Raw genomic sequence first — 266,931 nt, forward strand, 5'->3', positions numbered from 1 at the left:
AGAAAGGCTTTCACTATTCGGCTGTTAAAGCTTGGAACGATATTCCCACCAATATCAGAGAGCTCCCTACAGTAAGTAAATTAAAAAAGCAATTGAAAACACAACATAAAACACGACTCCCTGGAAGAGCAGCTGCTATAAGATAGACAACTGTGCATAAGCTAGCTTTAACTGTATGCAGATTATATTAATATAACTAGGGTATATGTTTTTTTATTTGGTATTTAGTTGTAAGCTGAAGAGATTTTTGTGTATAAAGAATTTTAATTAAGATAATAAATTAATAAATAAGCTCAGCCCATAGAGAACTCGTATTTGAAGTTGAGCTGGATATCTACCTTATTTGTTGATGACGAAGGAGAACCAGAAACTGAAAACTGATATGGATTGGATGTAAGGAATACTCAAAAACATCTAAGGAAAAGTTTGTATTTATTTTGAAGTCCATCAGTGTTTAACGAGAATTTTTAGCGTTTGAAAATTTCCGTAAGAAAAAATTCCTGTTTCAAAAAATCGGCGGGATTCATTTTCGGTTGCCTTGCGTCACTAAAATCAAATCCCACCAAAATTATTGGTACTTGATAGACTCCCTCTTCATATTTGTAACTTGTACAAAAATTTAAAGCCTCTTATCGTAAATTTTAAGCGCATTGTGATATCTTAGATTTTCCTATGATATTGCTACGTTTCCTTAAATTTTTCGCAAGATCGAAGTAGTATAACTTTTATAATCTTGAATCGTAAAGCTGCTTGTTCCCCTAAAACATACATGAAAAAGTTATTGAAGCGAATCAGGTAGACGGGAGCAAGGGGGGGGGGGGCTGTACCCTCAACAAATTTTTCTTTAAAGAACCACTTTGTAAGAAACCTACATGTAAAAGGTTGAAAAAATAGAAACAATTAGTACTAGAGACAAAATCCTTGAGAAACTCGAAGTTTTATTTCTACAATTCGATCAAAAATGGTCCAAAAGTAAGGGATTTCAAGAACTAGGCCTTGAGCTAGGTTCCTTACATGAAAAGCATTTGAAACGGTTTTAAAAATTATTGTGCTGAGGAAAATTAAAAAGATGCTCTTTTCATCAATGGGCATGTCGGCAAGTGGAGGAGAGTGACAGCATCACAGGAGATCCACTCTACCAGGCATCTAGCAACCACAACAACAGCATCAGTTTCCTGTTCTTGTTAAGCCGATAGACCCTCTTTCTTTAGAACCATAATCACAAATCTTGCAAAAATGGAGCCCCCAGATGTTGATGCATTTGAAATTCTAGAGAATGGTAGGTAGTTTATTTATTCTCTATAAGATTGCAGGAGATCTCAAAGGAAAATTATTTCTGGTGGGAGAGGGATCCAGTTGTATACACAAGGCCTAAATGGGCTTCCCCATGGCCTACAGAACCTTTCTTATGACTCAACCCTGGTTATATTTCAAGTGACTGGTAACACGTTTTCCGTGTGTAAAGATGGATTTGAAATGAAAATGATAGTGCTACGTGTTGCAGGTAGACTTCTTATCTTTATTAGCTTCGAGGAGGTGTTGGCACCGCCAGCTTCCCACTTACTGCGTAGGTGTGGGTGCGAGAAACTTAGCGCGCACGTGGCAACAAGTTAAATGTCGTTTTCAACAAGAATAGTCAGATAAAAATGGAAAGTACAAAGATCACTTGATGTTTCAATTATTTATTAAGCGAGGATTCAAAACGTTTACGTCAGTCACTTTCTAATTGTGACCCACACAAGATTAATAGCATAACATGTTTGCATATGATTCAATTTTCCCGAATCAGAGATTATTTTATTTAAATACTTTCCAAACTCTAGTTCTCTTTTTGAAGTCATTCAAAACCAAAGTATGGGAGTCATACTCCCATATCTTTCTTGATATCAACAAAAAATTTCACAGATGCCAGTTCCAAAGGTAGAGAAAATCTTGGTTATTAGTTGTAGGTTGTAGGCTTATTGCCTCTATAACTGCTAGTTTCTCAGCTGAAAATAACTTTGGTCCAAAATTTCCCTTATGTATTGCAAAATGCTGTGGTTTGGCATGTTGCATCAAGAGTCAAATTACAATAACCATAAACATTTCTTCCACCATGTAGCATTGTGTGGCCTAAGTACCAGCCAAGGTCATTCTCCTGATTAGAAAAATGTTGTGTTCCTAAAATCCAAAAAAATAAATTTATCTATGAATTTTCCTACTAATATGAAACGTGATGCATAGGAGGCATTAGTCAATAATTAATCTATATGATAACCTATCCTGTTCCTATGAGAATCAGGCAAAAATGGTTTTAAAAAGAAATCAGTATCCCCAAATGAAATAAAATTCAGCAATGGGTCCTAAAATTTGCTCACAAGAGTCTAGCGTGTGCCAAACTTTATAGTGATGAAAATTTTAAAAATTGTATCTATATATAGATATGATGTAGCCTTTGACATGCAACAAATCAAACAGCTTGGTAAGACAAGAGTAGCAGGAAAACTATTAAAGTTTTAAGGACTTCAGCTATAATCAATTTTGCTTTTTTCATTACTTGCCAAAAACTCTCCATGCACTATTAAAGTTTTCTGTTCCTTGCTATTTTTTGGAAATTTAGCTTTTGTATATGTCTTTGATATCCATATTTAAAGAATGAAAAGGAATGAAATATTTTACGGCACCTTCTTTCATATTTTAGTAAATGTGAAAGTTGGAACTTGCTCTATTGAAAAGCTTATGGGCATCTTGAATCCATGCATGAGGAAATTCTATATGAAATACAGAGAAGATCCAAATATAGACTGTATGTGAGTAATGTTTAAATCAATCTACAAGTCTGTATTTAAGTGTCCCTCATATTAATAGTTTATGGCCTATTTTCATATCTCCTTTGTTAACACGTATTGGTAGACTATGTACATGACACCAAACGTAGAAGGTTTGCTGACATTTTGACAAAATGATTCTCAATGATTAGTTCCTTATACTATTTTCTTTAGTTTTCAAAGATGGCCAAAAATGATATTGTTTAATGTATATAAAAGAAAATTTTAAAGTTAATGCTTCATATCTGAACTACATGATTGATGATTCCAAACTGTATGGGAATTGAAGTATCATAGAATGTGGTCTAAAAACGTCCCTGAATTCTTATGAACCCAATTTAAACTCAATTTTGTGTAGCTTGTGATTAATTTTCCTAAAATTGCAGCTTACTTCATAATGTTGCTTTTTAATGCTAAACCCTATCCTTATGAGATAGGGTTTTAATCCTGTCCTTACAGGGTTTTGCTATTTTGAATCTGTTCAAAGAAATTTTCATTTTCTTTTGGTTATCTTGCTTCCGATGTTTTCAAATTTAATTGACTGTAATGTTTTTCTAGACATATTTACATAATTTGCATTCCAAGAGAGGAGTGTGCCTGAGTGCAGCACAGTAAAATGGCAGAAAGGAAACTTGATTCACATTATTTCTATGCTTCATGTCAACGCATCTGCAAATGTATTTAAGGCTCACAAAATTTGTTATCAGCAAGGAAGCTCATTCAAAGGCAAATTTTTGGTGATGATAGCTTAGAATACTTTTTCTGATAGGCTGCAGCTAATCAACTGCTGTTTGCCTTACAAACTTAGGAAAAGATTGCTCCCAGGTCCCAGCGTTTGTTATGATCTATCACCTCTTTTATGAAACAAGGTAAAACAAACAACAATTATTTAGCTCACATCCAAAAACAGCAATGAGACAACAATGAGTTCTACCCTTTCTATATTATTTGTCTAAGGATTTCATATTCTTGTATGGTAATTTTTATTTTGAATTTTACTCTCTTTCAGGACAAATTTTAACAGTATGAGGAGTTGTGTTGAGAATGAAGTGAAGCAGTGTTTTACAGGAACTGATGCTGACGATGAAACAATTGCCTCAGTTTCACAAGCCATTGTCATGGAAAGTTTACCAGAAGAAGACGCAACTGTGAGTCTGATTATTGCCTGTATAATATATAAAATGGTAGCTTGTGCTCAAAGGTTTAATCTTCATAATGCATATCTGTTGAAATGGATTGATAATGGCTCTGTCTTTCATTTTATGTTGCTCTAATTGCAGATATTGACAGCTTCTGCAAGTAAAATTTTAAATTGTTTGAATATTTTTTTGTTGCTAAGATTTTGCATTTAATCAGTCTGAAGGTGCAAATTCTTTCTGATTTCACCTTTCTTAAAAGTCAAAAAATTTGAAAGCCTTTTTTAATCGAATATGTTTGCCTACTCTTTCTCATTTTGTAAGAAATGGAAACATCTTTTGAAAAGTGCTGGTATTTAGATTGAAGATCCTTTTCAGAAATTTTGTGAAAGAAGTGGTATTGAGCCACCCGTAGAGCCAGGCAGTGACCAGGTTGTCTACTGCAGCAAAGATTACTACAATGACAGCGAAATCTTGACCAATGAATTTAACACTTTGTTTGCAAAAGACCGTGGAAATCCATCCTTATGCAGGTAAGTTTCATTTTGTCACTGCCTAGCAGCTTTCTATATGTGAAAGTCAATCAAACACAGGTTTTACACAGGGTTGCCGTCCTAAAATGTTAGGAAGGGGGCTGTGCTACATGGAAATTCAAAGACCACATCCATGATCACACCTTTACTACACCCAATATACCTGCATTTGTGTTTAAGACTCTCCGTTGTGGGTAGAAATAATTCAAAGTATTCTATTAAACAAACAGACTGATAAGAAATTGCTCATTTATGAGAATTCTATAGTAAAATAAAGAGTTGCCAACACAGAATTCATCCAGCTAAATATGCACTCGCTTGTTATGAGGGCCAAGGGAGGGCTAGGACCCCTGAGCTCCCTCCATGGCACCACTGGTTCTGCAGCTTCGTTTGATAACAACGATAATTAGAATGGGGTTCAGGGAGCTGGGTCTTGTTGTTTCGATTCAAGGATTGCCTGAAGCTTTCGATTTACAACAAAAAGCTGTCATTTCTTGTAAGGCGCATGAAAACCAGATTCTGCTAACTATTTCACAAGATTGTGCCAATGGGCATGAATGATCACCAGGGTTGACAAATGCAGGATGTTTTGCATGAAATGTTTGCTACTGGCTTTCAAAACTTGTCACTTAAAATGAAACTGTGTCTCCTTTTGAAAACGGAACTTCCTTTAGATACCTTCGATGTCATTTCAAGTTATGAAGCTCACAAAACATCCATACCATCTTCTTTCTCTAATATGCTAGACAAAATCGAGCCTCGCTTTTGTAAAGTATGTGACCTCCTCAAAGTTTCTTGGAACCTCGCAGTTTCTGAACAGGCTTATTTCTGTTTATAATCGTGAATGGGTTGTCTTCCCAAACAGTGCATTCTTTGATTGACGTATAATATTTTCATGCTTTGCCAGTTCTGCCTCCTGGTTCAAGTCTTGATTGCTGCACTTGGCCCCATCAACTTATCCCCTAGGGAACAGCCCTCTTTGAACTCAACCCCTTGTTCGGATCCCCAAATACTGTTTCCAACTTCACTGTACTCAGTCTCATGCCAATTCACCGATTTAATTTTCAGCATCTATCGTTAGTTTTTTCAATTGTCGTCTTTCTTTATTTACGTGGCAATTACCTGATTTTTATCAATGTCTTTTTTGTTTAACCCACAGGCTATATGAAGAATTTGGCAAAAACTTTCTAGAGCTCACCAAAGCAAAATGCCGTCCGAGTTTTTATCGTTTTGTGCAAAAACAAATGCGCTGGGCTGAATCGAAATCTTTAAATCCATTTTGCAGCGAGGACCAAATTAAAGAAAATAGCTAGATAATAAGCAGTCGGAAACAGTGGCTGGTGGTGGATGATGCACCAATACCGAAGAGCTAAACAAAGAATCACGGAACGTTATGAAAATGATGTGCTGAGAAAATGAAATGGAGATTTTCTATACCAATTGAAACTGGCTCAAAAATTCCCATGTTCCTGGCAGAAGAATATTCTGAGTTTGTTCACTGATGGAAATGTATGTGTTAGCCGTAGTGCGTGAGAAAAATTTAATTTACCGAAGGTTGACTTGCGGCAAGATTTTGCTCCGTGTGTTTTGCTCAGTGTCTTCTTTTCCGAACGTGTGCTGTGTAGGGGCAGCAATAAAGGGAACCTAAAAGTTCTCTTTTTCGCCACTCCTTTACAGTAGGCTTTCAGAAATGAGGCCTATGAACAAAACTAAGAACGATAACAGGTAGGAAGTTCAAAAGAAAGGAGTCTTTTGTGAACTGCTTCTCATATCAAGAGCTGGTCTCGATTATTTATCGTTAGCTGTATAATATATGGAAACCGCCAAAGGTCTTAAATATTGAATTCATGGCTAACAGAAATTTATTATATCTCTGTCCATGTGTTGAGATAAAAACATGAAGATAAATTTATTATTATTTTATCTTCTTCAGATCTAGCCTCCTTATTGTTTAAGTCGAAAGTTTTATGTTTTTTATTGTAATGAATGAATCAGTGCTATCATTTTATGAGCCGAAGTTTCGTAAGATATTGCTTGGTCACGATAAGAGTTAAAAACACAGTACATGTTATAAGCGCCATGTATATTCCAAACAGTTGAAAGTTTGAGATGCCCCCGGTGAACAATACATTAAATGGATGTTTCAAACGTGTTTTAAGTATTTATGACAGGGATTCACAATATTGCGTCAGTTTCAGTCCTTATTCCGCGAGCTTTTTGACAGTTCAAAACGGGGGTGGTTGTTTCGCTCATTTGATGTCTTTCTTATATTTGCCCCCTTACAGGTACATTGGTCAAGGAGCCCTTTGCAATTAATTTCCTTTCGTTGCTTGATTGAAATCTCTAATTTTTATATATATTTTTGTCAGAGGTCCTTGTTTTGATGCTCTTTTTATACTTAGGTGAGTTATATTTTCATTAAATTTTTTAATTTTCTAATTCACAATTATTAATATATTTAGCGTGAAATCAATTGCCTAATAAGATTAATAATTCATTGAAACAAAATTCAAATTTTGATTGTCTTGGCATATTTATTTCATTATTTTTGTATCAGTTAGACACACTCAAGAATACAATCCTGTTTTGGTATTGAGTTAAACTACCCAGAATCCTTTTCTTGGCGTGATATCAACTCAGGTCTCAATCTGCCAATGGAAATACATAGAATGAAGGCTGCTCTTACTGATTGGAAATCATTTCTTCGATTTTTCAAACTCTTCAGATATTCCTTAGGGTCATCTTATTTCGGTCTTGATTGACCTATTGAAATGAATATACTAAAATGCGTACGGTACAATATGATGCTATAATAACGACCAATGTAAGTAAATTGTACCTGATTCTCATGTCTACGTTAAGAACCAAGAAAAGTTTTAAATTTTTTTAGATTTTGAAAGTACCCGAAAAAAGATAGGGGAGAAAAATAAATGAAACACGGATTAATAAAAAACATTAACGTTAAAATATCAACAGAAAAACTATCAACTAGAATGAAAAGTTAAGCAATTTTGTACAGTTAAGATATAGCTTTGTAACATCTTATCTTGATTTTTTCGAAAATTAAGTGCTTTAACCAAAATTTGAAAAACCTTACTGGGCTTGTCAAAATGAGTTTAAATAGAATTTATAATTGCGTCGATATTTTCTCTTTTTCTTAATAGAAATTGATTTTCCAAACGAACAAACTCTGTGAAGTTTTCTTGATGATACTTTTTAAAAACAAATCTGCCCATACAGTGGCGTACCCAGAGCTGCAGCAGCGGCGGGGTCTAAGGCGGAGCCCCCCTAGATTTTTTGGACCACGCCCTTCAAACATTCGCAAATGCGGGGAAACGCCCTTTTTACAGAATTTTCCACCATTATTTGATTCATGTTAGCTACGGTTAATAGCAAAGTATTTTACAATTGTTATTGACACAAGCATACAGTATACTACACCCCCCCCCCCCCAATGATTTTTACATCGTTTTTGGACAAATTTCGAGGATCATATTTAGAAAAGTGGGGGGGGGGGTCCGGACCCCTCTATTCCCCCCCTTGGGTACGTCACTGTGCCCATACTTTATTTCTCATATCATCAAAAAAGTACTTTCCAGCTGTTTCTTTGACAAATAGACCTTGTGTCCCAAGTTTAGGCAATGGAAAAACCAAACTCGATCTATTTGCTTAGCCAAGCTGTTACTCGTTGTAAAACTTAGACAATGACCGATTTCTTCGATCTAAATCCCATCTTCAATTTTTTGTATGTCTTATATGGTTAAGACATAGATATGGTTAAGACATAGCAACCAAGGTAAAGCTAAGGACACATTTAAAAGAATACTAGGCAAAGTTTCTTACAGAATCATATACTACATTTATTTTCACTTTTGCCTAAAATTTTTCTTTAGCTCTGCAGAAAAATGGGGGCATGGCCCCCCGGCCCCCTGGTTTCGCCGGCCCTGATATCATCGCATGAGTAAGTGACTCTGTCCCGCATGAAGCCTTTACAATTTTGCGCTGACTCATAAACATATGAATCAGGCCAAAAACAGTAGCTCATTAGCTCAAAACTCAAGTCTTTTACTTCCCTATGTCCAATAAAGTAGCCTGCAGTTCCAGATTTAATTAATTTTTTCCTATGTTGTCAAATTTTAGAAAGCATTGAAAAATTTTATGAGGTCATCAATTTTCCAAGCTGCTTGCTTTGAGAAGTCATATCTCCTTTTTTCCGATTTTGCATAAAAAGCACAATACTATCCCGATGAGACGTTTTCATGTTTGCATTCCTTTATGATTTCATCATTCTTTAAAGAGGAAGATAGTGCTTGTGGTCCTGAACATTTTTAGAAAGAGCAATAAAATGCGGAAGTGTTTTGATATCGCCTTACATCATTTTCGCAAATAGTAATGTGCAATGAAACAGTGTCTATACTGTAATTTTACATGCTGCATGTTATCATGTTGACGCTCATTCATTTTGGCAGTTATCACCAATTTTTGTTTACTTTTTGTCATGAGCGAGCGCGACTTTTTCCTTGTTCATGTTTCGATTGGGGATTCCCTGACATATGATTTAGCTCATTGTGGAGATAAAGTTTCCTAGAATCGTCAAAATAAGTATCCAGGGCCGTTGCAAACTAAAGCGCATTGGTCATATCCAAACAGTGTTGCATTGCTACCACAATAGAGAATTGAAAAGGGCGAGGGCATAATATACCAGCTCCTTTTCTCTTAGCTTTCGCTAGGTTTTGTTTGGACTGTCACAAGACAATCTGGAAAAAATACATTGTTCAATGTGTCAGAAAGGTTTAAAGTATAATAATCTAAGTAAAACCTAACCCAGAAGTAATCATTTTGCACATTATGCAATCACATTTCACAGTGTGGGCTCTTGGTTCTTTTTAATAGTTGTTAATGATTCGGAAATATTCCCTTTGGCCCCTTCTCATTTAATGCATTAATGTACCGCTCCAATATTACACTTCAGCCCCAAACTTTTTTGCAAAGAAAAGGTTTTATAAAAAAATAGAAAAAATGAAAAGAGGAAGAAGAATAACGCAATAGGTCCTTTTTTTAATTTTTCTCCAAAGGATCGGGTTTTACCCTTCTTGGGCCTCAAAGTTTAGGAAGGCTCGTAAAGTAATGAATTCCATTTTAAGAACTGAATTTGTCAAACCTTACAAAGTACGCCGTGAAAGTATTTAAACAAAAAGTTTTAAAAATTTATAGTTCTTTTCCTCCTTTATATTCCCCGTCTATTCTTGTGTTTTTGAATTTGAATACGGTGAAAAAGAACACACATTCAGAAGCCATATTCAGAAAATTATTAAATATTCAGATATCATTTTTGATTTCTGTACCACAAAATAATTGTTTGAAAATGTATTTTAAGCTAACCTAGAGAGAGTCGCCACGAAAATTTTCCGCTTGCCTCGCTAGCAGGAGGCACCAAAAACTCCAAAATCTCTCGGCAGCACTGCCAACGTGTCGATAGCATAAACGAGTACCCAATCACAGAGATGTATTTTTATGCGTTTTTTAAAGGCTAGTATTTCAAAAGTTGTCAAATATTACTGTCAACTCGAGCCATGCCCCCTACTTTAGTTTTTCGACACCGTCCTTGTAAATTTCTTCAAAGTTCATTCGATTGAACTAGTGTTTATTGAAGCGACTTCTGTTTCTATAAACTTTATTTAAAGAGAAAGTTCTATATCAATATCAATCCTCGATATTGGTAAGCCACTTAAAACTAAAAGCAAAGCTTGAACTTTAGCAACAATATGACTTTCTATCGATATATGAGATTTTTGAGTAAACATTCTGTATTTGACTCTCACCAGTCACATATTGTTTTGGAAATGAAGAGCGACAGTAGCTCAAAATCCCATCAGAATCCTAGATTTTTGATAATATCGAGACTCAGCAAAGATTCAAGGTATAAAAAAGTGTATACATTCAGTACAAAAATTTACGGTGTGACAAACTTTTGGACAAATCTTTGTTCGAAAATTTCTTTAGAATTATCCGAAAGTTTGTTACGTCGAATATTTTTAATGAGCCACGCAAGCGCAATGTATACTGACTGATGCAAAGCCATCAGTGTCTGCATATTTTAAAATCTGAAAACCTTAAAGCATGAGTGTCTGAAAATGTTTTTGAAAACATTCGTTCTTCAAAGCTAATAGGACCATCAGTTCTTTCTCATGGTCTATCAAGAATTCACTCTCACAACCTTCTTCTTCTTTCTCCATCTTATCTGAATCAACAGTATCAATGCCTTTGAGAAATGACTGATCATAACTTCAGCCAGAAGCGGACCTGAGGCCATAATGGATCTACAGAACCTAAGCCTCCCTCTATATGGAGAAAATGCTATAGTTAGGTTTATAAACTATGTAACAGTTTGTTGTTTTGAATTAAACATCCAAAGATTGGTCAAAATTTGTCCGAAAATCTATTTGTCCGAAATTTCAAAAATAGTTGTTCAAAAATCGTGTCAAAAGTTCGTTTTCAATTTGAGTAGCTGTGAAATCTCGTTTCCAGGGCAGCAAAAGATTTCAGCAAAACCTCCAGTTCTCGTCACCATTTGCTTGTTTGCTAATTTTTGAATAAACAGGGAAATCCCTTGCCGCTAAACATCTGCCAGTTTAGAGCGGTGAGAAGAAACACTGCTCTTGCCGTTAGCGCATTTTTTCGTTTTGAACGATTGATAAAATAACTTCTGTTTCCCCCAAGCTTGTTAGCTTGGAGAGTAAGCAGAATTGAAGTTGCAATTGCCGCTAAAGCGCTTTTTAGCCTGTAGAGGGGAACAGAATAACTATTATTGCAGCTAAAATGCTTTAGAACGATGCGCAGAAAAACTTGTTTTGCCAAAGAAACGCCTTCCAGTTCAGAGCGATGCGCAAGAAAATTAAAATCTTTTGACTTGGTTTCCTAAAAAGTATACGGTTCCCAATTCCGAGAAACTTCCAGGAATCTTTGCAACTAAAAAGTCTTTTCTATTAAAGTGAAAAAAATTCATATAAGTTTCATCATTTAATGCTTAGATGCTCATTAAAATTTAAAGCAGTGCAGCGATCCTACAATAAAGCTTTGATTTTGCAAACTTGATAATGAAAACTGTTTGCATTACTTGATGGCAAGAAAAAGCTTGCCTATAAGACTATTTTTTGCTTAGATACTAGATGGTGTGTCTCAAGAATCGAATTTGGGACCCATGCCATTCATTGAGAATTTCTTATGTTCCCTTGTTGACTGCAATAGGGATTCTATGAGACACAAATGAATGTAGTATATTGTGCGACGAGACTAGCACAAACAGACTGAAAATTCCTTTGAGAAAACTCTACTTTTTTGTGGTAGGATTCCATCTGTAAATCGGAATCCTGTATATAGCTGACTTCGATTTCAATCAATACAATTTGTTTACATGCTCGTATACAGGGCGATATAGTACAGGTAGGGTAGCTTTTATCTTAAAGCCGTTTCCATTCTCTCTACTTATGTTTTTCATTTTAACAAATTACATCCATGGTCTATTGAGTTGACAGACATTGATTGTAGCATTGCAGTATGTATCTTGTTGCAGTGAGTAGCACTTCCCTCAAAGGTTTTTACCTTGACAACACCCTTACGTCATTTACAGCTAACAAATCATACTGTCTTTTTCTTAACTCAGTTTAACAAGCACACAACTTGAATCTTACTGGGCTCTGTTATTGCATTGTGCCAAATGCTCTATACGTCATAAAAAAATACTAGAACAAATGTAATCAAGCTTCAATAAATAGTCTTTCTTCTACCATGGTTGATTGCTCTTATTATTTCATTAGCTGTTTTGTCTTTCTTTGAGCATTCGCACCCGTCTACATTTTGACGTCATTTCGTTGCGCAATCTTCTTTATTCAAACTCTATTCGAGGATTTGCTTATTCTTCTAATTTTGGTTGCTGATAAAGAAGATGTCTTCAAACATTACTATTTATATTAACAAGTGGGTGTATGGAATTTCCCCGTGTTTCCTTAATTAACGCAGGGTCATTAATTGCTGTCAGCGCTAAATATTCATACGTGTAGTGGTTAGGGTAAACATAGTTGGTTTTGTTGGCCCAGCTTTGCATTAAAGTTTTCTAAAACACTTGAAGCCTCCAAGATTTGTTCAGCGAGTAAACAAATCATTTGCCTGCTACACAAGCTCACGAAAAGCTTTGAATGCAAATCCAAGTTATCGTGTTTGATCTTCGGATTTGACCTTCTTTGCTAGTGACCATGTTTTCTTGGCATCTGCTCCGACAGAAGGGGACGATTTAAAAAGGGCACAAACAGTACTTTGACATCATATTCAACACCCTCTAATGCAGCTTACAGTGCAAGCGCTGCGCAGACAGCAAAATCTGCTGATTTGACGTACTTTCATAAACCGTACTCAAAAATCAGCCATTAAGGACAAAGGCATTCGATTACGTAGGTTTTTAAGCTGATACGCAGACAAAACGCCTTTTACTGCCCACAACGGAAATAAATACAATTTTCATAGTTTATTGCATCGCTTTCTGGCAATCCTTGCTTTTGTCTACTAAAATCGAATCCAAAATTAATCCATCGTTATCGTCCGCCCCCTTGACAGTAAGAATTTTCTCAATAAGATTTTTAAGTAACGACGGGAGGACGGGAGTAGTGGAGCTTTTGCAAGACAGCCCTAGGACGGAATGTTCTGATCTACACCGATTTGATTTTCTGTCCATTTGAATGTTATATATATGCATAGTTGTCACAGATATCAGAATTCAACATAACTGGAATTGCATGCCACATTCCCTCTTCTTGCATCCAGCACATCCAAAACACCCCATATCTTCCAAAACATTTTGCCAAATCTTGGTTGCACTTTTACTGAATCGCAAAAATTCTTAATAGAGATTTCCAATGATTCTTAATACATGTTCAGGGCTTACCGAACCTCTGCGGACAAAAAGCCACGCCCTGCAAGCATTACCAAAACAGGCAAAGGATCTTTAGGACTTTCGATTTTTCATCAAGGGCGCCCTCGTAATGGCTGCTGAGTTGATGAAAGCAAGATCAAATCTTGATGATAGGTTATACGTTAGTTTCTTGATATTGAAGAGTTTGGTGTCTGTATTCTTTGTATATGACATATGCAAGGCATGCAAAACTTTGTCTGATTCAAGGGTAAAGTGAATTCAAAATAACAAGGGGACTCTTGCTCAAAATTTTGCAAATAAACAGCAACAGAAGTAATTAGTCACTGCTCGGCATGAACATATGGGACCCAGCCCCCTGAGCCTCCCTTAGGACTACACCCCTGGTCTGATTGGTTTACGAGGCACATATCAAAGATATACATAAGCAGTCAGAATTGCCTTGTGTGGCACCAGGGCTTGTCAAAGAGCTCACAGTGTTTATTTCCTAAATATCCATTTCAATACTATATTTTTGAAAGTTTATATTTTTAGTGTAATCGTCCTGATGTGTTTGGACTATCTACAGTTCTTTCTGAGCTTCCTGAATTATGTTTTATAGCAACAATTGAAATTCCTAGAACGTTGACACTATAATTCTTTCTTGAAACATTTATCAGATTTCCGATCGATTGACCTGTTATCCCCCGAATTACAATTTCAAGTAACTTTGGCCAGTATAGAAGCAAGAAATTACACATTTATGATATTATGGAAAAACACGTTTTGTCTTCCCGGCGCATAGACATGAAATTTGATCTAATAACCGACAAATTTTTACACAATCTGAAAAACACAGTGACTTAAATACACATACAAAGCACAAAATATATACAATAAGAATAATAATAATTTACAAAAATTAAAATTTAATATATTTACAAATACATTATACATTGTCATAAGCTTGATAGAGTTTAAATATTATTCCATTTCAGAAACGACAGAAAAATATTTATTTTTATATAATTTCATAACTAACTTATTTGTTCAATGATTGGACTCGTATATCATGTCACGCATTAAATATAGCAAAATATTTTAAAATTAAAACTAAATGCATTTGTTCAGATATGCTTATTCGGAACTTAAAAATATTTGATTAAAATAGCCCTATGCCTTAGGGTGCAATAGAAATAAACTATTTGAATTTGCACCAAATTAAACAAATATTTTCTAATATAGTAACATATTTTTTGATTCTGAATATTATAAAATACACCATTCAAAAATTAGCTGATACACTACCTAAAAAATCTGGAAAGTGAAGTTAGTAGGCAGTATGAAGTCATTTGCAATCAAAATCGATTTTACGCAAAAATAATGTAAAAGATTTTGTAGCCTAGTTAGTAGCAAGGCGTTTATCAAAAACAACGTGAATGCTGATGGAGGGGGGCGGTGTGCAAAATACACGACTGGGCTCCATATGTTATAAAGGGGATGCCCCTTAGTCAACAGCATCCGTGTCCGGAGCTGCCTTTCCTAACCCCTTACAATAAAGAGCTCGTACTTCTACCTCGTGAATTACCGCAGATATGTCCATTGTTTGTATTTTTGTTTCCAACTTTAAAGCCAAAGAACGTTTTTGGTTCCCCCATCTTCCTTCCACTGTTAAAATCGGGACTGTTCAGAAATGCTAAATTGTCAAACCGTTTCCACAAGGTGTAGAACGCATCTTCAACATTTAAACCAGTTTTTGCTGAAACCTCCATGAAAGGGGCTTTTGCTTCAACAGCCAATTGAAGTCCTTTTTCGAATGAAACTTTCCTGTCTTCCACTTTATCAGCTTTGTTTCCAACAATCACGATCGGAATTCGCTCGCCATCCTTGATTTGACACACCTCATTTACTAGTCTATGTGCACACTCGAAAGACTTTTCAGAATCTACTGAGTACACGATTAAAAACGCATCAGCACTTGATATCGTCACGCGATGCATTGCAGGGAAGTCCATTGACCCACACGTGTCATATATTTTCAAGTCCAGTTCAGAAGTGTCCCAAAGGCTTTTTCTTCTTCTTGTTCTGTTTTCATACATATCACTGACTGTTGGTCTGTAAGCCTCTGAAAATTCGTCTTTTAACCATTTTTGCAAAATTGCACTTTTACCTACAGCAGCATCTCCCAGAACTGCGACATCCAATTTGTATTTTTTCATGTCACTGTTCTGATCCAAGCGCCTCTCGAAAAACGGTTTATTTCTCATCTGTTAAAAGTGTTTGCCCGTCGAGTCGTCTAACGCGATTCTGGTAGTTTGCTTTGAATAAATATAAACGTAGCTTTGTGTCCCACGATGTGATCCGTTTGCTTCGGAGAGATTTCTTTTACTCCTCAAATCTGAATAGCAATCTTCTTTATATCCCATTACGCCAACGCTGCTTATCTTGGCTTTGACAAGCCAGGACAGGTATGCATTCTGGTGCCCGATTGTTGACACCAACGCACGCGGCCTTCAAGCTCCGGTTTCTGTTTGATTAACCTCTGACCGACAAATGAAAGAGGAAGTTCCAAGGGAATCATCGTCTAGCCCCTGTCATAGTCTGCAGAATGAATCTTAGAGGAAAATAATAGAAATGCGATTTCCCATCGAAATTGAAACTTGCAAGGAGTAAAATATAAAAAAGGTTATGAACGGTGTCCTAAACAGGCATTCATTAGTTCGCAAAAAAACCAAGGAAATAAGTTGGATACAACTTCATTAACATTTTGGTACACTTCATACTTTTTTATAAAAATATGGTCTATAAGAATATTAAGGCTCAAAATCGCTGAAATTTAAGAATAATGCAAGGTTCAAGCTTCAACAACGATTAAACTTTTGTTTATTTGAATTTTTTGGAAGCAAAGCAAATGCGAGCTTCACGCTATGTAGGCTACTGTATGTCATAGAATAGATGTATCTAGCCTTGGATTCATTAACACTTCAGACTTCAATGCATCCCAATTACATCTTGTGAAGCCTAGAAGTAATTTTAAAACAATATTCAGATCAAAATTCCAAAAGAATTAAGAACATTGATGCTCAGCAAAAAATTAAGTGTTATTATAAAAAAGTATGTATTGAGTGGGAGGGAGGGGAATTCGAGTGCCTTTCTGTTCTGTATGGTGAAGTGCCACGTGTAAAAGAATTAGTAAACTGAACCAAGCAGTATGCATTTTTTGCAAGCCTGTTCTGTCAGTTTTAGACCTTACCATTGAATATTCCACTAAAAACTGTGTATTCCTTCCCTTTTTTATATAGGAACAAGGTTTTTCGAGTTTTAAGCTGGCTTGCTGTCACGTCTTTTCTGTTGAATGTGTAGATGATCAGTGACATTTGGGTCAGTGGCAGATTTAGGGGGGGGGGGGCAGCTAGGGGCAGTTGCCCTTCCCTCGACGAGTTGAAGCAAGTCTGGTGCCCCTTTTTGGAAATTGTGCGCACCTTTTGAAGAATGAGAATCAGGTGAAAAAGTTTCTGAGACCGATAGGTTAATTTGCTTCAAGGATTTCCTCAAAGTTATGCTGTTTATTCCGAAAATGGATCTGAAATTCTTGTATACAGCGCACTCTCGTCATCAATTTTTGAATATTTTTCAGCGCCCCCACTACCAACTGCCCCTGCTTCAAGTTTTTTCTGGATCCGCCCCTGATTTGGGTAGCAATTCAAGAAAACAGCTTCAATTGTCCAAATTCCAAAGGAAACACAGCGAGATTTGTACATCGTTGGTTACACCCAAAATTATTTTAGACCTACACACAATAAGATGAGATGCTCTATAGTCAAGAAACATAATAGAGGTATATCTTACAAGTTATTTTTTATTTTTTTAGCTTTGTATATATTGTGGAATTTTGGCCTGGTAGTAGCTTTTCAGCAGGATAAAGTTGCAATTTTATTAATAGGGAAGAAAGATTGTTGTCCAGACACAGGGTGTATATTCGAGCAATATCACATGACAATTACATCACTTCACTACGATTCCATCACCGCTTGTAAATAGGTATTTTTGTGCATTACGTGTATGTATTTGATGTTTCTGTTCAGTGTATAGAGAGTAAGGATTTACTCGTATTAGTAGGATTATTGCCATCATTGTTGGTGCAAGGAGGTAGTATTGAGGAGTTATCCCCCCCCCCACATTTTTCCAACTAATGATAACATTTTTGATAAAATTAATAAAACTGCTTTTTGTAGGGGCAAGATAAAATTAGGAACTAGTTCTTTATTTCATCTTGGTAGTGGCAAGTCATTATTTTCAAAATTTGCGTAAGGAAAGTACCCTTGGTTCAAAGTTCTGAAGTATGGCAAAAGGGTTTGGTCCAGTCGGTCAGGCCCAATACCCTCCCTCTCTGCAGCAACTGGCGCTACCATCACCGTTGCCTGCAGTATTCTGGTGTGTTTCTGCCTATTTGCATCCATGCCTTGTAAAACTGTGGACAAAAATATTTTCAAACCAACAGCGAAATTGTAATAGTTCTTCAAAGTGAGTGGGCCTCTTGAGCTACTAGAAGGGTGCATGATTCGACAAAAAAACAGTTTTCACTCATATTTAAAGCCGGGGCATTAGCTGTCCGGATCCAATAAAACGACAAGTTTGAAAAATAAACGGCCAAGTTTGAAATTTCGTCCACAAAAGACTCCTGGATGGCAAAAATCCTGTCCCCTCTTAGCTATATCCTTGCAGCCTGGTTACCAGGCGCGTCACATATAAATGGCCTTTAAATATTCAAAGAGCCTTAAAGATTAAAGAAAGTAAATCTTCAACGTTAAAATGAATTGCTGCGTGATCCAGTTTTCTTGAAGTCATTTAGAAGTTTTGAGTGGGCTGGGCTAGGTTAGGTATGTATAAAACTTTTCATCATCTTTCAAGTATCAAGTGACAAAATGTGTTTCTAGAAACCAAATGGTTTTGTAAGTTCTGTTGAACTTTAACTTCCATTGGTAGTAACGCTATTATTCATCAAGGAAAAATTTACTGAGGCTTTATACTAGAATCGGCTTTTGCGCAATTTCATCTGACTGTACACCCTCAAAACCGGTTTCATATTCAACTCTGACAGTTTCTATATTGATTTAAAAAGGTTTTAGTAAACTTTTCAAAACCATTGAAAGAAATTGGGTCATTAACAGATGAACAGATTGGGAATGGAGGTTTAATTAGGCGCATAGTATTTTCAAAATTCACGATACCCTGGCCTTTCTTCTAGTCAAAAAGCTTCCTTTTGCAGTGCTGCACCCTTTATATCCATTTTTAAAAACGTTATTCGGACCACTTTTGTTGACAGTTGGGGGGGTAATAACCCCATTGGCACTGCTTCTGGTACGACGTAATTGAGCAACAATGTTCCCAACACCTAGGCCTACCGATCATTCTAAGATGAAGTGCGTTTGTGCCAGGACCATTTTTAGCAAGCAAAGCGACCCTTTAATACACTTTCATGGTAATATCGCTGGCTTAAAATGAGTTTAATCCCAACAAATTCACGGAGCCCTGATTAGGAGTAAAGGTAATTTTTTTAATTGCGGGTCTGTACATGTTATCTTACGTTCTTATGATTACATTGTTAAAAAATGCATCTGCATTATTTGTAAAGGAATTCCCAGCAAATTTAATTCCATTGAAAAGGCTTTTCAAAAGCTTTACCATTTTGAGGGCTGGATGGAGGATCTCAAATTTCTTTAGTTACATCCCACATGTGAACAAGGTTCGGGTGATATCATGTAACAAATTAAAAACATTAACATAGTGCCACAAATGCTTTGTCATTTAAGAGAATGAGAATGTATTCGCTGAAATGAGCCGCATTGTGACCGTTTTGCGTTGGATGCCCATTATGGGCTTTGAGTGGGTTTCTTCATTTATATCACAGATTTAAGTACCATTTTTTTAAAATAAAAGCCGAGTCTCTAATAAGCGCCTCCTTTTTCAACTAAAATTTGAAAAAATGTCCCCTCTCAATAACTTCTTTATCTAATAATTGAGCACCACCAACAGCGATTTTAGGGATTGCGGAGCCTGAACCAAAAACATCTGCGTGACCCTTAATGATTTATTTCTTTTTGGTAGGTGCGGACCTCTTTGGGCTACTATCAGTGCGGGGACTGGGGGCAATGGCTCCCTAAACCTTCTCAAACCAGCAATATGTCAAGTTTACGCTCCATTATCATGAGACAATCAATTATAGTAAAATTATTTTTCAATTTCTTTATTGCATTATCTTTCTTGAAAAATCAAGATTTTTAATGTCCTATTTCCGTTACAGGCTGAGATTCAACAAATCTCAAGAAATGAAATACTTGCAAAAATTAAAAATTTAAAAAAACAATAGACCATACACAATTAAACAGACATGATATAATAAAATCAGTTCAACTACATCGTTATCAGTTTCAAACAAGAAACAAAACGAACAACCCATGAAGCTGAAATTATGCGAAAAAAAAATAGAAATGTTGTAACCTGCCACGATTTCAGGATTTCACGATAAAGAGGGCAATAATTGAATTTTGACGATATTTTAATAACACAACAAAACAACTTCTTATATATAATGCTTAGAGAGTACGGTTACAGCCTTTTTCCTTCCAAAAATCTCATGTCAGCATGTATGCTGATGACACGGCCATTTCCCTCTCTTCAAAAAGTATTGGTGACCTTCAAAATGACCTAAACTTAGATCTTTTGAAACTACAAGATTGGCTGCATGCAAATAAACTTTCCCTGAACGTAGTGAAAATGCAGTCACTTGTTAAAGGCTCTGGTCCAAACATCCGTAAGATCGAAAGCCAGCCTGATGCTCCACCATCTTTTTCTTTTTCAATAGGTGATCAGAACATTGAAATGATCACCAACACAAGATACTTAGGTGTTCAGATAGACAGTAAGCTCAACTGTGACAAGCATATCGATACTATCAAGACCAAGGCTAATCGAGCCCTTGGACTTATTAAGTATTCTAAGAAATATATTTCATCTGACATACTCAACAAAATGTATAGAGGAACTGTTGAGCCCCATTTGAGCTACTGTTGTTCCGTTATGGGTTGCTGTTATGAATCAAAGCTTGACGTGTTGCAAAAAATCGAAAATAGAGCTGCCAGAATTGTCACTAGCTGCACCAGACTACTTGAGAAAATTATAGAGAGCGGTTTCTGCGTTCATAAGAAACTGATCTTAAGATACCGCTGCTAAAAACGATAAATGGCCAAAAGGCTTTTTCTTATCGCGGTCCAAAACTGTGGAACAGTCTAGAAATACTACCAAATTGGCCCCCTCCCTGAAAACCTTCAAAGGTAAATTTCTTTTGTTATTAGTATTATAACATATTTATTAGCGCTTATTTTAATCTTTTAAACAGGTCAGGTTGAAAAACATATATGTATGAACCTTTAACCTGTATAAATATTATAAAAAAATAAATATTATTAAAACACTTCGACTTTCCTAAACTATGACTCTCTCGTCTACCCTCATGAAACCTCCATGACGAGTCCTAAGTACAATGCTCACTGTGTTAAGATATTTTCACGTGGTTACTCACAAATCTAATTTAAGCAATGATATAATTTCGGCGTACGCTTCATAATTCTAACAAGAAAAGCCAGACTGAAACTGGAGCCATGTGGTCTATTAAAAAACGTTTAAGTAGTGTGGTTTGTATTCTTTAATGGATCTTTTCATTCATTTGACTTCTTTTGAAGGCAGTAAATAATACAAAAAACGATAACATAATATACCATACGAAAAACAACATAAAGCCGAAAACCCACTCCGGAAAATGATCCGCGGATCGGATCAGATTTTGTGTTGCGCACGCGCTTTGGTTGCACAAATGGCCACATGACCGATCCGCGACGGATCGAAACGGATCCGAAAAAAAGTTGACATCATTTCAACTTTCTTTTGTACCGTTCCTGTACAGTAGATTTCTCTTGATCAAAATCGAAATAGAACTTTTTGAACAATAGAGCACTTGCGTCATGAATTCCAATCTGAAACGATCCGCGGATCGAACGGGACTGATGAGAACAACACGATCTGATCCGATCCGCGGATCGTTTTCCAGAGTGGGTTTCAGCTTAAGATAAAAAATCTTTGCTCGTCGTTATTTTATTAGAGAACCTTTCTATTATCAGACTTTTTTATAGCCGCCTTAAGCTAGGCACCTTAACACAAGGGTTGTGCAAAAACTTCTGAATATTACTTTGCTACTCTTCACTTCAATATCGTCGCCAGCCCAAAAAAATATGGAATGGAAATAGCTCTCGAACACGCCCTTCAGACTCTCGGAAAACGTGGGGAGCGCCATTTTTAATAGTTTTGATCTATTTTTAATTTTTTTGGAAAGTAATTTCTCAAGCAGTATTTTTTGTAATTGGGGCTGGAATGAAACCCCCTACAAAGTTTTTCAACGGATTTTGAGAAATTAGAAAATCGACCTCTAAGGAAAACTGGGGTGGACATGCCCTGATGAGACGTCACTCCCGCACTCAAAACTGAAAGTGCCGCCTCAATAAACACATTTGGGAAAGCTGAAGTTTGATTGATCTGGTAAAGAATATAAAAACTGTTTTTGGTGGAAATCTGACAAAGATTATGATAAAGCAAAAGCAGGTGTTTTTAGGGCCGTCGTTAAGCCCTTTCACTTAGGGGGCGCCAGTCACCAATTTGACGACAAAATAGGGCGTGGCCTAAGATATTTCAATGTAGGGGTGTGGCATTTTGACGCAATTTATTTTGTTAATCAGAGAGGATATTCTCGTTTTGTTTATCAAAGAGGATTGCAATTCGAAGCCAAAATAGCAATGTTTTTGTTGCTTTTGCTGTCTCTCTGTCAATGTTTCGTTTATTTTAGTTCTTTCATTCACAACAGAATTATTTTATTATTAAATTCGTATCTCTACACGATATCCTATGAGAAATTAAAGTACAAGTTATGAATAAAGAGCTAATAATGCAAAACAAAAATTTAAAAATTTGGTTTAGACTATGCTTGAAATCAAGCAAACTTCTGATCTTCATGGGAACTGTGTTTAATTTGGGGTTTAATGAGCTATTCAAGTGTGTTTTTAATTTCCGTTTGAAATGCTAGAGTGAGGGGATTTCCCTTAATTCTTTGGGTATTTTGCTCCAAGCTTTATAAGCTCAGAAAATATAGAGTCTTTTTTTCAATGCATTATCGTTTTTTGTATCTCGATTAAACCCGCTAGGCGCTCATAAAAAGCAAAACTTACCCAGAGTGGGGCTCATTCGAAGGTGGGGCTTTGTGAGCATTTTCACTTCCAGAAAGTGGACTTATTCAAGGGGCTTGAATGTGGATGGGACCACTAGAGGACTCACGGCAGTACGGCAAATATTTTGAAAAGACCGAGTTACTCTACTTTTTTTATTCAAAGTTATGCCTTTGCAAACGATAGATTCAACTAACATGGTGCGGTGAAAAAATGCTTTAGGTTCCATTATAACGTCATCCAATGAACTCAGTCTGTTGTATCTATTTTAAGTTCCGCGCATGCAGGCAATTACATCATGAGGTGAAATCGTGTTTAAGTATAACGTTTTGTGATGTCATCGTGTCCAATTTATCGTCAACATTCAACATTGATTTCATGGACAATAACATCATTTTGAGATAACCGCTGAGCTACCAAAATGAAGGCGGCCAGAAGCCCTACCACCGTACCCGCAGGCCCCTTTGAGTGTTCTGTGATTAGCCTTCGTTCTTTAGCAGATGTCCAAGTAGCAACACGAAGCTAGGGGAGGGGCTGATAGAGGGGTTGTTCGAAAGGCTTGCAAATAGGTTCGTAGAAGTGCAGGCAATTGCTCCCTCTTTGAGGTGTTTTGCAACTCGCACTTATTCAATTATTTGAGCATGATTGCTTTGGCGATGTTTTTTGTCGTTTATTGGTTATCCTTAAGCTGATTTTAATCATGCATTTTTGTGCGTAAACAAAGTTCTGCAAAAGTTCCCTTTTCCTAAAATTTTGCTAACAAACGATTGCATTTCAATGTTGATGGCAAAAGTAGACTCTGTTCCGACATCATACCAATTTTTGTTGACCTAGAGAGGGAAAATTGGTAGCCATGAATTGAAGGTAGACACTCCCTCGATTTCAGTTTCTAATGAAGTTTTACTCACACAGAAATGATTGTTGTTTTCTCGAGCGATAGTGGTTAATAAATTCTAGCCCGCTCACTTTTTGGCTGAGGTATGAGATTAATTTTGTGTCATCAAAAATAATGATGGTAAAATTACCGTACAAGTTTGCTGGAAGGTTTTTGTAAGAAGGAAGAACCGCAGGATAGGCTGTCCGGATTCTGTGAATCTTGCAATGAGTGTTGTTATGAAAGATATACAGGAACAAAGCAGTACGACGATGTGAATCCAATGTCACGAGATAAAATTTTCAAAATAAATTGAATTTAAAGAATATACTTATATTTCGCCCCGGCATACAGGGCTTCATCAGAGTAAAAGGATTTTAGAAAGTATAATGACCCATCTAGTGACGTCATATAGTAAAACTCGGTAAAACTGACTTCCTTTCTTCAATTTCATTTTTAATCATTACTATGCATTTTAATTTTTTTTGCAATTATATTTTTGTAAAATATAATAAGTGTAAATTTATAAATTTTGTTGCATTCATTGTATTAACGAATTTCAAAATGCTAATTTTTTTAAGTAATAGTGGATTTTTATTTATACTTTGTCCGTTGTCCCAAACGCTGTCTGTATTGTTGTCCCAGACGCTGTTTATATTGTTTGTAACAAGTTTTTGGAATGAGAGGTGTAAGTGAATCTTAAATTTAAAGCTCGTGCTTCAGACACTCGAATGAAACTACGCTGGGGTACTTTAAGTGTCTATGCAGCGAAATTTTATGTCCTGCTTTTTTTTAAGAGTTATATTTTCCTATCTTTTCCGATACGTTTGACACCAAAATTGTCGTAATTTGACCAGCAAAAGTGTGTTTAATCAGAGTTTGAAATTAGGTAGTGCTTGCGAAAATCAAGGCCAGTTTGTGACGTCACAGTGATGAGTCGAGACTACAGCAATCCGGAAACTGCGGTTGTCCAGAATAGGTTCTAGTGAGGGAGATATGAAGAAGAATTGTGCAAATTGTGATAAAAGCACAAAAATTTCAGAAAACACCAAGTTTGATACGCTGAAAAAGATGTAATATGTACCCAAATCATATCTTGCCCATAGATCTATTTTTAGACTGGGGTACTCCGGTCAAGACCCCTAATTGTACCTTTGGTCATAAACGGGGAACGCCAGGCCATAGAAAGTTGAAATTCACAATAAAAAGACAGTTTAACTAGACAAAAAAGATGTGATATAGACCCGATTCATAATTTGCCCCTAAATTCTATTTTTAGACTGGGGTACTCTGGTCCAGATCCCTAATTGTACAATTGGCCATGAACAGAGAATCCTAGTTCATAGAAAGTTGAACTTCACAATATAAAGGCAGTTTAACGAGCCGAAAAAGATTTTAAATAAACCCAATTCATATGATGCCCCTAAATTCTTTTTCTAGACTGGGGTACTCTGGTCCAGACCCCTGGCCACAAACGGAGAACGCCAGGTCATAGAAAGTTGTAATTCTCAATATAAAGGCAGTTTGACATGTAGAAAAAGATTGGATATCGAACCAAATCATATCTTGTCCCTAAGTTCTATTTTTAGACTGGCGTACTCTGATTCAGACCCCTAATTCTACCATTGGCCATAAACGGAGAACGGAAATTCTCAATATAAGGCAGTTTAATACGCTGAGAAAGATGTGATATAGTTCCTATTCATATCTTGCACTCTAACAATATAAAAAGGGGAGCAATTTTCAGGGGAGGTCCATATCCTTTCATTTTAAGCCTATCAAACTGCCCCTTATTGCAAAGTTTCATGCTATTCTATCAAAGTGAGACTGAGATACGATAATACCGTCAATAAAGGTCTAGGGCAAAGTATCCCATTCTAAAAATAGAAAAGGAGGCAAATTCAAGTTGAAGTCTTTATCCTTTCATTCCTTATCGTATCAGATTGTTACTTGTTACAAAGTTTTATGTTATTGTACTTACTTACAGCAGATATATCGTAATATCGCCGCTAGAGTCTTGGGGCAAAGTACCCCAGCTAAAAATAGCTGAAAGGGGCAATTTTCAGTTTGGGTCCCTATCCTATCTTTTTCAGCGTATCAAACAGTCCATTATTGCAAAGTTTCATGCTAGTATCACAATTTTCACAATTCGACCTAATAATTTATTTAACAGGCCTGACTAAGTGGTTTCGCCTCGACTCATCACTGTGACGTCACAGCGGGAAATAAAATTTCGCAACGCAACTGCAAAATGTGCATACTTTGACACTCAATGAAAAAAGAACCATTTAACTTATCGGAATTCTGTTTATTGTATAAGAACAAGGGCGAAGGATTCTATAGATTTCTTTTAAAATATTGGAATGGTAAATTTCGCTGCATTGGCACTTTAAGCCTTAAAGCTTAAACGTACGTGATGTAGTTAAAACGCTAATGATGAAGAGTGTCCTGAAAACAAAATGATTGTTATCTATTTTATGAGTTTATGAACATGATGATAATACATTTTGTCCTAAGTTGTTTTTGACAAATCGACGGGACTTTAGAAAAAAGCATGTAAAACTAAACAGAGGTCCAGAAAGTTCAGAATTCAAGAATATGTTAAAAATTTTGATCTTTTATCGCCAATAAAACCAAGATAAATAACAGAAAAATTTAATCTTGGTAAACCTAAAGAATGATGTTTAGCAAAAAATGATTCTTAGAATATAGACAGAAAACAGACTGTATCCTACGCCATATTGCAAGCCTGTCGTTGATGCTGATTTATGCTTTGGTTAACACTATACAATCTTTCTTTATAAAAAAAACTTAAAATTTTTCTCGATATTCTAAAGAAATTCCAGCTATGAGCCTGAATATATTCTTAAAAGTTTTCTTAATATTTCAAATCTGATTTGTTTTCAGGATGAGAACACCACCCGCAATCAAACAGAAACCACACTTTTTGAAAAGAACGAGGATGTCAGTCATGCGAGTTCCTGGTTTGGGCATTGCCAAACAGGCGACTCCTGGCAAGCGCTGAGGCTGAGCAACATTTTTATCAAGAATTTGACGATTCTAAGCCTTAATATTCTTCTAAACAATGTTCTTATAAGAAAAGAGTGTAGTCAGTGTAGTCATAAAACGCTTTCCTTTTCGCAATGGCCTTGGGCAAGAATCGAAAGCTGGCTTCCATTTTCGAAAGCATCGAACAGCTTCATCCAAAGAGTGAAATTTTGAATTAGAACTTGTAAATAAAATGATAATGTCGTTATCTTTAACACATATGTTGATATTCTTATTGATTCATGGTGAAAACTGGGTTTCGGCAACGAGACTGGAAAACAAAACCTATCACGTTGATGCTGATTCAAATTATGCTGGTGAGTAGCAAAACATCTGTATTGCGACATAAACTATTGTAAGCAAAACATCTTTAAGCAAAAATCAAGCTTAAAACTGCAGAGCTACAAGCCAAGAAAAAGACCATTTTTTGTATGAAGTTAATTTTTTTGAAAAACATTTTTGGGCAGAGGGGGCTAAAGCCTCCTCAACCACATGCTTTTGCGGTCCTTGTGCTCGTTTCCCTCTTGGCATTAGGGAGGTTTAGATCTTGTGCGAGAACGAGTTCGAATTCAAGCTTCAAATTGCGCATTGTTGACAAAGTGTTGTGTATTTTTTTGAATTGTGTAGTTTTACAGGGCATTTCATGGCCACTCAGTCAAAAACGTTTTGTATTTTTGGCCAGTTAGTGATGCTCCTTCAAATGTGAATCCAGTTATACAGCCAATGTAGGACATATCGCATAGATTACGTATCTCATCCCCAGGGGTAACTTCAATAGGCAGGGAACGGGGGTTTGCCATTTGAAATATTTTCTAAAAAACTCTACCCCAAAAATTAGAAATAATATGGAATGTATTCCCTTAAAAATGTATTTCATATTTGCAAAAACCGAAAAGATCATTTCATTTGTATATCATTTCAAGAATATAAATGAAAAGATACCAGTACCTTTCTTATCAAAATGATATAAAAATTTAAGGGAGTGCTAAAAATCAAACCTAAAGCACATGCCCATGTTTTACCAAAATCGATAACTCACAAATTATTTTCTTCTTGAAAAATGGTCCTCAAGAAATGGCACATTCTGTACCAGTGTATGTGGAAGTTCCCCCCCCCCCCCCCGAGTCTTATCTTACCATGCATACTTAGATACATTTATATATTTCTACACATTGCTATTATTTTAATTGGTTATATGTTGGTTTTTAGTTTGCCAACTCATTATCACATCTATGTCTTGCTTATGATAGTTGGTATTAATTGGCTTTTTATAATACGGGGCTCAATACGACCGCAAATCACCATATACAGATAAGGTCATATTCGTAGCTTCGTTCTTTGTTTGCAATAGTTGTAAAAAAGCGGGGTTTTATTTTTCTTATCTTTAAGTAGCTTTTGGGATTCATATACATAGAAAATATCATACATTTTCTTCGTAGAAGCTGAATTGGATGCTCAATATTACAGACGAAATTCTGAAAATCATCGCCAGAATCCAAGAGAAGCAGATTTTGTAGCAGATCTAAATGAAAAATCGATTGATAATTACAGCAACAAGTCAGCAAACTACTTGAAAATTGTTCACGGTAATTCAATTGACAGATATAAAAGCCAAGGTAGGTTGTCTTTTTTCAAAACAGCAGGGATCTTCTAATTCACAAACTAGTTGTGATAATTTGAATCTTCCCGTTGGTTTTGAAAGCTTTCCACTAAGCTTTGCTGCAATTTTAGATTAATGCATTTTTTATAACAAAATGACCGATTTTTAAGGGAAATGCATGCTTGATTCATATTGCATTTAGGGGGGGGGGGTTGGGGGCAATTTCCTCATGATTGACTTCGTAATTTCTGACACTGTACACACATTCGACTCTCATCGACCCTTGATTAACCAACGTGTGGTGAAAAATTTGAAACAAAGATATTGCTCTTAGAATTTGATAAATTTTCATGATGCATCTCAGTCTAATACTGGGTTTATTTTATTGTGCAGTGATAACCAATTTGCGTGGTGATAAATTGTAATTGTGCAGTGATAAACCCAATTATGTGCAGTGATAAAACTAACATGAAGAGATTTGGTATTGAAAAAGTAAAATTGCAGCAACTACCATTACCAATAGACAACAAAGTTTATACAAGAGCATAAAAAAGAGAACATAGCAGTAAAAATGATCATAATTTATGAAATCTCTCTAAAATTTGATCGAATCCAGTCTCTAGCTTGTTTTGCTCTTCATCTTCCTCTTTGACATATTTATTCTCGAAAACATGTCTAAACCAAGACTACTTTTCTTCGTCGAAATCTCTTGTAAGGATTTGATGAGAGCCGGCGTGATTCGAATACAGCTAGTTTGATAGGTGTGGTCATGAAAATGTTTAAAAGACAACACCCAAATCTTCAAAAATTTTGACTATGTGCAATGATGAAAAATTCTTAAAATAAACTCTGGTATAAACAATCAAAAAGTCAAAAAGGAAACAAAAGTTTTTTTGAATAGCAAATCATTACAAAGACGATCCTGCTTCTCAAGACTCAGGCTGTTCTTTTTATTCCAATGGGTGTGTTCTTTGGATAAGGGAAAGAAAATAATCAACAATTCTTCCATTAAAATGCTTCATAAAAAACTATACTGTACTAAAAACTGAATTCGAAAAATCTGAACCCACTTCTATTCCATACAGATGCTATAAAAATTTTTCTACCGATCAATTTAACGAGGATCTTCAATTTAATTTAGCTAAAATACCTAAAGAAAATGTATCGTACGATGTTTTCAATCAAACTCTGATTTCTATTCTTGATAAACATGCCCCTCTGAAGAAAAAATTAGTGAGAGCAAATAATGCGCCTTTAATGAATAAAGATATAAGAAAATTGATAATGCTGATATCTAAAGCAAAAACAAAACAGTCTCTAACAGGGAGAAGTACCAAAAAGTTAGAAATAAATTAGACGCACTAAAAGAAGATATTTCGAAATTTTAGATGTAAAATTCGTCAAGGATAATGAAAAATTCTGGAAAACATTCCAGCCTTTATCAAATGATAAATTTACAAAATCAAATAAAATCATACTGATAGGGAACGATTAAATCCTGTCTGAGAGCAAAAAAGTAGCAGAAACATTGAATAATCATTACGTGAATGTTACTGAAAGCCTAAAAAATTGCCCGACCTTTATCTGATAATGTGCAACAGACGTCTGACGAAAGGACAGCCTCGTCACTATTAGATCAATTGAAATGCTTTGAAAGCAACCGTAGTATTTTAAAAATCAAGGAAACGTTTTATCAATTTCCTAAGTTTAATTTTAAAAATGTAACTTCCAAGGAGGTAAGACAGATAATTTACAACCTAGAGGAAGACAAGTCAACCGGAGCCGATAACATCCCCCCAAAAGTTCTTAGAATGGCAAAAGACTTTGTCTCTGGACAACTAGCTGAAATATTCAATCGATCTATTTCTGATGAAACGTTTCCCTTTCTTATGAAAATGGCTAGTGTGTGCCCTATTTTAAAAAAAAGGAGATTCAACTAGTAAAGAGAATTATAGACCAATAAGTGTGCTCCCTTCAGCTTCAAAGATAATCAAGAGAATAATGTTCAATCAAATCTAGAATTACAACAGTGTTATACTGTTCTCTTTGCTTTATGGATTCAAAAAAGGTTATAGCACACAATACGCTTTACTGAGACTTATTGAAGGCCTGTAAAAGTGCCTGGATAAAAAAGATGTGGCTGGTGCAGTGCTTATGGATTTATCAAAAGCATTTGATTGTTTACCCCATATACTTCTACTAGCCAAATTGAAGTCTAATGGTTTCAGCGACAATGCAATGGGATTTATGTATAGGTATCTTGATAAAAGAATACAACAAGTAAAGATAAACTCAAACTTTAGTGATTGGATGAAAACAGAGCAAGGAGTTCCTCAAGGATCAATCTTAGGCCCGTTGCTTTTCAATATTTACATAAACGATATTTTTCTACAATTGAACAAAAGCAACTTACGCAACTATGCAGATGATAATAAAATTTGGCTTTCAAGTATTGATATGAATGAACTAACTGAGGACTTAGAATCGGAAGCAGCTATTCTTGATAAATGGTTTATGGAGGGACGCCGAAAGCATGGGGGCAGCAGCCCCCCATTCCCACCCACCAAAACCCAATCAACAGAATGGGAAGTTTTAGACTGACCTTTTAGATTAAACGTTTTATCGGTACCAAAGTAGTATGTTATATCATTTTTTGTTATAATTCTAATGTCATTGAAAATGTGCCCTTTTTGAGTAGCTGCCCCCGCCGCCTCAAAATGCTTCCGGCGCCCCTGGTTTTATGAAAATTTTTTGGTGCTCAATGGCGATAAAAGCAAGCTTATAACATTTAAAGCCATTGGATCCAATTTAGAAGAATCTAAAATTAAAATAAATGGTTATACTATAATAGAAAGTAAGAATGTTAAACTTTTGGGAGTGACACTAGACCATCAACTTAAAATAGTAGTCCTATGTCCTATCATTGTCCTATGTAAAGAAGCCGGGGAAAAGGTAAACGCTCTAGCCAGGATTGATTCGTATATGGACGAAGCTAAGCGAATTCTTTTAATGAAAACGTCTCCATATTATCATATTTTAATTATTGCCCTCTTATTTGGATGTTTTGCAGAAGGAAAAATAATTGATGGATAAACCGGATTCATGAAAGAGCAATGAGACTAGTTCATTATGATTATGAATAAACTTTTGAACAACTTTGTATAAAGAATAAAACAATAACTTCTCATGAGAATAAAACAATAACTCCGGTTTGAATCCACATTTTATGGATAAAATATTTTCCATAAATGAATGCCAATATTACTTAGGAAACTCCCAATTTAATACAGCGAGCCATATTACAGGATTTAAAACTGTATCAAACAGTTGTAGCCAAATATGAAACTCAGTCCCAAACGAGATAAAATACTCCCCTACTTTACAAATATTAAAAAAAAAATCTCAGATACTTACATCGTTTAATTGTACTTGTGATCTTCGCAAGGAATACATTAGCAACATCGGTTATATTTGATTTACATCATATTTAGCGTTGGCAATTCAAATTAGTTGGTTTTAATTAGCTTCAGTATGCATAGCTAAATATCTTACCTACTTTAAAAAAAGAAAGAAAACATTTTTTTCTCTCTAGAACACATAAATGTTTTAAATTTGCCAACACTCACACTACAGGTATAAAAGACCCTTGGGCACCATGTGAAATTTGGTAACAATGACTTGTTTATTTAGGGCCTTAGATATTTCTAAGCCTAAAAAGGTCTTGAATACAATTTGCTTTGACAAAAAAGACAGTCTGTAGGTTTTCGAAAGGTTTTCAGGTTTCGTGTTTTGAAGCCCCCATAAAATTGTTGCTAAGGTAGCTGTCACTAAGTCTGACTGGTGATGGAGTGGAAGCAAACTTACAAGGGTATGACATTTTCTGAGGGTAATTTGGATGGGGTAGAGACTTTTTGAGGAAGAAGTTTGTGTATGAAACAAAATTGAATTTTAAAAAGTTCATCTCAAATTCTTAGCAAGATCATTCATGTTCTATGGCTTCTCAAAATCAGAAGAGTCGGATGCTGATGTTGAAAAAGAATTGCCCCATGAAAATTCTGTAAAAAATTTCATCAGATCTTCATAATCTTCTTGTCTCTTTTGAAAAAAGTGTCCAAAGTCTTTTGGCAAGACATGAGGGGAATGAGATTTTTTTGCATAATTCTAAGGTGTTTTTGAATTTTTAACGGGGTTTGAAATTTTTTTCGTGCTGTAAAAGATTTGTTTCTGTCCGGATACCGGTCAAACTTAATGACAGCTCCCTAAGACACACTCCGATAGGAACGCTGGTTGATGTTATATATATTCCTATATTTTGCTTCCGTTGAGCGTGCATCATCATCATCATCATCATCACCATCACCATCACCATCATCTCAGCCTGTTCACGCCACGGCTGGCGGGTGGCCTCCACAGCTGTCACCACGCTCTTCGATCTTGTGCCACATGAGTCCACAGGCTGCCAGCTTTCTCTTCTATCTCATCTCTCCATCGTCTTTACCGTCGGCCTTCCTCTTCTTCGTCTTCCATTTTTTCGGGGTCCATTCTGTTGTTATATTTGACCATCTATTGTTGTTCATTCTGACAAGGTGTCCCGCCCACTGGCTTTTCATCCTATATACTTTCTCTGTAATGTCTTTCACTTTTGTCTTTGATCTTATGACTTCATTCCTGACCTTGTTTAACGTGCAGAAAACACGGAGCCAGCAAGAGACGATGCTGTGTGACCGTTGTGTCTTGATGAATTTACTGAGTGACTTACAATAAAGGGCGTATACACATAAAAGGCTTATACACATAAAACGAGGGGACGCTACAAAAGTGTTGTTGTTTATGTTACTATGGATACAGAGACAATGGGTGGTGTTAGTAGTTATGAAACAATGAATGAATTGATTACGCTCGACAATGGTCACTACATCCCTTCTAACTGACAAAGAACACGAAACCTCCGCAATAAGTTTGATTGAGTAGACAGAAGGAGTTAGTTTTTCTCACTCCAATGGTGATTTTCTCATTTGCACGCATTACTGATTGGACAACTATACCGGTCATGTGCTCGCGTTTTTCTGATTTGCCTTTTACGATCCACAACTGGTTATATATTTTCCATCGTGTTCTTTCGGAAACTTGCTCTGACGTTTCAAACTCTGCTCTCAGGAGTGTCCGACCAGAAAGCTCTCAGTATGCTGTAAAATGTTTGCTTTTTTCAAAGCCATTTTCAAGTTTTACTGTCACAGAAAGCGTTAGGTTTGTTAGTTTTTTTGGCGTTTGTTTGATATCCGTTTCATTTTTTTCCGACCCATTATAGTGATGAAATGATTTTAACAACTTAGGTATCAAACATAATTGTAATTCATGACGGATAACGTGGACTTAACACCTTTGGAAATTGCTAATAAAACGCAATAAAGTACTTAATTGGCCATTTATTGGGCAAGGGAATACATTTTACGTATCCGATGTAAAAGACGTATACATGGTCACAAATCAAATGAAAGTCCCGCAATGAAGTGAAACTGACACAATAGGCTTCGATTGGAGATTATCTGGATTAGGACAATAATTTAAGGTAAAATTGGATCAAGCCTGACTATTATATCGCCTTCCTTTTGCAGGAAAATCAGTCATTCTCACACTGGCCATATTTGTTGCTGTCTTTGGTTGTGGGTTAGGCTCAGTTGTCGTTTATTTTGCATGGGAAAGGTAAGGTCCTTCTTCATATGGTTCAGGGTTGTGAAATTTTCAATTATTTAGATTAACGATTGCAGAAAGATTAAGCTATACATAAAGGAATGGGAAATTAATTGGGAAACTCGTAAATATTTCCGATAATTCATTTCGGGGACTGGTTGGTGCTATGTTTCTACTTGAAGCAATACTATTTCGTGACAAGAGTTGGAACAGGTAATTAGAATTTGCACCAAGGAGGCGCATAAATGAAATAATAGGAAGCTCCTCTGCAGGTCAATGCCCCTCTCTGGGCCCGACAATATTCGGCGATGTACTATGTTGGAAAAATATAACGTTCTTTCACTTGAAAAGGCAAAATGCACAGGTCGGGAGATTGTTTTACGGATTAATAGTGTCAAAAGAGAAATTGGAACTATAAGCAGTGCTTTCAGAGGCCGCTAGGAAAATTATAGAAAATGGATTAATGAACTCCAACAACTTTAAAATCATAGCTTGTATTCTCTTGTAAGATTCAAACCAAAGTTCCACGGATACATGAAAATGGGACGAGGGAAGAAGCAAGCAAAAGGATCTAAAAACAACTGCGAAACGGTGAGCAAAGTTCATTATTTGTAATTCATTATTTCAACTTCTTTTTGTCATCAAATAAGGCGGTACATGTTTAAGGCGCCTTTTCAGCCCCAGTGTAGGCCCCATGTAATTTTACGAATTTCAAGGGAACTACCCTGCTAAACCAGGGACCGAGGAAGTGGGCTGATGGAGCATAGCCCCCACTTACCTCCAAAATTTTTTCAAAACAATGCAAAACCATACCTTGCTTGTGGTTTTAAAAAAACGTTTCTAGCATGTTTACCCCCCCCCACCCCACCCTAAAATACGGCTCAGCCCCCTGAATCCTTTACATGCTTCTGGTTCCTCGTGTAAAACTAGCTTTTTCTGCAATAGATATTTCTTTATGTTTATCTGTATTCCTTATCAATATAATTATGCAGGCTGTTGTTTTCTAGAATTACACTGTTCTGGATATGATAGCTGAAGATTCTCTTGAAGAGGTAGAAGACGGCTCTCAGAACATAGGCAATCTCGGCAGTGGCACTTTGATGAGACTTGGGAATGATTCAGTTTCTGAAAGTAACTCAAAAATGTCATATAGCTTGAAGGGTAATTGTAACGGATTTAAAGATCCAGACGGTGCCCAAAGGATGAACAATTGTACTAAATGGCTCAGAGAGTCCGGTGTCTGTGACAATCTTGGTGACGATTTACAAGAAGATGTCGTAGAATTCGATCGGAACTCTTCGACCAAGTTATTTCAAGATAAGCAGGGTGTAATCGATAAACCAACTGGACAAAGAACACAATGTGGAAATAGAAGCAAAAGTGAGATGGCGAAGCAAAGCAGTTGTAACAGTCTGTCAATGGAAAGCAGGAATAATTTGGCCGTAAACAAAAAGAGTCGTACAAGCAATAAGAGGTCAAGAAAAGACTGCAAAGGGAGTAGCACGCCAGCTGGATGTTTTGAAGATGCCGATAGCGATTATGAAACAAATAACATATCAACTGACAGCGAAGCTCAAGTTTTCAAATCTAAGCATACATTTAGAAGAAAGAGTCAACCATCCTGGCTGGCTACCCTTGATATTGACGGTAGGCAATGCACGTATAGAGATGATGGAAATAGCATAGAGTACGGTGTTTACGGGGAAGGCCTTACTGGAGAGAGTAAAAGATCACGCGAAGGCTCATTAACTTCAGAAAAAGTCAATTCAGTGGAGCGCTCTAGCGAAGCAACAGAGAAAACATTGAGGTTTGACATGAATATTGATAAAGAACAGGATATGAATGATTCTAGAGAGGAATTAATGAAACAATGGATGAGAGGCAAACGGAAATCGATTCGAGCTTCAATCTACTGCGTTTCGTCAGAGAGTGACGAAGATAATGAAATAACAGGTGAAAGTCCAGAGGCAACCGAAATGCAAATGGTAACTGGAGCTGAAGAAGTAATTTACTTTAACTATGCTACGAACGAGGCGAAATCACACAAACAGTTCCAAAACAACGATGATATAGGCCGCTACGACAGCTCAACGGTGAACACAAAAAACACGGACATCGAGACTCAGAGTCCATGTATCAATACAAAAGAACGATATATGGATCACATTGGGTATGACAGTGAGGAAGAATTAGTGACAACGGATTCGAAACAGTTTGACGAAACAGAAAGAGACCGAATAACTCTGATGTCGGATCATTTACTTAAAGGTTTGCTCGTTTTCTTTTTTGTTAAATCTGTTATAGCTATATATACATGTTTGTGGCAAAGTAATGTTTTCACGACATTTATTTTCTCAAAACATTTTGCTTGGCTTTGTTTCCTCAAATTCATTTTGAACAAAATTGAAGACGGGAATACTATATCAAATTAAGGAAATTAAAATATTAAAAAATAACTATTTATGTTAAATAAAAATAGCTATAGTTCTCTCAGAGAGAAAGTCCTTGTTTTTTCACATGAATTGCTAACAGAAATCCTGGCGCTGATAGGTCAAGGTACCAATCAAACGCAAAATCCTTCCTTTCACGTTACTTTCGTTCAACAATTTTGCATAAACTTTCACTTGATCAAACTAAGTAAAATCGCTGATTGTTAAAATGATCGAAAATGTAACATTCCCACTTATAGAGAAACTATATATTTCATGTGGCAAATCAGGAGTTTTTAATTCAGATTTCTCTTGCATTCAAGGAACGCGAAGCATATTACAGATTTAGGAGCCTAAAACGGTTATTGGGAGGGGGGTATAAAGATGCTAAAAACCAAGAGCAGGGGTGGACATTGTGGGCTGTTGTTGCGCGAGAATCCCTCTAGAGGGAGAATGTTTGAAAAGTTTTCATAAACTTGAAGTTGGCATTTAGGTAACATTTAAGGCCGAAATGATGCAAACTGAAAAGAGAAGACCAAAACCAAGTAGCCAGAAAAACCAAATACCAAGTAGCGTGCCCAACTTCCTTCTTAGACTTCCGGCCCAAATTTAATTGTTCTGAGGAGATTTTTGTTATTACTACTGATGTCATCTTATAACCTTTTTAAGGCGATAACTTTTTTCGGTTGAGTTGATATTATTAATCTCCCTCGAAAAATAGTAATTTTTTCACTTCGTGTGCTAGCTATTAGAAATTTGCATTTAAACGATAATCCTGGCCCCATTGAACATGAAGTTTAAAAAAGATTCTCCTATGTAAAGGAATTATTTTAAAGAGATGGTCAAAAAAGCAAAAAATGAAAAACATCAACATCAATCACGAGACATTAGCCAAAAAATAAATGAATTGTAGGAGAGCAAGTACAAGTCACCATTTCAACAAAGACAACAATAGTTTTCACGTCATCACTGCCTAGTGTACAGCTAATATAGATTTTTCAAAGTAAAGTCTAGTAAATTGTTTTCCAGATGCAGCAATCTTTAGTTCAATCAAAAATTATGTATGTATGAATGTATGTATGAATGTATGTATAATTCGACACATTATAAAGTATAAGTATTTACAATTTATAAAATTTAAAAAGAATATAATACAATAATTCACATTAAAAAAATAGGTGAACACCCCTAAATTCAGTAGTAGGGCTAGATATAAAAAGTCTAGCTGAACTTATTTCCACAATGGTCCCCTTAGAGGTGCTGGTTTAACAGGAAAAGTAAACGACGGGAAATAGGATGATACAGATATTTGTCATTGTTGTTAGCTCCAAACCAGTCTTTGGAAGTCCTTAGACATACATATATGTCATCTTCCTTTCTGCTATGTTTTGTAAAAAGTTCACTTTGATCTTATGCTTGAATGTGTTGATATTGGAAATTAAACTTCGATTTCTGCTCGTTGTTTTGCTCGTTCAATGCTTGTTGGTTTGTTCCACGAGCGTTAGAAAATATCCAAAACTATTCTATCTTATTTTTAGTGAATGGGAACGCATATAAATCTATAGATTAGACCTTCGAAGACAAGCTACTGTTCCGGTCAAAATTATTGAGACAAAATGTGATGTCTGGCGTTTTCTTCTTTACGTTTCCCCTGAAACTTGTTAGATTAGTAGTTCTACCATTTGTGCTTTAAAACATGTATTCAACATTTAAATGGAGTGGGGGGAGAGAGATGAGGGGGTGAGAGGGAAAGGTTACCTTTTAAAGGATAAGAAAACAAAAACTCTTTTCGAAATGTCTCAACTATTCTTGTCCGGAGTTGTAGGTCACGTAGCTTGCATTTGTACTTTATGTCACTGTTACCAAAAATTTCAAGCCTTTTTTATCCAGGAAAGCAATATTATCAAGAAAATGATCTTTACAGCTGACTTCACTCATCAAAAGAAACAATCTTTTGAAAGTCATTATAGCATTCTAGATTGTTTCATGATATGATTAATTTTCTTTGCTTCTTACAGTTCATAAATCAAAGTAAGGTTTTCCTAATTGAGCGGATTTCTTTGCAGGACTGATGCTGGACATAGAGGAGAATATTGTTGGTGCTTATGACAGTCGTAGACTATTCAGATCACACAGTGATAGCGAGCTCGGGAGATCCAAATACATCACAAATCTTCCAGATCTTACAAATATTAACAGTTTTTCAACCAGCAATTTAAGAAGCAAACAGATAATCCCAACTAACTCGAGTCATGAAGAAAACAGACCTGGGAGCTCAAAAAAAGAGAAAACAAGAAACTTGGTTAGTAAGAAACTCAGAAGTGTAATAAGATTTCTTAGAATAAACAGAAAGAAAAGAAACAAGTAAATGTTTTTATAACGTAACTTGGGAATCTAACGTAGTCATTTAATCTAGGGAAATTTTTGACATAAGCAATATTGTATTTATTAAACGTGTAACGTGATTTGTTATAAAAATTTGAGTTAAAATGATTCTACTTGACTTTTAAGACTCGTTTTCAAGAAAAGACTCGAATTCCTTTGTGGTTCTATAAGAAGAAAAGGGTTACGCTATGCTTGTCGAGAAATTAGTCTTTCTGGCACTGTATAGATATCGTATAAACTTTTATGTAAATATTAAGCAGCCTTGACAAATTGAAAATCTGCAGTAACATTTGGCTATCAACGTAACATAAAGCCAATTTTTACTTTAGTTGGTTAGGTTAGGAAGAGCAGCAAGGGCCTATAGCTATGCCCAAACAGGGGGAAAGCAGGAGGGGCCAAAGTGAAAGGGATGTGAGAACTGTTTGTTGACCTTAGTTTTGAAAAAAAGACAGGTAATAAGCGGACACCAAAGCAGGGTGGATCCAGTGATGTAGCAGCAAGCTTGCCAATTTTTGGAATTAACAAGGGGGCTCAGCCTCCCTAGCTCTACCTCTCTGGGTAAAACGTTCCAAGTATTATAAAAGCTAAGGTAGTAACAATAAAAATATTGATATGAATAATTTTAGCCAAAGAGCAGTGTCTTCTATATCCGTTGCCATTTTTTCTATCTTGGCAATCAAATGGTTTAATTGAGCAGCTGTTGAAAGTTCCGGAAGACAGGTAACAGAAGATGCATTCTTCTTGATAATGAAATTCGACCAGTTTTCATTTGGACTTTCTCTCTTCGCTACGGACAGTTCGTTTTTCCAGTTTTTATGTTGCAAACTTAAAGCAGTGGTGGACTGGCACAGAACTTTTAACCGGCCACGAAGATCTGAATGGGGCTCTGGTCGTTGTGATCTGATAAACTAAGGAGTGGTCAAGTGACCATTGTATCATAATCGATCAATTTCTAGGCAACATAACATAGCAAAGTTGGTCTATTGAATATACATAACTGCTCATCGATCTAAAAAAAGATTAACATAAAATAGAAAACATTCTGCCCGATTTGGATTTCATTTTTTTTCTTTAGAAAAGCAAATTTGCTATTCTTTGAATGCTTGAGTCAGACAATCTGAGCCAGACGAGCCGGACAATTCATGTTTTAAACTGTTCAGCAACAGGTTTTTATACTCCCTAGCAACTTAAATCCTATCTCCTCTCGTAGTGCTTCCTAAACGATACTTTAACACCTTGTACTTTGGAAAAAAGCTTTTCCAGTTGACTTAAGTGACTAGGAATTTGAAAAAGTTTGCTCAACGGAGTTAATCTCATCTCTTTAATCTTTTACGGCGACAGATGAGGCCGATTTGCAGACGCTTTCCCCAAATTAATTTTTTATAGAACTGCACGAATTTTTTCATATCTTATTTTCATAGCTAAATCATACTTAGAAGGTTTCCTTGAAACTTTAGTAATCATCTGCTAAATAATTTTGTTGTCTGTATTTTCAGAATTTAAGCATGCTTGAAACGATATTTTCCACAAAATGTTTAGGCTACAAAATTTCGAAAACCATTTTAATAAAATTTCAGCACAAGTTGCATTTCTTCTTTTGCCTGCCAAGAAAATTGTGACAGTCTTGTCCCACTTTCCGAAAACCACATGCAACTCTATATTTTACTTGGTTATCACTCATTGACAAGCTATTTTTCAAACTCACCCAGACTGTGCTATCCTCTTTTCATCGCTTGAAAATAATTCGTCCTTCCTTAAGCATTTTCTGTGTATTTTTTATCAGTTTTTTATTAATTGGGGCAATATATTTACCATACTACGTTGGCATTTCGTACGTTGGTTCTGCTAGCATTTCCTTATCTTAATGCTATGGCTTGAGTAAAATATGTTCTTATCTTCATGCGTTTGCAGCTAATGCCGAAGCATTGTTTGGATAATTTCTGAATCAAAACTTTGTTGCTTTGTTTACTTTGTTGGCTGTTCTGGGTCAGCCTTTACCTAGGCAAAGTCTCAGTGATCACAGCGTTCACGTGCGACCCCCGGTTTTGAGAAATTTTAAATATACTGAAATAGAAAAATTGGCTGTTCATGTGGATCTTTTACAGTAATAAATAAGTCATCTAAACTATCCCCATTGATGCAATCGGACATAAATTATCACCAAAAATCTTTACGGCGATTTCCAGAGAGTAAGACGTTATAAGATTTTATCTCTAGCTTTCCTCCTGTAAGCGATAGAAAGCAGCACCCCTTCTGGAAGGGCCGGTGTGAAATATTAGTTCAATGTTTTTCTTTATTATTAAATTCGTTTTTGGCCCTTCTCGTCACATTATGTTGTTCGATTTATATCGTTCCTGCTCAATATTTATACATATATTATTTTTTTAAGATTGCAATGAATAAAATTTGAAAACGAAAGCAGCAGAAGATTTTAATTTTACAATAATTAAAGAAACGATCTTCAACTAAAAATAGAAGGGCTACAGAAGTTGTCTCAATAAGAACACAAATTGAGGTGTTATTATTTTTCTAGAATGCAAAATGTTGCTGATGCCAAGGTGTTACTAGTTATGATTGATGCTATTTTTCAGCTTCCGATTCCAGATAGAGAGCTTTCAATCACAGCCTTCAATTACAGGTCTTTCGTGAGTTAGTTTCTCGTAGTCATATCCACTCGACATCATCTACAAGGGGAAAATAACTCTATAATCTAATTGCATGAAAAGTTTGGAAATATGCGGTTCAAAAACGCAGCCATTGGGCTAGCAGGGGCTATAGCCTTCCTTTTTTTTGCAACAATAGATAAAAAGTTTTTTTTTAAAGTTTAACTATGCTTTAGCGCAATTATGGATAGTATACTCCTAAGTAGTAGCAGTTCTTCTTCACTGGGAATCCTTTTTGTTCATTTTCTAGGTGTTTTTCTTGAAGTTTTATTATCTCCAAGCCACTTTTATATATTTCTATAGCTTTTGATATATACTCTGAACCAAAATTTTTAAAAAACTTCCGTAGAAATAAGATGATGATTAAATGAAATTTTATCAGAGTTAATTTCACGAGGGTTTTTTGAGCGTTAACTAAATCGCTTGAGATTGTTGTTATTACTATTTCGTTATGTTTTCTTGTGCCACGCTTCCTCGCGTTTTTCTTGTATCTGCTCTGCTAGTTTATGGGCAATGCGGGGAGTCTTTCGGTCACCTGAGAATTATATTTGCAAAATTAGGGTAGGATATGTGTTTCGTGGCGTTTTCATTCCCTTGGTTAATCTAGAGGTATTTAAGGTTATGGCTTCTTAGCGTTTTCTGATGCTATAAGGTAGGACTGGTGCATCGGCTATTAGTGGGGAAAAGAGGCTTTTCCTGTCCATTCCCTCCCAATTATCAATCATATTTGGGGGTTATTGTGTAACTTCCCTTAGTAACCCCTTTAAGGTAGGTTGAGCGATTGGCGCCGATGCACCAACGGCTCAACTCGCTCTCGATGATGTGGGAACGTAGCCTCATGACTGACCTTTCTGATCTCTATGGCAGTTTTCTGAGGGGGCTTTATGCCCTTTATATTGCATTGGTATTTCATTCCCGAGTAAGTAAATTAACAAGTATTCTCTAAAAAGGGCGTTTTTCGGCGTTCTAGAGGGCGTGGCCTCAAAAAAGATCATCTTACCATCCTTCTTTGTTAGCGAACTTTGCCTTTTTGCCTATTGTTTATATGTACATCATTTTGATCTTGTGCAATGTCTTGAGGAGGCAGTTATCAGCAATTTTCGAGAAAAAAATTCAAGAATGTTTCTTTAATTGGTCCCTAGATGTAAGATCTTATGTAAAATTATTGGATTTTCTGCAAATATAACTGTATTTAAGTGTTTTGAACTCATGAAATTCTATTTGTAGTATAGTAAACATAAAAAGAGCACCATGGCTACCTATTCTAACCGTTTTTTTTCGCTGGTTTAAAAGATTCCACCTCTGTCTTGTTTATTGAACAATGATGATAACGAGGTTAGTTCAAGAACCAAGAATGATGATGATGATTATGATGCCGACGATAAAGATAATTATGAGGAATTGAGAAAAAGGACGTAGTTGAAATTGAATAGATAAAAATAATACATTGATTTGATTCCTAATCTCATCTAAGAGTTTTTCTATGCAAATTCTCAATAATTTTTAATGCAAACAATTTCGTAGTGGCCAAATTTCATCTCATTTTGGATTTCGTCGAAGAAAATTTCGTCAAAATATTTGCCCGAAATTTTGTGAAGACGAAATTTTTTGTAGTTAATGTATATTTTTTCAATCGTTGTTTACAGGTAGAAACTTTAAGGAGAATAAGAGAACTTGAATTCAAATATCAAAATTCAAGAGAGAATCTGATACAAGATAGTTTTAGCAAATACAGTTGCCCAAAGAAAGATGCACTATGCAGACCATACACTTAGAGGGTTAAACGGTAGATAAGCAAATCTGGTGCTGGAAGGATATATAGATGGTAAAAGAAACAGGAGTATGCAAAGAGGAACATCGGCTGCATTTTTAAAAAAGATTCTTAAGATGAAATCTTACAAAATGGAACTTTAATAATCAGCTATGGATCTCATTTCCAAAAACAATTTTTTTTCTTCAGTTCCTTCATTGTTCGAAGACATTATGAGTTTTGCAGTGAAAACTAACTCTAATCTAAAAAAAATGCAAAATTATTTTGTTTGCATTCCAACAAACATTTACGACACTACCACAGGTTTTCCATGGAAGAGTTGTAACCATGGGTTTTCCATGTGTCAGTATTGCAGTTTGTGAGACCGTTGTTGTTTGGACAATTGTACCATAATTAAAGCTGCCCTTCTACGAGGTATGATAAGGGAACCAAAGTGCAACTTCACGAGGGCAATTAATGCAAGATAAGGGAAGAGTGTCAGATGCTGTAAGAAAAAGTTGCTAAAAATAAATGAGCTGGATAAATATAAGAAAGAAGAAATGTATCAGATTGTCAAAGAAGAGCGAGAAAAAGAGAAGCCAGCAAAGGTATAAAGCAAGTAGTTTTGAGATTGGAGTCAACCCAGAATGAGATGATCAAATAATTAAAATATCAAAGAAAGTAAAATTTTCTCGTAGAAAGAGAAAACCTAGTTCTCTATTAGGACAATTGACATCACAATTGACGTCAGAATCACCAGAAGCTCAATTTATTGATAAGCCTAACATTCACCTTTTAATTGATAAGAATGAAAGAAGATTTGACTGTCATGTTTAAATCATTACTAAAGTAATAACTCTGTCTGGAATTTAGATTAAAAAAGCCTAATAGAAAACCTTCTTGTCATAATAAAAAAAGCAAAACTTTATCAGCATTTTTCTCAAAATGAATAATTTGGATACTATAAATATTTAGAAACAAATTACTTAAAACGTATAAGGCAAATGTCAATCATATTTTGACATTATGTGTAGGAAGCAACGGCTTCACAAATTGATAAAAAAATACAAATTTATCAATATTTCCTCTGTTGCTATGGAATCTGGGGTTTGAGGGCTGCACCTAAGATTTATTTACTTAGTTTCATGATTTTGAAAAACATCGCATCTTTGAAAAATTGTTTTTCAACAGAAATTTCTCGCCTGACAAGATTCAGAAAATGAAACTTGAGAGGAATTGCAATGCAAATATTTTAGTTGTGACGTTTTATTAACCAAACTTTGACATGTACAAATGGCAAAGCTCATAATATACCATCTAAAAAGAGCCATTTTCCAGCATTCTAAAGGGCGTGGTCTTTCAAATTTTCCCCTGGACCCACTGCTATTTTCTTTGCTAGTATGCCCCCACCCCAATCTTCCCACGCTGGCTATGCCACTGCACTGATGGTCAAATAATTTTGGTCTAAGACCTCATTTCTAAAATTCTTGCCTGGGTGTCCATTTGCCGAAACTATTTTTCATGATGGCGGAAACTTTAAGAAAACAAATCTTTCCCTGTGAATGGTTTAAACACTGACAAATTAAGTACAAATCTATTCAGCGGGTAACATTTCGGACAGCAAATTTCAGCAAAAAAGTTTTCGGACGCATTTTTGGCATTTTGACCAAAGTTTTAGGAGGTAACATTAAAACCACGCCAGGTTATTAAATTCACGCATATTTTCAAGATTGATACTCAACTCTTTAGTAACTTAAAAGAAGCACTGAGCACTGAGGATGAACGCTTTCAGTACCGAACTGGCTAAAATTCTTAGCTCCTTATAAACAATACGCTAAAAGGAAAGAAAAAATCACTAACTTTCATATTAATGCTCTTATTTTTTTCATTCTTTTAAAGATATATCCTATATGTGCTCACATTTGCTAACACCTTCATATCTTCGTAAGGGTACTCAAAGGCAAGTCTTTAGGGTCATCATATCCTGGAATTGAAGACGCTTTATTGCCTTTCATGAAGAGCGTTTGTTCAACTACGACCAAAAGCAAGATGTCTATTTTCTAAATATGCATCTTAGGGTACAAAAGTATGGAAACGGCAGTAAAAAAAGGCGGCTCACAGTGGCCAAGGGCCTAAGGTGATAAATTTCCGAAACATACACTCCCCTCACAAAAGTATTGCACCACCTCGAAGGAGGGAAAATGGCACAACAATTATCGAAAGCTATTGTTGTGCGAATTGATTGTGTTTAAGTGGCGAATGGGAGTGTGTCGGAAGTGAAACAACCACCAATCAAAACTTCAATCTTTTTAGAAAACTTTTTTCAAAATAACAGTTTCAAAACGTCTTTTAACAGTTTCAAATTTTAATATTTTGACGGGAGCTATGAACTTTTAAACCGCCTTATGCCTCCTTGAATTGGTTGCATATAATTGGGCAATGTATTATTGTGGAATTTCATTCCAAACCTGAAGAGTTCTTTTAATTAACGATTCTTTGGTTCTTCAAGATCATGGTTCGGATTATTTTTCATACGAAGCCAAACATTTTCAACGATGTACAAATCTGGACTTGAACGACGCCACGGAAAAACTTGAATTTATCTAGTTCGGAAATAAATCGTTGTAAAAATGGTTTTTCTTTTACGCAGGTGAATTTTTATTTTATATTTGTGTAAGACACTCATTATTTTTTGTTTGGAAGAATTTTGAGCTGCAAAACATTGCTCAGCGTCGAGCTTCATGTCTTTTACTGTCCCTTGGTGTAAACATGGTGAAATAAAACAGACAAAATTGCCACCCCTCTAACGTAAATTTTTTTTGTTCACCCACTTCTCGGTTTATTACTATTGAAGCACTCTCGAGAAACCTTTTTTGATTCATTGAAGCTGTTGTGTGGCTGCATCTAACTTGGTCAACAATTTTTCAAAGACCACTTCCCTGTAAAAATTATACAGGGACTCGCCTCTCATTTGACAAATTCTCTCCCTTAGGCATGGTCTACATTTTTTAAAACAATAATGTTTTTCCGTAAAATTTACATTTCTAACTAGGTTTTCTATGGCGTCAGCAAAATTTGCAAACTTTTCCCGCCGAAATTTGATATAAAATATGCCTATTCCACCCACTTAAAAACAATCAATTCGCGCAACAATAGCTTTCGATAATTCTTGCGTCATTTTCCCTCCTTCGAGGTGGTGCAATACTTTTGTGAGGGGAGTGAAATTACTAGGTGAAGGGGCTTGGGGACGATAGTTAATGGCGCGAAAATGCATTCGTCATCTTACAGAGTTTCAGTTGAGCGTTTAGTTTGCTGCATAAAGGAGGAAATTCAGTAAAGCATTGAAGCACTGCTTCAAATTTGTTCTCTACAAAATTTCTGAAGCATTTGTAAATAGTGACAATGAAATGAAGTTTTTTTGAAAAAGGATGTAACGCTCAAGTAAAAATATTGGTAAAACTTCAAGCTTTGCTCTGATGACAAAATTGTTACTAAGAAGACTGTTTTAGCAGAAATCAAGGGCTTGAAAGTTTCACTATTGACACCAGGTGAGTCGCTGTTCATTTGACTAAAAAGACTGTGGTTTTTGAATTTTTAATATATTCATCTACACAAGTAACAATTCAAAAACATTAAGTAAAACTTTTTATCTTCATTGTGCTCTTGCAAATTGTGAATAGAATAATTTAAATCCAAGCTGTTTATGTTTTTTAGACAATAAACAATTTTGATCGCTAAACATCACCTTTAAACGGTGTTCGTCTTGTTTCATTATCAATAACCTGAAGGCTAACATCTCACCAAAAAGAATCTTCCAAGTAATAATTTTATTGTCAGTTTAAACATAAACGTATCCAGATTTTAAGCATGAATGAAGTATGTTGTGCTTCTTCAAAATTTCCAACATTTTATTTTAATTGTTTATCACTGCTTCGATAATTTTTTTCAGAATTTTGCTGAATGTTGGTTCAACGTATCCCCGTATTTTTGTTCTCGAAACAGTTGAATAATCCTTCAAATTAATTTTTATTCCAAAGTCATTGAAATGACGCATTGTTTTCCTGCCGAAGTCACTAGCAACGAAGACCCCTTCACCTTGTAATTTTGTTTCGAAGATTTATCGCCTTGGGCCCTTGGCCACTGTGAGCCGCCATTACTGACTATCGTTTCCATACTTTTGTACACCCATAGTGTATATCGTGTTCAAAACAGAGGGCGGTTGTGATATTTTCTTAAAACACCCTAATAGAGCATAGCGAAATAATCTTTTGATTGGCTGAAGCGCTACCATTTTGAATTTATGCAAATTAACTGATGTAGTGAACCCAGCGAGGGCAAATCTACAACTCATTTCCACTCATTTCTCACTCATTTCCGACGCAAGGAAGGATTTTTAATTGAATTTCAATGTTTGGATTCTCCAAGTTAATAGCGTCAAAGTCAAAGACTTATTTCATTGAATAAAAAGATGGACAAAAACCAAATCGGTCAGATGCTGCACAGGTTTTGTTTCTAAACAGACATTATTAACCGTAAAATGTAAATATTATTGATGGTAAATAGTTACTTAACAAAACGGTAGTATTTGAATTTTTTATCGTGTCGTGTTGGCTTGAGTGATACACGAGGGTCCTGTGTTGGCTACCATTTTGATAACGCAATTTTTGGCGCGAAAATGGCAAAACGTCACCCCGAAGTATTGCGCAATCCTTTGGGCGATTTTTTTAAAAATAAGTATGCCACCTTTTAGAAAAAAATGTTGCAATCCTCTTCATATGCCTGGCACTGTTTATGTGAGGAGACAAAGGACCTAGCAAAAATTGGTGGTTTACAAGCGTGTTTAGCTGCCTTTGCACAAATTTCAGAAAATTTTAACACGAAGGCTGGTTTTTGTTTAGACTGTTTGTTTAAATGCCGGTCAAAAAGAAGTTTCACTGAACATTTACCACCAGAAGCCAACTTGACTAAGGTAAATGATAATTTTGCAGGAAAAGTCTATTTGTACTGTTATTAATATTTTTATCATTTGCTTAGCATCCATCTATCTAAGTCATCTTTACATTGCCAAATTCTTGTTATCTGATTTAAAAGCTACCTATTCAAAGCAATAAATACTGATACCTCTCCCTGCCCCTACCCCCACCCCCCAAAAAAATTTCAACATTTTCAATTCCTCTGCCTTTCAGTAAGCATTGCCAACAACTATGAACAACCCCTAAATATCCCGAACAGGAACCTCTTGAATTCTTAAATTATCTATATACACACAGAATACTTTTGTATTAATGCATTAATCTAAAATTTGTTAAAAGCAATGTTGTTGAGCATGTGTATAAAGCTGTCTCTTTCTTGTTGAATCTGTCCTAACAGCTTGACGAAATACTTAAACAGCCAATAGACATTGTCAGCAATGAAGCACTAGAAGAATTCCATTACCAAAATTAGGTTTGTTTAAAAATGGTTTCACTACATACAATGAAACTAATATAAACAGTTAATTACATAATAAATATATATATATATATATCCGATTGAAGGAGCAGTGCAGGTGGATAAACATTGACTGTAAAGTAATAAATATCAAAACTTTAACTGAACTGACATACAGGCATATAGAGGGAAAATGACAAATAAATGCACTATTGCTTAGTACTAGACCTAGTCCAAAAATGGGAATATCCTGTTGCTACACTACTAGAAAGATTTACCAATAGGCAGCCCTAATGTTTCCTGGTTTCCATATCTAGTAGTCTCTATTTGTAAACCTGAGTTGCTTCTGTAAATACGAGGTTGCCTTTGTACTTAATTATTTAGGAGAACCTTCAATCCATTAAAAACAAAGAGCCTGTGAAAAAGTGTCCATGTTACGATAGAATATTCAAAGACTTGGTTCAAGTCAGCAGTGATGTTGGCTTTGTGTGGTATAGTGCTGAAAACAATGAATATATCGTTCCAGCAATTATCTTCGAGCAGCTGCAACTAAAACATTCACCTCAAGAAAAAGAAAATGAAAAAGAAAATAAGATTGATAATTTAGCCAACACCAAATTATCTAGCATTAGAGGTGGAGTAAAGAAGGTAAGACAACATCTCTGGGAGAATTTAGGTTGTCCAACACTGCTTGCAAATCCATCAGTTTTTACACCAGCTGACATGCAAAGCATTTGCAGAAAAGCGGAGGTGCCAAACCTACTGAACACCATAAACTATCTTTTGTCAGCCCCAGAACAAAGCAAACATGTAGTTGAAAAAAATAAATCAAGGGCTGTTAATATCCTCCACATGTTAATGTTTGCCCAGTCTCAGAAGTGCAGCTGGTTTCAACATATAAATGCATCGATCCTCAGAAGACATGGCCTGAGTGAAAGTGGGCTTACAGCTTTATGGCAAGAGGGTCTTACAGTTCATCCAAGAACAGCATGTGTCATGGCAAAGGTTGTCAGCTTCAGCTATGAGTCGCTATTACAAGGTTGGATAGAGGATGCTGTTTATAAGCGCTCACTTTTAGTATTTATGGTGGATGATTATACCAATATCCACACCATGCATAGGCCCACAACCGAAGTACCCTTGTCTGTTTCCCAAAAGGCAACCCTACTCCTCAAGAGGTATGATGACATTCCAGCCCTACCAGTTGATGAGATGAGCAATGTACACAATCCTGTTGGCGTTGATGAGCAACTCCTTCTTGCTCTCCTAAAAAAGAGAAAATGCCTTTTCTTAGTATGTCATTTGCTGAATATCTGCCTGACTGGATTTGGAAAAGGTTCTTTGACCCTGAATCAGAACGAAACAGACTAGCTTTACATGACTACCAAAAATATGAAAAAAATAGGCTAATGCGATCCATGGAAAATATTATGTTGATAGATTCATAGAGTTACCCCTAAAAAGTTTGTCAGCATTCCATGAAGCTGTAGAGCATGCTACACAAATGGGTTTGTCAATATACCTTAAAGAAATCTTGGTTGTAAATCCTGGTGACTGGCCAGTACAACACTAGCCGTATGTATTATAATGTCTAGTAGAGTTTGAATAAAGGGAGACAAAAAATGTCTCTGAAATTCTTTACCCCGTTTCGCCGACCACTCTCCGTTTTTGGCTGATTACATGTTTATACCTGAGCTTATACATCTGATAAAACATGTTATCTTTGCAAATTAAAATTTGTTATATATCGTTGATATAAAAGATGTGATTCGTTGAAACGTTTAGCGTGTAGTGCTCAACACAAGAAATAAGCCTTGTAAACTAACCTCATACTTTTAGTTATACATCGTGTTGGTAAATTCCTTCATCAAGTTAGGAAGCTGTGAACTTCAAAAAGAACTTTATAAAACTTTATCCAATGGCAGGAAAAGAGTGTGATCCTGCTTTAGGCCACTGTAGATGTTTTCTCTGTTCCTTTGATGAGAAATAAGTCCTTTGAGTTGAAGTAAAACTTGAGCATTCTGTCTCCAGGTCATCTGCTTGGCTGTAGCACATGCTGTTAAATAGGCCTAAATCGATGCGTTTTGAAAATGGTAAATATCTTGAGATCTAGACGATGAACAAAAAATCCCAACGACAAAGTTGTAGATTTGCCTTTGCTGGGTTCACTTCAACTGTCGATTTTCGCGCCGAGTGCACCTCGTGTATGCCGGGGAGGTTAAAAGCCCTGCACCCCTCGGCCGCAGCTTCCCCATTGATTTCTATAGCACGAGGCTAATTTGCATAAATTCAAAATGGTAGCGCGTCTAGTTTACGTTTGAAAAGAAAAGGAAAATTATTCATTGCCATTTTTAAACGTTTTGGTTGAAAAGTATGACACTGGATTGTTATGGCAATACAGACCTAGAGATCACTTGACTTCCGTTACGTCAGCCAACTTACATTGCACATGCGCAGTTCATCTAAAATTTGCTGCATGACAAACCTTCGGACAACTCTATATTTCGTCCAAATAAATTTTCGGGCAATTCTTTTCTGAAAGTTTTTTATGCCGAAAATTTTCGAGATTTACATTATTATATGGTTTTTTTAACATATCGGGAACATATCAAAATGAAATCAGAATTTCTATGTCGAGGTTTGTGTTCGATCTATTCTGAAAGTTGAAAGTTAAATAGATGGAAACAATCTCTAAATGGAAACCGAGGGCAAAGCCGAAACCTGACTTACCTTTACGTTTTCGTTTGGTTTTACTTGTTGCCATGGATATGGGTTGTTTTTATGATCCCATCTATAAATCAATGAAACGAATAGAAAGAAAGGGATTTGATGTAGATCATTGAAATGCTACAAATGAAATTCGACTTCTGAACAGTTTTGTATCTCAACTCACACAACATCCGGGTATTTGAATATTGCTCTGTAGCTCATATATGTAGCGAAGACGAGGCCGCTTGCAACGACTCCCAGCAAAGGAATTGCCTTAAAGATAATACAAAAAGTCAATAAACAAAATCAAAAGTAATTCTGCGTTAAAGTTTTTAAATGCTTCAGGTAAATTTGCTTGAGTTAAAATCATTAAAAATTTAAAAAGTTTTTGAACAGCCAAATACCAGTCTAAATTTATATTAGATTCTGTTTCCCTAAATGAAGATTGTAACTTTGAGACAAATTTTGAAATCAGGTTCTCCGCAAACAGAAGTACCCTCAATGTATCATTACGCGCTTTTTCTATAAGGAACCATTTTATAAGGAACCTACATGTAAAAAGACGAAATATTTAAAGAACTTATACTACAAGAAACGAAATCCCTAAGGAACTTTTCCATTTGAAAATTTTTTATAACTGCAAGCACCAAGAACTAAAAAGCTGGTTCAATTCATTTGAAGCCAATACTCGCATAGATTGTTTGATATTGGTATGCTTTATTTTCGAATACGCTGTCTCGCCCCTCTCTCTATTTAGTGTTAAGGCTTATTGTAGTCAAAACAAATTAAGGAACTATTAAGGAACTTTTGGTATAAAAATTTGATGATTTGAGGACTACGAATAAGGAACTTACGGAGCTAGGCCTTGAGGTTGGTTCCTTATAAAAGAAGCGTGTATATGGTATTTACAAAGGAAACACGAACTTTAGTGCGAACTATCGGAATGCTAAAATTCAGTTTGCAAAATTTTTCAGGAATCTATAGAATCAAAGTTTAATTAGCAAATACGTGTTTTTGGTAATAACTTAGAAGATATCGAAAAGTTGTCTTTGTGAAGAAAACAATGTAGAAAAGTTACCTCTGGGCTTCTTTTAATTATCTTTGAAGCGAATGACATGATCATTGTCATAAATAAGTCCGCCTGCAGTTCTACCAGAAACGCATTCGTTGCTTTCGCTGGAAACCTAAACAAGAAACTTAAAGAGCAAGCCTTTTTGTTTTCCATTGACTCACAGCCAGACAAAAGGGCAGGTGTCATTGTATGTCTTCCAAAAAGTTTGCTTCTTAGAAGAACATCTGCACCCGGAAGTCTGCATATCGCTTTTAAATTGATATGGTAGGGTTACAGGTTATTGCTCGATTTTGGCCATAATGTCTCAAGTAGATGCGTGTAAGCAATAAAGGTGCAAGCTGCAATGGACTGTGGATGCGCAGACATAAAAACTCACACAAGAATCTATCGTTTCAAAGAAGAAGCCTCTTTACTGCCATCGACACTCATACTGACAGAAGGGCAGAGGTCATCTTGTCTCATCCAAAACTTTTGCTTCCTAGAATAGATCTGAACCCGGAAGTTTGCATCTGACTCAATTTCGTCCAACTTCGGTCATTATTTCGCAACTCATAGGTTGGTGAGAGCAAAAGAGGGGACAGAAGCAGTTGAGTGTCGGGGGCCGGGGTAGGGGGTCCTTGCCATTGTGTACTCTTGCGTTTGATGCAACTGAATTTGAATTTTCGTACCTGTATGTAGAGGAATTGTGAGATTCCGGAGTAAGCGGAATGTTACTGATCGCACGTGCAAGGTTCATCCGTAAACCACAGTGTAATCGGGGCAAGTTATTTGAAGCTTAAGGATCAATAAGCCCGTTAAACACAGCCGTTCATGGGATACACGACGTGCCATGCGATTGAAACTAGTTGTAACTGTAATTGAGACATACGACCACAACCGCAAAGCTGCGACAATCGGCCTAACAAGTCAGGATATTTTCGGACCTCAACTAAAAACTTTGATAAAGAAGTCAGAGAAACTTTCGTTTAAATGAGGTTTCTTTAATTTTCAAAATTTCTGTCAGTTTCAAACATGGTATCATCGTGTGCCTTGAAAGTTACTAGAATGTGAAGAAATCGAAAAATTGATGTTTTTAGTCAGATAAGTTTACTGTAAACGTAAAGAAATTGATATGTTTTGTATTTTCATGCAGTACGATATTAGGCTGGTTTTGGAAAATAGTTGCAAAGCTTAACAAAATGCACGCTTTTTATGAGCTACTTTTTAATTTGAAAGCTGTCTACTTTTTATGGGTGAAATATCAAGTGATGACGATCAAAGTGTTCCCACTATGAGATAAAGTCAAAGGAGATGTCGGAGGTATTTTAGTATGTTTGGATTTTGAATTAGAACAGCATGAAATACGGAGAAAGAGATGAGAATGGGTCTCAGCATGGCAAAGAAATAGAAGGGAACACTGGCTGTGTTATGAACACTGAAGAACATCTGATGTCTCATATTTGCCCTCTGATATTCATATTTTCATAATCCATCATAAAGGAAAAGTCCTGTTACTTGGCCAATCGGCGAGAAAAAATCCATAGCATCAATGAATTATTATCCTTACCGTAAATTCTCTTTTAAAGGGGGGGGGGGGCTTGAAAGAGAGGTGGGGGGGGGGCTAAGTTGAGAGAGGGGGCTTACTAGATATTTTGTAATAAAAAAACCATGTCTAGTGGTAAAAACTAGCTTTTTGTTATTTGCCAAATAAAAAACATCAAATCAGCCATCTATATCAGTTATATTGTCATCGTCATCAAATATTCTAAAATATTTCTTGGGCCATGTCGCCTTCTGAAATCGAGTTTCGAAAAGGTCGACTTCATCCCTTGGAGTAACAATGGCCTGTAATTTTAGACAGGGAATTTTGTAGAAAAAACTAGCAAACTGCCTAGCCTCAAATTTTATTTCACATTCTTACTAAATCGACCATGGAGATTCCAAATCGAAGAAGGGCCAAAAAAAATTATCACCGGAAGTTACTGTTTTTGATGACGTTATCAAAAAAAAGATAAAAAATCTTTAAAAATCGGCCAAGGACTCGAACTCAACTTTTTTTGCATTTTTGCACTAAATTAACTATACAGATTTCAAATCTGAGATGAAATGAATAATATCTTGAGCGGAAGTCAAATTTTGTGATGACGTCATCAACTTGGAGAAAATTCACTTTGAACCCTTTTAATTGTTTTCTCGCAACTATCATTGTCAAATATGTTCCATATGCGAATTGCACACATTCAGTGCTTTTAAAAGATGTATTGAATTTCTATTATACTTACTTTTAACCGTTCTTTCATGACGTCATCATCATTTTATGACGTCATCGCCTTTTAAAGGTAATTGAATAACGCGTGAAAGGATGCCTAAAAATCTCTAGCTAGTTAAAAAAGTCATTCAAAATTAAAATTTCGTTGTATAGAAAATGATATGGATCCATTCATCCTTCATCACTGTCTCCTTTGCTGGAACTCCAGAAGAAAATGTAGTTCCACTCATCATCGTCTGCTTTAAGCTGATCACCTCACCATAATTTTTCCCATGGCCTAGTCCTCATTGGTTACGGAATTTTCTTCGATTTCATCACTAGAGCGCTGCAGATCTTGCAGTTTTTTAGCGGAGGGTGTGCGGGGCCCTGCACAATATGAACATAATTTGTGTGAAAAAAATTTTGGAATTATTTTGCTGACTCCAGTATTTTCTGCAGATATTCACAGCTTTTTTAACGTTGAAGATCGGATATTTTTGTCATCAAGCCGTTAAGAAACGTTTTTCTCTGTATGTCCTCTTCGTGCCATTTCTTATTTATTTATCAAATGTATGTTCAAAATTAGAATATGTAAAGAAATATTTTTCCTAAAAACCACACTAATACCACCTGTAGGCCAGATCATTCTTTCCATCGTATGTCTAACCAAAGCTTAAAGGCAATTTCTCTTACAATCTTCTTTTGATAATGTAACCAATAGTAAATGCTTGTGTCAACCAGTATGGATCTGGTTGTAGAGCTTCTGATTATCTGTTTTTCATTGCCTTGCGAATTCTTACTCTTATCTGCACAAGTGTTTCATCACATTTCCCTTTGTTTGATTATTTTTGCACAAATTTTATCGTTTTCGTGAGAATGTCTTTGCAGATTTCCTGTCTCATCGTAACTCTCTCGAGCAATTTTCCCTTTCCAGAACACTCCTAAAGCTTTTTAAAATGTTAGCTTTCCTTACAACAACATTACCGGTGTTGTTTCGCAGCCAATAACTGCATGAACAGCCGGTAGATTTTTGGAACTATCTAAACCCAGGTAAGATACGACGTTCCAAAATTAACTTACTTCTCGCTGTCAATTTTTAAGGAATATTTTCTTGAAGGCTTTTCACACAATAAGCAGAAAACTACATTAGTGTCCTTTCGACAACTAACAAATTTTATCGATGAGGAAAGAATGGAGTATCAAGTGGATGTCAGCCTCTTCATAGCTGCAATTAAGCAAGTATGTCGTGGAATCTTTGATTATCTTTAAGGTTTGTTATTTATTGGTAAACGTGAGTGCTTTCAAAATTAACTGCTAATGTAAGTACTGTAAAGAAATCATTTAGACCTGTTTGGCTGGCTCTTTTTCACCCTTTCACCCTGAATAATTTCCTGCGGAAAAGGAATGTCTGTTTAATTTCCTAAATTTCTAAAAAAAAAAATTAAATTTAAAATAATTCAGCAAAATAATTCCAAAATTTTTTTCACACAAATTATGTTCATATTGTGCAGGGCCCCGCACACCCTCCGCTAAAAAACTGCAAGATCTGCAGCGCTCTAGTGATGAAATCGAAGAAAATTCCGTAACCAATGACGACTAGGCCATGGGAAAAATTATGGTGAGGTGATCAGCTTAAAGCAGACGATGATGAGTGGAACTACATTTTCTTCTGGAGTTCCAGCAAAGGAGACAGTGATGAAGGATGAATGGATCCATATCATTTTCTATACAACGAAATTTTAATTTTGAATGACTTTTTTAACTAGCTAAAGATTTTTAGGCATCCTTTCACGCGTTATTCAATTACCTTTAAAAGGCGATGACGTCATAAAATGATGATGACGTCATGAAAGAACGTTTTAAAGTAAGTATAATAGAAATTCAATACATCTTTTAAAAGCACTGAATGTGTGCAATTCGCATATGGAACATATTTGACAATGATAGTTGCGAGAAAACAATTAAAAAGGCTCAAAGTGAATTTTCTCCAAGTTGATGACGTCATCACAAAATTTGACTTCCACTCAAGATATTTTTCATTTCATCTCAGATTTGAAATCTGCATAGTTAATTTAGTGCAAAAATGCAAAAAAAGTTGAGTTCGAATCCTTGGCCGATTTTTAAAGATTTTTTATCATTTTCTTGATGACGTCATCAAAAACAGTAACTTCCTGTGATAATTTTTTTGCCCATCTTGGATTTGGAATCTCCATGGTCGATTTAGTAAGAATGTGAATTAAAATTTGAGGTTAGGCAGTTTGCTAGTTTTTTCTACAAAATTCCCTGTCTATTTTGGTAAGAAGTTCTCACATGACCCGTGCTTAATGCAAATTAAATTTTTGTCTTCGGATCTGTCGTGACTGGAAGAGACATGGTGTGAATTCGGATTTGATGCGAAGTATTGAACGACCAATGAATAAAATGAAATTCTCTGCTTTTGACAAGTTTACTTATTTCAGCACCAGTGACATTTTTTTGGGGGGGGGGGGGGGCTAAATTGAAAAAGGGGCTAATTATTTTTTCCTTCTGAAAATGGGGGCTAATAAGCTAATAAGAGAGGGGGGCGTAATTGAGAGAGGGGCCGAAAGGGAATTTACGGTATTGGTGTATCATTGACAGAATTATCATGAATATATATGGAAACACAAATTATGTTTTCCTGTTTAAAAAAACCTGTAATCATCATTTTTTATAAAATTTCAGCAGGTTTCACTGTGGTTTCAACCAAGGGGCAAATCACTCTAAGAAAATCGTTGTGAAATCCTATTGCTTTATCCGAAAATCCCCAGAAATCCTTTTGGATTAGGCGAAATCTCGTACGCTATTTGTAAGAGTGAATCGTTCCAATAAAAAAGCTGGCACTCCGATTTTTTTAAAAGTAATTTATCAAATATTAGGTAAAAAGTGCTGCTAGTTTTTCAAAGTTTTGTTGGTTTTTTACTATAAACTAGCGCCTAATGGCTTCACAAAAGCGAAGTTCAAATTTCGCTGGTCAGGTTGTTTTCAACACAGTCTTTATTTAATTTGTTTCGTAAAATCGGCGCGATACTTTTGTAAGTGGAGTGTACCAAGGCATATCCTCGGGACAAAAAGTTCATACGAAGTGGTTCCATTTTCAGTAGAGGGCGAACGCAAAAACGGCAAAAACGTGTTTTTCTTTGTATCACTTATCTGCCGTTTCTCGAAAGTGACATTTTGTAACGCTAACAACACGAGGGTTTTGATGTTTTTTAAAAGATACCTCGTTATGAAAGAAATTAAGGTGCCAGCCAATCAAAGAGACGTATTTCAAAATGATGCTATGTGATTGGTAGGATAGAAAGTTGTCCTGAGCGCCAGCTTTTGAGTACTTTGGATTACGAGTCTCTGTTGTAGAGTCCGTTAAGTGAGACAGTAGCGAAACAGAGGCTCATGGAGTAAGGCTAACGTCATACTATCAGGGTTTAATAAAAGATAATAGATAGCCCAAAAAGGATATGGAAAACCATAAACAAAGTACTTGATAAGGACTCTGGCTCTACAGAGATTTCGAGCCAGAGTCCTTATTCGAGATCATGAGATTCTCTTTGAGTTGCAATTTGGCTTTCGTAGTGGCCATTCTATTGTCAACAAATCTGTCAAGTGACTGACATATTTTCCTAGGCATTGTTTTCCATCATAGGTAAAACATTATTTGATTAGTGCAGTGCAAGGTTTTAGCAACAGAAAAGTGGAACAGCTGATTTCATGCACAGCTGATTTCATGACCTGTTTGAATGTAACATCCTTGAACAAAGACTTGAATTTCTTATCTGGGATTTGAGCAACAGAAATAACTAGATGCCACTGTAAAGAGTGGTTCTATTTCACTAAAGTTGATAAAAGGAATGGTTTGGTAAATGACTCTTTGAACAATGTTTTATGGGAATTAATCGTTTAATTCGAGTTAATACCCGCGGGGAAAGTGCGCAGATTCCCCTTTTCTAGAATCGGGTGGTCCCACACGTATATCCTTAGTAGGCTGTGGATATCATGTTACCTAAGCTATTTGCTAATCACCTTGTGGTATTTTCTAGGTGGTCTTTTCCTGGCATATTTCTTTAAGTACAGTGATGCAGCTAGGGTCATGTCATATTTTGCAGCAAGACTCACGCGTTGTTTGCACGCGTTTTCTCTGTAGAGAAGTGAACTATTCTGCGAAAGTGTAACTTATTTTAAACCCGCTGATAAGGGACATAGTCCTACCGTCAAATGGCCGGACGCTGATCATGGTCATGATTTCGACTGTTGCTTACTGTTGTCATAGCATGGCTGGAAAGTTGCAGGTACTGGTTGCTAGGCCTTGGCAGAGTTATCGAAAGTTATAGCAGTTCAGGTCAAGCGCTCAGTGGCTGCTGTCTACTGCTATTACAGTTTCAGTTACCCTGCATCTCGATTCTATCACGTGCTCCAGAGAAAAGGTTGTACCAGCATTTTTTTTTTCTACATTGGCTGTAGCATGGTCTGTAGGTTATTTGTTTTTAATTTTCGATCCACTATTTCCTGCCGCTTTTCATCATACCAACCCTGGAGCTTCATATCTCCACCATAAATACAACTAAATAAGGGGACAGTATTCAAAGACCACAGTGCTGCCTCTCGGTAAAGCCACATGCCAGGCCGCCCAATCAAACGCATCCACCACGAATACCTGCTTGTTGTTATTTGTTCTTATTCTTTCAAATAATTTACCCTGTCATGTTCTTGTCCAAGGGAGAGATGCCTGTACTCAGAGATGGCAACGGGGGCAAAGCGTAGAGAAAAAAGGGCAAAACAATGGCCCGTACAATAGTCAAACGAAGAAAAATGCTCAATTTCGCGAGATCAGGGGCAACTGCCCTAGCTGCTCTCCTGGCGCAGGCGTCCTTGGTTCCATTCATCTGGGATTCAACAAACGCCGTCTCTAAAATCCCCTCAATAGCGAATAGTATCTTTGTGGTGTCATTGTTGGCGTAAGGGGTGTGTGGCAAACTGCCCCGTTATTTTATATTTACGTGGAGGAAATTAACACTAGCATAAAATTATACAGTCATGCCAGTAAAAGTTTCTGGACACGTTACATGGTCCATCTAGGATCAGTTGTTTTAGGCTTTTAAAAGTATCAAGATCCAGTTAAGTGACACCCATCCGCATTGCACACAATTCAGCAGGACAGGTCCTTGCTTTGGCTGCATCACACTGCCGCCCTCCGTTCAAAGCAGTCATACTGTGGTTTAACAAACCTGCCAGTATGGTCATAGAAAACGTTTATGGAATCCCAATATTGCTCCCAGTGTTCTAACCTTCATACTTTAGTTTCGCAAACACACCTGTAAAGTTCGAATATCAGTTTGATCTTGTTTCAACAAAAATCAATAATCAAATGAATCAATAAATTGACTAAGGATTGTTTTCATTGTTTTGGTAATATCACATTGCTTGCTTGGCTGTGGTTTAGTGGGCCCTCACGGTAGTGTTCACCTCAGTCTGGCACCAAAACTTCGCTCGAGTTACATAATAACATTTTTAACACTGTGGTCTCGGCAATGCCCCCTGAAACATCTTGATTGCCAGTTTACTGTTTTTAGATAACCCCAATTGGTTTATTCCTTTGATTACTCTTCCTAACAAAATGGAAATATTGCCTACAGCAAGATGATACCAAAAAGCAGGGCCGTCTTTAGCCGGCTTGTGCCCAGTGGTTATTGACAAAACAAGACCCCGTTCAGAAAATTCCTGCGGCCATGCCCTTCGGTTTCGGTTTCGGTGAACGTCCTTTTTGGTTACAATAATTAAAAAGATTTGTTAGGGATTTTTGCAAGAATGTGCATGAACACTTTGAGTGGATCTGAGACACGTGGACATTTCTCTGCACTTTGCTTTTCAATCCGTATACTTTCCGTATGCTGAAATAGTAGCTTTTGTTGCATTTTGAAGATATCTTATTACATTATTATAAGTGTCACTAGTCATCATGGCAACAAACTTCCAACTAACTACATGCTATATTTTCAACAAAAAAAAAAAAAAAAAAAAAAAAAAAATTAGTGTAATACAGGTATTTTGATGTAATTTGTATAGCAGCAGAGCTAAACAATTTAGAAAAAATGCGCTGGCAACTTTGCTCTCTGTTTTCATCAATCATGATCGGCAAATGCATCAAATGTTTGTTGTTATTGCCAATTTATGAATGCATTGTGTGCCCCCTTTTGTTCTGGTGCAAATTTGATTGGTTTAAGCAATCTTTATTTTGCTACTTTAGGCAAGCCTTTTTGTTGAGAGCGAACTTCTTGGTTCAATGTAAAACGTGCTATATTGTTAATACTAAACTTGCTCAATATTTATATATATAGAATTGATTTGCTGTAGTTATGTAAATTTATTTTACATTTTACAATGAATTTACTAACATTAGGCACACTTTGCTTGGTAAATGTAAAATAGTTTACTGTGGCTTTACAACAAATCTGCAGAATCTAAAACATATAAGCTGAATCTGCAGAACCAATGTTTGCAATATAAATCGGTAAATACCTAGTTAGCTTACTGTGGTGATGTTTCTTGCTAAATGCAAACATGTCAATTGTTCTGTCATGCAAACTGCAATGGTAAATATAGTGGCAGTTTGCTGTGTTTATGCAAACTCAAATGGCAAATGCAAAATCTTCCTTGCCATGGTTCATAAATTCACATGAAATATGGAGATAGTGTGCTGCGTTTATGGAAATTCACATAGTAAATACAAAATGTTTTCTTGTTATGGTTTATATATTCAAATAAAATATGGAGATAGTTTCCCAGGGCTATTCATACGTATACATACATAAAAAAGCGTCTGCTGTTGTTGCCATAACACGTCTAGTTATGCCTTTACTCTTGGTGGCAAACAGGCAAGGTGAACAAAAAACAAACAAACCAAATGTTTACTGTTGTTGGCAAGCACGCAAAACAAAACAAAACGTTTGCTGTTGTTTGGCAAACATGCGAATATATATATAAAAGAAAAGAAAAACCATTAAGCGTTTTCAGTTGTTGGGAAGCATGTAAATAAAAGAAAACATTTGCTGTTGTTGGCAGAATGCAAATTTATAGGTTCAAACAAACAAACAAATACTTAGTGTTTGCAGTTGATGGCAAACATGTAAAATAAAAACAAAACGTTTGCTGTCGTTGGCAAGCATGAAAAATAAAACAGAACGTTTGCTGTCATTGGCAGGCATGAAAAATAAAGCAGAACGTTTTGCTGTCGTTGGCAAACAGGCAAAGAAAAGCGTTGTGCTCTTGTTGGCAAACATGCGGAAGAAAAGGGTTTGCTGTTGAAAAAAAAAAAAAAAAAAAAAAAATTAAAAACCATTGAGCGTTTTCAGCTGTTGGGAAGCATGTAAGTAAAGCAAAACATTCGCCGTTGTTGGCAGAATGCAAATTTATAAGTTCAAACAAACAAACAAAAAATATTAAGCGTTTGCAGTTGTTGGCATAGATGGAAAATAAAAAAAAATAAAAAACAAAACGTTTGCTGTCGTTGGCAAGCATGAAAAATAAAAAGCGTTTGCTGCTGTTGGCAAACATGAACAATAAAAAGCGTTTGCTGTTGTTTGCAAACATGCAGGAGAAAAGGGTTTGTTGTTGTTGACAAACATGCAGGAGAAAAGGGTTTGTTGTTGTTGGCAAACACGCAAAAAAAAAGCGTTTGCTATTGTTGACAAATATGCAGAAGAAAAGGGTTTGCTGTTGTTGGCAAACATGCAAAGAAAAGCGTTTGCTGTTGTTGGCAAACAAACAACTAAAAGCATTTGCTGTCGTGGGCAAACATAGGAAAAAAAAAGCGTTTGCTGTTGTTGGCAAACATACAACGAAAAGCGTTTGCTGTCGTGGGCAAACATATAAAAAATAATGCGTTTGCTGTTGTTGGCAAACATACAACGAAAAGCGTTTGCTGTCGTGGGCAAACATATAAAAAAAAGCGTTTGCTGTTGTTGGCAAATATACAACGAAAAGCGTTTGCTGTTGTGGGCAAACATACAAAAAAAAGCGTTTGCTGTTGTTGGCAAACATACAACGAAAAGCGTTTGCTGTCGTGGGCAAACATAAAAAAAAAAAAAAAAAAAAGCGTTTGCTGTTGTTGGCAAACATAAAGAAAAAAAAACTTTTCTCTTGCTTTCTCTCCCCGCTTCTCTTCACCAATAACTTCCTCCCTTAGTAAGGTTAGGGCAAGAGTCTCCCCCAGTTACAGGTTTTCTAAGTCGGTGTTTGATGGGTGTAAACATTATCATGTTTCTTGTGGCGGGGTAAAAAACTGAGGCAGTTTTTTCCCTGGAATCAAACACCGACCATAAAATTGCGTCATTGCTCAGGCAAGACAAGGGCTGATGCACCAAAAGCCCAAAATGTTTTTCCTGAGATTAGGGTGTTGTTTATCATAACTAAGGGGCCCCCGTGATGGAATTAAATGTTGAAAATCGAGAGAGTTTGGTCACATGACCAAAGAACGTCCAAGATGAAATCGAGAAACAATGGCGGAAGCTGACTTGGATGTTCAATTTGTAGGAGACGATGAGGTTTTTTATTTTATTTGTAAGCTTGATGCTATAATTCAAGTACAAGAAAATTTGGATACAGCAGGCGACAATGTACTGTAACGTTTGTGACCATTTCGACTCATTTTTTCGAAGTTTTTCACCTTTGGATTTAGGCCTTGTGTGTATCTCTCACCCGTTCGGCTTCAGTTCTCCATATTTTCCTGACATTGTCGCATTTGAAAATCATATTTATATGAATTTCATTCATTAAGAAACTTCAGATTGTGGAACTGAATATTAAGGAAAAGCAGTCCGCGGTTTGCTGCGACACAAGGCCTCCAAACATAAGAAATTATCCCTTACATTGTCGAGGCTAAAATCCATTAAAGAAGAAGCCAGTCAAGAAATTGCAGAAATCAATACTTCATTTAAAGTTTACTGTAAAGAGAGATATCCTCTTCAAGATGGTTTTATTTCTGAATGATTTTGTAATATCTGAAAGAAAGTTCTGTCAAGGCTGGTTGATAAAAAGAGCAAGGGACTCTATTTTGCAGAGTATTACAGCGAAGTAGTAAACAAGAGTAACGAATTATTCCCACTGTTAAAAGAAAATCAGGTCCCCCCCGCTTGAAATTATTGCTTGTGAGAGGTTAATGACAGAGCTATTTTTTTATTTATCAACTTAAAACAACTACAACTCTAATATTTACATTCAACTGTGCCCCTCATTGCGGGAAACGACCCAATGTCATCGTGTTCCCACTACGAGGGACACTTACAATAAACAATCCCTTACAAAGAATATATACAACAAAACTAAAAGGGGGGGGGGGGGGGGTAGCTGCTGTTTGGGGTTTCACTCAAAGCGTTGAGTACTCTTAATGTATGATATAGTGGCATCCATGATCATTCTATTACTAATTATATTCAATGGTGAACTGCCATATAAAAGGAGATCGCACAAGGCTGTTGTGTCCATATCATTAATGACAGAGTTTCAGTCTGTTTCAAAGCAACATGCACCACCTGTGCCACAAATCAATGACAGAGATAACAAGTGCATACAATACATTGGTGGGTATGTGTTGAGAAGATTCTACTACAGCATAAAGACAGACTCTTCACAAAATGAAACCATGATATAAAACTAATAATAATAATAATTCATTTATTTACAGTAGGCGTTCTTTACAGTAGTAACTAAACGATAAGCTAATTAACGCCTACTATTCACAGGAATAAAAATGATAATATTATACAGTGATATAAAAGCTATTTAAAGAAATAAATTAAAATACCTAGGATTTAATTAGATAAATAGTTGAAAATATTAATGTTAGATAATTCATGTCAAACCCCGACCTGTGCTACAAAGGTTCTACATAGCCTGCAGCTGCAATTATCCTTCCATTGTTTGATCTTTACTTTAAAGGTATGAAGAGTATTTAGGTTTTTCAAGTTTTCTGGTAGATTGTTCCATAGCTTGCATCCTAAATAGGACAAGCTTTCGATCCCAGAAGTGATGGTTCGAGTTTTTGGGATTTTCGTTAATCTACTGTTTCTAAGATGGTAGTGGCTGTTCTTTTGTCTGAATATTTCATTCATAAAGCTTGGATTGAGTTTATGTACAGTTTTGTAGATCTCAACCATTAGAAGTTGACGCTTTCTTTTGTGTATGGAGACACAGTTGTTTTCAATCAGGAGAGTATCAAAATCTGACACATTGTTTTTGCATGCGATACGCAGTGCCTTTTCATGTATATGGTTTATCTTATTATTTAGGCTTTTGTCACAGAACATTAATACAAGTGGGCAATAGCTAAATTGGGATAGAATAAATGCCCTCATTGTTTGCTTGAGTTGTTCTGTGCTTAAGTAGCATGAAATGCGGGAGAGGGCGTGCAATTTTTGACTAGCCTTTTTACACAGTGTTTTTATGTGTGGCTTAAATAAGAGTTTTTTGTTAATAGTTACACCAAGTAGTTTTTCCTCGCTGCTTTCGTTGATTAGTTTGTTGTCTATTTGTATGGCTAAGTCATTACTTTGATCGCCAAAGGTCATGAAGTGGCATTTGTCCCCATTTAACTTCATACAGTTGTCTTCAAACCATTCTGCAACTGTTGAGGAATTTTCCTCTAATTTTTCAATTACATGTGAGGGGTTAATGTCGCTCGCATAGAGGGTTGTGTCATCTGCATAGATGCATATTTCTATGTCTGGTACAAACATGAGCAGATCGTTAAAGAGCCTTTGCTGACATATGTCCTTTGCGCTCGTTTCCATCCCGTGATGCAATTCTTCGCAGACTTTCTGGGTGTCAGAAATTGTTTTTTTGTCTGAACATGGCAACGCGAAATTTAGGACGGCCACGGCGCCAAGAAGCCAGAAAACATGTATATCTTTTCGAATCTACGCTGAAACTTTGGAATGAACACAAGAAAGAAGTATCTGGCGATGACCCTGTGATGACCAATAACGAATTTGCGAATTGTACAGGAGCATAATTATTTCGACCAGGGAATTATGAGGCCAAAAGAGGGTCAGAAAAGCAGGTAAGTACGTTTTGACATACCTCCCCATCTCACAGAACTGCCTTATTTGCCATATTTAGAGATAAAGGTTTATAATACGAGAAGGAAGAATTTTTAACTGTCTTACTTTTACCTGTCATGTTACCTTTTTCAAAACTGTCCTCGAGATAAACAAACAAGAGGGGATCTGAACCTAGTCAAGAGACCGTCGCACAGGGCAATGGCTTATTTTTCGAGGGCATTGTTAGTATTGGCATTAGTATTAGGTCCCTATAGTTATCTATTTGAAAGAGGTTTTTTGAAAGTAGTTGCAGTTTTACCTGATTGATGAGTTAATGTTTTGCTATTATTTAAAACCGCAATGTAATGGATCAACTAAGACACATTTTGTACATTTTCTAGCCAAAACAATCTTGGTGCATCATCCAATGCAAGTGTTACAACATGTTTGCCATCTGCTGAACTTCCTGTCACTTCTCAACCATCATGTACAGCAGCTGTCTGCATTGGTGAGCATTTTGTCAATTTTATTTTCTCATTTTAAAACTATAACTTTATGTTCAGTTGGCAGAAGATATGAAAATATCTATAAGACTGCAGGGTCCACATCTCTGGACAAGGATATCATCTTGATTAGTAAACTTAGTACTTAGACACACCACACTACAAGTGTTATTGACCTAGTGAGGTAGGGAATAAAAGAAATTAAAACTCATGAAAGGAAAGGAATTTTGATGAAAGGTTCAAAACTCAGACATGCTGAATTCCATGTTTTGATCATAAATAATGATCTTAGGAAGTGTTGGTTTTAATACCATTGCAAACCCTATTTTAGTTTTTTGATGTTTTCTATATTTCCAACATTTTTTATATTAGGTGAAAAACCAACCCCTGGTATTCAGAACCTTTCAAATAGTATGCATTTATTATATATTCATGTTTATTTTGTTGCAGAAACACAAAAAGAATCAACACCAGTTGCCTACAAAAATAAAAAGAGACAAAAATTGGAATTTAGTGTAATTGAAGTAGAACAAGAGCAGGAATCAGAAGGATCAGAAGCATCTGAAACAATTTTTGGCAGCACTGTTAACTCAGATATCAACAGTATGAGGCATATCAGCATGAACAAACAACTAGGGCAAATTTCTGGGAACCCCTTTGTAGAAGAAAGCTACAATTCTGAGTCAGACATTGATTCTGATGTCTCAGATTCAAGTAGCGCATATATAAGCACTGATGATGATGATGATGATGATGATGATGATGATGATGTTTATGATTCTTTGTCAAGTTCGGATGATGATGGCTTGACACAAGATCAAATTGATGGAATATCAATGCATATGACTGAAAATGCCAAAGAAGATTCCAGAGCCAACCTTGTTTCTTTAGTGACAGATCTAGATTTGACTAGAACATACTTTGTTGAAAATGAGCAATGTGAAAAGTCGATGGAACTGGAGACCACTATGATAGACAACCTGGTGCAATATATGCATCATCAGGGGTGAATTCAAAAGAAATGAAAGCAAAAGTACACAAAACAATGGAAGATCTGTATCAAACAAATATTGGAGATGCAGAATATTAGCATGGAAACCAAAATAGAGTTTTAGTGTCACTTAAGAAGCTACAAGAGTTGAAAGGGAAGTTTTGCATGCAAAAACTGAACAATGGTCGACTATGCAATGAAGTTTTGAATTTTGAAAGTGATGTGAAAGGCTGTACAGTAAAACTTCGCTGGTCATGCAAAAATGAGCACTTTGGAATGTGGGTTTCCTCTGAGATAGTTTCAAAATCTCACTATGCAGGCGTTTACTTGAATGATCTGTTGGTCACTGCCTGCGTATTATTGTCTGGAAACAATTACTCAAAATTTGCAAGGTTTTGTAAGTTTCTTGGGCTTGCAATCCCAGATCAATCTGTCTTTTACAGAAATCAGAGATTGTTTTTCACACCTGTAATTCTACAAATGTGGGACTCAATGAAATCAAGCATCATTACTGTGATAAAAACATATAATGATCACATTCTTGGAGGAGATGGAAGGAATGATTCACCTGGCTTCTGTGCACGATTTTGTGTATATGTCACCATGGAGTTGATAACCAATGCAGTTCTCCATTTAGAAGTTTTGGACAAGAGAGAGACTGGTGGCATATCAACAAATATGGAAAGAGAAGGTCTCACCCGTACATTGCTGCTTCTTATGAAATGCTTGGATATTTCAGAGATTACCACTGATGCCTCAACTTCAATAATGAAGAGGATTCAAGAGCTTAAAAGTACATGCTTATATTTTCCCATGTTATCTAATAATGTTATGCAATATTTTTTACCCATTCAGGTTTTAGTTTTGGGGCAGGTTCAACTGATTTAAGTAGATACATTATATTTGAAAAAACTCATAGTTTTTGCCAATGAACCATCAAAGAAAGCCTTTCACGTGTTTTTTGGTTGATACAAAAGTTTAAGCTAATATCCAGATCTATGATATTCCTTCTGCTGTATCAGCCGGTTTTCTCCATAGTTTGTTATTGCCATTGTTAATATTTTTACTCTTTCTATATTAACAATTGAATGCTCACTTGCCATGTGCATTTTGGACTTAAGAATTCATAATTAATCTTTTCATTTCAATGCCAAAAATATTTCTAAGAAATTGCACAAAACAGCACAAGACAAAGCTGCAAGATCACTCAAACCATGGATTGCTGCAATAGTCAACCACTTTTGGTTTGCTTGTCAGGTTTCAAATGGTGATGCTGAAAAGCTGAAAGATATTTGGATTGGTGTTTTGCATCATGTATGCAATGAACACATATGGGCGGAATCTGAATGTCTGCATGGCCCTCTCTCGTCAACTGAGCCAAAGGTGTACCTCTTAAAGAATTCTGTTGCTTTGGAAAAGCTCAGATCAGTGGTACTTGACAGAAAGCTTTTGTCAAACCTATCATACTATTCAAAATTCAGGCATACAGGCATGATAGAAAATTTTAACAGTATGCTGATGAAGTATGCATCTAAAAGAAATGCATATGACTATCCATATTTCAAGACACGGATGGCTTTGGCTGCTATTGACCATAATATACATTTAAATCGACCTTTAGCTATTACACAAGATGGTAAACAGTGTTTTAAAAGAAAATACAATAAAAATTCCAGGAAATTTACTGCTGAACCTGTCAAGGAACAGAAAAGCTACAGCTATATTCCATACTGTCTTGCAAAAATTGTTGTTGAAAGAAAAGAAAAGAAAGACACAGCAATGGAAAGGCTTGTCAGAGTTCCAAATGACCCTAAACTGATATCCCCAACTTTAGACTTAGTAACCAAGCCACCACCTACAAGCCAATTAGTTGCAGAAAAATTAACAAGGATTGAAAAGAAAAAATGACATTATTGAACTTCATATCTTTTGTATATATGATCAACAATTTGTTTATCCTGATACAGATAAGCAGAATCTTACTGCCAATTAGAAACCGTATCAGTAATTTTTTCTTAATTTAAAGCTAAACAATTTCTCATTTAGTGTGCTTTAAACCCCATATATTCATCAGTTGGTGATGGATACATGTTACGGATTACAGTAACAACACAGGCTGGTAAAATTCGCCGATTTCCACTTCCCAAGCGACCATAATCCAGAGGGCAAACTGTCTATAGGCAGCCTTTCTAAATGAATTCATTGTAAATGTCATATGATCTGCCCTAAGATCACATCTTGCAGTTATGTTCAGCTTAAGAACATCCCTGTCCAGACACAGCTTCTTAAACATATAATATGAGGTGACACATATTGTTATTTTGCAACATTTGTTTTCTTCTTCCTTTCCCATTTCAGTGCATACACCACATTTACACCAGGGTAAGGCCATTGGTCTGTTAGCTTCGGGATTTGGACTTTGAATCACATGCACCAAATCCTGCACAAATTCAAAGCTCCCTTCTCCAGTCACAGCAAGCTCTACTATCAAATTGTGCAGTGTCTCAATTGGAAGGTCATTTATTACGTTCTGAAAAATGAAAGTTACTCTTGTCATTAACAATTACAGTAAAGTTTTGTTTTAATTTTAGTTCAGTTTTCATTTTCAAAATTCTACAACATACAAAAATTTATTAAATAAACGACATTTAATAAAATTGTAACAACAAGGTTAGCACAAATTAATACAGTAACACTAAATATGTTTGGAGTGGAATTTCTTAAGGAGGAGTTCCCTCAATGGGTTGAATAATAGCGGAGAAAACAATACCTGGACTCTTTGTTTTGCTTGAATTATTTCTTGTTCCATCTTTATATGCCCATCTTGTACTACAGCTGCCTGCTCAATTTGGTCAACAGATCCTGGCTGAAATGAAAATATTCAACAGATTTGGACATAATTTATAATATTGTATTTCCAGATGGAAGATTCCAAAGTGAAAAGTTTGACATGTGACAGAAAATGGTCTTTCTGCAAATCCTAAATAGGCACTGCAGAGGTCAAATGTTTAGGGCCTAGGTTGAGATTATAGGAAGGATTATAAAAAATGGAGAGGTACATGTTTAAGGGGCACCCTAAAACATTTTTTAAAAAAGTCAGAGAGGTTTAAAAGGGCTGTTTTAGGACATAGATGATTTAGATGTGATTAGTGATGTTTCTGACCTAGTTGTGAGCAGTCCTGCCAAACAGTTTCAGAGGCCCTGGGGCTAAATGGAATAACAAGAAAGTTTTTCAAACAAGCCCTTTATATTAGCTTAAAATACATTTCAGAATATTTCTTAAAAGTCATTTCTTGCAATTATTGATGTTGTACTATACTGATTGCATCATTCTTAAAACGAATTCATTACTTACAATTCATTACAGCCTGTAAAAATTTCAGATCATGACTCCAAAAGGTTACCCACCCACTGCTCACTTTGTCCATTTTATATAAAACATGGTTACTTCAAGATATTTTTGTTATTTAGTTGGCAAAAAGGGAAATATGTTAGCAACAAAGGGGAATTTTACTTGAATTTTCGAAAAGTGTGTGCAGGGCACGTATTATGTCTGCCCCCAGTCTTATGTCTATGACTTAATTTATTTTAATTGAATGTGAATAAATGTATGCTGTTTACTTTGCCATTGGAGCACCACTCTATGACTGTTCCACGTTTCTTCCTCCCACAAGCACATGCGTCAGTGCATGCCAAATTCGAATCTTTACACGGACATCCACGGCGTTTCCCAGACCTCCTGCCACAAGTGGTGTTACATACACAAGTAGGCCTCTGTTAAAAAAAAGGCCAAAAAAGTACAAAAATGGTATAAAGCGGAGCTTGATATTGTTTTCTGAAGAAATATTCGTCACAGTTCATGAACTTAAGTCATGATCTTGGTGCTCTCTCTGGGCGTAACAACATCAAGAGGGGGCCGGTAGGAAATAAGGCAACAGCTACAGATAAGTAAGAAAGTAGGCATAATTTACTAAAAAGGTCAGCCTACCTCAAGGTCGCTGTCTCCTTCCCTGTCATTAAACGAATTATCAATTTCTTCGTGAACAGCAATTGGTGATCCGTAGACGTTTCGTCGCCATTGCCATTCTCGAAACGTTTTGCGGGCGCGCAAAGCATGAATGTCAGCAAAGGCTCTTTAATGTAAATATTAAATAAGAGAGGCCCCAGAACTGACCCTTGTGGAACACCCTTGTCGATTTCTTTCCATTCACTGAAGGACCCATTCACTTTCACTTTTTGTTTCCTCTTGTCTAGATAGCTATGAATGAACAATAAGGCTTTTCTGCTGAATCCATATGCATTAAGCTCTGCTATCAGAAGTTCGTGGTTTAAGCAATCAAAGGTTTAAGCAGGATATTGTTGATCAACTTTTGATAGCAGCAGTGAATCGTGGAGTTCTGTAGGGCATTATAAGGCCTGTATCCAATTTGTTTTTTTGCTGTAGGGCGCAAATTTAGGAAAGCAACTGCTGGAGCAAATATCGATAGCAATTGCTACAATAACCATTAAGTTGTTACATGACTTAAATGTGAGAGAACTTTTTTCAAGTATTCTTGAAGACTGTCTTGATGAACTAAAGATGATGAACTAGCCAAAAACATTTTACAGGGAATCTTTACCTTGTATTTGATCATTTTCACATACAAAGGACATCATAAACATGCAAAAGCTCAAAGCAGCAAGTGAGAAAAGAAGAGCTTAAGAAAAGAACTGAAGCAGACTGACGCTGATCATACTGAATCGAAAGAGAAATAATATGTTCCTTATATACATACTCTTTTTACAAAATTAAAGTTATAGATATAGTTGTAGTTTCAGACAAATTGTTAATATTCTTTTAAAATGTTGTTTCCTGCTAAAAATGGATCACCTAATACTGTGTAATTTTGTGCTAGTTTTTCTACAACTACTTTAAAAGTCGCTGGCAACTGAAGGGAGTTTCTTGCATTTGTTTAAGATTTTTATTAAGTCTTCTGATTTGCACTGTAGCCATAGAAGCGAAGTCTGTTGGTTTTCTTGTCCAAATTTTTTTCACTCAGCCTCTAGAATGAGCTGAACACACGAAAATGGGAGACATCAGGGAGTTTTCCATACCATCTTTCATACGGTGTTTGATCTGTTGCGCTGGTTATAACACGATTCCTTATGTAGGCTGCAGTGTTGACTGCTTCTGCCCAGAAGGTCTTGATGAGTTCAGCATGGTTCATCATCGCTTTTGCGGATTCAATGAGAGTCCGGTTCATGCGCTCAGCCACTCCATTCTGTTGTGGAGAGTGAGGAACAGAGGTTTCGTGTTTGATATCTTTCTTTTTCAAAAGATTTTCAAATTCATTTGATACATACTCTCCGCCATTATTTGTACGCAAGGTTCCAATTTTCCATGCAGCCTCATTGGTTGCAGAGGCTTCAAATTCTTCAAACCTCTTTAGTACCTCAGACTTCTTTCCAATGAAGTAGACTTTGACACATCTCGATTTGTCATCAATGAATGTGACAAAATAACGCTTTCCTGAAAAGCTCTGTATTGACATTAGTCCACATTCGTCACTGTGAACTATCTGTAATTCTCTAGAAGTCTTGATCCCCTCTGTTGACTTGAAAGGTTTTCTGCTCATCTTACTTTCCGCACACCCTGTACAAAAGTTCATTTCGTCATTTTCTTGGATGGCAACTCCTTTGATGAGCTTCTTCTTTAATGATTCCAATAGCTGTTTTCTATTTATATGTCCTAGTCGTTGCTGCCAAATATCCATCGTGCTAGGGTTGCTATTTTCCATCCTTTCAGATTGGTGATAGGCTGCTGTTATATCTGTTTCGCAGCTCAGAACGTAGATTCGCTTAACGAGTCTTCCTTTGCCTACAGTCTTACCGTCAGAGTCTTTTATCCAGCAACAAGTATGTCCGAACTGAACAATGAGTCCCTTCTGTGTCACAGCTCGCACACTGAACAGGTTGCAAGCTAGTTTCGGAACATAGAGTACATTATCCATTTAAATTGTCAGCTGCTTTTTGTGGCTTGTTTCCATGGTTATTTGAGCTCGTCCTGATCCATGGGCTTCCACTGTATATCAGTCACCCAGTTTGACTAATTCAGGCAGGTTGAACTCTCTGTAGTTAATCAAAAACAGTTTGTTTCAGGTCATATGCTGTGAGGCACCCGAATCCAGAATCCATTGTCGGTTTGTCTCATTTTCTGTTTGTTCATTTTCAGCGAGAAAGAGTTGAGAGTTTGAGTCATCATCTTCCTTCTTTCCTGCAGTCTTTGCATTATGTGTTTCATTTTCAAATGAATTGCTGGGCCTCACTTGCTTCCTTTTGTGACACTCAAAGCTTTTATGACCCTCCTTGCCACAGTTGTAACATTTGCCTTTTAAAAGGCCCGCTACCCAAGTGCAATCCTGAGTCTCGGTTAATTTTAGTTGTTGCAGTTGCTTTGAAGGCCTGTTTTTTTCTGCTCTTCATTGATAAGGGCTTGCTGGACGAAGGCCAGTGATATTTCATCTCCTTTAGCTTCCAGAGCTGTAACGAGTGTTGTAGAGCTTGATGGAAGGCTTATGAGCAATGCCACGACTTGCTCTTCTTCAGGCACTGTAGACCCGAGTGCTTGGAGTTTATCAGCAATTTACTTCATACATTTTAAATGATCTTGAACCGATTCAGGGATGGCGCCAGAAAAGAAATGTGGGGGGGGGGGGGCTGTAATGTCAGAGTGCCGACAGTGAGTGAACCACCAACAAAGATCTAATATAACACCTTTTCCGCTGTGGCAATTCCAGTTCAAAAAATGAAAAAAACTGAAAAAAAATCAAACAATGAAAAAAATAAAAAAAATAAAAAAAATCACGAAGTGGAAGTTATGAAAGTGCCGACATTGCTTAAAATTTTTCAAAAATTGAAGTGCCGACGGAGGGGCTCAATGAAATTTTGGGGGGCTCCTGCCCCCCCCGAGAACCCCCAGTGGCGCCATCCCTGAACCGATTGCCCATCAAGCATTTTTGAAGTAAAATATTGGCTCTTGAGAAACAGCTTGTTCGCTATCATATCCCTCTCAAAATAGGCTTTGAGAGTATCCCACAAGTCCTTGGGTGTCTCGCATGATGTCATCAAGTAGATTAGATTCGACTGAATTCCCATTACCAACGTCGCCATTGCCTTTTGCTTGGCCTTTTCGTATGTGGCTCTAGATGCTGTATCATCGTCAGGTAATAGAATCGTTCCATCTATGTGATCCCACACATCTTTCGCCATCAACAAATGTTTCATTTGAAACTTCCGTGTAGGCCAGCTCCACCTATCTAATTTCTCGATTTCGTATTTATCTCCAATTCCAGCCATGCTCGATCAAAGTTTTCTTTATACATTTATCGACGAGATAAATGGAAATCCAAAACATTAAATTCTATTACGCAGTGGTTAGAGCCCATAACCTGTTGTATGTTTCGCAGTGAACAAGTCGCTAGACTCTCAAAACACAACACTCAAAAGTTGCTGCATACATTGTACAGCAGAATAGGCAGTTAGTTGTAGCTCCTCATATAAGTCTGTTTTGAAATAAACATCCTTTGGCAGCATCAGAAAATTTCCCGGGCGAGTTGAAATGCAACGGTCTCTTTCCATTGCTTAAGGTAGCCTAGGATGATGCAATGAAGGGCAGAGTCATGCCTCCAAATAAAAGGCCCTTGCTCAAGGTATTTGTTATATCCACCTATGACATGAAGAAGTGATTCAGACCCAAGGCAGAATAAACAATCTAGAGAAGAGCTAATTTTCCATAAGCAGAGGCTGTTCCTTGTGGCTAGTGCGTTGTTGAGGTACCTTAACATAAAGTTGAAGATGTTTTTGGAAGTTTAAATTGAGCTGCACAACAGAGTGGGGCTAACTTTGTATAGGAATGCTCAAGCAGGAATGAAATGAAAAAGCCTTGAGATGGTAACTGAGTTTTGAACTTTTCAGTGTGTTCGTCCCTTACACATTTCAGTACCGCCTTGGTGTTCTTTTATGTGTCGAACTGTATATTAGGTTCATAATTGGTGTTCATCCATAGGGATTTGAGTGAGTTTCGTTGGGCGAAGATTTCAGTGAGTTTCGAAGAACAATCTGGCACTTTTGAAACTTTACGGAAGGAAGCAGAAGCTCAAGACCAAAGTGTTTACAAGAGAAAACTATGTCACTCAGTGTCGAAAATATTGGAAGCTCGAGCCACTGACAAACAAATTTTGTGACAAGCTGATCTAAGTTTTCACAAACCCACATTTTGGAGAGATTAGCAACTGTGAGATCCCAAGAGAGCTTTGAAAGGATGTATTGATTAAGCAGTAGAATTTTGTTCAGCGAGTTACTTTGAGCATCTCACGGAGAAAAGAGGTAAAATGATCTTTGTGTTCCTGGTCCTTCATATCATAATTGAAGAAACGATCCATTTATTTGTAAGATTTGCCGTGTTTCACAAAAGGGACAGGATCGTTGTTAATGAAGAGTTTAGGCTGAAACTGTGCAGATCTAGTTGCAAACTTTTTGATTCCCAAGGTGATGCACTTGTCTATGCGGATGACCATATTTGCCTGTTGGCACCATCTTGTAAAACAGTTTAGCAATAATTGATCTTCGCGTTCATCACTTGTGACAACTGCAGCATCATCAGCGAATTGAAACCAGTAAACAGGGTTAAACAAGCGATCATCGCCATCATGCGGAGAAAATCCAAGTTGTTTATATTTGTCTTGTTTTACCAGCTGAATGAAGGTGTTGAAACATAAATTGAAAATGAGAGGGCTGAGGCAGTCCCCTTGTAGTACCCCTCGTTTGGCAGGAATGGCTGGAGACTTGAAATTATCGGTTATAATAGAAGTGTGGAAGTCAGTATAAAGATTAGACAGGAGATCTTGAAAGTGAGCAGGGATGTGATGATAGTCCATAGCTTTAAGAATTAAGTTATGACGGACCTCTCCAAATGCGTTCTTTCAATCCAAAAGAGTGACAACCACAGAACGTTGCTTTATCTGTGCTTTATTGATAATGTGGGCCATCAGTGAAGTATGTTCCAGCACTCCAAAGATGTTAGGAGTGAGCCCTTTTTAGATCTAGCTTTTTTTGATAAAATGATATAATATACAGTGATATTCTTGAAAAAGATGCGTTTTCAGTCTACTCTTGAAAGCGTCAAAAGAATCCACTGCTCGCAACGTGTATGGCAGTCTGTTCCAAAGAAGAGGAGAGGCACCTGTAAATGCACGATCTCCAGCTGTCACTAGTTTTGTCCTTGGGGTTTCAAGAGTCAATTCATCATCAGCAGATCTTGTCTGTTGCGCTGCTGTTCGTAATGTGACCAACTCAGTAAGGTATACTGGTGTAAGGTTATTGATGCACTTGTAAGTCAACGTTAAGATTTTATATTTTATCCTGCATGATATTGGCAACCAATGAAGCACTTTTAACACTGGGGTTTTGTAACTGTCCCTCTTCGCACCGGCCAAAATCCTGGTGGCAGTTTTCTGAACTTTTTTAACTCGCAGATTGGCAAACAATATAAAAGAGAATTGTTGCAATCTAGCTGAGATGTGACAAAAGCATGGATGGCTTTTTCAGCAGCTTCTTTAGTGAGATACTTCCGAGCTAGGCGGATATTATGCAAGTAGTACCTAGCTGAGTTGCACAAAGAGTTTATATGTGACTTAAGTGACAAATTAGCATCAAAGACTACACCAAGATTTCGTGCTTTTTCACTTGGTTTAATTGTAGTATTTCCAATGATGACACACAGGTTTGACAGTTTTGCACACTTTTTTCGTGTTCCGATCACCAATAATTAAGTCTTGTCTCAGTTTAGCTTTAGCCTGTTGTACTGATAAACCTCTCTTATTGTCACTTGTCACCTGGTCAAATTCCCGGTTAAAATACTGCAAAAGTTGTTGTTGAAGTTGTTCATCACAAGCATTCGATTTGGAGAAAAAGCAACGTTTACCTGTAGCATTATCTCTGCCAAGTGGTCCGTTCAAGGTCCAACCGAATTTGGTCTTCACGGCAAAGGGTCCACCTTCACCTTCACTGTTTCTAATTGCGCTAGGTTCCAAAGCCTCAGGAGTGTTTACTCCAATTGAAAGGTTGACATTTGCATCAGCTATTACTTCTGGCATTATGACTCCATTGAGGTGAGGCCACAAATCTACATCTTTTTGCTAAGCAATCGCTGTTGTGGGTATATTCAAACTCTTTGTTGAAAAAACATTGTCAATCTGAATGCAGATATCCTTTTCAAAGCTCGCCACTTCTAGGGTCACCATAGCAGTTTGACATTCATCACGTACGCCGTCAATAGTTGCCAGTTGAATTTGGCATGTTTTACCCTCTATGCCTAGTTCTTTCAAGAGAACATCACTGCAAAATGAAGCGGTAGATCCACTGTCTAACAGAGCGTACGTCGTGACTATTTTGTTCATGCCTCGACACTTAACCTTGAGCGTCACAATTGGCAGTCCTTGACCAGAGCTGCAACCACCATTGTTACTTGTCAGGCCACTGAATTGATTTTGCCTTTTCGATTCCCCATGTTGATCTGAGATAACTTGTTCACTGCATCGACTTGTCTTAAATTTTTTAACTGCATTATGTATCGAAGCCAGATGTTTCCATCTGATGTCACAATTCAGCACTGTGCATGCCTTTCGTCTTTTGCAACCAGCAGAAAAATGAAAGCTAGATAAACAATTGTCGCAAAGTTTCCTTTGTCTAATAAATTTGAATTGTTTCTCACCATCTTCCAACTTGAAAGCATCACATGACTCCAGTCTATGGTTTTTATCACAAAAGTAACATTTTAAAGGTATTATGAATCGAAAAATGATTTCAACCTAATCGATAGAACTCACTTTGCTTATTCGCACTGTGGTATCCATTTGCTAAACTTCAATCGCGTTTATTCTGATAATTCACTCCAAACCCTCGATTTTGCTACACTACGAACTTCAAAATGTGGCCTACTTCAAACGCGGTCAAACCGCTCTGCCCTAGTCTCCTGTGACGTAAAGTGTTTGACACATTCTCATTGCCTATGTAGCAAACAAGTCGTCAATACGACTACACCCACCATCAAATAAGCTTTGTTTCCTGAATTTTAGGTTTCAAAGTGCCCATATAACTAAATATACTTTTGAAAACGGAAACTGACCGTCCTTTGACTCATAACAACACCTCATCAATGTGAAAAGTTATCGATCAACCTAATATTGAATCAGGGTATGAACGGTAGCTCTTTCTTCGTAAACAAACCGTGCTTGTTAAAAACATGTTTCGCTTTGTTTTCAGATTTATTCTAATTTACGTCTAAAGAGTCCAACCCCTATACTGACGTAATGTAAAGTTGTTCGTTCGCGTTGTTTTCTAATACTTTGCTTACGTCATTAAAACGTTTTCACACAACAACTTACATATAAATATGAGGATATCCCGTCATTTCCAACATTGTGAAATAAAGGTTTCTAGGATAAGGTATGGAAATTTACTACTTGAGCAAATAGGTTTAGCTGTGGAAAATTTGACATGGAAAAACAAAGTTCTAGAGGTGGAAAATATTGCTGCGCTGGCTTACCAAACAAAGAATCTTGCAAGAACAGTACTCAGATTCCGGGAGTTTCATTGCACCGTTTTCCAAAAAATCATGCGATTCGCAAACAATGGACGTATTTTGTTCGACGATATCGCCTTGACTTCGACCCATCAGCCTATACAGCCGGCCCTTTTTTATGCTCGAGCCATTTTACAAGTGCATCATATACACGCGGGGTGGCTACGAATCTTCCAGGTTTTGATACTGAGAATACAAAACGATTTCTCAATCGCGATGCAGTACCGACCATTTATGAACATGTATCGTCTAAAGCGCTGAATTCGGGAGAACAAAGTTGCAGAGAAAAACGAATGGCAAGTTCAATTATATTTATTTATTTTATTCTTCATTTTATTAACAGGTTACATTAGTTCATTTATTTAATTTTTTCGTTGTTCTAGTTTCCTTTGGTAAACTAAGGCAGGATTTAAGATCGGCCAATAATTTTTTGGTATAAAGCCCCTTTCCTATAAATATTTTAGGAAGTCTTTGTCTCTAGGCGTCACTGACGAAACTAAATTGTTGCTACTGGGGGGGGGGGGAAGGGGGGCATTGTCCGATGACCAGGGTCGTCGACAGCAGGCTCGGACCCAGGGGTGATCTACAAAACTGGGCCCCCCGAAAAAATTTTCTGTGGCCACGTCTCTAAGTCTCCCGGGGAACAAGGGAAACGCCCTTTTTAGGTACAATTGTTGAAAAAGGGGGCACAAGCCTTGGAAACTGGTTTGTTTTAGCGATTGTATCCTGTGTTTCTGTGCCTGTTTAATTGAAATATTTACTCGATCATAACTATCAACAGATTGTTAAAGAAGCGTGCTCCAAAGATTTCCCCACAGAAAAATCTACGGAATGCAATAAAGCCGAGCCGGTTGAGACGGAAAATGATCTAGAGATGGTACTTCCTGAAGCAGATTTTGACGCGCCTCCTGCAACAAGAGACGTATACTGTGAAGTGAATTTAAACTGTTCGGGATGTAAGAGAAGCAAGAAAAAAAGGATTCTGTTGTTCAGAAAATACAAAAGAATCGCCACACGTTTTAAAAAGCTGCTCAAAAAAAACATAGAATTGAAGAAGGTACGTACACATTTTTAGACGACAGGAGTTTCTTGTAATTTCAAAACATGTTAGGAAAGAAGCTCGACAAGCAAGCACTTAGGAAAACTGTTGTTTTCAAAAAGTCGATATAACAATAAATAAAACTTTCTATGTAGAATAATTCAATCTATTCAGAAATTTTTTAACAATATTTTAATTTCTGAACAGAAGTACAACAAATTGCTGAAAGCAAACGACCTAGAAAATGACGAAGTTGACTTTGGAACAGAAAAAGACGAAACAGAAAGCATGCTTGAACCCGGAGAGCAAAACTTTGAAGAATCTGATTTTGGCTTATCCGATGAATCTTCGGGTGAAAGCGAAGATGAGGGCATGGATGATGATGATGATGATGATTATGATATGGATGACAAAAGTGGTGATTATGATGATGATGATTACGATGACGATGATGAAAGAAAAAACATCCAATCAAACCGCATAAAGTATGTTATTTTTGCAAAAATATTTTGTACCTTTTTTAAGTTACTCAGTTCTTGTTGAAGCATTAGCAAAAGAAAAAATACGAAAAATGTCAATTTGCAGCAAATAACAAATTTTCCCAGAATGACAAACTGAATCAATCCTATTCTTATGCACTCAACCAATTGAAGCCATAGATGAACGATCTAAAGAGCAAAAATGTTAAAAACTGTCAAAAATCAGAATTAGTTCATATTCTGCTGGTTAAACTTTTTCACTGCATCACTTTTTAGATTTGATCTGAAAACTCCAGTGGCAGAAGAGCCCAAGTTCATTGTGTTTTGCAGTATGCTGATGCAACTATTTTCAATGTTCTGCTTCAAGTGCAAAGTTGGCAAACCTGATGTTGAATTGGTCAAAAATGGCACCATGATAACTGTAAATCAAAACTGTGATCAATGTGGAAAGAAGTCCTTTACTTGGCAATCGCAGCCATTCATGCTTGGACGTTATCCCGCAGGAAATGTTCTGCTCAGTTTTGGCATACTAACTGCTGGTGCCTCGATAAGCAAAATCCTTCTGCTATTTAGGCATATGGGATTAGCATCCTACAAAGCAAGGACCTACTTTCTGCATCAGCGCGAATTTCTGTTTCCTTCTGTCCTACATCATTGGGCAAATTACAAAACGCTCTTGACAGAAGAGACGAAATGCAAAAAGGAAGTGACAATTTGTGGTGATGCACGTTTTGATTCAATGGGGCACTCAGCAAAATATGGTGCTTACACAATTTTCTGCACGAATTTGAAAAAGATTGTTGACTTTGAACTTGTTCAGGTAAATTACTATGATTAACTCTTTTTTCAAGGTTATGTCAATTAATAAAACAAAAATCTATATAAACAATGCAGGTAAATTGAAGCTCTTTTTAGTAGATAAACCAAGTACACTACACCAATCAAACTTCAAGCTTACATGTACTTTAAAATTTCAGGCAAACGAAACAAAAGGAAATTCTTCCCAACAAATGGAATTACTTGGACTTCAAAGGTCAATCCAGAAATGCATTGATTCTGAGGTTCCTGTGTCGCAGTTTGTGTCAGATAGACGCAGAGGTGTTGCTAAATGGTTAAGAGAGGAACATCCGGCTATTAAGCATTATTTTGATATCTGGCATATTGCCAGGACTCTAACAAAAAAGTTAATAAAGGCTGGGAATGAAAATAACTGCCAAATTATTAACAAATGGACTGCAACCATTCGTAACCATTTATACTGGTGTGCAACATCATCAAAACAAGGTTTTAGCCAATTGATCATTGCAAAGTGGAAATCGATAATTAACCACATACAAGACATACACACTCACGAGGATCCATTATTCAATACCTGCATCCACCAAACATTCGATCGAAAAAGAAAATGGATTAAAAATGGTATGTGAGAGCCTACCAGAAGTATTTAGACTATCTGGCAATGAAATAACTTTAATTTGGTAGTTAGATAGTTTTTACATGTCAACAAGGCCACAGATCCACCCCTCCCTCCAGATATACATAGGTTTATGGTACCCTTAGTCAGTTAGAATTCAAGTGTTGGATCCTTATACTAGCAAATATTGTTTATATACAATATTTAACAATATGTTTATATGCAATAATACAAGTAAAAGTTTCTGCACAAGAATTAAAGTTCTTATTTCAGGAACTACTGCATTTGACAAATTGAAACCTATACTGCTTGACACTAGACTTCTAAATGATATAAGAAGTATTTCAAGTGATGCTCAAACAAGTTGTTTGGAAGCCTTTCATGCCACACTCAATCATTGGCACCCTAAAATGATTCATTACCATTGGCTTGGAACCAAATGCAGGTATTTACCTTTAAAATTAGAGATGGTGCAGCTAATAGATAATTTTTGGGACTATCATTCTAATTTTATTTTGTTACTTGAGTGATTAAGAGTTGTTAGGCAGGTAAAAGTGATTTCTAGACATAAAGCTGACAACATATGGAAACTAATGTTTTTTTCAATAAATGTTGCATTGCTGAATAATATAAAACATTCAATCACAGCTCTTATCCATTCCATTTCTGAAATGTTTTCTCTTTATTTGCTTAGACACATACTCGCAATTTGTCATTTTAATGAGAATCTGTCAAGAGAGACCATGAAAACTGATGATGGGCAGGACATACTGGGAGTTTCGTTTCCCAAATACAAGCTTGGAGAAGAAGTTGTTAAACCAGTCCCTGTTCCACCTACATATGGTAAGTTTTAATAAGGTTTAATCTTTGACCTTAGATACTGAGAAAATGAAAGGCACTTTGAAAAAATCAGGTTTTAGATACTACAAATTTATATATTTTGTTTGATATTTACCATAACACTTATTTCATTTACTTCAAGACTACGTCAGAACCCTTCGCCAGATCTTGGTTTCAATTTCAAAAGAAGAAATGACCACTATCTTGGCACAACATACCTCAATTGCACCCAAGCCACTGAACTCTCAATTCGAGAGTCGTATTTCGAAGGAAGAAGCAAAGGAGAAGTTCAGGAAAAGATCCTTTGTGATTACAACATTGAATCCACCAGGTAATGTTATTTTGATAGTTTCTTCATCAAATACTTTGCTAATTATTTGTACTTTGCTTATAAGCCCAATTATATAATAACTATTGGGGTAAGTGATGCAAGCTTCTTCTGTATTCGGAAATTTGATTAATGTTTTGCCAAAAAGATTAAGGGTGTCCCTTGAATTTCATGAAAAAGTTATGCAAATTATAAAAAATATAAAAACTAACATCATGACAATAGTATTATCACTTTTTTAGCTCAACAGCAAAAGACCATGATGGAGCAGGAGGCAAAAAAGGCCAGAGGAACAGAGAAGAAGAAAACCAGAAAAACTGGTCACTGTAGAACATGTGGAGAAACTATGCTTGGGCACTCTAAGCAAAAGTGTGTCAGCAAATAATTCAGTCTAAATATATATATATACAAACAATTATATATTATGTTAATTTTTGAAACAAAGTACTAATTCATATTAATCCATGTTCAGATTACATATTTAAATTTTGAAAATGAACATGCTAAGAGTAACATATTATATAAGCACTGATTACAAACTATTACATATAGGCATAATGTTACATCAATTTTCAATACATAAACATATATATTTTATTCAGAACATTAACAGAATTTTATAAGAAACCAGGCAATAACCTCCTTTGTTAAAAGGATTTAAAGAGATTCTAGAATACAGCAAAAAATATAAAGAATATATTTTTGTTTGTAACAATTCAGTGGAAATTGCCTGTTAATAATCATACAAAAAATATATTTTTTACAAGTTTTCAAGCAATTATTTTGAAAAAACATCAAGCAAAGGTTTCTTTAAAAATAGGTGTGACCAACCATAAAAAGTGCTGGATACAAAGGGAGTTATTCTCTTTGGGCAGAATCTTTGTAGCCAGTTTTCGAATTGTTGGTGTTATATTTTTCCCTGATAAAATTGTATATACATGCAGTTAATGGTCTTGCTGTGTCCCAACCAAGGTATCCAAAGATCCACCTCACCAGATTTCTGTAAGCAACTGCACGCAGATATCTGCAAAAAGTGCACTTTGTTACTAAGCAGACAGCAAAATGTCTTTCAACTAGTTTTGAGTAGTTTTTTCTGGTAATTTTTTAAAATTTAATTTTTTTAAATTTGATTATATAATGTGAAATAATGAGTTGTCCTTTAAAAATAAAATGTGTAGGATGGAAAGATTTTGAATAGCTAAGTCTTGCTTTAACAAACTTTAACCCTATAAATTTAAAATACTTACTCATTCTCAGATACACCAGCATGTTTTTTATATGGCTTTCCATTTTTTTGCTTTAAAAGTGGACCAACAATTTTTAACACTTCTTTGTTAACAAGTGCCTTGAAGTCTTTGTGTTCTGTAATGCAGCTTAGACTGTCGGAAAGTCCATCAAAAACCACTTTTCCATAGGCTGCATGGACCTCTCGGCAACAACGATACTCCCTAGCACTAACTAGTCTTCCAACACTGCATTTGTTGCAAGCACACCTTAATGAAAATGCTATGATGATTACTTATCAAAAATAGAAAGAGAATAATAAACATTGCATTTCCAAATTCTGTTATGTAGCTTGTAAATAATGCTAAATTACCATAAAAACCTGCAAATAAGAAACACATGGAAGAGTCCAAGTTGTTTTTTTTTTGGGCCCACACTCTTCTAGCCTACTTCGCCAGGGTGCATTCCTAAGTGCCCAAAGATTTTCGGCATACAGCCAGGTTTTTATTCGGCGTTCAGCGTGCAAACCAATAAAAAAATTGTTTGCGTACTAAAAAGTTTCGTTAGTTGGCATGCTAAACATGAAGCCATGTACATAGTTAACGACTCCTACACCACAGTTTTCCTAATAATCAGTTTTCTATGCCTGGCGCAACAATGTTTGTTGTTTTACTAACTGCTTTTATATTTTTGGCGTACCTAAACAAATGCCCCGATGGACCTTCGGCGTACAGTTGACATAGAATGCACCCTACTTTGTAAACTTTGAAAATATACATACGATTGGCAATCCAGTACTGCTTATCAGCCTACCTTGTTATATCATTACTACTGCAAGATACTGCTGTAAGAAGCACTACTAACTTACTAACAACTAGTACGTGAAATGCGTAAAGGGGTCTCTACTATGCAAATTAGAGAGATCGCAGTCGGTGGGCGATAGTAAAACAAGTGCTTTTGACACTCGTTTTCCGATCCGAGACTATTCTCGTCCTTGTGTGTGTTATCGAAAGAAAATAATATAAATTGGCTCTGAAATGATAGTTTGATAGAAATATTAACTTACCATTCATTTAAAGCAACATTCCTTTCAAAACGATCACGAAGTTGCGACGGCCTAATGCTATCTTCGTCCTCGGCCTGATCAGTCCCCTCATCATCAGCTCCTTCAGATTCATCGCTATTGTCTGAGGCCAAAGGCTCGTACTGATATGGCATGAAAACAGCGCCATAAACCTTTGCAAATCCTTCTTCGTCGCTAGATTCATTTAAAGTGGCATTATTTGATTCAGTTATACTCGCGTCGCTGCTTGAACTAGACGACATTGTCACAAACACACTGTATTCCACTTAGGCCGCACGCATCTGGCAAAAATGTGTCAAACACTTTACGTCACAAAAATACACTCGTTCCAGATCCTGTGTACAAATTTTGGAACCGTAGGCGCTAAATTCAAATTGTTAAAACCAAAATATTATTTGCCCAATGCAATTTTTAGTTGCATTTTCGGAATTAGCGATATCGAATTGGTCTAGAAACAAGGGGAAAATTTTCGATTCATAATACCTTTAAGCCATCACTGCTATCCTTTGCTGCACCTGTTTGTATGCTGAAGTTGACATTGGTCTTCATTGCTCCTGTTTGGTTGTTTGCTCTTTCTCTATCTCTTAATTCTTTGTTTTCACCATCCATCAAATTGCCATAGACTGGATCACATTTTTCACTTGCTGCCAATCTGATGAGCTTCCTGATGTCTTTGACACTCGGGTCCATTCCTTGTGCTCTTAACTCTTGAACACGTGACTGCCAATGAGATCTTACATACACCGGGCATCGCTTCAAAATTTTGCGCAAATTGTCTTTGTTGTTTAGCTGATAAAGTCGTCCTGCCACTTGAAGTGTAATTTCACAACTTTCTAAGTCGTCAGCAAGATCCTGCAATGCTTCCCCATCACCAGGCCTGATATGTGCACCATCCATGATTTTAGTCAGCCATGTTCTTGAAACCTTGTATGCATCACCAAATCATTCTGAAAGAATTTTCTTCGCCTGAAAATACCCTTCATGAGGGTGCAGAAGAACGCAGCTCTGAATTGCCTTCTTTGCCTTTCCAGTGCAGAACTGTATCAGGAGTTGTAATCTCTTACTGAAATCTTGAGTACTTTTTTCAACGTTGCTTTCAAAAGAAGTCATAAACAAAAAATAATTCAAGGGGTTACCGTCAAAGTGCATCAGTTCTGCCCTTGGTAACAATGCAGCAGTTGCTAGGGCCTTCATTGCCAAAAAATTTATTCCTTCATCAGTTCCAGGTAGGCTACCATTTTTCAAATGGACCTTTGCAACTTCTTTTGGTTGTCTCTGAGTTTCCTGGTTTCCACAGGGTTGCCATGTAGGAGCGTTTATATCAAATGCCTGTTGCGGGGTTGCAATATATCCCATCAATGGATTTCTCGTCATATAAGTATTGTCTGACCTCCTCGGAGGGGCATGTTCCATTGTCACAGCGTTTTCCACGGGATCTTGGATGTCAATCAACTGCTGAGAAACGTTGTGTTCGTCAGGTGATTCTTTCATTGTATCACCATAGCCCGCCCAACAAAGAGGAGCACGGGATCCAATCCACTAAAGGTAGCATGGTTTTCTGAAATTTCTTTTGTGGCAATACCATTGAGGGAAGGCTTGATGTTTAACTGTTCTGCAGGTGAAATGCTTGCTTTCTGCCGGCAGGGATCTGAGAATATTAAGGCAGTGGAGGTCTTCAACGCCAATTCTTTCGTCTGTTTAATGTTTAATGAAGCTCCTATTGGATCGCGTATGAGGCCATCTTGAGTTTCGCCAAATTCTTCTTCACAACAGCTTCCTGACAAAGTCTTGGTCTGCTAACTGGGTCTCTAAAGCTTTCTTTCAGTTGATTGATTCTCAATTCTTCATTTGCGATTCTCTGACGTTGCTCTAGCATCGACGCTTCTGCACACAATGACGCCATCTTTGTTGCATTATTAAACTGCTTCTCAGCAATTACGGCCTTGCTCCGACGTGAAGAAGATTGGCTTATGGAGTCTTTTGGCTCGATATCAGGAGGTTTTACCCTTTCAAGCAGTTGCTTCTTCCTTGATTCTAACCATAGAGCTACCCTGTCCTTTGAACACAGGTTATTCGTCTTTGCTTCATGAAAATATGCTGTTGACTCTTCAAGGTCATCATCATCATCAAGTAAATTTTTGTCTTCCACCCATGCTTCTTTGAAGTTATGGAACGCTTCGTCCAGTCTTCTTTCAATCACCTGCATCTGTCCAGTTTCTTCGCCAACAGTCAAGGAATGAGAAACACGGTTAATTGCCTTCGTCAGTTCACGCTTTGCATTGGCTCTGACCTGCTTTAGCCTCATTAGTTCCTTCGAAACAACGCCACCATAATCTATATTGGGGTTCTCACTTCTTACATCTACACCAGAAATCAATGCCTCGTCAATAATCATCTTCTCTTCTTTAAACGTCTGTTCATTCATCACAGCATGAAATTTCCAAATGAACTAGATTCGAACTAATGTAGTCCACAATTTGTAATTCTGACTACTTTTGGTATATCGAATGCACCACACCTAAATCCCCAGCAGATAACACAGCAAGAAACAACACAGGTTCTGAGGTGATGTGTTAAACGTGGTTCGAGCTTACAATCTATTAGTCCTCAAAGCCATAACAATTTTGCACGACGGCCAAACACAGCATGTGGAAACTACCAGGCCAAAAACTGCATGTGAAACGATAGAAAACTGCCCCCAACACAGCGCAATGCAAGGCGAGTCAATAACCAACCCAAAAACTTGGGGTGCAAATCTTTTATAGCTACCGGAAGTAAACGAGGAAAGGCAAGAACACGCAAAACGAAAATACCAAATTTGGCTAATGAAACGTATACTAAGAGGCGTAGAGAAAAACAATGCAATGTAAAACGAGGCTAGATAAAAAAAAGCTTTAACTCAACGACCAAGGGCTATTTGCACTAACAGCCTGTTTGTTAGCATCCAGGACTGAATTTCTTGAATACACCCTTCGATTTGCTGTATTGAGAGAGCTGCACATTCTGGAGTTGGTGAAAACGACATATAGAGTTGCGTATCATCAGTGTAGATGTGGAACTTCATGCCTCTTTTCTGAACAATGTCTCCTAAGGGCAGCGTGTATACAAGAAAAAGTAATGGGCCCAGCACTGATCTTTGTGGAACACCACAAGATAGAGGTACCTCCTTTGATTTTTTACCTTTAACTTTAACCATTTGAAAACGATGTTCTAGATATGAAAGCTGCCCCTTGAATTCCACATCTGTTGAAAAGTCTCTTTAGTAATACCGAATGGTTTACTGTATCAAACGCTGCTGAAAGATCTAACAAAACAAGAATAGCGACTTTTTGTTTATCCATTGCCATCAGTAAGTCATTTTGAACTCTCAGTAATGCTGTTTCTGTACTATGTCCCTCTTTATATGCCGTTTGCAATGGCTCAAAAAGATCATTTTCCACCATATGCTGAACAATTTGATTTGCAACTGCCCTTTCAATAAGCTTTGAGGCATAAAGCAAATTGGAAACTGGTCTGAAGTTGGCATTTTTAAGTTCCTGACCTGGCTTTTTCAAATGTGGGTCTAAAATAGCTAGCTTAAAATGTTCTGGCATAAATGAAGTCTGCAATGTCGTGTTAATTATCAGAGTCATGATTTTTACAAAAGGTTTACAAACGCCTCAAAATCGATGTTTGCACTGGGTCTAGATCACATACTGTTATTGGTGACTTTTTTATAAGTTTCTCAACATTATCTTCAGTTTGATGACAAAATGTAGTCATTTGGGTCCTATATTTGGGTCCTTCTGGTACAACATTACTATTTTCATCCCTATTCATGGCCAGGTCAAAATGATTTTGAATCTTCTCAATTTTCCCCACAAAGAAATCTACAAATTCATTTGCAAGCTGCAGAGTAGAGTCATGTTTAGGAAGGGGAGACTCTGTCTTTGTATTCAGCATATTGTTCAGAACCTTGAACAATCCTTTTGTACTTTGTGAATTTTCTATCACTAAATTAGAATAAAACGCTTTGTCTCACTCTTCTAGCAAGTTTCTCAGCCTAAGCTTTTGTTAAACAAATTTGTCTCTATCAACAGCTGACTTTGTTCTCCTCCATCGTCTTTCAAGTCGTCTCCTTTTCTTATTTTCTTCCCGCAGGTCACCAGTGAAGCGCAGGCGCTTATTTCGTATGGTTATGATTTTTTTCCTGCTCAGGTGCATGTTTATCAAGGATCGTACATAAGGTGCTATCGTATGCCGTAACAAGGGCATCAACGTCAGTGAACTGCTGCAATGATTCAAATTTGTCACCAAGATCAGAATTAAACTTCTCAAAATCAATCTGTGTAAGCTTTCTGAAAGTTACTTTTTTCATTTCCTTAGGTGGTTTTCCAAGGAATAGATGGCATTTTATCCCAAAATGATTGGAAATTTTGTGTTCTACCTTTACATTTCTTACCAAATTGGACGATGATCCTGTGATAATAAAATCCAATATATGTCCATTTTCATGTGTAGAGTCACGAACATGCTGATTTAGATCGTATGCAAACAATATATCCTTGAATTGTGATTGTTCAGCATTATTAAAATCATTTAAGTTGAAATTGAAATCCCCGGCAATTACTACATCGTAAGTTGAAACATCATGACTCTCAATATGCTTGTGAGATCCTCATAGAAAACTGAGACTGGGACAAACTGACCATTATTTGGATTTGTACCAGGACGATTAATTACAATCAACTCACAAGGAGTGTTTTCAAATGACACACAAACATCAATATACTCCATTGACTGAGTAAAATCTTGAATTTTTATGTCAACACTTACAGTGCTTTTGTATAAAATGGCCACTCCACCCTCTCTTCTGTTTTCACGGGACTGATGCTTGATCTTATAGCCATAAGGGACTAGCCTATTCATCACAATATTATCTTGTGAAAAAAGCCATGACTCAAAAATTGCGTCATGAAAACAGCAGATGTTGAGGATGCTGTGAAGGCTCCGGAGATGGAAATGTTGTAGTTGTTTTTCATGCTGTCTGTAGATAGTCCAAGTCTCACAACCATACAGTAGAGTAGATAATACAACTGCCTTGTAGACTTTAAATTTTTGTGTCCTGTAAGATACCTCTTCACTCCCATACAGTTTTCCTCAACCTCCCAAATGCACTACTGGCCTTAGCAATGCGGTTGTTGATATCAGCATCAATGTTTGCAGAGCGACATAGTGTGCTACCGAGATAGGTGAAGTGCTCCATGGCTTGAAGCCTCTGACCCTTCACTGTGATGTTTGGTTCTTGATACAAATTTCCTGGCGTAGGCTGGTACAGCACTTCCATCTTCTTCATGCTTATGGTGAGGCCAAAGTTGTCACAGGCAGATGAGAAATTGTCCCTGACCTGTTGCATATCTTGTTCTTTGGAGGCGTTGAGTGCGCAGTTATCGGCAAAGAGGAGATCTCTACTCATAGTTTTGCTGACTTTAGTGACAGCTTGGAGGCGTCGTAAATTGAAGAGCTTCCCATCACACCTGTACTGCATTTGAATGCCAGGGGTGGTTTCCCTGAAAGCATCCATCATGCTAAAGAGTGATGGGGCAAGGACGCAGCCCTGCTTCACGCCATTTGTCACTGGAATCGGGACAGAAACACCACCATCATCATCCTGAAACTGCTTCACAATCCTCACAAACTTGTCCGGGCAACCAAACTTTGACATGATCTTCCACAAGCCCTCTCTGCAAACCACGTCAAAAGCTTTTGTTAGATCCACAAAGGTCATGTAGAGATCCTGGTATCGCTCCACACTCTTTTCCTGTAGCTGCCGGGCAGCAAAACCCATGTCAATGGTTCCTCAATCTTTGCGGAATCCGCATTGACTATTGGGAAGGTGACCCTGCTCAAGGTGTCTCAGGAGACGGTTTAGGAGGACACGGGCCAGGATGTTGCCAGCGATTGCAAGAAGGAAAATGTCCCTGTAATTGTCGCAGGACCTCTTATTGCCTTTTCTGTTGTAGATGTGAACGATTGTAGCATTTTTAAACTCTTGAGGAAGGGTTTCACTTACCCATACTGATTGAAACAGCTCTGTCAGCTTTGCAATGAGAGAAGGACCACCCGACGTGAACATCTCTGCTGGAATTGCATCAGGGCATGGGGCTTTGCCTGATGACATTTGCTTCGTTGCTTTGGCAACGTCATTTTCCAAGGGGGGGATGGCAAGAGCTTCATTGACAACTATTTGGGGGAGGCGTTCGATAAGCGTTGAAGCGTCAGCGCTGAGCATAAGTGAGTTGCCTTATGTTGATGGCCCATATATGCATTTCAGCGAGTCATAGAAATGTTTATATTGTGTGTATCGTCATAGTTTTGGATTTTTTCAGCTTTATTGTTGAGCCATGGATCTTGCATGGTACGAAGCTTTCTCTGCGCTTGTCATCGTATGCATATTTCTTTGAGGCAGAGTTTGGGTCATCCTGATGGGCTTTGTAGAGCTGACGCTTTTCCTCTAGCAATTTCTGAATACCAGCATCATTCTCATCAAACCAGTCTTGGTGGTTTCTGGTTTTGGGGGCGAGTACCTGGAGAGCAACAGAGTGGATGGTTGTCTTAAGAGAGTCCCAGTCGTTGCCAATCGATAACTGACAGCTGTTGCGACATAGTGGCTGATAGTTCTTTCTGTGCAGATGGAAGTTTTAGCTTTTTGACGTTCAGTCGCTCCGCTACTTTCTGTCCTTGAGGTCTTCTTGAGGGCTTTATGAAAAGTTTAGTCTTTGAGATGATGAGGCGATGGTCTGTCCAGCAGTCACCACCACACATGGCTTTGGTCACTCGCACATCTTGACGGTCTTTGGCCCATACAATGACATAATCGATGAGATGCTAATGCTTTGAGCGGGGGTGCTTCATGAAGTTTTGTTGCGGGTTGGAAGACAAAACATTGTGTTGGTGATGGCGAGTCCATAGGTAGCGCAGGTCCTGAGCAGGAGTAGGCCATTACTGTTGCATTTCCCCACACCATGATGACCGATGACTCCTTCCCACACTAGGTGGTCTCTGCCAACACGGGCATTGAAGTCCCCAAGGAGGATGAGCTTGTCTGACTGTGGGACTGTGGAGATCAGGGCTTCCAGTTCTTCATAGAACTTTTCGTTTATTTCACCAGGATTGGTCATAGTGGGAGCATAGGCACTGATGAGAGTAGCATATCTCTTCTTGCCAAGAGGGAGCTTAAGTCTCATAAGACGATCACTCAGGCCTTCTGGGGTGCTGTCAAGTTTCTTCATGAGTTTGTCTTTGATAGCAAAGCCAACACCTGTCTTGCGACGCTCATCAATACTGCGGCAACCAGGGGATCTTTTCACATACAAACTAGTGAGGAAAATCCCCACCAGGCCCAAAAATTTCCCCAGTAGTTGGCCCATGATTCCCCACTAGCAAGTGCCCTTTTGTTGAAAATTGTTTTAAACACCAATTTGACTTATCTCCAATTACTGTTTGTTGTGTCGTTGTCGTGTTATATGTGTCAAATTATTCGTTATTTCTTTGGTCTTATTGCTGTCAACCAATCTCTGTTTGACGCACTACACCAAGGCGAGGCAATGAAATCCGTGGGAAAAGTTGCTTGCGTCATTGATCTCCAAACATGCCAAGATCTGAACGCTCGTTAAAAAGAAAGCAGAGAGAAGATCAAGAAATTGCTTCAAAATGCAGAAAATTAACAAATTTTTATGGATCAAAATTAAAAATGGACAACAAAGGTACAGAAGAGAAAGAAATAGGAGCCTCCAGCCATCCAGATTCACCTCAAGAGGAAGAAATTGAAAGCCAAGATATTAACAACCCGCAGCAATCAACACACACTGTTCAAACACAAAAAACAGCTAGTGTATTTTATTACCACGGGATGAAGCTGGATCTTAAGTTCATTATTGAAAGTTTTCCAGAACTGCAAAGCTATACAGCAAAGAAGAATTGGAAAAAACGTCTTCATGTTGTTTGCAATTGATGCAAAGAATATTTGGACGTGGCAAAGAAATACTCGCGAAATGGAAAAATTGGTATTGCAAATGGGGTCAGAGCAGATGATGAAGAACGACTCAAACTAATAATTGATCATGTATTTTCAGAAATGCACAAAGCAACGAGAAATCAGAAGCAATTGGAGCTGATGTGGGAAGAGAAAAGTGCTAATCATCCATGGTTGAACGGTTTAAAAAAAGCCAACACCAATGTAGTTAAATTTTTGGTAAACATGGCATTTCATTTATACAAAGACTGTCTTTGTGAAACTATTTCTGCTCACTCATGGCCAGCAAGGTCTTTAACAACGCTTGCAGCCACTCGACTCATATCCCTTATGGAAAATGAAGGTCCAGATGCAGTTCTACCAGAGTTTAAACCAACAGATGCTGAGTTACACTACAGGGATCCAATGTGCTACAGAGATATGTTGTCTTCAGTTCAAGCCATTGAACTGCAGAAAGTAAAAAAAATGTTTCTGGAATGCATGAGAGATCACAATTTTGTCAGTAGTACAATGACAAATGGCGACAGGCGTACAGTTTTTATGGTGATGCACTCTCCAGAAGAAAGAGGGACCCATAGCTTGCTCAAGACTGTGAATCAAGCTTTAAAGGTATGTGAGGCAAATGAAGATAAATTAGTCGGAAAAACAATCGTGAAGCTGCAAATACTGGGCGAAATGCCGGGCTTTGGAAGCTTCTCGGTGACCAGTTGGAAAGGAACATTTTTACATTCTGGTGCTGTGCCCATCGTTCAGATCTTGCAACCGAGGCAATTATCAATTCTGTCCCAGAGCTAAAGATTTGGAAGTCATCACTGATTGGTGTTGCTACATATTTTCGTACATCAACTTCAAAAAAGAAAATGCTGGAGAAAGCAGCTATTGAGATGAAGCAATTTCCACGGCATCATGACGTACGGTTTGCTCAACATTTCCTCTCACTAATAGATGTTGTTCTTACGAACATCAAAGGATGTAAACAAGTTTGGGGAGAAATTACAAGAAATGGAGACCGCAAAGATAAGAGGGAGGCTTCAGGATATCTGAATATGTGGAACGAAAGACAGATTTGGCTCACAGCACTAATGGGTGATATATTCGAGGTTTTCACAAGCTTAGAGAAGCAAATGCAACGGGATGATCTTCTGCTTCCAGATATATTCACTTGTTCTAGCATGGCACAAAGGAAACTTGATTTGTTGAGCGGCACACCCTACCCTGGAAAGCGTGAATCAAAAACTACACTACCGTGGGAAAACATCCAAACACAGAGAGCAAGACAAACGCACAACACTTTGGTGCCAACTAACAGACGAAATGAATCTGCAATTCGCATTGAAATAACATCTTCAGCGAAAAATTTTCTAAGTGAGCGTCTGCACCCACAGCAAGAAGAAATTTTGTTGAGTATGAGCGAATTGTTGAGTGCAAGTACCCTGGGGAAATTTGTGGAAAAAGGAATAGGGATGACCCAGAGGCTTTTTCCAGGGGAAGAGGGTCGCTTTGCAGATGAATGTTGTGAACAGTGGGACAAAATCGAAAAAGTGCCGCATCTTCCAGATGGAAGCGACATTGGTTGTAAACTATCAGTACGTCTGAGAAAGCTCTTGCCTATTACAGATGGCACCGTTCAAAAAGTGCTAGCTGCTATTGGAAGTATGTCACCACATTCCATGCAAACCGAGAGGATTGTGTCTCATCATAACATCATTGTTGAAGATTCAAGAACAAACATGACTGAAGACACAATCAACGCCAGACTGCTTATTGCCCTAAACGGTGTTGGAACAGCTCATTATGATCCATGGGTAGCTGTTGCCCATTTTCTTTCAGCACGTGAGCGACAAAACCGTCAACCAGACTCTGATACATACAGCAGACGGAAATTCGTGAGAAAGTTTCTCAGACAGACCCGACATTTTTAAGACTTTTGTAGCAAAATATTTGTACCAAAAAGTTTATTCTTATAACTCTAAATGCAGAAAGCATCATGATCTTGAGTACTATATTCAAATTGTTTTATCTAGTGTTTTTCTAACTATACGCTGCATGGGTGTAAGGAGTTATGTGCAAGACGTGTTTCGCTGAGAGCTGCTATGTCCACTCCATAACGTGCAAGTGCCCTAGCTACAAGGGCTGTCCTGCGTTCTGGTCTTTCAGACTTTGTGGTGGTGGAATCGAGGAAGGTTCTGACATTCTATGATGCTAAGTTGAGCTTTATCTGTTTTTTCTTTTGGTTTCGACCGCAAGGATGGGAAACTCGCCAGCTGCAGTAAGCTGGCCAGGTTGAGGTAGAACAGGCTATTTTTAGAGCACCTTTTCTAGGAGACAATTCTCTTATTTTTTGACAATGGTCGTTGCAATTTGAAGGTTAACTGAAAGCGTTAGATGTAAAGAACAAAGGAACTAAATGGAGGGATTTGCTACTTTGCTGCACTGAAGCTAGTGCATTTGCGACTGTCTCAAATGCTATTTTGGCCAATGGAGAAATATTGATCGCTGATTCAAAGGGGCTGGATAAGAAATTTGCCCGCGGGACGCTACACGCGCAGTTTGTGTTGATCTTTGGGTGAAAGATCAATCTTGTCATTGGATTCTTTATAGGAAAATTGCCTACCGCAATCTTTCTGCATAGCTTTGAGCACAAGAGGAGCAAGTAGTTAGAAAAGGGAATTGTTAAAAGGAAAGTCGTTTTTATTATTTTATTGATATATTTTGTACGTGCGCATGGAGAAGAGGAAGAGGAGAAGGCCGAATTTGACGGAGTTTGCTGCGAAGAAACAAAAACAGTCTGTTCGATCATGGCAAAGTTTGCACAAGAGGATATATTTAACAAACCAAGTGTTTGAGCAGTGGTCCTTATTGAAAGCAACAGGAACATTCTCAAGTGATTCTGTTCTTGCTTCCCATTTTATATCCTTGGAATTTCGCCGGAGAGACAGGTAATAATCGCTTAGATCATGTTCCTTCCTTTTGCCCTTTGGCCTAGACCTGATCTATCATGTATTGACTGAAAAACCTTTTTTAAGGCATTGTTTTAATTTAGTAACGCTAAAATTGATTTCTTCTTCTGAAATATAAAAACTATTGTTATGTGAGTGTGCATTACCTGTAGTTTACAGTATGGAATAGACCTTGATCTTGACCTAACCTGTTTCTAATGCCTTACCCAAAATTGTGAAAAATAAACAAACTTCATGTGGGCACAAACCTAAAACCAAAAGTTTGATGGTAAATGTAATTCAAATTGGTGAACTCTTTTGTCAGTGTCAAACCTTTATTTTTAGGTATAAATATTGTGCTGCTGGTTCAGATAACAAAAGAGATGATGCAAAGCCCAGAAAGAATAAGCTGAAAAATCAAGCTTGTGAGTTGCCCATGTTTTAGAACTAAATCTAAATGGAAAAGATTGATGGAATAGATGAATCCTGTTAAAATTTATAAAAGATAATGTGATTTTATTGTTGGAAATTGTTGTCACAATCATATAAGGAAAATGGTACCAGCTATGAAAATTTTGCAATTTTTAAATGTAAATTTCCAATCAGAATAGAAATGTCACTTAGATCATAACTTTGTTGTTCAAGTTATGTGTTTCTTAATTCATAGTTTTATCTTTGCTACAGGGAACAGGAGGTGTTCAACACCTAAAAAAGAAATCGAACAAGAACCAAGGACTCACCAAAGTCCAATCTTGACCAGATATCAGCAAATTGCTTCTGATGATACACTTATTGTTGATATTGAGAACATTTCTGTTTCCATTGACAAGACAGGAAATGTGACAATTTTGAACTCTGACTCAGAAAGTGATGATGGCTCTGATGCAATTTCAATAAGTAGCACAGTATCTGGAGACATTGCTTCATTTGAAGATGACAACAAATGGTATTCATTATGATTTATTTGTGCATATATTTTATTTTGATTTATTTGAATGGTGTAGATGTAATAAAGCCATTTACTTTGTTTGTGAGACAAACTTCCTTTGAAAGATAATGGTCATCATTTCAATGAAAGGTCAATCTGCTTGCTGTTCCAAAATCAAGCTACAGAACTATCATTAATTTTTTTCTTGATATAAAATTCAAAACATTATTCCTATTATTTACTCAACAGGTATGTGAAAGAGGCTGTTGACCAGATAAATGCATTTGAAGATGGTGATGATGATTCGACAATTTCCATAGGTGTTGATGACACGTAAGTGTAATTGTTATGCCTTTATCTGTTGTATAATATATTAGCCAGAGGAGACTGAAGAGGTATATATGTAATCCAAATTGCAGTACTTATTTCAACACATGTTCATCTTGCCATACTGGCAATTTTCATACTCCATACTGTCATACTTCAATAGCTGTCATACTGTCAAGACCTTTCAGGAGTACCTTCCCTACTATTTATATTTTTTCTGTACAAAATTACATATTTCAATCTGTTGCATAGCATCTTGACTTAATCAATCAATCAATCAGGTTTAAAATGACAGATTACAACAGGGCAGTCGCTAATTGTAATGAGTAAGCCAGCTGTGTAAGTTGAATGTAAATCAAATGTAACCTAAGCTATGTAGGATTTTGCTGAACTCTAGATAAAGATATTGCTTTCTCATAGAAATGACTTAGCAAATTGGGTAAAGGAGCAGAATGATTTAGACGACATTCAATATCAAAGTGATGAGGAAGATGATGTACAGTTAAATGAAGACACTGATGAAGAATTTGTCATTATCACAGATGATGCAGAGAGCTCTGTTTCACGTCTAGATGACTTGTCAATGACATTAGAATCACAGGAATGCACCAGTTTTGCCCATGTTGGAGTGCAAACATCCACATTGCCCCCAGTTATAAGCAGGCCAATATACCAACCTACATTTGGCCCACATGACTTCTTTTCAATGCCGTGGAAAGAAGATGATTACCCAGAGGAACTTGCTGTAATCAATGATAAGAAAGTATTAATTTCTGTTGACCTCCTAAAACAGCTATTCCAAGGGGTTTGTGGTGTAAATGGATGCCTTCTTGAAAAGAAAGTGGATGTGACTTTTTGTGGCACAAGTGCAACAGTAACATATGAATGTACAAGTAAGCACCGTGGACAGTTCTGTACTTCCAATAAAGTAAGAGGTCTTATTGCTAACAACATTCAGGTGATGTCAGCAATCCTTATTTCGGGAAACAATTACTCGAAGATTGAGAAGTTGTGTAAGTTTGCTGGGATCAACCTGTTTTGCAAAAGTACTTTTACCAAATATCAGTCAAAGTAGATGGTGCCAGTTATAGAAGAATGGTGGAAATGTTTGACAGATGAAATCAAGTTAAATATAAAGGAGCCATGCAAACTTGCTGGAGATGGTCAGTGTGATTCTCCCGGGTTTTCTGCAAAATACTTGTCATATTATCTTCAGGATATGGATACAGACCTTATTGTACATGCAGAAGTACTTGATAAGCGGATGACAGGTGGTAATTCTACAGCTATGGAGCGAGTAGCTCTAAATCAGTCGCTGCAAAAACTAAAAAATGATATCCCCATAAGGGAGCTGACAACTGATGCATCATCAACTATTATTAAAGATATGAGTAAGTACAGCAAATTACCTAGAAGAGAGTGGTTTTAAGCTTTTGGATTTAATACAGTGTTAATGTAAAGACACCTCACAAAGCTAAAAAATCATTGAAGCATAAATTTTCTTTTACAACCAATTTAGTCTGTCCAGCAGCTAAGGCTGAAAACTGGCTTTAGATGATAGTGAATAAAAGGCAAAACAAACAATAAGTTAAGGGTTGTTCTTTGAATTAATTTGCAGGAAAAAATCATCAAGAGATCAACCATACTCTAGACATATGGCATAAATCAAAGAATCTGAGAAAAGCACTCCTGAAGGTAATTTCCTAATGTGCCAAAGAAATTTTAACATATTATTAGGTAAGGTGCTTTAATTTTATCACCAAAAAACCCTACTATTAGGCTCTATTTTGAAAAACAGTGAATGCATAATGTCATAGTGTATTGAGTACAACATGCACTAAGTGTCAGCTGGTGTGGTGTTAGGGTTTTAAACAAATCAAGAAAAATCTGTTTGTAGTAGAACTTTAACTTGTTTGATACATGCAGGATGTTCAAAATCTTTGTGGTCCTTTTTTGACAGGTTGGCAAGAAAAGGTCACTTCATAAAATAAGGCTATGGGCTCATGAAATAGTCAACCACTTTTGGTTTATTTGCCAATCTTGCAATCCAGGTGGTGACCTTACAGACATGGAAGCACTGGAAAAGTTGAAAGTATGTTTCAAAGCAGATTTTACCACTTCTTTATATTGTTCTGGTTTCTGATTGTTTGCTTGATAATATCTGTCTCAACTTGAATGTCAAGCGGTGTCTTTATAAATTAATTTTTGACTCAGTGGATTTTTTTAGTGGATTTTTTTCTGCATGAGATCTAATGTAGAACAGACTTTAATTTCAAAATAATGGGTGAGAGAGATAGATCAACAAATATAACAGGTGTATAACACATAAATTGGGAGAAAGAGTTGGTGTCATGGGCCACACCCATTTCTCTTCCTTTTCTGTGGTAGCTGGCACTGTCACATTGTAATTTGAAGGAGACACAAGTTTTAATTGTCTGTCTTATCATACTTTTCTTGCTGTAACAAACAAACAAACAAACAACAGTTTGTGGTAATAATCTTTGGTAAAAGAATAAATAACAGAAGTGGCTTTCTCACTTTGGTGCAGAATTTTAACTTAATCCTTCAGTTCAAACTTATTACTTTTTACATTAAATTTAGTTTTATCTCTTTCAAAATAACCTATTATTGTTGCATTGTTTTATCTGTTAGAGTGACTGGCTTGGAGTTCTTCACTACGTATGCAACGAGCATGAATGGGTAGGGGGTGCTTGCAAACATCAAATAATAGATGATCATGAATTGCCATGGTTCAAAGAGACAGATGGTGATTACAAGGCACTGCAACAAATTGTTTTGGATCCAAAATTTTTGAATTCATTACAATATTATACAAGGTTTCGTCACACAGGAAAGCTAGAGTGTATCAACAACCTATCTCTTGCTTATGCATCCAAACGAATTGCTTTTGGGTAAATAATCCAAACTATTATTCAAATTGACATCATTTACAAGAACAATTAAAAAATGACATGGTACTAATAAAAGTAGAAATTCACCTGATTTGCAATTCTGGCTGTACACTGTGAATAACATTAATAGCTAAATTTCCTCATCTAAAACTGTGTTTTTATTTCCTTCTAGTTTTGGCAAACAGGATTTTTTCTTAAATTATGTGTTTATCCATTCAGATTTGATGCTTTCAAAGCAAGAAAATGCCTAGCAGCAATTGACTGGAACAGTCACTTAAACAGATCACCAGCTGTAAATAAGAAAACAGGGAAATTTCTTGTAACAAGAAAATACAATCCAAGAACGAATAACTGGACAATCAAGAAGCTGTTTAATGAAAAGGACTATCCTTATGTCCCAATGATGATTGCCAAGATTCTGAGAAAACGAATTTCAGAATATGGAGAGTTAAATAAAAAGATTGTTCTGAAGGAAAGTGACCCAAGAAAGATTGCTGCCACAATTGGAAAATCTCCTCCAGAGCCTACTGCTGAAATTGCAAAACGATATGTTAGCAGGCTTGACTTTGCAAAAAAATAAATTATGTATATATTTAGAGTAAAGGTTTTATGCATTTTATATTTGCCAGAATTTTTAAGAAAATTGGACACACCTGATAAATTTTTTTGAAAAAACAGTAGAAAAATTTCAAACATGATGTTTAGATAAATAAACAAGCTTTCCAAAAACAAAGTGAAAATTATGGCAAAACAGTGTTGATGCCCAGTGGTATGCGTCTTTTTTGTTAATGTTAATGTTCTTTGAAACCCATATATATGCCAGTTGGTGAGGGGTACTTGCTCCTGATGCATAAAACAGCACAAGATGGGACCACCTTGCGATTGCCTTTCCCAAGATAGCCATGTTACCACAAGACAAATTGTCTGTATCCTGCCTTGCGAAATGCACGTGTGCTGTTGTCTCTTCTGTCATTTCTGATGTCTGTGGTATTTTTTATCACCATTTCTAAGTTTTCTGGATCAAGGCAGAATTTTGAAAATTTTCGCCTTGACGTAATGCATTCAGCTTTATTGCAACATTTATTTTCAATGTCACGTTGCATTTCTCTGCATTTTCCACACTTACACCACTGTGGCAAGTTGGGGTCATTTGACTGAATGTCTTTCTGCTGTGCATCTTCCTGTAAAACACTCTGGATAAATTCCATGCTACCAACTCCACATTTATACTTAACAGAGACCAACTTCTTCAACTCTCTGATTGGCAGGGTCTCAATGAACGTCTGTTTGAAATAATATAATAATGTGATTTGACATGCGGCCCTTACTAAATTTGCTTTAAAAATTTCCTTGAACAGCCAAAATATTTTTAAAACATACGGAAAGTTTCCTTGGCTATTGAACTCTTTGAGTATAGTTTGAAAAGTTATAATTCCCACAAGAACTAACAAATAGTTCTAAGGCATGCAAAATTTGCATAACATTACCTAAATTTATTCATTAGAATTATTTTTGTTTGAAGAAAAAGATACTCAGGCTTGCTAAATTCTCTGCTTGCCAAATTTCTTTGTCTAAATGTTGGTATATTCTTAGTTTTTATTTTAGCAAATTATTAACTGTAGGTATGCTCTCTGATGCTGTATGTAAAATTAGTTTTTTATTAACCAGAATATACACTTACCTACACAACAAGGTTTTCTTGTTGGTCTTCTTCATCTTTACCAACACTCTCGTTTGTTGCATTTTGTGTAGGTGAATTAATATGCACCTGAAGAAGAGTAGAAACATATGGCCATTTGAAAAATATCTATATATGTAGAACCAATGACTAAATATGAAGGGTTCACCAAAATGTTAGTAGAATCTTGTGTAGTAGAAACTTTATTGGAAATTTCTTGTGACCCTTTCACCCTCCTGGGAACCCAGGGGCAACAATTTCTTGCACAGGTACCAAGTAACATGTTATGAGCTTATAATAACAAGGGGTTGCCAAAATTGGAGAAACAAAAGAAAGCATTGGTTGAAATAAACCTTATTTACTCCTGGTGGTACTGGAAGAATGCAAGATCCTGTTTGTTAATGGAAATATCTCAGCTTTAAAAGTTTTAGTTAAAAATTTTGCTTTTGTCATTGATTAAGGATTAAATTGCGGAATAAAGTTGAAAATAAAAAGGAGTGTTTATCGTACCTTGTTTTTGCACGGCTGTCCTTGCCTCCCACAACGACAGTGAGATGAACATTTTCGCTGACCATCTCTACAAATGCATCCTTTGCACTTAGTTGTGGATTTTGTAGCACACAATTTTCCTACACAGTCACAAGGTGGGTGTGCTGGCTGTTGGGTGAAGAAATATTATTAATTGATGTTTATATTCAAAGATAACCATTCTTGCAAAGATGTAAAGAGCTGCTGCCCTAAAGTGAACGATTTCACAAGAACCATGCCGACATGGCCTACCGAAGAAGCCTATTCTTTTATCTAAACAGCCCAAATGTTATGTATAAATTGTATTTTGATTAAATGAGTACTCACCACGTCTGGTCCAGAAAAAGTACTGTCGCTTTCGGCACTCTCCGAAGAATCCATCGATGAATTACCAGGAATGTAACTTTCGGTATGTCCGAAGGCCGCCATTTCGAAATCTTCCTCCAGCTCCAAATCGCGCGGGACGACCCGTGATGCGCAATGTTTACGAATTTCTTATCCAGCCCCTTTAAAGCATGAACTTGAAACCAAATATTGAGGTGCCGAAGAATTAAGAATTTTGGAGACAAAGCTTTGTTCACTTGTTTTTGAACCATGCGTAAATATCACAACATTTGCATTGGAAGTTAAATCAGTCGTACAAGAGCTGTATGGAATTTCAGACAGTAATGTGATCTCTTCGATAGCACAAAACCACATATTATCGCAGCTGGACTCTTCAATTCAGGAGCCAGCCAAACTTTTGCAGTTAACGGGGAAATGTACACTAGAGAGCTTACTAGAGATTATTAATTCGAAAGTTGCAGATAATTCGTATAATATTGCAACAGCAAAAGCAAGTTTTGAGATGGCCACGACAAGTTATTCTAGCAATGATCGCGTTGATACGACGAATTGAAAATCAAGCCACCTTTGGTTCCTGTAAACCGTAGCGGAATTTGAATTTCCGGTGAAACTTTCTCTTTGGATGGTGTTGCCTACTTGAATATCAAATTTTTATGTGAAGATGGAACGTCATACATACTTGAATATCAGCCGGTACTGGTGTCATCAGCTATTTCATCTAACATTTTGGGAATGGATACAGAGTTAAATTTTAAAGGAGCTGTCAGAGATCATTTTAACAAGTAAATTACACTTGTTCCCTTGTCTGGAGATCAAGTTGTTATTAAATACTGGAAAGAGAAAATGGATACGAATATGGCATATGTTCATGTTGCCAAGGCAGCTATTATTCCTACAGCATCTGTCAAAATGGTAAAGATCATAAAGTCAAATGACGAGAAGTGTGATGGTTGTACCAGTGATTGTTGGAGCACTCAGCAGTTTAACAAAGAAACTGGATGATTGGTTAGAAAAATTGGATATTACTGTGAATGCAGCATTCTTACAGAAGACGACATTTTTAGGAACAGCCAGGATATTGAGAAAAGTACTTGAGTACTAATTGACACACTTTGGTTAAAGTGCATATCACCCCTATGAACTGAATGCATTAACCGAATATTTTGAATACGCGGAATAATGTGAAAAAATAAAATTTTGATTTTGATGTCTATGTTTTATCTTGTTCTTAGTTTATTGCTGACTTCAACATTTTCGGGCTCTTTGGAAGTCTCGGGCGAGAAACTTGCAAGAGAGGCTCAACATTTTTCTGACGTCATTTAAGGAATGATATCAACGCGAAGCTTTAGTTGCTCTGTTTATTGACTACGAAGTGAATTTGTGCCGGTAAATATATCGTTGGTGCTTCGCTGTTTTTCATTTTATCGAAATATGTCTGATACAAGTTCGCGGTCAGATGACAGTCAAAACGATTCAGACTGCAGTTACACCGAAGAATATGTTGGAGCGGCCGCGGGAGTAAGTGTTTACGGCGATGCAAGGATTGTCGTTCCCTATTCCGACGAACCCCTTGCTGATGAGGCTTGGTTGGAAGAGTATAGGAGAGAAAAAGAAGAAGAGCAAAGAGAAGAAGACGAATTGAAAAAACGACTTGATGGTAGCACAAAGCTTAAATCGTGGTAAGTTACGTGCCAAGTTTTGGAAGTTACAAGCAAGGGCCTAGGTACTTGACAAATGCAACCGGAGTAGGTTTGAGAACGTGTATGACTTTGGCTACACGTTTTTGACCCTTAAACTTGCGTGTAACTGCAAGCCCACTTGGCGACTACACATCATATTATATACGTTTTGGTTTGGACATAGTAATTTAAAAGTAAATGTTTAAAAATCAAATATTTGTAATTGATAACATGCTTTAGTAAAGGTCCTTGATATAGCGGTTGTATCATCAGTAGGTGTATACGCATACCAGTGGCGGCTTGCGGCGGTACTGGTGGTACCAGTCTAGTACCATTTTATTTTGAAAGCTTGAATTTTTTATATGGCTTTGTTTTGTTAATTTACAAAAATGCAAACATACTGAATTAATTGTGAAAACAATAGAAAGAGCAGCAGAGTTCAACACAGCCGATATCTGACCGTCTACCCTCCCTCACTTATCTCGTTGAATGACCTGTCTCTGCGCTGTGTTGAATGTAGGCTACGGTACTAGACCTCATTTATCCTGTACTGCGGAAGACTGTCCCATTGTATTTGTCGACACATCATGACGTAAAACTGTTTGTCTTTCGGTAATCGAACTATGGAAAATTCGTTCGCAGTACTAGATTCCTCTTTCTAGTAGTATTGGGTGGCCGCCAAAATATGTCATTCCGTTCAAGATTATGAAAGCAACCCCGCAGTCTTTTCAGCAGTTTCAAATGACGTCAAACAAACTGAGAGGTATTCAAAGGCATCTGGTCTATTTTCTATTTCTGGGTATGACAGTGGGGTTATCCCAGTGACTAATTTAACAGCCCGTACAATAATGCCTTATTTGGTTACTATGATGCAATTCTCTTCTCTATCCAAAATGACGTAGGTTGGATGAATTTTGTATATATAGTTTATTGGCTTTTTCATTCATAATGCAAATTTTCTCGTAACCAGAGCAGTCAAGTTGTATTGATCTTGATGAAAATGAATCGAATCGCAGGGATTGACTACCTTTTCGGAGTTTCGCGTATTTTTGCGCTCTCTTCTGCCCAGGGCCGATTATAGGCAGGGCATTCCTCTGAACCATCGACCGCATTGCCTAACCTTTGTTTTCTCGGCTGATTATGGAACAATATGGTATAACGAATAATTTAAGCCCTTACAACATTTTCAAAAATTCATCAAAGTCACGTTACCGATGACGTCAAAAAGCTCTGTTTCCTAGACTGAAAATCATTGTAACTTCTCAAGTATACGTCTGACTTCAATATAAATGCTAGATTCGGGCTCGCCTGAACGAAAGCTTTCTAATGATATATACACATCACTATTTTAACGATGTCAGCAATTTTCAATGATGACGTCATCACTTTCAAAATGGCCGTCGACCAGCGAGCTGACTCTGATTTTGCTAGGCACAATTTGGCATTATCGCAATTTGACATCATGCATGGTTTTGCTTGACACTTTCTTATAACGGAGAAAAAGCTGCTCCTTCGCCATCCACAGTTTTTTATTATTATTCTTTTAATTTTATTAATTAAATCTAAAATAATTGTTTCCGAAGACCGGACCTGAAGCCGTTGGTACGAAACCAAGCTTTGCACAAAGGCCAAGGGCTTATATTATTGGCATTGCCAGGAGACAGGAGGAAACAGTCATTATATGATTTATTACTTTAAAGCCTTTATTTAATACCCCTGACAGGGCTAGATACCTTGCCAATCACTCATAAGGTGCCTGTCTATCCAGTATGCAAGGAGTATACCTTGATTCTTTCTTAGATATGATCTTGACATATTTCATGTTTTTGTTCATGCGGATGAAATGGGAAAGATGAACCAAATTATGTGAACGAATGCTGACTTGTATAGTCAGATCAAGGTGCTGATGGGTTGCTTTCATCAACTCATGGGTTCGCCAACGTCTTTTCCAAAAAAACACACACAGTCAATGCCCATAAGCAATGGCAGATTGATGCAAAAACTGTTGATTCTTGAAAATCGTCAAAAAAACTGAAAAGTCTCTTGAAATCACTAAGCTGGAGGATTTGTCTGCTTTGTTGAGCATGGTAGCAGCTTTGCAGAAAAGCAACACTAAGCTACTTTTGCAAGCAGTGCGAAATATGATTCTGCTTACATTTGCATTGAATCACATCAACTATGCCCGCTACTGGACATACCAACACCTGCTTCTCCATTGCACTTTAATCATTACAGGGTGAGGGTGAACAAACTACAGCATTCCAAGATTGGAACAAATAAGAATTTGGCGGAAATTTCAAAACAAATTCTCTGCAATTCATTGCGATTTACATACAGAGCTATTTAATCAAGAAGCTAAAGGGACTGCAGGTCCAAACAGGTCTGGCTTCAGCAAACGTTAATGCGGTTAACACTTGGATTGCTACGTCCCACATTCATAGCAAGTTTAGAGAGGCTCTAAAAAAATACTTTTTCGTAAAGTCATCATCAATTCACAAGTGCAGCATTCCAGGTAGAACAAAGCTCCTTCAGAAGCATAATGGTAGCCTTAGAGAACTCTTCGAAGCTATGGCACCAATCGGTTTTTTTGTTACACCTGCGAAATCGACTTTAACTGGTGAAGAACTAGAACAATAAAGTTCTACTGACCTCCTTGCAGCGTCGATCATAGGAGAAGGGAATATGCATCGCTTCACAAATGATCGCCCGATTAATGGCAGCGTTTAATTCTTCACGCCGATCAAAAAAACCAAAGCTGAAGGCAGATCTGGAAAAGGTCAAGGGGACACCTACCGTGGCCAAGGAACACAAAAACAGGCCTTTAACTACTCATTTTGAAGACAGGAAGTCTGAAAGAGGCATTCACTCATCCCATGACAAGCGTTCCTCTTTCAATTGCTATCGCTACAGCTGGTTTAACTTTGTGTCGGTCAGACAAAGTAACTTTGCAACGACTCTTGCTCGAAGAGTGGCAATGGATCAAAGACATGCCTCCGAAGTCTGCCGTTTGAATAGTAGACGGAGTGGTAGCAGTTCGCTCCATCAAGCCGATGCCAACGTACCGAGCACGGACGCGCAACCTTATCAAATTTGTTGCTCCTGAAGCTGGGTATAAGTTGGTGAACCAGGGCCAAGAGGTCATTTAGAAGTGTACTACCATAACATGTTGCAAGGATATAAATGCCACGAGCTCCTATATCAAAATTAGAAGCAAATTGATATTATAAGACTGATTTCTGAAGGAAGACACGTTGGGCTTTTGCTTTTCTCCATGTAAAACGCAAATGGTTCCCATTTCGGAAGAGATGTTTGCAATTCTAAATCCTATTTCCGCAACGTAGGAAAGGTAAGGTTGCTGAAGACAGTCATCAAGTGCCCGCGATACCTTGAACTGCTTGACAGCCTTGGAGAAGGAAAAGTGGTTAGTGATAGCGATAAAGAAGATTTTCAGAAGTTTGTTCAAATGGTAATGTATTCTGACAAGGTCAAGAGAAGCTATGTGGAAACAAGACTAAAAATGTATAACAAAATGAAAGTAACATTTAACTCCCTTCTGATTCACATTCCTAGAAGATAGCCTACTGCTGATTGCGTTGCGTAGAACCATCCGTCAAGACTTTCTTTCGAAAGTTGTGGCTGGAAGGGTCTTCTGAAGAGTCTTCCTTAAAATCTTGCTGCCTCCTTCTTTGAAGTCAAGACGGAAAAACAAGAGCCGACTTTCAGAAAACGTTGGGGCAGATGTCGAAAGTGGCATTGAAAATCTCCCTGCTCCAAAGAAATACAAGAGATGTACTGAGGTACCGAAATAGGCCCGTAGTGTCGACGAAATCGGTGCTAGTAACGAATACAAGGAAACAACAGACCAGGTAGACTCTGACCTAAGTAGCACTGAACTTTCTGATGAACTAGAGAGTGAACGGGAAGTTTATGACTTCAGTTCGTCGGAGGATTCTGGCGGTAAATGGATTTGAGGCAAATATATAACGTAAATCCTCGAATAAGCCCCTGGGGGCTTATTTATTTCTTATATTTTTGGATGGGGGCATATTCGTGGGGGGGGGGGGCTGATACGAGGGGGGTTATAAAATTATTGTAGACATTAAGAAGACATTAGTAAAAGACGTCATTTTTTTAAATAGGAGTTTCTTTATGAGCATTTAATTAATTACTACCAAACGTATGAATTGTTGTGGTAATTCAAAAAAACGCCGTAGGCAACCTCAGATGGCAAAAATCATCAAACTGAGGGGTTCCATTCGAGAATTTATGGTAGCAGTGGGGGCTTATTCGAGGGGGGCTTATTGACATTTTGTAGTGCTAGGGTGGGGGCTTTTTCGAGGGGGAGGGGGCAATTCGAGGATTTAAACGTTAAATTGAGTGATGCAGAATAATTACCTGACAAAACATTGCCACAAAACGATCCAGAAATGCAGTTGATTAGATCAGAGCTTTTGTCTAAAAATGTACTGTTCGACGGCCATTTTGAGAGTGATGACGTCATCATTGAAAATTGCTGACATCGTTAAAATACTGATGTGTATATATCATTGGAAAGCTTTTCTTCAGGCGAGCCCGAATCTAGCATTTATATTGAAGTCAGACGTATACTTAAGAAGTTACAATGGTTTTGAGTCTAGGAAACATAACTTTTTTGACGTCATCGGTAACGTGACTTTGATGAATTTTTGAAAATGTTGTAAGGGCTTAAATTATTCGTTATACCATATTGTTCCATAATCAGCCGAGAAAACAAAGGTTAGGCAATGCGGTCGATGGTTCAGAGGAATGCCCTGCCTATTAACTCACGAGCAAGGTCTTGGTTTGAAAAAAGATGGGAGACCTTGTCCCAAAATTGAAATTAAAAACCGTGACAGTGAGACCGTTTACAATAATTTTTTATGGATGTGTGGCGATGCAGAAAAGAACACTTATTTTTGCTGGCCTTGTTTGGTCATGGGTGATCTGTCCAAGGTACGGGTACATTTCATTTATTTTCTAAATGCTTTTTTCAATAGAGGAAAATGAAGCAATTTACAACTGTCTACTTTCCAGGATACATTCTTAGTGTAAATGGAGTCATCAAGGTTGTTCTATATGATACTATATTGTTTGATAATAGATGATAAAAGCGTCTAGAAACACGCATCACTAGATTCTTCTTTCTAGTACTTCTGTGAAGAGAGCGGCCACCCACTGGTGGGGCTCGGTGCCGCAAGAGATTAACTTCCCATATTATCAACGTGCCTCTCCTTTATGGCCTTTGACAGCAACCGACAAAACACTGCATTTTCAAACAAGTGCTGCCTGCCCTAAGCGTAATCATAAACTTTTCATAAACAAAAAGTTGGTATGATGCTACAGTTTAAACTCTCATAGCTCTCATTGGGGGCAAACGTTTTTTCAGTGACTGGAGGCTCGATAATCAATTGATTGAAACGAAAAATCTACAAACTATCAAACTGAGCTATCAATCAGGGTCTTGTTTTCGGCTGAAAATTCCGGGACAGGATTATGCAATTTTCCGGCACAAGTATGGCGATTGAAGACATCATGTTTTTAGAATTTTATTCCAGTACAGGGTGTTTTAATAAATTTAATAAGGACAATTTAATAAAGTTTATTACAGAATTTTCATTGACCTACGATCCCTTTTTTTCTAGATGAAAGCAACATCTTTTGCACGAAAAAGTGGTTTTCAGTCTTCTGGAGACAACCTTTGGAATCTTTCGAAGCGCCATGAGAAAACTAAAATGCACATCATCAACCACACTGCCTACCAACTTTTAGGAAATGTTGACGTTTCTTGTGCATTGGATGAAGCAAGACGTAGACAGGTACAGCAACACAACAAAAATGCGTCAAGATATTCAAGAATACTAAAATACCACATTTCTTTAGCTGTGTTTCTCTCAGCACAAGGCCTTGCATTTCGAGCACATGACGAATCAAAGTTATCATCCAATAGAGGAAACTTCATAGAGCTGCTTGACCTCATCGCCAATTATTGCAGTGATTTGCAAGATTTTTCTTAACGAAGAAAAGATCAAGTATACGTCACACGAGCCACAGAATGATTTGATAGAGTGCGTGTTCCAAGAGGTAAAAGAGGAAATTCAGCGGAGAATCGACAATTCCCAATTTTTGGCTGTCATGATGGATGAAACCAGCGATGTTAGCAGGGTGGAGCAGTCAGCTGTTTCAGTACGCCTAATCAACGAAGGAGAGGTAGAGGAACACCTTTTGGGAATAATTGAATGTTCCAAAGATACAACTGCAAATACATTGTCATCGATTCTTCTCAAGAAATTGGAAGAATATAAGATCACGCCACAAAACGGAGGGAAAAAGCTCATCGGGCAGTCCTATGACGGTGCCGCTACGATGTCAGGTGAATTAAATGGTGTCCAAAAGCAGGTTCAAGATAGATTTCCTGCTGCATATTACAACCACTGTGTTGCTCACAGGATATCACTTTGTGCCTCACAATCAGCAAAAAAAATTCCAAAAGTTACCAAATTTTTTGACACTGTTGATAAACTTATACGTTTTTTTAGAAACAGCCCAAAGCGAACGTCTCAACTTGGCCATAGTCTACCGAAACCTGGTGATACGCGTTGGTTATCGCGTGATGCAGCGATTGGGGTCATTGATTCATTGTATGAAACAATCGGAGCAGTGCTGTATGAAATGGCCAATGATAAAGATGACAAAACGGAGACACAAGTCACTGCTCGAGGTTTCTGTTTGCAAATTCAGCACATCGAATTCGTATTTCTTTTGAAAATATACCGAAAGATTTTTGCCCACTGTGCCCCAATAATAACAGTCATGCAAAATCCGACCCTTGACGCAGTGCAATTGTCATCAATGCTGGAAGACTTTCAGAGATTTTTGCTGAATTTGGATTGCAACCATATTTGGGAGGATGCAATGCTCCTGGATCCTGAGATGCCTGCTTGAACATAACCTAAGTGTGCTTTACGATAACAACGAAATAAAAATTCTGCTAGATAAAATCGTAAGAGAACGAGATGAGCTGGCAGCTAAGAAAAGAGAGAGACGGCGTAAAACGAAGCAAGCAAATGAGGAGCTGAACGAAAACAAAGAGACTGACAGAAGCACAGTAGAAGTTGAGGATTCATTTGAAAGGGAAACAGGAGGAGGAGTCGAAGAGGAAAATATAAAGAAGGGAAAGCCAAATGTTCAAGACTTGCTAAAAGTGATTAAAACAGCTGGTCTCGAAGAAGCATTACCTCAGGCTTTGATTTTGCTGGCTGCCGCAACACCACTTACCAGTGTTCACTGCAAAAGAGTGTTCAGCAGAATGAAGAGAGTTGTGTCACCGAGCAGATCAACGATGTTACAAGCAAGAGAAGAGATGCTAATCTTCCTCCAAGTGGAACATGCCATTGTTCGATCACTTTCAGAGCAACCAACTTTTAAGGATAATGTTGTAAATAGGTTTAAGTGTTTTAATCAGCGTCGTTTAGAAAGATTTTCAAATAAATGAGTTTTTAGTTTAACGTGGCATCATTTGCAAAAAAACTTTTCCATTATATTTAAAAAAAGAGTGCTTGCAGTTTCCTCATGCTCTATGTGTCTTGATTACAGATTTTTTACACACAAAAATTTATTGGGAAATACATTAGTCTTTTAGATACGAATTAGGACCATATTCGTTTCAAAGCAAAAAACTTTTCAAGGAGCTACATCCCCCCCCCTCCCCCACCATAACACCGGCTGGTCTGTTTTAAAAAAATTTTCATATAGCTAACAATACTTTTACCAGTACCATCTGATTTTGCGTGCCAGCCGCCACTGACGCATACTTTGCCTTTGGAAAGGGAAAACAAAACACATAAGTTGGTGAAGGAAAAGTAGTTAGAAACCCTAATAAAACATAATAGGACAACTGAGCTGTTGTCTTCTTTCGGGCAACAGAGCTCATTTCACAGAAAATCAGGATGAAAAAAGGGGTTTTAGTTAAATCGAGGGGTTTTAGTTAGACTATCTTAGTTCTTTATTTTATCGTGATAAAATATGAATATTTTTCCTTCTTTGGCCATCCGCTAGAATTTCTTTTCCATTATGTCCCTGTGCTATTTGAGAACCTCTTCTGACAAGTGTTGTTTCCATACTTACCTAAAGTTTGTAAAACACTTAATATCATTTTATTACATAATAACTTTTCTTAGGTGTAAATGTGGGAAATGTGACAGAATATTGTTGCAAAATGCAATGGAATGTAGATGTTGCTTGGAAATTGATCTTTGTGTTGAGGCAATAAATGATGAGTTGGTGTTCAGAGAACTTGGTTGTGTACCATCTTGTATGACCTTGTATATCCAGGATTCAGGCCAGTATGTCTTGAAACATGGTCATTGCGTCTTGCATCTACAAAATATAAGACAAGAAAAGGACAGAGATATAGGCATACTGGATCTGTTCCTGAGGAGAAATTTCTTAGGAGTGTCTCGTATAGAGAGTTTACAAGCCTGGTCTATGGAACCATTGGGAAAAGAAGAGTACCTTTGCCTGCATGTGCATATCATGCTATCCGTAACAAATTTAAAGAAAATGACATATTTACAGGGTATGTGGATGATGTAAATGAGTGAATAACTGCATTTATACAAAACACTGATCTTGTTTCTTACTGTGAATCAAAGTAGTTGGTTCATTCCTTTTCATTGTCAAAATTTGGGCAATCTGTATATTTATGGCCTTTCATTAGTTGGTTGCATCTACGACAGTGTGGTTTCTTCTTTATAACATCAATGTCAGTTACTTCACCTGAAGAAAATTTTTGGAAATATAACGTAATACTAGCTGTGGTCTCCAAGGTGGCTTATCATTTAACACTTTTTTGCTAATTGTCAGTTAATATTTTATGCAATTCAAATTGAAAATTTACAGTATTGATATAATAAGAGAATATTGGGTGTTTCCCTGGTTTTGTAAACATCTGTAAATATGAAAAAGTTTAGATAATAAAAATAAAATTAGACAATAAAAATAAAAGACAGGTGCTTTGATTTCAGGATGTTAAATATATATTCATATCAATTATCATATATTCATATCATATCAAGTATTTGACAAATGGTAAATAAATTATATTTTGGATTTTCTTTCTTGCCAACGCACCTGTGGCTGGAACATTGATGGATGTTGCTTTATCGCGAGACTCTTTCTTGGCAAGGGCATCTTCTCTTGTCTGCCTATCCAGCATCCGGTTCATTGGTTCAGGGCATGCCAGCTTCAATTCGTCTTCTACCTCTTTTAAGGTCTCTGAACTTGTCCTCATTATTGAGATGAAAATTTCACTGACATACCCTTAATAAAAGAAAATTGCAATTTTATATCGAAATAGCATTTTTGAGAGAATCAAAATATTTATTTACATAATTCTTTCTTGAAATAAGGGAAGTACTGTATGAATGAAACTGAAGTTATACAAAGTGCATTACCTAAATCCTGTTTGACTCTTACATCGCGCACAGTTGCTTGTCCAGTTTTGAATTTAGGCCAGGACACAGCCACTTGTTTTTCACCATCCGAGGTTGTTTTACTCTCGCGTCTCAGGTTACAGTTGAAATGGATAGATGCAAGAATATGTCTGTTAGCAAATAAATTTCACTTAGTATCTGAGCAGAAACTGTATATACAAAGTAGAAATACATCATACAAAATTGATTCCCACTTTTGATAAATTTGGAAAATATACAGTACCGTATCATCATTCCAGTGTGTGAAAAGGCAACCATCTTTGGTGCAAAATAATTCACAAGTGAATGGAATCCTTCGAGACAACTAGTTTGATCAAGTGGAGATGCCTTTTTTATCCCATTTACCAGCCTCTTGTTCGTAAGACATGCCTCCAATTTCTCATAGGCTGTTGATTCTAGAAACCGATACAAGGAAATCTGTAGCATGCTTACATGAGATAATATAAAAAAAAGGCTTTGTTTCATAACCATTGCAGCAGTTATCTTTTTGAAGTCAGTTGAGCAGTCACATCTGTTATCTTTGCAGCACTGTAATTATTACAGAATTGAATGTTAAGAGTCTTCAGGATTCAGCTTTGTAATTTTCTGTTAAGCATTTATTTACTACAATTAAAGAATATCATCATGACCTTTAAGAAGGTTAACCCACTTTTTTTTAACCAGAAACGGTCATTAATTTCTGCATGTTCGCATCGGTTGAATAGGGGATCATCCAGATTGTCATGCTTGTCAATCACGTGACTCAAAAATGATTTGAATTTGGCCCAAATGACATTTCCATTCCCATCGAATGTTGATGTGGCACTCCAAAATAGGTGGTTAACACATGGCTGTACCCATGGCTCAAGCGATTTGCAGTCATTTTGTTTGGCCAAGTTTGTAAGTTCTTTGTGGATCTCTACAAAAATGAAATAAAAGTCATAACCTTTTGTCTCTGTTAGCTTAAGAGTTAGACCCACTTAGCTCCATATTCTTATATGCTTAAACTTACTTTTTTTCAAATGCCATAGGTCAAAGTAGTGGGTTATATCTGGCAGCTGTTCCCGCATATGTTTTGCAATTGTTGTATGTCGGTCAGATACAAATGTCGACAACTGCAGATTTTCACTTTTCAAATGGGCAATGGAATTTTTAAAACCAGCATATTCCATAGCTTGACTGCTACTGACTTCATTTCGCTGGAAAAGAAAACTTGGCATAAATTACTTTTTCATATAATGTATGCTCAAGAAGGGAATAGTACATTATTGATAAGCTGTCTGTCTTATAATCAAGTCAAGAGAGAAAATTGTCCAGGTTTTGTTGCAGACACCTTTAAACGCTGCCAGGCTAGATTTTTGGATAGTAAAAATAATAAAGTATGGACATTGTAAAATTACAAAAAAATAAATTTGTGTGACTTTATCAGAATATATTTGAGTATTACCTAAACAAAGTATTACCTGAACAAGTGAAAAGTCTATTATCTTGTCATTGTTACAACAAAAAATTGTGTAAGTGCCATATTTAGCTGAGTGGCCCATACTGTCATGACGACCATCACCAGCTATCACCAGTCCCTTGTCCTCTGTTGCACGTAACGATGAAAGTATTGCCTTCTGGTATTTTTGCCGGTACAAATAGATGGCTGGAAACAAAGTCTCCTAAGGAAGAAAATCAATATCAATAATATTAAGGAATTTTCTGAATTATACATACCACTTAAAAAAAATCAAGTTTATTTAGATCAGGAAAATATTCTACACTGATTCCAGGAATAGGTGATGTGATCAATTCTACTACTTACAAGAACTTTAATAAAAAATATTACAAAAATTCTTGATTTTGTCAGGGAATAAGAAAAAATAAGAAAAAATAGCCAAATAAGAAAAAAACAAAAAGTTACTTTATGTATTAAGTAATTTATTGTAGATATGCCAATAAGGTATCAGTTGTCTAACATATCAATTACCTTTTGATGTTTGAAAAAAGTCTTGAGTGATATGCAACACAGGCCCATGTTTTTAAAAATCTGGAAAATCTTTGATGCACATCCACCAGAAACTAATGTCGAAAAACTGAGGAGGAAGTTCCCAGCAGCGATTCTAGACCCTGGCATCCATGGCTGGCTATACCATACATTGTCCTTTTGGCTGCACTTCTCATTAGCACAAGTCAGTATCACCTGGACCATTGTGCCAACAGTCTTTGTCTGAACTAATGGGTTGTCAGCTTTGCAGATTGGGCAAAAGGTGAACAACAGTAGCAATTTTGAAAGAAACACAAGGAATTTTGGATCGGTCCGCAATCTGTCTTCTTGTCTATAAGGGAATTTGTAAGAAAACCAGGAACTTGAAGTTTTATACATTGTTAATGATTATTATTATCATGATTGATGATTTAGGTAAAGTTGCAATAATCATTCAATCCACATTCGGCTTACATGTTTTTATCTACAGGTTCCTGGTCTTCATCGCTTTCATCACCACTCTCATATAAGTCGTCAGCAGCTGTCATCTCATCATCAACAACATCATCCTCTGAATTCGACCCACTACTAGCATCTTCATTTCTGTCATCGTTATATCCAACATCCATTGCTTCGTAATCATCAATTTCAATTTCATTTTCCATGTCTGTCATTTGTTGTTTCATTCCTAATATTAAAAAATATGTTTTGATTCTCAATTAAAAATTCAAGTGAAAAAATTTGGAACTCAGAGTTAAAAAAGAAATATTTTTATATGAATAAATTGATTAAGACTGAACCACACTGTATTATCTCCAAAGTACAGTTGATTAGACAAGTCTTCTGCATTGAATATACCTTATGTACATTGGTGGAGAGAATGGGCCTTGGTAGAATAACAATAAGAACTTTAAAATGCTCCTGACAAGACTTTTCCTGTTTGACTTACTTGAAATCTCTCTTTGTGCTGCATTGAATTTTGTCCTAATATGACTGATTTTTTGCTTAGAACCAGCCCATCGATTTTTATAAATTCTTTTCCAGTTGCTTAGATGTTTGCATCTCTGGCATTGGTAATATGTCTGTGTCCCACATTCATAACAAGGTTGTGTTTCTGTTTGTGTTGTTTCGTTTTTCTTCAAAAAAACCATAAAAAATATTCATTTTAGGAAATGGAAACAAATATAGCATATATAATATATATATATATATTTGCCTGTTCACACAAGCAGGAGTTCAGTGTTACCTAGTAATTTCAATGCAGTATAGAAAAAATTCAGCTGACCTGTTCCTCAGATAAATTTGCAGCTACAACTGTATCAAAACAATTTGAACTTTGGGCAGCAACACTGTCATCAGGACTGGTATTATCTTGCTCTGGTTCCGATTCAAGGTCTGAAGCAGTTTGACTTTGTAGAGCATCTTTTAGTTGCTGTAAATGAAAAAGTTAAAATTGGTAGTGAGATCTGACTAACTGTAAATCCTCCCCCCCCTCTCCAGGACTAGGCCAGATTTTAGATATTGTTCTAAAAGGGGGGTTTCCATGTCCCATGTCTAAATTGCTGCTCTTTTAACATTATTTTTCCCAAGGGGGTGTTACCCTTCACACCCCTCACCTTGCCAGCCCTTCCTTGGACTTGCTAATTGGATACGTTTCTGGAGGGGGGGGGGGGGGCGTATTGGCAGGAGTGGATTATAGAAAACTACCTGGAAGTCACCAATGGAAATAGCATTTTTCTAAAGAATTTACTTTTTTCGTGCTCACCTTGAGAAACGAAAAATTTTGCAAGACGACATTGACAAGGAAACATTGTGAAAGTGCCTCTTTAATTTAATATTTTTTTATAGTTGAGTATGTCATTATCATAGACTCCGATCATGAATTTGCCAAGGGTGGGGGCTTACTCAAGGGGGCTTAGAAAAGGTGGGCCATTTCGAGGATTTATGGCAGGGTAGTTGTTTTAGAATTTTATCATACTATAATGAGAATACCGGCATCAAATTGGTGGAATAAATATCTATGTAAGATATTTCTTACTTTGCGATGTTCGCGTCTTGTTGTCGTTTCTTTGACATTCCTGAAGATTGTAGGGAAACAAACTACGCCAATTTTATCGCGTTTCAGTCTAGTTTGCTAAACTTTTTCCAGACCCGGAAGAAAAGAAAATCTACGTTCAAAATCATCTGGTTTGAAATGAAACGAGCAAACAGCCGAGTTAGCAGCAGGGATGAATTTTGCACGCTTGGTACAAATAAAATCCACCCAGACCTTTCGACGTCTTTTTGCTTCAGGATTCTGATTGTTCCAGAATGGTATTCGATGAACAGATATACCTTTATAGTGCAGCCGCTTAGCAGTTGAATTGTGCATTTTATGATACAAGCATGAAATTTGGTACAAGTACACAGTTTGACACGCTAATTAAGATGAGATGCAGACCCCACTTGAAAAATGCCCCCAAATGCTATTTTTAGACTGGGGTACCTGTACCCAGTCCTTTTTTGGTCTTTCTCCATATCTTCTAAACAATGCAAGTTATAAACTCGAAATTTAGTTTTCTGGCGTAATTTGACATGCTGATTAAGATGGGATGCAGACCCCACTTCAAAACGCCCCAAGAATCTATTTTTAGACTGGGGTACCTGTACCCAGTCCTTTTTGCCTTCCTCCGTATCTTTTAAACTATGCACGTTATAAACCCGATATTTAGTTTCCTGGCGTAATTTGACATGCTGATTAAGATGAGATGCAGACCCTACTTCAAGAATGCCCCCAAAACTATTTTTAGACTGGGGTACCTGTACCCAGTCCTTTTTGGCCTCTCTCCATATCTTTTAAACTATACAAGATATAAATATGAAATTTAGTTTTCTGGCGTAAGTTTAAATGCTGATTAAGATGGGATGCAGACCCCATTTGAAAAACCCTCAAAAGTTATTTTTAGACTAGGGTACCTGTACCCAGTCCCCCATTAGGTTACCAAGTTACAATACGAGAAAGGATTTCGTCTTGGCTTTACTCTACATCTCTTCAATCCTACAAGAAATAAACGAGAAAGGTTCGTTTTAACACATAAAATTAAATACTGAATACAACATAAAATCTCAATTTTTGTATGGTTTTAGTTCTGTTTCATGATCCGGACCTGCGCAGGTGCTTGGGTCCACCCAAAGCAAGTTTCTGGATTCTAGTTTCTCATTATATTCAAAAGTCAGCGAGTCAAGATAAAGGAGAGGGTTTACTGAATATTGGCTGAATTATCATTTTTGCATTGCACAACTGTTGGTAAGCTGGTAACAGTTTCCGTCAATGACCAGTTGTACACAATGGCTCCTTAACTCATGCTGAAAGCAGATGCTCCCAACACGATATAAATACTCGAATGTTTTCAAATACTCTTTGAAAAAGTGCTATTTGTGTCCCATTGTTTGATCTTTGTCGATTTTTTTGGGTCCTTTCTCGGTGGGCCTGGTGATACGCATCAAAAATAAATGTTCTAACCTTATTTGATCATAATACGGCGTTTAACGTGATTCCAAATTTTACACTTTTGAATTCTGTTCATGTAAAACATTTAATTAGGAAGCCAACAAATAACTCTGCATTTTGCGTGTACAAGTCATCGTACCCACTCAGCTGTTTCATTCGCTGATTCAAAACACGTGTAACGAAGAAAGAGGTTTTTGGCGAGAAGGTGGAAACAGAGGTACTGCTGACTTAAACAAAGTATGTCTTTAATGTATGCATTATTATATTTTTTCTATCAAAATTCTTTTCTAAGCACGACGAATGCATTTATATTTTTAATGTACGTGACATCTTCATAAACTTATTTTGCAGTTTTAGGATGAAGTAGCATGATGTCAAAGCGAAGGTTTGAGTTGGTGAAAGCTTCCACTTCTTTTGCCCAACGAGAAATAGATTGGGATCTGTGTTTGATTTGTCAGCTCAGCACTGAAGAAAAACTGCTATGCCCTTTTAACAACAAGAAAAAAGACAAAGATGCTGGCTATATAACTTTAGCTGGAGATCTTCAAAAGTTATCAGAGGCACTTCTATTACCAAATGGCCTCAAAATAGAAAGGCTTCAAGCAACATGCCAGTCCCTTGAAGAGTCGTTTATTTTACATGCTGCTAAGTTTCATAAATCATGTAGAAATAGTTGTGACAAGTATCACTTCGAAAGAGCAGTAAAGAGAAGACAGCTTTCTGAAACTGAAAAGGACAATATAAACTCATCCAGAGGAACAAGATCATTATACCAAAGCGCTAACTTTTTGGAATCAACGTGCTTTTTTTGTGATGAAGTTGACACGGATAAGAATCTCAGAACTGCTAGCACATTGGGGCTAGATCAGCGAATACGTGCTGCTGCGACTCAGCTTCGTGATGAAAAACTACTAGCAAAGCTAAGTCAAGGGGATATAGTTGCACTCGAGTCGAAATACCACAGTAAATGCCTGGCAAGGTTTTATAACAGATTGAGAGAATTTAAGAATAGCGAGAGCGAAACTGACAAGTCAAAGGCGTTAGTTTTCGGTATAGCATTATCCGAGATCGTTCATTACATAATTCAATGTAAAGAACTACCAGGAAGATCGCCAGTATTCAAGCTAAGTGACATCAAAAGCCGCTATATTCAGACGATTGTACATTATGGCGGTGATCCAGAGAGTGTTCATAGCACTAGACTTAAGGAGAAGCTCGTGAATCACATTCCAGGACTTCAAGCTTTAAAAAAAGGCAGAGATGTTTTGTTAACCTTTGAAGAAAATAGTGGCGAAGCTCTTTTTGATGCTTGCTCAAAGGACTTAGAAAATGATGGCATGGTTCTTGCTAAGGCAGCAGATATAGTAAGGAAAGATATTTTCTCCAGCTTTCCAGAATTTGAAGGAAGTTTTGATGCAGATTATGTGAAATCGTCGGTACCATCTAGTCTAGTGTACCTTGTTCGAATGTTGCTTGAAGGGACAAACTGTCCTGCAGATAATGAAACGGTAGAAGACGCAGATATCTTCGCTCAGGATATTGCTCAGCTAATACGATACAACGCAACAAAACAGAAACGCGATGGAGGAAACAGAAGGCACAAATTGGAGCGTGAAACCCCGCTGCCAGTGTATGTTGGCTTAATGCTGCATTCAAAAACTCGAAAAGCTGGTGTTATTGATAAGCTAGCTAGTTTTGGCTTGAGTATTTCCTCTGACAGGATAGAAAACATTCAGACATCGATAACAGAAGTACTATGCGATAGATACAAGAGGCATGATTTAGTGTGCCCACCTTGCTTGCAACATGGCTTTTTTACTACAGCAGCGATAGATAATATTGACCATAATGCGACATCAGCAACTGCAAGACGGCATTTCCACGGTACCGGGATCTCACTTTTCCAGCATCCAGATGAAGCAGCTCAGTGCAAACTTTCTCAGTATAACCTTGAAAGTAGAGGTCGTCATTCACAAAATGCTGAACTGCCAGAGTACTACACTGACATATCTCCAGTAGCCGAGGTGAAACAAAGCTGTCCAGTAGCCCTAATCAATTCGACTGTAGGAAATGTATCGCACATGCCGATCAAAGAAAGTAATAGTTGGCTTCAGAGAGTTGAATTGCTTTCAAAAGAAGAGCAGTCATTAGATTTTTCAGCGAAAGTTTCCTGGTCAGCATTCAATGAAGAGACCACAAATGCGAAGCCACGTCCAAAATGCTTGTCAGCACTAATGCCTCTGATCGATGAAAATATCAATTCTTTTGCTATGGTTAAGCATACCATGAAGATAATAAGGAAGGCAGTCGATCATCTCAACCCTGGCCAGAAACCAGTGATAACTGCAGATCAACCTGTCTATGCACTTGGGAAACAGATCCAATGGCAGTTTCCAGAGTTATTTGGCGAGGACAAGTTTATATTCATGATGGGAGGCCTACATATAGAGATGGCAACACTTAACATGATTGGAGACTGGCTTGAAGGAAGTGAGTGGAGTGAGCTACTTGTATCGGCACAGATACACACGTCTGGTACTGCAGATGCCCTCTTATCAGCGGGACATGTAAAAAAGTCAAGGTATGCTCATCAAGTGTCGTTAGCAGCCCTGCATATTCTTTTGAAAAAGGCATTCAATAAGGAAATCGAAGAAAGAATCGACCTCGATTATGACAAATGGGTTATGTACAAAAGAGATCAGTCAGTGCATTTTGAGTATTGGTATACAGTCCTCTATCTACAAAGCTTGCTTTTACTGCTAGTCAAAAGTATTCAGATTGCTAATTTTGACATGTTCGTTGATGCACTAGAGCAAGTCACACCTTGGATGTTTGCTTTGGACCATGTCCACTATTCCCGTTGGCTTCCAGTTTTTATCCAGAGCTTGAAAGACCTATCCTTTAGACACCCAGAAGTGCACAAGCAATTCTTGAAAGGAAAATTCACCGTACAAAAATCAAAGAGAAAATTCTCTTGCATCGCAGATGACCACGCCCACGAGCAAAACAATAAATTGATAAAAGATGATGGCGGTGCAATTGGTATATTGAATAGCCCTAAGGCTCTTATGAGGTGGATGGTTGCAGGACCAGAAGTCGCTAGAATGATCTCAGAATATAATGAGTCAGCTGAGAATAATTCAGAGTTTAAAAGTCATCACGAAAATACGGCAGCCTTTGAAAAGAGATTTAGAAAGGATGTTGTAGCCCTAGCAGAAGCATTTGAACGAGAAGGCAACCCCTTTGATGAAGAAAATGATATACTTATGATGGTTATCAGTAAGACAGTAATGAATGAAAAGTCGATTCAGTCAGTCCGGGATGCAAAAAAGAAAGGTGAAAACCAGTACAAAGATTTCGTAAAAGAGAGAATAATAAAAACAGAGAAATCCATACATGACGTAATAAAGAGAAACAAGCTGCCTCTTTTCAGACAAAAGAACTCAGTTGTTACTAGTAACAGCAAGCTACAAGTCACGTCACTTAAGCAGGACTGTAGTCTCTATGCTTCCCTTTATGTCGCATGTCAGACGAGAGAATGTGATCTTGATGAGTTCTTTTCACACGAGAACCATTCGTATCCACCTTCGTTGTCACAATATGGCAGAGTACGTCAAACAGCAAAATCAGACTGCATCAAAATTTTTTCAAAATACGCAGAGGTTCGGTACCAGGAGCCTGACATAACTGCCCTTGTTATCGATGGAGCTGCATTAGTGCAAATGTTACCTCCCAGAGAATCAACTACTTTTGGGGATTATTGCAGACATGAATTCTTTTCAAAATTGCATTCTAAAATAAAACAAAGCTCATTAGAACGCATTGACGTGGTCTTCGACGTCTACAGAGAGAAAAGCATCAAGGCACTTACCAGAGAAAAGAGGGGAACGGGAGCAAGGATACGCGTCTCAGACAAAACACCCATCACTCGTAAATGGCAAAACTTCCTGCGAGTAAACGAGAACAAATTAGAGTTGTTGCGACTTATTGTCGGTATATGCTCCGCAGAAGCTGCACTGTATAACTTACAGCTTGTCTTTGCAAACGACGATGATGCTACTATAAACTGCAAAGATGTTAACAAGGAGCAGCTTTCCCCGTGTAATCACGAAGAAGCTGACACTAGAATGTTTGTCCACTTGAAGAGCATGTCCAGTTCCGGACATGAAAGAGTCGCCATCAAAACAGTGGACACTGATGTTGTTATAATAGCTATTGCATTGTTCCGGCAGCTCAGTTTAGTACATCTTTGGATCGAGTTTGGGACAGGAAAAGACAGAAGGTGGTTACCCATCCACGATTACGCAAATGCGCTAGAAGAAAGAGTTTGTTCTGGCCTCTTATTTTGGTACGCTTTTACTGGTTGCGACACAGCTTCTTCATTTTGTGGAAGAGGCAAACTCACTGCCTGGGACGTTTGGAAGGCTTTTCCTGAGGTAACAGAAACTTTCGTTTCTTTTTCAAATGCTCCTGATACAGTTACCAATGAACATATGTCGTTGCTTCAGAGGTACGTGGTTTTGCTGTACGATCGGTCTTCTCAGTGTCTTGCAGTGAATGAAGCAAGGAGGTTTCTCTTTACAAAGAAATCGAGGACAGTTGAAGGCATACCACCAACTGAGGATGCTTTGCATCAGCATGCACTTCGGTCAGCTTTTCAAGGAGGGTAAGATTAGATCACACTAGTGACCAATTGCTACGTACATGCCTATACAATGAAATTTTAGATTTTCATGTTGTTTATTGTTGAAGTCACTTATTCTAAAATAGGTCTACTAGAACTTTTTTCTCTTGATACTGCCCATTGCTACAGCATGATACATACTTGATAACTAATCACTGGGCTTTGATTTTCAGCCATGTCTGGAGACAGTCCTTACAATGTATCCAAAACCTACCAGATATAACTGCATGGGGATGGAAAGAAGTGAATGGCTCCATTTTGCCAGTATGGATGATAACCCCAGAGGCCTCAAAGTCCTTGAAAGAACTGAAGCATTGTGCGTGCAAAAAGAACTGCCGTGGAAAATGTATGTGTCGAAAATATGACATCCCTTGCTCCCCGTTATGCAGTTGTGATGGTCAGTGTTCAGAGAACTAAACGAACAGTTTACTGTAAAAGGTATCCCCATCATAAATCTACGGTATATGCTGAAAATAGTTTAAGAGTTGCAGAGTTTGACCTGTGGTAGGTTAGGAATAATCCTAATACAGGACAATTACTTTCTTTATGTTTTTACCGTATAGAACGAGTCCAGGCCTGAGAACCGTTCAGGTTTGTTATAAGATATTTTGTTTTAAACGTCCAATTACTCCCGTTTTACAACTTGCATGTTTCCACATTTACGAATAGGATCCAATGGAAGACTGGGTAAAAATACCCCTGTCTAAGGAAATATTTTTTGGGGGTTTTCAATATTTTATCGCATCTCATCTTATTCAGCATGTCAAATCACGTCAGAAAACTGAGTTTCAGGTTAATGACTTGCATAGTTTAAAAGATATGGAGGAAGACCAAAAAAGGACTGGGTACAGGTACCCCAGTCTAAAAATAGCTTTTGGGGGCATTTTTGAAGTGGGCTCTTAATTTCAACTTATTTAGCATGTGAAAGTACTTCAGAAAACTAAATTTCGAGTTTATGACCTGCATTGTTTAAAAGATATGGAGAGAGGCCAAAAAAGGACTGGGTACAGGTACCCCAGTCTAAAAATAGTTTTGGGGGGCATTTTTGAAGTTGGGTCTGTATTTCATCTTAATCAGCATGTCAAATTACGCCAGGAAACTAAATATCGGGTTTCTAACGTGCATAGTTTAAAAGATACGGAGGAAGGCAAAAAGGACTGGGTACAGGTACCCCAGTCTAAAAATAGATTCTTGGGGCGTCTTTGAAGTGGGGTATGCATCTCATCTTAATCAGCATGTCAAATTACGCCAGAACACTAAATTTCAGATTTATGTCTTGCATAGTTTAAAAGATATGGAAGAAGACCAAAAAAGGACTGGGTACAGGTACCCCAGTCTAAAAATAGTATTTGGGGGCATTTTTGATGTGGGGTCTGCATCTCATCTTAATCAGCATGTCAAATTGTGTACTTGTACCAAATTTCATGCTTGTATCATAAAATGCACAATTCGTCCATTTTTTGAGGTTAAGCGGCTGCACTATTAGAGATATCTGGTACACTATCGCACCCATAAACAACACACCTGTCCGGCATTTTGTCGCGATTGGTTCCTTAAATGACGTATTCGCGTAAAACAATGCTCTAGTCACCAGGCTTTCGAAGATGCCCGGTCTTGAAAACGAATGGCGGGAAAATTGAATAGATCGGTCCGATTTAATGGTTTAATTACTGTAAAATGTTTGGCCGAAACGCAAAAAAAATTGAAATCTATGTTTTCCATATCGAATACAACAAATTAACTTTATAATCTCGCTGAGGTGATATGCACTTTAATTGACAAACTGAATCAACCTCTAGCGGTACGTCACTCGGAAATGTAAATATATAAAGAGGTATTTTTTCAGGGAGACAGCCTTTCCCCACTGATCTTTGTGATTTGCATGATACCATTATCAAAGGTGTGACAGAGTTGGTACATATTGAATAGTAGCACTTTTGAGAAAGGTCGAGTAATCAGGCATAGTTAATGTTGCCGAAGCAATTGAACCAAATGAGTATGAAAGGTCTAATAGCTAGAAAAGAGTAGACGAAAGGAAACAAAAGATAATGCATGGACAGTTTTTGAGGGACAAAAAGGTGTGGATTGGGAAAGGTCATGGCAATGGATTGCAAAGGGAGATATGAAGGGATGTACAGAGGCATTGATTTGCAGTGCTCAAGAATAAGCTTTAAGAACAAATTATACAAAGTTCCATATTGATAAGAGTTCTCCTATGTGTGGAATGTGCAGAGAGAAAGCGGAAACTATTAGTCATTTAGTTAGTGAGCGTAGCAAATTGGCACAAAGGGAGTATAAAAAGACACATGATAGTGTAGCACGATATGTTCACTGGCAATTCTGTAGCAAAGGGGGATTCATAAGAGCAGATAGGTGGTATAATCAGCAACCTGAAGCAATTATTGAAAATGAGAATTACAAGCTCTTATGGTATTTTACGATCCAGTGTGATAGAATGATTGAGGCAAGACGACCGGACATTGTGTTAGTAGATAAAAATAACAAAGTAGTCAAAACAATGGACCTAGCTGTACCAGGAGATTAACGAGTTAAAGAGAAAAAACTTGAAAAAATTCAAAAGTACCAGTATTTGAGGGAGGAGATAGGACATGTATGGCAAACGAGAACGGCTACAGTATTACCTGTAGTGATTGGAGCATTAGGAGTTATCTCGGACAAGTTTCAAAGGCATATTGAAAAATTGGGAGTAAAGATTGGGATAGATATTATTCAGAAAACACGAAAAGTACGACGAATTAAAAAGAGAAGTGGAAAGATTATGGAAAGTGAAAGCAAAAGTTATCCCTATTGTCTTGGGAGCCCTTGGAACAGTAACACGAAATTTGAGCAACTACATCAAGGAAATTGGAGTCAAGACGCAGATTAAACTAATACAAAAATCTGTACTTTTAAGAACTGCAAGAGTGTTGAGAAAGTTCTCGAGATCTAAGATCGTATTGATCCGATTTCAAGAAACATCAATAACAAGCCAGTTATAACATCAGAACTGTGTAAATCAGCATAATAATAATAATAATAATAATAATAATAATAGTAACAAAAATGATAATAAAATGGAAAATCGAAATCTAGAAAATCCACACAAGTAATAAGAAAATATCATATTGAAAATAAAGAACAAATACCCATCATTAAAAGAAACTTAAGCAAAAGCTGCCTAACCTCACTCCAACTTGGTTTTGCCAAGGCACAACGTACCTACTTGCTAAGACTGCTGAGACTGAAGATCCTGAAAACTACAGGCCAATCACATCATACAAACTATTAACTCCTGTCCTCTCGGAAAGGACCTATACACGCCTGGAGGAACACGATATGTTCCCAATTGAACAAAAAGGGTGCAAAAAGGGCTCATATGGCTGTAAAGACCAACTACTGATAAACAAAATGCTACTGGAAAATGCTAAATCAAAGCATCGTAATTTGAGCACAGCCTGGATCGACTATAAAAAGGCTTTCAACAGCGTACCACACTCTTGGATCCTACGTTGCTTACAACTTTTTAAAATTTCACCTACCCTTATAAATTTTCTCAGATCATCTATGAAAATGTGGGAAACTAACCTTTTCTTATCCCACTCTAATGGTATCTTGTCCTCCCCTGGCATGAAAATTAAATGTGGCATCTTTCAGGGTGACTCTCTGGCACCCCTGTTATTTTGCATGGCACTTATGCCTCTTTCTAAACTCCTTAACCAAACAGGATATGGATATAAAATCTTTGCACGAAGAATAAATCATCTGTTCTCCATGGATGATCTAAAACTCTATGCCTCTAATGATAACGAACTGGAGGGACTGCTGAAAACAGTGAAGGCATTCAGTGATGACATTGGAATGGAGTTTGGGCTGAGCAAATGTGCGAAAGCCATATTTAAAAAAGGGAAACTGGAACAAACAAAGAACGTTGTACTTGATGATGACTCTGTCATGAAAGAGCTTGATCAAGAAGGTACATATAAATACTTAGGAGTTAATGAGGGTGATGGGTTACAACATGCAAAGATGAAAGAGAAAATTAAGAAAGAATGTCTGCGCAGAGTCAGATCTATCTTGAAAACTGAGCTAAATTCTAAAAACAGAACAACCGCTATAAACACCTTAGCGTTATCAGTAGTAACTTACAGTTTTAATATCATAAATATGAACTTAAGTGAAATCAAGAGAATAGACAGCAAAATCAGAAAATTGTTTACCTGTAACAGAATGCTCCATCCAACATCTGATGTTGACCATCTCTACCTTCCTCGCAACAAGGGAGGAAGAGGAATGATACAAATGGAACTTTCCTACAAAACGTCAACAATAGGCCTCTTCAATTACCTTGATAATACAGAAGATTGGATGCTCCAGTTGGTAAACAGGCATGAAAACTCCAAAAGGTTACACTCTGTTACAAAGGAATCTGACAAATACTCTCGGAAACTTGACCTTGAGCTAGAAGTAGACAACTTATTATCGCCAACTGAGATAGCTCGCAAATCAAAGAATAAAGCGAAACATGAAGGTTTAAAACAACTTGAATCTCGCTGGCAAGAGAAACCTCTCCATGGACAGTTTGCTGCTCGAGCCAATAATGCTGATGTAGATACACAAGCAACCCATCAGTTGCTACGTAGCTCCGGACTAAAAGCGAAAACAGAGGACTTCATTCTTGCTGCACAAGATCAACGTTTGTTCACTAGAAATTATCAAGCCAATATCTTACACAATGGGGCTGACCCAAAATGTAGATTTTGCGATGAAAGAATTGAAACAATTGATCACCTTGTTTCTGGCTGCTCCATCTTAACACCGGGGGAGTATAAAAACAGACATGATAGGGTTGGTCAATATCTCCATTGGAAAATATGCAACCATTTTTCCATCAAGACCCCAAGTGAATGGTACAAGCACCATCCAGAACCAGTCACAGAGGGAAATGATGTTACTATTCTTTGGGATTTTCCGATTTAAACAGACCGCACGATTAAAGCAACCGTCCTGATATTGTAATCAAGGATAGGAAAACAACCAATGCTTTCTCATTGATATGAGTGTGCCTTCTGATCGGAATGTCGCTGTAAAAACCTTTGAAAAGCTCTCCAAATACAAAGATCTCGAGATAGAGGTAGAAAAGATGTGGCACCTCAAAACTTGTACAATTCCAGTTATTTTAGGTGCATTAGGCGTGATAAAGAAAGGAGATAATGACTTTGCACTTTTTTACACCTATTTCGCCATAGAATGCTACCACAAATCATGTTTGACCTCACAAATCAAGTTTCCCCTCACATCCTTATGTACGGTCCCAAGTGATCCAAAACATATGACACTGATTCTTGTTGCAATTCCATTTTCATTCATTAAGTTTATCAGTGGTTGATATTTATTTTCTTTTTCTCGGTAGGATGTATCCATATACAAATCAAAGCAGACAGTGACTTCAACAATTTCACATTCTCTCTTGTTCATTTTTATCTCTAGTATATCAGGCTTCCTTTGGTTTAGCTGTCGAAATGCATTTTTGATGTGTGGAGAAGCTGTTTCTACCATTTTGTTGACAAATAACGTTGATGTTGAATTCTTTTTTTGGATTTTTTGGCATAAGAATTATACGACCCAATCGTGCCTTCGCGAGTATAAATCTTTGTACTTTCTGCAGGAATTCATTAAGTGTGCCATTGATTCAGTCCTTTCATTACACATTGAACATCTTTTATCGTGATCCTTATTCCACATTTGAATTAGCTAATTACAAGGAATTTGATTCATACGTGCACGTAGAATAAACTTGACTAAACTATCAGTGAGTTTCCATCGGTAATAAACTTGATGCAAAATTTTTTGTCTATATTCTCAATTCCTATAGAACATCCTTGCATGCGGAGCTCACAGCTTTTAATGATATCCTGTTTCTCCAATTCCCCCTCAATTTCACTTTTCAAATCTTTCCTATTCAACTCCTTGACATTAACGACAACCACAGCAAAACCATCCTTGAAGATAACTGATCCACCAAACTTGTTAGCATGAAAAGTAGATCTGGCCAATCATAGTTCCCTCCATATGTTTTTGTCTTTGCTAGTTTTTGTCTTTGCTATAGCTTTAACAAAACTATAACAATCGTAAGGTAAAAGGAAAAACTGAGATTCGCAGCGTCAGCAAACTGAAACCAATGGACTGGTTGAAACATACGGTCGTTCTTGTAGAAAACAGATTGTTTTTACTCTTATTTTATTTGTTGTTGTTTACATAGAACTATTTTGGACTTTTGACCCTGTTATAATTAGATATGATTAGCATTGTTTAGGCATGTCCTCAGGGACACGTGATATTTCTTCTCGTGATAAGCTTGTCTTCAAGGATTTGTAATCGTAGCCATATAAGCATTGGGCGTGTTTTACCCACGGAGAGAAAGAGAACAGCATCGATAGTAGTTCGTACGAGTTGCAAGCAAAAGAAGAAACCGTTTTCGGCATGGCATTTAGCTGTGGATAAGCCTATTGGTTAGATAATGCTACGAGGTCAAACAAATAGTAAGTTGAAATTAATTTCGGTTAATCTGTTACTGTTTATGTTGCTTTTTCTTCACGTTGTTATTTTCATTCGATTGCATTACATCTAGAACTCGTTAATTAATTATGTTTACATTTATCAACTATTTTTTAATCTTGTTCATTTAGTGAACAATTATCAAGATTGAAAGAACGCCAGCGTTGTGTTTGCTTTGTGGTATCTGGGTTCATTTCTAATTAGTTCGTGCCCTACTCTGTAGCAGATTTACTTTGAAGCCACAGTTCTGATCATGTAGGGAAAAACCTAACTGTTTGTATTTTTCAGCTTTTATGTACTGTATAAAAGTATTGAAACATAGATTAAATAGTAGGGGACTGAGGCAGTCGCCTTGAAGCACACCACGGCGGACTGGAATAGCAGGAGTATTATAGTGGCTTGTGATGATAGAGGTTTTAAAATCGATGTAAAGGCTAGAAATAAGAAGCTGTATGTTGTCAGGGATATGATGATAATGTGTGAATGAAGAAAAGGCCACTGTAGCAGGCTGCTTGACGGGCTCCAAGGAGTTCTTGCGGCGAAAAGTCAATAAAAATGTAGCAAATATGAAACACCGCAATACGCCGAGAATAAACAACAATAAAAACATGTAAATCAGTAAAGGCTAATATTGTACGGGGCTTCATCAGAGCAAAAGTTAACGGGCTAAAAATTTTAAATATTTAAAAAAGGCGATGGTGGTGTCGGATTGGCTGATGCGGAACTGTGTGAATGCAGCGCAGTGGTAGAGGAGGGAAGGGTGGCGAATGAGAGAGGGTGGGTGGAGGTGGTGGCATGAAGACGTAATGGGGATGAAGTACTGTAATATGAAATAATGATGTTGTTGCTATAAGGTTAACGGTCAGTACTTCTGTTCATGCCGTTCGGTGTTAGAGTGTTTGCCAGGCCAATGAGGTATTGCTCTTTGGCACGTTGGACACTCTCTCATTTGTTGTTGAGTTTCAGTAATGGTGTTACAGTAAGGTCATTGATGGTATGTTCTGGGCTACAGAAGTGTTCTGCAACACCAGATTTGTCTACTTTTTTGTTGATAATGTCTCGTCTGTGTTCGTTAAATCTGTCTTTCAGTCGTCTGCTTGCTTGTCCGATGTATTGACAGTTCTTGTGTCCCTTCGTTAAACAGTGTTTGCACTGTAATCCGTAAAGAACGTTAGTTGAGTTGCAGTCCAGTCTTTGTTTTATGTCGTAGTTTTTGTCAGTGTTAGTAAAGTTAAAAGAAGTAGTACTGTCTGTGATGTGTTGGCATGTTATGCAGTTACGTCGCGAGTGGCATTTGTAAGTGCCTCTGGGATTACTGGGTGTGTCACTTTTTATTCGTGCACAAACCAATAGATCCTGGAGGTTTTTTGGTCTTCGGTAGCTGAGTATTGGTATGTCGGGGAAGACTTCTTTGCATGTTTTGGAGTTCTGTAATATGTTGATCTTTTGTTTGAGGATGGTAGATAGCTGTGGCAATGAGGGGTGATAGGTGACTACAAATGGTGTTCTGTGATTTTTACGTTGTTTTGTGGTTTTCAGGGGTTCTTGTCTGGTATTTGTTTGAGTGTCTGTTTTGTTTTGTAACCTCGTTTCGTTAAGTATTGTAATAGTTGTTTTGTTCGGAATTTGTAGGTTTCATCTTCCGAGGATATACGTCGTAGTTGTAGGGCAAGACTGTATGGGATTGACTGTTTTGTTTGTTTGGGGTGTGCGGAGGTGCTGAGGAGATACTGGTGTGTGTCTGTGGGTTTGATATAGAGATCTGTGGAGAGAGTGTTGTTTTTATTGATAGAAAATGTATGGATTGTTTGGATTGTTCACTAGTGAATTTAAAAGTGGGATGGGTACTGTTGAGTGTATTGATAAAGTCAGTGAGTTTGTCTGGTCCGTGTGTCCAAATCATAAAAATATCGTCGATGAAACGCCACCATACAAGAGGTTTGTGAGGGGTTTTCTCCAGGGCATCAGACTCAAAGGTCCCCATGAAAAGGTTTGCATAGGGTGGTGCCATCCTTGTTCCCATAGCTGTACCCTGTTTCTGTAAAAAGTGTTGTCCGTTAAACTCAAAATTGTTGTTTGTCAATAATGTCGACAAGGTCACAAAGTTTCAGTTGGTGGAGTTTTTAATGTGCATTTGTTGAGGTGTATCCAGGCAGCTTTGATACCTTCTGTGTGAGAAATGTTGGTGTAAAGGGATGATACATCGAGGGTAACAAGAAGAGAGTCATTTGGGGATAGCAGAAATGGAGCATAGTTTGTTGAGGAAGTGTGTGGTGTCTTTGATGTAGGATGGAAGTTTGGGGACCAGTGGGTTAAGGATGTCGCTGACGTATTCTGATATGTGTTCTGTAGGGTGGCCACCCTCACACTTCCTCAACAAACTATGCTCCATTTCTGCTATCCTCAATGACTCTCTTCTTGACGAACACAGACGAGACATTATCAACAAAAAAGTAGACAAATCTGGTGTTGCAGAACACTTCTGTAGCCCAGAACATACCATCAATGACCTTACTGTAACACCATTACTGAAGCTCAACGACAAACGAGAGAGTGTCCGACGAGCCAAAGAGCAATACCTCATTGGCCTGGCAAACACTCTAACACCGAACGGCATGAACAGAACTACTGACCGTTAAACTTATAGCAACACCATCATTATTTCATATTACAGTACTTCATCCCCATTACGTCTTCATGCCACCACCACCACTCACCCTCTCTCATTCGCCACCCTTCTCTCCTCTACCACTGCGCTGCATTCACACCATTCCACATCAGCCAATCCGGCACCACCATCGCCTTTTTTAAATATGTAAAATTTTTAGCCCGTTAACTTTTGCTCTGATGAAGCCCCGTATTTGCCACCCTTTTTGAATTTGATGTTCAATATAGCCATTTATTTTAAGAAAATCAAACATGAAGTCACGCAAGCAAAAAGTAAATATTTTTAGTGGTACTGACTCAAATGATATGGGCCTGAAATTTGAAAGCGTGGGGCGACTGATAGCAAATTCTTTGAATTCGTGGAAGGTAGAGTTAACATCCGGTACAGATGGATTAGGAATAGTGAATATTAGGAGAGGAATTTTTCAGGGAGACAGTTTATCTCCAATCTTGTTTGTTCTATGTTTGATAACATTATCTGCATTCTTGAATGGAATGGAAGATGGATGATCTGAAGCTATACGCAAAAAATGCAAAAGAGCTTGACACACTTGTACAGACGGTGAGTATCTTTAGTGAAAATATCGGTATGGAATTCGGCATCCAAAAATGCTCAAATGGTTAAGCTGATAAGAGGTCATATTGTGAAATATTCAGGCATAGCTTTACCAGATGGAGCAGATATCTCGGCATTCTTCAAAGTGATGATAGGGTCATTCCATCTCAAATCAACAGCATTCCATACATCTTGACACCTATAGTCTTTGAATTGGCTGATTTTTGCAGGAAAGTAGCAGTTGTTGAGAAGAATTTACCTACCAAATTTTTTTCAAAAATTTTATTTTATTTGCGAGTCATAAACAATTAAATTTTTTCAAAATTGTACTAAAAATAGAAGCCGGCAGCCATCTTGGATATTTTCAAAAAGTACAACACTTAGGAAATGCTTAATAGAATTGGTAATACTTGGCAAAATTGTCTACAAATTAAACATTTAATACTTTGACTCGTGTGAAATATAAAAAAACATTTAAATTTGATGAAGTATCAATTTCTCCACCCTGAAAACTAACCCCAAACGGGGTTAGAAAAGCTCTTGTATCTTTGGTAGGACCTATCCTATGAGCATGAAATTTAGAGTGAAAATAGTTCAAAGTATGTAGAACGAAATATTAGAAAATCTGGATGGTACTCTTTCTTATATTGAAATTATTGTATGTTGAATTCTGATATCAGCTGTCAAGCTGTCAACAGCTGATAATGGAACAGGCCTGATAGATGTCTTAGATTTAACATTAATTCATACTAACAACTACCAGTTTATAAGAAAATATACTTTTAGATTCAAAGTTTTTATATTGTTTCTTGCTTTTTTATTCCATCATGAACTTTTTCCATATCAGATTTATTTAATTTGTAGCTTCTTCCAGTTGTTGTTATGGGAGCTTTGACAATGCATAGGATATAAGGCTTTGGTACAAAGCATATATCTTCCTTTTGTGGCCATGTAAATGACATAGAGGGAAAGGCTGGGTGCATAAACTTCACTACCACATCATCATAAATTTTATCAACAGAAATTGTGAAGCCAAGCCAAAAATGCTGATCATATCGAAAAATAATGAAGTCTGAGCATTTAACCAGAGGCGGATCCAGACTACAGCAGCCTATGCAGAAGCATAAGTCAGACTTTCATGACAACAAAATAAAATAGAAACTATCACAATTATTCAGCAATGTCCGCCCTAGATCTGCCACCGTTGATAACAACAACATGCAGAAAACAGCAGGGCATATACTTTGCTGACTGCCTTTCGACCCCTGCACAGAATAGTCGAATAGTAATGCCTGCACAATTCTAGGCATTTATCTGGTCCGTATTTTTTTAATCCAGAAACCTGTTTGTCCCTCGAGAGACAATCACCACTTTGACCTATGCAATTGTTTACAGTGGCAATTGATTATCGCTGCTTCACCCCCTGCTAACCTGATGAGGATGGAATAGACCAGGCGGAGAATGGGGGTAGGGTCCCCCCTCGGGGAAGTAATTCTAATTAGGTGGGTTTGAGTAATTTTGGGGTGCTGATTACGAAAATCGATGTTATACGGGCAAGTTGGGGGGCCTTCAGCCTCTATTTCATACCAAAGTCTCGTTTTCAATCAAAATAGAGCAAGTTGCTTTTTAAGGATCAACCCTTCGGTGAAGTATCTAAAATTCATTGGATCTAGATAATTTTAGAATGCTGATTCCAAAATTCGATATTTTTAGTACGTATAAGGAGGCGTTTGGCCTCAATTCCTTGTTTAAATCTCGTTTTCACGCAAAAGGACAGAAGCGGCTTGATAAGATTCCTCCCAATAAAGAAAGTTTTCCAAATTTAGCGCAATAGGGTAATTACGGTGTACTGATTCTAAAAATAATGTTTTAAGGTCTTTTGGGGGTCTTTTTGGCTCCAATTCATAACAAAGTCTCGTATTCAAAAAACACTTTTGAGCATTAGCCGCTATAAAATTCAACTACACTATAAATCATCTATCAATCTATCAAACCAGTTTCCTCCAATCTATGTATAGAAAATGTATATTTTGTGAATTAATTATGATGATGCATTGTACAAATCAATGATATCTTCATTAAAATCGTTTTCTCTACCATTGCAGTCAATTAGACTTGCCCTGTCGTTATCATCGGTAGACACAATTTCGTTATTCAGCAGCTCTGCGACATCAGCTGGGTAGCATACATCACTCCAAACAACTGATCAGCTTTCATCCCATCCATTCTGAGCTTTAAATTCAAGGTGGCAGCAAGCTTAAATCGGTTATTTTCTTTTCATTCGTAAACTCTGCAAAAACATTTCTTCCTCACGTCGTTTACCGTTTTCATCCTTTCGTTTCCATAAAATACGTATATAAACTTTTCCAATCCCTTCTCAACTTTTTCGGGTACTTGAAGCGTGGTCCTCAGATTCGTAAATATATTTAGGTAATCTATCTTTTTGCCATTTGTCTCTAAAAAGCTATTTTCCCTTTTCAAAAAAATAGAAACATAGTCTTTTCCTGAAAAAGCAAGAAGACCGATTAGTGCTCTCCTCGTTTCTTAATGTCACAGTGTTGAAGACACTATAATTACAATTTTCCTATTTAGACCTGTTCCGTTATCAATCAATGCTTGAATTCCTGCAAAATCAAGGTCAACAAAGAGGGATAGGACATTGGTATCCCCGGAAGGAAGGTGATCTGACAGAATCCCCATTCCTTAGGTTTGCTGCTTTCACTAAAGCAATCAGCTTTGTATATGCTTCTTCGTGATTGCTCTTCATTCTTTCATCTATGACAACTTCATCTTCCGCCACTTTAGTGCAATTGTTTTCGTTGGAAAAGAGGACGGTCTTTCCTTGTAACTAACTTTTGGCTACTTTTATCGCTCTTTGAATTAATGTGAATGGTTCTGTTTTCTCCATTCTGTAGAAAATTAATAAAATTGCGAGGAACTATCATGTCTGGACTGCAACGTTATGCAATGGCTCAATCTGGCCAAAACTGTGATTGGCTGCTTTTGACCAGTAAGAATGTGAAGCATGCTTTGGAGTCAAGAACTTTCCCTTTGATACCGTATGCACAACATCTTGGTTAAGTGAACCAGCAAAACGATTAACTCTTTCACTAGAATTGTGATGGCTTTCTTTTAATGATAGTAATGCTTTAAAAAACACTTCCAACAATTTGGGACTTGTTGATGCTTCTCTAGATCCAAAGCTTTCAACAGTTGGAGGCCAAGAAAGAGACAATGTATCATCGATGAATATAAATATCAGTTCTCTCAAGATAAAAGCAGCTCTTTTTACCATGAACTCTTGAAGGAAGCCGGATTTTTTGGATAGTATTGGAGCATGAAGACATACCTTACTTATAACAACTTGCGGTATTTGGAGCTGCACCTGGACAAAAACTTATTATCTCCATATAGCTTCGAAAGCTCTTTTAGCTTATATCGGGTCTCTTTGCTTTCCAATTGTTTCATTGTACTCTACAATGATGGTCTCCATTGACAAGCACTGCTGACCTTCAAGAATATCATTTTCAATCAACGACGGTACTGCATCAAAGTTACCAAATGTTTCATCGTCGTCGTCAGTAGATGTTACTGTAGAGGCTTTTTGTCGAATAATCTTGGTGTAATCTAAATAGCATTTTTTTATTGGTTTTTGAAACTGCAATAATCATGTCATAGTCGTATCTAACCTTTGCAGATTATTTCAAAGTACTCTCACCAGCTTCTGTTACAATCTTAGATAGCGACTGTGGAATAGCATTCACTTTTGAAACCTTCTTCTTACATATCACACAAATGTCTGGAAAAAGCCCCCTTACATATCATACACATGTTACACGTGGTCTTCTCCACGTGTAAACTTCGCTTCTTGTTTCAGTCTCTTCGCCTTCCATTAACTTTGATCGCAATCACCATTTCACAAAACCATCTGATGATCTTGAGACATACCAACAACAATCACAGGCATTGCAGTTTCATTTGCTTTCAGATTAGGTGTTACAATTTGGTGTACTGTAATGTGATGCAATGTACAATACTTTGTTAGAAGTGGAGCCAAAAAGACCCCCAAAAGGCCTCAAAACATTATTTTTTAGAATCAGTACACCACAATAACCCTATTGCGCTAAATTTGGAAAAATTTCTTAATTGGGAGGAATCTTATCAAGCCACTTCTGTCCTTTTGCGTGAAAACGAGATTTAAACAAGGAATTGAGGCCAAACGCCTCCTTATACGTACTTATAATATTGAATTTTGGAATCAGTATTCTAAAATTATCTAGATCCAATAAGTTTTAGATACTTCCCCGAAGGGGAATTTTAGATACTTCCCTTAAAAAGCAACTTGCTCTATTTTGATTGAAAACGAGACTTTGGTATGAAATAGAGGCTGAAGGCCCCCCAACTTGCCCGTATAACATCGATTTTCGGGATCAGCACTCCAAAATTACTCAAACCCACCTAATTAGAATTACTTCCCCGAGGGGGGACCCTACCCCCATTCTTTGCCAATCGTTTCCTTAGAATTCCTTTCTTGAATCCCCTATTCAATATCAGAGATACAAATTTTATTAAAGGTAATGTGTCCAGCTAAAGTAAGCAACTTTGCGGGGGTTCAGAAACATGTGATTTTTCATGTCATCGGCCCAGACATTACAGTCGTTCTGTATATCTACCCTGCTGTTAGGTTAGCTTTTTACGTGAGCAGTTTTGCATCGCAAGAATACTGACCAACCACAAGACCTTATTTTGATATTACTTGACAATTTGGATATATGCAGTCCTTTTATATGGACACATTACCTTTAAGAAAAGTTTGGGCATTTCAAAAGGGCGTGGCTTCTCTTTCTAACAACCTTTGCATTGCATAGGTCAGAATTCAGGCTGGATCCACGCCTGTCAACCATCACATTTTCACCCACTTTGTCAATTTCTGACCCTCCATTAATATAATACTTGATTGTATAGTAATTCTCACTTGAAACACGCTTAGCACCAATAACTCTTTCAGTGAGTGGGACGAAATGATGGAAGCTTTGAGGTTCCAGGCAAGGTTGAAGCTTTCTGGTACCTTTTATCAAGCTTAAATCTAAGTAACTCAATCTCCTCTTTACAAACAAAGATGCTGGCAACTACTTTAATTTCTTTTACACAGAATTCACGTACTTGTCTTGCTGTTAGAATTTGGCCTTCCTGTGGTCTCTGTAGACTTGCCCTTGTAACCAGTCGCTTAATTGTTCTTCCAACATGAAACTGAGAAGTCATGATCGTGTAGGCAAACGTTCAGAAATTTTTTATAATTTTTATATTGACCACTACATCACTAAAGTAGTGCACCAACTTCATTTTTGGATTTAGTTTTTCTTTTAAAAATGATATCGTGAAAGACATAACTTTGTAAACGAAGCTGGTGTCATGGTCTAAATCATCTGATACCATGCAGAGTGATTTGTCACAAAGAATGTTGTCCCTTTTATAATAGATGACAACTGGATGCAAACTACATGTTTGTTGATGCCAATGGTAGCTCTGAATTTCATCTTGGATGACAAACTCTAGATTTTCCGCAAAGTCTAACAATATTATAAAGTCATCTTGTTGAAGTTCTTCTTTACATTCCTTGAGATGCTGGGCCTGTGCCTTGGAAATATATAATAGTGTGCAGTTAATGCATCTATCTTATTTGCTAAAATAAATATGAAATCTTCTGTTTGGAGGTTTTGGATTATAAGTTCTGACCTGTCTACTGTTGTCCATTGACTAAAAGTTATATTCTCTTCAACACTGTCACCATCATTATCATCACTATCATCGGTTTAAAGCTTTTTTTCAGGAATTCTTTCAAGTTGTCGACCCCTGGAGTCAGGACAGCGATGGACCATGCAGTCTTTGCTATTTTGTCGCAAACAATTTGCTCAATCAAGTCATGATAAGAATTATTTAAATCAGCTGCATTAAGCATCAATTTAACATTCTGGAGAATAGAGCAGACGCAGACTCTCTGGAGATTCTCTATCATGAAGGTCAGGATAATCTAAATAACAATCAAAATAAATTTTTATTACCTGTGCTTCAATTCTAAGCCACTGCTATAGAATCTGCCATTTATATTGAGGTCCTCTCTTGCTGATAATATTAGGCATTTCTCAAAGATTTCAGACCTGTGCTTCTGAATCGAACAATGGAACCCTGGCAAAAGCTCATCCCAAATTTGTTTCAGGTTGGCTAACTTGGACTGAAGATCTTCCAGTTTATTGCATCAGCTAGACCTTTGGACTCCAAGGTATTGGCTTGGTAGCCATAAATATCAGCCATGATGCGCTGACTGGTTTTGCGCCCATTTTTGCCAGTTTTGCGGAGTCAGCATTTTGCATATGTTGGGTGCACCACAAATGTCTTGCTTCTGGTAATACACTGCCCAAACCTGTAACAAGTGCATGATCTAGATCATGCCCAATTTTCTTTATTCCAAACAGTTTTGGTTCAGCAATTATAAGCTCACCAGCAAAATGCCTGAATGCTTCCTGGTACTTTCTAAAATGCCATTGACTTGGACCTAAGAATAATATATCATTAAGTATAATCAAAAACCTACATATACCCATATCCATATTTAAGAAACAAGAACATAAATTCAAGATACAAGAACAAGTTGCTGCAAGGAAATAAAAAAAATCCAAGTATGCTTGAGTTAAGGGGGTGTGAGTTCACTGATGAATCCTTATTTGAAAGTTTTTTGAAAGGTCCAGTGCAAAGGCACTAATGGACTAAAGTTATTGGGAGATTACTGTATTAAAAAACTCATTAACCAAAGTACTTAAAAGGCATTTGTTGCTGGAAATGCATAATTTCTAAATTCTTATTTGGTGTCATTATCTTTAACTACTTCAGAAATGATAATATGTTACAACTATTGCAAAAAGGTTACAGGGTCAGAAAAATCTCTTCTTTTATGTGCCGAGGGACACAAAGTGTTGGTGTTACCCCCTGTACCCCCACTCTAATAACGCCCCTGGCATCTCTTAATAACAAACACAGGGCTTTGATATTATACTTTTGAATATTTACCTGGAAAAATTGGATGGTTTCCTCTATAATCAAGTAGGGATTCATTTTCATAAGAGGAATCAGTCAACCAAAAGCCATCAGCAACTTTCAATGTTGTGTCTACAACCCAGGTAGCATTGCCAAGCACACAGAAGCGGTACATGTCCTTCAACATATGCACTGTCTAAATAATTGAAGAGTTTGAAGTGAAATCAAAGTTCACATACTGTACAAATGATCCACTATGCAGCAAGTCAATCAAATCTTCTACATCATTGAGAGTGTTTCCGTTTCCTTGTTGGTAAAGTTTCTGCTTCTGGTTATGCACAACTTTTGGACTATGAAGCATTTGACTTATGGATGTTGCATTTGCATTTCTTTTGCTGATTGAAAGGTATGCTTCATTTGGTGACATTCCATTATTCAGACTTTTACAGACATCTGTGAAAACCTGTTCCTCCTTTCTGTAGTATGGCCCTGAATGGGGATGTGTGGCATTCCCATGTCTTTCATCTACAAAATCTTTTGGATCTTTGACATCCTCTTTCCATCTATTCAAATACATGTAAAATTTGTGTGGGGCAGAATCTTGTTTAGCATTGCTGATAGTGGCAATCATATTATAAAAGGTAATTTGATTTGCTATGTCTGTAGTGACGACACAGTCGATAAACAAAAACATGATTCACATATTTTTCACAAAAACTGGCTTGGCTCTAGTAGCTGAGTTATCTCGTACCTTTATGTAGTGTTTACCATCATTATCTACACGAGTAACCTGACAGATGTCATCCTTTACATAATAGTATCTTGAAGCATTTCCACGTTTGTGATAGGCACCATTATCATCAGCTCGAGCAGAAAAAAAGGTACTTTCTCAGTGTTCAAGGTACACATGAAGTTATGCCCCCTTTCTGCTGATGGCTTTGTAGAATGCTCAAAATCTTCAGGGCTATTAAGTAGCATGTTGAAAATATTTTTTTCTTTCTCAAAATCAGTGTATTGAGAGCTTTAAACCTGAAAAATCAAATGTTTTGAGCTATAAATATTCATAACTATAATTCCTAATGAATACAATATTTTATTTAACTCGGAATATCCTTGTCTTGGAATCAGGTTTCAAGAAAAGAATATAAATCACAATATAAAATACAAAAAGCCAGTACATACTGTGTAGTTCTTAAATTTTGAAAAACCACAAAATAATCAAGAATAATCCTAAAACCCATGACAGGTGCAGAGACTATGAAATTCAAATTATTTAACAATCAATTACCACCGTCAACACTTGCTTTTGCCACCGTCAATTAGGAAGCACGGTGGCAAAAGCAAGTGCTGAGTTACAAAACAAAATAGCAAAACTTATGATAAACGTTTTCAATGATGCAAAAAAGCTCACTCTCTCCGCCTGGAGTTGGCCATAGAGGGAAATAGCAAGAATGATAGCTGCTGGCTTAGATTTTCAAGAAGAGTTCAGTACGTTCAATCCACCGTCCTCGGTTTTCCAATACATCACTCCAAGCCAGCATAAGGCCTTTCTGAATTGCATCGTCGTGGCAGATCAAGATAACGTCAAATCAAAGCTTGAAAACTGTCTTGCACTTTCACTTCCTTGCGATGGATCAGTTGACAGAAGAAGAATTGACAACTGCCATGTGATTGCAAAAATTATCAACCAAGAAGGGAAATTAGAGGTTCTGTTTCTCGGGCTTGCAGAGTCAAAAGACAGGGGCACACAATGATACGTGCAAGCAGTGAAAGATGCTGTATCCATAACTTCGAATTGGAAATCGGTTGCAGAAAAGTTGACTTTACTTGTAACGGATTGCACCAACCTTAATACAGGACATAAGAAAAGTCTCTGGGCAACCTTAACTGAAGAACATACAGAATTTGGCTTGCCATTGATAAAGGTGTGGTGCACCGCACACAGAATGGACTTTGCTTGGAAAAGCGTTTCCCAAAGTGTGCAAGAAGTTAAGTCGATATTTTCGACACTTGTTTCTATGTCTTCATTTTCTCATATGTCTGGTTTGCGTTCAAGAGAGCTTAGGGATATCGCCAAATCAGACTCACTGCAACTTCGCGAGCTTCCGAAACTGTTTGCAGTACGTTGGAGTGAATTTAATTCCTCACTGTTGGAATCTGTCCTCGTTTCTTGGCGGGCTTTGGTGAATTATTTTAACAGGAACGGACCAATCATTGCAAGGCTACTACAAATACCTCACAGCTATCCAAAACGTGCATCTCTTAGCTTTTCTTGGTGATTTGTTGTTGGTATTTTCAAGATATCAGAAGAAAATGCAAGATGACAAGTTCAATTTAACAGATCTACCTGAATGGAAAGCTGACTGCCTTAAAAGGCTTGATCTCCTCGATCAATCACGAGTTGTTGGAGGCTGGGAAGCTGCTTTTTACAAAGATTTTGACCAAGAGAAAAACATTTTTCACGGTGAACAATTGAATGAGAAAATAGGAATCCAAGAAGAAATGAACACCATCGTTACGTAAGTGAATCTTTGCGAAGTTTTCCAGCTGTTCGCTATGAAATATTAGAATCGTTAAAAAATTTCATTGAAGAGAGGCTTTCATATGACGAAATGCTCAGCAGCATGCTAAAGAAATTTATTTCTTTTCGTTCCAATGAAAATGAATTAGTTAATGTTCATGAAAAGATTGCAGCTGATCTTTCACTGCCCTGTTTATTGGAAGAGTATATTGATGCCAAAAATATACCTGCATTGAAGTCATTGTCATTGTTAGAGTCGGTAGAGTACTTCTGCAGAATGAAGGAATTCAGCACTTTGTGCACTGTATATGCAAGAATAGCAGCTTGTACTGCACATTCTGCTGACGTCGAAAGGGTTATAAGTCTGTATAACCAGCTAAAAACATCTGACCGCAGCAGCTTATCCAACGAGACACTTGCCCACAATTTGTATGTAAATATGAATGTGCCAACCCTTGCTGAGTTTGACCCAAGACCTGCTGCCTTATATTGGATGAGTGAAAAACGACACAGAGCAGTCGAGCCTTCTAAGGCAACCCAACAGGAGTGGTTTGTGCAAACATTTAGGGAGGCTACTGACATACAAAAACTAAATAAAAAGAAAGATAAAGAACCTAATAAAACTTTTTAGTTGTACTGTCCCGACAAATCACGAGATAGTGACTACATTTACAAGAGATGAATGACCACGTTTCTATTCAAGTTTTATAGCTACTGTTTGTTCTGTTTATGTTTTGAAGTGTTATTGTTGATTGTGTATATTATCGTCTGTCTGTTTGTGATTTCTGCGTCATGGCCTGTACACGTGTTCAAAATTCGGGGCATTTCCTCGCTACGCTTGCATGGCTAAGACACCTGGGGCTCAAAGGGGTTTGCGCTGATTGCAACAACAAAATTTCCTATAAAAAAATATAATTATAAATGTGCAGTATTGAAAATTTCTTAAAATAGGCCCTGATCGTGGAAGCTATTGAGTTGCTATGGTTGCCCAGAAACTTTCATCAGAGTGCTACGGAGTTTCCACAACGGCATGTCTGCCAACATCTGCTGTGGTGATGGATGTTCAGACTCATTTAGTGTCGGACACGGTGTGAAACAAGGATGTGTTCTTGCGCCAACTCTATCCACTATTTTCCTTGCTGCAGTCCTAAAAAGCATGTCAGAAGAACTTGGTGATATCTACATCTGAACCAGAGGTGATGGAGATCTTTTCAACTTCAGGCGCCTCAAAGCAAAGAGTAAAACACGGGAACAACTGATTCAAGAGCTGCTTTTTGCAGATGATTCGGCTATTGTAACTCACAGTCTTCAGGCAATGCAAGACCTACTGACAGCCTTTGCTGAAGCATCAAAGCGATTTGGACTAACGATCAACACCAAGAAAACAGAATTCCTAATTCAAGACACCCAAAACACAAAGATGGACCCTCGTGAAGTGCTCCTGAACGGCACCCCACTGACTGAGGTAGACAAGTTCACTTACCTTGGCAGTAACATTTCCAACAATGGAAGTATAGACGCAGAAATAACAAAGAGAATCCGATCTGCAACCCTCTGTGGGACCAGAGAGGAATCCATTTGAAGACCAAAATGAAAGTCTATAGAGCCATTGTGATACCAACGCTTCTATACAGCTCTGAAACGTGGACTTTATACAGACCTCACAATAAGAGACTTGATAAAGTGCAGCAGTGACATCTCCGCCAATAATGAACATTTCATGGAAAGATCATATATCAAATTTTGAAGTACTGGAAAGGGCAGAAATGCCGAGTGTTGAAAAAATGGTTACCGCATGTCAACTTAGGTGGACAGGGCATGTCATCAGGGGCAGATCCAGAAAAAAATTTGACATTCTCAAAACCCATTTTGACTGACCGACCACGCCCATTTCCCGGAAACGCTGAAGAAATTATTTTCTGTCTTTGATGGATGCAATGATTAAAATTATTGTAATTTTAGGAGGAGAAATAAAAACAAACAATAAAAAGTGGCAGACACCCAGAGGGGATGAAGGGAGGCAGTTGTCCCCCAACATTTTTGGAAGACAGAGGTCTTTTATTCTAAAAAGAATGGACAAATGTGATGTCACCTTGTGAAAACAATAGGCTTGCCCCCTCATAATATTGCCCAAAACAACAATGATGCAACATTAAAGGATTTCTCAATAAGCATAGCAACACTAGCAAAATAACAACAAAATGTGTGGCAAATGGTGCTTGGTTTTCTAATGGTTTAACATGTGGAATTTTATAGAAAGAAGTGTAGTTTTGTGGACATCCAAATTATTGATAAAAATTTAAGGGCATAAGACTCATCATAGAAGAGAATTATTAACAAAAGTTGACCAATGAAATTACTAAAAATGCAGGCACTTTTCAGAGAATATAAAGGAACGCAAGTTTTTGTTGAGCGGCGTTACCTATCATACTTGTGTCTCTGTGACGACTCTCCGTTGATGAGTAGATCTTTGATGTAGTCTTATTTAACGTGCAGAGAACACGGAGGCAGAGGAGCTTCAGTAAGACACGTGTTGACTTGAACTGGGGTTATCGTAACTAAATTAAATGAATCTATCTACATACATATATACTAAACTGATTGTTGTAAATATAACTGAATGACGCCAGGAAAACAATGCATAGATTGGGAGAGGCAAGGTGACGACAGATCAAAGGAGAGGAAATGCCATGTGGGAATAGCAGTGTTTTGATGCTGATGGTCGTCATGGTGACTAATGATGATGATGTCGTAATTGCCTGTTGGGAAATGTCTTACGTGTTAAGTGGAATGTGTTGAATAGGCAGAAACAAGTGTATGGCGTAGGATGGAAAATAGGCCTAGGCAGGGTCACTACAAATACAAGCCACAGGTCACTACAACTACAAATAGAAACTTGGACAAAGATGTGAGTTAAAGCCTTTGCTAGTAAAAAAAAATAGACTGCTAAGGCTAGTCAACTTCTTTCTGAATGCTAACTCTCTTAAACGCATCAAATCTTTTGGCATATGATAATTGCACTGCTTTAGAGTAAAATATTTCTGCATCAAAGTCAAAGTCTGTATATCTGTTTTATATTTGTTGTTCATCATTTGGAAATACATGGAAGAAGAATTACTTTGGGATGACTGTCTATTTAGTAGATCCATAAAAATTTAAATTTAAATCTTCTGGGGCCTGACACTTTATACTAAACTTTCCTTTGCTTAGCTTTAAGAGGCACTTTCTTACGCCAAAGAAAATTAATGTTAAAGAAAAAAATTAAAAGAAGATGGGCGGTGAAAACAATTCGTGTTAACTGTATTGAGGCACTGTATGTGAGCGCATCAAAGATCAAAACTTCGAAGATATTTCACCTAAAAAATGCCAAAAAGCTGTGTTATCACAACATGATGTAGCCTGCGTCACAGACCAAAAACTTCTGTGAAGTGTATGGTCTGTGTGCTACGGGTGATTCTCTTGTCTGATAATTTATGCAGCTCCACAAAATCGTGGAGTTAATTTATCCACACAATACGGTAACTGATGGCAAAATGGAGGATCAAATTATTTCAAAGCGAGCTATTTCATACGATGAAAGTAAATTTTTAGATGCTATCAAATTCATTTGTTACCTTTTTAATATTGAAAAGATTTAGGATGATCAGTGTAGCGTCATAAAGGCTTTTATAAATGGTTATGACGTGTATATGAGTGCCAATACAGGTTATGGTAAGTCGCTGTGTTTCCAAGCCCCACTGTTTGTCGTTGATGCTTTGGAGAATCAATGTTACGGAATTAGCACATTAATTGTTGTTAGTCACTAAAAGCACTGATGGAAGATCAAGTTAGAAAGATGTCTGACTGTGGTGTATCAGCAGTTGCGCTTCACGACCAGGCCATAAATCTGGCTGAGAAAATTGGAAATGTTCAAGCAGGACATTATTCTCGGGTATACACATTATAGTGAACTTATAATACGTGATTTTATTTGCACTTAATCAGCCATATACTCAGCCACATACGCACAACAGCTTTTATTCTTATTGTATTTACATTCGCTTTGTAGCCTAGCTTTTCTATTCGCTTTGTTTTAGTTAATCCCCTATAATGAGCTGTTTTATTATAATTAATTAATAGAGAGTGCGGGAAAACAACCGACCCGAGCGAGGCTCGAACTCACGACCCCTGACTTTGTACGTCAAGTGCTCTACCGCTGAGCTATCGGGTCGTGCTTTCAAGCCAACACCCAAGGCCGAGTCATTCACCCGCACTGCCCCTCTCTTTTACCAGATACACAGGGGAGCCATCGCAGCTCCATCACAAAGTGCAGAGGACCTGAAGAATTAATTATCTTCAAAATCCTGTTGTCTGTAAAATGTTTTATTATAGTTGTGTAGATAGTAAAAATGATGAATCGAGTTCTGGTACAGAGAAAAAGAAGTTGTCTCAACTCTTCGCTTCTGCACACACCTAGGTGAGAAGTTATATATATATAAACTAACACAAAATTTAGTTAGTAAAAGAAACAACAACGCTTTTACTAAAATATCACCTGAATGTATTTTGTCAAAGGACATATGGAGGTCATTGATTTCATCACAGGAGTTCAGAGATCATTGCATTGGTGTAGCCATAGACGAGGCTCACTGTATTTAACAATGGTGAGTTTATGATATGTTTTACTCGGATACCCCTTCAGACGATGAATGAAACCTTTGATACTGGTATTGCAATTCGTTTTAAACACCCTGTAGGAAGACAGAATAAAATTTAAGAAAACTAACCAAAAGGTTTATTTCAGTGGGGCTTAATTGAAATGGGTGGCGTAAAAGAGAATGATGGCCTTTAGCAAAGGTGTAATTACAGGAAAGTTAAATTTAAGTGTTAAGTTTTTGTAACATTTTCTGCAAAAAACAACTCCGATACAATGGTGATGCCAAGGAGGTTTTCAAAGTATGGTCCATCATGTCCCTCCAAAAATGGATAAAAACTTTTGGGTAGGTGAAGGCTGAATTAACTTTTTAGGATTGTCTTAGGATTTAATTTTTGGATAGAGAAGTTGCAAATAATTTCTTCTAAAGAAGATTGAGGACACTGAAATCATGGACAACTCAACCAAAAAGAATATAACTTTTCCAACTTTTTCAAACAAATGCTACTTGCATGCAATTTTTCTGTCAACTTCTAAATTACCAAACCAATCAGCATCATCCCTATTATGTCCTCTAACATCGATAACTGCATTAATGTGTGAATTAATTGCCCAATGTGTCAACTGAAAAAGCTTGCTTCAAATATTGAAAAAATTGGTGCTTTCTCTAACCTCATTCTATGACTTACTTCTAATGTTGAACCTTTTTACCATATTAACAGGGGTGTTCCTGTCGCATATCCAAATTTATATATTGAATTTGGAAGCAATCAAGTTAAGCAAGTAATTGAGAATTTGGAAGAAATTTTTTCAATCAAAGATGTTTACAAGCATGTGGAAGTATGGCTTAAGGTACATGCCAACAACATCATTGCGATAATTGCGGAACAATTCCATGATACAGGCATTAATATTCATGCACTTACCCTCACAATAGAGGAGGACACTGGATATGGTGATGAGAGTATGACAGGTTTCTGGGCTGATTTACGAGATGACACAGAACTTCCTGATCTCTTAATGGACAGCGCATTTGGCAGGTTAGACATGGACTCTACTATGTTGTCTTTGGAGGAGGGAGAGTATTGTCAACAATTGCAAGACAGCAAAGAACAAATAAAGACACTGATGAATTTTTTATAACATAAACAGTTTATATTAGACACATTTATTTAAATGAATTATTTTCTTGTAATCATTGATCCACTTGAATAAAACTCTTGAGTCAAAGTCACTTATAATACTAATGTCAATGTCACAAAAGTGTTTTCTGTTTCTGAGAAGGCATTTGAAGATACTAACTGGTTAACAATTTTGTCCAAATCCACAGTGGTCGTTTTAGTGATATGCTTTCAAGATCTTTTGATTATCCAAGACATATGGTCAAAATTCTCTATTAGTTTCTTGTTGGTGACCAATGCTTTTGAGTATCTACCTAGAATAGACTTGTTTCTAGCATTTGCACCAAGCTTCCTCATAACAAGTTTTATTGTGGTGCTCAAGTGCAAGATCAAGGGGAATATTACCACTTGGACCATTTCTGTTTTTTACACTTCTATTCCAGATTAAAAGATGGGCATCCTTCTTTGACAAAAATGCATTAACCTGACAAAGAAAGTTGAAACCCTCTAGAGCATACTTTTTACTTGATGATCCATCAGCCTTCAAAAATGGAAGAATGAACTTCCAAGTGCGAACAATCCTTGAGCCATCTCCCTCTGAAAATTTCTGAGAATCATCCCATACTCCATGAATGCACATTGGTAGTTTAACATATCATCATTTGCCTGTTCAGTTTTGCTTGAACAAGTTTCAGTGCTGGTTTCAGCCACAAACACCGCTTATAGACATATTTGCTACGATCTATTGGTACTTTGAATGGGAGATCATTGATTTCTTTTCTTATACAAAGCTTTCGCGTGCTACAATCAACTAAATTTCTATCCGTCAAATTTTCAAGTTTGAGGTTGCACAACACACAAACGTCATCCGCCATTACAAATTTAATAGCGTTTGAAAAATCTCGTTCTCAAGCAGAGAACTGAACGCATAAATTGAATAATTATGGCATTAATTATCTCTTCGTCGAACAAGAGAATCGCCAGTAGCGCACAGACCACACACTTCACGGAAGTTTTTGGTCTGTGATGCAGGCTAAACATGATGGGGAAGGATATTAGCTTCCATATTTTCCTAAACAAGACAAAAAACAGTGAGAAATGGAAAAAGTGGGTTCAGGCCATGAAGAGAATAAACGCCGATGGAAGTGCCTGGTATCCAGGAAGCAACTATGTTTATGTATGCTCCGAACATTTTAAAACAAGTAAAAACTAAACTATATGAAATAAATTTGCAAACTAAAATTCAATATCTATCACATACCTTTCTCTAACGAAAGAATTTTACAAAATTGAATGTTTTCGTAAACTTTTAGGCCCATTTATTTTAGGCCGACCGTCAGCAGATCCAAGTCATCATGATTACGTTCCAAATGTATTCCTGTTCAAAAAACATGATGAAGTTAAATGGAAGATGCAGCTGCAAAGATACGAGAGTGCAAAGAAAAGAGCAAAATATGAAAAGCCAGCTCAAGCAACCAATCCCGACTTAACAACGTCTTCAGTGGTCTATATTGAAGTGGAAGAACCGATTGAAAGGCCATTCAAAATTATTGAAAGTAATAATGTATCTGAAATGAATGAAGCGATGGAAATCGATTACTTGAGGAGAGAAAAAAATCATCTGCTTACCAAAATCAGTTGTATAGAGCAGCAGGTTGGTTGTATTAAAGATTTAATGACCACATTTCTTAATAAAGCTTCGGTAAAAAACTGTTCTCATCAGTTAAATTTTTGATCTTTCAAAAGATTTAAGTTACGACAGTTATATCTAAGTTACAGTAGTTAAAAGGTCAGCTGGGGATCAAACCTCTGAGCTTCTAAAAAGAAAGATCATTGCCTGTTTTTAAACAAAGGAAGGTAACAAGGGTTAGAGGGAGCAACTGATCCCCCTCTTGTTAGTATGATTAAAAAGCCTTTTTGATAAAAAAGGAAATCCGAGACCCCAATTAGATATTTTATTTTCTAAAATATTTTGCATATCAATGGATTTATTTGTTTGCCCACATATGCTTGCTATGACTTTATAAATTTGTCATATAGGTTCAATTAGGTTATTGTAATTCCAGTTATTGTAATTCAAGTAAGAGAAGATTAACTGTTATAGACAAATCTTGTTAGTTTAGACAAAATCCAACAAGTTCAAATGCCTGAATAAATTCAATTTTTTCAATAGTTAGATATTCAAGCAAAGATAAATGGCTCTAAAATGTAATTATCCATTTTTGTTTAATTTACTTTACTAACTTTATCAAATCTTTCCAGGTTCTATTATCAACATACAACCCAAATGTCATGAAGGACAATGATGATGCTGCAAAATATTTGACAGGACTGTCATGCAAAGTCTTTAACATCATTGCAGACACATTAATTCCGCATTTGTTTGTGTACAAACAAAGCAAACTGTCTCCTGAGAACCAGGTCCTTTTGGTTCTTGTGCGGCTAAGACTAAATCTACCATTTCAGTTTTTGAGTATGGAAACCAAGTTAGCACTCACCACCATCAATGGAATTTCCCATAAGATTATCGAGGTTTTGTATCAGAATCTCAAATTTTTAATACATTGGCCGAAAGAGAAAATTTGTTTTCAACTCTTCCTCCAGTTTTCAAGGCAAACTTTCCAAAATTTATCTCCATCATTCATTGAACGTCCAAAGAATCTTAAAGCAAGAGCCCAAGTTTACTACAACTACAAGAAACACAGCACTGTGAAGTTTCTTATCTGTTGCAATTCTCTTGGATCAATCACATTTCTCTCTCCTGCATAAGGTGGAAGAAGCACAGATAATGAAATTGTACGTGATTCTGGGTTTATTAGCCTAAATTACCACCATCCAAGAGACCAGATTTTGGCAGATAGGGGGTTTACCCTTGAAGATGATTTTGCTGCTGGCTGTAGTGCTGAGCTTATAATCCCAGCATTCACAAAAGGAAAAAAACAGTTGAGTGCAAAGGAGGTAGAGACAACAAGAAAAATTGCCAATGTGCGCATCCATGTAGAGCGTGACATTGGTAATCTAAAAAACGATTTGCAATTCTCTCCCAAGGATCTCTACCAATTTTTTTTAATCTGGTAAAAGGCAAATCTAATGAAGTCATGGATGCAACTTCAAACATTGAAAAATTAGTGACAGTATGTGCATGCTTAATAAATCTCATGCCAAGCATTGTATATAAGGAAGACAATGAAGAAGAAAGAGATTGACACCTAAAAACTGATTATTGTGGCTTGTACATCTATGAACACTTTTGAAAATCTAAGAAAAAAAGGTTGAAAATGTATCTTACATTGTATATAATGCTTTCTTTGTTTTTATTTGCAACATTTACAGTACCATACCCCTTTTGGTGCTCTTTTGAGCTTTATGCAGGTAAAGTGAAACCACTTTTATTTACATGAGGGATTATCACATCCTATCATTTCATCACCCTCGCATTCAGGCTGCTGACAGATGCAAAAAATTTCCGCATTGCTATCCTGTGTTATTGATTTCTTCTGAGCATTCTCCAACTCAAGTTTTCTTGTCACCAATTCTGGTGCAATATGATATTTATGAAATTTTACCAATGTTTGTAAAGATTTGTCAAAGTCTTCATCATACTGAATGTCTGTAAAAAAACAAAACTGAGGATTCCAGACGGCAAAGTAGCATTTCTTTATTTCATAGACATTCATTTGCAGCTGCACTTGTGTCATATAGGGATGGTCTCCCTTAAAGTAAATCAACGGACATAAGTCGCCAGATTTAAAAATACAATGCAATTAAATTCAACTCAAGCGTGCGCATTGATGCTTTCGTCAAAGTGATCACATGTGCGGCGCATCGTCTTGTTTCACACGCACCAGAGCTCGAGAAATATGGCTAGAAAACGACGGTATAGATCTATTGACGATATAGAAACCATCAATTTATCGGCAATTGGAAGCAGATTACTTGTATTTGGAAAAGAAAAGAAAGATGAAGAATCCTTCGTTATGCGAGCTAGAGCAGAGTAAGTACACAATTCTTTCCTTGGCTGGCCTAAGTTCTGGATTCCTGATAAGAATCTCTTTTTTGACAAACGCAGCTTCTAGCTGTTCATGTGAAAGTTGTAAAAACACTGCCTTTATAACATTTTAACTTGTGGTTACTAATGTCTTTTTGTCAAAAAGTTTAGTACACGTTTTACAATAGGCAATGACCATTTGCTGGCAGCAGTTTTCAGGCCGAGGTGACTCTTGTCATAACCTGCACTTTGAGGTTAACGCAAGAGAGAAACTATCACTTCGCAAACATAACATAACATAACCTGTAAGCATCATACAGCGAATAGTAATCTTTCATAATACAATAGGCTTGCTAAATAGAGTATTTGCTCCATAGGGAGTCCATAGCGTAAAACTATTTACAAGGACATGACAACTCTCATCAGATCCCTCATGGAATTATCACTGGATACGGATGAGCCTATCACAAAATGCACTTGCAAAGGGATGTGCAAAAGGGGTTGTCCATGTGCAAAAGGAAGCAGCAAATGTGGATCACTTTGCAAATGTAAAAGAAATAAGTGTGCCAACCAAAAGGAGGAGGTATGCATTTGCATTTGCAGATACAATTTAACAATTTTCTTTAATGACAGTATATGTGTACAGCACAGTTCTAAAACAATAGTATTTAAGAAAATACATATAACATAAGGCATTTTTGTAAATATTTTTCATTTTCACAGTTTCAACATTATAACATTGAAGTTCCATATGTAAATTAAAGGTTACTGGAAATACATGAAAATAATTAAAAATATAAAATATGATTGATTTCCTTACTGAAATAAATAGTTGCTTGTTACTAATGTTTTCCTGTTACTTAAGTTTAATATTACTTTCCAAAATTTGAAAGGATACAAAAAGGATGCGCAATTATGGGTAGGAAAAAGTGGGCAAAAGACCCAAGCAACTTCAACAGTCTTTGAATGCATGAAAGTCTTTGTTTAAAAATTGTTTTGTTTAAGAAAAGTGGTTGAACTGGAAATGAATTTGTCAGTACCGCATTACTATAAAAAGAAAGCTAAGTCTTGATCTCAAAATATGTGTAGTTCATGTTTCACCTGCAAATGACTGTGAACCCTCTTTTTCTTAGGCAGCTGTTAGTGAAACAGACTTCAAGTCTTGCAGTGATAGTGATGGAAGCCTCTCTGATTTTCAAAGTCTACCTTCATCTGAGGTGATGGTCATTTATTTCCTTAAGTTCTGAACAGTTGTTTTCCTTATCTTGATATCAATTTGTTTGAAATACTATAGGCTCGTTCCTCTGAAATTTAATCATTATATACTGTTGAAGGATTATATAAATTTCAAAGGCAGATTCAATTTTATTATATTCTTCATTTTTGTGTAATGAAGAATAGTCACCTAATGTTTTCTAGAAAATTGATTTGTTTCTTTTTGAAAAAGGAAAAAAAAATTGAGAAAATTTTCATTACTTTTCTTATTTTTTGCAGCAATCTGACAGCAGTTTGACGGGACATTTGCAATGTCATTGTACCAGCAAATGTAAGCGAGGCTGTCCACGCCGCAATGCTGGAGTTTACTGCCAAGATTTCAAATGCAGCTGTTCTTCAGAAAAATGAGAGCAACGAAAAGAAACAAAGAAAACATTCAAAATAAAGGAAAAGAGAAAAGATATAAGGGCAATACCAGAATGCCAGAAAATGAGAGCCAACAATGCCTATCAGCAAGCTAAGGTGAGCCAATGAGAGCCAATTATTCAGTGTCAAAAATCCTTTAGCAACAATACTGTTTGGCAAATCCTTTACTTACAACAAATGATAAATATATGTATAATATACATTTTACAACAAATGATAGAAGTATCATTATACATAAATACTGTACATGAAATGTGTAAAAGTTATCTCCTTCAACACACACTCAATGCAACACTACTTTAGGTATTTTTGAAAGAAGTGTAAAAATTGAAAGCAGAGCTGCCCCTTCTCATGAACTTATGTCAGCAGTTTCAAAGATATAGTCAACATGAAACTTTTAATGGTTTCCTTTTTATAGGAAGTTTGTAATAACCTGGATAAAGGCAAAATTACAGAACTTTTGGCAGGTATGGCAAAATATGCTCCTACACTTTGGAGTATCTTTGTTAAGAAGGCCCCTACCACCAGCGGAGAAGAAATACATGAAGAAATGGAAGGAAGTATAGATCCACCTGTGTGGTGTGAATGTGGCAAGTGTCGTGTGATGAAAAAAGAAGAAGAGTGCGTCTGTTGCAAGAATTGCTTAAAACCTGTCATCAATCTCTGCCAGATTTTCTCGTCACTTCCCAAGTAATCTTTAACTTTCTTATTGAAAAACTTGCATGATAAGGCCAAATTTTTTAACTCGAAAAAGTTTAGTCTCTTGAAAATGTTGAAAGCACAATCATCTGAATCAAAGATGTTGAGAAAAATTGTTTGTGTAGAGAGATTCAAGTTCCCAGCATCTGCATCTGCATCTGCAAAGAGGGTCTTTCTGGGTGACTGCTCAAGAAAGGGTTTTAAAAGACGTTTTATTTTGGTATTATAATCATACCATTCCCTCCAATGGTCATAACATATAACTTCATTTACCAGATTCTCAACTACAAAAACCATGAGCATCCATTGCTCGAAAATCTTGTTGGGGATACAAGAAACGCCACCCATTGTATTTTCTTTTGTCTGTTTGCCAATGTTGAGGTCCAATCAGCGAGCGTGCATTTTATGAGTCTGCGCAGTTTGGACGATCGATTCTAGGAAAGTCACTCGCTATGATGAAACCGAAGGTGCGACAAATGTTTTTAGTTCTTCTTAGCCCGCGGTGTAGTTTAGTGATTTTGTGTCTTGGAAGGTCCTGGAAGGTCTTGATTGGATTGCTGGGAAAGGTTTAGACGTTGACCTTGAGGAGTGAGGAAACAGCACACAGTGCTTGCCGCTGCAGCGTGCTTGAAAGTTAGTACTTGCTTCCTCTTAGGCCAATTCACTTCTAGTCAGGTTATCTAGTTCAAACTTTCGGTTTAGCACCTATGGAATTGTCATGGCGGGGTTTCGAGTGCAGGACTATTATATTTTTTTCTCAAAAAGTAATTCAAATGGAAGGCACTGCCAGAAGGAAGACTGCATTTTCAAGAGAAATGATTCCAGTCACTACCATTGTAAATTTTGTGATTTTACTAAGAATGGTTATTCAAAGAAGAAGATGGCCAACCATATTCAATTGAAGCACCCCAGTGAAATCACTTTAAGTTTATCTAATTCGAAACTTGAAAAACACCTATTTTAAGCGAATGCAGTGGCGGCCTCTTTGATGCTCAGTTAAGTGACGTTGAACCCCCTTGTCCTGCCTCGGAATTTCCTCCCAGTCCCCTTAAGTCACTGATTGTTAAAAAAAGCAAAATGTCAACACCAATTTCAGCCAAGCCAGGTCAAGTACAACTTGCCTCTCCGTCTTTATCACCACTTCCACATAAAAGCTTCACCGTCTCAAGAATAGAACTTTTGTCAAAATCTTCTTGCGAGCCACAATCCACGAGGAGAATTGTTTGTGTAGTCTCAGCTTGTAGTGAAAGCGAAAATTTAAGATCTTTAACAAGGAAAGTAGCTAGAGGGAGGGGTGATTCAATAGACAGAGAAAACACTATGCTCCTTTTAACTTATCACAGACTGGACAAAGTTGAGAATCTGGTAAATGAAGTTATATGTTATGACCATTGGAGGGAATGGTATGATTATAATACCAAAATAAAACGTCTTTTAAAACCCTTTCTTGAGCAGTCACCCAGTAAGACCCTCTTTGCAGATGCAGATGCAGATGCTGGGAACTTGAATCTCTCTACACAAACAATTTTTCTCAACATCTTTGATTCAGATGATTGTGCTTTCAACATTTTCAAGAGACTAAACTTTTTCGAGTTAAAAAATTTGGCCTTATCATGCAAGTTTTTCAATAAGAAAGTTAAAGATTACTTGGGAAGTGACGAGAAAATCTGGCAGAGATTGATGACAGGTTTTTTTGTGGATAGAGCTTTTGTAGATAAAGCGCCAGTGGAAGCTTTCAAAGTTATGTTCAACTACATTTTCAGAATGAGGGATAGGCACATAAATAATGAGAATGTAAACCTAACTTCCATTTTTGACATTATTTCAAACGAGCAGCAAAATTCTCTTGGCAGTAACAGCGAACTAAAATCTATCCTTTCTTTTTTTGGTGTGATGAGAAAGCCTACATCCATGGAGATTGTTGTCTATGCTACTGCCAAGTTACTCAAAGATACCTTCAGGAACTATCACATGTCACACAATAGCACAGATATAGAGAAATTGCCTTTAACTTGTTTTCGGGTAGGAGTAGAAGCATTTTCTCTTCCAGTTTTACTTTTGATTTTTGATCTTGTTTTAACTGGCAAAGAGGAAAACATCTCACAACTCAAGATTGAGAACATCAAGTCATTACTTTTTAAATGTTTGGCAATCAATTCAGTTAGGGAGAAAATGTGTGATTTCAAAACAATAACTCCATTTCATGCTGTTTTGTCAAATGAAGCATCCCTAACATGCAGCAAAAGCTTGCTCAGTCTTCTAAATCGATGTGGAATTTCTTTTTCATATTCAAAAGATTTGAAAGATGGTAAATTGTCACGAATTCTGTGGAATTCATTTGGAGTTAGGTCAGCCATGCAAAATACAAAATCAAATATGCACTGGATTGAGTGTGACAACCTTGAGACAATGCTTAAAACAACTTCCATCCACAATGCCGAAAGGTTGACCCATTTTTTAACATCACAGTTGGAATATGTAGAATGCCACAATACTGTTATTGATTTGCATGAAAAGCAGCCTAGTCATTTGGTCAAAAGTGATTGTTTTGATATCACTGAATTTGATTCTGAATTTCACCAAAGTTTTGTAAAAAGGTGTATGAAAAAATGTTCCGAGTTACAGAGCAGTTTACAATGTGAAGATCTTGTTTCAGCATTAGCTCAAAGTTCTAATGTGAATAATTCAGATGTTTCACCAAACAATAGCAGCAAATCTAAGGGGCCATCTTTGAGGATATTAAATAATGATAATTTATTACCAATGTCTACTTCTGTCTATCTACGTATGGAAAAGTTGTGCTCCTCTAATATTCATGACATCAAAAAACTATTAGACTTAACTGCAGATGATTATAATCTAAATAAACTTTGTTATATACCACACATTGCATGTTCACCTTTACTTTTTGTTTCACCAGTGATCAACAGCTCATTGATCAAAGCTAATTTTGATGGACAATGCAATTTTCCCTTGCCATATTTATTACACTGGGGTTTTGTTTCACCAAAGGAAAATGCTGATTGTATTGGAAATTATGCAAATGACCTTGACCTTAAGCATGCTGTTGGTAATGCTGCTGATAAGTTGAAAAATCAATCTGAAGGTATCTACATAGCCAGCAACTTAATAAAGGCTATTCTTCAACAATCTGACTATCTTCATTTGTCAAAGTTGGACAATACAATATTAAATACATTTCTTGCAGAACTGTTAAGAAAGCAGGGTCATCTAATTGAAGCTAATAAAATATTTTTACAAATATTAGCAAAGCTTCCAATTATCCCTACTAAAGATAATGATTCCATACTAATGTCACATGCAAATGAGAATATAATACAGCAGCTATTAGAAAACCTTTTGATAGATGTAGCTTGTAATTTTTTGCAACTAGGCCAGTCCAAAGAATGCATTGAATTATTAGACAAGAGCACTGAAAGTAGGGGAACTGAACATATTGATAAATATTTATCTGTCTGTAAAAAATATATCATTAGTTGTGCCCATGCTTCACTTGGATATTTCTCCATTGCCTTACAGCTTTCACTGAATGTACTGATATCTTTAAAGGAAATATTACCCAACAATCATAGTATAGTTGGGATTGTTTACAATCAATTGGGCATTTTATTTACAATAAATAATGAAAGTGAACAAGGCAATGATAATTTGTGTAAGGCTCTGGCTATTTTTTTCTGGCAAAAAAATCTGGCAAACAACTGGCGAAAAAAGCTTTTTGTATCTCACTACTCGTTTTAATCAAATTTTGATAGAGTGTATAACAAAATTTGCTGTTAGTAAATTGGATATTTTGAGGGAAGCTGTACATGCCCTTGCTAATATTTTTCCAGCAAATCATCAATTAGTAACTTTTTTGAATGCTGAAAACCTTATTCGAGAACTGAGTAATCAAGATACAAAGTTTCAGGGTACATTTCTGTGGAATACATGCTTTGTTTCTGTTCTTGATAGACCTTTCAGCTGGATTGATTATCCCCCTCTTTCAAAAGTTGTTATTCTTGGTGCAGATCAGCAAGTCTGGGCTCACCTAAAAAACCTTCAGCATGCATACCCTAAAAGGTACAGCTGGTTATCTGCAATTTTTTTGGGATCTTTTCACAAACTTGGAAATGCCCATGATAAGTTAATGAAGCGGTATGGGAAATTTCACCTCGAAAAACATGCTGTTTCATTTCTTGATGATCCCAGTGGGGTAAAAGTAAAGTATCTGTTATCAAATAAAGACTTTGATACCTCAAATGAATTCTTTTATCACGACATTATTTCAGGTCTGACTGAACTTTGCTTAATTTACATCAAATATGCAAATGATATTGAAGAAGGTCATCTTTTGGAAGGAATCACTTTAAGTAACATAGATTTCAAAAAGCTCTTGGAATTTGGTGATAAATATTTTGAATACAACCCAGCTTTGAAGCTTGTTCTAGATTACTTGTTTTTTGATGGCCTTTCAGTGTTAGGACTATTGGAAGCTCAAAAATTTGGTGATCTTGAATTAGACACAGTCTTCACAAAAATTCTTGCTCCAATTCAGTTTACTACTAGAGGTATTAACTATGGCCCTGCTTCAGTACACCATCTTCATGATATGACACAGCTTAGAGCATTTGAAAAAGAAACTGTCGACAAACTCTGGGTTGTAAACAAATCTTCTCAACCTGGTCACTGTCGACCCCAAGATCAAAATCTCGAGGCAATGTTCAACAACAGTGCCAAGAACTGCTTCAAGCTAGGGACTGTTCAGAATGTTTTAGATAAATCTTCTATGGTACAGGAAAGGAAAAGTGTCACAGTAATTTAAAATCTGAGTTGAATATAGACATTTCTCAAACTAAGCCAAATATACACCTGTTTCGACCAGATTCTGTCATACGTTTAAGAGCCTCGTGGCATAAAGGAATTGAAAGATTGTTTGGGAAGTTAAAGGCAAATAAGGAGAATGGCACTGTCATATCAAAAATAGCCTCGCTACATTCTGAAGAAATATCTCTGAATTCAGAACTTATCAATGTCAGACAAATAGGGACTGAGAGGCTCCATAAATTTGTTGCAGTAAAAGTCACACAAAAAAATGGCTGGTGCTATGAAAATCCCAAATTTCCCGAAATACATTCTGTGCCAAAAACTCCAAATTCAAGGCAGAGAAAAGCTGCTCTTAATCATGCAAAAATTCAGGTTGAAACAATGACAGAACTTTTGCTAAAATCTACTGGCATGCAAGCAACATTGTCAGAAACATGTAGTCCACCTCAATTACTAAGTAAGGATGGCAAGAATCTCCATTTTGCCAAAAAGTCTGACCTAACAACATGGCTATTCAAGAATTATAATAGTGCATTTTTTAACCAAGATATGTTGAATGAATTTTTGCAAGGTGGAAACAATGTTTCTTGTATGATCAGGGATTGTATGTTTGAGTTTCGAAGTTTAGATATTCCCACCTGTACGTATAAAGAAATGGCATCACTAATGATAGGAAAGACAGTAATTCCAATTGCAAAAGAGTATGCAGATAGACAGGCACTTCACATTAATTCAAACTTTTGACTGAAGGGCTGATCTTACTAAAGGCTGTACTGAGATAACAAGGGCATCTGTACCTGTGTCACCTCTTGAGTATAGTGGAATTCAGGTTGATGAGAAGGAGTTAATTAAGTCCTTTAAGACAAGATGGCTTGACCGTGATTTTGGAAGGCAGAAGATTATAACATCTTATGTTCGGTCTTGTCAACAGCTAGAGTTTCTTAGGGCGAAGAATTTGCCACATAATTTTACACACATTATTATTGGAGGTAACTGTGGCATCTCTGCTGCATACACTGTTGACTGTTTTGGAAAAGTCACAATTTCCTTGCAAGACTACACATGTCACCATGCAGAAGCAGACACTGTTGTATTTTTTGCATTGAGACAGTTTCTCAGAAACAACAGTGATGTAGGTGGGAGTTCAATAATAATTCATTGTCCTGAAGCCGATAACATCACAATCCTTTTGTTAGAGCATAAATTAATTGAAGACATAGTAAGAAGATTCTCAATTCACTTGTTTTGTTCAGTTCATAATAAACTTGTTGATGCTAAAACAAAACAACCAACAAAAAAAGCAAAAGAAACAGCTTCAATTGAATTCAAGGAATCAACTTCGAAAATAAGGATGAATTTCTACATAAATGTTGTGCAGCTTTATCAAAATATAACCTTATCTGATAGTTTTGAAAATACACCCCTGGCGATTGAAAGTTTAGGTGCTATTAGTATCTTTACTGGAAATGACAAGAATCCTGGTGTGCGCAATATTACAAAAGCTATGGCACTAAATGTGTACCAAGAAGCATGTAAGGAAGGTATTCTGTCATCACTTGTTGACAATGATAATGCTAAGCTTCTTAATAATAACTACTGCAGGGACTCGTTCTTACTTTTTTATGCACGCCTATATTTTTTTATGTACCGTGTCCTGATAAGGAAGCTTGGAAATATAACTTGGGACTTGATTGCCCTTAATGGTGAGCCAAATTTTAAATTGTTGAGAGACATTGGATGCCAGTATTCAAAGGGCCAACTTGATAAACTACCACCAGTTGATGGGGCTCTAAAGGAAATATTCAAAAGGTCTGTTTTCCAAGCAAATGAATATGATCAGGTATTTGAAAGAACTATTACCTATTTAGATCCATTAAAGTTTGGATTTGAGGCATATAAGAGAGGACTACGCCCAGTTTTAAATTCTATGTATGATCCTGACCCTAACAGTCAAATTGTAATTAATAACATTCACGAGGCACTTGTTAATAGCGGCTTGGAAAAAGAATCTGGTGACCTTTCATGTGCATGTTTTGACATAGAACCTGAAGCAAATAATCAGCAATGTGACGAATTAAACATAAGTAATTCTGAATATCAAGAATTAGTAGACAGTTTTCTGGCTACAGTTGACAATGAGCAATGCTTTCCAGGTGCGTTAAATAGCCATATTCTTGACGACACCATTGAACATATCCATGATGAAGAAGATAACCTGGAAGGATATGAGGAAACATTAACAGAATTTTCACAAAATGACAATTATTTTGATTCATTTCATATTGGTCAGTGGTTTCAAAATTTGTAATATGGTTATATCGATAATTTTATTTTCATACAATTTCCTATTATGACACGTAAAGGGCTGTATATAGTCAAGGAATTTGTGTTTTGTTGAAACGTTAGATCTTAATTTAGCCTTAGTTTGTTCCATTGCTGAAGTTAAATTTAATTGTTATGTTGCTGTGCTGAATATACTCAAGCCATTGTTGTTGTTTTGTTGAAGTTGTGAGATTTATACTTGATAATTTTGTTGATATGCTACATATAGTTGTTTTCTTCCATTGCTAAAGTTGAATTTAATTGTTAGGTTGCTGTGCTACATATACTCAAGCCATTGTTGTTGTTTTGTTGAAGTTGTGAGATTTATACTTGATAATTTTATTGATAAGCTACATATAGTTGCATATAGTTGTTTTGTTCCATTGCTGAAGTTGAATTTAGTTGTTATGTTGCTGTGCTACATATACTCAAGCCATGTTGTTGTTTTGTTGAAGTTGTGAGATTTATACTTGATAATTTTGTTGATAAGTTACATATAGTTGCATATAGTTGTTTTGTTCCATTGCTGAAGTTGAATTTAAATGTTAGGTTGCTGTGCTGAATATACTCAAGCCATTGTTGTTGTTTTGTTGACGTTGTGAGATTTATACTTGGTAATTTTATTGATAAGCTACATATAGTTGCATATAGTTGTTTTGTTCCATTGCTAAAGTCGAATTTAGTTGTTATGTTGCTGTGCTGAATATACTCAAGCCATTGTTGTTGTTTTGTTGACGTTGTGAGATTTATACTTGTTAATTTTGTTGATATGCTACATATAGTTGTTTTGTTTCATTGCTGAAGTTGAATTTAGTTGTTATGTTGCTGTACTACATATACTCAAGCCATGTTGTTGTTTTGTTGAAGTTGTGAGATTTATACATGATAATTTTGTTGATAAGTTACATATAGTTGCATATAGTTGTTTTGTTCCATTGCTGAAGTTGAATTTAAATGTTAGGTTGCTGTGCTACATATACTCAATCCATTGTTGTTGTTTTGTTGAAGTTGTGAGATTTATACTTGATCATTTTATTGATAAGCTAAATATTGTTGCATAATTATAGTTGTTTTGTTCCATTGCTAAAGTCGAATTTAGTTGTTATGTTGCTGTGCTGAATATACTCAATCCATTGTTGTTGTTTTGTTGAAGTTGTGAGATTTATACTTGATAATTTTATTGATAAGCTACATATAGTTGCATAATTATAGTTGTTTTGTTCCATTGCTAAAGTCGAACTTAGTTGTTATGTTGCTGTGCTGAATATACTCAATCCATTGTTGTTGTTTTGTTGAAGTTGTGAGATTTATACTTGATAATTTTATTGATAAGCTACATATAGTTGCATATAGTTGTTTTGTTCCATTGCTGAAGTTGAATTTGATGGTTATGTTGCTGTGCTACATATACTCAATCCATTGTTGTTGTTTTGTTGAAGTTGTGAGATTTATACTTGATCATTTTATTGATAAGCTACATATAGTTGCATATAGTTGTTTTGTTCCATTGCTGAAGTTGAATTTAGTTGTTATGTTGCTGTGCTGAATATACTCAAGCCATTGTTGTTGTTTTGTTGAAGTTGTGAGATTTATACTTGATAATTTTGTTGATAAGCTATATATAGTTGCATATACACTCATTTTTTTATAAGAAACAAAGGTTGATGTTGAGTACTTCAGTTTCTTAATGCTTTGGAAATTTCAATACTCATTGTTTCTTAAGAGTTTCTTAATTATGATGTCATGAATGATGTTATGAAATGTTTGTGACCTTTTTATCACGTCAAGAGATTCGCTTCCGCTCCGATGCTGTATTTAGAAGTGGGAAGTATATTTTTATCCCTTAAGTTCTAGGACAACAGGGCAATCTTGTTCTTAGATTTTAAAAATTTGGTTGGTCTTAGTTTTATCACGATTTAATAGTTTCTTAATTTTTTTGCTTCGAGTCCTGAAGCTTCTTAATTTTTTCTCTCTGTCCAGTACTCGTTTGTTATAGTGTAGTTGTTTTGTTCCATTGCTGAAGTTGAATTTGAATGGATTTTTACTTTAATAACTGTCTAAATTATCAAAATTTAATTTCTTGACTTTAGATTGGTAGCAGTGTTGAGTAATTACTTTTATGTTCTTTTATGATTTCATTTTGGTAACATATAATATTGGTAACATAGGTCTTAATTTGGTCATAACATCTGTAATCTCGTAATTAAAGAACAAAGTTATTCTTTTCTATAATCATAATGCAATAGTGGATTGCTAAATTAACTATAAATAATCAACTCCTTGAAGAAAATTTAAGCTCACCTTTCACTTTTACTGGTTTCGTGCACGCCACAGCAAGAAAATCGAGAGACACCATGAAAGTAAAAAACGACAACATCCGCTCCGCGATAACCGTACTATTAAATGCGCATGCTCATAAAATGCATGGTGGAACCGAGGCTTCAACATTGGCATCTTGTATCCCCAACAAAATCATGTTCTAACTGAACACAACTTAGAACTGGCTATGCAAAACAATGCTGACTTTCTTAATTATCCCTTTGACCCATCAAATAATGGATGTTGGCGATACACAGCATATCGGCAGTTCATTTTATGGTTTTGGGGAAAACTTGGCAGAAGAAATCGAAAAGTTATACCTTCATGCATTGTCTGGAAAATCAGAGATAGATTCCCTGATCCTAATGGGAACTACATAGGCTTCATGGATGTTGGTTATTATACATAGTCATTTCCTAGAATCATTGGTAAATTTACTTAAACAAAAATTTGTCAGGTATTTTTGAAAAAATGAGCGTGTTGAAGTTTTGTAACCATTCCATTTTACAACAAAGCAAGCTGTCCATAAGCACTTTAAACACTACTCAAGCTATGTTAACACAACTTCTCAACGCTCAAACTTCATGTCCATTCTTTTCACATGTCTTGCTAAAAGCTCTGCAGTTGGTGGTGGTGGTACTGAAACGACATTTTCTGTTAGGAGTTTAGTGGTTGCACGCGCTACTTGTCGTACTTGTGTGCTTTGTATGTGCATGTGTCTTCTCCATAAGATTTTTGCCTGTAAATCTGAATGGAGGCATTGAAAAAATTAACATGCCAGTAATTCCATTCTTAAAAATTATTGACAGCGTTTTTAGATTAATAATAGTTGTGTTTCAAGAAGATCATAATTCCACATGACTTATGAATTTATATCAATTTTAAGAATGCTTGAAAACATGTTAAAGTCGTTAAATTTTTAGGAAAGTTTTCAAGTTCATCCACAAAAGAACAGTTCTGAAGCAGTTATACTCATATTTCAATGTGAAAATCATTCTTTTTCCAGTTGCTTGTGAAGACTGTGATCTTCTTTAATATCTAGAGAGGAAAATTAGGACATGAGGATAGATACCTCCGATATAGTTGTACTCCTTTGGAATCAGAACTGGGACACAGTGCCATGTTTTTGTCCTCTTGCCCCATTTTCTAACAAAAACAAGATCACCGGATTTGGTTGTCATTTGTGCACGTCCAAGGTGTTTATTGTGGTCTATAAATTCCAGTTGGCTGCGTGTTGTGAAAGCATCATGCTTCTATCCAATTATTTTGGGGCAGTATTCCAGTGTTAAGCTGTTGAAAACCTTGAATGTAAAAAACAAGCTTTAAAGAATCATGTTCCTGTGAAAAAATAATTGTATAATCAGACAGCAGATATAGTCATTAGTTTAGATTATTTACATCAAGTTGCAGAATTAATTTTTTGCGAATTTGCAGCATTTTAAGTAGATTTTTTAAAAATTATGTAACCCCTTTTTTGCAAAACAGCCCATTGCTGTGATAATTAATGTTATTAAACAAAACATTACTTCTATCATTCCTGTATGACGGTTTCTTGTATAATGGGCTAGAGACTTCATCCATGCAGGGTCCAACACTATCTGTCTCAGCTCCTCCATTGTACCACTATTTGAAGACAGAAATATTTTTTCTTGGTCTTCATCTAAAATCGGCTCATGTGTGCAGAAATCGTGGTCATCACAAATGTGATGCAGCAAACGAGCCCATAGAATCCTAAATTTGAATTCATCTCCGTCACACATTGAGCAGCAAAACCAAAAGTGGTTACGGATAGAAGGAATCCAGGTGGCCAGTGCTTTATGTTTATTTTTCTTTGCCAGCTACAATTGATGTATATGTTAATATTATTCAATTCTACATAGTGAATTGGTACATTTTGCTCCTCAAAAAGGCATAGTCTGTTTTAAACTGCTTATTCATTACAATTTCAGAAGTAAATGTTTTCTGTCTTTAATAAAATATGGTTTGCATCAGGTTGCTCTCTAAATGTATACTAGGGTTGGGTAGCATAATGTACTATAGGTCTAAAAGTAATTTAGGGTCCATCAGTGACATGTAAGGGATTTTTTCAAGTATCATTTCCATGTACGTAGAGAAGAAATACTCCAAATAGCAATGCACCACAAGCATTATTTTCCTTATTACAGCCCTAAATTCACAAAACATTTTAAACTTACAATCAGATAGAATCAGTCTTTAGATATCCCAACTAACTAAAGTAGCTTCTAAATAAAAGGAAAGGAATGAATGAATACGTTTGTGAGCTTTGTGGTTAGCTTTGATGCCTTATGCCATACATCAAGACTATGGTGAATTTCAGAGAATGAAGGATAGCTCTCTACAAAATAAACCATTTATGCATTACAGATAGTAAAACAATATATATCTGTTATAAAACAAAATAACTGAACATATTTAATCATTATTTTTGCAGCAAGATACTTACAGTTGAAATTAAAGGTTTCCAATTTTACAAGTAAAGTAACAAGCTTTGTAAACTTTTTCTTCAAACTCACTCATTATTTTTGATATGGTGGCATGTGCATCGGTGCATATTTCTTTTACTTTCCCATCTGTATTGTCTATCACCCATTGCACTGATTTCATGAATAGGTGAACCTCAAGGCGAGTAGACTTTAGATTGACCTGTTGAAAAGAGCAAATTTGGGTCTTCAGATGTAAGTTTTGAAGAAGAATTCATTTCTTGTTCATCTTTTGTACTTCCAGTTGACAACTCTAATGACAAATTTACTCTGTAATATCAGGGAAAAATAAAAATTAATAAAAGGATAATGAAATTAAATGTATTACATTCATTTACAGATCAGCAGGCCATTTGAAGCTCAGTAAAGCATGATATTTAATGCAATCTTGCTGCCAAGCAAGAATATTGTGTTGAAACCAATTGCCTCTATCTGTTATTTGCTAGGCATGCAAAGTCCAACCCTTTATAAACTCATTAAGCTTCAAGAATTAATTTATTCAAAAATGCCCATTTTCCAAACTGTTGCTCAGTATGGAGCAGAATGTAGAATCAAGTTTCAGAAATGGTTTCAGCATTGGACGATTTCGGACTTCAGAAGCTCACGGAATGCTTAAACGAAATCTATGATACTGGAGAAATCCCAGAGGAATTAAGCAAATCGATCTTTATCGCTCTCCCAAAGAAAGCAGGGGCAATAGAATGTGAGCTTCACAGAACCATTAGCCTAATGAGTGATATCATCAAGATTTTGCTCAGGATAATTATGTTAAGAGCAAGAAGTAGAATTATGCCTGAGATTTGAGAGGAACAATGTGGTTTTGTCCAGGACGCAGGCACAAGGAACGCAAGTTTCATGCTACGTACGATGTCAGAGAGAGCCATAGAAATGCAAAAAGACCTGTATATTTGTTTCATCGACTACACAAAAGCTTTCGATAAAGTAAAACATGAAGAACTTCTGAAATTGCTAGAATGTTTTGATCTATTTGGGAAAGACATACGAATTCTTAGAAACTTGTATTGGGAACAAACAGCATGTATAAGAATTGGAAACGATAGAAGTAACTTTACCAAAATCCAGAGAGGAGTTCGCCAAGGATGCGTTTTCTCCCCAGATCTTTTTAATATCTACAGCGAGATGATCTTAAGGGAGATAGAAGGCATGGAAGGCTTCATCATTGGTGGGCATAATCTCAATAACTTGAGGTACGCCGATGACACGGTCTTAATAGCCCAATCTGAAGAAAAGCTACAAAATCTTCTGACTAAGGTAGTAGAAGAAAGTAAGAAAAAAGGTTTAACCATCAATTGTAAAAAGACAGAATGTATGTTAATTAGGAAGCAATCTGACCAGCTATGCAGACTAAAAATAGAGGACACTGAAATAAAGCAAGTAAAGTGATTCAATTACCTAGGTAGCCTAATAACAGACGATGGAAAATGCGACTCCGAGATCAAGCGCAGAATTGGGATGTCTAAGCAAGCTTTTCAGAAGTTAAAGAGAGTGTTGAAAGATAGAAATGTCGTTGGGAACTAGGAAAAGGATTCTACGCTGCTATGTTTATTCCATCTTAACATATGGCAGCGAATGCTGGACAATTTCAGCCGGTATGTAGAGCAGGATCGAAGCCGTTGAGATGTGGTTCCTCAGAAGGATGTTGAGAATATCATGGGTAGACCATATATCAAATGAAGAAGTATTGAAAAGAGCCGGAGAAGAAAGAAAGCTAAATATAATGATTAGAAAGAGACAGGCCGAATTCATTGGGAATATCATGAGAAAAGAAGGTTTAGGAGAGATTATTTTCACAGGCAAGATAGAAGGAAAGAGAGGAAGGGGAAGACCTCGGCTGAACTACCTGACAAGTCTGGGAAAGTGGATGCAAGATCAAGTTCCCGAGGAACAGCAAGGAAGGTATAAGGTCCAGAGTCTGATAAGAACCTGTAAGGACAGAAAGTTGTGGAAATCCATGGTCGCCTACGTCCACAAGGGACTAGGTACTTAGATATATAGATAGATATCTAAAACAAATTAAATAGCTATTCAAATAAAATAAGATGTATCCATAAACATTATATTACAAAGATAGGCAACCATTGAATCATTGAATAAATATTCTAGTTCTAGTTAAATTCAGAACAATGTAATTTTTTTTGTGAATTCTACATTTAAATCATATTACACAAAAACAGAAAGAAAATGGTCAGGTAGCCGTGTTAAATTAAGTATTTTAGCAGCATCCAGAGGGGTCAGTCTGCAAACAAAGCAAACTTTTTGCAGTAATTTACCACCTGAGTCGCTAGGCCCAGTAGCAGCAGCACAAAAAGAACCCCTATATAAAATTTATGAGCAGTACCTTAGAGTCTGACCCTCTCTCTTTCAGCAAGGTTCAGTCAGCAAAATGAAATAATTTATTTGCCACAATAAATGTCGAAGGTTGTGTGTCAGGATCTGCTTCTGGCGCCTAGGCACTCCCAGCAGACTTGTAAAGGCCAGTTTACACGATCATATTCAGGTCACATTTGCATACCATATTTTATGTGATCACAGAATTTGATCGTGTAAACGACCTTCCAAGTTGCTTGAAGTTGTACGAAGCAGCAAGAATTAATCCTTTTTAATTGCCTGTTAATTCGCTATCACAGATTTTTCATTTGACCAGCGATCAAATGGAAATGTCTGTGATGCAATTTTTTCAAAGGCACTGACAAGTCTTTGCTGTCCTGGGTAGATCAGGAACTGTTTGGCGCGCATTTTGTCAGTGATCTGCCTTCATTCAATTTTTACGTTTCATTTGTTGTCAATGGAAGTCAAGAGCGAGGAAGATAAAAGAGCTGTAGCAGCTATTTTATTAGCCTGCGCAGTGATGAAAACAAAAATAAAAAAAAGACGGAAAAGAAGTTGTTGGACAAAGCCCTGGCTACGCAGGCACGACGAAATGGGCATATATAATGGCGTGGTTTGCAAACTTACGTAAGCAGATAGGGGCGACTACAGGAGATTTCTAAGGATGAACACAGAGACATTCGAGGTTAGTCTGCTTCCGTTCATATGAACGAAATATATTAAAAGAGCATGAACTTATTTTATATGCAATGACGTTAAAGAAATTACAAAATAAACTGTTTGTTTTCCGGAACTTCTGAGTAAAGTGAAGCCATTCATCGAGAAGAATACAACGATCATGAGAATGCCCATCAAGGCAGACGAAAAGCTTGCAGTAACACTACGCTTCTTAGCAACTGAAGAGAGTTTCGAAAGTTTGCAGTACCAGTTCCGCATCAACAAGTCTACAATCTGCAAATTTGTACCTTGTGTTTGCGAGGCTATATACAAGACACTAAAAGGGGAATATTTCAATTTCCCCGCATCACAGGAGGAGTGGCTTGACTTAGCAAAAGATGCTGAAGAAAGGTGGCAGTTTCCGAACTCTTTTGCTGATGCAGATGGAAAACACATTTCCATCTATCACCCACATTGTTCGGGGGCAACATTTTATAACTATAAAGGGTTTTATAGCATCGTACTGCTTGCCTTCGTAGATTATAATTACCGATACATTTTTGCTGATGTTGGGTTAGGGTTGTTGGATGTTGGGTATCCAAGGAAGGATTAGCGATGGTGGTGTGTATAGGAATTCATCTCTGTTTTCCTTGATTTCACAAAATGCTTTAAATCTACCGCCTCCTAGGCCACTTCCAAAATCCAAGGATTCGTCTTGGACCCCATTTGAAAGTAATGAAGAAGTGCCTTTTGTGTTTGTCGCTGACGATGCATTCCCTTTGAGTAATATCTGCCTGAAGCCTTACCCGGAAAATGGTTTAACAGATAGGAAGAGGGTATTCAACTACCGGCTTTCAAGATTCCGTCGTCTTACAGAGAATGCATTTGGAATACTAACAAGCGTTTTTCGAATATTCTCCACGAAAATAAATATGCACCCGGATAGAGCTACTTCCGTCATATTAGCATCACTGGTCCTTCATAATATGCTGAGAACAAAATCATCTGATTCATACACACCAAAGGGATTTGCTGATGAAATTCAAGGCGATATGGTAGTCGATGGGCAATGGACATCTGAGAATTCGGATACAAACATGCAACCACTTCCGCCAAGAAGACATGGAAACAATAATGCAAAGGCAGCTGCAGAATTGCGTGATATTTTTGCTGATCATTTTGATGGACCTGGGCAAGTGCCTTGGCAATGGAATCACATCATGGCAAAAAAGTAAAAAATAATATTAACATGGAACAATAAATTTTGATAGAAACATTTCATCAGTACGTTTATGGAACTGCTTTACCTTATTTATAAAAGTTAATTATTGCAAAAATATATTTAGCAACAGAAGGATATTAGTTTTAAGTTTCATCTTCAGTTAATTTTGCAATTTGATACTAATGTTTTAAATCACACTCAAAGTTCCTTGAATCGTTCGTCTTCAGCGCCGCTTCTGCTGGAACTGTTGTATGACCCAGTTGAAATATGGGGTGATGGACAGTGAAAAGTGGGCTGATTTGGTTCTTGGCCTAACATGTCATGGAATGCCGACCCTGGCTGGACCCCGGAGTTTCTGTAGTAGCTTGGCTGCATGCCTCTGTTTTGGCTCATATACTTCGTCTCGTACATAAGCCGTTGCAGCTCCATTTTCAAAAAATCCTGTTTGCCCATCTTGTATTGTTTCCAGCATACCACCTAACATTTCTGCAAACACTCTGTCAGCAGACTTTGCCACCTCCTGTTGTTTGGGGATTTCTTTTGGCCTATCCAAAACATTGATGGCTCTTTCAATCAGCTGGTTTACTTGGGAATCTGCTTGTTAAGCAGTTTTCGCAGATGGCTTCGCCCCAATACTGTACGCAAATTTACCGCCCTCGTCATCACTCTAAGACCTTGTTTGCTTTCCAACATTTGAAATTGTGGCTCTTGGCGTAACATTGTCAGACAAAAGAAGAGCCTGTCAAAAAATTGCCACCTACTTCTATAGATATCAGCAGTTCCAGCTCCGATTACTTTTGTCGGTTCAATTTTATTTTTTTCAGCGACGTAATACGTTCTTAACGCATTCAGCTTTCGCTGAACCTCTTCATAAGTTGGTAGTGGTGTTACCGTTTGATCGTCTAAAGACACGATGATTGCATTGATGCAGTATCTCCGTTTTTCTTTTACACGGTAGTTGGGATGACTGGCATCAAATAACAATGTCTGATTTTGCCACAGGTCAATTACCAACTCTACAATTTCGTCTTTCCATTCGAATTTCTTAATTTTTTTTTTGCTTTGGTACGATTTGCCGGTAGCTGATTTAATGGCCTGAAATGAGAATGCTGGCTCTTTGTAGTCTTCTGATTGCGTATCAGGAATGAATTCTATGTCAATGTCGCCCATTTTACTAGAAACTTAGGTCACTTTTCTCAAATACGTCGATACAAATGAACTCGAAACAGTTCCCGATCTACCCAGGACAGCAAAGACTTGTCAGCGCCTTTGAAAAAATTGCATCACAGACATTTCCATTTGATCGCTGGTCAAATGAAAAATCTGTGATAGCGAATTAAAAGGCAATTAGAAAGAAATAATTCTTGCTGCTTCGTACAACTTCAAGCAACTTGTAAGGTCGTTTACACGATCACATTCTGTGATCACATAAAATATGTGATCACAGGGTCATATTCAGGATCACATTCTGTGACCTGAATATGATCATGTAAACCGGACTTAAGTTACCATTCTCTAGTCAGCGAAAAAAATATGCCTTGATGGTATCCAAAGCACAATCGGTCAATAACTGTTTCAATTCTTCCAATACATCCATACTTGCAATGGGTTCTTGTTAAATTATTCTCTAATCAAGCACAAACACATCATTACCAAGCACTGCCACTGCCACAGCCACTGTAGTCTGGAGTGGAGTGTTGATTCTTGATCACGTGAAGCTTTCTAAAAATCGTGCCTGAATGCAGGACGTGGCGCCGCCTCTTATTACTCTCCTGGGTACTAAGTTCAATGAAGGAGAATTTGGTTTTTCATAGCAGAAGATCTAACAATGTTTTGCAAAGGCAAAACGGAGTAAAATATAGCAAATACGACGATGGTGTAGAAATAAATACCTTGGATACATAATAAAAAGATGTATGCTTATCTTGAATCTTAAACCTGAGCACATTCATTACTTTTAGCATTTTAATTAGAAACTGGTAAAATCTAACATTCTTAATTGAGAATGTTGAGAATGTCTCGATCCGCTCCTGCATGTCATACGTATGGAAGACAGCAGACTTCCAAAAGCTGTGTTCTATGGAGAATTGCAAGGAGGTTCAAGGAGGGTTGGAGTGCTACGATTGCGCTACAAAGAGGTATTTAAGAGACATCTGAAGAATACCAACAAGTATGAAGACTGGAGAGGAAAGGTCAATAACCGTGGGACCTGAAGAAAGGTGGTGGCCGGCACTGCTGGTGCCATCAGGAGAAGAGACATGCAACTATGGACCAACAAGAGGCTACGCAAGCTGGAACCAGAACCACCACCTACTGAGACGGCCTACAAATGTGAAACTTGCAACAGGACCTTCAAGGCAGCAATTGGGCTGTCATCTCATTTGCGGCATGGGCACTAGCTCCTCCCCACGTCATCTTCATTATCGATGGACTGCTAAAGAAGAAGAAAAGAAGAAGCCTGGTTTCACAAGAAAAAACTATAACAATCGTAAGGTAAACGGAAAAACTGAGGGAAAAAATAAAACAACCATAGTTAAAAAGGATGTATTTCCGGATTTGTCCATGGCTTATTTTTGCAACAAAATATGTAGTACGGATGGCAATGTTGGAAAGTTTAGAAATGAGATAAAGTTTTTGTTGCTGATCGATAGAGAAAGAGTCACACATTTTGAAGAATGGATTGCAGGAATTGCCGAAGATGCCAAGAGAGGTCATAGAAAGATTAACAAAGGAGACACATTTGAACTGCCGCTGTAAAGCAGATATAAGAGGAGTAAACTTGCTGGGTTTTCTTGTAGCATTTGTGTCATGATTGGATTCGAAGCCAACAGTTGGCTCTAAAATGTAGAGGTAATTGTTGTTAGTTCTCAAGAGAAGATCAGGGCAAAGGTTTTCTCCAGGTATATCAGCGTAGATGGTAAATTTTTTTGACAGCTTTTAGTGACGTAGCTAGAAAGTTAGGATAGAGTCGCCAGGTGTATCGGCCTTGTTCCAGATATGTTTTGCAGCCAGCAACAACGTGAAGGAGGGTTTCTTGCAGAAAACAGACGGAACAGTCAGAGGTCTGGCTCAAGTTCTGTTTTTTCAGGTTTTTCTGGGTGGCAAGGGTATTGTTCAGATACCTTATGGTGAAATTGAAAACATTCTGAGGCATGCTACTTTGCACCTTGGACCAAAGTTTATTTGTCCTTGGAAGATTCTGTTTAAAGAGATGTGATAATAAAGATCCTTGGGGGGGGGGGGGGGTTTAGGATGTTTTGCAGACGAACTTTATGCTCATGCTGGACAGCCTTTAATGCTTCTTTGGTGTTCCTATATATCATATTGTATATTTGTGCTACTGCTGGTATTTTTAATAATAATAATAATAAATTGTCCTGATATGCCTTTATGTAGCATGTGCGGTGACCAGGGAGGAACAGTTAGTCATCTGGTGAGCGAATGTGCTAAACTGGCACAAACAGTATATGTCAAAAGAGGAATCTTTCAAGGGGACAGTTTATCACAAGTGTTATTTGTAGTGAGTATGATCCCAATGACGATAGTACTGAGGAAAGTTTAAGCAGGGTAAGATTGGGGAAAGAAGCAATTCAGCCTGAATCATTTGCTCTTCATGGATGACTTAAAGCTCTATGCCAAAAATGTAGAACAGATCAATTCGTTAGTGCGGACAGTACATATATTCAGTACTGATATTGGAATGGAATTTGGGATTAAGAAGTGTGGTGTTCTTATATTGAAGAGAGGGAAAATCATTAGAAGTAGAGGAACAGAACTCCCAAATGGTGATAAACTTAAGGAAGTAAGAGAGGAAGGCTACACATACCTAGGTATAGTTGAGCTTGACAAGATTAAAGAAGAGGAGATGAAGGGCAAGATAATAAAGGAGTTTAAACGAAAGTTAAGCTTAATCCTGAAATCAAAACTTAATGGTAAAAACAAAGTAATAGCGATTAACACATGGGCAGTGGCAATATTTAAATACAGTGCTGGAATATTGGAGTGGAAAAGCAGCGAACTAAAAAAGATTGACAGAAAATCGAGGAAAACCATGACTATATACGGAGCCTTTCACCCCAAAAGTGACGTTGACAGACTGAACATGAAGAGAAAAGAAGGGGGTAGAGGACTGAGCAATATGGAGCTGGTAGTTAAGAGAGAAGAGAAAAATTTAGGTCAGTATGTTCTGAATTCCAGAGAGCAGTTGCTTAGAGGAGTTTGTTTTGAAGGGACAATTCGCACTGATAGTACCATGCCAAACAAAGAGTTTAAAAAGAAAGTGGCTAATGATCTTGAAAATAATTGGATGGGAAAGAATATGTATAGTCAGTTTGTAAGGGAAATGCCAGAAAATGTCGATAAGAAGAAAACGTGGCAGTGTCTATCAAAAAGTGACTTACAAGTCCAGACAAAGGCTATATTGTGTGCTGCCCAAGAACAGGCAATTAGGACCAATTACGTGAAGCATCATATTGACAAAAGTGTGGATAGTCCTCTCTGCAGGATCTGTGGAGAAAGAGGAGAAACTGTCCAGCATATCGTTCCTGAAGTTGCTGTGGAAAATGATAGTGTGAAAATACCGTGGGATATCAACATACAATGTGACAATGTTATTGAGGCAAGAAGACCAGACATTGTCCTAGTTGATAAAAGCCACAGAATTTGCACCATCATTGATATAGCAGTACCAGCGAATGTCAGGGTGGCTGAGAAGGAAAGAGAAACGATTGGAAAATATCATGACCTGAAAAGAGAAGTTACACGGTTATGGAACATGAGAAAGGTTCAAGTTATACCGGTAGTTATAGGAGCCCTAGGGAGTATCTCAAAAGAGTTTGAAAAATGGACAGAAAGTCTTAAAATTCCGTGGATTACAATTGAAATGCAGAAAACTGCCTTGTTAGGAACGGCTAGAATTCTAAGAAGAGTCTTAGACATGTGAATAAAGAATAAAGATAAAAGACCTCATTGTTAGGCCTTGGTTGTTAGTTATGACTTGTCTAGCAGGAGTAAAACGGCAATAAGATCAGCCAGACCACAAAGGTTAAAGAAATATAATAATAATGATAATAGTAATGAAAACATTTTTTTATCTTATATTCTTCTACTTAAAACAGTAACCTCACTTTACAGGTAGTTACTATCGGCTAGCCTGGTGACAAGTCTACTAATTTGACAAAAGTTATAACATTTAAATAAAATCATATGAGTGCAAAAAATCTTTAGAAGGAGAGCAGGTCAGGGCTTCTCCAAGTCTTATTGCGCATACAGAATATATAATAGGATGTGTGTATAATTATAGCTGACAGTTTTTTAATTATAAAATTATGGTGTTGGTAGTCAAGTTTTAGTTCCTCACACATATCGATGAAAGAATCACAGGAGTTACCAAAGATACAGAGACAGCTGATAGATAGATTAACAAAGTTTACTTTTTTGCACTTAGGGCGTAGTTCCTTGAGAAGGGAAGGGTACTTCTCAGCTTTACGCGAAGCGTTATTATCTAGTCTCGAACCCAACAGTTAATTCGATGACATACAGACACTTGGAAGCAGTTTTGATTAGCATGTTGGGACGGAATAAATCGCCAGTTATGATACATGCTGATAAATAAGCAGGAATGTCTGCATATATGAATACATCTCGGATACAATGAAATGATGATGCAATGAAGTGCAGGGCAGAGTCGTGCCTCCAAGTAAAACGCCCTTGCTCAAGGTAATTGTTACATCTAGCTACGACATGAAGAAGTGATTCAGGCTGAAGGCAGAATGAGCAATCTGGGGAAGAGCTAATTTTCCATAAGCAGAGGTTGTTCCTTGTGGCTAGTGTGTTGTTGAGATACCTTATCGTAAAGTTGAAGATGTTTTTTGGAAGTTTACTTTGAGCTGCAGACCAGAGTGAGGTTAACTTTGTATAGGAATGCTCGAGAAGGAATGAAATGAAGAATCCTTGAGATGTTAACTGAGTTTTAAGCTTTTCAGTGTGTAGATCCCTTACACATTTCAGTACCGCCTTAGTGTTCTTGTATGCGTTGAATTGTATATTAGGTTCATAATTGGTGTTCATCCATAGGGATTTGACTGAGTTTCGAAGAACAATCTGGCACTGTTGAAACTTTACTGAAGGAAGCAGAAGCTAAAGACCAAAGTGTTTACGAGAAAGAACTATGCCACTCAGTGTCGAAGATATTGGAAGCTTGAGCCACTGTCGAATAAATTTTGTGACAAGCTGATCGAAGTTTTCACAAAGCCACGTTTTGAAGAGATTAGCAACTGTGAGATCCAAAGAGAGCTATGATAGGATGTATTGATTAAACAGTAGAATTTTGTTCCGGGATGAATTTTCAAAGAATCGATAACTTTGAGCATCTCACGAAGAGAAGAGGTCAAGTGATCTTTGTGTTCTGGTTCTTCATATCATAATTGAAGAAACGACCCAGGTATTTGAAAGATTCGCCGTGTTTCACAAAACTTTTTTGTTTCAAAGGTGATTCACTTGTCTACGCGGATGATCATATTTGCCTATTGGCACCATCTTGTAGAACAGTTTAGCAATAATTGATTTTTGCGTTCATCACTTGTGACTGCAGCATCATCAGCGAATTGGAACCAGTAAACCGGGTTAAACAAGCGATCATTGCCGTCATAAGGAGAAAATCTAAGTTTATATTTGTCTTGTTTTACCAGCTGAATAAATGTGTTAAAACATAAATTGAAAATGAGAGTTATAACAATAATAATAATAATAATAATAATAAGTGTAGGTCTCTCGCCTGACAGGTGTACCATGGTCCAGCAGCATGGTCCCGGTCTTCATCCTGCTAGTGCTAGGAGGACCCGACAAAAATGGTCTCACAAAGAGAATAGAGTTGTATTAGAGTGCTTTTGAAAAGCAACCCAAAAAAATTGGTTATTGAAAGAGAATACATAACCAGAGGCGGATCTAGGGGGGTGCTATGGGTACTTGAGCACCGGTCAGAATTTTCGAAGATATAACATTCAAGGCATTTTCTCTAATCTCTAAAAAACGTCTTGAATCCTTTTAGATGATGTAAATGCATTTTCTAGTAAACTGATGACATACGGTCATGCGTTAGTTAGCATAACCTGTACCTGCTTTAAACTATAAATAGCTAGAAATTTCATGTTGAGCTGCCCTGGAACCAATTTTTTTACTTGTCTATCAAACCAGACTCTCGGCCAATGAGCTACTTCAATTCTACGGGTGCTTGAGCACCGGTCAGAATTTTCGAAGATATAACATTCAAGGCATTTTCTCTAATCTCTAAAAAACGTCTTGAATCCTTTTAGATGATGTAAATGCATTTTCTAGTAAACTGATGACATACGGTCATGCGTTAGTTAGCATAACCTGTACCTGCTTTAAACTATAAATAGCTAGAAATTTCATGTTGAGCTGCCCTGGAACCAATTTTTTTACTTGTCTATCAAACCAGACTCTCGGCCAATGAGCTACTTCAATTCTACGGGTGCTTGAGCACCCCTATCAATCAACCTCTAAGGTCAAAGTTGCAATTGAGCCAATCACATCATGCTCTGATATGTTTTTCCGCATTGTCGAGCAACCCTATCAATCAAAACAAGGCTTCAACCAATCCGTTTGCCAAATTTTGGCTCATCTTAGCACCCCTATCAATCATTTAATATACACTGGTGCATACCGTCACTGAAACGACTAAACCTGTTCGTCTAGCAGCAATGGCAGACATAAAGTCGTTGCTGTTGCAGGTGTTGTCGATTATTGGTTGCCAGTCGACTGAAGAAACTGAAATGGAAAACAAGCTTTTGAGTATTCAGTCAATCGTGAGAAAAGTTTTTGATAAGAGCGTGGTGGATGGTGTTGTGACTTGTGGGAATACACAAATTGATGAGTTCGCTGAACTGCAAATGCCAAAGGTTCAAGTACTGTCCCCTGGAAGTTCTGACCTTCGGCCTTTCAGGTTGGTAGTTTTCTTTACCAGGCTTTGAATGCAAAGCGTCTTAACAGAATATTTTTTGGATTAATTCGACAAAAATATCAAATTTTACAGAGAAAAATGCGCACCCCCAAAAAAGTGGTGCCAAGGATTTTTTGTTGTTGGAGTGGTATGGTATTTACTACCAGAATGAATTCGATACCCATTTCTTGCCAAATGCAAATGACCCCCAAAACGTACTACTTCAACACAAGGTACTTAGTAAAACAATCAATTTTTATCAACAAATTCTTACAAGTATTGATTTAAAGGCATTGAGTCATGGTAAATAGGCCTTCTCTATAGGGGGTCATTTGGATTTGGCGTGATCGCTGCTGTTTCATGTGATACTTGCACCCCTTGTTGACAACTTGCTATTGATGGAAATTGTTTTGTCCATCAGTACGAGGTGAGTTCAGATGACCTGTTCAAGGTCAACCAACCATTTCATGAAAATCATGACTCAGCGGATTCTGGCACTTAGGGTATACCCAATCCATTTTATCATGACTCAATGATATTTAACTCAATTTTTTTTTAAAAACAATAAAAACACGTATATCAGTAAAGGCCAATATTTCGCCCCGGCATACAGGGCTTCGTCAGAGCCCGGAGTGCTCTGATGAATAGAGTGCTCTGATGAAGCCTGTATGCCAGGGCGAAATATTAGTCTTTACTGATTTACCTGTTTTTATTGTTGTTTATTCTCGGCGTATTGCGGTGTTTCATATTTGCTACATGTTTGTAATAACAGAGCAGAGACTTGTCGATCAAAAGTCTCAAATAATAAAGAAGAAATGGCTATCTGAATTAGAGCTTGAAGCCATAAGAAGTAGCTATAATAATATGGTCAAGTAGGAAATGTTAAAGAAGGTGTTATAGGGAGAACAATGGAAGATGACAAAGAAAATCAACAAATGGACGCAACAGCAAATAACAATGTAGCCAATATGTAACTTCAAAGCAAATCTGCTACAGAGGAGGGTATGAACTAATAAGAAATGAACCCAGACACCACAAAGCAAACACAACACTGGCGTTCTTTCAATCTTGATAATTGTTCGCTAAACAAACGAGATTACAAAATAGTTGATAAATGTACACATAATTAATTAACGAGTTCTAGATGTAAGGCAACTAAATGAAAAAATAACAATGTGAAGAGAAAGCAACATGAACAGTAACAGATTAACCGAAATTAATTTCAACTTACTATTTGTTTGACCTCATAGCATTATCTAAGCAATAGGCTTATCCACAGGTAAATACTACGCCGAAAATGGTTTCTTCTTTTGCTTGCAACTCGTTCTGAACTACTATCAATGCTGTTCTCTTTCTGTCAATGCTTTTATAGGGCTACAATTACAAAACCTTGAAGAGACTCTTATCATGAGAAGAAATATCATGTGTCCCCGAGGACATGCCTAAACAATGCTAAACATATCTAATCATGGCAGGGTCAAAAAACCAAAATAGCTCTACGTAAACAACAGCAAATAATATAAAAACAATCTGTTTTCTACAATAGACAAGGAGATGAATGTATAGGAGTATATAAATGACATATATCCGGATAATATGAGACAAGCCTAACTGAGGAAGAGAAGCTACTTATGGAAAAGATAAAAGATTTTGGCAGACTACAGAAAGAAAGATTACCACCGTAGATGGGAGTTGACAGTAAGAAGTTAAAGGAAGTGGTTAGTAAGGTTAATGTGCTGTTGGGAAAGATGGAGGTGAAAGATATAACTCATGTGAATGATCTGATGTACGGAAGAGCAGCTTTGGCAACTGAAATGGTGGGAATGCGTAAAAAAGATAAAGAATGGAAGAGCTATGATGGAGGAGAAAATTAGAGGACCAAGTAAGACAACTGAATAAAGATCTTAGCAGGATTGACAACTTGATTCGAAAAGAATAGCAGTGAAAACAGGAAAGATAAAGAGATACCAACAACGAATAAATGAGTTTCAACAAAACAGATTATTTGGCAACAACGAGGGTAGATTTTATCAAAACTTTAATGCAGAAAATGAATACCAACACAAGGAAGCTCCTGAAGTGAATGATGCTATAAATTTCGAGCCAGACATTTGGGGGAAAGATGCTCATCACAATAAAGAAGCAGAATGGTTAGAAAACTTTCACTGTGAAGTTAGAGATATTTGGCCAGCAAAGTCGTTTAACAACAACAAACAAGGAAGTCAAAGCACTGTCAAAAAAGTTCCCCAATTGGAAGGCTCCTGGACCTGATGGCGTACAGGGATATTGGCTAAAGAATTTTTTCATAAAGCAAGTCTCCATCCAAAACTAGCAGAACATTTAAACCTCTTCATAGAAACAGGTGAAACTTCTGCATGGATGACAAAAGGAAGGACTGTTCTTATCCAAAAAGATCGCAGCAAAGGTACAGTGGCCAGTAACTATCGACCTATTACATGCTTCCACTTGTCTGAAAGCTTTTAACTGGAATAGTTGCAAATGAAGTGTATAGTTTTTTTGAAGGACACAATTTACTACCCAAGGAGCAAAAAAGATACAGGCGCAACTCTAAAAGAACTGCATGTTTTTTTATACAGAATTTATAGGAATAAAATGAAAAAATTGGCTCTTCTGCGTAGTAATATTTGACTCTTGAGGTTGCAAACATAGGGTTTCAGTACTTCTAGTCTGCGTTTAGTCAAGGGATTCCAATTTAGTCATGCAAATATCATAGGGATCCCAATTTAGTCATTCACTTTCAAATGTGTATGGCTAAAACCCTATGTTAGGTCATGCGAACCTGTGCAAAACAATAGAAAAACTACTGAAAACATGATAATTATTACGTTTTTAGTCATGCACTTTTGGAATGGCATGACCTTTCTCACTTCCTACATCACATTTTCAATCGAACAAAGTGATTTGATTGGCTAGAATGCTTGCATTTTGATCCACAAACAATCTATGGTCATGTGGATATCTCAGAGCATGATATCAAGCGCTGCGTCACAAGAAGTGTGGCTAAGCAGAAATTTATTACTCAGCAGAATCATCCGGTAGCGAAACTTGCAATTAGGAACAAGAGTAGGGTTTTTAAAGAAGAGTGTTACAATACAAAGGATTGGCTCTGTGGCAGCAAAGGTAAGAACAGTCTCTTCTGTTGGCCATGTTTGCTCTTCAGACCTAGGCAGTCCACAACATGGACCATGACAGGCTACAATAATATGCAAGATTTCCTGTCAGATTGTCAGAAACATGAAAAAGCCAAGTATCACATCAGAACATTCGATCCTTCTGATAGAGATGTTGGGTTCTCAAGAGCAAGGAGAGAGGAAGTTGAACGTCATAACAAGGAAGTAAGTCAGAATAGGAGTATGCGGTAAATTATTTCTGAAGCTGTGCTTTATCTTGGCAAGCAAGATTTAGGCTTCAGTGGGCACGATGAATCTAGTACCAGCTTAAACAAGGGAAACTATAGGGGTTTTTTGGGGGTTATAACTAAGTTTGATTCTGTTTTTAAACGATGTCTTCATGGGCGATTGGACGATTCAGAACGTGGTAGGGCTTTTACTGGTGTCTCAGCAGATATCCAGAATGATCTAATTGAATGTATTGATTCAGTAATACAGGATCAAATTGATAAAGATATTGCTGAATGTAATTGTTAAGTATCCAGGTAGATGAAACTACAGACATTTCAACCAAAGAGCAGTTGAGTGCCATTGTTCGTCTTGATAGAAATGGTGAAGTGGTGGAGAGATTTTTCAAGTTCTTTAATATAGGCTCAGACAGATCAGCTTCAGCTCTAACTGCAGTTGTGAAAAATATTTTGGGCAAATATGGAGAATCACTGAAAGGCAAGCTTATTTTGCAGACATATGATGGAGCCTATGTAATGTCAGGAAACATTTCTGGTGTACAACAGCTTCTTCGCCAGGACTATCCATTTGTTTATTTTTTCCACTGTGCTGCTAATCGATTGAATCTGGTTTTATGTCAGTCTGCTTCTTCAATATCCGTATATAGTAAAGTTTTTTTTGCAAATGTGGGTGCCTTCAGCTCATTTATCAGTTTTAGGCCAAAGATCCCACAATATTGAAATACCACACTCAGGTGACACAAGGTGGTACTACCATTCTCGCACAATAAGTGTCCTGTTTGAGAAATAACAGTGTTTTTTTGCTGTTTTGGAATCAATTGTCGAAAATCTAAAAGATTTTGACGAGGTTACCCTAAAACAGACAAGTGGGTTATTACAATATCTCAATAGCTTTCTTTTTTGTTTCTGGATGATTCTTTTTAACAAAATTTTGCAAAAATCAGCTATTCTTTAAATAGTTTTGCAAAATAGGCAGACAGATCTCACCTATGGAATTGGAAAAATATCTAATTTTCTAGATTTTCTTGTGGAAATGAGATCTGATGAATCTTATGATAGCTGCTTTACATCAGCAGTGGAAATGATTGGTGAACCAACAACAAGAGCAGGAAAAAAACATAATTATAAGCAGCTTTTTTTCAAGTTATTGACAACATGGCAAATATGTTGAAAGATGGTTTTTCTGATTTCAAAAGTTTTGAATTCTTGGATCTGGTGAATCCCCATTTTTTTCTCAGTGGAAGGATAGTGTACTTGCTGGCAAATTGGAGCTTTTGAGAGTAAAATATGGTCCTCTTTTTAACATCCCAGTAGCTTATTTTCATCTATAGAGATTTGGATTTCCACCAGAGCAATTCACAAGAATTGTTAGTGTACATTCATCATTTTCATTTGCAGACAAGACTTTCTGAAGTATACAAGCTTTTTTTGATCAATACATCAGTTGCAGTGTCCAGTGCATCTGTTGAAAGGTCCTTTTCTTGCTTGGGAAGAGTAAAAACGTAACTTCGAATTTTGAATCTCTTCATCACTGCAAACAATCGAGAATTGGGAAATCGGCTACATTCATTTGCGTAAAACTCGCATAAATTGTGTGTTGTGCATGTGTCAAGTGTTCCAGGAAGAGGTTTCCATCGAAACTTGCTTACAATGTCGCTGAACAAAATCATCCTTTCGACATACTTGCACTGTCACACATAATTTATCATAAAAGCGGCTCACTTGACTAAAAGCGACTCAACTTTCACAACTTGGTCTGGTCGTTCCCAGAGTGAAAATAGGATTCACTGCTTATCGGTTGAAGGTGTTAATTTACTTTATCTGTACAAGTACGAGAGAAGAGAAAACAGACAAACAATGACAAACACCTTTTTATTAATTTTCTATATATTCTGTGGTATTTCCATAAAAACCTCCCAATTTCTTAAAAAATCCTTCCAAATTCCTTCTAATTGGTAAATCCTTCTTTTATCCTTCCAATCAACCAAAAATCCTGGAAAAGGATGAATCCTTCCAAATGGAAGCACTGGCAAATGGCATTGATATCCCCTGGGCCAATTTTTTTTTCTACAGGTAAGTCTGATTTACAGAGGGAATCTGGCCAGGAGGATGAACAAAGCCAAAGCATGGACTTAGAAGATGATAGAACCAAATATTTTCCCAAGTTTCCAAACATTAAAAAATTTGCTGCAGAAATGTCAGTTGAATTTGACAACTTTGCCCTAGAAATGAGCAAAAAGCTGTTCCAAGCAAAAATGACCACACAGCATCCAAACCGCAGTTAGAAGCTATTGCCCAAAGAGAGACTCCTTCAACTGGGCATGAAAAAAATGATGATGAAAAACCATGCCAGTTGCTAGCACCCCCTCTCAATGGAAATTTAGATCTTCCCATTGAGTGTCACAAAATGACAGAAGAAAATGAAAGAAAATATATTTACTGGAATTCTGTAATGTGTGCCAAGAATTGAATTTTGGGTCTTGGGAATTTTGGGAATTGAATCATCTCTCTACTGTTGTTCCCAGTGAAGATAGTACACTGAAGAAACAAAATAGAGTGTGTTCACCATCTGCAAAAGATCAAAGATTGGCGAGGAGAAATTATATCCAGTTTGTTGCAACACTTGCAACTACATACATTGACTGCCTAAAACCCTTTCAACCTGTTGCCGAGTGACATATACACCATGAACATGCAAAAGAAGCCAGCTTGTTGCAACACTTGCAACTACATACATTGACTGCCTAAAACCCTTTCAACCTGTTGCCGAGTGACATATACACCATGAACATGCAAAAGAAGCCACTAAACCAACTGATTCTGTAAGGTACTTTAATGGCTGGATTATTTTTGTAACAACTTCAAAATCACATCTTGTCACTTTAAACCTGTCCCATGCTATGATTGATTTTGTTCTAAATTTCTTGTACGCAAGTTAGAATTTGCTTAGATAACAAATTTTTTTGACCTTCATCAACTTTTTTTTAACAGTAGCCACGATACCATTAAGTTCACAGGGGAGCATTCCAGGTAGAGTATAAGTTTTCTAGACGTTAAGGTTAGTGTAAGTTGGGGGGGAGACCTAACGACAGACTTGTTTTGTAAACCTACTGATACACATCAGTATTTACATAAGAAGTCTTGTCACTCATGGCATACCAAGAAGGCGATACCCTATAGTCAAGATTTAAGGTTACCTAGGATTTGTTCGGACGATCGCCAGTTATGGGATAGGTTAAGGGATTTGGCTGGATGGTTAAAGGCAAGGGGGTATGAGGAACCACTTATAACAGAACAGATAGATAAGGCACGTAAGCAGGATAGGGTCACATTACTGGATAAGGCTAATGGGAAACAAGATCACAATGGGAGTGGGCGGGTTCCGTTGGTTACCACTTACCATCCAGCCTTGAATAATTTGGGCAAGGTGGCCGGCAGACTCCATTCTATGCTGACGATATCGGAAGAGCATAGGAAGGTGTTTCCTCAGCCACCTTTAATATCCTTTAAACGATGTAAGAACCTTAAAGATTTACTAGTTAGGGTGAAACTTTATAATGAGGGGGCAGGGACCACACATAATAGGGGTTGTACTCCATGTGGCAAGTCTCGATGTCAAGTGTGTAATGTTATGTGTGACAGTGATACTTTTACTTCCCATATAAAGCCCAATCCATTGAGAAAAATTCTTGCGAAATTTTGCTGCAAAATATTTCCCGCGAAAAATTTCTCCAAATCTCCAGTTCTCTGCGAAATTTCTTTTTCAAAATAAATCATTTGCATTATGAACTTGTCTTGTGAGGAGCTTTTGATTTTGCTGCATCGAAGACGAAAATTTAGGCCAGTGAAAAAAATAGAAAACGGTTTTGGGTTTGAAGAATATTTGCAGAAAGAAAGGAGAAGGGAGAGTATAACAATCTTGTTAGGGAAACACGACTGCATGATCATGAATTTTTTTACAAAATGTTCTGGATGACTCCCTCTCAACTTGAGGAATTGACAAACTGGGTAGCTCCGTTGATTGTCAAAGACAGCGTGCACAGGGAAGCAATATCTCCTGGAGAAAGGATGTGCGTTACGTTAAGGTACTTGGCAAGCGGTGATTCTCACATAAGCCTTGCAGCTAGCTACAGAATAAGCCAGACAACAGTTGGTAGATTAACACCAGAGACATGTGATGCATTGTTGGACATTTTGATAAGGGAAGGCTTCATGAAAGTTCCAAAAACAGTTGATGAGTGGGAGCTTGTTGCCTCTGAATTTGAAAGTAGCTGGAACTTTCCCAATTGCCTCGGTGCCATGGATGGCAAGCACATTAACATTATAGCCCCTGCACGAAGTGGCTCTTTATTCTTTAACTATAAAAAAACATTTTCGATCGTTCTTCTTGCTATCTGCAATGCAAACTATGAATTTCTCATGGTAGATATTGGTGAAGCAGGGCGTCAAAGTGATGCTGGTGTTTTTGCAAATAGTAACATAGTTCATAGCATCACAAACAATCTTCTGCCTGTCCCGGTGCCACGAATGTTGAGTGGAACTACAAATAAATTTCCGTACGTATTTGTAGCAGATGATGCTTTTCCATTAAGAATAAACATTGTAAAACCATACTCAGAGAGCAAAATGGAACTGAATAAAGTCATTGCTAATTATAGAATTAGTCGTGCAAGAAGAATTATTGAAAATGCATTTGGCATTTTAACGGCTAGATTTCGTATTTTTAGTCGACCAATTAATGCCAAAGTTGAACACGTAGAATCTTGCACAAAGGCATCAGTTGCTTTGCATAATTATCTGATGAAAAGTAAAAAATTCAAGAACAGCCAATATTGCCCTGAAGGTTTTGCTGATATTGACGGCACATGTAACCAGAGACAAGGCGATTGGAGAAGGATTGTTGAAGGTGACACAGGCCTTGCTCCAGTGAGTAGGATTGGCTCTAACAATTACTCAAAAGAAGCAAAAAGAGTCAGAGATTTGTTCTGTCAATATTTCAACTCTGAAGCCGGACAGGTACCCTGGCAGTGGGAAATTATTCATGCTAAAAGGACATAGACATAGATATACGTTTCATTTATTAAAAAAAAATTAAACACATTATTCATCATATTCAATATCAAAAAGTAATTGTTGTATTTTGAGTTTTGCCATTTGGTTTTTCTTTTGTGGCAATCTTTTCAGTGTAGCCACAAGACTACAGCAAAACAGATCGTCAGGATCATCATCATTTGGCCTTGCCTTCTTCTGGATGCTTTCAATGAGAAAACTCTCTACTGGGTCCATATCCGCTGCCCTTTTATTTCGTTTTACTGAGCTAGCCTTTCCTTGTGCAGCAGTGCTAGCTTTCCTGCTAATTGTTTCGAAGCTAGGTCCCATAGGCCGAAATTCATCTGCTTCGTAGCTGCTATTTGATGTGAATGAAGGAGCAGGGGAAGATTTGCCTACCAAATCTAATGGCCAGAGTGACAGAGGAGATGATGATGGGAGTGCAAGATTACTTATTGTCTGTCGATTTGTTATTACATCACGAAGGAACGTTCGTTGATCGTAATAACGGCATCTTGGTTGTTTAAACGAAGCAGAGCCAGATTTTGAGAATTCTCTTTGAAAATGGCTTTGAAAAATGCAAACATTTTACAACATACTTAAAGCTTTTTCGTCTGACACTCCTCAGAGCATAAAACATCAGAATAGGTTCCGAAAAAACACGATGGAAAAATATATACCCAGTTGTGGATCGAAATAGGCCAATCAGAAAAACGCAAGCACAAGACCGGTATAGTTGACCAATCAGTGCCGCGAGCCTAAAGAAAAATTACCAATGGAGTCCAAGAGAGAAAACGAACTCCTTTTGTCTACACAATGGCGGCTTTTTCGTTTTTATGTAGATTTACTCCAAAACTGCTGGATGGAAGGACGACTGGGCTCTGCCAATTATCCGAAACATGTCGTCATTATAGAGTTTTGCACAATCTGGGTTGTCTAAAAGATGTTGACCAATGGCAGAATCACTTGTTTTAACAGTGTTTCTAGACCTACAAGATCGAGGAGGCTGTTCTCTTTGAGGGGCAGTTTTGTTTCGTATGTTGCAAGGAACATGCTGTTCTATCCTATCCCCCAATCTTTGGGTTGTGCGCCCTACGTAGCCAGAATCACACTGGCACGTAAATTCATAAATGACGGAACTTTTTTGTTTGGTAGGAACGCAATCCTTTTGAATGGATGGAAGGGCTCTCCTAGTGCTGTAAACAATCCGAGGATTGACAGCAAAGAAACAATTGGTTATGGCTTGCCTAATCTGACTCTCGAATCGCAAGGAAGTGTTACCAATCCATGGTAGTTTCAAATAAACTGGGCACTTTTGCGGACCAAACTTTTAATACACAAGCCGAACGTCCCACTTAGACCTATCTTGTCTATGATTGGCTCAGCACAACACGAACTGGCTAAGTGGCTTTCTGAAGTTTTGGACCCTGTTCTTCAAAAATATTCAAAACATTGCATCAAGGATTCTTTTACGTTCGCTGAGTTCATGCAAAACTTGAACATCGAAAACGAAACATCTTTCATGTGTTCTTTTGACATTAGTAGTCTTTTCACAAATGTTCCTTTGCTCTGCAAAAATTAATAAAACGAGGGGGTCTAAGGCCTAAGGGCGGGAAAAAATTTCGAAAAATAATAAGCTTTCCCCCCCTTGTATTAAGCATCCAAGAGTATTAGTTTAGTTTCGTGAGTATAACCAAAATGATGTAACCAATGTGCTTACCGTTAAGTCCAAGTCTTAAAGAAATCTCTGCCCAAACCAGTCGTTTCTTATGGGATTCCTTGTACTCGGGGGATTGCTTGTTCCATAGAATCTCAGTTTTGTCTTCCTTTGATTCGTGAACACTTGCTTCACTATCAACAAATTGTTGAAGGCAAATATCTTCCTCATTTATTGTCATTCCCATCTCAAAGACCAAAGGATATCGCGATGCCATGTCGATTTAGGCTTGTTGATCTCCAGACATTGGAATGAGGATGCATGACAAATCAATACGGCTGCTGGACAAATTATGATTGGCTGCTGAAACTCATTTTAACTTTTTCGCATTTCGCTGATTCTTTTCTCACTGGAGATTGGGCTTAACTGATAAGGAATATCAGATAAATTTTCCGTTTAACTGTGATTCGTCCAATGTTGTGTATTTTATGGAATGTAAAGTATGTGGTGTACAGTATGTGGGTAGCACTTGCACGCCTTTTAGGCTTAGGTTTAATAACTACAAGGCATGCAATCGTAAGTTTATCGGGGGCTCTTCGGGTATGCCTCAGGCTGGTTTTTTCCGGCATTTTGCAGGGAAAGATCATCATCGGTTTCTTGAAGATATTAAAGTAACTATTATAGATAGACTTAATGGGAATGGTAGGATACATGAAAGTTTCTGGCAGAATAAGTTAGAAACTTTCGCGCCCCGGGGCCTTAATATCAGATTAGTTGAAACATATTTTTATTTTTATTTTTTATTTGTTGAAACATATCTCTTGGATTATTTTCTCCTTTTCACAGCTATTTATTATTTCTACATAATATTATTTTCTAATCTTCATGGTAGGAACACACAGCATTCACGCTTTCTCGTTTTTGTGCATTCCTGGGTAGTTTACCATCTGCCTTCACGCTTCTCTTTTGTTCTTTTATCTATTGTATTTATTCGGCTTTTTCACCTTCAGCTGGGCCTAGAAAGTTTACTTGTGTCGTATAATTAGCCATTATTGTCCTTTCTTGTAAAATGTGTTAATTCAATCGCGGGGGCCCCTTAGTTATGATAAACAACACCCTAATCTCAGGAAAAACATTTTGGGCTTTTGGTGCATCAGCCCTTGTCTTGCCTGAGCAATGACGCAATTTTATGGTCGGTGTTTGATTCCAGGGTAAAAACTGCCTCAGTTTTTTTAACCCGCCACAAAAAACATGACAATGTTTACACCCATCAAACACTGACTTAGAAAACCTGTAACTGGAGGAGACTCTTGCCCTAACCTTACTAAGGGAGGAAGTTATTGGTGAAGAGAAGCAGGGAGAGAAAGCAAGAGAAAAGAAGTTTTTTTTTTCTTTTTTTATGTTTGCCAACAACAGCAAACGCATTTTTTTTATGTTTGCCCACGACAGCAAACGCTCTTCGTTGTATATTTGCCAACAACAGCAAACGCTTTTTTTTGTATGTTTGCCCACGACAGCAAACTCTTTTCGTTGTTTGTTTGCCGACAACAGCAAACGTTTTTTTTTTCTTTTTTTTTTTTTATGTTTGCCCACGACAGCAAACGCTTTTTGTTGTATGTTTGCCAACAACAGCAAACGCTTTTTTTGTATGTTTGCCCACGACAGCAAACGCTTTTCGTTGTATGTTTGCCAACAACAGCAAACGTTCTTTTTATGTTTGCCAACAACAGCAAACGCTTTTCTGCCATTTGTTTGCCAACAACAGCAAACAATTTTCTTTGCATGTTTGCCAACAACAGCAAACCCTTTTCTTCTGCATGTTTGTCAACAATAGCAAACGCTTTTTTTGCATGTTTGCCAACAACAGCAAACGCTTTTTCTTTTCTTTTTTTTGCATGTTTGCCAACAAGAGCAAACGCTTTTCTACTGCATGTTTGCCAACAACAGCAAACAAATGGTTGTTTGTTTGTACTTATAAATACATTCTGCCAACAACGGAAAATGTTTTGTTTTACTTACATGCTTCCCAACAGCTGAAAACGCTTATTGGTTTTTTATTTTTATTATTATTTTTTTTTTCTATTTATGTATATATATTTGCATGTTTGCCAACAACAGCAAACCCTTTTCTTCCGCAAGTTTGCCAACAACAGCACAACACTTTTCTTTGCCTGTTTGCCAACGACAGCAAACGTTCTGTTTTATTTTTCATGCTTGCCAATGACAGCAAACGTTTTGTGGCAAACACTTAATATTTGTTTGTCTGTTTGTACCTATAAATTTTCATTCTTCCAACAACAGCAAATGTTTTCTTTTATTTACATGCTTCCCCACAACTGAAAACGCTTAATGGTTTTTCTATTCTTTTATATATATATTTGCATGTTTGCCAAACAACAGCAAACGTTTTGTTTTGTTTTGCATGCTTGCCAACAACAGTTAACATTTGGTTTGTTTGTTTTTTGTTCACCTTGCATGTTTGCCACCAAGAGTAAAGGCATAACTAGATGTGTTTTGGCGACAACAGCAGCCACTTTTTTATGTATGTATACGTATGTATAGCCCTGGGAAACTATCTCCATATTTTATTTGAATATATAAACCAAAGCAAGAAAACATTTTGTATTTACTATGTGAATTTCTATAAACGCAGCACACTATCTCCATATTTCATGTGAATTTGTAAACCATGGCAAGGAAGATTTTGCATTTGCCATTTGAGTTTGCATAAACACAGCAAACTGCCACTATATTTACCATTGCAGTTTGCATGACAGAACAATTGACATGTTTGAATTTAGCTAGAAACATCACCACAGTATCTAGGTATTTACCGATTTATATTGCAAACATTGGTTCTGCAGATTCAGCTTATATGTTTTAGATTCTGCAGATTTGTTGCAAAGCCACAGTAAACTATTCTACATTTACCAAGCAAAGTGTGCCTAATGTTAGTAAATTCATTATAAAATGTAAAAGAGATTTGCATAACTACAGCAAACCAATTCTATATACACTTACGTTCAAAAAGTATTGGGACACCCTTCGAAACTTCGAAGACATTTTATGCAACAAATTCGGAAAGACTTTTTTAAAATCTTTCTCATTAAAAAAGTACGGCAGTTATTTGCATGAAATTTTCACAAGACATTGTTGATATTTTGAGGCCTTTTATGTACGCCAAAAAATTAAAAATGCATCTACCATAAAATTTCTATAGGTCTCGAGACGAAAACATGGAAGCTCTGAAAACTCAAGAATTGAGTTAAGAGAAGCGCTTACAAAGTGCTTTCTACTATAATAAAGTAAATGGATTTTGCGATATAGCATCAATTCTCGGCTGCTCAATGAGTGCAGCTTTTCTGGTGTGTAAAAAGTTTTTCCGTACAAGAACAGAAAAAAATTTACCAAGGGTTTGCAGACCAAAGAAGTTTACGACGCCGAGGGACGACAGGTCTTTACTGAGGGAACTGCGAAGTAATAGGTTTGAATCCTTACTAGATATTATGTTGTCATGTAAAAGAAGCTAAATAATGGAACATAAGCAAAAACATGGCTATAGAAGTCATGAAAAATACAAATTTTCCAGCGTTATAAGAAGAAAATGCTCTCTCAAAGCAAAAATTACTCATCGACGATGAGTACAATGGCTTCTCCTTTAATGTTACGCATTTTTAAAAGTAGCTTGAATAAATGCAATAATTTAATAAATTTGTAGCATTTTCGTCGATGAAGTAAACTTTTTTTGAAGCTTAAAAGTTTGATTTTATAATTTCTTTAATAATTTCTTTTGTTATGCAAACGTGAAATTAAAAAGTTGTATTTGTTTGGACAGCTCTAAAATTTTTGGAAGGTCATGTGACTTTGCCATTGTTAGGCCATTCAGCCCTTCTGCATATTTTGCTGTTATAATCAGGAAAATCGAAAGAATCCTGTGTTTTCTTGGTTATTCTTCATAAGTTGAAGCATTTTGTTAACTTTTTATTCCATTTTGGGGAAACTTGGGCCTAGATTATTTGTAGAAAGACTGCCTAAATCTGAAAAAGTTTCCGTTGCAAAACTGAATCTAACGGAACGCCATAATTCGTTTATCGAATTCGTCCCAATACTTTTTGAACGTAAGTGTATATATAAATATATATATTGGGCAAGTTTAGTATTAACAATATAGCACATTTTACATTGAACCGAGAAGTTTGCTCTCAACAAAAAGGCTTGCCTAAAGTAGCAAAATACAGATTGCTCGAACCAATCAATTTGCACCAGAACAAAAGGGGGCACACAATGCATTCATAAATTGGCAATAACAACAAACATTTGATGCATTTGCCGATCATGATTGATGAAAACAGAGAGCAATTTGCCAGCGCATTTTTTCTAAATTGTTTAGCTCTGCTGCTATACAAATTACATCAAAATACCTCAGTAGGCAATATTTCCATTTTGTTAGGAAGAGTAATCAAAGGAATAGACCAATTGAGGTTATCTAAAAACAGTAAACTGGCAATCAAGATGTTCCAAGGGGCATTGCCGAGACCCAGTGTTAAAAATGTTATTATGTAACTCGAGCGAAGTTTTGGTGCCAGACTGAGGTGAACACTACCGTGAGGGCCCACTAAACCACAGCCAAGCAAGCAATGTGATATTACCAAAACCATGAAAACAATCTTATTCAATTTATTGATTCATTTGATTATTGATTTTTGTTGAAACAAGATCAAACTGATATTCGAACTTTACAGGTGTGTTTGCGAAACTAAAGTATGAAGGTTAGAACACTGGGAGCAATATTGGGATCGCTAAACGTTTACTATGACCATACTGGCAGGTTTGTTAAACCACAGCATGACTGCTTTGAACGGAGGGTGGCAGTGTGATGCAGCCAAAGCAAGGACCTCCTGAATTGTGTGCTGATGAGTGTCACTTAATTGGATCTTGATACTTTTAAAACGCTAAAACAACTGATCCTAGATAGACCATGTGATGTGTCCAGAAACCTTTGCTGGCATGACTGTACAATTTAATGCTAGTGTTAATTTCCTCCACACAAGTATTAAATAACGGGGCAGTTTGCCACACACCCCTTACGCCAACAATGACACTGCAAAGATACTATTCGCTATTGAGGGGATTTTAGAGACAGCGTTTGTTGAATCCCAGATGAATGGAACCAAGGACGCCTGCGCCAGGGGAGCAGCTAGAGCAGTTACCCCTGACCTCGCGAAATTGAGCATTTTTCTTCGTTTGACTATTGAACGGGCTATTGTTTTGCCCTTTTTTCTCTACGCTTTGCCCCCGTTGCCCTCTCTGAGTACTGGCATCCTTGCCTTCGACAAGAACATGACAGGGTAAATTAGTTGAAAGAATAAGAACAAATAACAACAAGCAGGTATTCGAGGTGGATGCGTTTGATTGGGCGGCCTGGCATGTGGCTTTACGGAGAGGCAGCACTGTGGTTTTTGAATACTGCCCCCTTATTTTGTTGTTTTTATGGTGGAGATATGAAGCTCCAGGTTTGGTATGATGAAAAGCGGCAGGAAATAGTGGATCGAAAATTAAAAACAAATAACCTACAAACCATGCTACAGCCAATGTAGAAAAAAAATGCTTGTACAACCTTTTCTCTGGAGCACGTGATAGAATCGAGATGCAGGGTAACTGAAACTGTAATAGCAGTAGACAGCAGCCACTGAGCGCTTGACCTGAACTGCCATAACTTTCGATAACTCTGCCAAGGCCTAGCAACCAGTACCTGCAACTTTCCAGCCATGCTATGACAACAGTAAGCAACAGTCGAAATCATGATCATGATCAGCGTCCGGCCATTTGACGGTAGGACTATGTCCTTTATTAGCGGGTTTTAAATAAGTTACACTTTCGCAGAATAGTTCACTTCTCTACAGAGAAAACGCGTACAAACAACGTGTGAGTCTTGCTGCAAAATATGACATGACCCTAGCTGCATCACTGTACTTAAACAAATATGCCAGGAAAAGACCACCTAGATAATACCACAAGGTGATTAGCAAATAGCTAAGGTAACATGATATCCACAGCCTACTAAGGATATACGTGTGGGACCACTCGATTCTAGAAAAGGGGAATCTGCGCACTTTCCCCGCGGGTATTAACTCGAATTATACGATTAATTCCCATTTCTTTTGTCCTATTGTTTTGTATTCCTTATTTTACGCTCCAAATGTAAGTGAAGGTTATTCTGAAGAAGCATATTGCGAAACGTTAATCAAGTTGTTTTTTTACTGATCATCTATATATATATTCTATATATATTTTACAGATTCTGAAAAAGCATATTGCGAAACGTTAATCAAGTTGTTTTTTTACTGATCATCTATTTAAATTTTTAAAAAACATTACAGTCTAGAGCTTTTATATATATGTATTCAAAAGCTCTAGACTGTAATGTTTTTTAAAAATTTAAATAGATGATCAGTAAAAAAACAACTTGATTAACGTTTCGCAATAACGTTTCCTTAACGTTTCATTTCTTGATTAATCAAGTTGTTTTTTTACTGATCATCTATTTAAAATTTTTGAAAAAACATTACAGTCTAGAGCTTTTGAATACATATATATAATTATATATATATATGTATTCAAAAGCTCATAATGTAAAATGTTTAAACGATAGTATATAGAATCAAAGAAAACACTTTTGTAAGACGTTTCGCTTTCGCTTCATCAGTAATAACTTTACAAAATCAGAGGAGCCTACTTATCAACCTAAATTACAATAGAACACTACAATACAATAGAAACCTAAGGGGCACCTGCCTAATACAATACATATTGTCAAATGTGTTAGAACGCAAAATGTTATGGGGAACTGGGAGAGAAGTGTAAAGAAAGGTAGAAGAAAGAATGTGATGGAGATGCTGGTGTTGGCTGTCTCACAAGAGATAGATGAAAGCCATAAAAGCAAAAAACAAAATAACGAGAAGATAAGCTATAAACAAAAGAGCCGACGTTAAAAATTAAAAATATAAAAAGAAAAAACTTTTAAAAAATTTAAAACTGTAGAAGAATATATAAATGTCCTATGTATCTACTTGCCTAGTATTGAGACCCATCGGAGAGAAAGTATTCAAGCGATATTGCCAAAAACTTTCTCTCCTCCTATCATTACCTGTTAACCTATCTATGACCTTAACACTTATGTCATTAAGAAACCCCCAATGTCCTTCCTCAGAAAAATTCCATCTGGGGCACTGAAGAACCTAAATTAAACTTACGACTACACGCCTTGTAATTATTAAACCTAAGCCTAAAAGGCGTGCATGTGCTACCTACATACTGGACTCCACAGACATTGCACTCAATTAAGTACACAACATTGGACGAGTCACAGTTAAACGAATAGTTGATCTTATATTCTTTACCTGTAGTGCTAGACTTAAAATTATCGCTGTTAGACATGACTTTACACACTTGACATCTGGACTTCTTACAACACAAACTTCCCCTGTTATTGTGTCCCTTCCCCCTCCCACTTGTAAGCCTAGCCCTCACCAAAATATCCTTAAGATTCTTACACCTCCTAAAAGCAACTACTGGTGGCACAGGAAACACCTCCTTGTGCTCTTCTGAACCAGTGAGCAAGGTATGGTGTTTCCTGGCAATGTTCCCCAAACCATTAAGTGCCAGATGGTATGCAGTCACGAGTGGAACCCTGTCAGCCCTCCCTTCGTTGGTTTTCCTACTTCCCGCTTTTTCCAGAAGAGTCTCCCTTATCTAGCCTACGTACCCTATCTATTTGTTGATTAACAAGGGACTCTTCATACCCCCTATCCTTAAGCCATCCAGCGAGTTTACCTACATGTTCCTTAAACTGGCGATCATCTGAGCAAATCCTACGATACCTAAGAGCCTGACTATAGGGGATCGCCTTCTTTGTATGCCAAGGGTGACAAGACTTCTTATGTAAGAACTGATGGGTATCAGTTGGCTTACAAAATAAGTCTGTCATAAGGACTCCCCCCTCTCCTACTTTTACCGTGACATCTAAGAAACTAATAGATTCTGTAGAATGTTCACTGGTAAACTTAATTGTGTCGTGGCTACTGTTGAGATGGTCAATGAATAACTTCAGCCTATCCTCTCTGTGTGTCCAAATAAAGAAAATATCATCGATAAATCTCATCCAGACAAGGGGCTTGTCGGCGAAGGTATCCATCAACCTCTCCTCTAACCTAGTCATAAAAAGATTGGCATAGGCCAGAGCGAACTTCGTGCCTATAGCCGTACCTAACTTCTGCTTATAAAACCTATCATTAAATTCAAAATAGTTATTCTCCAATACTAAGGAAGCGAGCCCAGCTAATGTGTCAGTAGCCACGCCTGGATTTTCCCGTCTATCCAGCGCCTCCCTTACGGCCTCTAAACCTTCCTCGTGTGGAATGCTAGGATAGAGTCCCACAACATCAACAGTGCATAAAATTGCCCCTTCTGGTATAGTTCCTATATTTCCTATCCTAGATAAAAAATGGTTAGTATCTTTAACATAAGACCTACTTTGGCTAACCAACGGGTTGAGGTGGTAGTCTAGATATTCTGAAACATGTTCGGTTAATGTACCACAATTTGAAATGACTGGACGCCCCTTAACATTACTAAGATCCTTATGAATCTTAGGCAACAAATGAAATCTACCTAACCTAGGATTGTTTACTTCTAAATAGCCAGCCACTTCATCTAACGCCGGGGCCACCTCCCTTATTTCTTTTAACTTATCATTTATGGTCTTACCCAGTTCTACAGAGGGATCCACCTCAACCTCTTCATATACCTGCCTATCGTCTAATTGTCGGTTAGCCTCCATTATATAGTCCCCCCGATCTCAAACTACAACCGCTGAACCCTTATCTGCTTCTTTTATAATTATGCCCTTATCACATTTAAGCTTATCGAGTGAAGAGAGTTCTGAAGGAGAGAGATTACTAAAATTCTTACCCTCCGGTGAGACAGACAGCACCTCATTCTCCACCAGCGAAAGATAGTTCTCAAGAAGAAGGTTATTCTTAGGGGGCTGCCAGTTAGACCTATTTCTAAATAACTGTTTTTCTGTTTTATTGTTGTCCTTAAAATGCCATTTTAACCTCATTCTTCGTTTAAACTCCTCAAGGTCCGCTCTCAGTTCCGCTTTGTCTATTTCCTATTTCCTACTAATTATATATATATATATATATATATATATATATATATATATATATATACAAACATATGAATATAGAATGGGTGGATTTGACACCAATGGTCAAATGATGCCCTATCAGAATTTGTCAAGTTACAGATGGTGGGTGCCCATCTTTTTGGACTTGTTCATGCAAGCAATTGCAAATGCTTGGATCCTGGAGCAATATCAGCCAGGTGCATAAAAGCTGGGGCAAAAAGAGTTTTGCATAGAGCTATTCCAAAGTCTTGTTGGAACATTTTCTGCAAGAAAGAGAGAAGCTGGTGAACAGCCAAATGCTACAAAGAAGTTTGATGGCAATCAGCATTTTGTTGTCAAATCTGAGAAAAAATGATTTTGCAAAAATGGTTGTGGAAGCAAAGTCTTTTACAAATGTACAAAATGCGAAATTTGTCTTTGTATTGACTGTTTTTATAACTAACACAAGAGACTTAGAAAGGGATTTATACTTTTCTATTTATATAAAACATTTTACTTTAGCTCGAAAAATGTATATTTTCCAATTATTTTGGACTTTTTGTCTGGATATCTTCTCAAATTACCTGTTAATTGCACTTTGGACATATATGTCCTTATGGTCCCAAAAGGGTTCCCTTTCCTTACCACGAGCCGCTTTAGAGGCTTCGCAGGGGTAAGGGTGCACCCAGGTGTAAAGGGGCATACTGATCATAAGCCCCAGAATACTCTACCTGGTGGATTGGCTGATGAGCTAGCAAGGACTCAGAATTACAAAAGACAACATGTATACATGTTTGTATATGTTATATATAGCAGTATAGTATACTGACACACGCCCCTTTCAAGTTGGGCACACTATTCTCACAATAACCTGGATCCAAGATCTCCTAAAGACACAAGATTTTGTGAGAGGGCCCAGTGTGATCTGGTTGAGGTTGGTATTACACCGTTTTTTCTTAGTTTTGACAAGCTGTGCTGACAAACAAGGATAGTCTGTAAAACTACAAGCACGAACAAGGCACATCATTGAAAAACAACACAATTATGAAATTAATGACCAGTACGACGACAAAGAAAAAAGACATCATGTATTGATCAACTTCTTGCTACATCATAGACAATTCCAATTAAGACATTAGGACCATTTCATTAAGACATTTCCAATTTAGGCAATTCCATTACAACAAGTACATTAAATTGGATTAAATAACGTTTTGACTTTGGCTAGAGTCTTTTTCAGTATAGTTATAGGTGAGAAAAAATCAACTTATATACGAAGGACCTAAACAAAGGGTTTTGTAGATCATGTGATAAAGAAGTACGCTGAAGGAGCAATCAAGACATACCTGATATCTTTTTTCTTTATAATCGTACTGGATATTAATTTCCTCATTAAGCTGTGTTTTCCAAAAACACAGTAATGCAAGATAGGACCGAGAAAACAAATTCAACAGTCACAAAAAAGAATTAAACTAGAACTCAGCCCTGCATATTTTGCTTCAAAACTGAAAAATATTGCTGTCAATGACGGTGTCGCATTTTACAATTATAGTAGTGCTGTAGTATTGACTATTAGATGACACGGTACTTGATTATTGTACCAAAACTCACGAACCATAACAGACTAAGCACCTCTGTGTTTTTATTCTCTCTCCTCTTGCTTCATTATGGTATGGTATAAAGTGCTCCCCAGTGATATCACAGAGAGCTTGTTTTGAGATTTGCTGCACCACGACTATAATTGTAAAAGATCCTAGACCACTAGCCTCCTTTCATAATGGTTGGAAAATAGTTTTGTATGGACAGACGGCCTGCTGACAGAAAAAATTGAGTGAACTTGCAACAATGGATGTCTACACGAGTGACCCTTCTGTGCTTTGGTTGTCCCATTCAACATCAAAACGACGAATACAGGTTCCATCCTCACCAAATATCGTCCTTTCATTTCAGCCGATGCCTCTTTTAAAGAAAAATGGAATAACTCCAGACTGGTTCTAGCTTTTACCAGAAGGCCTAACCTGCAAGATCAATTAGTCCACGCTAAATTAGGGCATTAACACAAAGCTGCTTCTCAAGCTAAGCGTGCCTTTAACTTTAGCAATATATAAAATATCATACTAGAGACAGTTTGTCTAAAGTACGGCATTCACAGATGACCATGGCGTGGACACAGGATTGCGAGGGGTGCCCACAAGAAATAGTGGGGGCTCTTATAACATTGATCATGCAAATCGTGATACCAGCATGAAATTTCGCACACCTATCCAGTTTGGTGTGTTGAGAACGATAAGGGTCAGACCCCAACTCAAATTAACCCCTGAATGCCATTTTTAGAATGGGGTAGTCGGACCCAGTCCATTTAAGGGGCATTTATCATAACTCAACTCCAAATTAAGATATAGAGCTAAAATTTGGTAGAGGTACGTAGTTTGGTGTGCTGAAAACGATAAGGGTCAGACCCCAACTCAAATTTACCCCTGAATGCTATTTTTACACTGGGGTACCTGGACCCAGTCTCCTAAATGTTAACATCACAAACCTACTTCAGATAGCAACAAAGAGCTGTAAATTTTTACAGGTACAAAGTTTGACGAGCTAAGTATTTTGAGACACAGACCTCAACTCGAAACTGACCCAAAATGTTATTTTGGGACTAAGAGTACTTGGACCCTGTTTCATAAAGGGGTATCCTTTCACAACTCTACTAAAATAACGGTAAAGACTTTTTTACAGGTACCTAGTTTTATGCACCATTAGGTTAAGAAACATAAATCAATCGTTACAAAACACTTTTTACGACAACGATATTTCAGGCAAACGGTTTGGTAGCTTGGTATTAAATTTTCTGAAATTTTTTCCAGGATGGCTTGAAAAGGGAAATACGTTTTTTGTGTTTATATATGTGTTTATATGGTTTTTAAAATTTTCACCACTAGAGTAAATCAACGCCCAACAGCGTTTTCTTGCTCATTGGTGCTGCCTGACAATATTAATTAGAATGCACAATCTAGAAGATTTGCGACTCTCGTTTCAAGTCTTTAAAGATGATAATGTCATTCAATCATCACTGCATTGTCCATTGCACTGGCAGAGCTCCGTGCAATCTAGCTGATGCTGACGAGAGTTGCATTGCAACCTTTCTTGCAACTACACTTGATGAGCAGTTAACAGGGCTTTGATGCTTCTGGAATTGTCATCGATAAAGGCTTGATTTCGTTGCCCTTTCTCGTCCACCCCGAACTTTCATAACTTGGAAGAACTTGGCAATTTAGAAAGGATTGTCCCCAAATGTGCGTAAAAAGTGATAAACGAAGGCAGGTAACTACAAATAGATGATTTCTTGTCATGTAGAATGAGCAACTAGTGATCTTAACACTTACCCTGCTGCTTGGTATACTGCTCGTTTTGCATGCAATATTAGTGCATCTTTCGTTGGAAGCAGATTCTTGTTTGAACTTGTGCGATCATAGAGTGATATTATGTACCTCTCAATAGTATTCATATCGTTGATGGATATATCTTGACATGGTGACATGTGACTTGACATGTGTTGGAGTAGATAGAGCAACTAGTGATCTTTTTACATGACAATTTACAAAGAAGTAGTGACTACTTTTTCCATGTTTACAATTTTTCACAAATTGGTTTGTTAGTTTTTATCCTTTATCTAGGCACATAAAAACAATATTTTCTTAAAACCTTTGCTGAAATGGTTAGAATTGAGTGATGAAGCACGTCTGACAAAACAAATTAAAAAATAACTGCTAATCTATTTATTAATTCCTATATATAAACCTTTTTAATATTTCCTTGGCTCATTCAGATAATTTATTTTGTTAAGAAACAGAAAACTTATTTACGTGATTAAATCTCAAATCTCTAGCATACCCTATTTTCAGTTATATGATACTAGGTTTAACATTAATGCAGAGCCTCGAGGCCTACAGAGACACCCTATCATTTTATTTCCTAACAGTCCTTATTTTCAATCTTATTGTTTGAAAATAATCTTTATTGAATTCGATGCTCATTTGCTGATTACAATTAGACCTCAGTTTTGTTGGTAAGGCCTCGTAAGGCCTATCCAATTTTCTAGAAAATCTAATTTTATTATCGATCTTTCAAATAATTGTGATCTATGTAAACTTTCCAGGGTAAAAATTTAGATTCGACTTCTATTTTTGTAACTTTTATTTGCCAAGTCATGTTGTTCCTATTTTATCATGATATCTAGTTAAACTCTACTTAGAATATATCTAGTTACAACATCGTCAATAGAAACGAAGACTGGTCTGGAAGCCTATTGTTTTCTTTCTTTTTTTAATTTGTTTTCTTTGTTCAAAGACCCAGGCATTTATTCATTTTTTGAATACGCTAGATATATGCAATGTTTCTAATAAAAGTCACCCTATGAACAGGTGGGTTTTCTATTGGCAGAAATACAACACTTCGTCCCAGAAATTATTTTCTGTTATCACCTATTTTTTTAAATAAAATTATATATTTGTCTAATTTTAAATTTAAAATTAATTTTTTTTGGCAATAGTCTAAACTGCCAATCTTTTTTCCTTGGCAGACAGAATATACTCAAAGTTTATGTTGTTCCCACTGTGGAAAAAGTTATAAAAGCAAAGGAAGGCTGAAAAACATCAGGATCTGAAACATAATGATTTAAGACACTGAAATAACAGGAACAGAGGCTGAAGGAGATACCATAAGTTTAGATAGTGTGACAATTAAATCATTTATTGAAGAAGCAAAAGAAGTTTTAGGGAAAGATGAGTGTTTTTCTGACGAAATCCGCAGTATTGCAGTTGCTTATATTACATTAGATGTGAACAATTCCTTGAAAGAAGAAATTCTGAAAATTTATCAATCCTTGAAAAGAAGTGGAGATGCAGAAACATTTTATTCAGCATTTTATTCTGTTATTGTCAAAAATGCCAAAAAATATTTCAGCCAGTTGGAAATGCCTGTGTGCACTATTCTTGCATCATGACTTGCTGATAAAATATTAGCATTCTATTAGAAACCTGTTCAGCAAATTGTTGTGATCAAGCCAATTTCAGAACGTGAATTTGATGGGCTGCAATACCTAACTGGCTATGTAATTCACTCACTGGTCAGAAAATATCTGAAGCTGTCCAGGGTGTGCTTATATTGCTGAATTCCTGCCGAAGTGATGATATTAGCACTCAGAGATTGATCCAATGCCAATCTAGAGGTGGTTTATGGGGAGTTAAGATAGAAGTTGTTGAGTTATTCAAACTTTATGTTAAAAACCTTCCCTGAATTGTATTCCAAAATATAAACAATTTTTTTGCGGTACAGAATTTGAAAATGGCTTTGAAAAAAGCAAACATTTTACGACATACTAAAAGCTTTTTTGTCTGACACTCCTCAGAGCATAAAACGACAGAATAAGGTTCCGACAGAACACAATGGAAAATATATACACAGTTGTGGATCGGACTAGGCCAATCAGAAAGACGCAAGCACAAGACTGGTATAGTTGACCAATCAGTGCAGCGAGCCTAAAGAAAAACTACCAATGCAGTCAAAGAGAGAAAACGAACTCCTTCTGTCTACACAATGGCGGCTTTTTCGTTTTTATGTAGATAGACTCCAAAGCTGCTAGATGAAAGAACGACCGGGCTCTGAAAATTATCTGAAACATGTTGTCATTATAGAGTTTTGCACAATCTGGGTTGTCTAAAAGATGTTGACCGATGGCAGAATCACTTGTTTTAACAGTGTTTCTAGACCTACAAGATCGAGGAGGCTGTTCTCTTTGAGGGGCAGTTTTGTTTCTTATGTTGGGAGGAACATGCTGTTTTATCCTATCTCCCAATCTTTGGGTTTTGCGACCTTCCTTCAGCGTGCAGTTCATAAACAAACTGCCACAAATTGCGTCTCCCCAGACTACGATGTCTACCGAAATGCTCCTCAACAACATCTTGATTGAAGCTGTTGGTGAGAAAAAATTGCATTCCATCTTGTAAAAGATACTTAGTAGCTTCAATCACTGAGTAACATGTTATTTGAAGGCCTTGATATGTTTGCAATAACAAAAACATTTTCTCTTTTGAGCTTCCGCTGAAATTGCTTTCCCTGTCTTGGAAGTATAAAAAAAATCATTCTCTAGCCATGCAAACCGTGGGTCATCTACCCTTGTATATGGCAAAATAAATTCTTTCACTTTGATGGTACCTTCTCTAGGACTGCGCACATTCAAGGCATCAAAAAATTTGTCCATATAGCTGCATAATTCTGCAGTAGCATAAGCATCATTGCTATAGTTCGCTGTTGTCTCGCTAAAAGCTTGAGCAGCAAGACGTGCATTCATAACAGAGTATGCAGTTAACTCTATATGCTCAGGAGTCAATTTTGGGCAAACTTTAAGATCATTCTCTATGTCATCACAATTTGATCCAAATGCTTCAAGATGATGTACTTGCCATTATTCCACATTAATCTAGTGTCAATTTTGGGCAAACTTTAAGATCATTCTCCATGTCATCACAATTTGACCCAAATGCTTCAAGATGATGTACTTGCCATTATTCCACATTAATCTAGTTTTTCCAAAGCCTGAATGGTACATGCAATTTTGTACAGTTTTTACCAAATGTGGCACATCAGCCAAAAACCATGTATACCTATTTGGTGCATATATGCTTATGGTATGGTAAGTTGTACTCTTTCCATCTTCGCCATCAAGATTTCTGTGCATCCTGAAAAAACTTTCGGTTGGCAGATGCACAATCTGATACAGCAGCAATAGCTTTGAGCTTACAGGAAACTTCCAATAGGCAAACAGCTCTCCAAAAAAGGCATTATCTGGGATAATGTAACACAGCTGGTTGCAAAGTAGCTGAAGCTATACTTCAGGTCAGTTGCCAAACCTCGTACATAGAACACCAAGACATGTGTGGCAAGTTTATCAGGTTTTTGAAATTATGCTTGATTAGTTTCAGTGGTGTCAAGATAAAAAAATCCAATTAATTCGTTACTATGCTTGTCAAAAACTGGTTTTGATTGAACTTTCATTTCATCAAACGCTAATGTAATTTAACGCTGTACTCCATTCAAACTTTGAGTTAAGTTGCATAACTCTTTGATCTGTTGGTTTTATGAATTTTCTGTAGTCACAAAGTGTTCTTCTACTCGGAAGCAAAAGAATATTTGCACGCATTTGCTGCGATTAGAAATGGAGAACATAACAAATGGCGACAAAAATGAAAGAATATGGAGGAAAATAATATTGATAACTCCCAACTCATTGTTGCTCCAGTAGTCATGGAGAAGAAAGCATTGATTTTGGGTAATGGCAATTTTCAAACAGCAACGGAATTTGGGTGCCTATCATACACTGATGCAGGAGCTACGTCTGAATGACAGAGAATATTTCTACCAGTGAGAAACCATCTCTCTCATTTGTTCTTATCTATCTTATTTTGTGTTTTTTAACCCTCAAGAAAAGGTTCAGACCTAGTTATGTTTCCTATGTAATGGAAGTAGTTGCTAGGAAGTCATTTGTTGAGCACTTCAACCTTCACCATGAAAAAGTTACTGTGGCTGAGACAGGACTGCATGTTAGCTCAAATTTGCCACATTTGGGGGCAACTCCAGATGGACTAGTTTCTTGCGCCTGTCATGGCCAAGGGGGTTTAGAAATAAAATGCCCTTTCAAATACAGACATTGCCTTAAAGGTTGGGAATCTGACTCCAGCTTTCCCATATCACCAGATGGAGCAATCAGGAAAAGTCATCAATACTATTTTCAAATGCAACTTCAAATGCTGGTAACAGGTTTACCACTTGCCTATCTCTATATCTGGACAATGGACCCTGTAAATAGCAATTGTATATTGCTGAAGATTGACAAAGATGAAGATTTATGTTCAAAGATGTTCGAAAAAATATGAAAAACTATACGAAATTGTCATCCTTCCCGAGCTGCTTTCACGGTAAAATAGTCCTAGTGAAATTGAACAAAATGAAAAAAATTACTGCATTTGCAACTGCCCAAGCTTCTTACCTATGATAGCCTGTGATGACAAAAAATGTATTAGGGGTTGGTTTCATTATAGTTAGCATTAAAAAACCAAAAGGGAAATGGTTTTGTAAAGACTGTAAAAATAATAGGCAGTAAATGCATCATGGAAAATCTACAATGATACTCTCCAGATTGCAAAGGCCAATATAAAATTTTCTTTGTCATGTCAAAATTCCTGCAAAAGTTGATCGAAATTAAACACTGGAAACTCAAGTCTAATTCTAATTCCTATCATTTTAAGTCCACAACAGATTGCAAAGAATTATTATTCTTGCCTTCTAAACTAGAGAGTATCATTGGTTAAAAACATATCAATTCTAACCTTTCGAAGCTACACTGTTGTTTATATTTACTAATGCAGAAACGATTTTCATTACATGGTCTAATAACTTCACTTATGTGATCCCCATGTTGTAGGAAGTTTAAAAAACCTGAACTCAATGTAATTTCCTTATTGGAAACTCGCCTTCCCAATCCTTGAGATAAAAAAACTCACTGCTCCAGCAGGGGTGATAGCTATCAAATACTTGATAGTGTTTGTATTTTTATAATTAGACCAAGTTTGTGCATGTGCTTGCAAGTTGAAAGGTCTTTCAATAAAAATTTCTGTGCAGTCAGTTATTGCAACACAATTTCTATAATTCTTGAAACATTTAGGCATGTTTTTTCTCAATGTGTCTCTTTCTGGCCATATCAACAAAAATTCCATAGCCTCAGAGTGTGCAGGAATCCACTGGTTGTAAATTCTGCTTACATCGGACTGTTCTACACCAAAACGAAATTCAAGATCTGCATTCAAAAGACCCAATTTTAATTTCATCAAAATTAAGAGCAAATGCTCCTCTTTTGTGATCTTGGTGCACTTGTTAATCTTTTTCACGGCAATAAGGGAAAGCACCCATTGAAACACAGCAGTATTTGACAAACCAGTGTAAAAGTTTATTACTGCTACTAATCCTGAGGTACAGATTCAATTTTCTCACATGCCTTGAAGCCTGATTTTCAGTTTGAGCTTCTTTGTCCACTTTGCTTTGAGATGACACATCTTTGCTCATGGCAGGTATAGAATCTGCATCAGTTTCATTAGGTATGTCAACATTTGATTCAAATCCAATTGCCATATTGGGCTCTTCATCTCCATCATCGGTCATTAAAGAATCATTAAAGTTACCTTCTGACGCTTCAAAAAACGACCATAACGATCAAATTTCGTTTTCTTTTGTTCCCGTGATTTTCTTTGCAAAGCAAAATACAGAGGGCACATGATTCGGTGAATTTTTGTCCAGCGAGCTTTTGCCTAAAAAAGATAGCAACACAAGATCATAAAATTAGCATGTGGACACAATAAGCTAGCTAATAAAAAATTATCATTATTGAAGATATAATGTTTATATACTTAGTTTTCTATTAACTCGAAGCAATTATCTTACCACTTATGAAATGAGCACTGCATATTCTTGCATTGTCGATTTGCTTCTCAGTCCATTTCTCCCTCCTCAGAGCTAAACTTTCTTCGCTGGTTCCAAATGGTATCCGATAAAAACTAAGACTGGATCCTTTGGTTCTTTAATTGCTGCAACCATAAGCACAACAAAAATCAGGCATCATTGAACTTAAACTTCACATGAGCGGACGACAGATGCATGTTTGTTTTGTTTTGTATGCTTCGATTCGACACTCACTCTTGACTCTGACCTGCCATGCAATACGCATGCGCAATTTTTAGAGAAAAATGTCAACACTGCAAATCGTCTATAGATTGTCTTTTGGATCATAAGACATCCATATCATGAACGGAAGATAAGGCTTCCGGGTAACGTCTTTTACGAGACACGATATCATGCTCAAAAGAATTATGCGTTTGGCAAACAGAGACATCATCAAAACTTTTGTTGTGCCTTAGAGAGTCACTCTGCACTTTATCAGTTGTATTAGAGAACACACGTGTAGTATTACTCTCACTCAATTCTTTAGTTTGGGTACATGTAAACAAGGACTCTGCACGATCTTTATTCATATTGTAGTCAATAAATTCCTTAAACATCCCTGTTAGAGAAGTCAATTCTTTTTTAAAATCCGTAAAAATACTTGGATCATATGTGGGAACAATAGTGGTTCCCGACAAATTATTGGCAATAATTGCATCTTCTTGAGATGACCCCTCCACGTGCAAAGGCCTAAGGTCATTTAGGTCAGAAGCAAGAACAGATCGAAGTTTTGGTAAGTTATCCTGGCTATCCATTACTAAAATAGAAAAGCAGGGAGATAAATAAACTTTTTTCAAAGTTAACAAGGATACATAAAAATAAAATAAAGAAATATCGACTTCAATTTGGACATTTTGGCTCCACTTACTGTCACAATCAGATCCATTTACACCCACAGGTTGAAGGTCAAACACGCGTTGCTCGTATAAATACCTAAGGAGGTTGGGTTCTAGTGATGGAAAATAATTGGCATTTACGAATGATATAACTAAGGACAATAAGTAGTATATAAGGAATCTTTAAGCTCTAAAGCTTGGTTTCCACTATGAGTTAACGTGAGTTAATTTGATATAATTTTGTGATCTGACATTGTTTAAAAATTATCTCATAGTGGAAACGGCCATTAAAAATTATCTCATGAAAATTAACTTGTGTTAACTCACGTTATCTCATGAGCTTGGAAACAAATTTTTTTGATTTCAAGATCATGAGTTAACTTGAGATAACATCTTATCAAAAGAAGCCGATGCGTGGGAGGGGAATGTGCTATAATTTGCACTGAGGTTCTTACGCAACGCACTTGCACTGAGTATTACTTTAGATGTTGAAAACAGTTTTCTTTACTAAAAAAACTAATTGTGAAATAAGAGAGACATTTTCTCATTTCTAAGATCCTGTTGCAAGTGGTCTTATTCACCAAACGCATACCTTTTTTTGGTAGACTCTCCGTACCGAAAACCTTGGCGCAGATCGCGAACAGCACTTCTAGCAAAAAATATTTTCCTTCTAAGTATTCTCAAAAGCAGAAGTAAAATAAGTTGTTCTTGTAAGACGCCCGCCATAGCTGCAAGACTCAAATAAAATGTGATTTCTGAAATTTCAATACTTAATTCTATCTCAAGTGGAAACCGAATCGGTACATGGGTTAATTTTGAGATAGCTCGCGTTATCTCACGCTATTTCACACTATCTCAAGTTAACTTGAATTTAGACCATGAGTTAATTTTCAATTTAGCTCAGAATTATCTCACGTTAACCCATAGTGGAAACCAAGCTTGACTGGAAACCCTGGGCCAGCTTGTGGCTTATCATGCAGGATTAGAAAGACCCAAATGAGCAAATATATTTTGTTTAAGGGGTAATACCTACAAACCATACTGGAACTACTTGCTCAATCTCTGCATTATAAGTCCACCCATAATCTTCCAAAGAAATATCATCTATGATCCTGTCGTTGTAACACAGCCAATAGTACAATTGGTAATACACTCGGAAGATGGCTTGTCGCAAAGAGTCAGGATCAGGGAGAAAGGCTTCCAAAGACTTGACATTAAGTCCCTTGTACAGTCAAACTCTAGTTTGAACAAGCTTTTCATCCAACTTCCATCGGGGAACATTGTTTGCTCAAATTTCTAGACATCTTTAATTACGTTTTCAGATAAACTTTCTTCTAAACCAAAATTTTGAAGCAAGATCAAGCTGTCGTTCTTTTTTGTTAGCTTTTTGAGCAACTTGACCTTCCCAATCCCAAAAAAGAAGATGTTGTATTTACACAACAGTACCAGGAAGCATTTCTTTTTGCTCATGCTTGGAGTGGCTGTGACACAACTTCAGCTATGCACCAAAAAGGTATAAAACTGAAATAATAATAGCATAATAGCTTTGTACTGCATTACCTATAATGACATACCTTGCAGTTGATATTAGGTACTAGGATAACTACAATGATATGCCACTTTTCATCATTTAGAAAACTTTTATTAGTGCACTCTGTTTGTTATAGGGAAGCTGAAAAAACCTGAAGCAGTTAGAATCGAGAGAAATACTTGAGATATCAAAGCCATTTGGGAATTTGTCAATGACTCAGCAAGAGATCGGATAGACAGGTGTTCAACTGGTAGTTAAAATGTAAAAACATTTCTATTTAAGATATTTAATAAGCTTCTGAAACAAAATAACAAGCAATAGTATCACCAATTTAAAACAACTAACTGAATATTGCATACTTTATTCTCCAGCTACAGTGGCGAGAAATGTGACTCGTTGGCTAGTATACGATACCAAATACATTGAAATGGTTACAACGACCAATGTAGTAGAACCAGATAATCTTTCTCCAACTGAAAAAGCGACATACTACCATGCTTTACGAGTGCATCTTCAGGTTTATGACGTTTTTTCTCTATTTAATTAAATTATGACTGATGTGGACGATATAACCAACACTGTTTTTATTCCTTTTCAAATTTATAGTTAGTTTAAGTAGGAAAATGACATATTAGCTTCTGTATTTAATTCACAATATGAAATCAATTCCCAAAAATTGTTTGAACTTCTAGGTAGCACAGTGGAAGCATTTAGACCTTTGCTGTCTAAACCCACAAGAGTGGGGATGGAAAATGGAAGACGGTATTATGACACCAATCAAAACCAACCTTGAACCTGCTCAAGAATGGCTGCTTCTGGTTGTTCGTTGCAGATAAAAAACGAACATGAAGCATTCATGTCGAACCCTTTCGTGCTCTTGCCGGAAGAACGGCCTGACTTGTGTAACAGCATGCGGAAGCTGACACAGTGGAGGTTGTGAAAATTCAGCAAAACCCATATCCGAGTTGGAAGATCATGACAATGATGATGCCACATACATCTTTGAAATTTTATGATATTTTTCATCAGTAGCTACTTATTAGGCTACATTTCCAGCGTTGAAAACCTTAGCTTCATGATTCCTACTTTTCATTAATATAAACCCGATATGTTCGATAGTGGTGACGTCACTGATGTTATTTTTTAAACTTTATCGAATTAAACGTGACATATTTCAAAGTATTGGTGCAAAGTTTGAAACGTTAACAATATGCAGTTTAAGGTATACAATGTCTTTTCAACAGAAGGGTTTGCAGCTAAATATCAAAAGTCACACAAATTGTTGACAAAACCCCCTTCCAAACTAGCGGTTATAACTTCTTTTGCCCAAAGACCTCAGTATGAGGCTCTCAATATGTTATTCTTCATTAAATTTCGATTCGAATGGTATAAAGTTTGCTAATGTAGCATTTAATTCTAGGTTAACCATAATTTTCATCTAATCCAGCCAGACTATAGATGAGTCAGTGGAAAGCAAAACCACAGAAAACCACGATGCAACAGAAATAAACAGAGAAAGGCTGGTTAGACAGAGATGACCTCCAGATCATTACGGAACCTTTTTACCTTCGATCATTGTTGGATAAAGTACCGATCCCTTCAAAAAGGGGAAGTAGTTGTAAAATCTACCACGTGCTTCTTCCATTGTTTTATTAAAATACCTATAATCATGCTGATATGTTTCCTTAATTTTTCAAGATTGAATTCAATGAATGGCAGTGTATCCATTCAAATTCTCAACTATGAGCTTCACAAGAAACTGATGATGGGTCTGGTAAAGCTTTACAAAATGATTACAAGACATTAGGAAATCTGTATTTCCAAGGTTGGTCCATTCTTTGAATTCTGATATTGTCATGGTGCTGAATGTTTGAGTGAGTTAGTTTGAAGAAAGATTTCTCAGATACAAATAATTAAACTCTTTGTCCCCATCTGCAAAAAGTTTGGAGTTTCACGCGTGTGCTTTTCACCAATAATAGCAAGCTGTCTGTATTGCTTACTCATAATTGCAGGGATAATAGCCGTTTCATTCAAAGGTACACAATTCTCATGGACAAAACGTTAAGAAAATTCATTAAGAAGGTGTTGAGCTTGGAATATGTGCTAATGTCATCTGCGAGAATGTTGCTTGTGTTTCTCTCTTGACTATGTAATCGCTTGGCTTTGATGGCAGTGTTTACATGGTTTGCAGTATCTGAGCTGCGCATTGAACTGTATCAAAGAAAAAGTTGTGAATATGTCAATATAGTACATAATACTCTCTTTTTTAGTTAACGAAAACAATAACTAATGTCATTCTGTGTTATACTGAAGATTATGACCAAGATAATATGCACCAATTATTAAGCTGATTATTTATGGGTAAAGTACCTTGGGATGTGGGGCAGAGAGCAATGAACCCACAAATTTTTGAACATGGTCCGAAAATCGAAAAAAGGGCTTTCAGGACAGAATTTCTTCAGCATAAAAGGTAGAAGGTTGATTTTCAGCATAACAGGTAGTATTTCGAAAACTTCAATCCTCTCAGTCATTTTACATAAAATATACTGCTTTCAGAATAACCAGCTTAGATAAGTAAAGAATGATCTTACCTCTATATTTCCACAGCTTTCATCAAAGCATTCTCCACATGTTGCTACACACTTTATTCCATGCTTTCAGCAGCTACATAAGCTTTTCGTGCATTGATTTTTAGAGGTTGCTTTGTAATTGCATCTTACTACTTTCAAAAGATTTTCAGGAGCCATATCCCTATCAGTCATGATGGGCAGTAGTTGATCTCCTTAAGGTTACGGTAAACGTTTTGAACACGAAAATTGGTTTTTCCTTCCTAAAGGCCAAACTGCTCAAGGAATCTGGATAAACTATATATCATTCGATGCACAAGATTATGGCGTATCTAGCCAGATAAAAATTATTGGCAAATAATGTTAAATGTTATTTTCCATGCGAATTTACTGGTCAAAAAGTGTACCACCTTCAAAAGCTATTATGTACCCTTGCGTTTGAGGTAACAAAATCTGACTTAGACCAGCAGGAAGTGCCGGTCCTAAGCTACCAAAGTGTGTCTCAGATTTTTTAAATTCCTCCTCTTCTTTAAACTATACCCTGTCAAAACTTGGCAAATAATTTTTCCACCCTTCCGCAGCTGTATTTGGGTATAAAAGACGGACCAGAGAAAATAAAAAAATTTTGAGACACACTTTGTTTGCCCAACGTCTGCCCTGGCCGTGTGCAAATTTTCGAGCCATTCGATTGGTTCCTTGGGTACATAATAGCTTTTTCATACCTGCATGTAGAGGAATTTCGAGTCCGGAGAAAACGGGATTTTACTAATCGCACTTGCAAGATACACTCGTAAACCACAGTGTAATCCGGGTCAAGTCACTTGAAGATTTAAGATCAATAAGCCTGTTTAAATAAACACGGCCGTACATTGGGTATATGAATGTGCCATGCGATATTGTAAATGAGACATGCGACTACAACCGCAAAGCAACGATAATCGGCTAAAAAGGTCAAGAGATTTTCAGGCCTCAACTAAAAGTTTTAATAAAGAAATTATGGAAACCTTCGTTTACATGGGATTTTTTCCACTTTCAAAATTTCTGTTTGTTTCAAATTTGGTATCATTGTGTGCCTTGAAAGTTCGGCTACTTGAATGTGAAAAAATCGAAAAAATGATGTTTTCATCCAGAAAACGTTTACCGTAACCTTAAAGGAGAACTGACACGCAAAAATAACTTTAGCTTATTCTATGCCAAATTTGTCGCTGACTTCAAATCTGGAAAAAGTTTTCTTCTTAGATTCACCGTTTTTCTGATATTTGCACTTTTATCCGTGAATTACGTCACAGCCAGGACTCGGGAATCTCCCGAAGCGGAAACAAGATTATCGCCAGGATTTTTAAAATTCTCGGTTGACGTCACAAGTGACATGTTAACAATGCCGTTGTAAAGGCTTTCACCGCAACGGGGAAAGTACAAATGAAGTTTCATGTTTTATTGAAAATAGTCCGCGGTGAAAAGACAAAAAATTGTCAGGCATTTCATTTATAAGTATAAAAAAGCTAGAAAATCTTAGCTACATGTCTGCTAGGACGCTAATATCCACATAAAATTTATTTTTATGCCATGATATCTTCGAACCAGCATGCTTTGAAACATTGAAAGAACCTCTAAGCTTATGAAAAAAAGGAGATGACTTTGTTTAAAAACTGATCATACCATTTCTTCAAAGTTTTTACTTTTATAATTACAAATAAAATCGCAACATGGGAATGGGGGGGGGGGGTTGAAGCAATAGCCAAAAGACAAACGAAATCTAGTGGAGACAGCGGTAAAAGTGATCCTGCAACCTGCTTTGGGTGCAGAAATATGAATTCAAGAAAAAACCTTGGTTGACGGGAGCTGCGATTGTGACTAAATAATAATTTCACTAAACTTGATTATCGTATTTTAACAGAGGTTGTTGTAATTAGCGTACGTCACGCGACGTTATTTTATTTCTATAGAGTTTTGTTTGGGAGTTGTTGAGCGGAGTTGAGGAGTTATGTTGCGAAAAAGAGTTATGTTACGTTGAGAGTTATGGAGTTCAAATTATGAACTAAGTTTAATCTACGAAAGTTATTATAGAGTTACGTTTGCGTTGTATATATTATTCTTTTGTAAATAGCTTTTTTGAATTGAGAAAATTATTGGAGTCAAGTTTCGAATTGGGTTGTAATTCGTTATGTGTTATCTGCTTGGATTCCACGAACCAGGGTGACGAAACACAGGTTTAAATATTAAAAACAACCCAGATTCAAATTCACAACATGGTGCCGTGACCCGGGAACTCAGAGAGTTGTACAGTAACATTTATTTAGAACTTTGACGTTATGGCGGAGCTGAGAAAGTTGGTGAAATCGCGAAGCGGACATCGCCTTCACGTGCGGAACACTATTCAAACTGTCAATGGCCTAATGGATAACAATACGAATCCTACCGAGGAATGGATCGCAAAATTAAATTCGGCAAAAATTACGTTTGAAAAGCAATTGAGTATAATAGAAACATTAGATGAAAAAATTGAAGACATCATAGATGAAGAAGAAATAGAGAAAGAAATCGTTGAAAAGGGCGAATTCCAAAGCAATGTACAAGACGTTATCTGCATAATTGAATCGATAATCAGTCGTGATGAGAAAGAGAGATCGAAAAACTCAGAATCTATGTCTTCGTCACGTTTATCATCAACGGGAGAAGGATGTAGACGTAAACTCCCAAGTCTCGAGCTACCGAAATTCGATGGAGATCCGGAGAAATGGACTCCGTTTTACGACAGCTTTTTGTCAACTGTTGATAGCCATCCAAGTTTGGAGCCTGTGGACAAGTTTCGGTATCTACTAAATTGTTTGAGTGGAATTGCGAAGGATACGTTAACCGGCATTAATGTAACTAATGCGAATTACACTGAAGCTTTGGAGTTGCTCAGATCACGATTTGGAAATAAACAAATAATTATTTCACGTCATATGGAATCCTTGATAAATTTACCGAATGTACAGTCGAGTAGCGTTCAGCAGCTGAGGACCCTTTACGATAAAACGGAAGGCGTTATACGGAGTTTAAGAGGTATTGGAATCAATTCCGATAGTTATGGAACATTTGTAACACCTATTCTTATGTCAAAGATTTCGCCAGAATTGAGAATAACATTAACAAGAAATTTATCGGAAGAATGGGATCTGGATGGAGTTATGCAGGAATTTGGAAAGGAGTTGCAGTTAAGAGAAAGATGCGAGTACAGTACGATGGCTGGGGCTGCAAATTCGTTTACTGAGGGCAGGAGGAATACAAGAAAAGTTGATCAGATTCAACCATCAACGACCTCTGTTTTTTATAACCAAGGAGGAGCAAGTTACCAAGGTGAGCGGGAACCATCGTGTGTATTTTGCGGAGGCCTACATTTCTGGGATCGGTGCACGTCGGTGACAGACCCATTTGCAAGAAGAAGGGTTTTACGGCAGAAAGGCAGATGCTTTCTATGTATGAAGGGGAGTCACATTGCGAGAGATTGCATGACAACAGGCAAGTGCAGAGTATGCGGTGGGCGACATCATACCTCGATTTGTGGCAACAATAGGAATTCGAGATTTAATCGAAATCAATCTGGGATTGCTAGACAGGATAAGGCCTCATCAAAGGGTATGATACCTAAACAACCAGCCACTACAAATTTATTGGTAAATGATGATATGAACAAAAAACAGTTTCTCATGCCAACAGCACAAGGATCTATGTCGAATCCTTCTGATAAAGAGGATGGTACTTGTCAGGTGAGAATGTTATTTGATTCTTGCTCTCAAAGATCGTACTTGAGTAAGTCGGTAAAAAAGGCCTTGAATTTATCACCGATTGGCAAGGAAACAATTTTAATTAACACTTTTGGAAATGAAGGCCAAATTCTAGAAGCTGAACTAGTACAATCAGTGGTTCATTGTTTTAATGGTTAAAGGGTTGTTATAACTGCTTATTGTGTTGATCATGTGTGTGAACCTATTATAAATCAAAACATTGCGTTTGCTTATGGAAAATATGAGCATTTGAGTCGGTTGCCATTAGCAGACCAATCTGATAACAATGATTCTTTGGAAATTCAATTGCTGATTGGATTAGATCATTATTGGTCCTTAATCGATGGTCAAGTCACACGGGGGGAAATGGGAGATGGACCCATTGCAATGAAAAGCAAACTAGGTTACGTACTTTCTGGCCCTGTTGATACGCCTCCTAGTTATGCAAATGATCATCGGTTCTCGACCCATTTAACCGAGTCACACATTCTCAAGGCGGAGTGTTTAGTAGTCAATAGTGACAGTGAAGTAAATGAACAAATTCATAAATTCTGGGACTATGAAAGTATAGGCGTAAAATCAGAATCACCAGCATTCTGTGATAATTACATGGAAAATGAAATTGAGTTTAATGGGCGGCGTTATGAAGCAAAATTGCCGTTTAAACCCGAACACGAGCCTATTTCAGACAATTTTCTGTTATGCGAAAACAGGTTGCATTCAGTTTTGAAACGGTTAAGTAACAAACCAACAATCTTAAACGAGTACGATAAGGTTATTCACGATCAGTTAAAGGAAGGTGTTGTTGAAATAGTTGACAAGACTTTGGATATCGAACAAAACTATGAACCGGGTCATGTAACATATCTTCCACATCATGAAGTATTAAAAGAAGATAGAACCACGACAAAATTGCGCATAGTTTATGACGCTAGCTGTAAAAGATCAGGGGAAGTTAGCCTTAATGACTGTTTAATACAAGGCCAATCATTAACGCCAATGATTTTGGATATATTACTACATTTCCGAATACATAAGGTGGCAATTGCCGGCGATATTGAAAAAGCCTTTCTTAATATCGAAATTCCCCCTGAGCAACGCGACTTTCTACGGTTTCTATGGGTAAATGACGTGAGCAGTGAGAATCCTGAGTTGATAAAATTACGCTTTACGCGCCTCGTATTTGGATTGACTAGTTCTCCATTTGTTTTAAACGCCACATTGCGTAAGCATATAATGACCGAAGGGAAAAATGACCCATTGTTTGTGTACAATACACTGAGATCGTTATACGTTGACGATTATCAATCCTCATTCTCTACCAACAATGAAGCATTCGAAACGTATAGAAAGCTGAAGGACTCTCTTCACAAAGTCGGGTTTAACATTCGTAAATGGGTTACAAATAACAAGGAATTAAAAGAAAGAATTAAAAAACATGAGGCCTTGTACACCCCCGTTTCAGAAAACGCTAATGTGCTGGAAGATCCCAATCACGAACAACCAGATACAAAGGTATTGGGAATTGGTTGGAATCTAATTACAGATTCGTTGAAACTTGACTTTGAAAAAATTGTAAGAGATACATCGATTACTATGGTTACAAAAAGGTCAATTCTGTGCACTACAGCCAAATTCTATGATCCATTAGGATTGATATCGCCAGTAATCCTGCCTTTAAAATGCCTCTTTCAAGAGTTGTGTAAGATAAAAGAAAACTGGGACTCTCCAGTGCATGATAAAATTGCACAGAAATTTCGTGACATCATTCTCGACATAAGATCGGTTTCGAAAATCGAATTACCTCGTTCCGTGATGCATGAGGTCGAGGTTTCAGACATAAAATCAGTTCAATTGCATGGTTTTTCGGACGCAAGTACAGTAGCATACGCAGCAAGCGTTTACTTAAGAGTTGTATATCATTTAATTGCGTCGAAAACGCACGTAAGTCCCTTGAAATCGGAATCAGTTCCACGTTTGGAACTTATGGGGGCATTAATTCTTGCCAGACTTATGAAAACGGCATCGGACGCATTGAGCGCTACATTGAACATTGACCAAACATTTTGTTGGTCAGACTCGCAAATTGTCGTCTGGTGGATATTCGGAGAAAACAAAACATTTAAGCAGTACGTACAAAATCGCATTAATGAAATTCGCCAGCTTGCGCCAAAAAACTGTTGGAGATACTGTCCCAGCGATCAAAATCCGAGTGATATTGCATCTCGTGGTATCAAGTGTACAAAAATTGTTGAAAATGAACTTTGGTGGTTAGGGCCTAAATTTTTAAGGAGTTCAGAGGCCACGTGGCCAAACGTGTTGAGTTACAATATTGCAAAAAAAGGCATGAGTAACAAGTTAAATGAATTAAAGAGGACAAATAAAGAAAGCCTGATGGCTTTATTGGTTTATACTAAAAGTAAACCTTCATTGAAATTACAGGATTTGATTCAGTGCGAGCGGTATAGTAATTTACAACGTCTCCTTCGTGTTACTGCATATATTCTCAGGTTCATAAAGAATTTAAAATCCAAATTGAATCAAGACTCAATTGAAACGAAGCAAATGTTGTCTCTGGATGAAATCGAGAAAGCTCGTGAGCTTTGGATTAACGAGGTTCAAAGTTACATTCCTCAAGAAACGGATTTTGAGAAATCGAGCAACTTTCTTGGATTATTTTATGACGATAAAGGCATAATTCGGTGTAAGGGACGAATCGAAAACGCGGATCTTCCGTATGAAACGAGATTTCCAATATTGTTGCCTCGTAAGCATCATTTCACGGATTTGGTTATTTGGGAATCCCATATAATTAATATAATTGTCAAACATAACGTGCTACGTGAGACCCTAAATGAAGTACGAGCGTCGTTTTGGATCATTAAGGGTCGACAGAAGGTGAAGAAAATAATTTCGAAGTGTGTACATTGTAAAAAGATAGAAGGTCGAGCGTACGGTACACAAGTAGCACCGGCACTGCCAGAGTTTCGAGTTTCAGACACTTATGCGTTTTCAAAAATTGGAGTCGATTTTGCCGGACCGCTTTACGTCAAAGACATCTATGCTAAAGATACAAATATGAATAAATGCTATATTGCTCTATTTACTTGTGCAAATAGTCGCGCGGTACATCTCGAGCTTGTACCTGATCTCGAAGGAGAATAGTTTATACGTTGTTTAAAGCGTCTTATTGGTCGCCGAGGGATACCTTCTCTTATCGTATCTGATAACGGGAAAACATTCAAGGATGCGAAAGTTCACAGCTTTATTCATAGCAGACGTGTTCAGTTTGAATGGAAGTTTAACGTTCCCCTGGCCAGTTGGTGGGGTGGTTTTTTTGAAATATGTGTGCGTCTGGTCAAAAGATGTCTCAAGAAATCTTTGGGTAACACAAAATTAACTTATGAGGAACTAGAAACAGAACTTATTGAAATTGAAGGAGTTCTCAATTCTCGTCCATTAACCTATGTGTATAATGAATTGGGTGAAGTCCCATTAACACCAGCTCATCTTTTCATGGGACGAAGACTTCTCGATCGAACATCGTGCGGGGAAGAAGAAACGGGCTCAGAAGTTTTGAAGCTGAGTAAACGTTCCAGGTACTTAGCGTCAGTCATAGATAAATTTAGAAAATCTTGGAAAAGAGAATATCTCACGTCATTACGTGAGTTTCATAATTGCGGAAAACAGACAACTTTGGGTATCAACATTGGTAATATCGTATACGTACACGACAGTAAATTACCACGCCAATGTTGGCGAATGGCGAAAGTAACAAAATTACTACCGGGAAAGGACGGTGTCGTTCGTGCAGTAGAGTTACTTACAAGTAACAGTGCAAAGAAGCATATAACAATAAAACGTCCTATACAAAAGTTATATCCGATCGAGATTCGTAGTTCATCAGAAGTGACTGAACAAGATTCCGAAGAACCTCAAATTACTATCGTTCGTGATCAAGACGTACCAGAGATCATTGTAAATAAAACTTGTTGAACATTGCTTAACTTCCTTATCTTTTCAGTTTAGTTAGTACCCTTTCTTCTTATTTTGTGGGGGGAGGGTGTTGTAATTAGCGTACGTCACGTGACGTTATTTTATTTCTATGGAGTTTTGTTTGGGAGTTGTTGAGCGGAGTTGAGGAGTTATGTTGCGAAAAAGAGTTATGTTACGTTGAGAGTTATGGAGTTCAAATTATGAACTAAGTTTAATCTACGAAAGTTATTATAGAGTTACGTTTGCGTTGTATATATTATTCTTTTGTAAATAGCCTTTTTGAATTGAGAAAATTATTGGAGTCAAGTTTGGAATTGGGTTGTAATTCGTTATGTGTTATCTGCTTGGATTCCACGAACCAGGGTGAAGAAACACAGGTTTAAATATTAAAAACAACCCAGATTCAAATTCACAATAGAGGTTGAGATACTAGGGAATAACCTAGTGTTGAAAAAGACCATCCCCTACCCAAGTCAAAATTGTTTGCAAAAGAAGATAATGCGCCAGTTGATATTCCTATGACAACTAAAAAGCATTTTCTTTGACTAAGAAATCAAGTTCTATGACTTAGGCTGCGTTCACATTGCACAAGCATTTACTGGCGCCAACTTTTGCGTCGCGATTTCTGCAATACTAACCCCTTGCTGTGTTCATACTGGCCAATTTCTGGCAAACGGAAATTGGCAAGTAAATGCTGTAGCGCTGGTAAATGCTAAACGATAGCTGACAGATTTGTTAAACGCGCGATGGATTTCGAGCTCCTCATCACCGAAATTGAAAAAGGCCCGCAATATGGGATCCAAAGAATCCAAAACATTGTAATCACCTAGCAAAAGACAATGAAAGAAGGGAGAGAGAGGAAAGTGACCCAGACCGATTATTTTTGTTAAGTTTATTGCCACTCATTAGAAAAGTTCCAGAGAGGGAAAAGATATCTTAATCTCCAATGCATATTCATATGGGGTTTCTCTGCAAGTCCTAGACGATACATTTCGGAAAGGGTTATAAAAATCGAATGAAATGTTGATCGTATGCACACATTGAAAAGCTGCCAATGTGAACGGAAAATCTTTCGCAAAGATGGGTTGCCACCTACTGCGCAATGACGCAAGTAAATGCTTGTGCAATGTGAACGCAGCCTAAGAGCTAAGAGCCTATTTCGTAGATCCAGATTTTTCAACAGCCTTAAAAGTAATTCCCGAAACCCTCCACACCCGGTGAAAATGGCATATAATCCGCACAAGTGCGACTTTCAACCCGCCTTTGATATTTAATATCACGATACAGTTAATGAGTTTGAAACATGGAAAAACAATCATACAATGCTATATTGATAATGAATAACTTGCAGTTCCGTTTAAGGCATCATAGGCATTTCAGCGAATTAGGCCATACAGACGAAGCAGTCTGGACAAAGACCCCTCAATCTGAAATGAAATTCTAGTTTTACGATACCTGATCCCATTTAGATTGTAGCAATAGCAATGTTTTTAATCGAAACTCTATATCAGTTTGTACTTCCAGTTTGTTCTTTGTTCATAATATCGTCACTGTTGAGCCATGGAACGACTGTCTGCCCAAGCGGCAGCGCTGGTTGGTAGCAAAAACTCAGACGGCTGAAATTTTCCATTTGTTTCGAAATCAGTGTCACAAACTACCGTTTTAGCCAAACTTATTTTTGCGTGTCAGTTCTCCTTTAACAATACCATCCCATTTAATTAACCCTGCCACTTGCAATTGTATCACGCTCTCAAACTTAAATATGTACCCTGTCTCAAAATTTCATTGCATTACCACGTGTTATATCTAATTTTGTAAGAAAGCTTTGAATTATAAGTCAACGAGAGCGACGAGAAAAGAACATTATTGGAGAATTTTGGATATTGACTTTGTTTGTTATTTTTGTTAATTCCCCAAACTTTGTTGGGCTCAATGTTATAATTTTCAATGAATGCTCAAAAACTATATATTTCAGGGGTACTACCCTAATGCAATTTGAAATCAGCGTTAAATTCTCTTTCAGATTAGCTACAACATATTTCGTTTTGGCAAAATCATAATTTTAGTCGATTGGGGCTTCTGCGATTATGAATTTTGCACCCAAAACCCCATTTCCTGGGCGGGGATTCACAGGGATTTTTTGGTAACTACTGTCACCTTCCTACATCAACTGGCAAAATTTCAGCTTTATACTATTTTGTTCTGGGTTCACCCTATGTTTTTTACTAAAACGACTGGACTAACTGCTAGACTCATAAGCCTTAAGCATCAGAAATACCTTCTGGCTTTCATTGCTATTTGAGAGAATAGAACCTATTAACATTTGTGCTTGCTGTATGTTTTGCGCAGCAAATAACCAGCAACATATGCCATAGCATTATCTTTGAAAACTTTGTTTTCAAGTTGCTCATTGCTGTAGTCAACGGAAATAATTTTAAGCAGTTTTTCTACAACAGGAACCTCTGGGAGCTCTCTTATATATGATAACTGTGCAAGGAGTTCATTTTCATCTTGCTCACAATTGGCAGCCGAGACTGTTAAAAGATTTGCGAGGAGCAACTTACGATATGCACTTTTAAATTGGTTTGAGGTTGGATTGTCAGAATTCCCCTCTTGCTGCCAATAAAGCTTTCAAGGGGATCTTGGTTAAGCTGTCTTGTAACCAGGAAGGTGGCATCATGCTCTTCAATTAATTTATGCCACAACTTTGAAATTGCCTTCAATGTAATGCACCAGCCTTTTAAACCCCTTAATATATTTGTATGGTCTTCTCCTGTTGCTCCATTAACTACTTTTTTGACTGTACAAATATTATGCCATCTTCCATTTCTTTCAGGTGGGGAGAGAAGGCAGTTAAAGGCCATCGATATATTTTACTATCCCTGAAACTTAAGGTGGTCCTCGACCCTGAAGATGATTTTAGCTATGTTTTTGAAAATCATTGAATATTTTTTAAGTCTATTGTTCAAATCACACCAAATTTTCACACAAACAACAATAGCAATTACTGCAGATTTTTTCATAACAATAAGATGATCACGTGGTTATGGTGTATTTTACAGACCAGGAAACCTGGACCATAAAAAATGCTTGAGAAACGATTTTAGAGAAGTGTAAGCTTACATTAAGATAATATCTATTTCAAATTACTAAACATAAAGAAAGCATTGAAATGAGTTGAGAAAATTATTGTCATAGCAACCGTTGCTATGGAAACTGGAAAAACCATTTTTCTTGGATAACTATCAACAGAGTAGACAGATTAAAATTTTGTCAACTCATATCAAAGACACCATAAGTACAATTCCTCCTACCAAATTTGATTGAATAATATTGCATGCTTCTTTTTTTATCCTTTCTTAAAGTATTAAAATGCGCATTTGAGAAAACGAGCTTTAAAGTTCTGGTTGCGTATATTTACAAACTCGACATCAATGCTTCAAAATAATTAACCAAAAGAGGTTAAATTTGGGTCTTAATGGTCCATGACCAATTGGTTTTAGATTATTCCCTTATATAATTAGGAAATAAAGTATTTCCAAAAGGTACCTGTACATAAGGTTATATGAATTGTCTTTTTAGTTATTGAATTTTTCTTCTTTTTGCTGATTTCTCAACATAAACCATTTCAAGGCTCTTTTCATCAATAAACACTACATCCATGTTATCCTTGTCATCAACTTTGCATAGGTCTTTGTCTGGCACTTTATGGATAGAAAAACCTCCAGAGGCATAAGCTGCTCCTGCTTTTGTATTTTGTTTTCTCATCTTCCTTAAAATTTGCCGTCTTCTCTGATAATCTGTTTTGCATTTGGCCTCCGCTTTCTTTACCCTTTTCTCATTTGCAGATTTGTAACCTTTGATGGTGTTTGATCCCAAAGACAAAACACCTAGTCTTTTCAGCACATTCCCAGCACTGCCTGCTCCTGCATTCCATTGCAAAACAGATGACGCAACACAACATTCCAAGCGCTGCTTACCACAGAAGACGCGTTTGGGGCATTTTGACCAAAGGACATTGTTGAGGGCTTCATTTTGATTCTGTGTGAGACCTTTTTGACATCTGCTCAGGAGTTCATCACCAGATAGCCTTTCAAATATAGGTTTTAACTCCTTCCTGAAAACTGATGGCAAGCACTTTCTCTGATCATAGGTTGCTGTATGGGAAGCTCTGTCTCTCTGGAACCTACACCATGAATTCTCTCCTTCAGGACAAAACTGATGTTGAACCTCATCCGGCTCATTTTCACCTTGAATGCAATGATAAAATATTGCCCAAATTGCTTTTTTCATCCCCTCAATATTATTAGTGTGATTTCGAATGGCATAACCATAATAATTTTGCAGTGAGTCTATTATTGCATCAGTTAGTCTACCACGTCCTCCAATCGTTCCACCATCTGCTAACTTTCTACCTTTGTTTTTGTTTTTAAAATTGCGCAAATTAGAGCCCATTCGCTTTTGGATATGCCCTATACAATCCTCTTTCAAAACCAAGTATCCATCTCCAAATTTTTTGAAACAGGCATCTGCAACTTCAGCAAATGATGATGAATCACCATCACCAACATAAGTTGTATATACAAGCTGATGTTTCTCCATTGATCTTAGAAACATTTTTACAGCAGCCTCTTTTTCCATTGCCTCTGAGGAGCCTTTGTGGTTAACTTCACAATGCTCTTCATGATTAGAATACCAATTCTTGTACTTTTCTGACTCTTTTTCCCACTTCTCTCTAAATTTACACTCAAAACAAATTTTGGACTGTACTTCATAATCCAATACTTCACCAGTCTCAACTGATAAAATAAACACAACACCAAGCAAAGAACTATAGCCATAACGTTTTTGCCATGTACCATCTACTGACACACTAACAGGGACATATGAAGAAACAACTTCATCATTCATGTCAGTGTTTATTTGCATAAGGTCTTTTAAATTTTTTGCTGCTTTACAAAGAGACTCTTGGGCTTCCTTCTGGTATGATGTGGTGATTTTTTTCAGGATTGCACTGAAGGCATTTGTTGTAACTGGTGGAGGGACATCTAATGCACAACATATTTTTGACAAACCTGCCAATCCATTTCCACTTTCCACACCTCCCTGCGTAAGACGTATGTTTATTTCTGAAACATCCATTTTATCATTGTTTACGAAAGGGCTGGTGCTGAAAGAATCTGTTTCTTTGTCACAATTGCTACATTTCCAGAATAAAACCTCATGAAGACCTCTTCTTTTAGAATTGTCTTGCCATAGCTGCAAGGTTCCTTTTGGGTCCTTACAGAGACGGCAGACGGCTGCTTTACTCAAACTGGTTAGCAGATTGCTAGTGTTCATCACCTTGAAGCCATGTGCAAGTTCTCTTCCACTAGCTAGGCCAAGTGAGTCTTTACTGTACAAATCCAGACATTTCCTTCTTTCATTTATGTACTCAGACTGTTCTTCGGCAAATAAAGGACAATTCCTTTTCAATTTTTCTAATGATTTGTTGATCAATTTCCCAGATGGACTCTTGAAATTTTTTGGAATCGTGGAGGGGGAAGATGGGCCTGGTTCTTGTGATAGTACCACATCTTCGTCGTCATCAACTGTAGCGCTATCGTTTCTGGAAGCCTCTTGTTCTACAAATTGTTTTTGCACTCCGTAAAAACCACGTTTTCTCTTTTGACGGTAAAGGCTTCTTTGCTTTCGTCCAGGCATTCTAACTCTGACAAACGTAAAACAGTATTTCGAGGTGCACCGTGGTGAAAATTTACAGAATATACTTCATGTAAAGCACACTAAAACAAATTCAACTCAATAAAAAAATTGTAATCGTGTTCCAAGGTAGATTTCGTCTTACCTGTGGCCAAAAAAGGGTAAAAAAGATTTGAGAAGTTACCCTAGCAACCAGCTTTTCTCGTTGCTAAGAAGAATATTTGTGACTGCTCTTTGAAAAACCTTGATTTATGACCCGTTTTCGGTCCGTATGTGCACAGGGGCATTTAACAAAGAAAGAACAACACCTAAGGCATTATAAAATTGAAAAAAGCAAAAAAGTTGGAAAAAATTTTTTGATGATGAAATCTAGGGTCGAGGACCACCTTAATGAGTTGCAACAACCAAAGATTGAATCAAATTTAGAAAGAACCTCTGCAGTACCCAAAACTGTAGATGGCAATCCTTGAAGTGCAACATTTGTAGATATCCCAGCAGAAACTGAATTGCTGAATACTTGTGCTGCTAGCTATACTTTCATTTTTGCAGATTGTGCAATTTTGCATTCAAGCTTCTTTTCTTTTTCATAGAAGGATTTAAAATCTGACCAAGAAGCAGTTTTTCCATCAAAAGTAAAATTGTACTTCAATAAACTGTTCCTTTTTGACTTTAACAAATGTGGTTGATCAAAAATGGTAAACTACTGTTTGCCATGCATTTCAAAATATGGTCCATCTACTGTGACTCCCATAGCGTCAAAGAAACTTGAAAAGTTGGATCCCTGATCACTTACCACACCAACAACGTTTAAACCAGTTGACTCTAACCGCACAAGTGCCTCATCTACCATAATCTCTAATTTGGCACTGCTACAAGCCTCATTCACAAAGTAGTATGCCACAGGCTGCTTCCAGTTTTCAAGAACACCACGGGCCATAAGTACTAAAGAGCAATTAGCAACAAGACTTGATGTCTTACCATCACCAAGAGTCTCAAACCCAATAATAGAGTCCCGAGCTCCATTATTAAAGTGATGGAACTTCAATGACATTTCATCCATGACCAGAGTGAAAATTCTAGTATTGTCAGATATAACTTCAACACGTTGTCTGAGAACATATAATGATATTTTCTGAAAAGCCAACATCTGAAGCAAATCTAGAGAAAAGTTTTGTTAATGATGATTTTGAAGGTAAATTAAAAAGCTTAGCAAAGAATTTGTATGCCTTACCACTGAGGTGTTACAATGTTGAAGCCCAGGCTTTGAAAGCTTCATCATATCGTCTCCCTTTCTTTTTTTTCAAAAAGAGAGTCAACTGTTTTTTAATAAAATCTAATAAGTTAGGGGAGATTGCCCCTTCCAATAGTTGAAATGCCTTATTAACTTTGAAAGCTTAGTCATTTTCTTTGGTGTTGTAGAACTGTTTTGAATAGAATTATTCAATACAAAGATCTTTCGCCTCTTTCTTTGTAGCAATTTCCTTAGGTTGTCTTTCTTGGTGTGTACAAAGAATGGTCAGCAGATGTTTGACATGAATTTTCTTCTTGAATCTTCTTCTCATCAACTAGGAAACAAATTGGAAACAATCAATAACAAACTGGATGGTTTCCATACAAAGCTTTAGTTTACAATTTTAAAAAGAACAAATACTCAGAAAATGAAGCATACCTGGAATAGATGAATCACCTTCAGGACCTGCTGAGACCCGACTTCCTTTCTTACCGAGTCTGTAGTCCCAAGGGAAAGTCATTAATTAGCTATATTTTCAAACAATGTTTTTATTTATCAAAACAACTTCAGTATTTCATTCCAGATCTAGCCTTCAACAAATCTAATTTTTAAGGTGGTAACCTGTCTGTATATTAACATTATAAGTCAATGTTTCTTTCTATTTATGTTCCAAAGAATTTTACAAAAGTCATAATTATTATGATACCACATGATTCTTTGTGGTAGATACTAACCCAATGGGCATCAGTTTGGCTGTCACTAGCTTTTTTGCTCCAGGGGGGTTTCAAGGTCCGATTTGTGGACAAGGTGGGTGAATCATCCTTTATTTGCAGACAAGTTTTAAAATTTGTTGACTAAGCACCCCCCCACCCCAGATGGCAAAAAGGTTCCTCGCTTTTGCAAGGTAATTTTTTCAAGGGGGTGTCACTGTAATTTTTCAATAATATTAACAGCAATTAACTTTAAAGTCTCCAAAAAAACTGAAACTTAGGAAAGTGAACTCAGTGTGTCCCTATTTGGGAACAAGCCACCAATTGAATTGTAATAACTAGATCAAAATGAGAAATTGTAATACTCACAGTCAACTGGATCCGATCATACTGTTCTTTTCTGCATGGTAGTGAGAAGTGGTGGTGGGTTTGGTACATCGAATAGGGTTGGTTTTGCGTGTCTTGGTAGTCTTTTCTGCTGATTTGTAAATTTGGGGAGGAGATCTGGCTCAAAATGAATGGAACAAATCGAGCAGTTTTAACTAAAGTACTCAGGAGTTTTCTTCATTAAATCAGCTCGCCGACAATTCTAAAGCCATTCTCTGCAACTGAATAAAGTTTAACAAATTCCTCTTTATTTTAGAAAGTACAAATCACGACACAATAAAGGGAAATTCGCTTAAAATTATTTTAAAAAATCGATATACAAGAAATAAGCAGGTTAATAAACATAGGAAAGGAGGAGTATGCTGCTTACTAACTGAGAAGGATCGGACGGAAACCTGAAGAAATTCAGCTCTGGGTGAGCCAAATTATTATTCTGACAATTGATTGCAGCACAATTTCTTCGAAGATTTATCTGATATAGTGCAAATCGGTATTGTTTCGAGATCCGAGAGCTGCGCATGTCTGTATTGAAACAAGACTGACGTGTCAAATTTGGTGCGAACAAGAAAATGATGTCAACTTGTTTCTTTTGTAAATCAAAACCTATCCTTGGGCAGCTGCTTCAGGTAAGAAGTACTTTTGAGCATAAAATTGACCGTTAATTCGAGCATTAAAAGGCATCTCAAATTTAGCAAAAACCACCCTTTTAAAGATAAATATCTTTCTTTCAAAAAAGGATTTTCGATCAACTATGCCCTGGGGACGCTGCATTATTTGCCAGAAATCAATTTCTGAGAACGCATTACACAGAAAGCATGAAATTCCAACAAAGTATAACTAACAACAAGGCACGCTTGAAAAAAGAAAGACTTTTGAAATTTAAGATGTGGAAATTCAAAAAGATGTTTTCAAGAAGAGCTCTGTTCTAGTCTCGTCAAAACAAGACAATCTATTCAGGCAGCTTTAAACCCAGATCATCATTGCTTTTTCTGTGAGAACCAAGATGAGCCTCGGAACATACACTTACTGCCTCTAATATTGAGATCAATAAGAATGTAAGGAAGAGTGCCATTCTATTAAATGATAGGAAAATCATTGCTAAGCTGGCAGCAAGAGATTTGATTGCCATCGTGGCAAAGTACCATGCAAATTGTTTGCTTGCCTTACATGACAGGCAGGACCGTTAAAAAAGAAATCTAGGAAATCTGGCGGCCACAACAATGCCTCAATTGATATAGAAGAGCTTGCCTTTGCTGAGCTGTTTTCGTATATCGAAGATAGTCTTGAGAATGAAAAGCCATCTATACTTAAAATATAAGACCTAGTCAGTTTCCATATGTTCAAGCTTCAAGAACATGGTGCAGATTATAGAACGGTTCATATTCTATAATTTAATGTGGCAGTGCTTTGGAGGAGTCTACCAAGGCTTTATACACATACAATACATCCATGATGTTAGTTGCTGCTAGGTTGAGTTTGTGTGCATAACACCAATGAAGAGAGAGTTTGGGAGATATTTTTATCAAATTTCTGGACACCTTTGTTCTCACCCCTGCCAAATGCTGCTCCATTCAAATGACTCACCTATGACTTTTCTCATTTGTAGACCATGGGTTTGAATGGTCAGCTCTACTAATTCAAACAGTCCTTCTTCTCAGATTCAGTTGTTTAAGCACTGCTAAGAATCTTTCTTTGATATGTTCCTTGTGAATTCTCACAATCAAAGTGACTTTTTTGCTCTCAATCTCATCTGCTATTTTTGAGCGAATCTGCATGGGTGTACAATACAAAATCAGATTCACAGTACGTTTAGATAGAATGGTGACAAGGTTTCCACATCCATTGGATATTGTCTTACCCATTTTGGCCAAGTTTTCGTGCCTCCTACTACCTTCTCTCTTTGCCTTTCCCAAATGGCTACTCAGTGGAGCGTAGTTATCATAATTGACTGTCTTATCCTCTAATGTATGAATAGATTCATTAGGATGTGCCTATAGGCGATCCTTGCATGCCAATGTGTGACTTTGAAGCATAATGATCAACCAATATCAAGAGACATAATATTTTGTGAAACCGCTTGTGGAAACTGGTTTATTGGATGCAAAGGAGAAACACAGATTGCAATAAACCCCTTCGATTTGTCCCTCCTCAACTGAATGTAACCCTTTTTACCGCAACATATTTGGTTCCTGCAATCTTTCTTTGTTAAATTCTTTTTAGATAAAATCGAATAGATTTTAACTCTTTAAAAGTAGGCAATGAAGTATTTTCTTCATGCACAAAATGCAGTCTTTGGCCAAGTGGGGCTATTGTGTCATATATAAAACCGACTTTTAGATATGACACAAATTTCGGGAACAGGCCTGGCAAAGAAACTTGGATCCAGACCATTTCAAGCTAATAATGCCAGAGGGCAGTCTTAAAATAATCTTCAAAATCAATGTTCAGGAACAGACACCTACTTTAATCTTTAGGCAATTATTCTGTCATTTTCGAAGTATGGATTTTTCATTTTCTTAATGTGAGAATAAACAATAGACCATTCCCTCCAATAGGGTTAAACAAAAAGCATGTCAGAAAATTGATAAATCTGTTAAAATAAACATGGTTCTTTGCTTCGTGAATTGAAACATTTAAAAGGGGGTGCGACACTTTCCTTAGTTTCCGGAAGTGGAGGGGGGTGATTATTACAAAATGATCCCAAGGGAAACATAGGCCATGCATCAAAATTGGAGGTTAGTAAATAAAATGGGGGTTCTGATGAAAAATATGTTACCAACTGCAAAATATTTACAGTACTTCACTCACACTATGTTACTTCTATTTTTATCAATTTACTACTTTACTTTCAAGGTGCATTAGAAAAAAATGGTTACATTATTGTATAGTTTGGAAGCTTGTAACTCGTGTGAAACATTGACTCTCTCCAATGTCTTACTAATAAATTTGGGGGTTTGAATTTAAATAGGAGGTTGAAAAGTTACCCAAAATTTCACAATGTGGGACGTCTCTGTTAAATTTTAGTATCAACAATAACAGTATTGGGAAGAATGTTCTTTTACATATTAACAACAAGAGTCCAAATGCTGCTTATGACTGGCATTTTTACCCATAGCTTCTTTTGATAGTTTCCTTAATTGCATTTGCTCTGCCTTGTCCTGTGTCAAAGCCTAACCAATTCTGCTATGCTATAGATATGGTTGTCTCTTGCAAGTCGATTGCAAAACACAACTCAGGAGAGATTGGTTCTGGGAGTGACAGTTTTTGGCTTAAGTTTATGCCGAATGTGTGATTATATAATATTTAATGAACTTCAATTTACCCAGAATGAATCAATAACCATAGATACGTTAACTGTTTTGATTGATGAAATGTTTCAATACTTGGAAGGAAGTCATCTCCTTTAAAGTTGGAATCTGTACCATGGAACCAGAATTTATATTGTACTTGGCGGTCCACCAAGCAAGATAAATTATGAAAGGTACAGCCAAGGAGATAGGGAATGGAGGAAAACATAAGAAAGAAACAAACTGTTCGAGAAGCTCATTGTGAGTATGCTTTAACACTTGTTAATCAAGTCGACACGTTGCAAGATAAGTCCAATTTGAAACTTTTGCAGTATCAGCTGAGAGACAAACAGAAGAGGGTTGATAGATTTGATGAGGAATTCTTGGGCCTTGCTTGTGATGAAGAGGATGGAGATTGTAGAAAAAAAGTTTCTGATTCGGAAGATTTTAAGCAGTAAATTCAAAGAGCCCTGGTGCAAATAGTAAATATTTTGCTAGATTTGGCAGGGACAGAACGTCCATGAGAACATTGGATAACAGGTAAGTGTAAACTTGACAGCAACTTTGCCAAAAAATAAAATGCCCACTAGTGGGCTTCGAGCAATAGGGGTCGCAGGAAAACAAAGTGGGCTTCAAGCAATAGGGGTAGATGATGGGAGCTATTCATGCCTTGTTGTGCCATCCTTGTTGGTGAAATTGCCAGAAAGTAATAGAACAAGTCTGGTGATAGCAGCTTACTGCCCGGAATATTGACTATATATTGAATATTGACGAAATATTGAAATATTTTCTTTGTGCATTGCGGAAAGGGCTAGATATCAGCCAATCATATGCATCGCTGGTAGGGAAGCCGAACAGTGACAACAGTGGAGCTTGGACTTGAAAGAGGGACATACTGCCAATGTTGAAACAGCAGAAGTTTGTCAGTTCTTTGCAGATGAGTGTAAGAAGTAAACACCGTTCATTCTGTTTGAAAGAACAAGAGGAAACATTTGTAATATCATAACAAATATCAATAAACGAAACAACATTGTAAACCGATTTGGAAGATGTTTCCTATGTTTAGATAAAAGAAAGCGTGTTTATCTGTGTAGGATTAAAAATTTATGGTTATATTGCAAGGGTAGGCCCCATTGATCTCTTTACGATAGGCCTAAGTTGGTTTCACCTAGTTTTCCTTCTCCAGTAGTTAAGGAATTTTTGCCTAGCAATAGTTTCCAATCTGTGCTGCCTAAGTTTACAATGACAGCTTATGTAGAGAGTGTAGAATGTGGAGGGAACATTGCACTTCAGACTGTTCTATGTTATGTTTTACAGGGGGAATCATAAATAATTGGTCACCTCCGATGCTGTTTCTAAGGCAGGTATTATTCCTTCAAGCAAGGAATTGATATATATTACAAGATTTGGTGATAAGGTTGTAACTGTTACTTCTAATGATATGTTAAGTAAGATTTGAGTTCATTGAATGGTGGACAGATTGTGTCAATTTGTTGTGAGTTTAATTTCAGAGGCAACGATTTAGCAACTAGAGCTGGTCAAGAAGGTGTACAATCATTTGCAAGATTCATGCTTCTCAGATGTGGGGCCAAAGAATTGTTGCTTAGAGATCTCAGTATTAATTGGTGCAGATTATTTGTGGCATTTCCAAGACGAAGAAGGGTCATTCCAGCTCAAATGTGCCAATTTTCCGAAATGTTCACAGGTCATATCCTAAAAAAATTTAAAAAAATCAGGCAAATAGAAAAATGAAAAGTTAGAGGTAGCAAACAGGCTGATGTACATAGACATGTCAATTGTTGATAAATTTCGAGAAACTGTTACAAGTAGAATAGATTTGCAAGAAAGAAGTAAGGCTTTGCAGAGAACATTTTTGGCCCTTGTACAGCAGTGATGATCAGCAACCATCTTTCAATCCATTAAAAAAGAAGGAACTTTGCAATCAGGCAGGAGCAAAAAAAATCTTTGATGCCATTTTGAATGCAGTGTCTTGTACGGTGGCCCATAAAGGCAATACAAAAGTTTGCAAACAACTACGGATGTTTTGAAACGAATACAAAAATACATTATATTATCAGAGAATATGTATCCCAAAACGAAAAATTAAACTCCACTACCAAAAAGTAAATTCCACTACGAAAAATAAATTCCACTACAAAAAAGAAAGTTCCACTGCAAAAAAGTAAATTCCACTACAAAAGTAAATTCAGCCTCGTTTTGAGAAGCCAGCCCCTGTTTTGACAGACGATAGCTCAAAATTGATGATCCTGCGAAGTTTTGCCATGTTTGTTCGATTGAAGAAGCATCTGATTCATAGTTGTGGTACATTATTGGCTTCTTATGAAGAGTCAATCATTAATCACTATTTTTTTAAAGGGTTTCAGTACAATAGCATTATCCGTATGCTTGACAAGAGGCACGGAATAAAGATGTGCGAGAGAACAGTAAGGTATCGTTTATCTGCTTTTGGACTCTCCCTGTGTCTTGCAGAATATGATTCAAATGATATCCGCAACCGCATAGCACAGGAACTAGATGGCCCAGGATGCATAGGGGGTTATCGCTCGACTTGGCACACACTGAGAATGGAAGATATGCAAGTTCCATGTCAGATTGTTCAAGATGTCGTCAAGGAACTAGATCCAGAAGGTTCTGACTTACGTCAAAGAAAACGCTTACGGAGAAGGAAATACAGAACCCCAGGACCGAACTATGTTTGGCACCTGGACGGATATGACAAAATTAAGCCATTTGGATTTCCAATTCATGGCTGCATTGATGGTTGGATTCGAAAGATAATGTGGTTGAAAGTTGATCGTTCCAACAATAAACCAGAAATTCCCGGAGGATTTTTCCTTGACTGTGTGCAAAAGTATGGTGGCTGTCCAGTAAGGGTAAGAAGTGACTGTGGAACTGAAAATGGCATAATTTGTGCCATGCAATGTCATTTTCATGGAAGTGCAGATGCTCATATCTATGGGAAGTCACCAGCCAATCAGAGAATTGAGGGGTGGTGGTCTTATTATCGCAGGAGTAGATCCACATGGTGGATCAATTATTTTAAAGATCTAATTGAGCAGGAAATTTTTCATCCAGGGAATACTTTGGAAGAGGAAGCTTTATGGTTTTGCTTCTCAGCTTTGATTCAAGTTGATCTAGATCATGTTAAAGATCACTGGAACAGCCATAGGATCCGTAATTCAGGTCATAGCACAGTTCCTGGGATACCAGATGAATTATGTTACTTACCTGAAAACAATGGTGGAGAAGATGGATTATTAAAAACGATTTCAAATGATGAAATCAAATTAGTAGCAGACAATTTGTTACAATATAATGAAGAAGAAAATGACTACCAAGTTTATTTTGAATACATTATCGAAAACAGCTCATTTCAAATGCCAAACAACTGGAGAGAAGCAGAAGAATTATTTAAAGAGTTGGTAGTTATAGGATCATCATAACTGGTTGTAAAAATTCAATTCAATTTCATTGACAAATATACCTAAATACATTACAATACAGAATAAAATTTATTGACATAACATTACAACATAGAAATTAAATATAGAACATTACAAGACATTATGTATTTAAATATATTTGTCTAAGGAGGAGCTCTATTCGAGAGAGAGCCCCCCATCTAAAACTAAAAAAGTGAAATTTTTCTTTAAATCAAAAGAGAAACCAGAAAGCCTCCCCAAAACATTGGAATAAACAAGGACTTAGAGACTGAGCAGATCCTTAGGGATTACCTCAATATTGATGTAGAATATAACCATTTATGAGAAATTCTTTCAGTTTTGATTTGAAAATATTTAAGGATGCTGAAATTTTAATGTATGTTGGAATATCATTCCAGAGTTTAACACCAAGATATCTAGTCGACCCGAGCCCATACAAAAATGTATTCCTTGAAGGTTGGAAAACATTACCACTAACTGCCTGATGTAAAAAAGTAGCTGTACGTGAAGAATAACTGATACAGAAAGATGGCCAACATACAAGCCTCTGAACATACATCAGGCCTAAATGCCCAATAATGCCAGGAATTTAAACTTCTTCTATTGGCTCTCATGAAAACTTTTTCACCCAGCCTTAGAAATACTCACTCAACATGATAATAAATCAGCAAATTTTAACTCCTGACTGTAAAAATTCAAAAAAAAATATGCATTATGACTTAGCTCATTGTTTTCCATTGGTCTTTCTGACTTTATTTACTATGACAATTTTGATTTGCAACTTGTGGGTAATATCATGTGTCTTTTAAAAAGTCTTAGATTGTTTACAATTTTGTTACTGTAACAGTTTTAGCACAAAAGCAAAGTAGGTATGAACAACAAAAATTATGATAGAATCTTGACAGTAGCTGTCTCGAAGTGTCCAAAAAGCAGTTTTGATGGAGATTTCAAAGAAAGTTTTTCCTGATCCTTCATATTCTGCCAGAGATGAGCCTGCTACTATGTATCAAACATTCCATTTAGTAATTAACATCATAAGTTTCAGCTTTTGTAAATAAAGATCTAAGAAAGGTCTGCAGTAGGTCTCTTTTATCATAGTTACATCACCAAAGCTAGAAACCACCCTTCCCTTTTCATAGTGTCACCCTCCATGAAAACCATAAACCCTCCATCACCAAAACCATAAACACCCCTCCCCATCCCTAACTATAGAATTGTTTTATGAATCAAGTAATCTGTAATTTAAAAAACGTCTTTAGATAAATCCTTATTTACTCATTTGTGGATAGTATTTCCACAGTATTATCTAAAATGCATTAACTTGTTTTGAAAAAACACAGCCATACTGTTAAATGCAAAACTGCTTGTAGCAGAGTGTTTGTAGCATGTAAAATCTTTAAATATCAATTTTTATTGAATTTGCACAAGTATTATTTATAGTAGCAAAAATTGAGGTGAAAACATGGACATGAATGGTGATGCTTTATGTGCCATAATTAACAAAAATTACATGAAAATGTGAAAGTTTTTATACTGTTCAGTCACTAACTGTCCATACCAAACATCTTAAGGATTTAAATACGATCAAATCCTTTGCTTTCTGTAAGGGCAGAGAACATTGCCATGTTCATTTTCTCTTCATTTTTTGCATGAACAGGCAATGTTATTATCAAATCACAGGTTGATGTTATAGGTCGACAGGCACATTCTGGAAAACATCCATGTAGAAAGCCACATCTGATCTTTTTTGGAAATCCAAGTGGGGGAATTGAAGATGAACCAGTAATCCACTGTAACAATTTAGCTACACTTAAGTCTGCAAAAGCTGTAAAGGAATAACATGGTACTATTCATGTGAATAAGATGGTACTCTTCATGTGAGTCATCCTATGTTTGAAATTTAACACTGGTATGCACTGCAGTACTTTTGTCAGCTTTACTTGCTCACTGGCCTAGTGCAAATGAATCAAAGTAGTTTTAGCAATATTGAATCCACTCTACTTAAAGCTATTATCAAAACATACAGACTCGAGCTTACCACCACATTGGAGAGAATGGACAAATTCACAGAAATGAAAGAAAACATCAGTCTCAATGTTCCTTTTCAATTGCCTTTCATTATAATTTGGCTCCAACTGTTCCAAAAGCATGCTTGCAGAAACATCACTCTTGATGCCATGCAAAAATACTGATTCCCACAATTTTGGATGAAGTTTGATGTGGTCAATGAGTTTACAGGTTGACAAACCTTCCTTTAATTGCACTAGTTGTGGCAGGATACCACCAACCTGCTGCTGGACACAAATTGACCTGCCATAATAAAGTAATTAGTCAAGCAACATTATAAAGCTCTATCTAATTTCTTACACCATTATAAAGCTCCATCCAATTTCTTACACTTATCAATAAAAATTTACTTATGTATCATTAGGTAAGTTAAATGTCTATCATCACATGGTGGATTTTTGTCCCGATTAAAATGCCACAATAACAAACAAAGATTTATAGCTAGATGAAATATGGACCTATCAAAAAAAAATAATATTAATACAAGGAGGAGATAAATTAATGCCAGACAACTAACATGATATGTCGTGGAGTAGATTCAAACCTTATAATTTTCTGAACTGATACTACATTTTCTCTTGATGCTACAACTACGTATCCAATCTCTTCAAGGACTTCATTTGCATCATCATCCTCCAGGACTTTGCTAAGGTCTTTATCACCTGCCATCAGCTTACATAAAAAAATGCTAGATTAAGACGAGGATTCCACAATGTGTTAACATCAATTTCAATTCTTTACAAATGTGCAAGTGGAGATTCTACCAAAGGTCAAACAGCTCAAGTGCTGTCAAGATGAACAAACTTAACTGTGCTACAGTTAAAACCAGAAAAAGCTTTAGACAAACTTACATTTTCACAAAGTGCCCGATGTTTTGATGATTTAATATGAGTTATGTTTAGTAGATCACCAGTTAGATATTTGTATGTAGTTGGGGAAAGGAAGTTTGGTGCCTGTCCATCTTGCAGTATAGACGTTGCCATTATTTCTGCTGCGAGATTAAAATCTTCCTTAATCAGACTCATAGTGGATGTTGATGGCAAGCCATTCTCGAATAGCCTTGTCTTTACATACTCTAACATCTCTGTGAAGGCAAAAAGTAAATAGAAGTGATATGGAAATACTTTGATATTAATTTGAATTCTGTGTCATCTCTAGTTAGTAACACTTCTCAAGAATCAGGTAAACAAAAAGGCTCACCAGCAAAAAACCCTCTTTTTGGCCCACCAGTATCAATAGCTGGTTCTCCAGAAAAAGTCACTTTGAAAGCAGAATCAGATCTGTAGTATCTTTCTCTGGCACGCTTAAAATCATTCCAAATGCTGCTTCGTCTGACGGTCACAAGCATTTTGGTTTTGTCAAGATTACTTTCTTTTATATTTTTGATCTCAGTTCTCAGTGATGGTATGTCAGCTTCTGCTTGTTCATCACCACATACCTTTTTGGGGATGTGGCCAATGATGTCAGAGTCTGATCTTGACCAGTACTCATCAGCACATTCATCAGCATGTTGGCTTACTTCGGCAACAGGAAACTTCACAAAGCATGTTGGGCACTCAACCTGTCCATCATCTGGTGAGAGATTAGAATAACTAGTTCCAGGTATGGGCGACATCTGCTCATTTACAGCTTCCTCCTCGTGTTGAACTATTTTAGAACTTTCAATGCCTGGGGCAAGGGCCACAATTTCTGCAGAAGGGTTCTGGCTAATTTCAACTGTGAAGTCTTCTTTATGGCTTAATGGAGAGAGAGGATCTATTGGTGCCAATAGCAAGTTATCTTCCTCACTCTCACTTTCATTATCATGTGCAAGTTCACCAAGAACTTCGCTGAAAGTGAGCCTTGTTGGTTGCAAGTAAAGTGCAATCCTTGCATAATTGAAGCCAGATTCTTCTTCAAACCACTTGAGTGAAAATGGTTCTTCAGTTCCAGGGACATTTACTACTTCAGAACCATCTTTATACGCAAGTTTGTATGTTCCTCTGTCGTTGAATCGCTTATTAAAGGCACAATGTTTCTGCCTTGCTACTCTGAGTATCTCTTCTACTTGCGCGGAAGGTAACAGCTTCACAGGTAAATTTTCACCACGCTTAATCTCTCCATGTTTACTCTTCATGACCCCAACGTTTATCACAACGGGCTTCTCCTCCACCTTTTTCCTTTTGCCAAGTCCTCTCACTGAAAAGGAGCTTCGCTTTTCCTGTTTTTTTCTTTTGAATACTGCGAATCCTGGCAAAGAGATTCGACAGCTGTCATCTTTGCCGCTTTGCTCTTTGGCAGAAAGCAAAGAGGGCTCGTTCTTGAAAGTTCGTTACAGCTTCGACCCACATCTGGGGCAGATTTTGAACTCATCAGATATCTTAAACGTACAGTTGTGACAGAATTGTACCCTCGTCGACATGATTTTCATCCACGATATTAGACCGGAATAAGTGGACTGGAATGCCTAGGCCAGCCTCAAGTTCTCAAAACGAGGCTGAATTTACTTTTGTAGTGGAATTTACTTTTTTTGTAGTGGAATTTACTTTTTTGTAGTGAAATTTACTTTTTGGTAGTGGAATTTACTTTAATGTAGTGAAATTTAATTTTATTGTTGTGGGAAACATATTCCCTGACAAAATTATATATTTTTGTATTCGTTTCAAAACATTCGTAGTTGTTTGCAAACTTTTGTATTGCCTTTATGGGCCACCGTAGTCTTGTGTGGGCCAAGCAGATAATGTTTGGCCGGTGACAAAAGACAAACTGGTTTCAAAGGATTCTTTTTACACAGGTTGTTAACAAAGGGATCGGTGAAACAGGTCTTTCAATCCACAATCAAAGTGGGGTTGCAGTCTTTAAGAAATCACAAAGACAACATGGAGAAATATGGAGAAACCAAACAATGCTGTTTCTGAATACATAAATGAGACTGTCACAAATGGGGAACTTCTAATTCTACTTAAAGATGACTACACAAATACTCATACCAAAAGGCGTCCGAAAGATTTGAAAATCTCTGATGCCAGAAGTATGGCTACAATTTTGTTAAAAAATTTTCCAGGAATACATGCAGTCTCATCCAATGGAAATCACACATATCCAGATGGTATCAGCAGCAACCTACTTTCTAAATTCGCCTGTGAAAATATGTACAAAGTATCTTCTACCTTTGCCTCTACCATGCCCTTTTGGATAAGAGCAGAATTTTTTGACCTTGAGAAAGAGAGAAAGAGACTTTGGATCCACGACTATCAAGCTATGCAGCAAGGAAGAGACATCAGAATAATGCAGCAAAGCAAACTGTTAGATGAACTGCCATTGAAGAATTTTGAAATTTTTTTGCAAGCCCTCAAACATGCTACTCACCAACGCTTTGGAATATCTAGATTACTTTATATGTCCTCAACCTGGAGACTGACCAGCTCAGTTTTATGTCAGGCAGATCCTCGACAATCTCTTCCTTGTGATGTACCATCATCTTTAACAAATATGATTCCATTCATTGGTCCCTACACATGCAGCTAAATGCAAGAGGGTCTGTCTGTCATCTCAAGATTGATTCCTTCAAAAGAGCTGTTTAATGCATCTTTTGTGACACTAAAATACTATCAAGGAAACCACAAGAATAAGAATCTGCATGGATTCAGATAGCAAATGCAAAGCATCGTTTGCAAAAGCAAAATGGCGGGATTTAAAAGACATGCATAAGAAGAAGTTCAAGCTGTTGGCTCCAAAATCTGGAGATCCAAGAAAAATAGTTGGCAATTGATAAGCCAGATTAGCTTTTTAAAGAAATTTAGCATTGTGGAAACACCAACGACCTCCAATTTTTCCACAATAGATGAAGAAAAATGAAGCCAACTACTAAGCTTAGGCTTTATGTCAAACATGGCTGACAATGAGAATTCTGAAAAATTTAATGGAGATTCACTGACAGAAAGCCCTGCTTGCTCTATGTCAACAAGAAGCTCAGTGGATCATGTTAATAGCCCTGCAGCACCAAATATTTCTGGCAAAAGAAGGAAAAGGGATGCAGCTAATGATGTAGATAAGGCAATTTTAGCAGAGCTAAATAAAGAAAAGGATGATGATGAAGACAGCCTTTACACGAGAAGTTTAATACCACAACTTAAAAGACTACATTCAAAGACAAAGGCATATGTAAAATGCCAAATTCAACAATTACTTTTTCAAGCAGAGTTTGGTTCAAGTTTTGAAAATTAGCCAATCTGTTTTCAAACTATTTCTTATGGCTTTGGAGTCAGTAGTTATATTTTACCTCTTGTGTAACTTTTTATGTAGGTTATAAATGCCAGACAAGTTTTTTGTATGCATGTACAGGTTTTTAAAAGAAAGCAATTTATAAGAAACCTTGTAATGGAAACCCAAACGTTTAAGAAACTTTTGGAATTTATTTCAAACATTTTTTGAAAATAAGGTACAAATCAAAATTCCTGGCCCAGTACATTTTAGCTACTTTTTGTGAGAGACAATTTTCTGCCTAATTTTCAAAAGCACCCTTCTGTTGAAAAATCAAATAATGTACAGGAAACCAGCTGTTTTTGCACCAGACTCTAACAAATATGACAATGGCTTTGAAAAAAGCAAACATTTTACAACATACTTAAAGCTTTTTCGTCTGACACTCCTCAGAGCATAAAACGTCAGAATAAGGTTCCGAAAAAACACGTTTGAAAAATATATACCCAGTTGTGGATCGAAATAGGCCAATCAGAAAAACGCAAGCACAAGACCGGTATAGTTGACCAATCAGTGCCGCGAGCCTGAAGAAAAATTACCAATGGAGTCCAAGAGAGAAAACGAACTCCTTTTGTCTACACAATGGCGGCTTTTTCGTTTTTATGTAGATTGACTCCAAAACTGCTAGATGGAAGGACGACCGGGCTCTGCCAATTATCCGAAACATGTCGTCATTATAGAGTTTTGCACAATCTGGGTTGTCTAAAAGATGTTGACCAATGGCAGAATCACTTGTTTTAACAGTGTTTCTAGACCTACAAGATCGAGGAGGCTGTTCTCTTTGAGGGGCAGTTTTGTTTCGTATGTTGGAAGGAACATGCTGTTTTATCCTATCCCCCAATCTTTGGGTTGTGCGCCCTACGTAGCCAGAATCACACTGGCACGTAAATTCATAAATGACGGAACTTTTTTGTTTGGTAGGGACGCAATCCTTTTGAATGGATGGAAGGGCTCTCCTAGTGCTGTAAACAATCCGAGGATTGACAGCAAAGAAACAATTGGTTATGGCTTGCCTAATCTGACTCTCGAATCGCAAGGAAGTGTTACCAATCCATGGTAGTTTAAATAAACTGGGCACTTTTGCGGACCAAACTTTTGAACAGCCGAAAAACTTGCAATCTTCTCCTTAGTATAAGATAAAATGACGTCTTCAGGATAGCCGTTGTCCAAGAAGATCGTTTTGAGTTTTTCCAGTTCAGCGTGCAGTTTAGATTTCGAGCAGATCATAAGTGCCCTATGTACTAATGTTTTGACAAGGTTGACTTTGCGTTGTTTTGGGCAAAATGAATTCCAGCGTATGTACTGACCGGTAAAAGTAGGCTTGCGATATACACTGGTAAGAAATCCAGTGTTAGACTTTTCGACCAAAACACCTAAAAATGGTAAGGAATCATTTTCTTCCTTTTCAAACGTAAACTGGAGGGCTGGGTGTAGGCTATTTAGGTGTTTTAGAAAAATATCACACTCAGCCTCTGTTTTGAAAATGGTATATGTGTCATCCACATACCGAAAATAGACACCTGGCTTTTGGTCGTAGTCGAACAAACGCTCTTCATGAAAGCCAACAAAGATATTGGCCAAGGCAGGTCCCAGAGGGCTACCCATAGCGACACCATCCTTTTGTTGGTACATTTCATTGTTAAAACTGAATTCAACTGAACGTGTTGCAGTTTCCATCAGTTCAATGAATACTTCCTCTGGGAATGGTGGGCTATTAAGCTCGCTTCGGTACAAAGCGTCGGCACATATTTTGATGGTCTCACTCAAAGGAACATTTGTGAATCACAAATATGACAATTATTCAGTACTTGAGTTTCTTCATTTTTGGTAATATCAGTTTTTTATAAAGAGCCTGTGTGCATTGGTCAAAGTCAATTATTTTGTATGGTTTTATAAGCTAATTCCTAATCCAAGTTCAATACTGAACATTCTTGGATTTCAAGTGAAGAGAACATTGATATTGTGAAAACTTTGTTTTGTTACTAATCAGTTGTGTACAAAACTAATATATCTTCTAATATTGAATCCATGTCTTCATTTCCAGTGATAAAAGTTGCAACTACAACATATGGGCAATTCCATAGTTACAGACGCACAATTCAGAATGAAATTTTGATTTTATTTTTGATTTTCTATTTATTTTATTTTTATGTTTTGGTCTCAGCCAATGCCTAATAATAAGATTATATCTATTTTGTGAAGAAAATTATTTTAAACATTTTGATTTTCTTTGTATTTATCAAAATGTACCTGTTACAGGCATACACAGAAATTAGTCAACAAATGAAACAGGATTTTTAACAACAAAATTTTCTGAAACTAAAAAGAACCATAATAATATTTTTTTTGCTGAAACAATATAAACATATATAAATAAGAAAATTACCATGTAACATGACAAAAACTACAATAGAGCAATAAATTAGTAAACATTAACAGTTAACAGTTAACTCCTGTTACAGACGTATGTTACAGATGAACACTGTGAATTTTATGCATGAATGTACATCTGTCACACATTTTCCAGAAATATTGTTAACAATTTAGAAAAAACTTTATGTGCCATATCACATCAGTTTATTTGTAATTTCCTACTCTTGAAAAATTTATGTTTTCTATAAAAGCAATTAATTTATTTCAGAATTTAAACTGGTGATATTGTAGGTCTGTAACAAATTTACCGTATTTTCTGGTGAATAAGTCTAGCTTTCAGGTCCAAAATTTTGGGTGAAGAATAGCAAGTAGACTTCTACAACGGGTATCTTTTAAATAAATTTATATTGTACAATTTTCATCATCCTTAATCCTTAAAATTGGTACCTCAACTTATACACCAGGTTGACTTGTAAACTGGACAATACGGTTGATGGAACTCAAAAAACTATCAAGTCAAAAAACATTAGAAAGTGTCTGGAATTTTTTCAAAAGTATACTGTTGCCTTTGATCAAAGTTTGGTTTTTCAAGTTTATCTTTAATCTGATTCTTTCAACCCAGCACTTGTCTTTTGGAATAAACACAATCTTTTTGGATTCTCCACATTGTCGCATATTTATTACTTCATGGAGATCAGCTTTCTATTACTATTACCTGGGGGATGTAGTTTTTTCTTGAATTTCGTTTGGATTCATATTGCACGACAATCAAATCACCAGTAGTAATAGAGCAATTTTCACCAGGCTGGGATTGTTCTTCATCTTTACATTCTGATGAGGAATCTGCAAAATCATCAACTGAACCATAATCAGAACTTTCTGAGTCTCAAACATCCAGGAATACATGGGCTTGAAACTCTTTTTGCAGTAGAAACTTCAGCAACCAATACAGTTGAATCACCTCTGCAAGATACTGTGTGAACAGATCGTCTTCTAATGATCCTTAAAACTTGATCCTAATATGGCTGAATTTCCTTTGCTCTCAATTGGACTGTCTCCGCTGAGACAAAGTGAAACTTCACATTAGGGTTTCTTTCTACAGCAAGCTGGTAAAAGTCATATGGTTTAGATGCTCTAACATTACCACTGCAAACAGCACGCGAAACTGAATGCTTTACCGTTCTGCCAATGCCATCAATCACGCCCTTGCCATGCCGGGTTGCAAAAAAATGCCAGTTGACTTTTATTTCAAATGTAGACTCCCATTTGGAAAGATTGGAGAAAAGATATTTTTGCTTAAACTGTGTACTTGTGCAATCTGAAAAAATATCTATGGTTTCAATATCCAGGTGCCTTCCAGTAAAATCCTCCAACCATGTGGTGATGAATGTCCAAACTTGATCCTCCAAAAAGTCAACATGCAAGACACACGATTTTCCATCAACATTACTTTTCTTTTTTTTCGAAAAACGTTTTCTGCTGTCGCTTGATATAAACATGTATCAAGTATGCTGGAAGTTGCCTTTTAAGCTTGCTGAATGCCGACTCAACTGTCTCTGAAACAGAAATCTTACTTAACTCGCTTGAGGCTCCTTGCCACTGTGAATATTTGACTAGTAGATCAGCAGATTCTCCATTTGGCTTGAACGATTCAATGTTTTTGCTGCAATCATCACATTTTAGACTCATACAGATCTTTGAAGTTGGCTCACAAACAAGCTCCATTGTAAACTTTGTTTGGCAGCTTGGAACATTGATATGGGGCTTCAACGCCTACAAAGTAATACTCATGTTTTCATGTGTAACACAAACGCATACATTGTGAGGTCTGTCTTTCATTAGTTTAATGTGCTTGGGCCTGAGGAAGCAAAACTTTGATCTGCTTATCATCAGCCCAGTGGTAACAGCCAATTGATGTGCCTCACCAAGACTCATTAGCATGTATCTGCATTGCACATATTCCTTGTGTTTTTTTCCATTTGCATCTCTGGATCTGTATATAACTCTGTTCTTTCTTCCAGGGGCTTGCCAACTGATGTCATCATTGCTGTAAAAAGCAATTGCAGCAGCATCAATCTCTTTGTTTTCTTTTGGCCCTGGTTTTTTGGCTTTGGTTGGAGGGCTTTCTGTGAAAGAAATGCCAGCATCTTCAGCAAGTTTTGCAAACACAGCTTTTCGTTTTCTTGGTACTCTGGCAATTTGCTTTTCACCTTTTTTACTGCTTTAAAAGACTGATGGTTCGCAAAAAGAGCTGGTTGTTCTTCTGCAACGTGTGCTGTTGCAAGCATTTTTAGCTTTGCTTGATATTTTCTTATTCTTTTTTATTCTTGATTTTTCAGCTCTTGATACCTTTCAGGAATATTTGCCTTCAACGCTACTCATTTGTTGGCCTTTCTTTTCCTATCCTTTTCTTTTTCTTGTTTCCATTTATCTACATTAAGTTCTTTTAATCGTTTTCTGTGTTCTCTTACTCTTTCAACTGCCGTTTTTGCCATAACTTCTCTATGTTTCTTGATTTTAACTGTCTCAGCTATCTTGTTCTTTTTTTAAATTGGTTAGGCCTTCTGAATAACATTCTCCAAAAATTTAGGCCAAAACCTTGCTAATTGCCATGACAACAAAACAACTAACTAATTAGTGCCAAGGCCTTTCTGTGATGAATACTTCTAGTTACAGCTTTATAAATGTTACAGACGCACAAAAAAATTGTACGTCTGTTACAGCATTTAAAAGTAAAGTAAAAATGTTTTCTTCAAAACTTTATATTGTATTGTTGTATTGTATTGTTTCATTGTTAACTGAAATAAAATCCAGAAGTTTAGAAACAATCAACAACATCCAGCAATTAGGTAAAGAAATATTTTTGAAAAAATGACAATTTTGTTACAGACGTACAACAGTTTTTAGGCCATCTTTATGTTTCAAATATAAAAATACAAATGAAAATATTTTTTCAATTTATTATTAGTTTGTTTATCTGTTCAATTTATATTACCAGAGCAACATAATATTTCTTGTCAAACAAACAATGCTTCAAAAATTTTAATTGTCTTTCTGATATTTATTCCTGTTGAGGCTGCACGCAAAAATAGTTTCAAAAAACATGGAAAAATAAATGAAAAAAACAAGCTAACAGAATATTGAATTTACCTGTTTGAATTATTTAATACCTTAGCTCTTTGTTATTTTTATTTTTTCCCTTAAATCAAGAACTTTAAAAATTTTGGTCGACATAATTCTGGAATTGCCCATATCCAACATTGGATATGACGCAAACGAAGAACAGCGGTAAACTGTATCTATAAACTGGCTTTACACTAATTTTGTGCAGCTCCTTAATTTTATCCACGACTTGGAGGTCAATCGTCTCTCTGATGTTGGCCCCCTAAATGTAGTAATGATGACAATGGATGCTCAATTATGTAAGCAAAACACCACATTTTTTATATATATTGTTAAATTTTTTCAATTTAACAGAGTCATATTTAAGAGTCTATAAGCAAACTGTCAACAATTTCAAAGTTAAAGGTTAGCAAACATTTTCAGCGTTTCAGGGGCGTAGAAAGAAAGGGCAAACTGTTTCTAAAGAAGTGCCACTTTCCAATGTCCTCAAAGTTCACTTCTTCAAAAAGATATATTTTGTTCAAAACTGGACGTCAGGTACCTCTGGTGTACACCCGCCTGCGACATCCCTAATTCATAGAGAAAATACTTGATGACGCACCTCAGAGCGAAGAGTATGGAAACAATGGCTGTTTTCTAGAGGCAACAGCATCAAATACACTTTAATGAAGTTGATTTTTCTTCCAGCCTGAAGGTCACTTTTCAACTTTGATGCCATAAGTCGCATTTGTCTTTCAGGTTTCTTTCCATCTGGAATGTAATCCACCTAAAAATATGAAGTTCCTGTCATATTGATATCATAATCTTACGACTTTAGTCACCAGAGCACCGCTTAACAGCACCTTGTATTTTAGAACTGTGTCTAAAAAGGTATTTTGGAAAATCTTCGACAAGTAGCTAGTTATCTTCAAATTAGGCACTCTAGACCTTTCCAGTGTTTGGTTTGAATAATCAATCACAGTTCAAATGTTGGAATGAGCGAATGATATGCCACCCATTATGCCTGAGAATACACAACAATTTGAAAATTTCTACTAAATGCCGTTTATCATGAATAGAAAAAAATTAATTATCTATCTTATTTTATGTATTTTCACCAACCTTATAATTGGGGAACTTCAGCAGCCGTAGGAAGAATACTATGCAGAGGCAGCCAAGTTTTTTGGTGCACTGCTAAAGTGTGATTGTGTCCTATCAATGAGAGTGAAAATATTGTTCCTAAATGACTTATAGAAAACAATATATATTACTTATACAAACACATGCTCATAGTACTATAGAAAGCTTCTTTGTTAAGAAACACTGCTGCTGTACACTCTTCCTTTAATAAGAATGCTATACATTTTTTCCAGCCTTGATATTATTAAAAAAATATTCGTTTTGAGCATGAGTGTTTTCTTAAAGTTCTTTTGTATTTTAAATTGTTTTAGAGAAAAAACCGCCTGCACTTAAATAATAACTGCGCTTTTTGAAAAACCCATTCTGTGATTGCCTATTATGAAAACCGCAAAACAGGCAACTGCTGAAAAAATAAGATACATATGTGTGAGCTAAGCACCGAGTAGCCATTGGGCTAGAAGGAGCTATAGCCCCCTACTTATCTGCAAAAGAAGGTTCCAAATTTTTTTGGAAAGTTTATTCTAACGCAACTTTGGTTAGTTTACTCCCATGTAGTAGCAGTTCTTCTTGACTGGAAACCCTTTAATATCTCCAGCTAATTTGATAGAAATAAGCGAGTATTTTCTAAAAAGAGGGGTTTTCGGCATTCTTGAGGACATGGTCTAACAAATTTGGTCACGCCCTGTTTAGTCCCCCCCCCCACTTTTACACTAGTGCACGATACCTGGACCTAAAGCTTAGCATGAATCATAAACACTTGATTCCCTGCACAAAATTGCCTCTCATATCTTGGTCCAAAATTTGGAACAATCTACCTTCAAAACTAAAATCTGCAAAAAATGTCAATAGTTTCAAACATAAGATCAAAGACAAATTCTTTGATGATCTACAAAGTCAGGAGAATAGCCCCTATATATTTTATTGAAAAACCAAATTCAGCCAACGGAAAGGTTCTAGTTAACATTTTCCAGAATAACTTTTTTCCAAGTTTTGGATACAGAATTCATTTTTCATGAACACATTTCTTTTCGGTAACACCTCTGGAGGTACCATTATGTAAACAAGGTTGTATTGCCCTTTTTAATGCTATCCCTGTCATTTTTTAACCAGGAGTTTTTTTGAGTTTTTAACTTTTATCTGTAAATTTTATATATGGTCAGTGGGGGAAAAATGCGCATTTTGAGAAATTTTTGGTTTCCCCCAGATTGTTAACAAATTTGGGAAAAAATAATGTTTAGTTACAAAGTAGCCCTGATAAGTTCCCTTAGCAACAAAAAATTGCTACCCATTCTTCAAGAGATTATTTTAAGATGGAAAAACTGCTGCGCGTTTTTTATCCACAAAAAGGAGAAAAAATATGCAAATGTGGCAAAAAACTGCGCACCTCTCAATTACCAAAGAATGTTGATATTTCCTATAAACAATTTCATAAATTGGGATTTAAACTGAATAGAAAAAAAGATATGTCAATAAGCTATTAATGCAGCTAATAAGAATAGTTTCAACACCGTGAGTGTGCAGCTGAATCTTCTTTGAATTTGTTTCATTTCCACTGATGATTTGCGATGGCTGACATGGGCCAAGAAACAGGTACTTCACTTTTATGATTTCAACATCTTGCAGTTTAGGAAAATCTCAAATCGATCACCTTAATAACAAAGGAAGTTCATCTCTACTGTTTCAGCATTGTCATCAGGATCCTGTACAAACGTTTTTTGTACTTTCCGCCAATAAAGTTTGTCCCCGTAGTAAACGCAATAGAAAAGACCTATTCTTGTCATCGTCCATTTGTTCCATTATCAGGCTGATCTCCATAGCTAAACTTTCTTCAGTGTTCCCTTTTTTTGCCTCAGTTTCCTGGCCTTTTTGCTCTGTTTGTATTTCTCTGATTTCTTTTTCATCATTTGTCGCTTTCGAGTCACTCTGGGAATCATTACTATCTGTTGAATCATCTGAGATAGCTTCCCAGCTGAGATGTTGCATTCTGCGCCTCCTTGAACAGTGTTCTTACTTGGTCTTCCTCTTTTTCTGATACCTCCTTTCTTTGGTTCATTCCCTTTCATTTTCCTTAATTGCTTGGTAAAAATCGTCATCAGTCAAAACTCTTGTCTTCAGGTCAATCTTCCTTCGCTTCTTGATTTCCTTTTTTGACAAGTCCTCAATCTTATACAAAATAAGTTCTTCGAAACTTGCTGAAGTTGACAGTGAAGAGTCTGTAGCAACAACCAAAGAGTCATTGACAAAAATCCAGGATCTAATCAATTGGTTTCCTTCTGTAGCATTTGTTGTCACAGGACCAAGTTCCTTACCGGTGGGCAATCTGGTGAAGCGTGGTCTTTAAAGGATGCTGATTTCTGTGGAAATGTCTTCTTTGGTGTTGACATTTTCTTTGGTGATGGTGCTTTTTTGGACAGGTCCTTGCTTTGTGTAGCAGGTCCTCAAAGGCATTTTCTGGTTTACCATGTTGGCATCCAGCCGTGAAATTGGATATTTGGAGCTATCGACAGGAAAAATCCCAGTGGCTTCAAACCCAGCCTTGATTTTTCGAGAAGATAATTTGAGGATAAATAGAAGATGTCAAATTTCCGATAATAGGTTGGCAAACTGGGCTTTTCTTACTGGTTCTCGTGCACCCCATTGGCTGACACAATCATTCAGCTTCTGTCCCCATAGCCTTTTTAGTGGTCCGAAACAGAGGCAATATGAGGAGGCAATTTGACAATAGTAATATCTTCGGATCTTTCCCTCTCTACAACTGGCAGAGTCACATGAGTGAGATGGCCATCATAAACAAGCAGCAGTGGACGCTCTGTGACATTTTTGTCAAACAAGTCAAACCAAGATGCAAAAAGCTCACTTGCCATCCATCCTTTCTCTGGAACTCCATACCATTTGTCCTTCAGTGCTCGTTCTCCTCGCCATGTTTACTGTAGAATTTTTCCAGAAAAAACCACCAGTGGGTCGAGAGCATGGCCAGCAGCATTCCAAACTGCAAGTGTTTTTGTGTTTTCCTTTCCAGGACCACATGTAAGTCTGAATATGCGTTAGCCTTTTTTCCCAATCACTCTGCATTGCTAGGTGTCATTTGAAGACCAAATTCGTCGCAATTCCATATCTCACGAGGCTGAAATCCTTTTTTCTTGACCAGTTCATCATTTTTTTTCATAAAAGTTATATATTACAATAGGGTTCCTGTTGCTGATTTTCTAGCCATACTGATCATCTCTGCCTTCTTCAGAGAAAGGTTGTTCCTTTTCATAAAAGCAGCCAGCCAAAATCTTCCTGGTTTGCTATCTTTGAACAGAGGTACCAAGATGTTATTCTTCCTCTGACCCGGTGTCCAAATATTGCCCTATCAAAAATGCAGATTAGATAAAGTTGTTAGTGCGCCTCTATTGGTATCACCAAGGAACAAAAAATTCCCTGATAAAATGGGAAATTGTGATGGCATTGAAACTCCTTCTTCGACATTTGCTCTTTCATTAAATTCTTGCAAAATGCCAGCAATAATAGATGTTTTCAAATCAACCAAAGCTGCACAGACTTGCACATTTTTGTCTGAAAATGGACAAAAATAGGCACCCATATATCAAACGATTTTGTACTTTTGCAATTTTTCAAAACTCCTCTCTACGTGGAGTTTTTCTTAAATATACAGCTTCTTCGACCGTAAATTGTGTTTTTTTTCTCAAAAATGCAGGTAGATTAAAAAAACATTCTTTGGAAGCAAATCATGGATGACAAATCACTTGCCTGCAAGTATAAAGTCTTCTGCCTGAAAAAATTATATAGCAGAATAAGGCGTAAAACAACCTACCCAACTGATTGTATAATGCAAAAAACTGAACAAAAAATCATCCTTTTGTTTTAACAACACAAGCACATTTAAACATTACATTTATAAAACTTTGGAAACATATAGAGACACTAAGTAATAAAACGTTTCACCAATCAAAAAACAAAAGAAGTTTTATGCATAAAGATGTTGTTAAGCTCATATCTTATATTTCTTCTGGTATACCAACCTTTAAATGTGATATTATTCCTGATTCATCAGTAGTGTTCCTGTCATTCGTGCTACCTGGAAACCGTTGACTTACGAAAGTAATTGCTCCATTTGGAGCAACCCCAATTAAGTCTTATTAATACAGATAAGTAATGTTTATAGTTGCTGTAGGTTGCTGACGCAGCAGATGAATAAGTAAATGCCCCCCGTAGTACATGCTATAGAAAAGATCTTTCTTGTCCTTGGCCTTCTGGCTTTTTTGCCCTTCCTGAATTTCTTCAACTTTTTTCCACGTATTCATTTATTTTATATTGCTGTTAGAGTCTATTGAACTCTCGGAAATAACGTATTCATTTATTTTATATTGCTGTTAGAGTCTATTGAACTCTCAGAAATATCTTCCTCGCAACTCTCAGAGATAACTTAGTTTTCTTCTTTTCTGATAACTACTCTCTCTGCTTTTCCCCCTACTGTTCAAATGCCATAACTAAATTAAATTGAATCATTGATTAAGTTAACTCGTTAGTATATTCCATGAAAGTCTTTCGATCTGTATTTTGATTGGAATTTTCAGAAAGGCAAATCGTTCTAATGTGGCTCTAATGAGTTGGAGTCTTTTAGAAAGTAATAGTTTGTCCGGTTATGAAAAAACCGTGTTTTATGAATAGAAATTTATCCAAAATCTTCCAAATCAGTCTTGCATGTCCCATTTATTTAGAGAAGCGGCATATAATAAGAGTCTCTTCTCTAAGGAAAAGCATAATTTTACAGTGCGCATTTTTTCCCTTCGCTTATGAAATTGTGAGGTAAATGAAATGAAAAACAAAAGTGCACTATTTTGTGATTTGGTACTCATTGAAACTATCATCAAAGGTTTGGTTTATCATGCCATATCTCAAACTGTTGGTTACTCCTCCAAAGTGCTGTAGAAATAGGTGCACATTTTTTATCCAAAAATCACAGCGTGCATTTTTCCCTACACTGGCCTAATTTGATGAATTTTTTTATTTGTAAAGCAAACTCTGACTTGAAAACAAAGCAAACTCTTTCAGTATGCCTCTTTTTTTCAATAAAAATGCTTCTTCACCAATTGTTGATCACATGACCATCTTATTGTCATGAGTTAACATCAGCAAGGCCACACCTTTGCCACCATATTGGCTTAAGTTTGGCATCTGCAAAAATAAAAGGTGATCAAGTCGGTCATAAAGTGCTAAAGATGCTCTTCTCCAACCAACTTGTTTACATTATATATACTTTGCTTACTCAACACATTTTTAAATAACTGTACCTCCTGGTCTATTCTGTTGAGGGTAGCATCAATTAGTTTTCTATCTTTGGCAGTCAAATCTTCTAATGCTGGCCTATCATGTTGCTTTGCTTTTTCTTTCCATGCTATCTTCTCAGCTTCACCCAGTTCTTCCACCTTTTGCTTCCATCAACATTCTTTTCAGAATTTGACATGCCTTTCAACTCTAAAAGTAAGATCAGCTACTCTTCATATCTTAGGGATATATCATTCAGAACAAAAATTTATGGCCCTGGCATACAAAGCTTTATCAGAGTAAATAAAACAAACGAGTGAATGAATTTGAAATGTGAGATAGTAATGCTGGATTGGTGGATGTTGAATGGTGTGAATGTTGCGCAGTGGAGAAAAAATGGGAAGTTGGAAGTGGGGTAGTGAAGGGTGGTGGGTGATGTAAGGGCATGTGACGCATCTTCTCTGAAGATGAAACGTTCAAATATCGCACAAGACCACTACTGGAATGCTTGACAAACCGGGGTTACAAACCCAAACAGATGTTTATGCCAAAACCAGGCTTTATATGCTAAAAAGCTTTAAATCAGATTCTGTCAGAAAGGGTCCTAATTTCAGCTGAACGAAAGTTTGACGGAACAAAAGACAAAGCAAATTTTTATATGTAGGCCTAGCCCAAAGAGCCTAAAACAACAAAGAATCAACTGCTACTAGATCAACACCTACTTACCTTTAGAGAACAATTCTCCAGCAAAAAGATTGAGGCCGAATGGATGTCGGCAAACGGGTGGTGCCCTCAAAACCTTTTTTACATCGCTTCTGCAATTATTTTGGCTAGCTGAGGGGAAACAAGTAGGAGGCGGTCCTCTCTTTCTATTGTTTATCCAAGTCTTCACGACTGCTTCTTCCAAACCCGATCTCTCTGCAAGGCGTTGGATTTGATCCCCAAACTTTTTCTTCTAAACAGACTTAAATCCTTCATTATAATCTTGCTCTAGCAACACCACTTGGGCTTCTGTGAACTTACGGCAGCCATTACCAACCAGTGCAATGAACCAAAAAAGAACATAAAAATATAAAAAACATATGCCTCATGTGGCTTCCTTCCAGATTAATCAAATGTGGCACTTCAACTTCCACTGTTAAAACAAGCAAAACATTAATCAAAGAATTTGGTAACAACAAGGGCACACTAAAAACATGCGATGCTGTTCAATTAGCGGTAAGATGTGCAATTAATTAGGAATTTTGGGAATCGCCAAAACTTAGCTGTCAAATCAAATGAACCTCTATTTCAAACTGAGGCTCTTCTGAATGATAAAAAAACATTTGATGGTAAATGATATGAACTTTCATTACCAGTTAAAAAGTCACATCCAGCAATTCAAGACAACTTTAATGTTGCAAAATTTCGATCAAATTCGCAACTCAATCGTTTGAAATCCAAACCTGAACTTTTGGCTCAATATAGCGCTGTTTTGAAAGAGCAATTGAATTCAGGCAAAATTGAGCGCATAGCTGAAGAAAAAAGTGACACCAATCCAGGTTCCAAACATTACATTCTGCATACCGATGTTTTTAAACAGGAAAGAGAAACTACAAAATTGCGTGTAGTTTATGATGCTAGCTCTAAAGCTGCAGGGGAAGCGTGCTTAAACAAATGCTCATATCCTGGACCAAACTTGATCTCACTCATTTTCGATGTTTTGCTATGATTAAGAATGCAAAAGTAAAGAGATCTTTTGCGCTTTTTATGGATAGAAGACTCAAATCTTGATAATCCGAAATTTGTCAAAATTCAGATTCGCTCGGCTGCCTAACTTGCTTGTCATTCATTTTAAACACAATTATAAGGTATCATTTAGAAGCATACAAAGAATCTGATCCTGAATTCATTTACAATGTTGTTAAATCTCTACATGTAGATGATTACGCATGCGTATTTGCATCTGAAAGGGAAGCCTTCAGAGTTTATGAGAAACTTAAGCGTTGTTTTGAGTAAGGAGGTTTTAACATGTAAAAATGGGCCCTAACTGATCAAGGTCTACTCAATCGCATTCACTAGTCCGAGAAAGTTTTAAATGGTGTAGAAAAATTCACTGTATTGGGCAGTAATGTATCTAAAACTGAAGAAAATTCAATCAAAACAAATGAGGATAAATAGTCAAATGTATTGGGTATTTGGTGGAATCGAAAATCGGAACAATTCAAATCTGATTTAACCAAAATAATTAATTCCAGTGCGCAGGAGCTCATTACAAAGCGTCAGAAGTTCAGTAGCATCATGCGAATTTTAGATCTGCTTAGGCTATTGTGTCCAGCAATGTTATTACTAAATTGATTATTTCAGGATGTCTGCAAACTACAAGTAAATTGGGAATTCTGTCAAAGGTGGTGTGATATTAGTGGAGCTTTTCAGCTAATCCGACTTTTATTATTATTATTATTATTATTTTTATTATTATTATTATTATACGGTCGTTGAGCAGTAGCATGCAGACGATCCAGTACACGGCTCTTGTTTAACTGCCACTTACTTGCCTGGATTTAATTTATTGCAATTTATTCACTACAAATCGATGCATAACAGTTTGGGGACTGTGGAAAAACAATGATTTGCTCTTCTATCGTTTATCTTTTGATTTTATTCGTTATTTGTTCGTTTTGTGGAAAGGAATTTAGTTCGTTAGGCCAACATGCATGGCGTTGCAAGCGAAGGACTCAAACTGGCAGTACTGGTCCCAGTGGAAACATCAACATTCCTCTCATTGACTCTGGAAATCGCGATACAGCTATTAACAACCAAAGCTGTGTGAAATGTTCTTGCGGCTAGTCATGCAAAGGGATAAAGGGCCTCCGCATCCATCAAAGGAACTGCAGAGTCATAAAAGTCTTTGATGAAGAGCAATTGTTCGAGGTCATGAATGAAGTTACTCACGCTGACCTTGAGAATAATGATAGTCATGCTGAAATTCCCCCTGAGAATCATTTTGATAACAAGCCTGGAATTCGTCTTCCAATGTCTGACCAGGAATGGCTGTTAGCTAACAAATATTTCCACTCCATTTTTTCAAATGTTTCTGTCAATGCGTCAACGGTTGATCCTGTAATCCAATTAATGATTGAAACAATATACGACTACTTCAAAGAAACCTGTGGAACAATCGAATGCTGCAACAAAGATCTCAAGGAAAGACACGCCAATCTCACAGCAAAGAATTCAAAAAAAGAACTCAGAACTTTGAAACATTCTTATGCTCCTTTAATTGAAATCAAATATGTCTCTAACCTTCTTCGTAATAAAATCAAACAACACATCTCACCCACTAAATCTTCCAGTATAACAAACCACGACCGTGACAATACCAAGAACTTCTGGAATTACGTCAAGTGAACTCTACAATATGAAACTTCAGCTCTTCCAACTTTTTCTGTTGCAGGATGTACCGAATACTTTGTCAAATCTTTTTCTGCCATCGCACCGAACAAACATTTCACCATTCCTTCATGGATCCCTACTTTCAATGAACCATCTTATTCATTTGACCTAGAGCCACCTAGTTACAAAACCATTACTTCTATCATAAGGCGTATGAAAGCTTCTACTTCTCCCTGTCCTCTTGATAAGATATCCATCATCTGTTTCAAACAAAATCCCTATCTTTGTTCTTTTCTCACTGAAATAATTTGTGTTGTCTGGCTTTCAGGTAAGGTACCATCCGAATGGAAAAAGGCCTCCTTGATTAAAAAAAACAGCTCAGATGATCCATCAAAGTTCAGGCCAATCACTTTTGCTTCTTGCTTACGTGACTCCATCTTCACTTTTCTGAAACACAATGGCTTCATCGAGCACCAAATCCAAAAAGGCTTCACCTCAAAAGTATCAGGTACATTAGAGCACACAGCAATGATGAGCCATTTAATAAATAAAGCTCACATTGAGCAACGATCTTTAGTGGTATCTCTGCTGGATCTCAAAAATGCCTTTGGCGATGTTCAGCACAAGCTGATACCAGCTATTCTTGCTTATCATCAGATACCTTCGGAAATTCAATCACAAGCCTATATCTAGATTTTAAGACCTGTATCATAACCGATAAATTACAAACCACTGCAATTCCCGTTCGCCGCGGCGTATTGCAAGGTGACTGCCTCAGCCCCCACTCAAGGTGACTGCCTCATACAATACATCAAATCAGATAAATCTGAGCAGCTTGGTTTCTCCCCACATGATGATAATGACTGTATGTTTCAGCCAATTCACTGGTTTCAGTTTGCTGATGATGCTGCTGTTGTTACCAGTGGAGAAAAGGAAAACCAACTCTTATTAAACTGCTTTAGCAGATGGTGCCAATGGGCGAACTTCATAATCAGGGTTAACAAATGTGTGTCAAGAAACACTACTCAATCCCTTCAATTTCAACCGAAACTTTTCATCTGTAACCAAATAGTACCTGCTGTCGACTCCTTCAAATGGCGATTACTTCAAGTATCTTGGCCGTTTCTTTGATTTTGAAATGAAGAACCAAGATCATAAATCTAAACTTGTGTCTCTTTTTGCTACTCTTATGAAGGATATTGATGACTTACCTCTCCATCCTAAAAACAACTGCTATTATACCATTGTTATGTTCGGTCTAAAGTTTCATGGCATTTTACTGTTACAGATCTACCAAAGACCTAGGTTGTCCAAAACCTAGACAATCTTGTTTCCAATTACATTTACCAGTGGCTTGATATTCCTGTTTCTGCAACATTGAGTGGAATAATCCTCTCAAAAAATCAGTTTGGCCTTAATCTACAACTGCCTTCTATCAAATTTACGCAATGCCAGACTGTCTGTCGCAATGCCCTAAAATCTTTTCCTAACTGTGACATTCAAACCCTGTGGAAAACACCAGTCATGGCAAGAACCTACAGTACGACATCTGCTGTAACACTAAAGAGGTACTAAAGGCTGTCAAATCAGACAACAAAGAACGTCTCTCTCAAAACTTACCATCCCAGGGAGCTACAATTACCTTCCTACTGAAACATTCACTGGAAAAGCTGAACCTAACTGAATGGAATTTTCGTGCAGAAAGTCAACTGTCAATGCTGCAGTGTTAGCTGATGCGTTGTCATGGTGCCATAGGATCCCGCGCAAACCAGTTTTCTCGCCATGCATCTAGCACTTTCTGTATGCCCTGGTTACATACGAATCTGCGTTAACTGTGCGGCGATCATCAAGAGGAATCGTTGCCACGTGGCCCATTTTCCAAAAAAGTAGCGACCATCTTTTTGTCAACGCTTCTGGAGCGCTTGAATTTTTGTGGTGGGTGCTCCCCTAGAAAGATCCGGACTGACGTCTGGCGTTTCGTTTCTGGGTCAAATTGGTAAATCCAACTTTCATCACCTGTGACGATGTCTTAAACACGTTTGGACCTTCCACTATCAAACTTTTCAAGCATAAATTGGCACCAGTTTACCCGATGCTCTTTCTGTGCCTATGTTAAGCAATGGGGTACCCAGGGAACTGCAACCTTTCTCACTTCAAGATGATCGTGCAAAATTTTTTTAATGCTGTCGATCCAATGCCAACTTTTTCCTGCATCACTTCATAGGTCACTAGGCCATCTTCTTTGAGTAGCTTTTCTACAGCAGCTATAGTTTCGGGGACCACAGCCTCGTCTTTCAGACTCTCCCTCCCTTGTTTGAATTCTGCAAACCATCGAAAAACAGTTGCCCTTGATGGTGTACGATCTTCAAAAGTTGCAACTAGTTGTTGTAGACATTCCTCTTGTTTTAATCCCTTTTTAAAATCATAATATATCATTGTGCAAAAATCGCGTCTTTCAAGCTCCATTTTGAAAATGAAAATTAAAGCGAGAGTCCCCTCTTTTAAAGGTTTGTTAAAAAGATATCTTTGGGTGGAAGGGACAAGAATTTGCAAAAAACGCTTAAAAAAGTGTAAGTTTAAGGAAACCTGTTTTATAACGTTGGATTTGGCACGAATTTTGAAAATCTCAATAATTTCGGGGTAACCCTCGTATTTGGTCAAGTACCCAGAGCAATTTGCCTTGTAACATCTTTAACTTTACCATCAAGTATGTATCTTAACAACACTCTTCCAACTCGTAAAAATCTGCTAAAATGTAACCTTAGTCAAACATCTGACTGTGAATTCTGTCTTCTTCCAGAAACACTTCTACATGTTGTGGCTGGATGCAAAGTGTAGCTTGACCAAGGCCGCTAAACTTGGCGTCATAATTTTGCGTTACACTTTCTAGCCACTTTCAAGAGGTTCATCTAGAACTCAGCAAACTTCTACTGAATGTGAGAAACAGAAATGGGCCGGCAGAAATTGTAAAGTAGTTCCTGGAGAAACTACATCTGCTGCAGTGCACTATGAGACTTGTATTGCAATCAACCATGAGAGTGGTATTGTCAGTACCACGGAGAGGGAGGCGGGTAGCCAGGGGGCAACTACCCCGGGGCCGGGGACCATTTTTAGTTCCTGTAAAAAAATTGAAGCTATTTTATTCTGTTATATTTTGTAATGATATTAAAGCAAAGACTTAAAGTACATATGATGCGAATATTTTTATTCGCCACAAGCTCAAGGGCGTCAGCTTTTGACAAAAGTAAAGGGGAATAGCTTTCAGTTGCTGCTATTTTTGCCTTGCAAGAACAGACCAGTCTTTTTTCTAAGGATAATTCAGACGCGGAACCAGGCGAAGCTGGCATGGCTCGAAGCTTTCATGATCAGGCAGAGGACGAAGATGTAAATGATTTACATCTGACGAAGATGGTGATTTACAGAAGCTAAAAGTACACCCCAAAAAGTAAGTCTTGCTCGCCCCTATGCGCATGGCAATCTAGATAGGTCAAATCAGGAATTTTGCAAATGTTCTGCTTGCAATTTTAATTACACTAGAAACAAGTAATGAACTAAACTGAAGATAAAACCAAAAACAATGAAAACAAGAGAAAATATCTTCCTCAACTTTAATATGTATATGTGTAAAATTAGATGTCTGTGGTGGGCCTGTTTATATGAGGCGGGCCAGCTCGCCTAGGCAGGATGAATTTTAATTGCATTTATATGAGGCAGAGTTCATCTCGGCAAAGCGGGATGGCCTCGTATTGATTCAACTGATAGACTCAAGTTGTTATCAATTTTTGACTGTTCCTGGAGCTTTTAAATTTCTGTTTTCACAAAGTAACTTCGTTAAAACTATATATGCAAAAAGTCAGTGGGCCTTCACCCTGTCATCTAGAAAAACGTGATAGTTAGAAATTTGAAGCCAAGGACAATGAGCCTTTTCTGGATATATGCCCAAGAGATGGGGGTTCTGTACACACATCCCACTGAGAAGGCTTGGAAATGCCAGTACAATAAGTCGTATCTATTAATCTGTTATTTTCTAGGAAGATAGCGGTAACCCTATTCCTGTTGAGGATATACTTCTTGCTGAAGAGTCAAATGAAAATTTATCAGAGCGCGAGGACAGCGAATGGAAAGTTGATGGAGCAGACAGTTCTCCTAGTGACATGTCAGATAGTGATGGGACTGATTTTGATGATTATGATTATGATGATACACATAAAAAGAGGCAACAAATGAGGCAATGCTACATATTCTGCTGAGCCAATTTTTCATTAGTAAAGCAACAAATAACAAAAAGTCTTTTTTTCCCTTCCATATGTTGTATAATATTTTGACAAAATTATAATTTTTATGTGATATAGGGAATGTCAGGGAAATGCATTAATATCTTTTTTGTATCTTTATCACAGAATTGACCAAAATGCAACTCCAGAAAAAGAATCCAAGTTTATTGTATTTTATACAATGCTACTAGAAGTCTTTTCAATCCTCTGTTTCAAGTGTAAAAAAACTAAGCCAGGAGTCAGAATGGAGCAGAATGGGACAATGGTAACTGTTTATCAGAGTTGCAACGAGTGTGGGAAAGACTGTTGGAAATGGAGGTCAAAACCATACGTTCTTGGTCGTTATCCAGCTAGTAACATCTTGCTTAGTCTCAGCACTCTTACAGCAGGAGCATCAATCAGCAAACTGCTATTAATTTTCAGACACTTCCGCCTTGCCACTTACAGTGCACATACTTATTTCCGTCATCAAAAAAAGTTTGTTTTCCCTGCAATTCTCCGTCACTGGAAGCTATATAGAGCATCATTGCTGACTGAGCTTCATGGTTTTAAAGACATTGTCCTATGTGGCAATGGTCGATTTGATTTGATGGGGCATTCAGCAAAATATGGCACTTACATGATGTATTGTGACAATATAAAAAAAATAATACACTTTGAATTGGTTCAGGTAATGGAAAAATCATAAACCATTTTTTCTATCAATCTAATTTATTTGTAAGTGACTTGTTACAGAAAGCCCAAACTTATCAATTTCCTTTCTTTATTTCGAAAGATTTGGTACACGCCACATGAAAAAAGCCAAACAGATAGAAACTTAATTTTTAAAGTAAGTTAATTAAAAAGATTGTTTTCAAATGGAATCAAATATCTAGCATTAAAAAATCATTAATAAAGTCAAATATCAAGTCTTGTGTCTATTTGTAGACAAAATTGAATACTGTTGTTATAAGTCATCAACCATAAACTTGTATCTTCATATTTATGTGTTTAATAACCTGACATCAATTTCAACTTTGAATTAAACTGATGTACATTTTCACCCTCTTTATTTTATTTCCTGTATAGTCAAATGAATGCAAAGGTAGTTCCAATATGGAGTTGCTTGGTGCTAAGCGATGTTTAGACTACCTAAATGATGCCGGGATAGAGGTCTCCAATTTTATATCAGACAGACACAGAGGAGTGGCCAAATGGATAAGGGAGTCTTTACCACATGTCCATCATTATTATGATATTTGGCATGTTGCACGGACCTTAACCAAGAAGGTAACAATAGCTAGCAAGGAGAGAAATTGTGAGATATTGGGTACCTGGTGTTCAGCAATCCGCAACCACCTCTACTGGTGTGCAACATCGACAAAGGAAGGTTTTGGGAAACTCATTGTCGCAAAATGGAAGGCTTTCTCAAATCACATCCAGAACAAGCACAACAACCACGAAGACAAACTGTTTCAGAGGTTTGCACATGGAGAACTAGATCAAAAACGTAGATGGATTCTCAATGGTTTGTATAATTTTGTCAAATCACTGCATTTTATACAAATGTAGCCCCTTTCATAATTTAATGGTTTTTTTAAATAGAGGCACACCTCCTTCATTAAAGATCCCTAAATGGTCTTGCGTCAATTTTGAAACCTAAGAAAATAAACAATTGTGCTGATTGTTAAACTTCCTGTATACTTCTCCTTAACAGCTAACATAAAATAATAGTATTAAATATATGTAATTCAACAGGAACTACTGCATATGACAAGATTCAGCCAATTCTAATGAATCAAAGCCTTCTACAAGACATTGCAAAATTGTCATCAAATGCACAAACCAGCTGTCTCGAGGGTTACCACTCTACACTGAACCAATGGCACCCAAAGATGACACATTACTCCTGGATTGGCTCTCTGTGCAGGTACTTATGACTAGAGATACCAATCATTAATTAAAAATTACTGAGCATTGTGCATTGTATTGTTTTTCACTATACTATCTTTACTACCTGCCAAGCTATCTTTGGAGAAAATTAATTGCTGAGAAAATTTGTCGACACTGAGTAAATAACTGAAATGTAAATTTTGGATATTGTTGCTTCCTGTAAATTGTACTTCTAGAGAGTTTAAGAAAGTGCCAACGTGTGCAACAGTATTTGAATGCCATTCCTAGCAAAAACACAGCCTACTTTACATAAATGTATAATTTTTATTTGTATCAGTATCAACAAAATAAAACTAAACTTCATTTATGAATCAAACAGAAAATGTATCCAAATACCCAACAAAGAACTGATATATTTTTTCCAAGGCATATAATGGCAGTTTCACATTTCAACGAAAACCTGCACAGGGAAGCACAAAAAGACAAAAATGGAAAGGAATATTTCAAAGTTTCTTATCCTAAATATAAACTTGGTGAAGAAGCAGTAAAACCTGTTCCAGTCCCTCCATCTTACAGTGAGTAGACAGCATACAACATATAATCTACATAATCTTGCCATATAAAGAAAATCAATTCATATTTTGCCCTGAGAAATGGGAGATGAGAAATGCTATTGTAGTTTTCAAGAACTGATATTAGTTTAAATATATTAGATAAACTATTAGTTTTATACATTTTTACAGAAATTATTTCAGATTATGTTTAATATCCAAAATAATTGCTTTTATATTTTCAAAAAAATTATTACAGATTACGTTGAGCATACAAAAGAACTTTTATTTAAATCAAACGAAGAAGAACTTGGCCAGATTTGGTATGCTGATAAGATGCCTGCATCCTTGGTGAGCAGATTTGAAAGAACAAAAAGTAAGAAAGAGGCTGTAAAAGAATATAAAAAAAGGAGAACACTATTTCAACCATTATACCCTTCAGGTAATATACTTAATTTAAACAGAGGCCAGAAAATAACGTTTCATTTGCATTTTCATTTAAAGTTTTGTTGATTAATCATTAAAACTGTATGATGAAAAATTTTGCCATTTTTTATTCTAAATTTAATAATCAATGTTTATCTTATCAGAAAATGATCAATAAAAACTAATTTAATAAAGATAATCTGATAAATGATCAATCGTTTGCCAAAAAGAAAGGCCCCTTCATGCAAAAAATGTGGCCAATTGATGAAAGGACATTCTAAGACTTTATGCAAAGAATGACTTAAAGAATTATATACACTTGCATGAAATTAAATATAACAAAAGCTAATTGAATAAAGATAATCTATGTTTTTAGTTACGTTCTTCTGCATTTTTATATCCAATGTTCTGGTTAGACATAAACTTTTCATGGACGTTATGATAAATGCATGCAGGCAGAGGCCGTGTATTGTCCCATCCCATGTATCCAAATATCCAGCGTGCTAACCAGCGATAAGAAACTGCACGAAGATACCTGATACAGAAAAAAAATACCAATAATATATACATGTGTATATATATATATCATATATAAATTTATATACTATATTTAGATATGTATATATATATTCAGATATTTAGATATATATATATATTCAGTAAATGAACTTCAAATTAGAGATGTCTACAGTAAATTAACATAGAACTCACATAGATATTTAAATAGGCTGATGATTCCTCGTTAAAAGGATGAAACGCGTTCCAGAAAAATAATAAATTGTCTTTTGCCATGGTCTTTCTAAAACATTTTTCTTTATAACGTTTCTGCTTTTTGTGAAACAAAAGTTTAGTTATTATATATATATATTTATGCAATATATGTAATATCAGTATAAAATGATAGTTTATTATTATAAATTAGCATACTAGTATATACTATATTATATATTTACACATACTTCTTTCATTAAAAGAGATCAATTATGAATCAACAAAAAGAATCAAATTTGTTTGCTATCTATTTCAGCCTAAACTTGACAATAAAACTTTGTACATACTCATTTTCTGTTACATTTGCCCTTTTCTTGTAGGGCTTTCCATCCTTTTTCTGAAGCAATGGACCAACGTTTCTAAGGACATTTATATTTGTAAAAGGCCTTTAGTCTTAATGAAGGGTCACACACTTTATTTCATCAGATTCGCCGTTAAAAACGACTTTTCCATAAGCAGGTGCCACTTCATGGCAGCAACGGTACTCTCTGGCACTTTCCAAGTTCCCTGCTGAGCATTTGCCGCACACATACCTAAAAACGAGCTGCAGTTGTATCGTTGTACTGACATGAAAGGGTGGATAATTTGAACTATTTAGAAAACAGCGAAAACAAAAACCACTCACCATTGATCTACACTTAGGTTCCCCGTCTGTCTTTCGCGAAAAGTTTCTGGAGATATCCCATCTTCATCCTCCGGTTATTCTCAGTCATTAGGCCTAGGCCCATCATCGCCTTCGTCGTCCGTACTAGCCAAAGGCTGGTTTAAGTAGGGCAGATAATCATTTTTCGATTTAATTTTTGAAATCAGCATCAAGGATTTGATCTATAATAAAATTTTGCATTTTCGTGTCATATCCTCTTTAAGTAACCTCCTCTATCTTCAAGGATGAACCTGATGTTTTGGCAGCCCAACCTCTGCATTTCCATCAAGGTACAGCGCTGCTACTTTATTTAATGTTTTATGGCACTGGAGAGGGTTTGAAAAGCACCATGTCCTGTTATTGTGTCCACCATCCCTTTTCTGCGATTTTATGACAGAATAATACGATTCTACTACTGCTTCTGAGCTACTCATGGCCATAGCAATGTAAATGGCTATGCACAACTCTCTCTCAACAAACAAGGAAATCTCTTCACTTCTATAAAGGGCTGAAAATACTGAGGGATAATCAAGCCTTGCAGTGCAAACTTTATCCTCATAAATATACTTGTATGTCTCTTCAATTTCTAAATCTTCCATTATGACTTTAAATTCTTTCAATTCATCTTGCCCATGCAAACCTTTGGTGGGTGGGGACCACCACTTTGTGATGGACCAAATAAATCGATATAAAGATTGTTATTTGGTCTTCATCATTTCCATTAGTTTGCTCAACACATCAGTGACACCACGGAGATAAAAACCAGGGCCGCACTAACCACCGGGCCCAGGGGCCCACAACCAGTTGGGGGCCCCAAATTTTCTGAGGGATTTTTAAAATAGTTGTGGAAATGGAGTTTAAGAAAACGAACCTTTGTGTTAGAGAAACTAAGCAAACAT

At 36.9% G+C, this 266,931-nt stretch overlaps 25 protein-coding genes, 1 long non-coding RNA gene, 1 other non-coding gene and 6 pseudogenes across 34 annotated transcripts; 17 read left to right on the forward strand and 16 right to left on the reverse strand.

Moving 5' to 3' along the window:
- Window positions 1–853: 853 nt before the first annotated feature.
- LOC135694567 (uncharacterized) lies at window positions 854–7,009 on the forward strand. Of its 2 annotated transcripts, none has more exons than XM_089109714.1 (5): window positions 854–1,279; window positions 2,681–2,785; window positions 3,817–3,955; window positions 4,322–4,476; window positions 5,636–7,009. In XM_089109714.1, exons 2-5 carry the CDS (start codon window positions 2,736–2,738, stop codon window positions 5,787–5,789), a joined length of 498 nt encoding a protein of 165 aa, XP_088965840.1. In that variant the 5' UTR covers window positions 854–1,279; window positions 2,681–2,735; the 3' UTR covers window positions 5,790–7,009. The 2 variants fall into 2 exon arrangements, with proteins under 2 accessions (XP_088965840.1, XP_088965839.1); XM_089109713.1 differs by having other exon boundaries at window positions 860–1,279; window positions 2,681–2,789.
- A 4,589-nt stretch (window positions 7,010–11,598) lies between these two features.
- Window positions 11,599–15,848, reverse strand: LOC135694572 (ras-like protein rasD). Its single transcript, XM_089109711.1, has one exon. It carries the CDS (start codon window positions 15,643–15,645, stop codon window positions 14,929–14,931), a length of 717 nt encoding a protein of 238 aa, XP_088965837.1. The 5' UTR covers window positions 15,646–15,848; the 3' UTR covers window positions 11,599–14,928.
- A 10,006-nt stretch (window positions 15,849–25,854) lies between these two features.
- LOC135694598 (uncharacterized) lies at window positions 25,855–38,785 on the forward strand. The gene is made up of 6 exons (XM_065213412.2): window positions 25,855–26,889; window positions 28,012–28,188; window positions 33,788–33,875; window positions 34,373–34,454; window positions 34,871–36,131; window positions 38,359–38,785. Exons 1-6 carry the CDS (start codon window positions 26,766–26,768, stop codon window positions 38,658–38,660), a joined length of 2,034 nt encoding a protein of 677 aa, XP_065069484.2. The 5' UTR covers window positions 25,855–26,765; the 3' UTR covers window positions 38,661–38,785.
- Window positions 38,786–41,092: 2,307 nt separating this feature from the next.
- LOC135694599 (cytochrome c oxidase hypoxia associated subunit FA4L2) lies at window positions 41,093–52,638 on the reverse strand. Of its 2 annotated transcripts, none has more exons than XM_065213413.2 (4): window positions 52,308–52,524; window positions 51,414–51,502; window positions 51,251–51,311; window positions 41,093–41,361 (listed from the first exon to the last, which is right to left on the reverse strand). In XM_065213413.2, exons 1-4 carry the CDS (start codon window positions 52,485–52,487, stop codon window positions 41,293–41,295), a joined length of 399 nt encoding a protein of 132 aa, XP_065069485.2. In that variant the 5' UTR covers window positions 52,488–52,524; the 3' UTR covers window positions 41,093–41,292. The 2 variants fall into 2 exon arrangements, with proteins under 2 accessions (XP_065069485.2, XP_065069486.1); XM_065213414.2 differs by lacking the exon at window positions 41,093–41,361 and adding an exon at window positions 41,390–45,074 and having other exon boundaries at window positions 52,308–52,638.
- Window positions 52,639–64,393: 11,755 nt separating this feature from the next.
- LOC135694768 (uncharacterized) lies at window positions 64,394–67,089 on the forward strand. Its single transcript, XM_065213635.2, has 3 exons — window positions 64,394–65,596; window positions 65,978–66,084; window positions 66,530–67,089. The coding sequence occupies exons 1-3, from the start codon at window positions 65,568–65,570 to the stop codon at window positions 67,087–67,089; spliced, it is 696 nt and encodes a 231-aa protein (XP_065069707.2). The 5' UTR covers window positions 64,394–65,567.
- A 461-nt stretch (window positions 67,090–67,550) lies between these two features.
- On the forward strand, window positions 67,551–68,978 carry LOC135693757 (uncharacterized). Its single transcript, XM_089109800.1, has 2 exons — window positions 67,551–67,863; window positions 68,203–68,978. The coding sequence occupies exons 1-2, from the start codon at window positions 67,551–67,553 to the stop codon at window positions 68,976–68,978; spliced, it is 1,089 nt and encodes a 362-aa protein (XP_088965926.1).
- A 9,627-nt stretch (window positions 68,979–78,605) lies between these two features.
- Window positions 78,606–83,175, forward strand: LOC135694690 (uncharacterized). Its single transcript, XM_089109697.1, has 9 exons — window positions 78,606–78,986; window positions 79,472–79,747; window positions 79,937–80,214; window positions 80,485–81,028; window positions 81,186–81,627; window positions 81,896–82,067; window positions 82,317–82,465; window positions 82,605–82,793; window positions 83,033–83,175. The coding sequence occupies exons 1-9, from the start codon at window positions 78,606–78,608 to the stop codon at window positions 83,173–83,175; spliced, it is 2,574 nt and encodes an 857-aa protein (XP_088965823.1).
- A 473-nt stretch (window positions 83,176–83,648) lies between these two features.
- LOC135694689 (uncharacterized) lies at window positions 83,649–85,340 on the reverse strand. Its single transcript, XM_065213520.2, has 3 exons — window positions 85,081–85,340; window positions 84,038–84,283; window positions 83,649–83,814 (listed from the first exon to the last, which is right to left on the reverse strand). Exons 1-3 carry the CDS (start codon window positions 85,338–85,340, stop codon window positions 83,649–83,651), a joined length of 672 nt encoding a protein of 223 aa, XP_065069592.2.
- Window positions 85,341–88,286: 2,946 nt separating this feature from the next.
- On the reverse strand, window positions 88,287–90,006 carry LOC148959856 (uncharacterized; annotated as a pseudogene).
- A 1,982-nt stretch (window positions 90,007–91,988) lies between these two features.
- On the reverse strand, window positions 91,989–92,507 carry LOC135694811 (protein CFDP2-like). The gene has a single exon (XM_089109716.1). The coding sequence runs from the start codon at window positions 92,505–92,507 to the stop codon at window positions 91,989–91,991; it is 519 nt and encodes a 172-aa protein (XP_088965842.1).
- A 3,329-nt stretch (window positions 92,508–95,836) lies between these two features.
- LOC135694463 (uncharacterized) lies at window positions 95,837–98,381 on the forward strand. The gene is made up of 5 exons (XM_065213225.2): window positions 95,837–96,051; window positions 96,397–96,476; window positions 96,736–96,997; window positions 97,229–97,312; window positions 97,727–98,381. Exons 1-5 carry the CDS (start codon window positions 95,837–95,839, stop codon window positions 98,379–98,381), a joined length of 1,296 nt encoding a protein of 431 aa, XP_065069297.2.
- LOC135694466 (uncharacterized) lies at window positions 98,382–101,901 on the forward strand. The gene is made up of 5 exons (XM_065213226.2): window positions 98,382–98,697; window positions 98,925–99,001; window positions 99,267–99,398; window positions 99,959–100,218; window positions 100,438–101,901. The coding sequence occupies exons 1-5, from the start codon at window positions 98,382–98,384 to the stop codon at window positions 100,796–100,798; spliced, it is 1,146 nt and encodes a 381-aa protein (XP_065069298.2). The 3' UTR covers window positions 100,799–101,901.
- On the reverse strand, window positions 101,457–102,886 carry LOC135694468 (uncharacterized). Of its 3 annotated transcripts, XM_065213229.2 has the most exons (4): window positions 102,752–102,886; window positions 102,407–102,553; window positions 101,900–101,986; window positions 101,457–101,501 (listed from the first exon to the last, which is right to left on the reverse strand). In XM_065213229.2, exons 1-3 carry the CDS (start codon window positions 102,851–102,853, stop codon window positions 101,900–101,902), a joined length of 336 nt encoding a protein of 111 aa, XP_065069301.2. In that variant the 5' UTR covers window positions 102,854–102,886; the 3' UTR covers window positions 101,457–101,501. The 3 variants fall into 3 exon arrangements, with proteins under 3 accessions (XP_065069301.2, XP_088965846.1, XP_088965845.1); XM_089109720.1 differs by lacking the exon at window positions 102,407–102,553 and having other exon boundaries at window positions 101,458–101,501; window positions 102,752–102,866; XM_089109719.1 differs by lacking the exons at window positions 101,457–101,501; window positions 101,900–101,986 and having other exon boundaries at window positions 102,227–102,553.
- LOC135686935 (uncharacterized) lies at window positions 102,227–117,341 on the reverse strand. Its single transcript, XM_089109701.1, has 11 exons — window positions 117,191–117,341; window positions 116,855–117,041; window positions 116,380–116,593; window positions 115,909–116,257; window positions 115,400–115,600; window positions 114,949–115,135; window positions 114,607–114,855; window positions 114,181–114,352; window positions 113,919–114,067; window positions 113,596–113,784; window positions 102,227–113,241 (listed from the first exon to the last, which is right to left on the reverse strand). The coding sequence occupies exons 3-11, from the start codon at window positions 116,589–116,591 to the stop codon at window positions 113,126–113,128; spliced, it is 1,824 nt and encodes a 607-aa protein (XP_088965827.1). The 5' UTR covers window positions 116,592–116,593; window positions 116,855–117,041; window positions 117,191–117,341; the 3' UTR covers window positions 102,227–113,125.
- Window positions 104,201–113,066, forward strand: LOC148959857 (uncharacterized; annotated as a pseudogene). The gene is made up of 2 exons (XR_016143943.1): window positions 104,201–104,448; window positions 112,644–113,066. The product of XR_016143943.1 is annotated as an uncharacterized LOC148959857 (transcript).
- On the forward strand, window positions 109,234–110,795 carry LOC135681884 (zinc finger MYM-type protein 1-like). The gene is made up of 2 exons (XM_089109715.1): window positions 109,234–109,419; window positions 110,109–110,795. Exons 1-2 carry the CDS (start codon window positions 109,234–109,236, stop codon window positions 110,478–110,480), a joined length of 558 nt encoding a protein of 185 aa, XP_088965841.1. The 3' UTR covers window positions 110,481–110,795.
- Window positions 117,342–127,850: 10,509 nt separating the features above from the next.
- On the forward strand, window positions 127,851–129,056 carry LOC148959858 (uncharacterized). The gene has a single exon (XM_089109801.1). It carries the CDS (start codon window positions 127,851–127,853, stop codon window positions 129,054–129,056), a length of 1,206 nt encoding a protein of 401 aa, XP_088965927.1.
- A 10,859-nt stretch (window positions 129,057–139,915) lies between these two features.
- LOC148959859 (uncharacterized) lies at window positions 139,916–141,867 on the reverse strand (annotated as a pseudogene). The gene is made up of 4 exons (XR_016143964.1): window positions 141,591–141,867; window positions 141,173–141,452; window positions 140,923–141,085; window positions 139,916–140,410 (listed from the first exon to the last, which is right to left on the reverse strand). The product of XR_016143964.1 is annotated as an uncharacterized LOC148959859 (transcript).
- A 5,680-nt stretch (window positions 141,868–147,547) lies between these two features.
- On the reverse strand, window positions 147,548–147,620 carry Trnac-aca (transfer RNA cysteine (anticodon ACA)). The gene has a single exon. It is a non-coding gene; the product is annotated as a tRNA-Cys (tRNA).
- A 2,955-nt stretch (window positions 147,621–150,575) lies between these two features.
- On the forward strand, window positions 150,576–152,370 carry LOC148959861 (uncharacterized; annotated as a pseudogene). Its single transcript, XR_016143942.1, has 2 exons — window positions 150,576–150,818; window positions 151,427–152,370. The product of XR_016143942.1 is annotated as an uncharacterized LOC148959861 (transcript).
- A 2,391-nt stretch (window positions 152,371–154,761) lies between these two features.
- LOC148959862 (uncharacterized) lies at window positions 154,762–155,487 on the forward strand. Its single transcript, XM_089109721.1, has 2 exons — window positions 154,762–154,889; window positions 155,212–155,487. The coding sequence occupies exons 1-2, from the start codon at window positions 154,857–154,859 to the stop codon at window positions 155,485–155,487; spliced, it is 309 nt and encodes a 102-aa protein (XP_088965847.1). The 5' UTR covers window positions 154,762–154,856.
- Window positions 155,488–159,203: 3,716 nt separating this feature from the next.
- Window positions 159,204–166,151, reverse strand: LOC148959863 (uncharacterized). Its single transcript, XR_016143944.1, has 2 exons — window positions 166,030–166,151; window positions 159,204–165,704 (listed from the first exon to the last, which is right to left on the reverse strand). It is a non-coding gene; the product is annotated as an uncharacterized LOC148959863 (long non-coding RNA).
- Window positions 159,204–171,425, reverse strand: LOC135694361 (uncharacterized). The gene is made up of 5 exons (XM_065213057.2): window positions 171,363–171,425; window positions 167,492–167,621; window positions 167,231–167,313; window positions 166,484–166,795; window positions 159,204–166,258 (listed from the first exon to the last, which is right to left on the reverse strand). The coding sequence occupies exons 1-5, from the start codon at window positions 171,423–171,425 to the stop codon at window positions 166,211–166,213; spliced, it is 636 nt and encodes a 211-aa protein (XP_065069129.2). The 3' UTR covers window positions 159,204–166,210.
- A 3,874-nt stretch (window positions 171,426–175,299) lies between these two features.
- On the forward strand, window positions 175,300–176,628 carry LOC135694801 (uncharacterized). The gene has a single exon (XM_065213681.2). The coding sequence runs from the start codon at window positions 175,300–175,302 to the stop codon at window positions 176,626–176,628; it is 1,329 nt and encodes a 442-aa protein (XP_065069753.2).
- A 20,820-nt stretch (window positions 176,629–197,448) lies between these two features.
- Window positions 197,449–198,570, reverse strand: LOC148959864 (uncharacterized). Its single transcript, XM_089109802.1, has one exon. It carries the CDS (start codon window positions 198,568–198,570, stop codon window positions 197,449–197,451), a length of 1,122 nt encoding a protein of 373 aa, XP_088965928.1.
- Window positions 198,571–204,986: 6,416 nt separating this feature from the next.
- Window positions 204,987–214,649, reverse strand: LOC148959865 (uncharacterized; annotated as a pseudogene).
- A 1,043-nt stretch (window positions 214,650–215,692) lies between these two features.
- On the forward strand, window positions 215,693–217,309 carry LOC148959866 (uncharacterized). Its single transcript, XM_089109803.1, has one exon. It carries the CDS (start codon window positions 215,693–215,695, stop codon window positions 217,307–217,309), a length of 1,617 nt encoding a protein of 538 aa, XP_088965929.1.
- Window positions 217,310–217,516: 207 nt separating this feature from the next.
- LOC135687648 (uncharacterized) lies at window positions 217,517–220,315 on the forward strand. Its single transcript, XM_065204257.2, has one exon. It carries the CDS (start codon window positions 217,517–217,519, stop codon window positions 220,313–220,315), a length of 2,799 nt encoding a protein of 932 aa, XP_065060329.2.
- A 3,717-nt stretch (window positions 220,316–224,032) lies between these two features.
- LOC148959867 (uncharacterized) lies at window positions 224,033–226,849 on the reverse strand. The gene has a single exon (XM_089109698.1). It carries the CDS (start codon window positions 226,847–226,849, stop codon window positions 224,729–224,731), a length of 2,121 nt encoding a protein of 706 aa, XP_088965824.1. The 3' UTR covers window positions 224,033–224,728.
- A 7,873-nt stretch (window positions 226,850–234,722) lies between these two features.
- LOC135694581 (uncharacterized) lies at window positions 234,723–235,925 on the forward strand. The gene has a single exon (XM_089109706.1). The coding sequence runs from the start codon at window positions 234,723–234,725 to the stop codon at window positions 235,923–235,925; it is 1,203 nt and encodes a 400-aa protein (XP_088965832.1).
- A 1,574-nt stretch (window positions 235,926–237,499) lies between these two features.
- Window positions 237,500–240,108, reverse strand: LOC135694782 (G2/M phase-specific E3 ubiquitin-protein ligase-like). Its single transcript, XM_089109699.1, has 5 exons — window positions 239,193–240,108; window positions 238,844–239,076; window positions 238,537–238,664; window positions 237,964–238,235; window positions 237,500–237,750 (listed from the first exon to the last, which is right to left on the reverse strand). The coding sequence occupies exons 1-5, from the start codon at window positions 240,106–240,108 to the stop codon at window positions 237,500–237,502; spliced, it is 1,800 nt and encodes a 599-aa protein (XP_088965825.1).
- An 11,419-nt stretch (window positions 240,109–251,527) lies between these two features.
- LOC148959868 (uncharacterized) lies at window positions 251,528–255,152 on the reverse strand (annotated as a pseudogene).
- A 6,798-nt stretch (window positions 255,153–261,950) lies between these two features.
- LOC135694765 (uncharacterized) lies at window positions 261,951–264,705 on the forward strand. Its single transcript, XM_089109702.1, has 5 exons — window positions 261,951–262,439; window positions 262,838–263,276; window positions 263,507–263,678; window positions 264,068–264,216; window positions 264,452–264,705. The coding sequence occupies exons 1-5, from the start codon at window positions 261,951–261,953 to the stop codon at window positions 264,703–264,705; spliced, it is 1,503 nt and encodes a 500-aa protein (XP_088965828.1).
- The last annotated feature ends 2,226 nt before the right edge of the window (window positions 264,706–266,931 follow it).

Source organism: Rhopilema esculentum, chromosome 8, assembly GCF_057945365.1.
Source record: "Rhopilema esculentum isolate cy_ngs chromosome 8, ASM5794536v1, whole genome shotgun sequence".
In the NCBI taxonomy this organism is placed as follows: domain Eukaryota; kingdom Metazoa; phylum Cnidaria; class Scyphozoa; order Rhizostomeae; family Rhizostomatidae; genus Rhopilema; species Rhopilema esculentum.

Bases quoted from the DNA above. Each gene is read 5' to 3' on its own strand.
- LOC135694567 (XM_089109713.1), top strand. From the start codon at position 1,237: ATGGAGCCCCCAGATGTTGATGCATTTGAAATTCTAGAGAATG. The intron at 1,280-2,680 runs GTAGGTAGTTTA...TTCATATTTTAG, and splicing joins ATTTGAAATTCTAGAGAATG to TAAATGTGAAAGTTGGAACT. The intron at 2,790-3,816 runs GTGAGTAATGTT...ACTCTCTTTCAG, and splicing joins GATCCAAATATAGACTGTAT to GACAAATTTTAACAGTATGA.
- LOC135694572 (XM_089109711.1), bottom strand. From the start codon at position 15,645: ATGAGAAATAAACCGTTTTTCGAGAGGCGCTTGGATCAGAACAGTGAC.
- LOC135694598 (XM_065213412.2), top strand. From the start codon at position 26,766: ATGATAATGTCGTTATCTTTAACACATATGTTGATATTCTTATTGATT. The intron at 28,189-33,787 runs GTAGGTTGTCTT...TTCCTTTTGCAG, and splicing joins TGACAGATATAAAAGCCAAG to GAAAATCAGTCATTCTCACA. The intron at 36,132-38,358 runs GTTTGCTCGTTT...ATTTCTTTGCAG, and splicing joins GTCGGATCATTTACTTAAAG to GACTGATGCTGGACATAGAG.
- LOC135694599 (XM_065213413.2), bottom strand. From the start codon at position 52,487: ATGACACCTGCCCTTTTGTCTGGCTGTGAGTCAATGGAAAACAAAAAG. The intron at 51,312-51,413 runs GTGAGTTGAGAT...ATTGATTTATAG, and splicing joins TTCAAATACCCGGATGTTGT to ATGGGATCATAAAAACAACC. The intron at 41,362-51,250 runs GTAAGTCAGGTT...TTCCCCTTGTAG, and splicing joins AACCAAACGAAAACGTAAAG to ATGATGTCGAGTGGATATGA.
- LOC135694768 (XM_065213635.2), top strand. From the start codon at position 65,568: ATGAGGCCAAAAGAGGGTCAGAAAAGCAG. The intron at 65,597-65,977 runs GTAAGTACGTTT...TACATTTTCTAG, and splicing joins AAAGAGGGTCAGAAAAGCAG to CCAAAACAATCTTGGTGCAT. The intron at 66,085-66,529 runs GTGAGCATTTTG...ATTTTGTTGCAG, and splicing joins TACAGCAGCTGTCTGCATTG to AAACACAAAAAGAATCAACA.
- LOC135693757 (XM_089109800.1), top strand. From the start codon at position 67,551: ATGTGGGACTCAATGAAATCAAGCATCATTACTGTGATAAAAACATAT. The intron at 67,864-68,202 runs GTACATGCTTAT...GAATTCATAATT, and splicing joins GAGGATTCAAGAGCTTAAAA to AATCTTTTCATTTCAATGCC.
- LOC135694690 (XM_089109697.1), top strand. From the start codon at position 78,606: ATGGAAAAACAAAGTTCTAGAGGTGGAAAATATTGCTGCGCTGGCTTA. The intron at 79,748-79,936 runs GTACGTACACAT...ATTTCTGAACAG, and splicing joins AAAACATAGAATTGAAGAAG to AAGTACAACAAATTGCTGAA. The intron at 82,068-82,316 runs GTATTTACCTTT...TTATTTGCTTAG, and splicing joins TGGCTTGGAACCAAATGCAG to ACACATACTCGCAATTTGTC.
- LOC135694689 (XM_065213520.2), bottom strand. From the start codon at position 85,340: ATGTCGTCTAGTTCAAGCAGCGACGCGAGTATAACTGAATCAAATAAT. The intron at 84,284-85,080 runs GTAAGTTAATAT...ATTTTCATTAAG, and splicing joins AATGTTGCTTTAAATGAATG to GTGTGCTTGCAACAAATGCA. The intron at 83,815-84,037 runs GTAAGTATTTTA...CACTTTTTGCAG, and splicing joins GCTGGTGTATCTGAGAATGA to ATATCTGCGTGCAGTTGCTT.
- LOC135694811 (XM_089109716.1), bottom strand. From the start codon at position 92,507: ATGGGCCAACTACTGGGGAAATTTTTGGGCCTGGTGGGGATTTTCCTC.
- LOC135694463 (XM_065213225.2), top strand. From the start codon at position 95,837: ATGGAGAAGAGGAAGAGGAGAAGGCCGAATTTGACGGAGTTTGCTGCG. The intron at 96,052-96,396 runs GTAATAATCGCT...CTTTATTTTTAG, and splicing joins GAATTTCGCCGGAGAGACAG to GTATAAATATTGTGCTGCTG. The intron at 96,998-97,228 runs GTATTCATTATG...TTTACTCAACAG, and splicing joins TTTGAAGATGACAACAAATG to GTATGTGAAAGAGGCTGTTG.
- LOC135694466 (XM_065213226.2), top strand. From the start codon at position 98,382: ATGGTGCCAGTTATAGAAGAATGGTGGAAATGTTTGACAGATGAAATC. The intron at 98,698-98,924 runs GTAAGTACAGCA...ATTAATTTGCAG, and splicing joins AACTATTATTAAAGATATGA to GAAAAAATCATCAAGAGATC. The intron at 99,399-99,958 runs GTATGTTTCAAA...TTTATCTGTTAG, and splicing joins AAGCACTGGAAAAGTTGAAA to AGTGACTGGCTTGGAGTTCT.
- LOC135694468 (XM_065213229.2), bottom strand. From the start codon at position 102,853: ATGGCGGCCTTCGGACATACCGAAAGTTACATTCCTGGTAATTCATCG. The intron at 102,554-102,751 runs GTGAGTACTCAT...TTCACCCAACAG, and splicing joins CTTTTTCTGGACCAGACGTG to CCAGCACACCCACCTTGTGA. The intron at 101,987-102,406 runs GTACGATAAACA...ACTCTTCTTCAG, and splicing joins GACAGCCGTGCAAAAACAAG to GTGCATATTAATTCACCTAC.
- LOC135681884 (XM_089109715.1), top strand. From the start codon at position 109,234: ATGCCCTGCCTATTAACTCACGAGCAAGGTCTTGGTTTGAAAAAAGAT. The intron at 109,420-110,108 runs GTACGGGTACAT...CTTTTTTTCTAG, and splicing joins TCATGGGTGATCTGTCCAAG to ATGAAAGCAACATCTTTTGC.
- LOC135686935 (XM_089109701.1), bottom strand. From the start codon at position 116,591: ATGAAACAACAAATGACAGACATGGAAAATGAAATTGAAATTGATGAT. The intron at 114,856-114,948 runs GTAAGTTTAAGC...TCATTTTTGTAG, and splicing joins CCTATGGCATTTGAAAAAAA to AGATCCACAAAGAACTTACA. The intron at 113,242-113,595 runs GTGCGTTGGCAA...AATTTTCTTCAG, and splicing joins CATCAATGTTCCAGCCACAG to GTGAAGTAACTGACATTGAT.
- LOC148959858 (XM_089109801.1), top strand. From the start codon at position 127,851: ATGGATGATCTAAAACTCTATGCCTCTAATGATAACGAACTGGAGGGA.
- LOC148959862 (XM_089109721.1), top strand. From the start codon at position 154,857: ATGAGAGCCAACAATGCCTATCAGCAAGCTAAG. The intron at 154,890-155,211 runs GTGAGCCAATGA...TCCTTTTTATAG, and splicing joins ATGCCTATCAGCAAGCTAAG to GAAGTTTGTAATAACCTGGA.
- LOC135694361 (XM_065213057.2), bottom strand. From the start codon at position 171,425: ATGACGGAAGTAGCTCTATCCGGGTGCATATTTATTTTCGTGGAGAAT. The intron at 167,622-171,362 runs GTTAGTATTCCA...TCTTTTCAACAG, and splicing joins AGAATATTCGAAAAACGCTT to GTCAATCTAAAGTCTACTCG. The intron at 167,314-167,491 runs GTGAGTTTGAAG...TTTATTTTGTAG, and splicing joins CACCATATCAAAAATAATGA to AGAGCTATCCTTCATTCTCT.
- LOC135694801 (XM_065213681.2), top strand. From the start codon at position 175,300: ATGGATGACTTAAAGCTCTATGCCAAAAATGTAGAACAGATCAATTCG.
- LOC148959864 (XM_089109802.1), bottom strand. From the start codon at position 198,570: ATGGAGGCTAACCGACAATTAGACGATAGGCAGGTATATGAAGAGGTT.
- LOC148959866 (XM_089109803.1), top strand. From the start codon at position 215,693: ATGGCGGAGCTGAGAAAGTTGGTGAAATCGCGAAGCGGACATCGCCTT.
- LOC135687648 (XM_065204257.2), top strand. From the start codon at position 217,517: ATGGGAGATGGACCCATTGCAATGAAAAGCAAACTAGGTTACGTACTT.
- LOC148959867 (XM_089109698.1), bottom strand. From the start codon at position 226,849: ATGCCTGGACGAAAGCAAAGAAGCCTTTACCGTCAAAAGAGAAAACGT.
- LOC135694581 (XM_089109706.1), top strand. From the start codon at position 234,723: ATGATCCTGCGAAGTTTTGCCATGTTTGTTCGATTGAAGAAGCATCTG.
- LOC135694782 (XM_089109699.1), bottom strand. From the start codon at position 240,108: ATGAAGAGTAAACATGGAGAGATTAAGCGTGGTGAAAATTTACCTGTG. The intron at 239,077-239,192 runs GTGAGCCTTTTT...TTGCCTTCACAG, and splicing joins AAAAAGAGGGTTTTTTGCTG to AGATGTTAGAGTATGTAAAG. The intron at 238,236-238,536 runs GTTTGAATCTAC...TTATTATGGCAG, and splicing joins TCAGTTCAGAAAATTATAAG to GTCAATTTGTGTCCAGCAGC.
- LOC135694765 (XM_089109702.1), top strand. From the start codon at position 261,951: ATGCTACTAGAAGTCTTTTCAATCCTCTGTTTCAAGTGTAAAAAAACT. The intron at 263,679-264,067 runs GTACTTATGACT...ATTTTTTCCAAG, and splicing joins TGGATTGGCTCTCTGTGCAG to GCATATAATGGCAGTTTCAC. The intron at 264,217-264,451 runs GTGAGTAGACAG...AAATTATTACAG, and splicing joins TCCAGTCCCTCCATCTTACA to ATTACGTTGAGCATACAAAA.